Genomic DNA, 288358 nt, shown 5'->3' on the forward strand with positions numbered 1-288358 from the left:
ACATGGACACACACATTGTGGAGAAAGGTACAGATCTACAGGGAGGTGTGTGGGGGCTGGAGGCATTCCCACAGGATACCTGAAGGACATGCTGCAGAAGCCCAGAGTGATCCCTGGGGAAGGTGCCTTGCGGCCAGTGGGAGCACAAGTGCCAAGGGTAAGTGACAGGCTGGTGACAGTGAAGGCCACAGGGGTGGGAGAGGACTTGTATAAGGAGATGGAAGCCTCTGGAAGGGTGAGTTCAGAGGATGACACAATCAGACTGGTTTATCGGGGTCCCAGTGACTTGGGTGAGGGAATGCAGTGAGGGGACAGGTGACTGGGGAGCCTGGCGGGGGGGTTGCCACAGTGGTCGAGGTGCAGACTGTGGGAGCCCATGCCCCCCCCCCGCCCCTCTCACTGCACCAGGGACAGGGTGGGGGGTGGTTGGTGTGACCAACACAGTATAATGGAAGGGAGGATTTATCACTTTTTTTGAGATCAGGTTTTTTAAAACAACCCTGTAGCTTCCATCTTGTTGCTGTTATCTCTTCCGGATGCCAGTCTCTCTGGATCATTCCCTGTGGGGAAAGCCAGCCGCCATGGTGTGAGCTCTATGGAAAGGCCCACGTGGCCTGGAGCGGGGGCCTTCTGCCAACACGGGGCAGCAGGAGCAGACTCCCTAGCTCGCCCAGGCCGTGGACACTGCAGCCTCAGGAGGCTCCGAGTCAGAGCCTCCCGCTGAGCAGCTCCTGGATTCTTGGTCTTCAGAAACTGAGGTGAGGAGTGTCGCTTTAGCTTCTAAGTTCTGGGGCTATGTGTGTCACACGGAAATAACCGGACACTGTGATGATGGCCTCGGCCAGGTAAGAGCAAACAGAAGTGTTAACAGTGGGACCTGCCTATGTGTTCAAGGAATTGGACCGCTTAGGTGCGTGCTGGTAACGAAGGTGGAGAGCTAGGAGGCAGAAGGGTCAAGGCCCGAGAGAAGCGAGCACTGACTGGATTCACAGCCTGGAGTCTGGTCGCCATCAGAATGGGCAGAGCCAGAGCCAGCCAGTGAACTGAGCCCTGGGAATGCTTGGACAACTGGGGGGGGGGGGGGGGGGGGGGGGCAGGAGAAAAGGAGGAGGAGGGGCACAGAGTGAGGAAGGCAGAGCCCAGAGTCTTGGGGTCCAGGAGTCAGGTGAGGGGCCATGGTAGGGGTGGAGGGGGATGGTGGTGAGACCAGGAGCCATGCTGCCAGCCGTGGTGGATGGCAGAGAGCAGTAGGAACACAGCCGAGTAAAATGGGAGGACGAGGACACAAGGGCCACATGGGTTTATTGAGGGCCCTGAGCTTCAGGAGGGGATGCACTAGAGACAGAAGGTTGGGGAGGGTTTGTGTGTTTACAGATGTCCCCATCACAGCTGTGAGCTGCTAGGATGACCCAAAATGGGGGAGACGCCGTGGAGACCTCATGGGTGCCACCCACCAAGGTTCTGACCTACGCTCGAGACTCCAATATTGGGCATTTCCAAGGAGGGCGAGGCCGCAGGCCCGGGGGCTCTGAGGACGTGCAGCCATCTGCCTGGAGCCACAGGTGAGTGGTGCTAGCACCGCTGTCCTGGGGCAGACACACCAGAGGCCCAGGGCCCTGCAGATGCTGTAGGCAGGTCCAGGAAATGTTTGCTGTATGTAGAACCTGCCTCCACTGGAAGGCAAAGAAAACAATATTGCCTCTCAGACTTGGTTTCATAGTAGACTTTATTGGGGAAAGTTAGTGTAAAAAACATTCAAATTCATAAAATTTAAATAAGACAGTAAAATTATACCTTATAGCTATAGCCATCGCTGTCGTAATCAAAAATCAGGTAAAGTCTAAGTTACCGCCTAAGCAAACACTATTTTGTGAGGCTGGTGTTGCGAAGCCCGAGGCAGGAAACACTGTGATTATTAGAAGTGAGCCCAGTGATGAATTTACATTTGAAGCTGAGGAAAGGGAAGAAGCATGTTACGATCAGGGCATCACAACATTCTAGTCTGAAAAAAGCAACTTTATTAGTGTCATAAGGAGAGTAATCAGTTTTCCTGGTGATGCATCACGTCTTACTGAGCTCTATGTGGTCTGTCCCTCCAAGCCCTTCCTTCTCCAGGCACAGCCTCCTAAGGCACCCGGCTAGCTCCCCTTGGAACTCCTGCAGTCACCTGGCCCCAGTGGCCCCCCACCCATCGTGCACACTGAGACCTTGGTCAAGAGTGTCCCTTACCAGGTAATGTGGGTTTCTCTTTGGTTATGAATTTTTAATTTTTACTTAAGCTTAAAAAAAATATAGTTAGAAATGTGCTCCTGAATTCCAAAAGTATTTGTGACTAATTTAAACACAAGTATATATCCTGGCCAAATGCCCCACCGGGCCAGGTTTAAAATCTGTCCATGTCCCCTTGGAATCTAACACGGTGTTGTGTTGAGCAGATACATCAGTGAGGAGCAGGGCCTGATCTCAGGAGCCCTGGGGTGGAGGCGGCGGGCGGGCGCAGTGGCCCTAGATGCTGTCCATGGCTTTGAACTCGCTCAGGGCCTGCACCGGGTTCACATGCTTCTTCTGTGACGCCCGTTTGATCTTGGTCTGTGTCTCATCCTGCTTCTCCCTCTTCACCAAGGGCTTCTTCTCGGGGGCCTTCATCTTCCAGGACACAGCCGGGAGGTTGAGGGAAGCCATGCCCTGAGATTTCTGGTATTTGGTAGAGGCCACGTAGGATGCCTTCACGGTCTGCACCACTGCATTCATCAGGTTCTTGGCGGCCTGGATCAGGGACATGGCGCTGTCCACCTGCGAGGCACAGACAGGGCAGTGAGGTAGGCGTGGGGCCCGTGGCCGTGGTCCTGGTCAGCTCTCCCCACAGCCCCTGTTCTTATCCGGGAAAACGGGATACACCTGGTCCAGATATTTAGGAGGGTGCAGCACCCAAGCAACATAAGGCGCCATTACCTTGCCTCCCCTCCCTCCAGAGTCTACTTGCTCTTGAAACCTGGAGAAAGGTCTGTCTCTGAGTGACGGAGGTGCATTGGCGAGGGGGATCCTACACAGAAAGTAGTTGTTTGGAAGGAAACCCCTGCAGGGCCCAGTGGAACCCAGAGCCAGTGTGAGAGAACAGAACCACCTGAGTGCTCTGGGGGCCCAGCTATGTTATCTTTGTAATTTCTGAACAGGTTCAAGTCCCCTTTGAGGGAAGGACAACAGAGAGATGAGAATACTTCCTCCCAGCGAGAGGACCCTTGGGGTCTCTCCACAGCACACGTCCCTGACATCAGGGTAGGCAGGATGTCTACGCAGCAGAGATGCGAGTACATGCCCACCAAGCACCCATGCTCGTGGCTCAAACTTACCCCAGAGACGACGAGCTCCCCACCCAGATTCTGCACCTCGGCCTTGACCTTGCTGCAGATGTTGAGCTGGTGGCAGTAGAGTGCGATGCGCTGCAGATAGGCCAGCAGGTCCTGCTTGCAGGCGGAGTCCGGGCACTGCCAAGAGAGCAGCAGGGATCAGCACACACCCCAGGCCCAAGGTTCCCCCACCCTGGGCAGGGCTCTCCCTGCTGGAGCAAAGCACAAGTGCTCTGGACTTCAGGGTGACCTCCCTCAAGTGTATCTACTGCCCCCCTGTGAGGTGCTTCGTGCACCGAGTGTAGGAGGCTGGGAGAGCAGGCTGGAGTCCAGAGGCTAGGAAAGAGCTGCGGGCCTGGGGGGACCGCATGTTAGGTGATCATCTACCCAGACCATGCTGGCAGCTGGGGCAGCACAGAGCAGGGGACAGGAGGGACAGGAGTGGCTATTGAGGCACGGTCTGTGGGGGGCTGGGCCGAGCTGGTGATGGAAGTGGGGAGAAGACTGGGTGGTGTCAAGATAAACACGGCAGCAGACGTGCCTGCTCCTGGACACAGACAGCAGAGCCAAGAGTGGCTTCTACCCCTTGGGACTGATTAGTTCAGTATGTGAGGATGGCAGGATACACACACCTGCCCCACAGGCATGCTCTCAACGTACACTGGGCTGGGCTCCTAAGACTTGTCAAAGAGGAATTCAGAAATCCTCACACATCGATGTGGGTACCAACCCAGCAGGGTGATAAGCCAAGCACATGTCTGGAGACGAGAGAAGCGCCATGCCCCAAGGAAAACAGGATGACGGTCAGCACCCTGGGATGCACCTGGCAGCCCTGCAGCGACCCCCACTCACGTGGTCTGCGATGGTCCGGCCGAGCTTGTCCATCCTGGATCCTGCCTCTGCAATCTTCTTGGCGGCACTGATCACATCGGACGTGTTCTTGAGTGGTCCTTTCCCTCTGACAAAAGAGAGCAAAGATCACTGTGTGTGGCTGACGGTGAAGGGGAAGGAGGGGGCCGGCCGCGGAGCACAGGGTGGGCCGGCACCCAGGGGCGGAGCAGCTCACCGGGTGAAGTCCGTCATTTCCATCATGATCATGCACATCTGCTTGGCCAGCACGATGATGTCATTGCCGCTGTCGTCCCACTTGGACACCTCAGCATCCAGCTTGCTTTTTTCTTCCTGGAAGCTGGCCACCTGTTCGGCAATCTTTGCTTTTTGCTCCTGGGGAAGCTGAGCCATGATCGCCTGAAACCCGAAGCACAAAGAGCTCTTAGGTGAGGAGAGTATGAAGCCCTCACAGCGCATCAGCTGATGCAACCTGTGGCAGAGGTGGGATATCTTTAATGGGCTTCATTTTGCCTAAAGGTCCATTTCTCCTCACTTTGAGCACAAGTTCACAGCAGCCTGAATTTCCAACCCATTTTCAAAAACAAGTTTCCGTGTGGAGAAGAACACAGTGCGAGGGACAGAGAACAAATATGGAGGCTTCCAGATCAGGCCTGTACAGGGACGGAAGCCGCTTAACACCCTGTGAGTTCGCCTGCCTGCTGCTGTGGGGGATAGGACACGATCCCAGGGGTGGTGCATGGGCCCCTCTCTGGTGGGCCCCTCCTTAGCTCCCTGACATGGCACCTCTGAACCCTCTCACAACAGCGCCCACCCCAAGGCCCACAGACTCCAGGCCGTGAGCACCCCCCCGCCACAGCTTCCCCAAGTGCTCGTGATGGAGAGGAGCCCAAAGCAAGGGTGCATTTGCTGTTCAAAATGATTTCTGAGGACTGGAAAAGGCTCCATGGAAATATTTCTTGGCATGCTCCCAAAAACATAAATGCTATTGATTGAAGATTTAATGACTCAAATGAATGCAATGGCTCTGAATGATTTTCTTGAATGTACCACTGTTATTTTTTTTAACCCATGAATAATTAAATAGCTCATACCATGCTATCACTGAAATGGGCAAAGACAGCCATCTTTTTTGAATGTCACAATCCTTTTAACAAACATGGCATTGACCCGCCACTGGGCTCTCCTGACGCAGGGCCCTGTCATCAGCCAACGCCCCCAGGGCACAGCTGAGGCCGAGGGCCTGCTCCTGCTCCCGCCCTGCTCCTGGATGCCATGTGCCACCCCCTGGGGTGAGCTCTATCCCGGTGCCAGGGAGACAAAGTGGGATCCCAGAAAAGAAAAAGCCAAGCTCCTGGAGGTACAGGGACGTGTTCCTTACCCGGGCGCTCTGACCAGCTATCAGCTGGTCATCTTCTGTCTGGACACTCGTCCGACTTCTGACATCGAAGTCTTCTGTCTCAAAGTCGGAGTCATCCAGTTCCTCGGGAGTCTGCCAGCAACATGGAGAGCATGAATCAGAAACACCCTAGGCCCTTGGGTCCAAAGTACAAACACCCAGAACTCTGGGTCTTCACATGAGCCATGTTCCAAGCAGCTGGGGCCAATCAGGTTAACATCAGCCATGATTCACTCAAGACCCGCTGACACACACGTGGGGTGTCCCAGGCTAGGCCCCCATCAGGACTTCCCAGAGGCTCGAGGAGCCTCAGCTTCTACGAGGGTCAGGACTCACGTCCACCCTACACAGAAGTGAGGCTCATCCTGGTGGGAAACGTACTGTATCGAAAAGACATTTTATCCAACATTAAGCAGATTCTTAGAACCTTCCCATGTGATGGCAAGAAGAAAATGAATGAAGGAAGTAATACTGGGCTTTCCCTTAGGACAATGCTTTGAAGAGCAGAAATAGGCAATGGATTTTCATGGACTTTTTTCTGCTTTACTTTTATCAATGTGAAAAGAACATGGCAGGTAAGGTCTGAGTATGTCTCCAAGGTCCCGATTTCCAGTTCTAGCTCTCTAGCTTTAATTATGAAATAAAAATTCTTATTTCAAAAAAAAAAATTCTTATTTCATACAACTTCCAGCCTCTCATGATTAGTGGCTGACTTGAAACCTGACGTTGTCTCCTGGAAGTTACTAGTAACGGGCAGTGGGCGGAACAGCTGGGGTTGGCTACTAGCCTGGCGGACCGGCCTGTGACAGAAGGGCAATGAGGCACGTCCCCCATCTGTACCAGGATCTAATCCAAGGCGGGGCCCTAGGGCTTGCTGCAGGGCTCCCGTGAGAGGATGTGTGAGGAACATCCGGGCTGCCCAAGACTAAGCTTGTCTCTCAGTGACGTGAGGTAAGGACAGGGGGTCACGCCAGGCACCAGCAAGCCCTGGGGACACATGAGTGCAAGACCCAGAGTCTCTCTGACTTGGCGGCCACACACGACCCCACCGCTGGCCACTCTGGATCCCAGATCCCTGGTCACAGATACCTGCAGAGGGGCTTTCCCAGAGACATGCTGTCTTATGAGAACCTGCTCCTGTGCCAGCCCTGCTGGCCCCGTCAGAGACCCAAGAACTATTCTTGCCAAGAAGACCAGGTACCTCCTGTTCCTTCCTTTCTGCTGAGCATCTGTGTACCAGGGACCATACTGGGCCCTGGAGGTGCAGCACCACTACTCCACTGTCGGGCCCTGTGTTGCCCACGCCGCAGCTCACTAGAACCACCAGCACCTCTGTTCTTCAAAGATGAGGAGAGTCCAGGAGGGGCCGGTGCTCCAGAGTCTAAGCATGTCCCCTTGTTGTATATGCAGTGTCTGCCCGCCCAACCCCCCAAGATGTCAACCTCAGCACCAGTGACTCCTCTTTATCTTAAGGTCCCTTTTATTCCATTTCTAAGTGTCTAAGAAAAGGCTCTGGAGAAACAGGGCTGCGTCCATTACCAGCGATGGCATGCCCAGGGACCCCTTCATGGCACTGGGACACGGCGGCCCATGTGACCAATCATTCTACCAGGCCAGCTTGCTTCTCAGGTACAAATACAAAGGGATGGAGAAAGCAGAGCAATTTCCTGCCCCCGTGCAGCCAGGGAACCTGGGGCCTGCAGGACAGCTGGCACCAACCAGGGCATGCACACTTCTCCTTCTGCCTCACCCGGGGGGCCCCGGCCCTCTTGCCCACACGTTTCTACACTGCAGATGAAGCGGGTCCAGCCTCATGCAGCTGCCTTAGAAACGGCCCCTGTTTCCAGCTGATGACCTGGGAGGATAAAAAGTGGGACAGGATCCCTGCCCACCCTGAGAGGTCTGTCTAGTAAACCGGGAAAGTGTAAACAACGTCTCCTGACCCCACCAGCCAGGCCGCACAGCCAGCAGTGCTCCCTGCAGCAGGCGGGCTCTGGCCCAGGCCCTTGGGGACGGGGATGCACACTTCCTGCTCTCAGCTCCCAGAGCAACAGGCTCGTGCTCAGAAGATGATGTAAGACACCACACGCCAGGGGAGGGCAACTGGGAGACCCAGACCTGGCACCCTGGGCCATATTACGGGTGTGGTGTCCGTGGCTTCTCAAAACCCTTGTGTTTACGCCACCTGGGAGGGCTGCTGGGTGTTCCCTTCCATAGGTCAGAGAAAACGGGTCACGTGGGGCCTAGAACAGGAGGCACATCAGGGGAGCTTGAGCAAGGGCTGCCACAGGCACTCCTCCTCACCCCAAGGACACAGAGGCTCTGGGATCTCCCGCCACTCTGTCAAGGACAGGGGCATCCATGCAAAGGATGGCTTCAACCTGCATGAAGGAAACACTCCCTTCTCAGAAAATAACTGAAGAGGCTTCACTGTGGGTTCCCTGTCGCATACCACAGGCTGCCTATCTGTGGGGAATGTATGCCTGGAACTAAATTATCAAAGCCAACTCATCCTAGCTCCCCGTCTTGGCCCAAGTTTGGGCTCTAACTTGCAACTAAAAGTCATTTTAGACAACATAATTAAATATATCTCATTCTAACAGCTTTTAGATTCATGGTTTTAATATACTGCCACCGCATCTGCTGAGTTCCAGAATGATGCATTGCTCGAGTTTAGCAAACGATAAGAAAGAAGCTGTTAAAACGTCTGAAATGCAGTTACTCACCCTTATCATCAACACCGCTTTCCTGATGTCCCGGATGCCGTCGTACACTAGGCGGGAGGCATCGATAAACTCGTTCTCATCCATGGGCTGGGCTGGATCCGAGCTGAGGGCTTCCACAGCCGCCTCCACTTGCTCAGTAAAACGTGGCATGACTGTGGAGAAAGAGGCATGGCAGATCCCGCTGGCCCAGCAGACAGCATTACTCTACCTGCCCCCCAAATCCCTCAAGGAGACAGAGGAAGCCAGGTGCATGATGAAGAGCCTGTGCCTCCAACCCATGTGAAGAGTATTTACAGTTGAAATAAATTAAATGCCATATTTTACCAAGACTCAAATCATCTTTGTCTCTGACCAGATTTTACAGTATTGGATTTGGATGGGTGAGACACGAAGTGAGAAAAATTGGAGGCCCTGCTTAAAACTAGGACCATCCTTAATTTAGTATTTATTCACAAAAAAGAGACTTAACTCAGAAGTTCATCTTTAATAGTATGTTCAGAATTAATCCCATAATTAGCTGGGGACACATGTGAAAGGAAAGTTGTCAAAGCCTTATAATTTGGCTCATCAACTTCTCAGTCTGACATTCACCCTGACATACTGTATGAAAGTCTGAGCTACATCCTGATCTCGTCCTTCCTACCCCCAGGGCCTGCACTCACAGGGTGGACACGTGTGTGTGGGGAGTACCAAAAAGGGAGGGAGTCCCCAAACCTGTATTGGAGAGCAGCTTCGTGGCTTCCAGGACCTTCTCCGTGTAGACCCCTGGCTCATAGTTGTCCATCTCTGAAGTGACTACATGAATGACCCGAGCAGCCCGTCCTCGAATTGCACCGGCTGTGCGGTCCAGACCATCCACGTCTTTCTCTTGGAGAGCAATGACGCATTTGTTCACATCTTCCAAAATGTGATTCTCTAAATAACAAACAAAAAGCCGAATGAGGGAAAGGGCATTCCACTAGAAGGGGGACAATGGTACGCTGGCATCTACTGTTCACCGAGCGCTCATTTTGTGCCAGCTGCAGAGCCAAAGCTTCCCATGTATCATTTCACTGAAGACCAGACTAACCACTTAATTAACTGTCCCACAGAAACTCAACCCATAATCACCTCCAAGGATAATAATCCTCAATTCCAAGTTTATAGAGAGAGAGAGGAAGTGATCAAGAGATCTTTAAAGTACAGTTGTTCTGTAAGCCAGGCAGAAAATTCAGATCGCAGAGACCTTGGTAACTTCTCTCTTCTTTAAATAATTTCACTAGCCTTATGTCCAAAACAAAGTCTAAAATAGAAGAAAGGGTTCATTATAAGTCTCTATCCTTCCAGTCCTTTGCCCTTCCCTCTAGTAGATGCCAGTACTCAGACAATTTGCCAAGAAGCCAGGACAGCCCTGGGGTAGAAGGTGCTAGAAAGCAGAATGAAGCCACCCCTGGAGGGCACCAAGGGAGCCTCCCTGATGCAAAAACATTTAGTATCCCTTTCATGGGTGGCCATAGGCCTACTGTGGTATTTGCAAAGACCCTTGAATTGTGTTAAGCTGACAGGTGGCTCCTACCAACCAGAGAAATGGATGTGGAGGACCCACCAAAATTATTTTTCCTCAAAGCAAAATGCTTGACACTAGAGTTTGGGAACGTCAGAGTAAAGAGCTTCTGCTTCATCTGAAATTACAGCAAAGTAGAAGCAACTAAAATATCCAAGGGCAGAGTAGGTAATAAATTATGGGCACTATACAGCCACTAAAATGGATGATGTCCATCTGTAACAGCTGAGCCAGGATGGTCCAGGCAACTGTTCTCACTCACCCAGAAATGCAGGGACCACCAGCAGACTGCCCAGATAACAGGGCTGCTCAGACTATGGGGTGGGTGCAGAGTGACATAAAGGAAAGCCCCATAATCATCTGGCCCATTGCCTTCCTGCTCAGAAAAAAAAAAAATTCAAGAGATGTAGGCCGCCTGGATGGGCTCAGTCAGCTGGGCAGCTGCCTTCAGCACAGGTCATGATCTTGGGGCTCTGGGATCAACTCCTGCATCAGGGCTCCCTGCTCAGTGGGGAGCCCTGCTTCTCCCTCTCCCCCTGCCCCTCCCCTCTGCTCATTCTCATAAACAAATACATACATACATAAATACATAAATAAATAAAATCTTAAAAAAGAAAAAAAAGACATGTAATAACTCGTAGAAGACATGCTCCCTTGCCTAAGCCAACAGGTGATTTCTTTGCCGGCCCTAGCCACCATAGACCTCGGTGTGTCATTATTCTGGACTGCCTCCTGATTGAATCCACTTCTAAAAGCCAATTACCCCTGCAGCCTCTGCTAACATAGACAAGTGATAGGTGACAGTGTCTAGAAGGGAGATAGAAGAAAGCTTGACCTCTTAAGATACTCCCAACAAGACAGGGGTCCTGGTGCTATTTCCTTTCATGTCCAAGGGAGCCAGAGGCAAGTGGTACTCAGCATATCCACCAAAGAACACAGCACCACAATGCCCTGCCTCTGGGCTTCAGAATCCCCTGCAGGCCCCAAGAACCAAAGCCCTCCTCTCTGTAGTTCCCAAGAGACTATAGGCAGGGGCTCCCCAAGGGTCTCTCTGTTCTGAGACCACTGGTATAATAGAATAAGATGAAAAAAATCACTACGAGAAGTAACAACGTGAAAGAACTGAAGAGATTGGCAAAAACATGTTTCCTCTAAAATTAAACACACCCTCCCATACGATCCAGGAGTCACACTTCTTGGTATTTATCCAAAGGAGCTGAAAACTCCTGTCCACATAAAAACCTGCACATGGGTGTTTAGGACAGCTTTGTTCATAACTGCCAAAACTTGAAAGCACCCAAGATGTCCTTCAGTGGGTGAATGGGGAAAATAAGATACATCCAGACCACGGGATATTGTTCAGCATTGACAAGAAATGAGCGATGAAGCCAAGAAAAGACATGGAGACACCTTCACTGCATATTATTAAATGAAAGAAGCCAACCTGAAAGGCTACCCACACTATAATTCCAACTATATAACATTCTGAAAAATGTTAAAACTATGGAGACAGTAAAAAAAATATCAGGAACTGGAGGTGGGGAGGGAAAAACAGGCAGAGTACAGAGGATTTTTAGGGCAGCGAATACTGTATACAACACCATAATGATGGATACATTTATCCAAATCCACAGGAAGTACACCAACCGAGAATGAACAGTAATGTACATCATGGGCTTTGGGTGATAATAATGTATAGGTTCATCAATGGTCCTAAACGCGCTACTACAGTGGGGGATGCTAATGATGGGGAAGGCTGTGGATGTGTGGGGTCATGGACAGATGGAAAATCTCTATCCTCCGCTTAATTTTGCTGTGAGCTTAAAATTGCTCCAAAAGTTCTTTCTTTTCTTTAAATAAATTAAAATATTTCCAACGAAAGCCAAAATTTCCTATTACAGAAGGGAAAAATGAGTTACCACAGTATAGCTAAGACGACCCTAGTTTTGAGTCTACTAATTAAAAAATTAGAGGGGACTTGCTAGGGTTTCCATCATTGTACTATTAACAGAAAAAACAGATCAAACTTTTTACATAAACAAATTTCAGAGGAGGATATGTGAACCAACCACAGGAATAAATGAGTGGGGAGGCCACTGGAGGCATCATTTATATACATACTCTCTACATAATTAATGTAAACTGAACAGACTGGGATTGAGCCTGTGCACCATACTAGCCTGCGGGGTAAGAACTGCTGCGTTTGCTAATATCTAACACATTTTACATTTGTATTTCCTATCAAAGAAAGGAAAGTAGAAGGGTGGAAAGGAATGAAAAAGAAGGAAAAAGGATTCCTCACTAAACCATGGACCAATGTTTTCTCATAATACTGATTTTAAAACTCATCCTGTTTAAGGATTCTTAGTACAGGGCAGGAAGCACATCTTAGAATCAATGAAGCATGGCATTCTTTTTTGTTCATGAGACAAAGCAGCCCGAACTTCCACCAAGGATTTGTTAACCTGCGTCTAGACACCTATGTTTTTAAAATCGATCTTGACTTTCTTGAATTCAAACTGGCTTTCCTCCAGTGAGCCTAAACCAGGGAAGGATTTGCCATGCTTCAGTACCAAAGGAAGGCTTCTATTTTGGGAAGCTGACTAAATAGTCTCTACAGTCACCGCACAGCTGTCTCTAGGAAAGCCCCATCCAGCTGTGGCTACCACATACCCAGGACACAAGCACCGATTCTGCTCTCTGCGCTTAGGCCCCTTAGCAGAAATGAGTTTGCAGTGGACATGGACAAACATGGGAGGGTTGGAGGTACCTACGCTACCTTAAACCATAAATTCCTTTAGCTTTAATTGACTTTTCAAGGAAACTCAGCAGGGGTCCATTATGGGTAGAAAAAACAATCTGTACCCCATTAAAGACTGTTCAACACTGGAGGTGCCTTTAAGTGGAAAAAAAATCCACAGATACAGTCTATTTAGTAAGGGATCATATTATGGACACTATTCTTTTTTTTTTTTAAGATTTATTTATTTATTATTTATGAGAGAGAGAGAGAGAGAGGCAGAGACACAGGAGGAGGAAGAAGCAGGCTCCATGCTGGGACCCTGACGCAGGACTGGACCCCGGGACTCCAGGATTGCACCCCAGGCCAAAGGCAGGCGCCAAACCGCTGAGCCACCCAGGGATCCCTATTCTATGTTTTTCATTTCAAAATCTTTCTAGGCCAGCCTTCAACTATCTACCTCATTCTTTTTGATGGCTGCAAAGTACCCTACTGAATAGACAGAGGTACCACAATTTACTTATCTAGTCTTGTCTTAGACGTTTTGATTGACATGAACACCCTTGTACAGGTATTTTGGGAAACATCTGTGTACATATCCCTGGGGAAAATTTCTAGCAATAGGATTACCAAGTCAGAGGGCATACATGTTTAAAGTAGATATGCGGTGCCTAATTGCCCTCCAGGATCTGAGCCAACTGGCATTCTTCAGAAAGGCTGCATGAACTCATACTTCAATCCACAATGGATAACAGGGCCCATTCTGTGTACCTTTTGCTTCTGGCTATCTCTATCTCTACCGATGTATACTTATGCAGACATAAGAGATGATAATCTGTAACAGGAAACATACTGAGTCACTGACATTTACCCTGTTATAGACTAGCCATCTGGGAAAAAAACAAAAAAAACAAACCAGGGGTGCCCAGGAAGCTCAACTGGCTAAGCCTCAGATTCTTGGTTTTGGCTGAGGCCATGAGCTCAGAGTCCTGGATTGAGCCACGTGCTGGACTCCATGCACAGTGTGGAGTGTGCCTGAGATTTTCTCCCCCTGCCACTCCCCCATGCTCCTATACTTGCTCTCTAAAATAAATAAAATCTTTAAAAAAAATCACCATTAATTCATGAGGAAGCCAGGACACGTAGGTATTAACTATCTTGTACAAGGTCACATAGCTAGTGGGCATGGGAAATTAAACCCAACTTCACCACTGCCTTATCTTCAGTTTCATAGGTATTTTGCTCTTAAAAACAAACAAAAAAAATAGATATAGTAATCCTTTTATTTAACGGCCTTCCGTTAAAAATAATAATGACCTTGCAATCAGACCAAATTCTTTGAGCACACTGACACTTAATGAAGAAGTACAAATTACCAATCTTATAGTTAGGTGTTGCCCTAAAGTACCTAATACAGTATACTACTTGTTTCCAAGAGCATGTGGTAAAGAAATATAATAACCCCAATCAGAACCACTTTAACCAAATACTTGAATTTAAGGGGGTAAGAAAAAGAACTAAAACTTCCACATGTAAGCAGAATAAATGCACAAAAAAGTAAACTGCATTTCCATGGAAAATGTTTATCAAATACAATTCAAATGAAATTCAGCCTTTATCACTTTGATAAATTTCAAACTCCTGTCCTTAAGGATCAGTCAATATAAATATACTCAGGATTTGCTGAATGCACTCTACCATCTTACCCATTTCCAATATTTACAAGGGACATTTTGAATAGAACTAGGTGAAAAGGAGCCCCCGCTCCCTCTTCCCTGGGGGTGGCATGCATGACCCTCTCTTTCAAGTGCCACTGTCTCATATTTCATATACAGCAACCCAAGTTTCCCTTGCCCTACAGCCTCAAGAAATGCTTTGTGGCTTCACCAGATCATACACAAAATGACCATTACTTACTTTACTTACTTAATTAATTTATTTATTTATGAATGACAGTCACACACACAGAGAGAGAGAGAGAGGCAGAGACACAGGCAGAGGGAGAAGCAGGCTCCATGCATCGGGAGCCCGACGTGGGATTCAATCCCGGGTCTCCAGGATCGCGCCCCAGGCCAAAGGCAGGCGCCAAACCGCTGCACCACCCAGGGATCCCTGACCATTACTTTTTGAGAACAAATTTAGATAGGACTTGTGACAAGTATGGGAGAACTTTGGGAACCAAGGGGACCGAATACCCAGGAACAATAGCAAGAAAGCAGTCCTATCCCTAAAAAATGGGTTCCCACTGGAACTCAGTGAACAGGCTACAGTGAACGTCTAAGCACCATGGACTCCAAGGATCTGATGGCAGAAAATCACTAGTGCAAATGTTCCACAAAATCTATCACACTGCTGGAGGTACCAGAATACAGTACAACCACTCTAGGGAGTCTAGCTGCTTCTTTAATCTGCACTTAGCAAGGATTTATATGAAGCCCACCAAGCCGAAGCCAGACTCTGTGCTGGGCACATGACTGGCAGCCCCTTACTCAGAAAATGCCTATTTCTTTGATAGAACTACCAAAGCATCAGCGTGCCACATGTCAAGGAGAAAATGGCAAGGGGGGCAGATAGATTAGAATGAGGACGAGATGTGGCTTTTTGTCAAAGGCTGCCCAAGAACGCAGCAGATTGACATCTACTCTCCAATCCATGGTGCACAACTAGTGATGCTAAGGACTGCACGCCACTGGGGCTTGCCCAGTTCAAAGCAGGTTCCTCATGATGAGAGCCGGTCGCTTCCCTAGCAAGGCTGTATTGGGTGAGGTGGGAAGATGTCCCTAGTCACCCCACACAGAAAGTGCTAGAAGCTCCCATAGGTGAGGCAGGTATGTGAGGATATAAACGAGTGTGAATGCTAAAAACTAACTGGTCCATCAAGCAGAACTCTGCAAAGGCATCTAGTTGTCTCCTTCTTCATCCCATGCCCCTATAAAGCACACTGTAAGAGAGTCAGAAGAATTATGAATAATAGCCTGGCCCTGTTAATCATTTAACTGCTTGACTCTGCTAAGCAAGCCTGTGACAAACATACTAGGGTAGACCTCTAAAATTCAGATACTCTGAAACCACCACCATGTTCTGACAGAAATGTTCCATGTGTTTGCTAAATAGAAACTGTCTAAACTCATTCAATCAAGTCAACCCTTATACACTCCTACATTTGCATAAAAACTGAACATACTCACCAGATAAAAGCATATCTGTTAAAGAATTTGTCTTCTCTTTGCCATGCTATTATTTTATATCCTATACCCTAAAGATACTGCCTGGATCCCACTAAATGCTACTGTAGAATCCTTTTTGTTCTCCAATTTGAAGACTGTTGCAGGAGGACATTTGATTCTATTACATTTTATTTTGCTGTAAGAAGGACTGAAAATCCCTTGAGACCAAACTTGAGCTATACCCAACCCAATCATAAGAAGTGTAGGAATGTAGTCTCTCTCTCTCCAGAGGGGGCTTTACGTTTAGATTTCAGAATTTGTTGTTTGCTTAAAAGTGTGCTGTGAAGGTGGAATGTTGTTCTCTAAACCGATGAAAAAGAATAACTCAGTACTTCATTGGGAAAAACAACAGACGGCCAAGATTTCCCAAAAAAGCCATTGCTGCATTTTTGGCACCTGCAAAGATGTGCTTGCAAATGGGTTTTTTGTTTTAAAGTACCAGCACCTGCAATTTGGCACTCCTGCAGCAGCGTGGTTCATCCCCTCTCTCTGCAGTTTATGGATTGCCTGCTCCCCACTCTCAAGTACAGCCACAGCTACCAAGCTCAGGGAGAACAGGCAGAGACAGGAGGACACTGGCATGCAGAGCACACTGTCATCCTATATACAGGTAATTGCTGGAGGACTGTGCTATGCATCTATTTAAGCCCTGCTTCTCTTTCAAGCCCCATTGAAACTCACATCTCCCATGTTCCAGCCTGTGGTTCCCTGGGGTGACAGGCAAATTTGAGTCCTCCAAGTACCCAGCCACTGACTGCCCACAGCCACCAGCCTCAGGAAGCCTGGCACCTCCAGAAAACGAGCAGTGCAGCTAAGGGCAGCAGAGGCCCTGTTAAATGAAGAATGCATTTATACTTGCTCAACTTGAAGGGGATGGATTGAAATTTATCTCTGTGTGATAAACAGTGAATTGCAGTTGACAGACATTTTCTATATGAATGCAATTTACTATGTCATTACCAGTTTATGTTTATATAATGAAATCAACTGTTTTTGTGAGGTGAATTACCCAGATTTATTTTTTGCAAGTTCATAATTAAATGGCACTTAAATATTTCCTCTCTGTTTTCTGTCTGTCATGGTGCAGTTAAACTATGATCATTTCTGAGAAAGGAAGCAGCTTTCCAAGAAGTGTGGGGGGTGGGGTGGGAGTGGGGTAAAAAAGAACTAAAGGTGATGGTGTTATGAATCCCTTCTCCTAAGTTTCACAAGCTCCTAACAAATACAGCCTCTCCCAGGACCCAGGTCAATGTGTTTTCCAAATACAATATCAGCAAAAGGGCTGGGTGGTGACGGTGCCATACAGGTAACAGCTGAGCTGCAAAATCTTAACTCTACAAGAACAGGGCAAAAATGCCAGCCAGCTTTCTAATTCTTGCTTCTAAGATCAAGACTAGCCCCAATTCCCACTTCATAGGAGTGCTAGTTTGTTGTTGTTTTTTTAATTAAAATGAAAAGCACAGGATCCCTGGCTGACGCAGCGGTTTAGCGCCTGCCTTTGGCCCAGGGCGCGATCCTGGAGACCCGGGATTGAGTCCCACGTCAGGCTCCCGGTGCATGGAGCCTGCTTCTCCCTCTGCCTATGTCTCTGCCTCTCTCTCTCTCTCTCTCTCTCTCTCTCATAAATAAAAATTTTTTAAAAAATTAAAAAAAATAAAAATAAATAAAATGAAAAGCATCACAATATCATTGCTAGAATAATTTATCTGCTCAGACTAGGGGGCATTTTGATTGTCCACTATTGTGACAAAAGTAATTTTGCACATTCTCACATGCTTCTCTGGAAAACCAGCTCATTACCTGAGACAGCCAAGAAGTCATCAATGGAAGTAATGTCATCGACAGCATCTGTGAGAACACGAACTTGTTTTTCCCACTGTTCTTTAAAAAGATCCATGTTCTCTTGGGCCAGTTTACTCTGTGGTTTTGCTGCTAAAGCCAGTGCAGCATTGATAACCTGCAAAGAAATTGAAGTTTCATGTTTACACTTTCAGAGTCAGGAAAATAAAGTATGTGGGACACTTTGGGCAGTAGAGTGGCTGCGGCTTTGTCTCACACGTGTACCAATCACCAGCACCGGTGACACCGCATGTTCCACCACAACACTCACAAAGATGGAAGAGAGAAGTGTTAGACAATAGGCTGTAAGTGTGAGCGTAAAGGAAAGACACTGGAAATGCACATATGTAGTGAAACAAACTAATAAAACTATCTCTGTTCTCTCCACTCTGTGATGGCAACTCTTTAAAATTTTTGACACTGTATTCAGGATTTTTTCAAGTTTTTTTGTTTGTTGGGGGGGGGGGGCGGCGCAGAGACACAGGCAGAGGGAGAAGCAGGCTCTGTGTGGGAAGCCTGACATGGGACTCTATCCGGGGTCTCCAGGATCACACCCTGGGCTGAAGGTGGCGCTAAACCGCTGAGCCATCCGGGCTGCCCCAGGCTTTTTTCTATACACAAATGTATGTTAAGTATGTATGTCAAAAAATACATTACACTATCTTGTTTCTTCTTTTAAGTACTTCTCCATATCATTAAATACAGGTTAAAAACATTGTTTCTTATTACATCCTATGGATGTACATCGCAATTTTCCTATTACACAATTTCTAGGTTTGATTCAGTTATCCACCATTCCTAATTACCTTGTGATGAACATCTGGTATGTCAGATTCTGCACAGCAACTGTATAATTTGTTAAGTTTAAAAAGTAATTCTAGGGGTGACTGAGGGGCTCAGTTAAGCATCCAACTCTTGATTTCAGCACAGGTCATGATCTCAGGATTGTGAGATTGAGCTCCACGTCGATTCCACAGAGCATGGAGCCTCCTTAAGATTCTCTCTTTCCCTCTGCCTCCCACCCCCGTCATTCACACATGCTCTCTCTAAAAAATAAGTAATAAAATAAAAAGTACTCTGTAAAAACAAAAACAACAAAAATCAACCAAAACTTACTCAGCTTTTAATTTTTTTTTTTTTATTTATTTATGATAGTCACAGAGAGAGAGAGAGAGAGGCAGAGACACAGGCAGAGGGAGAAGCAGGCTCCATGCACCGGAAGCCTGATGTGGGATTCGATCCCGGGTCTCCAGGATCGCGCCCTGGGCCAAAGGCAGGCGCCAAACCGCTGCGCCACCCAGGGATCCCCTTACTCAGCTTTATGGAGATATAATTCATATGCCAAAAATTTCACCCATTTAAGCCACACAATTCAACAGTTCTTGGAATATTCAAAGTTGTGAACCATCACCACAGAAATCTTTGGAACATTTAGAACATTTTCATCACTCCAAAAACAAATCCTATATCCACCATCAGTCATTCCTATCTCCCTCAACATTCCTTAAACCAACCTACTGGCAACCACTAACTTTACTTTTCATTCATTCTATGCATTTGCCTATTCTAGGCAGTTCATATAAAGGGAATCATATTAATATGTGGGGTTTTGTAACTAGCTTCTTTTACTTAATGTTTTCGAGGTTTTTTCATGCTGGAGAATGTGCCAGCATTTCACTCCTTTTTATTGATGAATAACAGGCCATTAAACAGATACAGAAGATTTTATTCATCCATTCATCAGTTGATGGACATCTGAACCACTTCTACCTTCTGGCCATCATGAATAAAGCTGTAATGAACATTCATATATATATTTCGTTATTCTTGGATATATAAGTAGGACTGGAACTGCTGCGTCATGTGTTTAGCTTTAGAGAAACTGCCAGACTGTTTTCCAAAGCAGTTGCACAATTTTACATTCCCACCAGCATGTATCAAGGTTCCAATTTCCCCACATCTTCACTAACACTTGTTTCTTTTCTTTTCTCCCACTCTCTTTCTCTTTCCTTTTTAATGACAGCCATCCTAGTGGGTGTGAAGTGAGATCTCATTGTGGTTTTAATTTGCATTTCTCTGATGGCTCAGGATGTTGCACATCTTTTTCTGTGCTCATTGACCATTAGCATATATTCTTCAGAGAAGTACCTACTCAGATCCTTTGCGGTTTTCATTCAATGAGTAAACAACTAAATCAAACTGAGGGAATAATCAGTAACGCTTCTAGGTACAAGGTCCTTATGAGAGTTATTAGAAATAAATATATTTGTAATAATGCAACTTGGAAAGGAAGCAAAGACAAGATGAAACTAGGGTGATGGAGTGGAGATCCGGATAAAGCAGAAAGACAGCTACCACAGAGGCACTGAGCATGTAAACCCAAGGGGAGGATCTAGGATTCATTTTCTGAGGTGCCATAGGAACCACATGCCTTCAGGTCATGTGTTTAATTCCCAATGTAGTGGAGCAGTACTCAAGAATAATTATCAATTTAGCCCTTAAAGACTTGTTAACAAACTGAAGAATCAATCACACTTCCCAGACCAGTGCAGCTGCCCCTCTTTCCCCCGACAAACAAGTGGAAGTGCCGGACCACCAAAACTAGCAAATACAGATTTGGAGACGTGGGGGACCTGGCCATCCACTTACTAATTATTAATGGCCCACCACTTTCAAAGGTATATGGGTTTAAACTATTAGGTATTTATGAGAAGAGATATGCCATCAGCTTTTCACATGCTATGCTGTGGTCTTCCCCCATCTGTGTCATTTCAAGGCTTGTTCTCTCTTTTCCTTCTTGCCATTCATTCACTTTCCACCAGGTTTCACCAGGGAGGACTATGCTCTTCATTTTTTAATTGATTCACTAAATGCATCAATGAATCAGAGCAGAGCTAGACCTTGTAAGAATATCTGGCTGAAGAAAATGTTTCCTAAGAGAGCCAAATAAACAGGGGCAAGGAATTAATTATATGTTTTAAATACGATTAATCCTCTATTACAAAGAGAAAATTGGTCTCTTTGTTCTGTAATATCTTATCTCAAACAGTATAATGGAGAAAAAGTACCTTGTCTGAGGTTAACTTTCTCATTTTCATTACAAAACTGTTTACAAAGGACATGTGATAAATTAAATACTCATTTCTGATGACTCATAGTAAATCAGAAATAGAAAGATACTTAACATACTACTTTAAATAATCATAAAACATAATACTTAGTGGTGAAATCTAGAACCACTTACCTTAAAAATAAAGATGTTATTAATGTTAACATACTATCACCATTAGTTAAATAATAGCTAATAAAATAAAATGGGAAAGAGAAGTACAAGAAAAAGCTCTTAGAAAAAAGACAACAAAATTACTTCTCAATAGAGATGACCTTAGTTCATCTAGGAAACTGCAAAGTCACCTAAAAAGAATTTTACAATTATTAAGAGTAATCATTAAGGTAACTAGACCATAGGGACACCTGGGTGGCTCGGGGGTGGAGCATCTGCCTTTGGCTCAGGGCTGATCCCAGGATCCAGGATCGAGTCCCACATCAGACCTCCTGCATGGAGCCTGCTTCTCCCTCTGCCTGTGTCTCTGCCTCTCTGTGTGGGTCTCTCATGAATAAATAAATAAAATCTTTTTTTTTTAAAGGGTAGTTAGACAATATATACTTTAAAAATGAACAAATTGTTCTATATGCCAGAAAAAAGTTAGAAAATAAAATAAGAATATCATATCTTTTTTTTTTTTAATTTTTATTTATTTATGATAGTCACACAGAGAGAGAGGCAGAGACACAGGCAGAGGGAGAAGCAGGCTCCATGCACCGGGAGCCTGACGTGGGATTCGATCCCGGGTCTCCAGGATCGCGCCCTGGGCCAAAGGTAGGCGCCAAACCGCTACGCCACCCAGGGATCCCTATCATATCTTTTTGAAAGCAATTCATAGGAAATATAGGGGGTTAAATCTGTGAAGAAACCCACATGATTGAAATAACGCTAAGTGACTAAACTTTTCTAAGGTACATTACAAAAACTCAAATAGCAACATATTTCTTGTTTAGGGGTAAGAAGCATGACCTATCCACAAATTAATCTGGAGCAATAAATAGCTGGGAATAGCAAAAAAAAAAAAATCTTGGGGAGAGCAAGAGAAATGAAGTGAGATAATTAAAATGTAATACAAAGCTAAAGTAATTAGAACAGAATCATCTAAAAACAGACCCTTATCAGAGAACATAATTCAGTGTACGATAAAAGTGACATCACAGACCAGTGGGGAATAATAGTACATTATTTTTATGTTTGATGTGCTCTCTGGAGAAAAATAAAATTAAAGCCTCACTTCATGCTTACATTTAAATGCTAAGATTGTTTTCAGATAGATGAGATAACAAAGCTAAAGCATTTGTTTAGGCTTTCATTTAATATTTAAATAGAAATATTTTTTAAAAGCAAATAAATAAATAGAAATATTTTACTTCCTTTTTTTTTAAAGGTTTTATTTATGAGAGAGAGAGAGAGAGAGTGAGAGAGATAGAGACAGGCAGAGACACAGGCAGAGGGAGAAGCAGGCTCCATGCAGGGAGCCCGATGTGGGACTCGATCCCAGGTCTCCAGGACCAGGCCCTAGGCTGAAGGCGGTGCTAAACCACTGAGCCGCCGGGCTGCCCTATTTCTTACTTCTTAGAAAACTCTCCCCTATTTCCAAGTAACAGTGGGAGAAGACAATTCATAAATTTGACTACATTACTTCTGTATTTAAGTATATATAACAGATGAAGTATATAGTGTTAGGTAAATCTATTAACGAGAACACCAAGATACTAGTAGAAAAATGGGGAGAAGAGATGGACAGCCTACCTAAGATCAATGAAAAATGACTAGTAAACAACTAGGGGAAAATACATACTGTCACAAATCAAAGAAATAAAAATTAATGTGTTAATATTTTTCCTCAATAAATTTGCAAAAGGCCCAAAACTAGGCATTACACCATGTCGAATGGCAACCTTTATTTTTTTTTTCAGGATTTTATTTACTTATTCATAAGAGACACAGAGAGGGAGGCAGAGGCACAGGCAGAGGGAGAAGCAGGCTCCCTGCAGGGTCACGCCCTGAGCTGAAGGCAGACGCTCAACCTCTGAGGCACCCAGGTATCCAATCCCGAATGGCTGGCAACTTTAAAAATGCTGCTGTTGGCTAAAATCTCTAGAACAACGTCAAACAGGACATTCTCATCTCGTTTCGGACTGTAGGGAAAAAGGACTCAGTCTGTTCCCATTAAATATTATGTTGCACCATTACGTGGGAAGTTATCAGGCTGAGCAAATTCCCTTCTATTCTGGTTTACACGGTGTTTTTCATCAGGCTGTGATGGTAGACTCTGTTAAATGCTTTTTCTGTTTGATTTCCACTATTCTGGCTATTTTTTGCTTGTCTCCTGTGCTGCCTTGTCTTCCTCTGCTAACGATGAGGTTCCTCAAGTTTACAATCTCTGCTGCCTTCTCTCTTTTGGTACTCCTCCCCTCACGGCAGGCAATCTCATCTAGTTTCACGATTCTGCATAACACATGGGTGCTAACTACGCCCGTACCTCCTACCTGGACCAATCATTTTAGCTCCCAACTCATATTTGTGCTATGTACCAATCAGCTCCACTCTGATATCCCACAATTTCCTGCACTCAATCGTGCTGAGTGGTCTTTCTTCAAAATTCTTTTTTTTTTTTTTTAGATTTTATTTATTTATTCATGAGAGAGAGAGGCAGAGACACAGGCAGAGGGAGAAGCAGGCTCCATGCAGGGAGCCCGACCTGGGACTTGATCTCAGGTCTCCAGGATCACACCCGGGGCTTAAGGCGGCGCTAAACCGCTGAGCCACCTGGGCTGCCTTTTTTCTTCAAAATTCTTGATCACTCAAGATGAATAATGTTTGAGGACATTTCTTTGATCAGTCAATGTCCTCCTCTCAAGTCTGGACTCTAAATGAGTATTTGTGTCACATCTTCTCCTCAAACCTGTAACACTTCCCCCCAGCATCCTCACTTTTAAACTTATAACTCAGCTGCTTCCTATTTAAATGACGTGAATGCAATCAAAAGATAATGTCTATAGGTTCCTATGACCACATCTACCCACCTACCTGCATCTGAACCATGTACTATCTTACCTTTTTAAAAATGTGGTGTTCAATCTACACTCCCATCTCAGATCAATCTTTCTGCCTGTCCACTAGATTTCATTTCATCTGCTGTGCTCCAGAACATTGCTCTAGCAATTCTCCCTCTATTCTGTATTATCAATACAGATATTAGTGTCTGTATCAATATTCTCTTCTAAATTCTATTGATCATATAGATGCTACTCGCTCAACAGGGCATATGCTTGAGATCCTCTCCCTCTTCCCACTCCCCTCACACATGCATGTGGATTTTCTCTCTAAAAAAATAAATCCCAAAAAAACCACAAAAAACAAACCCAACCATTATAAGCTAATTTTATGATTATAAGCTAATTATAAGCTAATTTTAGCTCCCAACTAAAAATAAAAACAAAGGAACTCTCAATTCTATATCCATCTTATGTTATACTATCTCATGTTTCTATAAACCTAAAAAAGCTGCCAACATGCTAACTTCAATCCCTCTCTTCTCTCTTGAACCCACTCCATTCAAGCTTGTGTCTCCTCAACTCCACATAGACTTCTTTTGTCCAAGGTAATTTATGACATCTACATGTTGCTGAATCCAAGGATCAATTCTCAGTTCACATTCTACAACTACTGATGTGAATCAACATTCTTCCTGGAAACACTGTTTTTCACTTGGCTTCCAAGTAGAATCAGTTTCTGGTCTGGTCTTACTAACTCTTCCTCAATCTCCATTGCTAGATACTGCTCACCTCCCCAAATTCTAAATGCTAGAGAATCCCAGTTTTAGAGGTTCTTAGACCTTTTTACTCTAGGGATACTACTCATTCCATTAATAAGTACTTTCAGGCTCACAGCTTTAAGCATCACGTGTATCCTAATGAATCTCAATTAATATATTTGTCCAGATCTGTTCCCTGAATTTCACTTAGTGTCCTGCATACTAATTTACACGCTCAAAACTGAGCTCCTGGTGGTGCCTGGGTGGCTCAGTCGGTTAAGCATCTACCTTCAGCGCAGGTCATGATCGCAGGGTCCGGAGATCGAGCCCCACCATCAGGTTCCCTGGTCAGAGGGGAGCCTGCTTCTCCCCTTCTCTCTGCTGCTCCCTTCAGCTCCTGCTGTCTACCGCTCTATATGCTCTCTCTCCAATGAATAAATAACATCGTTAAAAACAAAACCAAGCTCAACTCTTCACCCAAACTACTTTTTCCTATCAAAATAAATGACAGTTCCATCTTTCCAGCTACTAATACTGAAAACCTTGGATTTCTCCCTGACTCTTCTCTTTCCCCTCCACCTCATATATAATCCTTCAGTAAATTCTATCATCAAAATATATCCAGACTCTAACCTGTACCCACCATGTCCACTGCACTCTTTTCCTGGATTAGCATAATAGCCTCTGTTTTGGTTTCCTATTGCTACTGTAACATATTATCAAAGTAGTTGAGTTTAAAACAACACAAATATGTATCTTAAAGTTCTAGATGCCAGAAGTCTAAAGTGGATCTTACAGAGCTAAAATCAAGTGGCAGACCTATTCTTTCTAGGCACTTTAGGGGAGAATCCAGTCCAACTCCTAAAGGATGCCCACATTCCTCTGCTTATGGCCACATCGCTCCAATTCCTGCTTCCATGATCTCAGTATCTTCTCGGATGCTGATACCCTTGGCTCCCTCCTATAAGGACACTTATGTTTATTTTGGGGAAGCCACCTAGATAATCTAATCACTTATAGATGCTTAGTGGTTTTTTTTTTTTAAACCTTTGCAAAGTTCCTTTTGCCATAAAAGGCAACATATTCATAGGTTTCAGGAATTAGGAAATGAACATCTTTGTTGGGGGGGAGGGGAGAGATTATTCTGCTTAGCACAGCCTCCTGAGAGGTATCTCTGTTTCTATTCCTCCTGACAAAAGTCACAGGGAGAGTGTTCAAACCTAAGTTAGATCATGTCAATCCTCTAATCAAAATCCTATAATGGCTTCCCATGTCATTCAGAGTAAAGAGCCAAAGCCTTACCATGGCTTTAAAAGACCCCAAACCACCCAGACTCTTGTTAGATATCTGATCCCTTTCCTCAAAGCCTCTGCCTTTGCAGTTTGATCTACCTGAGTGCTCTCCCCTCAGGTACCCTCCACAGCCTGCTCAGTCATCTCCTCCAGGTCTTTGCTTCTAAATCATGTTCTCAGTGACATCTTTTCTGACATTCTAACACATCAGACTTTGTGGGATGAGGCTAAAGCAGTGCTTTAAGAGAAATTTATAGCATTAAATGTTTAAGTATAACATTAAAAAAGAAGCTATCAAACCAATGGTCTCAATGCTTAGAATTTTAGAGACCAGAGAAATAAGAGCACATTAAACACAAAGCAAGTGGAAGGAACAACAGAGTAGTAATCAATGCAATATAAACCACTAAACCTCACTCAAGAATAGCCAGTGTGAATATCCTTGTATCTACTACAGAAATTGGATTGTTAAAAACCTTCCCACAGGGCACCTGAGTGGCTCAGTTGGTCAAACATCTGCCTTCAGCTCAGGTCCTGATCCTGTGGGTCCTGGGACTGAGCTCCACATCAGGATCCCTGCTCCAGGAGGGTCTGCTTCTCCCTCTGCCCCCTCCCCATGTTTGTGCTTTCAATCTCTCTCTCTCTCTCCAAAAAAAAAAAAAAAAAGAACAAAAAACCCCACCCACAAAGAAAAACTCAGGCCCAGAGACTTCATTGGTAAATGATCCCAAACATTTAAAGGAAGAATACTCATTATACAGCCTTTTCAAGAAAACAGAAGAGAAGGAAACTTTCCAAACGTTAGGATATGGAAGATGAGACTTTACAGAAAAAAAGAAAACAAAAGACCAGTAGTTTCAAAGTGCTAAGCCCTGCAAGGAGACTTGGTGTCTCTGCTGGCCTGTTCCTTGCACATGCCTGTCAGAGTGGGTGGAAGTGGGGTGGGGCAGGCAAGGTACAGACTTCTAGTCAGAAGCATCTCCTTCGAGCTCTTTTGTGAAACTGCTTTGAAAGAAAACATTAGACAATATCAAAAATGGAAAAGGGAGGCTGGTTCAGAGGTAGATGGTTTTCTGATTGTGAAAGAACAGATAGGTGAGAGCTGAGGTCACAAGGGTACCCTGGCCTATGGGCCTTGGATACCCCTTTAAGAGTTATATATTCTCACCACCAACAGGCCAGGCCTGTGTGGGTTTGTGCTTTATTTGATGCTTGTTAGGCCTGTCAGCTACTGAAAATGATCAGTGTTCCCAGAAGCACAAAGGGAAAAGCAGCAATATGGAAGATAAATCTAAGGAGGCACAAGAAAGAACAGGCAATTTCATAAGTTATTCCTCTAGTTAGCGAGAAGTACTAAAATGGAAAAAAGAAAAAGAAATGCAGATAAGCAGTGGCTTAAAATACTTAATTCGACCTTGTGTAGATTTCTAAGAAAGGCCACGCATTAAGCCAGGCTCTGCGAATTATTAAAGTGCCAGATCTGTATTAACCTAAATGTACAATGCTCATTCTCACAAATGAACTAAGGAAAATAAAATATTAAGTGAGATCATTTCCAAAATGTCCTCCTACAATTTTAAAGACTCAATTGTCAGAAATCACCTTCTTTTTCTTTTTCCTTTTATCCCCCCTGGCCAGCACCAAATGAACTAAAAAAGTTAAATATCTGAGGCAGCTACCATGGACTAAGACTTAGGAATATTCACAAATAAGACATGTCAGGAATACGTGGGGTACAGATTCAGATCTTTCCTCAAAACAGTTGGAATTTCTCCTTATAAAAGCATGTGAGACTAGGGGTTTCTGTTCAGATGGAAGCGGGACCCCTCCTGGTGCAGAGAGAGCTCAGCCAGAGAGTAGAAGGCAATGCAGGCAGAGACAGCTGACCTCCTTCCTTTTAATAATAGCCATGTCACCAAAAAATGTGGGTGCTTTTTTATCCCCCAAGAAAATAAAGCCAAGCCACTTTCAGGTTCTTTCCTCCTCAACTTTAATCTCAAATATTTGAAGCTAACATCACATCACTTAACCGCTAAAAAGTTAGTACTTTAGAATAGTTCCCATTTCCAAAAGTTAATGTGCTATGGGGTGAACCCCAAAATGGGGGAAAAGTTCCTTTAGAAGTTCCATCTATCATCTCTCCCTTTCAGAAAGGAACAATAAGGTCTAGGAGCCAACTCCGAACTATAGGAGGAGCCAGAGAAAAGCAGCCCCCAGGGTAGTTATGCACAGAGGGCACCCCCTGCACAGGGGACTGGCCTTCCTAAATGCAACAGCCTGTATGAGAGGCACAAAAATAGCCTGGAAACACGTCACAGGTGCTCCATCCTGGGGCCAGATACCGACAGCAATCTCACAATAAAGAAAGATACTCCCTAGGAACACTCTACACACTATACAGTCTACACACTATAGCATATTAATTAAACCTGACCTTAAACTCCTGGCACACTATTTAGCCTAGTGGATTAACCTGCTTCGACTCTGTTTATCAAACAAGCCACTGACTGTGGACGGGAAGACCTAAGGACAAGGGCCCTGGTGCTGGAGATTGCTGCCCACATCAGGATGAAGACTGAGGAGAAGGCTTCACTGAAAACCCTCTTTCTCAGAGGGATAGCCACCAGCTCCTTTGAAGAAGAGGTCCTCTGAGGGTGCAACACATGGGCCAGAGAAAGCCAGATGCAGTCCCAGAAGAGCGTAATTCTTTGCCATCCTCAAAGAATTTCATAACTTTTCATTAGTTACCAATCATTTAAAATGGAGACTGGACAGAAAAATCTCAATTGCTGACTTCTCTTTAAAAATAATGAAAAGGACCTAACAACAATGGGCTGGAGAAGAGTTGCAGCTGCCCCACGTAGAAATGGCACAGTTTGTCCCTGCCATGCCTGCAAACATCTGCTCTATTTGCAATCGTGAGCCTGCCCAGCCCTGCTTGTGCGCATGGGCAGGAATGAACCTAAGCCAGGGTCTGGGGGGTAAGCAACACACTTAGAGAAACGTCTTTGTATCCAGAACATACACTCAATACCAAGTGTGATCTGGGCATAGTTTAGGCCTACTCTCCTAGAGGGTGTGTCCTAGCGGGAGAAATGAAACCACCCAAGAGAGGCAGAAACACAGCTCTCTGAGGGCAAACTCAAACCACCGCAACATGGCCCCCAGCCACACATGATTTATGCACACCAACATTTCATTATGAACTACAAGCCTCTCCACACAATTTTTCTCCTAAGCTTTAAGATCATTTATATAAATAATCTTGGTAGGTGTGATCAGCGTATGTTACCATCTGTTTCAGCTGGTATGTGAAAGTATTGTCACTTTTCAAGGATTTCAAAACCAAATGGAGAACTAAGGACATTAAAAACAAAGTGCTGATAGGGTAAAATGGCAAACTTGAGAAAAGAAGGCCAAATCTTAGAAATCTACTCTAAATTTACTTCATATAACTCGGTCATCCATGAACTTTCTACAGGTGACTCAATCCATTGTGGTTTTTATCTTTACAGCAGCTACCAATTCCTACCAGATTTCATGACTGGATTAAAACAGGAAAGATGCCCATAATATAATATGGATTCACAATCAGCCCATCATACTAGTGTTTAGACAAACCAACTCTCACTGGCACGCTAGATCCACATGGGTGAGATAGGAACAAATGCCCTAAACCTGTGCACCAGTTAGGAGCCCAGATTAATAACCAGGTGCTACTCATTGTGGTGGCCTAGCTTGATTGTCAGGAATTATTTACATGAATGAGATCTCAAAATATATTTTTTAAAGATTTTATTTATTTATTCATAGAGACACAGAGAGAGAGAGACACACACACACAGGCAGAGGGAGAAGCAGGCCCAATGCAGGGAGCCCGACGTGGGACTCGATCCCGGGTCTCCGGGATCACGCCCTGGACTGAAGGTGGCGCCAAACCACTGAGCCACCGGGGCTGCCCTCAAAATATTTTAAAGCTGGTTGCAGACTAACATAGAAACTGCATTCCTGGGACCTCTCTTTTGTTATTCCAGCCCCTCTGCTTTGTTTCTCTTTATCTGTGGCCACTGCCATCTGGCAGGACATTTAGGGAGTAAATGTAAATCCTCAGTATGCTAATGAGCAGTCTCGAAGTGAGAAATCGGAGAGGGAACCTCTTTCCATGGAAAAACGGCACTTATACTGTTTAAGAACACCTGGGACTGTCAAGGAGCTTCAGGCCCCACAGACACAGCCCATTCCTCTCACAGGAGGCAGGCAACACACTGGGCATTTAACAAAAAGCAACTGTTCTTCTATAAGCTTGAATCTTTTTTTTTTTTAAAAGATTTTATTTATTTATTCATGAGAGACACAGAGAGAGGCAGAGACATAGGCAGAGGGAGAAGCAGGCCCCATGCAGGGAGCCCAACACACAGGACTCGATCCCAGGACTCCAGGATCATGCCCGGGGCTGAAGGCAGGCGCCAAACCACTGAGTCACCCAGGGATCCCCAGCTTCAGAGTCTTTTAAGAGTCCCAGGTGTTTAACCTAGCCTAATCACTAGTCTTCCAATATGCCATTATAAATGGAGAAAAGTTCTTGAGCTTTTATAATTCAGGAGCAGGCTGGATTACATTATTACTATCTGTATCAGAATGCTACTTTAGGACATTACAGAGTAATGGTTGTGGGTCTTGAATCCCGTTCTCTCCAACACAGAGATCCAAATCCAAGGCATTAAGAAGGAGTATAGGGGGGATCCCTGGGTGGCGCAGTGGTTTGGCGCCTGCCTTTGGCCCAGGGCGCGATCCTGGAGACCCGGGATCAAATCCCACGTCAGGCTCCCGGTTCATGGAGCCTGCTTCTCCCTCTGCCTGTGTCTCTGCCTCTCTCTCTCTCTCTGTGACTATCATAAATAAATAAAAATTAAAAAAAAAAAAAAAAAAGAAGAAGGAGTATAGGAGGGCAGCCCAGGTGGTTCAGTGGTTTAGCACCGCCTTCAGCTCAGGGTGTGATCCTGGACACCTGGGATCAAGTCCCATGTCAGGCTCCCTGCATGGAGCCTGCTTCTCCCTCTGCCTGTGTCTCTGCCTCGCTCTCTCTCTCTCTCTCTCTGCTATCTCATGAATAAATAAATAAAATCTTTAAAAAAATTTTTTTTAAAAGAAGGAGTATAGGAGGGTGGCTGTTACTCCTTCATGCTCATAGGATAACTACCCAAACTTCAGGACTGCCAGATGTTGTAGATGGCCCTCTCTCAAGGAGGGTACAGACAGAATACTGTGGTCACTATCCCCCTCCATTTACCAGCAGTGAAGCACACTATGCATTTTAAATGAAGGGCAAGGGGACAGTAACATGTGATGCCTCAGTGAAATGTCATTTGAAGTTAAACACAAATTTCTCCAAGCTACGTGAACTCTGGATTGGTGTTCTGTACCCCACAAGACTTCCATGTAAAATCCTAAAAACAAAACTAAAAAAAAATAAACCTCATCTCCACTGTAACCGGAATCCAATTTGGTGGTATCATAAACATTCATGGTCATACCTTACCTGAGGACAGAGGGCTTCTAGTTGGCTTGCTGACATTCGAACAAGCTTTACACCTTCTTCATTGTTTGAGATGGAACAGGCCAAGTTGGCAACCTAGAAGAAAGGAACACCATAAAAAGATCTTTGAAGATTTTCCTTTTTGATCCCTAAAGAAAACACAGGTATACCTACTCCCACCCCTGATCTTCTACAGAACACATGCCAAGAGCACCAATGGTGTTTAACTTCTCACAGATTGGTTACCTACTTTGGAAGATAAATGAATTTTTTAAAAGCTCTGTGCTAAAGAGATTATATAGACTTGTAACAAAGGTCACACTGTAACTGGTGGCAGAATCTTAGAGATTTCAGGGCATATAACTCAGGCTTTACATGTGCTCTAACCTGCTCCAACAGCAGCTTCAGTAAGAGGTTCTCATGGTACAGACAACAACATGAGAAAAGCTAAGGAACCAAGGGCATCAAGAAAGAATAGTTGGTATTCTCAAATAAAAATATACTACGCAGCTGTTCTTAAAGAAATAGAAATTCTGAGTTGCTATTCTCATGTGATGGGTGAATGGATGCTTACTAAGCCAAGAGGAGTTTTACTTGAACACAAAGCTATTTTTCACCTAAGAAAATAGTGTTAAGGGCAGCCCGGGTGGCTTGGTGGTTTGGCGCCACCTTTGGCCCCGGGCATGATCCTGAGTCCCAGGATCAAGTCTCACCCCGTGGGGAGCCTGCTTCTCCCTCTGCCTGTGTTTCTGTGTCTCTGCCTCTCTCTCTCTCTCTCATGAATAAATAAAATCTTAAAAAAAAAAAAAGGAAAATAGTGTTAAGACAACATCAAGATATACCCAAGACGATCTTCATCAGAAATGTAAAACAAAATAGGGATGATGTCCTATAGTTAAGAGCAAAACTGTCCTTCGACTGCATTTTTCAAAGCACTGACTGCTCAACTCTTTCCTGAATGGTACTGCCTCATCTGAACTAATCCTTTCCTTCCCACCCAAGCATCTTCCTGACTCTGCTCAGGTAGCCAGGAACAATCTTCCCAAGTTGTGTCATACTTGCTCTGTGGAGGCCCTGCTGCTGCTGAGAAAGCCACTCACTCTGTAGCAACTGTGAGGGTTGTGATCACTTACCCATGTTTCTAAATGAACAGGCTTGCCAATTCCATTAGCAATCCCAAGGACCAAATGAATACACACAGCGCTAAGACACATCTTTCCCCCAGTTGCAAATAGAGTTATGAATGACAGAGGTGCAGGCAGCTGAATGGCAGAGGCACTTTCTGGGAGCTTAAATGCCAGAGTAAACAAGGGCAAGGGCAATAACCTTTGATTTTCACTCCTTTACCCGACGTAAGCACATAAAGGCACAAGAAAAATTACATACTATTATGGCTGTTATTTGCAGTAGTATGTTTAGGGATTATCAGCTTTCTGTAAGCCTGTTCACTATCAGGATCCAGCAATGACTAACCATAAGAAGAAACAAAAGAAATAATGTGCAATTTAAACATAACATATAAGGAAATGAAAAATTAAATCAGATCTTTAATGTTTAGGGGCCTTCAAAATCCTATAAAGAACTAACATTTATACTCCCTCTAAAGATTACAGTTCCACTTTCTAATAGCAACTGGACCTGGGCAACAAGGCACTAGTCTTCACAATGGTAACAGATAAAGTTGGCTGTAGATTTCTATTTGTTTACAGGTTACTGCAGGAGTGCCTGGGTGGCTCAGTTAGGTAAGCTGCCCACTCTGGATTTCAGCTCAGGTCATGATCTCAAGGTCTTGGGATGGAGCCCAGTGTTGGGCTCTGTGCTCAGCAGGAAGTCTGCTAAGATTCTCTCTCCCTCTTCCATTGCCACCCCCCCCCCACTGTTTCCCTCTCTTAAAAAAAATTACTGCAAAACATGACCAAAACTGTATTTCATTGAATATGAAACTTTTAAAAAACATTATTCCTCAAATGTACATTTTATGATGCTACAGTGAAGGGTAAAGCTTAAATTAGACATGTTCATGAATCTGTAACTCCTATTGCTTCAATTCCTTAAAAAGATATTTTGAAAAACAAATATAAAATTGGAAGGTTCATCACTGAATTAGCAGTTTAGGACTAATGACAATTCCCGGCGAAGTGAGCATACAAACACCCAGCATCCCCACACCACTCCTGCCACTTGGGAGGCCAGCCAAGTGTTAAATTCAGGAAGGTCTGTCACTGTGTTTCTATCTTCCGTTCTCTAGTCATTACTACCACAACTTTACCTCAGTTTATACTCTCCCAATTTTATGAATCTGTAAAACCTAGAAAAATACTTAAATTAAGTAGCAAAGATTATGTAAACTACCATCCACTGCAGATGAGACACTTGAGCATGGTGTGTGGCTAGGGCTGAAATGGCTAACTTCTATGAACCATCTTTCCTGTTTTCTAATGCAAACCCTAAAATAATAGTTATGGAAGACTTGTTCTTTATTTTTAAAACATTACTTAAAATGGTTTCTGATGCACTGCTGAGGCAGTAATGTTCTCCAAGAGTACATTGCCTGTTTCAGGAGGCCACCCTGCCTGGCTGAGGAGGAGGAAGCGGGAGCCTGTCACTGACAGTCTTCTCCAGATGAATGAGCTTCTATTCACCCTTCAGGGACAGGGCTACTCACTTCTAACAATGACAAATTTGCAAGTGCAACATCTCAAACATAGCTCTGCAGCTCTCAGACTCAAGAGGTTAACCTCATCTACTACCACCAGGCTGGATGACAGTGAGAGCTGAGGGTGAGGAGACAGGTTTCCCTTAATGTATCTTTCTGGAGCTCTAGAAATTTGGGAGAGTAATTAATACTGAAACTGAATAAGATTCTGAAGTTTAAAATAAAAATACTTAGCATCTAACTTGTAGAGAACCTGGCACAGCACTGTAAGTACCTCTGTATTGGCTGTGAGAATAAATGTCTCTCTCCTATCACAGTATTTAAACGTCTTTGATTCCTGTTAATGCAAGAAGTGGGCTAAGATTTAAGATTGACCACTAGCTTTGAAATCATGAAGGCCTCTTGCACTACTTACGCCTACACTGTGTAAATTTGGGCCCTGTAGAAGAGCAGAACATTTCAGAAAACCAACAACTCCGTGATTTAAAACAAAACAAAACAAAACAAAAAGCCCTCAATTTTTGCTGGTTTCAGGAGTACTGCAGTAACAACTTATACTGTGGAGGGAAAAAAAAAAGTCACAGCCAGGCTGTGTCAGCCAATAAATATAACATCTAGATGTTACAGAAAAGACAACTTTTCAGACATTTAGGAAAACTCTACCTTTATACTAGATTTTCTTCTATGAAATAAAATTTATGAAGTTCTATAGTAGAAAAACACCCCATTTTGACAATTCTCTATTATACATGTATTAATGACTTTAAATGAAACTGAAGTTTGTTTAAATACTAGTTGTTTCCCACTGCCTTGAGTAACTACTTCTCATTCATATTTGGCTGAGGTGCTCCACTGCCCTTTATTCTGGAGCATCTGAAGAAAGTGAAGATTTCTTTTTGTTTGGGGTAATAAATTAAGGAACTGTTAATGACCTAATAATAGCCTATACCCATTCTGTGGGAGACAAACAAGTGAGAAGTACTTTGGAAAAGGGAGCTTTGAAGTCTAAGTAGTGATACCACAACCATAAGGCTGAAGAGATTGAAGCTCAAAACCTAAGTTACTCACCATTATGGCTTTGGGTCAAGCAACCACCTAAGTTATCCTCTTTAAAATGGCTGAGTATGATCTCTCAAAAAAAAGTGCAGAATAACAATAACCCAACTTTCCAAACCTCCCATGCATTAAGTGAGAAGTCCCAACTGCACATCATATAAATTTCAGAACCAGTTCTACTAATTACTCCCAAATCCACAAGCGACATGATGACAGAACAGAGGATGAGGCACTAAAAAATGAAGCAAGCATGGAAGACAGAAAAATTCAAAACTGAATTGTGGTACTGGCTGCATTCTTCTGTAAATTTAGTAAAAATCACTGAATTGTATAGTTAAAAAAAGGAGTGAAGGTGAAGTTCATAGCCTATAATTTATACCTCAAAAAATCTTGGTTTGGGGACAACTGGGTGGCTTAGCGGTTGAGTGCCTGCCTTCGCTCAGGGCCTGATCCTAGAGTGCCAGGATCAAGTCCTACATCTGGCTCCTTGCAGGGAGCCTGCTTCTCCCTCTGCCTGTGTCTCTGCCTCTCTTTGTGTCTCTCTCATTAATAAATAAATCTTAAAAACAAAACTTGTATTTTGTTTTGTTTTTTAAATGCAGGGCTAACCAGGTAATTAATTAATTAAGGAAAATTATCCAAAGCTGGCTATGAGAAGGCAGAAATTCAAAGAGGAAAAAGCAAACACTGGAAACTGTTTATTCGGGGGTGGTGAATAAGAGAAATAGAGTATGAGCCATTCTGTGATCAGAATTTGGGTTTTTAATGGGTCAACAACACCATGGCCCTCATGAGGTAAATGTCTCTGATCTGGTTACGTGTTAGCGGTATCCCTAAACAACTGGCAGGAGGAAACATAAATGGAAATTTTCTCTGATGGAAGATCGTCTAAACCCTAGTCTCAAAGAATTCTCCTATGCAAAATGCCAGGAATGTTAATTTACTATAAAAAATGCAAGATGTACACAAGAAATAAACTATCTTGGGCAGGAGTAAGCTAAACAATTGTGTAATCAGATCCATGACTGCAGATACTCAAATGATCAAAACTGGAGTATTAAAAAATATGTTCCTCGTGTTAAAAGAAAAAGTATGCAAAGGAAAACGTATTAAAAAATGCCTAGACATATTGGGAGAAGGATCAAAGTAGAACTTCTAGAGAAAATTAGTAACTTCTAGAAGTTGAAAATAATATCGACTAAATACTGTTAGAGAATTATTAATCTGTAAAGTCAAACTGAACAAATTATGGAAACGATACATGGAATTAAGAGATGTACAGTTAGACTGTGGTCTACTATTCAACTATGAGGGATTCATAAGGAAAGACAGAGAATGGGGGAGCAGCAACAGTGAAAGAGGTATCGGTTAAAAATTTGTCAGAGTGGATGAAATATAGTTTCAGATTTCAGTACACAAATTTTAAGCAAGGTGAATAAAATCCATACCTGGACATACTATAGTGAAGCTTTACAACAACAAAGACAAGATCTTTAAAACAGTCAAAGTTAATACAAATTATTCACAAAGCAAGTTCAGTAAGATTGAATGCTGACTTCTCAACAGCAACAATGGAAGCCAGAGATGGGGAAATAGTATCTTCAAATCATGGCAGGAGGGGGAAGGAGGGGGGAGAGTGCTCATCATGCAGAGATCATCTTAGGACTGTATATTCAATGAAATTATTTTTCCAACACGTAGGGCACAATAAAGATATTAAGACAACAAAACCCAAAACAAGTTGATAGCATTTACACCAGACAGATCTTTCCCCTAGCTAAGAGTCTCTAACAAAAATGCTTCAGGAAGAAGGGAAGTAATTCCAGATCGAAGGCTTAACAACATGCGAGAAGGAGAAGCAATGAAAATAATCTATCAAGTACAATTTCAGCAAAGTTAAAAAAAATGAATACAGAAACATCAATGGGGCTAAAGCTTAAAAGAACCGAAGTACTGGACAACAGTAATACTTGAATTGGAGAATGATGGAAGTTAAAGCATTCTAAGATTCTGACATTATTTCAGAAAGAGGAGAAGATACAGATCAACCTAAACCTCTGAGTTTAAACATGCATGCTTTAACACCCCCAGCCACTACGAATAAAACAGTTTACCACTTACAAAGAAAGGGAAAAAAATACGAGGTGAGAGGGCTCAATCAATCCAAAAGAGGAAAGATACTTAGAAACAGAGGAGGGATGGAAATAGAGGGTCTAAGGAGAAAGAACAAAATGCAATGGTACAAATCGATCCACATGTCATAAAGGTAATGAATGTGTATGTACAAAACTCTCTAACTGGAAAAAAAAATCCAGCTAAACTGAGTAATAAAAAAGTAAACATATGCTCTTTATAAAATACATTTAAAACATAACAAAGGGGATCTCTGGGTGGCTCAGCGGTTTGGCGCCTGCCTTTGGCCCAGGGGTAATCCTGGAGTCCTGGGATCAAGTCCCACGTTGGGCTCCTTGCATGGAGCCTGCTTCTCACTCTGTGTGTCTCTGCCTCTCTCTCTCTCTCTCTATCTCATATGAATAAATAAAATCTTTAAAAATAAAATAAAACATAAACAAAGGTTGTACACCATTTTTATTTTTATTTTTTAATATTTTATTTATTTATTCATGAGAGACACAGAGAGAGAGAGGGGCAGAGACACAGGCAGAGGGAGAAGCAGGCTCCATGCCGGGAGCCCGATGTGGGACTCGATCCCGGCACTCCAGGATCACTCCCTGGGCCAAAGGCAGGCACCAAACCGCTGAGCCACCCAGGGATCCCCTGTACACCATTTTTAAAAAGAAAGGAGAAAGCTATACTGGGATGATCAAAAGGAAGCACCAGACTCACAGCCCTCTGTCCTCCCCAATATTGTCACTGGGAGGCTGAAGACCACATGCTAGGCACCTCACCAGATCACAGCTCTTTGCATCTTAACTCAGTGGCAACTGAATGATATGACCTTGCCTTTTAAGAGAGAGATTACGAGAATAAAAAAAAGAGTAATGTGGAATCTGTCGGTGTTTTAGATAATAGAATGTTGAGGCCCTATTTAATCATTAAATCTTTATATATAAATATATAAAAGACCCATGTAAGCATTCTTTTCGCGTTTTTTAGGGTAGGGTAGACTTATTTCCCATGAAAAAATGGGCATCTTCCCTCCATTCTAAAGACAAGGAGTGGGGCAACTGAGTGGCTCAGCCGGTTAAGTGTCTGCCTTTGGCTCAGTTTATGATCCCAGGGTCCTGGGATGGAGCCTTGAGCCCTGTGTCACCAGGGTCCCTGCTTCTCCCTCTGTCTCTGCCACTCCCCATGCTTGTGCTCTCTCAATCTGTCAAATAAATAAATAGTCCTAAAAGGGGAAAAAAAAAAAAAAAAAAAAAGACAAGAACTAAATAATTCATTGTTTCATTCCCCCGCCCCCTTGCTACCAGGAAGCTCCTCGCCAAATCCAAATGCAGTCATGGTAATTATGGTTCAACACTATTATTCTTTTCATAGGTTCTGATTTTCTATATCTCCATTATTTTATGATGTATATCTTTATTTGAAATGAGCCTTATCAAATCTAATTTTAGGAAGAGGCAGGATATAAATACAAGCATCTCTAGTAACAAGATTAGAAATTGTGACTTTATTAAAATATCATGAACTATTTTAAACAGTTTGGCTATTTGGTACTTTTCTAAAGGCTTTTTTTTTTTTTTAAGATTTTATTTATTTATTCATGAGAGACAGAGAGCAGAGGGAGGCAGAGACACAGGCAAAGGGAGAAGGAGGCTCCATGGAGGGAGCCCGACGTGGGAATCGATCCTGGGACTCCAGGATCATGTCCTGGGCCGAAGGCAGGTGCCAAACCACTGAGCAACCCAGGGATCCCCTCTAAAGGCTTTAATTGTAAATCACCACCCAGATGATACAATAATCATTTCTATTTATTTTGTTATCGTACGTACACTTTAAAAGTTCCTATTTCTAACAGCCTGAGTAATTTCTCAGTACAGCTAGATAGGGTGTCCGCCTAAACATCAGTTCATCATCTCTAGTGATACGCCAACACTTCTAGAGCAGGGTGAAGAATGGGCAATGAATGCTTCCTTGGTCATTCCTACTGATGCTCCAAGAGAAAAGAATCTGGATGTTCCCTGAAAACAAGGTTCATCTACTACCTTCACTAAGCCATCCTAAAATTTGACTAGGTGGTTAAGCTCAGCCAACACTTGTTTTGGGTATGACGTGTTAAAATAGTACACGCAAGACACTTGTTTTGCATGGCCTCATGCATCTGAATTTATAGACCTTTGAAAATATGAGCAGACCAGCTCAACAGGCTTAGCAAATTATTTTGGAATCCAAGGTCAGCATTCCTCCCCGCCCCCCAAGAACACCAACTTCTTTAAACATACTACAGTCCTAAGAAAATGAAGCTTCGTTTCATTTGCTATTTACAAGAATTTCAGTCTACAGTATTATCAGAAGCACTGATAAAATACTGAAGATGTCACAGGTGGACCATATAAGGTCAGTGTTCAATTCAAATACTCCTTAAAGAGCCTTCTTCAGGGCTACTTTACTGTGCATTATCAGCAAACCACAGAATATAAGTAATAATGCAGATCATTTGATTTGCAGTAAAAAGACTCATTAAAGCCAGTAAGTCTTGCATAATGGGAAGTACTTTGGGGTGCAGATGGAGCATGGGGCAATGCAACAAGTAAAGATAATCCAACTCAAAAGCATACCAGTTACATTTACTTTTTGGTTCTTAATACACAAAACAACGAATGAGATACAATCTAATTGTAGCAAGTTTATTAAAATAAGAGGCCTATTTTATTTTTTTAAGATTTTATTTATTCACGAGAAACGCTGAGAGAAAGAGGCAAAGACAGAGGCAGAGGGAGAGGGAGAAGCAGGCTCCATGCAGCGAGTCTGACATGGGACTCCATCCTGGGTCTCCAGGATCACGCCCTGGGCTGAAGGCGGCGCTAAACCACTAAACCACTGAGCCACCCAGGCTGCCCAAGAGACGTATTTTAATGCAAGCTCTGGGGCTGTGGGGAAAGGGATACTAAATGATACATAGTTTTTATAGGCAAGATGTCGTGAATGGCATTTTCCTTATTTCACTCTCAATTCATGAAATTGAAAAAGGACTTAGAAAAAAGCAAAATTAAAAGGGAAAACTGATTGCTCTTTAGCTATTAAGCTGCTCACAGCCAAAGTAGGTAGGCAAAGAATGAAGCAATTAAAATGGACACGCGGGTGTTGCATTATTGACAAAAAGGTTAATATTTCCAACAAAATAAATTTTTTACCTCAATACACTTTAAATTGAAGAGTGACATAAAGAAATCATTAACTTGATATGGGAGGAAGAATCAAGTATAAAAGCTGTTATCGTTACCCTGAAGCACAGCCTTGCCCTTTCATAAGATGAAAGAAAAGCCCTCAGTGCTCAACTGTAGAGCAGGAAAAAAAAAATGGTGAAAAGAAGCATCACCCAGCTCACCAGTTATGACCCTCAGCTCTTACTCCCTTACTCACTGACCCTGGGGACACACAACCTCTGTACATCCCTCGCATAAGAAAAGGGACTTCCATACCATGTGGTAATAGAATCCACTGACAAATGTGGTATGAGACAGGCAGAAGTCCTAGCCAGAACCTGAGAAAGTTAAGAACTACTTCACAGCAAACACTCCGTTATTTGCTTTTTCATATAAAACACAGTGTAATTTAGTAAAGATCCAATCAGCAGCAAGCTCCCCACAGCCTTTTGGACACTAAATGGGTGCACACAGAGGAGCTGGAGAAATTTTCTCCTGCTTGTAAAACCTTAAGAGTCAGTATATGGTCTTTATTTGTGATATTAATCTTGTATTTCTACACTGTAATATACAAAGAAGGCACCATAAAAGGTTTCCATTTTTAAGTGGGTGTTATCCCTAATATACTCAGAAACTATTTATATATTTGAAGTAACTTTACGTGACACCCCAAATTAAAGCATAACCTTTTTATATTATTTTACTTGGTCTGGAAAAAAAGTATTTCTATTAAAGCAATAAATAAGACTTCCAAAAACCAAGTTAGCAAGTGCCAACACATCTGCTCCAATTTTATTTTGGTCATGTATTAAAATGCTACTTAAATAGCAGTTTTAGCTCAGCTTCCATTTAAAATGCTGATAAAATGGATAACTTTTTTCACGTATCATCTCAGTGCCATTTATAACACATTATACAAAATAAACACACTATATAAATTATTTTGTCTTTCTCTCTCTAGTAGAGTATAACCTTCATGGGGGTGGGGATTTTTGTTTTATTCATTACTATCTCCCCAGGGCCTAGAACAGTGACTGGGACATATCAGGAACACTAAAAATATCTGTCATAAGAATCTTTCACAATTTTTTTTTCCTCCCTTAACTATAAGACATTTGCTTTACTTTTTTTTTTTTTTTTTTAAGATTTTATTTATTTACTCATGAGAGATACAGAGAGAGGCAGAGAGAGAAGCAGACTCCATGCAGGGAGCCCGACATGGGACTCGATCCCTGGTCTCTAGGATCACACACTGGGCCGAAGGCAGGTGCCAAACCGCTGAGCAACCCAGGTGTCCCTGCTATACGTTTTTGAAAGCTTTGTGCTAGCAAACAAAAATATTGCTCAATATCAACTCATTTTTAAAAAGTTTCAAAATTTTCTCCTTCATCTTCACATCCCCCCAAATTTTACAATTCATCCCTTCATGCACACATTATATGGAATGATGTATTATGATGCTCTTTGTATAAACATTACAAACACCAGAGAAGAAAATCGGGCTCAATAACAGTGATGTTCGGTCATAACATACAGCTCTGCATTTCTCAAAGTACAGTCCTGAGACCAGTGACTGAGAATCCTGGGGGACGGTGGTCCGGGGATCTGAAGGTTAAGCACCTAAGTTCTAGTACATTCATTCAACTAGTAGTTAGTGAGAGCACCTACTATGTTCCAGGCACTGTTCTAGACCCATGTTCTCAAAGACTTTACATTCCTTTGGAGAATGAAGTGGGGAACAGAAAAATAAGAAAGCCAAACAGACCCAATAATTTCAAATAGTGAAAAATGCTAGGGAAGCTATAAAACAGGTGATAGGTTTAAAAAAAATGGTGGAAGGTGGAACGGAGAGGATGAGGGATCCAGAAGCCTCTCTGCAGAGGTGACATTTGAGCAGAAACCTGAGGGTGAGAAGATAAATGGATAGAACATTCTAGGCAGAGAGCCCAGGCAGTGCAGAGGACATAAGGTGGTGATATGATGTTTGGCTTCACTTCAGTGATGAAGAACACATTTTCTAACACCCAATAAATCAGATCATGCAGTTTAGGGATCAAATGTGAGAAGAGTGCATCTAACCCCAAGGGGTAGCTATCATACAATAGCAGCACCCAAGTTTTCATGTGGAAAAAAATCTTTTTAAAGGCAGGGGTGGGGGGGCTGGACAAAAAGAAGAGAAAGACTAGAGGCAGATGGAAAGGCAGGCAGGGTACCTTATGTACCACAGTTCACAATTTGGTTTTAGGGGGGGCTTGGGTGGCTTAGTCAATTAAGGGACTGACTCTTGGTTTTGGCTTAGGTCATGGTCTCGAGGTCATGAGACAGAGCCCCATATTAGGCTCTGAGCTGAGTATGCAGCTTGCTTAAGATTCTCTCTCCTTCTGCCCCTGTTCCTTCCCCCGCCCCCAACTGCTCTCCCACACATGCACTCTGTGTGTAAATAAATACATCTTTAAAAAGAAAGAAAGAATGTGGGTTTTTAGGATATTATCTCAAGTGTGTCTAAAAAGCCACAGCTGAATGGGTCCTGAAGCAAAGGAATGATGTGATCTGATTTAAAGGGGTCATGCTGGCTGCTCTGCAAAAAAGAGACTAGAGAGGAACAAGAATCAGCTGGGAAGCTACTGCAGAACAGATAGGATGGCGTGGACTAGGGAGGCGATCATGGAATAAAGAATAGAATATGAAGACTTGTAAATTAAATATGGAATGTGAGGGGAAAAAGACAAATCAAGGATGACCTGACTTGAGCAACTGGGTTGAACCATGGCAAAAAACATGGGATGCCTGGGTGGTGCAGTGGTTTAGCACCTGCCTTCGGCCCAGGGTGTGATCCTGGAGTCCCAGGATTGAGTCCCACATCGGGCTCCCTGCATGGAGCCTGCTTCTCCCTTTGCCTGTGTCTCTGCCTCTCTCTCTCTGTCTGTCTCTCATGAATAAATTTTAAAAATCTTTAAAAACAAAAAACCCAAAACCAAAACACAATTATGTTTATCAAAACATTAATGTAAAAAAAATTAATGTAATAATGAAAGACGAAAACTAAAAAATTTACATGCCTAATGGCAGGGGACTAGTTAAATAAATGAACCAGTAAGCAATCAACAGAAATGATATAAATGACTACTTCATAATTCAATAAAATGGCTATGATATGGCAAGCAGGAGGAAAACACATTATATCATAACGCATTATGGTATCATTTGCGTTGGGGCACCTGGGTGGCTCAGTAGGTTAAGTGACTGCTTTCAGCTCAGGTCATGATCCCAGGGTCCTGGTATTAAGTCCAATATTGGGCTCCCAGCTCAGTGGGGAGTCTGCTTCTCCCTCTACCCCTACCCCCTGGTGTGCTCTCTCTCTCTCTCAAATAAAATAGGTATCATTTGCTTCAAAAAAAAACAAGCGTATCAGTTTTGTATATTTTTTTCAAAAGTCAACCTACATAGAAAGTAAGTATATATCTACTCCAAAATGTTATCTCTTTTTCTTTGTGTTTTCACTTTACAAATTTTCTAAAATGCAACTCATTAGTTTTATAAATAACTGTATTTTTAAATGGCAGTATCCCAAAACCACACCAAATAATCTGGTGCTTTTATTCTCCTCAGGCACCTTGGTCCATAGGGATGCTTTCAAAAACTCCTGATATACCTCTAATATTGAGATAACAGCGAAGGGGCAAATGAGCAAATGAGCCTAAGCACTGCTGTTATACAGTAACCCTGAACAAGCTCTGGCTAGTGAGAGCTTTTATGTTGAGTCTAGATCCCTACCACAACAATGGCACAGCATCCCCAAATGGTTCTGGGAAAAGCCTGGCTGCAATTCATTGCTGAAGAGAACATTTTCTAACACCCAATATATCAAGACTACCCGGTATAGGGATCAGATGTGAGAGGAGTGCATCTAAGCCCAGAGTGGATATCTGATACACAGCAGCATCTAAGTATTCATGGGGAAAATTGGGAAATAGAAAAAGAAGAAAAGTATTGGACAGCACAGAAACAGAATCTCCTGTGGGAAGCTGACAGCTGGAATCCACAAAGCTGATGCTAGAATATAAACTATGCTTCCTATAGTTATCCCAATGTTAGTGGGGTGATCATGGAAGTTACCAAAAAGGATATACAGGAATAAGGTAGACATGTGTTATCTAGATAATTAAGAGAGCAAGATAAAAACAAAGACATTCTAAACAGGCTGGATGGCCAAATATATACTAAGAATTATTTTAATCAAGAGAATGATTTCTAGTGGCAAGCTGAAAGGTTCTAGGAATTTAAATTTTTTTGAGCAGCCACATTAAAAAAGATGCAATTAGAAAAAAAATTTGCTGTTTTAATCTCAAGATATTATATTTCAACATGTCATCAATACAAAAAGCTAATAAGATATTGTACATTCCTTTTCCATACTGTTTCGTCCAAATCAGGTATGTAAATTACACTTAAAGCTCCTCTCAACTCACATGTGTACAGCAGTAAAAAAAAGACAGAGTAGTTACAGAAAAGGAGATTGTGGCTTCCCTTTCCCAACCACCAGAAAACCCAGCAAAGTCCCCCCACAGAAGCAGTCCAAGAAAATGTAAGTAACAATACACGAATGTTACATTGAAGGAGATTTACATACCAGAATGAGAATCTATGATTCTATGAGAAAAAAACTCATTCTCTGTGGTGTGAAGAGAAGGACCCAATTCCTGAGAAAAGACAACCTATCTCCCAAAGGGAAGAACCTCCAGGGATAAGAACAACAAAAACAATGCAAGAACAACCAGGTGAGAAAAATGGTATGTCACTGGGTAAATGGCCACAAAAAGGATGCAATATGGCTGTAGGAAACAAACAGCCCTGTCTTACCTCTTCCATGTGGCTTTATGGCTGCATAGCCATCCACCGGAAAACCAGGCATTTCACATTCCTTCACAATGGGAAGGTGTTGTATGTTAAAGAATATTCACTCTCTGTCTTGGTTTCCAGGAAGGAAACTTCCAGGTTCTTGAGATTGCTTTAGTTAATGATAGGAATGTCTTTATTATTCCTCATTGGCCCTGATAATTTATGCTAATGAGGTAACTCCTAGTGGACCCCTAGGTATGTTATGGGAAGTATAGCACTCTCCTGAGTTCTAGAATTTGTTCCAGCATATTATCAGACCTCAAGTGGGCCATGGGAAGCCCTCAAATTCGTAGCCAGTTATCAGAAGTGGAGGCAGCCTGGGGACACTCCAAGCTTGCAGCTGGTATTTGTTTTGTTTTGTTTTTTTAAATTAATTTATTTATTTATGATAGAGAGAAAGAGGCAGAGACACAGGAGGAGGGAGAAGCAGACTCCATGCCGGGAGCCTGATGCGGGACTGGATCCTGGGACTCCAGGATCACGCCCTGGGCCAAAGGCAGGCGCCAAACCGCTGAGCCACCCAGGGATCCCCCCCCCCCGCTTTTTTTTAAAGATTTGTTTTGTTTTTTAAAGATTTATTTATTCATGAGACACACATACAAGGGGCTGGGGGGGGGGGCACACAGGCAGAGGAAGAAGCAGGTTCCATGCAGGGAGCCCGACGTGGGACTCAATCCCGGGGTCTCCAGGATCAGGCACTGGGCTGAAGGCGGCGCTAAACCACTGAGCCACTGAGGTTGCCCTGCAGCTGGCATTTGAAGTACAGCATTCATGTGAGGGGCGTTATGGGAACTCCTAAATTTAAAGCCACTTGGGTCAAAAGAACATGTGGTCGCTTGTATCTACAGTGAGAACAATCCTGTTGGGGATCGTGCCCTTTACCTGTGGGGTCTGTGCTAACTGCACATGGTCAGCACAGAATGTTACTTCAGTATTTCATTCTATTTTATCCTGTTTTTTACTGCAGTATTTTAGAAACACAAACCTATCTGGCAGAATTCTCAGTGGCTGCGGAATCTGAGCCTCTCATTTCCTGACGAGGCCACTAGCCCTACTCAACTTTCTCAAGTACTATTACTTCCCCTAAAACCCCAGGAAAAAACTACACATGGCTACCAAAGCCAATTTCAGCGGACATTTACTCCCATTTAAGGGGAACTAATGAAACAAAAAGTATAGAGATAACAAAACAAATGAAGTATTTCACCTTTGTTCATTAAAACAAGTCTCTACCTAGTTCAGAGCTCATCATAATATAATAGTATTATGGGGAAGAGAAGCCTTGACAATGAAGAATAACGTTCTGCCTTGAGTCAAGAATTTTAGGCTTCTACAACACTTTGAAAACTCATTTCCTTCTCAAGCACATATGCAATTATATATTCTAGTATCTCTATTACCATAAATGCAATTCAACTGCTTGTAGAGTGGTAGTACAAAGCCTTTAGTTATGCCTCAAGCAATAAAAAAGATGTGTCATTTAATACACATATAAGTATGGGGGGAAGGGGTGATAAAGAGGTCAGAACGGAGTTGTATTAGGGAACACAAACTCTAAACTCAAAGGGGCCTCTGTTTAAAGTAGAAGCATGGACAATGCTCCTGAAGCAGGATCTCCAGAGCCACCAGGTACACATAACACTTCTCACTGTCTACTACACTAGCAAGCTCAAAAGGCACAGCCCTGCTGCTGGAGAACCTTAGGTAAGTGACTTAACCTCTCTAATCCTCAATTTCCTTACCAAGAAATGCTACTGTGGAAAATGCACTATATTTGCATACACCTGGTTGTACAGCAGATGCCCAGCAAGTGTCAGTTGTGTTGATGAGGAGGACGCAGCAGACCCAAATAAAAAGCCCTCCAGCACTACAGACAAGGGCTTATTACCCTCTGAGGTTCAGGAACCAGGTTCAGGGACCACAATGAGCCCCCTGCCACTACCAATACCTGTTACTCTAGGCCTTGAGCTTAGCTTGTCCTTGCTTTCATCTTATAGGCATACTTTCTGATAGACTACTTATAGAAGGTTGGCTTCCTAAAGACAATCTTTGTATATCTGGAGGTTATACCTCGTGCTATCGTGTGACTACTGTGAACAAAATAATGCTTAATGGAGACACAAAATAATACTCTTCTGATTTTAATTCCAAATGAGACAATCATTAACTTATATAGAAGATGGACCTGGGATCCCTGGGTGGCACGCCTGCCTTTGGCCCAGGGCACGATCCTGGAGACCCGGGATCGAATCCCACGTCGGGCTCCCGGTGCATGGAGTCTGCTTCTCCCTCTGCCTGAGTCTCTGCCTCTCTCTCTGTGTGTGTGTGTGACTATCATAAATAAATTTTAAAATATTAACAAAAAAAAAGACGATGGACCTATGACCTACAACTATAGAGTCAACTAATTTTCGACAAAGAAGGAATATCCAATGGAAAAAAAGTCTCTTCGGGATCCCTGGGTGGCGCAGCGGTTTGGTGCTTGCCTTTGGCCCAGGGCGCGATCCTGGAGACCCGGGATCGAATCCCACATCAGGCTCCCGGTGCATGGAGCCTGCTTCTCCCTCTGCCTATGTCTCTGCCTCTCTCTCTCTCTCTCTCTCTCTCTGTGACTATCATAAATAAATAAAAATTAAAAAAAAAATTAAAAAAAAAATACTGAATAATAATAAAAAAAAAAAGGAAAAAAAGTCTCTTCAACAAATAATGTTGGGAAAATTGGACATCACACAGAAGAATGAAAAATGGACCAGTTTCTTTTTTTTTTTTAAGTTTTTTTTTTAAATTTTTTATTATTTATTCATGATAGTCACACACAGAGAGAGAGAGAGGCAGAGACACAGGCAGAGGGAGAAGCAGGCTCCATGCACCAGGAGCCCGATGTGGGATTCGATCCCAGGTCTCCAGGATCGCGCCCTGGACCAAAGGCACGCGCCGAACCGCTGCGCCACCCAGGGATCCCAATGGACCAGTTTCTTACACCAGACACAAAAATAAATAAAAATGGATGAAAGACCTAAATGTGACATAAGGAACCATCAAAATCCTATAGGAGAACACAGGCAGCAAATTCTTTGACCTTGGCCATAGCAACTTATTAGACACATTGCCAGAGGCAAGGGAAACAAAAGCAAAAATGAACTACTGGGACTTCATCAAGATAAAAAGCTTCTGGGCAGCCCCAGTGGATCAGCGGTTTAGTGCGGACTTCGGTCCGGGCGTGATCTTGGAGACCCAGGATCAAGGCCCATGTCGGGCTCCCTGCATGGAGCCTGCTTCTCCCTCTGCCTGTGTCTCTGCGCCTCTCTCTCTGTGTCTCTCATGAATGAATGAATGAATGAATGAATGAATGAATGAATGAATGAATAAAGCTTCTGCACAGAGAAAGGAACAATCAACAAAAACTAAAAGGCAGACTACAGAATGGGAGAAGATATTCAAAAATGACATATGTGATGAAGGACTAGAATCCAAAATCTCTGAAGAACTTACAAACTCAACACCCCAAAAAACAACCCAGTTAAGAAATGGGCAGAAGACACAAAGAGACTCCCCTCTCCCCCGCCAGAAAAAAAAAAAAAAACCATCAAGATGGCTGGGGTGCCTGGGTGTCTCAGTCAGTTAAGCATCTGACTTGGGCTCAAGTCATGATTTCAGGGTCCCAAGATCAGCCTGTATCAGGCTCCTCACTCAGCAGGGAGTCTAATTTTCCCTCTCCGATCGTCCCTCTCCTTGCTCTCTCTCTCTCAAATAAATAAATGAAAAAAATCTTTAAAAATAATTTAAAATGAGAAGATATCCAGATGGCTAATAGACACATGGAAAGATGCTCAACATCACTCAGCATCAGGGAAATACAAATCAAAACCATGATGAGAGCACCTCAAACCTTTCAGAACAGCTAAAAATTAACACAAGAAACTAGAGGTGTTGGTGAGGATGTGGGGAAAGGGGGACCCCCTTGAACTGTTAGTGGGAATGCAAACTGGTGCAGCCACTGTGAAGAACAGTATGGAGCTTCCTCAAAAAGTTAAAAATAGACTACCCTATGACCCAGCCATTGGATTACTGGGTATTTAACCAAAGGATACAAATATACAGAAGGGCTATACATGCACCACAATGTTTATAGCAACATTATCAACAATAGCCAAAGTATGGAAAGAACCCAAATGTCCATCAACTGAGAAATGGATAGGGATGTGGTACATATACACAATGGAGTATTACTCAGACATCAATAAGAATGAAATCTTACCATTTGCAACAGACAAGGATGGAGCTAGATTGTATTGTGCTAAATGAAACAAATCAGAGAGAGAGACAAATACCATGTGATTTCACTCATATATGGAATTTAAGAAACCAAACAGATTAACTATTACGGGGCTGGCGGGGGGGGGTGAGGAGTAAACCAAAAGAGACTCTAAAAGAGAACAAATTAAGGGTTGATGAAGGGAAATGGGTGGAGGATAGCAAAAGGGGTGATGAGTATTTAAAGAGGGTACTTGTCATGATGAGGAATGCATGTTGAATTTAAATGATGAATCACTGAATTCTACTCCTGAAATCAATACTCCACTATAGTTTATTTTAATTTTTTTTTTTTTTTTTAATTTTTATTTATGATAGTCACAGACAGAGAGAGAGAGGCAGAGACACAGGCAGAGGGAGAAGCAGGCTCCATGCACCGGGAGCCCGATGTGGGATTCGATCCCGGGTCTCCAGGATCGCGCCCTGGGCCAAAGGTAGGCGCCAAACCGTTGCGCCACCCAGGGATCCCTCCACTATAGTTTAACTAAAATTTAAATTAAAAAAAAAAAAAAAAGAAGAAGACTGATCTGTGTATTCTGTACATAATCAAATTAGGTCAAGGAACATTTAATTGGTCAAAGAAAACCAGATGTAAAATTAGTAATGCATTTAATGTAACCACTGATGTTTTCCTTGGAATATTTTTATGACATTAACCTGGCCGAATGTCATTATAAATACAAATGTACAAGACATACATTTTACATAATAGGCCCATTTTCTGTTCTAATATAATGACCATCTTACCAAATGGTCTATGGAATACCTTTTCCAAATATTAGATATTCTACATTAAAGTTACAAAATCAAGTAACTTGAGTATGTGCTTACTATGGGTCAAACTTTAAAACTAATGAGTAAGTTAAACAATAACATAATTTCACTTATCAAAAAGCAGTAGCAAGCCCAACTTATCTGGAAATTAAATAGCAATTGACTTCCCTTTTTTCTTGTCATCTCACAAAACAATCACTTGGATAGATTTCTACTGTTCAAACATAGCTAATTAACAGCAAGTTTCTTCAACTTTAAAACATGATAACTGGAACGAGTCTATATCTCAGACAAAGAGTTAAGCGCCTGACATACATCATCTCTTTCAGATCTCAAAATAATCCATAGATAGGTATCATTAGTATCCCTCATTTTACAGAAAAGAAATGGAAATTTAGAAAGGTTAAGTAATTTGCCAGGGTGCATGCAGCCTAGGATATAGACCATGCAATTTCTTCAAATTCTAGGCACTACTATCCCCTTCTACAGTGTTTTTGTAAGTTCAGGTATGTCATGACCTATCTTTATTTGCATTAACATTAAGTGGAAATGTTAAGTTTCTAGGACATAGGAACTATCCATATTTAATCACGCACATAATTAATGTAAATTGACCAAAATGGTAGTTTGGCATAGATGTAAAGTAATGATACTTTGACCTTATACATACTGTATATTAGGTAAGCCCCTAATATTTTTTTTTTAAAGATTTTATTTATTTATTCATGAGAGACACACAGAGAGAGAAAGAGGCAGAGACACAGGCAGAGGGAGAAGCAGGCTCCATGCAGGGAGCCTGACGTGGGACTCGATCCCAGGTCTCCAGGATCACACCCCGGGCTGCAGGCGGCGCTAAACCGCTGCGCCACCGGGGCTGCCCAGCCCCTAATATTTTTTGATTAAATGATATGATTTTTAAAAATCACCATACTCTATCAAGTTACCTACAGTTAATGAAACTGCTAATACACTTACCTCTATTAATTTGTTAGCATGTTCACGAAAAACTTGGGCATATTCCTTAACTTCTTTCTCATTTCCATTCTTTGCAGCTTCAATCAATACTAAAAGTGGAACGTTGGTTTCCAAAAATGAATCTGAAACATGGTCCATGACGGCTTTGCGGAGCTAATAAATAAATTGTAAAAATTTGATTTTATTTCTACCAAGGAACTAGACTATTTTTCTCTTGTACTTTTAAATCTTAATGGAAGCTCATGAAAGCCTGCCTATACTTATACAAGGATCACTCATGTAAGCCATGCAGTTATATAATCTGCAACATAGGAAACATGATCCTGAAAATAATGGTTATGCTATAGTTACAGCGTTTCAGCAACAAAATCTCAGGTTTCAAGATAATACCCTTTTTTATCCTTGGGAATTACAAACCTAAAGTTTTTATCTTAAAGGAATAAAAGCAAAGCTGAACAGAAAGCAGAACTGACCCATCACCTTGGAATATATGTCATTAGCCTAAATGGCTAACTAAAAGTGAAAAGAGAGATTAAGTATTTTATAGTTTATCTGAACAGGGTTAGCAGCACACTGTAAACCTTACACCTGAAAGGTTATCTTTATAAACATTTCTGACACGACTTTACCGTAAGGAAAACAAATACACATTCTATCATTAATTTTGCTTTTTATCAAACATGATGAATAAAATGCCACCCTACTAAAGACTGGAAACTATTATTACTATAAACTTTGCTTTAAATCGTAATACATTGTTTTTTAAATTCAACCCTATGTTTTTTAAACACTAAAACTCAATTGGATTCTAAAATGTTAATGGGAAAAAAAACTAAAATAAAAATAAAATGTTAATGGGACTATATAACAAATGAAGAGACTCTTTCCTATGTATTTACTAAGAAAACTGAGCAAATCAAATTATCTCTAGACCCACCTATTTATACTGGAAAAACATCTCCCCTAAGGATCTAAGGGAGCTTCAAATGTGTAATCAGAATGGGGCAAGTCAAGTAAATAACCGTGATTTCTGTTTCTCCTGGATGTAAGCTAATATCACACAATCCTTCAGGATTTTGTCATAGGTCCCCAAGTCATTGTAAATTCATTTTTGTAGCTGTACATCCTTTTCACACTAGAACTAATTTATTCAGTCCATCCCGGTGGGACTGTATTATGCCAGGCCCCAAAAGATTTTATTAGTCATTTAGAACCTTATTAGCCATCAAAGAGAGATAAGCAGTTTCCTGTGGAAAAATCTATCCTTTATGCCAATAAAACATATGAGCTCAGTATTTATCAAAATTTTAACCAAAACTACAAAAGTGAGAACTTGGGAAAGCAACTGACAATTTTTCCAGTTTACCTGTCTACGTAAGTCCCTTGTCTTCTTGGTCATTTTATCTATGGCAGAATTGAGTGCATCACTTCTTTCTTTACGTCCAGCCTGGAAAATAAGAGATACACATTTTAATGACTCATAGGGAAATGTAATTATACCCAATATCTATTTTTGTTCAAATCAACATTTTCTTAAAAGTCATTCTTTTTCTTTTTTAAGCCAAAGATTGGAAAATAAATGGGCTTATTTAGGGTAGGGGAGAACCATGTGGTTTTGGTTATAAAAACCTAAGCTTACAATGCTTAGGCTCCATATTATCTGATGGCAGGACCTGCCGGAGTTTTAGCACAAGAAGAGAAGTCAAGGCATGACTTTCACTTAAAAGGTTCCGCTTACACCAATTTCATTAATGAACCAGTTCTCCTTGAACTGCAACCACAAACAGGTTACATCTGATTTTGATGAACTCTGAGACATGAATGTCAAAGATGGTACCTGGCACTAAAACAATGTGAAACAATGAATTTTAAAGTTAAGATGTACCATGATAGATCACAGTTAATATCTTATGCAGCTTTGTAACATTACTTCAGCCATATATTTTTAGGTTCTCCCCAAGCTTAATCTAATTGTATTGCACAGAAAAGAACGTAATAGTCACTCTGAAAGAGTTATGTAAATGGACATTGCTTGAGAGGTCAGGAAGTTGAATTTCCACTGGGAAACATTTTTTTTAATATGACATTTTATTTTTTTTTTAAGATTTTATTTACTTATTTATTCATAGAGACAGAGAGAGAGAGGCAGAGACACAGGCAGAGGGAGAAGCAGGCTCCATGCAGGGAGCCCGACGTGGGATCCAGGGTCTCCAGGATCACACCCCGGGCTGCAGGCGGCGCCAAACCGCTGTGCCACTGGGGCTGCCCTGCACTGGGAAACATTTTAACCAGAACGGAAAATCGATGGCAGCTGAAAGCAAAAGGGACAAAAGTAAGACACCCAGATAGAACTAGCCATATACTTGGAAACACCTTGGTAAGACATCAGGTAGGTTAGTCTAACAAGTACATAAAATGCTTTTCCTGACAAAATGCCCACCCAACAAATGTAAAATAAAAAACACATACTAATCACAGGAGAGAGACACGTGGACAAAGGAATTTAACCCAGTGTTCTACTTTTCAATGCCCTCAAGACGTTCTGGTATAGATATGCCATCAGTACACAAACAAGTACAGCACATGAATAGTTTGGTGAGGAGTTGTGTTTTCATGTTTTCTCAGTGCCTTGTATGTAACATTTGTTACTCACTTTGTCTTATTCCCCATCTGTTAAATGGGAACAATGACACTTGCCCTTCTGCCCCCCAGCCCTCCCCCTACCCCGGTCTCTATGGATTGTTACAGGAGAAAAGAAATACTGAGGGATACAGATTATTTAGCAGACGAGAGAGAGGAGACAAGATGAGATTTTAGGAATATTGAGAGTTGAAATAAAAGTGCTAAATTAATATAGTCACTCTCATATCTGTTTAGGGTCATATCCATTACCTTTCCCCTTAATAATCCTGTAATGCCAATAAAATTAGGTAATATTAAGGAGTAAGAAGGAGTATGGGTGATGCAGTTGGTTGAGTGTCCAACTTTTGGTTTCGGCTCAAGTTGTGATCTCAAGGTCATGAGATGGAACCCTGCAGCAGACTCCAGTGCAGAGTCTGCTTGGGATTCTCTCTCTCTCTTCCCCTCTACCTCAATGTACCCCCTCTTCTCTCTTTCTCTCTCTTTCAACAAAGAAAAAAAAAATTTAATGGTTCTTAAAAGAAGAGTCTCAACAAAACCGACTGAGAATTTCAACCTGAAGGAATTAACTGTGATTTACTCATGGCCATCAGTCAGAAAAGAACTTGACAAGTATAATTAGTTACTGACAATCTCAAAGATCAAATAACAGGCTCTAAGGAAAAGGTGATTAAAACAAGATTAAAAAAAAAATCAAACTGACCTTATAACTAATGATTTCATCAGGAAGGTCTCGGTATATTCCATAAACACACAAGTGCACAAGTCAAGAATATTTCTCAAATTAACCCAGTATAATTTAATGCTGCTCCTAGCCACATTTTTAGGATGTTTCTAGTAGATCGTTTCTCTCACTTTTTTTTTAAAGATTTTATTTATTTTCTTGGAGAGAGGGAGAGAGGGAGAGAGAGAGAGAGAACAACCAGGGGGAGGGGGAGAGGGACAAGCAGACTCCCCACTCAGTGGGGAGCCCTACTCAGGGCCCTGAGATCATGACCTGAGCTGAAGACAGACACTCAAATCAACTGAGCCACACAGGTGCCCCTCTAGTAGGTCTTTTATCCCAGAAAATATCGGTTACCTGAAATGCAAAGGCTGGGCACAATGACCTCATGAGAACCCAAACCCTTATAACCTCGAATATCCAGAAATTTTCTCAATTTGTGTAGAAGGATGTACTTTACAAGCTACATAAAAGCAAAATTCTCAAATTTGATTTTGAGGTATATAGCCACAGAGCAAAATTTACTTTAAGATGCAATCCACACCAGGAATCTGTTAATTCTGTATTTGTCAAACTACCCTAAAAATCAATTTGTCTTTCTTGTTACTTTAGGAAATAAAAGTTTATGCCACATTGATCAGGAAAGGGCAGTTCAGAAGCAGTCATTTGCTGAAGATTTTAGGTTAAACTAAATAGACGTTTTAAATCAAAGCATCCTAAATCAATCAATCAATCAATCAAAGCATCCCTTTAAAATATGTGTGTATATACACACACAAGGTTAGGGTTCCAATCATTTAAAATATAATAGCGGTGGGCAGACCCGGTGGCCCAGCAGTTTAGCGCCGCCACCTGCAGCCTGTGGTGTGATCCTGGAGACCTGGGACTGAGTCCCAAGTCAGGCTCCCTGCATGGTTGGTGCCTGCTTCTCCCTCTGCCTGTGTCTCTGGTCATGAATAAATAAATAAAATTAAAAAAAAAAAAAGATAAGATACAATAGGGGTAAGGACACATGCATATACATACAACCTTAAGAATGGGCTTGATGAAAGTGGAAAGGTTGTTGATCTGTGAAACAAGATTTTACTTCTTGAAAGAGAAGTAATTAAATTAAGCTGTTAGTTAAATTAAAGCTGTTAGGATTTTTTATTTCTAGTTTTAGTTATGCCAAAAGAAAGTTGCTCATTTAAACATTTAAAATAAATGACTCTCAGCTCCTACCTACCTGAGAGACTCTAGGTTCAATCATATTTGATATGTATGTCCTGCTAAAGCAGTGACAAAGAACTAAGAAAAAGATATGGCATATTTGGGGTTTCAACATATAGCTTCCCCTTGGCAAGTAAGTAACAGCTGAACTGGGGAGAGGCAAAGGTTGCTAGATGGCCTCCAGCAACCCAGTCCTAGCGGAGACAGTGAAACGGCTTTCAAAACCCACCTTCAACAGAAGCAAGAAGCAGCCACTCCAACTTTCTCCTGTGTGGCCAAACTTCTGTTTATTTAGACACACTCTTTATTACGCACCTAACTCTGCATCCACTGAAGTAGGCAGGACTAGTCAAAATCCTTCTTTTAGAATTTATACTCTGAGATAAAATAATTCAGAGCAACACATAATTCAGCAGTACTCTCCACTGTGCTGGGCCTGATAGTTCTGAACGACCTAAGAGGGAGTCTGAGTTGGACAGGAAAGTTACACGCAGGGTTAATTTAAGTAACACACTGATTTTTAAGAAGTATTAAAAACTAGGGGTGTATAGGTAGCTTATTTGGTGCGGATTCTAGCACTTGGTTTTGGCTCAGGTCATGACATCAGGGTCGTGGGATCAGGTTCTGTGCTGTGCTGGGCACCTGGTGCAGTCTGCTTGAGATTCTCTCTCTTCCCCTCTACCTCTTCCACTGTGAGGGTGCGTGCCCACACACACACACACTCTCTCTCTCTTAAATACATGCATACATACATACAATCTTTTTTTAAAAACTAAACTTTCTTGGAGGATTTTACTCCCTTTGGTGGTGACCTGTGAAAGAACAATCATGTTACTCTCAAAGACCTGATCCTTGCATCAGAAGAATAATTTTTCTCCTATAATGAACTCACAACTCCCCCAAACCACTTCTACCTTTGCCACAGGTATCACTGGCCTCACTGCTTTGACTGGTGCATATGTCCACCAATTATTCATTTCTACCCTACAAGTTCTCAACTCCATAGCACTAGTCCAACTGTTCCCAGTTGGGAAGGGATGAAATATGTCCCTGGAACAGCTAGTGGCATCTCAAGGTGTATTTTAATCCCTAGAAATAATGTGACAAAGGTTCCCAGGTGACTCTACAAAAGACTAATCAACCTAAAAGGTAATGGTACAAAAGAAACAGAGTACTTCCAGGGAAAAAAACATAGAGTGAACTTCCACAGTGCTTTCGGTGAAATAACTTGTGGCATCTTTTCTGCCAAATCCTGGGAGATGAGAATGAACCTGTAAACCATTCCTTTATCTTTCTGGGGGGAATTATGATGAAATCCAGGATATGGAAAAGTTAGAGAGCCAATACTCAGAGGGTCCCGGCACAACCTGAAGCATTTAGCTGAGACATTCTAATCTCTTTTTGAGATATCAGGTTTCTTTTTCTTAAAACAGATAATAATCATCTACTTATTAAATAGGTGCTGTAAATTGGAAGCATGAACAGGCATTTAAAAGCAAACAGGTACACAAAGTAAGTACTTGAAGGCCATAAAATAAGGTCTTAATTTTGAAACTACTAATAACGCAGGGGGGAAAAAGGGAGTAAGATGACTCAATTATAAGGATATTTCAGAAGGACTGTTAAATGCTCAGTTGATTGTGAAAATAAGGCTAAGATTTGTTGATAAACCAGGGAACTCTTTGATTTCTATGTTAACTACAAAAAAACTTTCTAAAGGACTCTGATCTTCTTTGCTCTACTCAATTAAGATAATGGGTTAACAGGGAATCTTGAAGATTTTACATCTCATGTTCATCCAACTGGCGTTGGATACAGCACGTGTGTGTTTCTTTTAAGAACATTCTCATCATTTTAGACACTAAACATATAAAGCAAAAATCTTTCAAAGACGAATAACTGGAAGAAATATTTATAAAATACTAAACAAAAAAAAGAATTTTTAAAAGATTTTATTTATTTAATATTTATTTATTTATTTAAAACGAGTGTGCACGAGTACAGGGAAGGGCAGAAGGAGAGAAGAGAACAGATTCTGAGCGGAGTGCTGGGCCAAACATGCGGCCTAATTCCATGACCACAAGATCATATTACCTGAGCCAAAAATCAAGGGCCAAACGCTCAACTGACCAAGCCACCTAGGTGCCCCCCAAAATTAATTTAATAAAAAATAGCTTACAAATCTTTAAGAAAATGACCAATTCCACATGGGAATGACCAAATGAAATACAAAGGAAAAAATACTGAACCTGTGATGGCATCAATGCAAAGAAAATCAATAACAAATTTAGCAGAAAGGAACAAAAATAGAAATACATCTACATACAAAATGATGTTCACTGCTACTCATAGGTGAAGAGAAACAAAAGAAAGCACTTTCCATCTATTCCAAAATATTGTTAAATACGTTGTGGGGGTAGGGAGGGAGGTGATGGGTGGTTAGTAAACACTTACAGACTTCTGGGGGAAGTATGAAATGATTTAAAACTTTTTGGAAGCTAATGTGGCAATGACTATCAATTTTAAGCATATATACTCTGCAACCCAGTGATTTTATGGTTAGGAATTTATACATAGGGGATCCCTGGGTGGCTCAGCAGTTTAGCGCCTGCCTTCGGTCCAAGGCATGATCCTGGAGTCCCGGGATCGAGTCCCACATCAGGCTTCTGCATGGAGCCTGCTTCTCCCTCTGCCTGTGTCTCTGCCTCCTCGCGCTCTCTGTGTCTCTCATGAATAAATAAATAAAATCTTTAAAAAAAAAAAAAAAACGGAATTTATACATAAACTTGCCTGAGAATCCAAAGATATCAAATGGATATTCATTTTACACTGTCTGGAAAAGCCAAAAGCCTCAAAACAAACTACATGTCCATAAATTATGGTATAGTCCTATAAGTGAAAAACTATGAAGCCATTAGAGCCCCCCATTCTCTCTCTTACAAATACACACACACACACACAGCAGCAGCAGCAGCAATTCAGAACCAGCTCCCACAGGATGTCAAGCTTTAGCAGTACTGTTTGAGTGATATGGGTTCATCTCTACCCCAGCTATAATGTTGACATCCTGCTATAAAGTCCTTCTCTGTTTTTTTTTTTTAAGATTTTATTTTTATTTATTCATGAGAGACAGAGACAGAGAGAGAGTCAGAGAGGCAGAGACACAGGCAGAGGGAGAAGCAGGCTCCATGCAGGGAGCCCGACGTGGGACTCAATCCTGGGTCTCCAGGATCACACCCTGGGCTGAAGGTGGTGCTAAACCACTGGGCCACTGGGGCTGCCCTCTCTCTCTCTCTCTTTTTTTAAAGATTTTATTTATTTATTCATGAGAGACACACAGAGAGAGGCAGAGACACAGGCAGAGGGAGAAGCAGGCTCCATGCAGGAAGCCTGACGTGGGACCCAAACCCGGGACTCCAGGATGATGCCCTGGGCTGAAAGCAGTGCTAAACCGCTGAGCCACCTGGGCTGTCTGCTATAAGCCTTTCTTAATAAGAAATGATCTTTTTCTCTTTGGGCCAAATTTTTGTTACTAATTTTCTTTGCACTGATGCCATCACATGTTCGATTTTTTGGCTTGTCTTAGCACATGTCATTCACTGTTCTTCTACCCCAGATTTCTGAGTGAATGTCATTTCTAAGGTTCAGTAATTAAGACTGTAAGCATCTAGCCAATATACATGCAAATTCACCCCTTTAAGTTTAACCAAATGGGTCAAAGGCCTCTAACACTGAAAGAGATTATTCAAGAAAATATGAATGAGTATGTTTACTCTTAATTCCATTCTGTGCAAATGGTTTTGTATGTATACCTGTGGGCCACCTATGTTGGCAGGAGGAAACATACCTAAACAGAAAGCTACTTGGACATGGAGAAACAGGAAAGACAAATCCAAACTGAGCTGTATTTCAGAATAAATGAAAATGAAGCCTGCCACACAGAGGAAGGGGGGAAACATGACCACGATGAAGCCACTGTCAACACAACAGTAAGAAAAGGGCTTGGCAATACAAATTTCAATCAGTCTGTGAATTAATCAAAGACTTTAGGATAGTTCTATTTAGTCTGAACTCTATGCTAGGTGAAATAAAAGATCTTCATGGCTAAAACATACCCCAGACCAAACTTCTATGAAAGATTTTCCTTGACCTGAAGTCTGACTCAAGTGCATCACCCCAAGATTTACTGCTGAATTACTTAGCCCACAGAATATAACACTAGAACAACAGAATCAGGCTGTCACCATGACCCTAGCCACACCACCCCCACAAGGAACAACTACCCTAGAAGAAATTCCCAAGTTTTATAGCATCAAAGGGAACACAGTTTACCATCACTGTGGAACCTACTGCTTTCTCAGTCCCGTTTACTAAAAAGAGAACAAAAGGACTTTTAAAAATCAAAAGCAATGGAGAAAGAACAGGGATAGGGACAACGATCTAATAAAAAAATGGGGATTTTAAAAATGTCCTTATGTGGACAGCTGGCTATTAAAAAGGCATTTAAAAAGAAAGATTCCCAACCATACACCTATTTATTTACATTGACAGTGGTCTAGTGAGCGCTAACACTCCTGGAGCCCAGTGTTCTGAATGCCTCTGGCTCCATCTGGGACTATCCACTATCTTTATCCACCTCTATGATAAACTGGTAAGGCCATCAATCCTTATATATTCTACCTGCCTCTTATACACCTTGTTTCTTGGGAAGATGACAAGCTAATGTTCAGCACAAATCTTAGTGAGTTTTCCTTTTTTCTAAATAGCAAATCAAAAAATTTAAAAGAACAGTCATGTCTTTGCCACAAATACATACAGTCTAAAAGAAATGAACAACTCTAGGATTTAACATAATCTTTCTCTCATCTTCCTTCTTCTCTACAAAGGAAGGCTAGTAAAACCCACTTACTCTAACCCAGGCCCAAATTTGAGGTTGCCAGCTAGGAACACTAAAAGGTTCTTAGCAGGAAATATACTCAGACCCATAATATCTAGGACCTCCACCGGAAAAATGACTATCCCATTTTGATAAATGTGAAGGGATCCTCCAAGTAGCGATCAAGACAGGCAGCAGTAAGGTTTATTTTAATATACTTCTACAGAGCACCTTTGTGCAATATCACTGGTGCTAGAGTTATACAATTTTTGGATTTGGGAATGATTAAGGGAACATTTGACTTTTTAGCATAATTCAAAATCAAGCTCTGGCTCTACTGCAAAAGAACAGAAAATTCCATGTATCTATCTGTACATCTGCCTCTCCGAGCAGGGAAATAATTCTCCTTAATCAGCAATACATATTAAAAGCAAACTTTCATGTAGAGTAATGCATGTAACTACAGCACCTAAGCCCTGCCGCTTGACTCACTTTGCTTAAAACCATTCACAGAGAGATGAATTAGATCTTACTTCTCCTTTGCCTTGTCATAAAGAACAACTAAAGCAGTGAAAATTGAGATGATATGGATAGTACTTTCCAGTGGTTGTCCTGCCACTTTAATTAAGTCAAAGGCATATGAATGGAAAATAAAGCTGTCCTAATATGAAACCAAAAACAAGTTTAATTCAGAAAGAACACAGATCTCTGTTTAGTCCTTTGAGCTAAAGAAAGATCAAGATAAAAAAATGACAAAATTCCATCAATGCAAACCATGTAATCCACTAACTTTAAGACAAGCACCTTATCTTCTTTGGTTCCAGAGACTGAACCTTTTGAACCCAAAGAGAAGGCAAGTACAGTGAGCAAGATGCCTAGTGACTTAGAAGAAACTCTCTGGGTATGTGATGCTGTATTACCACCTACTTCTCCGGTGCATTACTGCCCACTTCTCCAGATGCGTCAAAAAATAATTACTCTTGATTGCACTGGTGCTTCTCTGAGCAATTTCCCTTGCCCACAAATCTGGTATAACAGTGCTACGATAATATAATTTAAGCATTTTCCATTTGTTAATATATAAGAAGTAGGCAAGCAGACTAAAGAGCTGAAAGGAACCAAGCGTCTACGGGGAAGGAGATGCTTTTTCTTCTAAATTTTCACATACAACTCATTCTTAATTGTGGTTGCTCTAATCCAATTGACTCTAATGCTTTTCTCTACATGGAACTAAAGTGGTTACTTCAAGGGAGAATTTAATCCAGTTCCTTCTGCCTGGCAAAGGTTGGGGGTTTGTTTTTTGTTTTGTTTTGAAATCAGAGAGTGGCTGACTTCATCCAATAAGGGCATTTACAGTATCCCAAGGACTGCTTTTCCTTTTAAAAAAAACAAAAAAACAAAAAAAACAAAAAACTGGCTCAGCAGTTTAGCGCCGCCTTCGGCCCATGGCATGATCCTAGAGACCTGGGATCGAGTCCCACGTCAGGCTCCCTGCATGGAGTCTGCTTCTCCCTCTGCCTGTGTCTCTGCGCATCTCTCTCTGTCTCTGTCTCTCGCTCATAAATAAATAAAAATCTTAAAAGGGGGGGGCGGGGCGGACTACTATCAGATTCCCTCTCCTTCGATGTTTTAGGAGAAAGATGTTCCTGAGGAGCAGGAACTCTGTAGCCCAGGTCTGCAGGCCCTATGAATATCTGATTAAAACTTATTCACAGAAAAATGCACAAGCAACAAAATTTTACAAACAAGTCCATGGACTTAGGTTAAGAACATGTGGACAGACAAGACTATGGAAAAGATGAAGGTCAGTGGGGGGAGTGGCATCCCTTAGGTCTAAAAGAAGATCTCTCCCTTCCTTAACCAGCAAGGAGGAAAATGTGGAAGTACTAGTACAGGCTCATTCTAAAGAATGTGGGGTTCCACTCACAGGCAGTTTTGGCTTGGGAGCTTATCTCTGGCTTGGGGGTGCACTACAGTCTAAGATGTCCAATCTTTCCTTCTCTCCTTTCAGAGGCGTCAGACCTGCCCTGTGGTCTGAAGACTCCACTGGCCCTCACGGTATTCCTGTTGTTTTCTCTCTCCTTTTATACTTCCCAAATAAAACTCTAATACTTTTAATCCATCGTGGGGTCTGCTTCTAAGAGGACTCAGACTACACACCTGCAGTTGCCACTCTTTTCACAGCACCTTTATACATGGCACTGAGGAAGGGACCTCAGGTTCTTCCGACCCTCACTTCAGTACCATGCTTCCACAGAAGCTAAGATGACTTCTTGCCCAGGGGGATAAAATCCCTGGAAGCCAATGACGTTCTGGTTTCACAGACACCATGAGTAGTTTTAAAAATTTTGCCTCCAGGTTAAACACCAATGGTATGTCGGAAATTGGCATGGACGGCCAAATTAACATAAAGTAAGATATGTAAAAAACCTTACATTTGTCAGGCTTGAATATATGACATGACTGATGTTAGAGAAATCCTTCACATACATTTACCAGAGGTAAACATGGAACCAGGGGCACCTGGATGGCTGAGTCAGTTAATCCCCTGCCTTGGCTCAGGTCATGATCCCAAGGTCCTGCGATCGAGCCCCACATTGAAGGAGCCTGCTTCTCCTTCTCCCTCTGCCCCCACTTGTGCCTGTTCTCCCTCTCTAGCGCGTGCTCGCTCTCTCAAATAAATGAATAAAATCTTTTTTAACATGAAACTGTAGGTTCATAACCAAGTTCTGAAAAGTGAGGACACTATTCGACAGGGAGAAGACACAGTTAGGTCAAGTAAAAACAACCAAGGCAAAGATCCTATTCCAAAGTATGAGTGACCTTCTGTATTCACCAGAGATTCCAATAACAGTTAGTATTAGACTCAAAGTCAGTTCTTAAGAGTGCCGGTAGGAACTCTTAAGTATGCACATGCTCTATTATATGGGTGCCACAATGCCCCAAAATCACACTCAGCATCAGCTGAGGCTTTCAGCTGAAGGAGTAGGTGAGATTCAGAGGTAAATATAAGGGACTATACCAGAATCCAACCACGCTCTACTGCTTGTCCTAAATCATTTCTGTTCCTCTGTTAATGTTTACTTAGGGCATACAGTATCACTCTAACCTTTTCTCATAGTTAGTAAGATATCTATAGATCAAATCAGCATTATTTTTCAATCAGCAATGTGATTAAAAGATTGTTATAAAAGGAGACAGAAAAGAACTCTTTTTGGGATCCCTGGGTGGCGCAGCGGTTTGGCGCCTGCCTTTGGCCCGGGGCGCGATCCTGGAGACCCAGGATCGAATCCCACGTCAGGCTCCCGGTGCATGGAGCCTGCTTCTCCCTCTGCCTATGTCTCTGCTTCTCTCTCTCTCACTGTGTGCCTATCATAAATAAATAAAATTAAAAAAAAAAAAAAAGAAAGAAAAGAACTCTTTTTAATTCAAGTTCCCCTTTAATTCTCAAGGAGCAGTGACCAAATACTTTGTATTGCAAGGTCCCATCCCCCCTCCCCCCCCCTTTATGCTGGGTTTATGGTATTAAGCTCTTAATGACAAAGAAGCCAAGCCCACCTGGCTAGTTTTCCAACACATCTAAAGCAAATCCTAGTCACATTTCTATTTTAACCAAGTATGACAACAAGGTGATTGAGTAGCTTTCCAAACTACAGAGCAGCAGGCACTACCTTGCACAGGCTGGCGTTAAATCTGCACTTCATAAATCGTGCAGGCTCCTGCCTATTTGGATGATCTCTCTCTGCAGAATCGGCAGTCTAATACTGGCTCTTCCAAGCATTAAAAATCATCACTCTGCTATCCCAACTCACTGTTCAATGGGTCTTCCTGAATGCAGCCTTTATTATAACCTCAATGCTGCTTCCTACACTGAAGGAATACCATGTTTTTAAGTCAGGAGTTCTTTCTCGCTTTATTATAATCAAGGGGTCTTACAGCGACCCCGATACTGTTACAAAGCACGGTGCTTTATAACAGTAAAGCTTCTGGAAAACCCAAACAAAAGACACGTCACCCGGTGACGTCAGCCTATATACAGTTCTGTGTGGTCGCAGCACATAAGCAATTCCATTCTTGTGCCGTTTCTCGGAAAAGCTTTTCAGTAAATGCACTCATGCTGCTCCAGGAGCTCTTCTCTGCAACAAGCCGCCCATCTGCCATCAACAAGTTAAGACCGAGAGAACTAACGGCTGCGGAAAGGAGAGATCGAAGCTTTGATTAACCAGCTGAGCAGTTAGAAGGAGGACGCAATTAATAACTTACATTCAAAACTGATTGAGGGAAGCAGAGAGAACACAGAAAATGAAACCAATGCTTTCGAGAGGAATATCCTAAGGAAAAAATAACTCACCCTGGTGGATTCAATTTTACTCAGAAAGCCTAGGACACAGAAACACGAAACTGGTCAAAGGCTCCTGCATGTTAGAGCCTTTTACAGACTCACTGCGTTGAGTCTAACAACCGCGACTGAATGCAGCCTCCAATGTGCTCAGAAGAATGGGTAAGTCCATGCATTTGTGTGTCTTGTACAGTCAGCAAGGAATCAGGCTTTTAAAATAAGCCACTGAATTCATGTTTGATGAAGGAAATCACTGTCAAATTTCTGGATTTTGAGGTTTAGGTAAAAGCATAGATTGCTAATGACAGTCCAGGCTTTATCTGTTTTCTTAATGGTTTAAGTTCTGTTCTAGTCATACTAACAAGGTTAGTTTTCCTGCAGCAAAGGAAATATAAGTTGTATGCAGTGAAAGCTTTCGCCATAATGTCGTTGTTTTTTTAATAGCTCATGCATTCTGCTGAAAAATATCCTATCTTCTTGTTTTCCTTAAATTATATTCTGCAGGCTTACATTTCAAGTGGCCATTAGGGGCCCCTATGCTGGCAGCAATATATGCAATGAGTATGGTTTTAAAAATGCTGCCTGCCCTGGGTATGGCGTGTCCACCCAAATGCCGCTGTGAGAAGCTGCTCTTCTACTGCGACTCTCAGGGCTTCCGCTCAGTGCCGAACGCCACAGACAAGGGCTCTCTGGGCCTGTCCCTGAGGCACAATCACATCACAGAGCTCGAAAGGGATCAATTTGCCAGCTTCAGTCAACTTACCTGGCTCCACTTAGACCACAATCAAATTTCGACAGTAAAAGAAGATGCTTTTCAAGGACTATATAAACTTAAGGAATTAATCTTAAGTTCCAACAAAATATTTTACTTGCCAAACACAACTTTTACTCAACTGATTAACCTGCAAAATTTGGACCTGTCTTTTAATCAGCTGTCATCTCTGCACCCAGAGCTCTTCTACGGCCTTCGGAAGCTGCAGACCTTGCATTTACGGTCCAACTCCCTGCGGACTATCCCAGTACGTCTGTTCTGGGACTGTCGTAGTCTGGAGTTTCTGGATTTGAGCACAAACCGTTTGCGAAGTTTGGCTCGGAATGGATTTGCAGGATTAATCAAACTGAGAGAGCTTCACCTAGAGCACAACCAGCTGACGAAGATTAATTTTGCTCATTTCCTACGGCTAAGCAGTCTGCACACGCTCTTCTTACAATGGAACAAAATTAGCAACTTGACATGTGGAATGGAGTGGACCTGGGGCACTTTAGAAAAGCTAGATCTGACTGGAAATGAAATCAAAGCCATCGACCTGACAGTGTTTGAAACAATGCCTAATCTTAAAATTCTCCTCATGGATAACAACAAGTTAAATAGTCTTGATTCCAAGATCTTAAACTCCCTGAGATCCCTCACAACCGTTGGCCTCTCTGGCAATCTGTGGGAATGCAGCCCTCGAATATGTGCACTGGCCTCCTGGCTGGGCAGTTTCCAAGGTCGGTGGGAACATTCCATCCTATGTCACAGCCCCGACCACACCCAAGGAGAGGATATACTAGATGCAGTCCACGGATTTCAGCTCTGCTGGAATTTATCAACCACTGTCACTGCCATGGCTACAACTTATAGAGATCCAACCACAGAATATACAAAAAGAATAAGCTCATCAAGTTACCATGTGGGAGACAAAGAAATCCCAACTACTGCAGGCATAGCAGTTACTACTGAGGAACACTTTCCCGAACCAGACAATGCCATTTTCACTCAGCGGGTAATTACAGGAACAATGGCTTTATTGTTTTCTTTCTTTTTTATTATTTTTATAGTGTTCATCTCCAGGAAGTGCTGCCCTCCCACTTTAAGAAGAATTAGGCAGTGCTCAATGATTCAGAACCACAGGCAGCTCCGATCCCAAACACGACTCCATATGTCAAACATGTCAGACCAAGGACCGTATAATGAATATGAACCCACCCATGAAGGACCCTTCATCATCATTAATGGTTATGGACAGTGCAAATGCCAGCAGCTGCCATACAAAGAATGTGAAGTATAATATCCAACCCATCATCAAAAATTATATCAGATAAGTAACCTATTTTACATAGTAGGGGCTAAATACATACCTAATTTTTACCAATGGTGACATTAAGCCTAATTTTCCAAACCAAGTGGAGACTTAAGTTTTTGAAGTGTTGAAGTATTTTTAATTTTTTTTAATGAAACCATATTTTAAGTGTTATATGAAGCAAAACTCATATTAATTCACACTCATTGCAAAGTCTAAAAATGCTTACTTCAAAATAGGACATTTCATGTATGTAATTATATACTATCATGTGTAAACATTTACACTAAGATCTCCATATGTTATTTTTTTCTACTGAAAACAGTTTGGAAAGAAGCTACCGAGCAGAAAAAGATATGGATCAATACTTGTTAGATCACTGCTCTCCATCCCAAGTACCACAACTGGCTTGCTGCTTAAAAGGAGACTTAGCAAAGTTCTCTTATATGATAATTTGGTATTTACTCAAATCTACAATTTACTGCCAGTGTGGGAAGTAGAATTTCATGTATGCTGAAGACTGTTAAATATTAAACACTCTTCTAGAGTTTTTGCCTGGGTTGGTAGATACTATCGAAATCCACATTATGAAATCAGAACCCTTTATGTAATTCTAATAAGCTGAGTGACTCTTTAATATATTTAAACAATGAATCCAAGTGATTGTGAAAAGGTCTCATTACAATGAAATCAATAGTAAATAATTACACTGACTTCATGTGCTACATCTCTAGTTTGACTTAGAATGGAAATGTTGATTTTTGTGGCATTTAGACAATTTTTTAAGCTAGTATTATATCACCATTTTACTAATTAGTTTACTAAATCCTATATTTACATTTACATGTGAAAAAAGATTTAGAAACTATTTTGGAGAGAAAAGAGATAAACTGAGTCAATTTAACAATCCTGTGACCTGCTCCCTCTAGTTTGAAAGCACACACAAAAATTCTCCCTCACTCCTCGATCAAAGATGCCTTGACAAAGGGGTGTAAACCTCTTTCTTCTGCCTTTTCCTGATCTTCAAACCTCAAAAGCCCAATTAAAAATAATTGGCTAGCAAAAGACATAACAGTGATTCTTAATAGAACCATGAAAAAATTACTTTCTAAATATTACATGCTAAAATTTACTGTTTAGTAAAGATACATATCAACACTGTTAAGAGCAGTTCCTTCTAAGTGAAGCAAACAACGTATTAGTGAAACAAGCCTTCCCGTGGGAGAACACTCTAAATGCCTATGCAGCCACACAGTGGTAACTCAAAGGTGGCATGGAAGTGAAGGGATGAAAGGGAAAGGCAGCAGTTTGAAATGTGACCCACAGAAGCAGTTCAGCTTAAGCTAAAAGGCAGCCAAGAGTGAAGCAAAGGTTAACTACACAATCTGCATCAAACAGGGCAAGGCCCAGGGACCTGCAGCTGGAAAGGGAAAGAGTGTTAAGAGAAACATTCCCTAATTAACAAATGATAATGATGCCACACTCTTCACACAGAAAAAAAAGCTGCAAGTATTTCATTTCTTTGATTGTGATTTCTACAAATAAACTGATATATTTGAGATTTAGGATCCAAGTCACCAATTCATACAGAATTTTTCCACAAATGAGGTTCCATGTATGTAGTAGCAAAACCCATTAAATCAGACTGACTTGATTTTAGAAAAATAAGCATTTCTACAACTATTGATTGTATGTGAAAAAAGGGCATATATCTTTAGAGAAAACCACTACCATTAAAAAAAAAAAAGGTTATCTTTTCCTTAAGATGACCGTTAACATGAAATCCTTCTATTCAAGGCATATTTTCTTCCCAGGATTGAACAGCAAACATGCTAAGACTACAGTTTAAACTATCAGATTTAATTTCAATTTTTTTCTTTAATACTAAGAGAGGGGTATCTACCTACAGTTCAAAGAAAAGGTCTCAGTAAAAAAGCAGATGAGATCATAAATTAAGGTAAAAATGTACTTTCTCTATTGTTTTAAGGTGGGTAAATTAGTTTGGCAAAGTCTCAGCCCAGCTGTGTTTAGCTGATCTTGAGCGGTGAGCATTTCTTGTTAAACCAGACCCTGGGCCTGCCTGGGCAGCGACAGAAGCTGATTTTACGGCATAGAGCACAGCTCATGGCTTCCCTATGGAGGGGCTGGATCAGAAAGCCCCATTACAAATGAGAGCTCCATGAGCTAAAATTTACCAACCCATTTATCAGGGTAATCATGGCCATTTGTCAGGGCACAGCTCCGTCACAATACAACTGTGTCCTGAACCCACAGAATCCACTAGCCCTGAAGGATAGCACTGAAGTATTTTCCATCATTTCATCCACAACCAACATTAACTGAACCTGTAAAGAGAAGGATGAGAAATAATTGGCTGAGAATTCTCACATTAAAGATTACCTTTGCTAAAATCAACTGACAAAATTCTGAATATATGTAGAAAAGTAAACTGGAAAAGCAGGCCATTCAGTAAATTCCGGGAAACTGCATAGCAAAGCAACCAAGGAACACTTTCCAGCCGAAAATCATAATATTTTTTGCCCTCCATTTTTTTGGTAATGCTCTCAGAGAAAAGTAACTAACAGTGCCAGATGACATTTTCCTTTTTCATTTAAAGTGAAAACTTCCCTTTTCAGTTGCTTGTAGAAGGCAGGATTCCATTTAATTTTGGCCTATTTGTGCTTCGGTATCGGCACAGGTTTGAAGATGAGACTGTTAGTCATATGTCCTCTTTTTACCAACTGGCTGGGGTGTAAGAGCATCACAGCTACACTGCAGATCCTGGCAACGCAATGTCAGGGCTCTTGTTTTATCAGTATAGTCTTATCCTCTTCGGCGCCTACCCCCTATCCCCAGTCTTTTTTCACTTTCATGGTTAGAGGGAAAAGACCATTTAATTAAGAACCAGAGAAAGAATTAAATCTCTCTGCAAAAAAGAAAAGCTAAGAAGGCCATGATACTGTACCCACCTAGTAACCAAAAGCTTGTGGAATCGTTTATATTCATTTCTGCAGCTTGCCAGGGATTTCAATCACTTTTTTGAAATAAGAGTGGGCTGATAAATTCTGCAAATCCACACACAACTCAGAGAATACCCACTGCCAACATCAAAAAGCAAAGATACTAATTTTTTAAGCCAAAAATCTGCACTAACACATGTAATTTCTTAATGTGCCTAAGTTAATTTCTATACCAATTCAATGAATGGAATTGATTGAACTTTCCAACTCCACTAATTATTAAAATCCATCTGCTTATTCTAATGCTAGTCACCAAGAGCTAGACTCTATCTTTCCAATAAAAATGAGCCCTCTGTATCGCTAAATCCAAATCTTAAAATTCAAAACAGGCATATCATTTTCTTAAGGCATACTTCCTACACATGCTATCAGGGCAAAACGCTATAAATGCCTGGTTCTCTCCCTAAAATGTGGATATATATCTATATGAAATTTTAAAAGAATGTTTTTAGAAGCTGACCTATGTGATCATTTTCCTAATAGAGCAATACAGTGACAGACCTATCTCAAAAGTCTGTTTTGAGACATGATCTTCATATTTTATTAGCTAAAGTGCTTCAACCAGAAAAAGATGAAGATAAGGATAATAAGGTCATCTATAGATAATTAAATATTCCTGTTCTTAACTTAGGGCAAACTCATAGTACTTGAATAAGGCCAAAAACAAATAGAAAATGACTGTTTAAGCTTTCATACAGCTATTACAAACATTTGGAAACATCGGCTACTCCTTCAACTAACCTATTCTTCTTCCTTGGTAATCTTAAAAAAAAAAAAAAAGTATGATACATGAATGTTTGGCAAAACTTCCTGTCAACACTGAGACTGGACACTAAAAGTGTCCAAACACATTGTGTTCAATCACCTTAAGAGCCATTTTGTTTTGTTTTGTTTTTGCTGGGAGGTGGGCAACTGGGTTGGGGGGTGGGAAGAAAATACTATTATAATGGGGGTCGGGGGTGGTAACAAAGTGCAGTGTACAGGAAAGATTTGTTATTAAAATTGTGTATACTGTAAAAAGTGAATGTCTTTTTTTTTTTTTTAAGCTTTTCCTTGGTAGGCTATCAATTTTGACATGTGAAACTTGAAAAACCATTTGTGACAGAGAAACCTTAAATGAACATTTGTTTTGTACAGTATTCTCTACAATGCAGAATGTGCCAGTTGAGTAAAGGGCAGCTCATCAACTGTCTTCATTGAGTGAAAGGTTAAAATGAGCTAAGAACAAAGTAAAGGTCATGGTGGGGGCGGGGGTGGAGGCGGGGTGGGGGGTGTGGAGGCCTAGTCAAAAACCTACCATGCCAATAACTAGCAGTTATGCAATAAGAAGTTGCTCTGTCACCAGCTTTAGCAAGTAGACAAACAGCTATCTGTGGGGATCACAAGGCTTAAGGCTGGCTTTCAATCTTCCCAGAAAGTGGACGGCTACCACAGGCTGGGGGATCTTCAAAAAGGTTGCCTGTACCCAGCAAACAGCAACTTGGCCATTACACTGGGGGTCCATTGGTGGGAGCAGATGTCAGGAGCACCTTACATATCACAACTCCAGGAGGGATGTCCACAAGTGCTGACCATACTAAGATCCCCACGTGACCTACTATACCCTACTCTGAGACACCAGCTCAGTAAATATGGATAGGGATAAGAAAGGTGAGATTTTTAACTAGTGTCCCTCCCTCAGAATAAACACCCCCAGGAAAGCATGCTATGCCTGGGCAGCATAGGGGGATAGCCACACTTGCCAGGATGCACTTACTACTCCTCTAGGCCCAGAGTAGTGCAGCAGGACCATTCAGGCAGGAAGAAACAAGGCCACGACTTTCACCCAGGGATGAGGGGATCAGAGAGGCTAAGAAAGCTATCACACCAGGAATCTAAGCAGTAACAAGGGCAGAGGCAGGAACCACAGCACAAAATTTTACTGTCAAATTCATCAGCTATGCACTAGAGGGCACAGGTGATGGTGGTTTCAAATTGCACAAAGAACAAAATTCCTATATTTTATGGAGTTAAAAGGGCTTATTAACCTAATTCTCGAACACATAAATCTTGAAAATCCCATGTAAAGCTACATCTCATTTCTTTATCAGTTATTTTAATTAGTTTTGCCTGTATGCCACAGCATTCTCAGATTCCCACTCAAATTTATAATAGATTTCTTCAAGGTCTGTTTCAAGTGATTTTTTTCCCTTCTTTAAATATATCTAACCAGCTGGGTACTCAAATCTCCCTTAGACAAAATGTACTACAAATTGTCTTTCACAAAGAGAGAAAGGAAAGAGAGGTGAAAAATCATAGCTATTTCAAACATTTCTCCTTAGCTTGAGTTCCTCCTCACTAGCCAAAGTTTTTGGAATACTCTTTAGGGACACAGGTTAAGCCTCCCTTCCTCTATCCAAAGGGGAGATTAAAGAGGAAGGAATTTCCAAAGCCAAGTACAAAGAGACATCCTATCCTGCAAAGTCTGCAAACTGAACATACACCATCCCCTTATACATGGAAGCCCAAGAGCAAAGCCTGGCAAAGCCTCTCTAACTCAGAACCTCCCACCAGAAACTCAACATGAAGGAGAATCTGTGAATAATTAGCCTGAAGATAGGGACCAGTGATTCTACCACCACCCTAAGACAGAAGAAGACTCTTCCCTCACTTGAGAACCGGATTTTAAAAAAACTGCAGCCCCAGAGACAAACTCAAGGTGGTTCTACAACTTTCATCAAGACACTTTACTAAAACCCATGGAAAAGAGATGTAAAAATGAAGTAACTTCATTAACTATCCATTCAAAATTGTGTTCAGAGCACAATTTATTTGAACAAAAAAAGCATGCATACATGCACATACTTATACACATTTATACACATGTGTATATATAAAACCTCTAGGTTGCTTCTTTTGAAAACTGAGACAAAAACTATACAGCCATTTATATTAGCCCATCTGTTTCATCATCATGAGAAGTAAAAAAGTTCCTCTTGAGATAGACTAAAACATTTCTCATGGCCTAGCTGCCAAATACAGAGGGCAACTGCTCAGCACCTTAAACCTTTGAAAACTATTTACTTATCATTTTTTAAAAGATATTATTTATTTATTTTGAGAAAGAGCAAGCATAAGAGCAAGGGGTTGGGGCAGGGGGGACCTCCCTAAGGAGCAAGGAGTCCAACTCGGGGCTTTATCCCAGGATCCTGGGATCATGACCTGAGCTGAAGGCAGAAGCTTAATCAACTGAGCCACCCAAGAGCCCCCCCTCCCCGGCTTTTTTTTTCATTTACATATAACTTACTTCTATGAAGTCAAGGAAACATAGCACAATATATTCATATGTGCTAAATGGTTGAAATAAGGATATGAAAAGATCAGAAGCAGGGATTTTTATTCTAAGGGTCCAATATATGTTTCACAGAAAGCAAGAACCTCTTGAAAATACAATGTATTTTATGTATATCTAAATATTTCACCAGATTCTAAAGGCTTGTGATAACTTATTTTAAAAAGCCCTGGTAGAGTAATGAAATAGTTATTTCTAATATATACTAATTTGGCCTCGATCTTCCTGGTGGCTAAAGAAAAGAACAAAACCAATGGCTTTCATCTGATAAAAGAAGCAGTTTATTGGGGCTGGAGACACTTAAATGCAAAATCCTGTGAATTACTTACAAAATGGAGCCGGCTGCAGGAACAATAAGAAAAAACGTCAGAGTATCTCCAAGGGTGTTATGAAGAACAGGCAGACTTGTTCTTCACGTAAACCCTTGAAAAAACCTAAAAGAAGCCTATAAAGTCAACGAGACTGAACATGAATGTACTTGGGAAAGCAGTTCGTGTTCCCTCATTATCACATCCCTGGAACCCAAACTACAGAATTTCATCCCCTGAGGGACCCCCATTGAATATGTGCTCCATTACAAGTCTTCTAGATGAGGTGTATGACTTAAAATTTAAAAATCTTCTACTATGTCACAACTGAAAAGAAGCACATTGCATGCATAGTCTCTAGTTGTAGTGATGATAATCATAAATGTTCTCCTTGAGAGGAATCTACAAGATGACGACAAATTTTTAAGAAAGAATATATTTTTAAAAATGAAGCATTCACTGGTCTGATAGCTGTCAGAAATTGTACTGTCCTTTAAAATTTAACTCATACTATACGCTATTAGAACTAACACTTAAGATTTCAACAGGAATAAAGAACACAGTCATTAAGAGACCTGCTCCACAGTTGTACCTGTGACCGTGGACAAGTCCTTCAACTGCACTGTGCCTTAAGTTTCTCATCTCTACACGCAATTAATAGTAGTAACAACCAAAGGGGAATTTAATATCCATAAAGTACTGGGAACAAGCCAAAATACAGTAAAGTTTCCATAAACACATGCTATTTTTTAACAGCAATATGTGAAGAACTAGATGCAACAGATCCATCAAATAGAGAATACAGTCATATTAAAAACATACTAGACCTCAGCATTAGTCCATGAAACTCTTTACTTTCAGATCTAACTTCCCTCACTTATGTATAATATCCAAAATGAAGACTGAGGGGATCCCTGGGTGGCGCAGCGGTTTGGCGCCTGCCTTTGGCCCAGGGCGCGATCCTGGAGACCCGGGATCGAATCCCACATCGGGCTTCCGGTGCATGGAGCCTGCTTCTCCCTCTGCCTATGTCTCTGCCTCTCTCTCTCTCTCTCTGTGTGACTATCCTAAATAAAGAAAAATTAAAAAAAAAAAAAACAAAAAAAACAAAAACAAAAACAAAATGAAGACTGATAATGAGCAACAGCTTTTAGTAAGCCAACAGACTGGATACATTTTTCTATCTAGTATTGAAAATACTACTAGTATTGAAAATAGCACTCTGTTATAAAATGTATTAAAATTTTATACATATTAATCTGGCTTTATGAATGAAGGCTAAGTTTCAAAAGATAGAATCTCAAATTTCAAAGTTCTTCAGAGTAAGGCAGTCACTTAAAATCCAGTGATGCCTCTTTTCTTTGTTCAATAAATTCTATATGGCAACATATATTATCCACTTTCATAAACAGATACTATTTTTCAAAAGAATTAAATAATATCATTGATATCTCAGTTTCTGAGAATTTTATTTTAGACAAAATACAAGGCTGAGGATTGAGGATCAATATTATGTTTGGGGGTTTTGTTGTTTTTTTGTTTTTTTAATTTTACTTAGAAGATAAATGCACTTCAAGTCTACCATATCTATTTAGGAAGCAGTCCACCCAATTGTGGCAGATTTGCAAGAATTACTGATATGAAGACAGGTATGAGAATTTAATAACATAAAGATAACCTGTCAGTTCAGTGCATATATGAGGGTTATGTTTCGTGATTGCTGGCGATTCTATTACCAAAATATTAAATATAAAGCTCGCTCAGAATTAACCTATTTAAATGACTACACTCATTGAGTCTTATTAAGAAACTGCAAATCTTATGGGCCAAATTTTTTTAAGACATGAACTTCTTTGATGGTCTTTCCAAGATCACGATCTAGTTTATCCCAAGAAAGATCACTTTATCTTCTCCTTCATCCACAGCTTTTCCCCATTTTCCCACATCTCTTGACACTGGGTTTGTTCTTGGATCCTCATTTACCAGCACATTTACAAGCTTTTCCCATTCCTGATTTGCCAAAGAAATTCCAAGGGAAACCACCTTACTGAGCAGAAACCATTCAGTTGCAGTATATCCAAAGCTGAGCGCCAACCTTCTAAAAAAAATACCTGTAATTTTTTTTTGAGCAAGAGAGAGAGAGAGTGCATGAGAGCACATGCAAGAGAACACATGCATAAGGAGGTGGAGGACAGAGGAAGGGGGAGATAGGGAGCGAGGGAGAGAGGAGAGAGGGAAAGAGAGGGAGATGGGGGTGGGGGAGGATCTTAAGCAGACTCCATTCTGGGCACGGGAGCACAACACAGGGCTCAATCTCACCACCATTAAATAACCTAAGCCAAACCAAGAGTTGGACACTTAACCAACTGTGCAAGCCAGGTACCCCAGAAATACAAGTTATTTTAAAGATACTCCTTGACTCCACAAAACCTTAAGGGCCTATTAGTGGCAAAATGATCCCCACAATTAGGGAGACACTATTAGAAACACACTCACTCACCTGAGTTGTCCTCTCAGTCTATCTTTCCTTTTGTATAGGTTCAAGTATCAAATAATGGTTATTCATTTTGTTTTTACTCTAAAAAGACCAGAAACACCAGTGATTTAAGAAAAGTAAACTTTTTGCCATAACAATTTAGCATCCACTCTAGCTCTCTGACCAAATAAAATCCCAAACACCCTCTACATCTTTAATATGAATAGTTATTTCAGCAGTTTTATTTGGGGGCAGGTAATGTGCCTTGGAGCAAAGAGGACATGGGTACACTGGTCATGGTTGTGAAAATTTCAGAAATGTAAAATTCCTGGGGTAATGACAGGCCATCATCCTTATTTCCCACATCTATGCTCTGAAATTTTATACTAGTTTTGTCAGGATTCCATAGAACTGGCCACAAAAACACTGATGTCTCATGTGAAAGTACTTTCTGAGAGTTTTTTAATCCAATAAGGAAAACGACATGAGCACTGGTAATGGTAGGACTACTCGTGCTAGGACTGCCACATGTGTCACACACTAAAAACCGTGTTCAGAAGTGACCCTGACAGTGCTACTTCTCTCAATCAACCTTAACTATCCCTGGAAATTCACAAGGAAAAAAACAAAACAGTGAGATAGAAAGGGAAAAGAATCTACCACTCTCAGCACACTCTTAGAGGCATCTAAAACAGTGCCAAAACACCACATCTCCCTATTCTCCCCTGACAATCCCTTCAGGCCAATGTGTGCAGAACTGCTCTCGGACACTTGCCGTCAACTTCCAACAACTAGAGCCCATTTTATTATTGTGTTAAAAGTGCCAGTCTAACATTTATCTATTACTCTCCATGAAAACCTAACAGCTGGTGGTCAGGCATTCTCTCCCTTTTGAAGTAGCATTCCTGAGGTGTCAAAAACCATCACAATGCATAAGTGATATCATCCATTTTGTGCTCACTTAAAATTAGATGTGAGATGAATTACAGATAAACAGTGAAGAACAAAACAAACTGTAGTTTATCTAAAGCCTAGCTAGTTGACATTCCCACCAAAGGCATCACTGTAAGTTATTACAAAAACTATTAAACAAACATATTTCCATAAAAAACATAAATCAACTAGCCTCCCAAAATATATAAACAGTATTTTGAAAATCTCACTTTTTAAAATATTTTATGACATTTTTAAGCACTCACACTCCGCACTTTAAATTGAAGGTAGGGGGCCGCCTGGGTGGCTTAGTGGTTGTGCGTCTACCTTTGGCTCAGGTTGTGATCCTGGGATGGAGTCCCACATCGGGCTCCCCATAGGGAGCCTACTTCTTCCTTTGCCTATGTCTCTGCCTCTCTCTGTGTGTCTCTGATGAATAAATAGATAAAACCTTTTACAGATAGATAGATAAATAGATAGATGATAAATTGAAGGTAGGCTGACCTGGGTATTAGATAAAATTAGCCATTAAAGCCTAGCTGCTTTATTCTGGTATCAACTAACATTTCAACAAATTGAATTCTAAGCCTTGGTATCAAATGGAATGGAGAACATTATTTGGGAAAGGTAGAGATGGGAAAGATTAAGATTCACTTTCTGAAATGCTAAAATGGAAATGTTTATTAGCCATTCAAGAAGAGATGACAAGTCCAGGGTATAGATCTAGACTGGAAATATAAATTTTGAAGTCATCATACTAAACATGGGTATTTAAGGTCACAAAACTGAACAAGATTATGAGTATAGATGGAGGAGAGAGTCACAAAAACACACCTTCCTTCTCTATCAGTCTGTGGCATAAAAAACATTTGTCAAATGGCAGTCAACAAAAAAAGGACAGATTTCAAGGGCAGCATTCTATCAACATCAAAGCCACTTGAGCAAAGCATGTTCTCTTGGAAAACCAATGGGAATAAGGTCAGCTTAATTCAGGAAAATGATCTTAAAACATTGCCTAAAGAAACTGCTGCCAATTAAAGGTCTGCACATACACTGCTGAAGTGAGAATGATTACTAACCTCTGAGTATGTGCTCCATGCCAATTAATTACTAGGTATGGCCCTGCCCTCAATGAGATCAGTGCAATAAAAGAACCAATCAAAGATCATAGGACAATCAGAAAAGCAGGTTTTAATTTGGAGGCAAAGGTATAGCTAGCTCATGTACTTGAAGTATAAGATAGTCAAATATTCACTAAAAAGATAACCACATAATTTTACACATCTCTGACAGTGGTTTGGGTTACAAAGTGTGTTGATCAAAACTTATCAGAAAGTACACTTAAAATCTGTACATTTTGTTGTATATAAAATTTTCCAATAAAAACTGAACTCCAGGGCAGCCCGGGTGGCTCAGCAGTTTAGTGCTGCCTTCAGCCCAGGGCCTGATCCTGGAGACCTGGGATCAAGTCCCATATCGGGCTCCTTGCATGGATCCTGCTTCTCCCTCTGCCTGTGTCTCTGCCTCTCTCTGTGTGTGTCTCTCATGAGTAAATAAATAAAATCTTAAAAAAAAAAAAAAAAAAAAGGAACTCCAGTTAGTGATATGCATGCTGCAGTGCTTAGAAGGGATGATAAAAGTGTCTGCAAACTGACTTGAAAATACATCCAAACAATAAGATGGACATGGGGATATATCGATAAATATGTGATAAAGCATCTAACAAAACATTAATCACAAAATCTAGGAAATGGGTGTATGTGTGTGTGTGTGTGTATATATATATGTATATATATGTATATATATGTATATGTATACATATGTATATGTATATATATGTGTATATATATATATATACACACACAAACACACACACACACACACAAAAACCTTTCATCGTCTCTATATGTTTGAAATTTTTCTTAATAAAATGTTGGGAGGAAAGGAAGATAAAATATTTACAATCGGAATTTGTGGTATTGACAATCTACACACTATCCCTTCTCAACCAGACCAACAGTGCTACATGATGGTTAAGAGCTTGGACTCTTGAGTCTGTCTAGGTTCAAAATATAGCACATCCACCTGCTATCTGTGAGACCATGAGCAAGTATTTATGCCCTACTGGTACATAATTCCTGCTCTGAAGATTAAATGGGAATATGTGTGTAACAACTGTAACACTGCCTGGCACACAGTAAGTGCTAAAGCATGAGCGGTATTATGATGAGGATAATGATGATGACTAAATATTTTTAAATATTTCAGCAAGTACTACTTCAACTTCCATGGTATGAGATAAAACAATATTCAATAAAGAGCTGATAAAAGAGAAGCAGCCTGAACATGTGAACTGGACAGTGCTACTTGAATTACTGATAGAGAACAAGAGGGGCAATGAAGAATGTAGTGGAAAAGGAGCCTTTAACATGGACACAAAAAGTGAAAACAGGATTTCAACATGGCTGGTGCAGGGGTAGCCAGAACCACCAATCCTACAGATACTACCAATTACCAGTAAGTGCAGCTAAAGTGAATCCCATGACAGGGTGACTCTGGGACCAGAAAGGGTGTATAGATTTAACACAGTCTGCAAGTGTAGCCATTCCAAATCTCTGGAGATGGCTGGGATATGATGATCAGAGCGGTGATTTAGAAAAATGTATTCTGGCAATTATTTTTGTTTTGCTGAGAAGAAAAAACCCAGAGCTTTGACTATCAAAAAGGGCTGCTAAGGAAGAAGGAAAAGGGAGAGAGATTTACTTAAGGACAGGCAAAGGGTAAGAACCAACAGTCAGCTGAGAAAGAACAAATAGCTCTCTCCAAGAGCCTTGCTCAAGAGAAATGGGCAGTTTAGGGTATGAGGGGAAAAGATGATTTCTATCATTTATTCACCAAGATACACTTAAAAAAAAAAAAATAAGGGCCTCCAAGTTCCCATACGAAGTCTCAAGGTTTCACTATTAATCTCCAATCTAAAACTTTTCTGAAAAGATAGTTTATCCACATTTTCATTTTGCAGCTTTTCCCCCCTAAGTGTCAGTAAGGACTTCCTCTAATGAAGAGAAAAGGCAGAACTAGTTTCTATTTTGTAAAGTATGAAGCAAAGCTCTTGCTGGGGTCCCATTCATTCTACTAAGACCTACCCCCTCTTCCCACTCTTAATCATATACTGTTAACATTTTTGCAAGATAAAGTTTTAAACTTTTAGAATAGTCATTTCTGACTCCCTAGTGTAGTGGAAATACTAAACAGGAATGCAAGAGCACAGTGTAGTGACAACCTGTTAATTTTACTCCCTCACATAGTACAAAAGAATCTTATTATAAGGTTTAATTTGTTACTTTCATATATAAGAGGTTCATTAATGACTTCACTGTTAGAAGCCTCAGTGGAACTGCTGTTTTTGTTAAAAACTATGTGACATGGCTGCCAATACAATCTTAATAAAATCCCAAACCGTTATCTACCTCCCATCTTAATAACAGAAATTGAAGATGAAACATGACATCTTAAGGGTTACACTTCACAATAAACAACAAGTTTCACTATTTCAGAATTCCTTCATTCCTTACCCGGATTAACTCTATCATGTTTTTAGGTCTTTCCCCATAATCAAATACTTTATCCTTCTTTAGAAATATTCTTTTAGAAAGCCTATTTATGAAAGCTCTTCAATATGTTTCAAATATGAACATACATTTCTTTTTTTCCCCACATGTATATTATAATCAAGATTAGGTAATAAATTTCTCCACCTGGACAAACCATGAAAATTATCAGACATGCAGACTTTTCCCAAGACTTAACAAGTCCACATTAATTTTGATTTAATAAAAGTAGGGGGAAAAAATCAAATGAAGAGGATCTACCAGAAATGAACTGTTGCCTTTTTTCCCCAGTGCTTCCTTTTTATAAGAAAAGGGATATACTGTCCTCGCTTACTGACAGAGTGGAGACCTAGTCTCACCAACCAAACACTGCATGGAAGTGTAGGTACTCCACACACCTCCAGGAAACTGTCCACAACTAAGAACCACTGGTAAAACAGCATTTTAAGCTTTAAAAAAATAAATAAAAACTCAGTAACATACAAATTGTTAGGATATAGAAAAAAATTATTTACCCAATATGCGTTGGATATTTTCCTGTCATTGCTATTAAAAAGGTATCTACTGGTAAATCTGCAATTTCCTACATCCACAATAATATTTATATACAGAAACTATATGTCAGTGCTGGCTCATTAGCCTCCTTGGTTAAAACATAAAGGTTAAAAAGCTAGTAAAAGGTTTGTTCTTTGTAGGGACCAGTTTTGGTCTCCACATTCTAAGTCCCAATATATTTTCTCTATGAAACTATCTGTCCAGGGTTACAAATGGTACTCAAAACTCTGGGGATTAGTGAAAATATATTGCCAGTGCTGTGGAGGAATCAAAGTGTATGTCCCATAGGGTAAGAAATCCCTTTCCATACAGGATGACATTAAAAAATAATTACCTTAAAAAAAAAAAAAACCCACACACACAATTACCTCTTTTAATGAATACCATCTATATACTGTAGGAAGGATAAGATGACATCACAATAAATTAGACAAAAAGCAAAAAAGAAAACTGGAAAACTGTCTACAGAAAGGCGTAGTGGGCATTTTTCTCCCTACTACAGGCATCTAGTGGATTCAAATCAGTTCTGCCCTTAAAATCCTTTACTCCATTTTCATTGTACCCCAAAACGTCTCTATTTACACTACTGCAAAGTTAAAGAAGTCTGTCAAACCATTCTTTCTCTTCTTCTCCCACTTAAGTTTCTCTTCAGTGATACTTGGCAGCCTACTCATTCATCCTTTCATTGTCCTTCCTTACGTGGGAGCTCGAGCATTTACACTTTTCACTTAAGTCTATGTAAAAGAGTGTGTGTACAGGCACAAGTACATGTGTTCAGTGAGGGAAAATGGAAGCAAAAAGACCGGAGATCAAGACAAAACAGCCTCTATTTATTTCACAGAGAAAGCCATTATTTAGCTCATTTCTTGTCAAAGATTTTCTTTTTTAACTTTGGCTCCTCCCTCTAAATTCGAGTCTTGTACCGGCCATTTTTACTTGATTAGAAAAAGAACCCCTCACTTGAATATGTGTAGAGTCATATTCAATGCTCGCATTCAGAAACTTTATATCTATAAATAAACTGCAGATATCCACACAAATTTTGCAGATGCGAGTAAAAATAAAAACAAAATAAATATTCTTAAAACTATTTACAAGTATAAAAATCCTGCAGATGTGATGTCAATGAAAATTGTGAAAGGCAGGTTTATCATATTTTGTGATAGAAGGAAAGGCTCTGAAAACCATCATTAGACCAGTTCCCTGACTGAGCATCTTCCATCCATCCAGGTCAAATGAATTTTGATCTTCAACAATTAAAATGGCCTACATGAAAGGAATTTTTATAAAATCTAAAAGCTTCAAGTTAGGCAATTAATTACTACCTTATGTTCAACCATGAAATTTTTACAAAGGAATTTGTATTTACAATATGTCAATTTACATGAAACTCTCATTTGAAATGTGAAAATTCCTTCCTAGAACCACTGAGTTCAACAGTCTTTTCTCTTTTATACTATTTCTGCATGTGTTTCATAAACATACACGCAGTCACACCATATCCCTTTGGAATATTTTTGCTCCATTCTTAAGCAAGAATTGGAAATATGTCTTTGGCTGTACAGGTGTGTTACACAGATATGGAATTAAGATTTCTTTCCTAAAGAGTAATCAATAATGGAGGCTTCTAAGTCTCAAGCAGTAGCTATTGCTGCAAGTAATTCCCAACCTAATGAAACTGATTGAGCACAGTGGGGCCTGGGTGGCTCAGTCAGTTAAGCGTCTGCCTTTGGCTCAGGTCATAACTTCAGGGTCCTGGGCTCAAGCCCTGTATCAAGCTCCCTGCTCAGCAAGGAGTAAGCCTGCTTCTCTCTCTTCCTCTGCCCCTCCCCATCCCCCAGCTTGAGCTCTCTGTCTCTCAAATAAATAACATCTTAAAAAAAAAAAACCAAAAACCTTAAGGAGTATATAGTAAATGTAGGAAATGTTCTATCATTTACCTATAAGCATTTCAAAAACCAAAAAGAAAAAATAAGATCTGTTATTGTTAAAACAAACTAAGCTTGGACCAGTTTCTCAATTTAAACTCAAGTAAATATTTGCTAGTATAACCTAATAGGTGACAAAGTTGTATTTCCATTCACTCGAGGAAAAAGATGGTCTATTTAATAAATAAACATAAGTCCCTATCCAACTGAAGAAATATTAAATTGGAGCACTTACCTCACACTAGGCAGATGAAAGATTGTGGTGTTATTTGTCCTGTGCCAAGTTAACTAATCTGGAACTACATTTCCCAGAAGTCCCTTTCCTACATAGTTCCACATCAGCCTGGACCACATTGAGACATCCTTCAATGAAACTTGGAAGGCAGAAATGAAGCAGCAATCATCTTTCTTATACTGGGAAGGCTGGTGCAGATACAAGGCAATAAGGCAGATCACAGATATTGGAGCTTTGCTGGCTCCTTTTATTAGCATAGGGCAACAGTCAAAAAACACAACTCCTATAGGATTTTCTCCTTTAGCTCTGCTGACTTCTAAGTCAAGTGCACTAAATCTGTAACAAAGGAAGCCATTTTCTTCAGGAAATCTCTATCATCAGAGTTGGAGGCATAGATGTAATAAGAGGCCTATATATGAGGCCCAGCTCATGTTCCAGAGTGACCTTGTTTCTCACATGTACTACCTTTGCTTACAGACCCCATGCCCTGCTCACCGCTGGCTCTAGCACTAGATACAAAAGCAAAAGCCTCATACAAACTATTTAATATGCTCCCATGATTGCATAATGTCAAATCTCTATTATAATAAAGTCTTTGTGTCTTTCATAGTTGCTCTACTTCTGCAGATGAACCCTAAGTGACACAAAGGTACGTGTGTGCATGTTTAAGTAATCTAAGACAGGAAAAGCATTTTTACCCTTTGAGATCCCCCAGCCACAAAATAAAAGATAAACACATATAAATAAAAATAAAAATAAAAATAAAACTTTGATATGGTGAAAGGGGAGAAAAGGAAGTCAAATGCAATATCAAAAGACAAATGACATATTTAGAAAAAATACATGCAATGCAGTTGGACTCCTACTAGGTTAATACCCATAATATACAAAGAACTCCAGCAAAGAAAAAGACACATAAGTCATTAGAAAAATGAGCACAAGATAATGAATCAACAACTCACAGAAGAGCAAATCTAATGACCTACAAGATTATAAAAAAATTATTTCAATCACAAAGCAGTAAGGGAAATGTAAATTAACGTAATAATGAGCTATGGCTTCATACTCCTCATATTAGAAAAATTAAAACAACATCTTCTATTAGAGGATGTAAAAGAAAAGGCTATTCTCTTACATTGGTGGTAGACCTACAAATAGTTGAGGCTTTTTTGGAAATAATCTGCCAACATTTCTTCATATGAAGATATATATATACCATGAAACCCAGCAATTTCACAGAAATAAAATCAAGAATCTATTTCATAGAAATAAAGCAGCAGGACAGCCCGGGTGGCTCAGCGGTTTAGCATCACCTTCGGCCCAGGGCGTGATCCTGGGAACCCGGGATCCAGTCCCACATCGGGCTCCTGCATGAAGCCTGCCTCTCCCTCTGCCTGTGTCTCTGCTTCTCTGTGTGTGTGTGTGTGTCTCGCATGAATAAATAAAATCAAGAGAGAGAGAGAGAGAGAGAGAGAAAGGAAGGAAGGAAGGAAGGAAGGAAGGAAGGAAGGAAGAAGAGAAAAAGAAGCACAGGGCTGTGAAACACTGTTCATGGTGCTTAAAAATTTTTAACCAAAATACAATAATAATAATAATAATAATAATAACCACCAAATGCTCAAAAGGAGAGAAGTTGTCAAATAATTTATGATATATCCATACCATGAACTATTATTCAGAATTAAAAGAATGAATCACAAGTAAACCAAAAGAAGTACCATGAGGTACTGCTGAACAGTAAGATACCAGTTTGTAAACAATTATTCACTTTGAACAAGTAAATACCTATTCAGGAAAAAAAAAAAAATCTGCATTAGGGGTAAGGATGTGGAGACTGGAGGTCTGTTACACAAAGAAAAGTACACAGGTATTCATACCAGACTGCTAATACTGAGTTCTTTGGGAGAAAGTTGAGTGGAAAGAAGATGAGGGGAAAGGGGAGTTAAGAGGATCCAGCACAGGTATAGAGATCCCACTTATGGAAAAGCTCTGTGTGTGTGTGTGTGTGTGTGTGTGTGTGTGTGTGAGAGAGAGAGAGAGAGAGAGAGAGAGAGAGAGAGAGAGAGAGACAGGGGTGGGGGGTAGCAACACAGACAGAGAAGACTGTGTATAAATATTTTAAAAGGGTTATCTTGGCATTTATTCATTTTTGTATCATGTAGATGCACTGCTGAAAGTGAAGCCTAATTTCTTATGATTATAATATTTTGAAAGGCAATATAGGCTTTAAGAAGGAACTATTAAGTGAACTATTGTAGTCATGACATTCACTGGATGTTGGAAAGGAAGCTACAACTATGTAAAAATGGGAAAAAAAGAGAAAATCAAAGAAAGAAGGTAGTAGAAAAAAAGACACACGGTGAAGAAGAGGGTAGACAGAATCATTGTCCTGGAACACCGCCCAAGAAAAAGGTGAAAGAAAGTACCTCCCTGAGCTGAGCATGGAAACAAGAAATGTTGATATGAGCTGAGGGACTTTTGCTACTGGCCCACAGCCTCACAGGCAAGGCACAGTGTATTCATGGGAATACACTGAGGCTCTATTAAAACTACTGAAATATTACAAGTCCTTATACACATGCTTATACACAAGCGCACACACCATTACTTAAGAGGCTAATGCTAGGCCCAGAAAAAGGCCTCCACAATCCTGCTCCAGCACTGGAGCTCTGCTGATTGGGCAGCACCCGTGTTCAACAGATATACAGATACTGAATACCTCCCCTGCTGAGAGGCAGAATTCATCCATCCTGACGACATGATCATAGCCACAAGAAACTTAGCATTACCTCCCATGATTACCAGCTGCTATGACCAATTAGACAACCTCTGGATGTTTTAAGACCATGGGCCCCAGAAGCCCTGGCTGAGGTCAGAGATCAGGCACAACAGTGACCAGCACGACTGGAAGAGAGGCTGAGCAAGACAGAAGTCCAACAAAGAAAACAAAGACGGGATCTTGGGCTCTCCTTTTCTGGTTATTCAGGACATGCCCTAGACAGAATATTCTATGGAATCATCCTGAGCCTAAACTTCCCAAGCATATATCAAGGGCAATATTACACTACATGCTTTCTACTGCCACAAGGCAAAGAGTACTCTGTGTTTATTGAACAGTCTTCTTTCATCCTAGGGCACAGCATATCAATTTTTTACAACCACACAGCTTTAGGTAGTATTCAAAATCACCTAAAATGAATGTAAAAACTCTGTGCATGGCTAAAGTTAAAGGTCCAGTAGTAGTAAAGAGAAACTACTATCAGTCAACCAAAGATATTTATTAGACAGCAGTGTTTTTATATTTTGTTTTGTTTATAAAATTTTGTAGCGGTAACAGGCAAATTTTAAATCTGTGGTGGTATCACCTTATGGACTCCAAAACCATTACTTAAAATGAGGAAATAACAAATGAAGATTCTCTGGACAAAAGCCAGCATTAGTCAAAAACCAAAGGAATTGTCAGATATGCAAAACTGAAAGAGACTGCAGTAGAATGACAAAACCTTCAAAGTTATCATAGTGAATGAAGACTACTTTCAACCATCTGTGATGAGAAAAGGTAATGAATTATAAGGTGTAAAGAGAACTGACATTCTGGAATAAACGTTTCGAAAGATAGTAAATACCTACTGACTATACAGATAATAGGCTAAAATGTGCTATTATTGACAGTAATTATTTGTTAAATAAAAGTAACCTCAATATTATGCAGACAATCAATAACAGAACATGTAGTCAAAAGACACTCAATCTGACTTGGTTGAAAAACAGTTCAGATGTGAAACAAAACACAATGAATACATCCCAGACACGTAAGATTTATAGAGTTCATTCCAATAAGGGAGTCTGAGCTAACACCACAGTATAAAACACAGGAACTCCAGGTTTAAATATCCAAGTAAGAAGAATGAAAGCAAAGACAGAAAGAACTAGCTTACTTAAGAGTAAAGAAAAGAAAACAGAAGGTTTTGGCAAAACCAGGGGGTTGAGGGTGTGTAGAGAATGGATGTGGAATGAAATGCACCAGCCATTAGAGCAAAATATATAATACTTGGGGGGGGGGGGGGGGAGTAGGTATCAGCAAATTATAGTAAAGCCTATTTTTATAATCAAGTGATATAACCCTCAATACAGACACACATACAAACCTTAACTCACATGTATATGTGCATGTATGTTGTGGTGTACTTACTGCACTTACTCTAAGAAGAGGAAGTGGATGGGGAGAGAAGAGTCATGAGAGGGGGCTTTATATATATACTCACTGAATACTCTTATACCCTCTCAATTTTCAACCATTTACATGCCATTACCTATTTTAAGAATTAAAACTTAAAAAAAAAAAACATTTTATTTATTTATTCATGAGAGACACACAGAGAGAGGCAGAGACACAGGCAGAGGGAGAAGCAGGCTCCATGCAGGGAGCCCAATGTGGGACTCAATCCAGGGACTCCAGGGTCACGCCCTGGGCTGAAGGCGGTGCTAAACCACTGAGCCACCAGGGCTGCCCCAAAAAACAACTTTTTATTGGGTATAAAGAAAAGAATGCAGCTGTAAAGATATCAGTTCAACAACAGATCCACCTTTTTCAAAACAAACCTATGACAGCGAGCAAATGAACCACTTTCCCATTAGTTTTATCATTTCTAAAGCAACTAATCATTAATCCAATAAGCAAGTTCACTAATAACATCTGAAGGTAACTGCTCATATCTCATAAGTGATGAGTGATGATGCCAACCAGCCCACATGCCTCACTTCTAAGTCAGCCCTGTTTAAATATAAAGATATTTCCTAATAAGATTTTTCTGTTCAGTCGTTTTATTTTTATTTTTAAAATTTTTTTTAGATTTTTATTTATTTATGATAGTCACAGAGAGAGAGAAAGAGGGAGGCAGAGACACAGGCAGAGCGAGAAGCAGGCTCCATGCACCAGGAGCCCAATGTGGGATTCGATCCCGGGTCTCCAGGATCGCGCCCTGGGCGCTGCGCCACCCAGGGATCCCTGTTCAGTCATTTTAGAATCCTAAAGAGAAAGATTGTAACAAAAAGGGCAAGGAACCTTCTCCACCTCACACTACCTGTTCCAACGTCCTTTCCCACTATAAAGGTAAGGCCTAAAGTTATTTTTTCTGGTTAATTATTCACTAGCTTACAGAATGGACATTCTCTTAAATAATCAGCTAGTAGGTTTACTAGTAAGACCAGAGGAAGTCTTACTTGTAACATCATTTTCCTCTAGTGTTAGAAAGATAGTTTAATAAACTACAGAGGAAATATAAACACAACTTACAGAAAATGAACAAGAAACTATATGAATAGTTAGAGTACTCAAAAAAAAAATGTTTCAAATGCAATCACCAAATGAGTGGGAAAGAATAATGAAGGGATTTTATACAGATGCCTATACAAAACTCGATTCAGAGAATGAACATTGATGATCAGAGCCTCGCTTCCCCATGCCAGATAACTCAAAATTAACTATAAAGAAGTATGCCAGACCCAAGCAAAATATACATTTTATTAGTACAGAGACATATTATGAATCTGGGAATAAGGCCACCAACTTCAGGCAAGACAGTTAAGACAAACAGAGAGCAATAAAATAACCTCTGCAACACAATCAGCAGGAATACATTTGGCTAAAAATTAATGGGGTCTTTAGATATTATTACCAGAATGCACATTTAAAAAAGGATAATTCTCCTAATATATTTGACCACTGCTGAAAGAGAAGAGAAGGTAGATGGAGGGAAGGAAAGCTTGGAGCCTTCACTCAGCAGAATGAGAAATGCAACTACTCTGAAAAAGAAAGACATTCAGCTACTCTAAAAAAATCACTGTAAACCAGTAAAGCACAACAGATAAAAGTAAAAAAAAACAGAGAACATGAAGGTTTAAACCACTCAAAATACCAAAAATTAGTAATTACACTGAAAAAATATTAACACCTGTTCTAACCATGCTGTGTGTATGTATAGGCATGATCATCATCCCCAACTCACTGCTGAGGCCACAAACATTTAAGGAATTTAGGTTACTTTCATACTCACTGCAGCTGTCAAGAACTACAACAGCACTCCACAGAAAAACCACTGATTAAAAAAAAAAAAAAAGCTGTCTTCATGCCATAACTAATACATATTAGTAAACATGTAGTTCAAACATCTCTGGAGGGAAAACAAAGCTTCATAAGAGGTAGATTTTATCAAACCAGAAGCAGGACCACTAAATCTCAGCTGAGAGAATTTTATTATTTTTTTTTAAGATTTTATTTATTTATTCATGAGACACACACACACACACATACACACACACAGAGAGGGGGGGGGGGGGGGCAGAGACATAGGCAGAGAGAGAAGCAGGCTCCATGCAGGGAGCCCAACGTGGGACTCGATCCGGCGTCTCCAGGATCACACCCCAGGCTGCAGGCAGCACTAAACCGCTGCGCCACCAGGGCTGCCCGAGAATTTTAAAAATCGAGAATAGCCACATGATTTTAACTCCAATGTAGTTAACATACAGTGCCATATTAGTTTCTGGTATACAATATAGTGATTTAAACACAAAGTTCCATATACTACTCAGTGCTCATCAAGACAGGTGTACAAGTAATCCCCTCACCTATTTCAACCATGTCCCCACCCACCTCCTCTCTGGTGGGAATTGACTGTTCTCTACAGTTAAGACTGCTTTTTTGGTTTGTCACTTTCTTTGCTCATTTGTTTATTAAATTGCACATGAGTGAAATCATAAGGAATTTGTTCTCCGACATATTGTCCTTACCAGTGTACTCTTTAGATCCATTCCTGTTGTTGCAAATGGCAAAGCTTCATTCTTTTTATGGCTGAGTGATATTCCATTGCATTATATCACTTCTTTATCCGTTCATTAATCCACTGACATTTGGTTACCAAAATTTGGCTACTGTAAATAATGCTGCTATATAAACACGGAGTCAATGTATCCCTTGGAGTTACTATTTTCGTATTCTTTGGGTAAACACCCAGTAATGTGATTGTTGGATTCTAAGACAGTTTTGTTTTTAACTTTTTGAGGAACCTCCATCCTGTTTTCCAGAGTGGCTGAACTAGTTTGCATTCCAAACTACGGTGCGTAAGAATTCCTTTTTATATATTCCCTCACCAACACATTATTTCTTGTCTTGTTGATTTTAGCCATTTTGACAGATGTGAGGTGCCATCTCTACTGTGGTTTTGATTTGCACTTCCATGACCATGATACTGAGCACTTTTCAGGTGTATACTGGTCACCTGTATGTCTTCCTTAGAGCAATGTCTGCTCCTGTCTTCTACCCATTTTTTGTCTGGATTGATCATTTGGGGGTGTTAAGTTGCATAAGATGTTTATATATTTTTGATAGTAACCCTTTATCAGATATGTCAGCTCTGGTGGCTCAGCGGTTTAGCGTCGCCTTCAGCCCAGGGTGTGATCCTGGAGACCCAGGATGGAGTCCCGCATCGGGATCCCTGCATGGATCCTGCTTCTCCCTCTGCCTGTGTCTCTGCCTCCCCCCTCTCTTCTCTATATCATTCATTAATAAATAAGTTTTAAAAATATATTTAAAAAGAAAAAAAAATCTGTCATTTGCAAATATCTTCTCCCATTGAGCAGGTTGTTCTTTAGTTTTGTTAATTGTTTTCTTTGGTGTGCAGAAGCTTTCTATTTCGAGATAGTCTTAATAATTTATTTTTGCTATTGTTTCCCTTGCCTCAAGAGATACATGTAGGAAGATGTGGCTACAGCCAGAGACATTATTATCTGTCCTCTCTTCTGGGATTTTGATGGTTTCAAGTCTCACATTTAGGTCTTTAATCCATTCTGAACTTATTTTCGTATATGATGCAATAAAGTGGCCTAGTTTCATTCTTCTGCATGTAGCTTTCCAGTTTCCCCAACACCATTTGTTGAAGAGACTGTCTTTTTCCCATTGCATATTCTTGACTCCTTTATCAAAGATAAATTGACCATATAATTATGGTTTACTTCTGGGCTTTCTATTCAGTTCCATTGATCTATGTTGTCTATTTTTGTGCCTGTACCATAATGTTTTGACTACTATAGCTTTGTAATGTAACTTAAAGTCCAAAACTGCGTGATGCTTCCAGCTTTTCTTTTTCAAGGCCGTTTTGGCCATATGGGGTCTTTTGTGGTTCCATACAAACTTATGACTATTTATTCTAGTTCTGTGAAAAATGCTATCTTGATAGGGATTACATTAAGTGTGTAGATTACTTTGGGAATATAGGCACTTTTACAATATTTGTTCCTCCAATCCCTTAACATGGAATGTCTTCCCATTTCTTTGGGTCATCTTCAATTTTTTTCATCAACGTTTTATAGTTTTCAGAATACAGGTCTTACACCTCTTTGGTTTATTCCCAGATATCTTATTATTTTTGGTACAATTGTAAACGGAGTTCTCTAATTTCTTTCTGCAGCTTCATTATTATTATACAGAAATGCAATGGACAGGGCACCTGGGTGGCTAAGTGGCTGAGCCTCTGCCTTCAGCTCTGGTCATGATCCCAGGGTCCTGGGAAGAGTCCAGCATGAGGCTCCCTGCAAGGAGTCTGCTTCTCCCTCTGCCTAGGTCTCTGCCCCTCTCTGTATGTCTCTCATGAATAAATAAATCTTTTTTAAAAATGCAGTGGCGGGATCCCTGGGTGGCGCAGCGTTTTAGCACCTGCCTTTGGCCCAGGGCGCGATCCTGGAGACCCGGGATCGAATCCCACATCAGGCTCCCTATATGGAGCCTGCTTCTCCCTCTGCCTATGTCTCTGCCTCTCTCTCTCTCTCTGTGTGACTATCATGAAAAAATAAATAAAATTTAAAAAAAAAATAAAATAAAATAAAATAAAAATGCAGTGGCTTTCTGTACATTGATTTTTGTATCCTGCAACTTTACCAAATTCATTTATCAGTTCTAGTAGTTTTTTGGTGCAGTCTTTAGGGTTTTCTACATATAGTATCATGTTATCCACGAACACTCAAAGTGTTCTTTCTTCCCAATTTGGCTGCCTTTTATTTCTTTTTGCTATCTGACTGCTGTTGCTAGGACTTCCAGTACTACGTTGAATAAAAGTGGTGAGAGGGGACATCCTTTTCTTTTTCCTGACCTTAGGGGGAAAGCCCTCGGTTTTTCACCATCAAGTATGATGTTAGCTGTGGGGTTTTCATACAAGGCTCCTTCTAGACCTACTTTGCAGAGTTTTTATCATGAATCCATGTTATACATTGTTGAATGCTTTTCCCGCATCTATTGAAATGATCATATGGTTTTCATCCTTTCTCTTATTGAATGTTGTTTTGCAAATACTGAACCACCCTCCCATTCTGGGAATAAATCCCACTTGATTGTGGTTTATGATTTTTTTAATGTATTGTGCTAATATTTTCTTGAGGAATTTTTCCATCTATATTCATGAAAAATATTGGCCTATAGTTCTCTTTTGTTATGGTGTCTCTACCTGGTTTTGTTATCAAGGCAATACTGGTCTCACCGAATGAATTTGGAGGTTCTCCTTCCTCTTTTGGGAGGGCGGGTGGGGGGGGGGGGATTTGAGAAGAAGGAGTATGAACTCTTTTTTTAAATATTTGGTAGAATTCGGGCAGCCCGGGTAGCTCAGCGGTTTAGCGCCGCCTTCAGGCCAGGGCGTGATCCTGGAGACCTGGGATAGAGTCCCAGGTCAGGCTCCCTGTATGGAGCCTGCTTCTCCCTCTGCCTGTGTCTCTGCCTCTCTGTGTGTGTGTGTGTGTCTCTCATGAATAAATAAAAATCATAAGCAAACAAACAAACAAATAAATGGTAGAATTCATCTGTGAAGCCATCTGGTCCTGTACTTTTGGTTTTGGGGGAGTTTTTTTGTATCATTAATTCAACTCCATTGCTGGTAATCACTATGCTCAAATTACTATTTCTTCCTTCTTTGGTTTTGGCAGGTTCTAGGAACTTACCCATTTCTTCTAGGTTGTCCAATTCACTGGCATGTAATTTTTCATAATAGTCTCTTATAAACCCTTTTTATTTCTGTTCTGTCAATTATTATTTCTCCTCCTTCATTTGTGATTTTGAGTTCTCTTTATTTTGTTGTTGGTTTTTTTTTTTGAGGATGGGATAAGTCTGGCTCTAGATTTACTAAGTTTGTTGAACTTTTCAAAAGAACAGCTCCTAGTTTCATTGATCTTTTCTATTGGGGGCTTTTGGTTCTTTATCATTTATTTCCGCTGCTAATAATGATCTTTATTATCTCCTTTCTTCTACTAGTTTTTGGGTTTCTTCTTTTTATAGCTCCTGTAGGTGCAACTGGGATTTTTCTTGCTTAAGGTAGGCCTGTATTGCTAAAAACTTCCCTCTCAGAACTGTCTTAGCTGCAGCCCAAAGGTTTTGTACCATTGTGGGTTTTGGTCATGAATCAATCAATCAATCAATCGTTCCAGATTTTTTTTCTGGTGGTTGATTTCCAGTTTCATATCGTCGTGGTCAGAAACATGCATGACATGACTTGGATCTTTCTGAATTTAATGAGACTTGTTTTGTGGCTTAAAATGTGATCTATTCTGGAGAATGTTCCACGTGCACTTGAAAATGTGTATTTTGCTGTTTTAGAATGGAATGTTCTGAATATATCTGTTGAATCCATCTGGTCTGGTGTGTCATTCAAAGTTACTATTTCCTTGTTGATTTTGTTTGCATGATCTGCCCAATGATGTAAGTGGGGTGTTAAAGATCCCTACTATCACTGTATTACTATCAATAGTTCTATTATATTTGTTATTAATTGTTTTATGTATCTGAGTGTTTCCATGTTAGGTGCATAAGTATTTACAGTTGCTGTATCTTCTTGCTGGATTTTCTCCTTTATTACCATTCAGTATCCTTCCTTGTCTCTTGCTACAGTCTTTGTTTTAAAATCTGTTTTAGGGGGATCCCTGGGTGGCGCAGCGGTTTGGCGCCTGCCTTTGGCCCAGGGCGCGATCCTGGAGACCCGGGATCGAATCCCACATCGGGCTCCCGGTGCATGGAGCCTGCTTCTCCCTCTGCCTGTGTCTCTGCCTCTCTCTCTCTCTCTCTGTGACTATCATAAATAAATAATAAAAAATAAAAAAATAAAAATAAAAAAATAAAATAAAATCTGTTTTAGGGATCCCTGGGTGGCGCAGCGGTTTAGCGCCTGCCTTTGGCCAGGGCGCGATCCTGGAGACCCGGGGATCGAATCCCACGTCGGGCTCCCGGTGCATGGAGCCTGCTTCTCCCTCTGCCTATGTCTCTCTCTCTCTGTGTGACTATCATAAATAAATAAAACTTTAAAAAATATAAAAAAATTAAAAAAAATCTGTTTTGACCAGTATAAGTACTGCTACTCAGGCTTTCTTTTGAACTTCATTTGCATGATATAGTTCTCCATCCCCTCATTTTCAGTTTGTGTCTTTAGGTCTGAAATGAGTTTCTTATAGGCAGCATATAAACGTGTCTTGTTTTTTGTTTTTTAATTCATTCCATCACTGTATTATCTTTTGTGTTCAGTACATTTACATTCTAAGGTAATTATTGATAAGTACGTATTTTATTGCCATTTTGTTACTTGTTTTGTGGTTGTCTTTGTAGTCTTCTCTGATCCTTCTTTCTTTTCTCATAGTTTGCTGGCTTTCTTTAGTGATATATTTGGTTTCTTTTCTCTAATTTCTGAATATCTACTACCAGTTTCTGATTTGTAGTGACCTTAGGTTTGTATAAACTTCTTCTACATGTAACAGTCTATATTAAGTTGATGGTCACGTAAGTTTGAACTCATTCTTTACTCGTCTCCCAAACATAAACATCGATTTGAATCCCCTGATTTTTACAGATATACTTTTGTGCTTCCTATTTTCCTTATACTCAACTTACGGTCTTTCTTTTCCACTCAGGACTCCCCCTTAAATTTCTTGTAGAGCTGGTCTAAAGGTCATGAAGAAGAACCACTGGATTGATTTCCAGATATTAGCCTATGTTATCTGTCATTTTCAGCTTCTCTAACTCCTTAGTCCCATATAAAGAAATACCAAATTCATTAATATTGGTACAGCTCCAAAAAGCAGCAACAGAACTGAAGATAACCAAATATTTCCATTCTGTAATCCCCAGAAATTTTACTTGGGGCAGCAGAGCTATGTTCCATTTCCCAGGAGATCAACCTAGATAGAGTTTCCTACCCCCAAAAATAGGATTCACAAACACCTGCCCCAGTGACCTGACCATGACCATCTCCATCAAAACACATCTTTCTCACTTCCTGCCTCAGTGCCTGAATTTCCACTGTAAGGGTTCTCTTTGAGAATTTACAAAGAAAGGAAAAGGAAAGGAAAAGACAGAGAATGCAAATATCCTCAAATAAAGCAAAAGTAAAAAGTGGGGAAAGGGGATCACATTTGACTTTTTCAATTAACATTTTAATAAATTATGACAGCTAAAAAGGAAATGCTTTCAGTTTCTTCCCTAGTTGCAGAAAATACTTAAGAAGAATTAAATTCTTTCCATCATACTAATTCGTTTCAATTGCCTTTTATAGTTTGGTCTGGTAGCAAGGACCAGTTGATAAAAGGAATGAACTACATAGCAAATTAACATTAATGGAAAAAGCCTGGGAAAAGTTCATTACAGTAAACATGAGCTCTTGCTAGTAGCTGTAATTTTGTACTACATACAGAATAAGGTGAGACTTTCTTTCTGCTTGTAAAACTGTTGTTGGCTTCTATGATAAAACTGAACAGGAGATCCCTGGGTAGCTCAGCGGTTTGGTGCCTGCCTTTAGCCCAGGGCATGATCCTGGAGACCCAGGATCAAGTCCCACGTCAGGCTCCCTGCATGGAGACAGCTTCTCCCTCTGTGTCTTTGCCTCTGTGTGTGTGTGTGTCTCATGAATAAATAAATAAAATCTTAATTAAAAAAAAAACTGAACAAACTTCTATGATAAAGCCTGAGAATCACTGAAAGCTATAAGGAGACTGCTAACTTTGGCCTTTGGCCTACACTTCATCAAAAGAAAAGTTCCTTCACCAAAAGGAACTTTGGGGTTCACCAAAGTTAGACTCACAGCTTAGTTCTGTCGGGCAACAGCAACCCTACAGGATAAGCCATGCTGGTTGGGGAGGGGCACCACAAAAATCAGGAAAAGTATGCATGATATGACCTGAAAATACATGCTATTTAGCTACAAGCACTACCCCAGAGCAGTAAGAGCAAAAATCTATTACAGGTAAACAAAGTAATTAACGTTGGTTAAAATAGGCCATTTCCATTATAACGTCTACTACAACTTTTTTTAATTCTTTCAAGTTCAAGCAGGCCTAGAATACAGCTGTAAGATATTAGCACCATTATTTCAATCAAAATCCCTCCCCCAGTCCATCATATTCCTCTGATCAAAGAAAGAAAGAAAGAAACAAAGAAACAAAGAAACAAAGAAAGAAAGAAAGAAAGAAAAAGAAAGACAGACTAAGAAGATTATGTCATTAATAAAAAAAACCTGATTCATTTTTGTAGTCCTTAAAATTGTATAATCAAATTCTAAGTGATTATATGCACAATCTTCAAGTGAAAAATCCAAAGTATTTAAAACATGATAACTGGGATGCCTGGGTGGCGCAGCGGTTGAGCATCTGCCTCCGGCTCAGGGCATGATCCCGAGGTTCGACATCCAGTCCAGCGTTGGGTTCCTTGTGGGCCTGCTTCTCTGCCTATGTCTCTGCCTCTCTCTCTCTCTCTGTCTCTCTCTCTCTCTGTCTCTCGTGAATGAATAAAATCTTTATAAATAAATAAATAATCATTTAAGGACTAATAATATGCATATTGCACAGATCTACCACTTTTCAAAGAGACAAAATAAAAATGAAGAATAGTGAATTGAAGTGATACATGTTCTGAGTTTTTTTTCTTTTTTTTTTTAATTTTTATTTATTTATGATAGTCACACAGAGAGAGAGAGAGGCAGAGACACAGGCAGAGGGAGAAGCAGGCTCCATGCACCAGGAGCCTGACGTGGGATTCGATCCCAGGTCTCCAGGATCGCGCCCTGGGCCAAAGGCAGGCGCCAAACCTCTGCGCCACCCAGGGATCCCATGTTCTGAGTTTTTTAACTACTTTTGATTCAAAAACCCTTAAATGAAATAGCCACACAAAATTGCAGGCCATTACTGTATTCAATACAAAGCCAGGAGATTAAAAAGGCCAACTTTGTGCACAATGTAGGCTAATATAACCAGTGTCATTTTGATAGCAATAACCGACATGGACCCCATTTCGGGGCGGGGGGGGTGGGGGAGACATTCTTTACTTCATACAGGATACACAAATTTCCTTGGCTCCTAATCCATGCTAATGATCATGTAATGATGTGATGAGGTGATCATTAGAATGGATACAAGTATATAAACACATATATACATGTATGGAAAAATGTGAATGTTTTTAAATAGCTTTAAGATATATATTAGGATGCATAGTAAAATACAATTCATATATACATCACACAATTAAAGTGTACAATTCCATGGTTTTTTTTAGTATATCCAGATATGTACAACTATTACCATTAGAACATTTTTATCACCTGTATCCTCTAGCTATCACTATCCCCACATCCCTGCATGTGAATATTTAAGGGTTAAATTTTAAATATACAGAACACAATTGACCACGCTTGGTTATAAAAGTTATAAACGTGTTACCTTTCCTTAAAAGTTATTTTTAGTATTCAGCCTAAATTTGCTTCTTAAACCTCAAGAATCAGGAATTTATTCTTTGTCTTTCAAGAGACTCTTCAAGGGCAGCCCAGGTGGCTCAGCAGCCACCTTTAGCCCAGGTTGCCATCCTGGAGACCCAGACTGGATTGATCCAGTCTGACATCAAGCTCCCTGCGGCTCTGCCCCTCTCTCTCTCTCTCTCATATGAATAAATAAATAAAATCTTAAAAAAAAAAAAAGACTCTTCAAATAATTCCTGTTTGTGTTAAAGGGTACAAAAGCAATCAAAACCCCCAAAGTAGGGATCCCTGGGTGGCGCGGCGGTTTAGCGCCTGTCTTTGGCCCGGGGCACGATCCTGCCTGCTTCTCCCTCTGCCTGTGTCTCTGCCCCTCTCTCTCTCTCTCTCTCTCTCTCTCTCTCTCTCTCTCTCTCTCTCTCTATCATAAGTATAAATAAATAAATAAAATGTTTAAAAAAAAAACCCAAAGTATTTTCCCTCACACAAATCCAACACATTTCAGCCAGCTATCAAAAATTAAATAAAAATACATTAAAAACAAAGCCCAAGGGGATCCCTGGGTGGCGCAGAGGTTTGGCGCCTGCCTTTGGCCCAGGGCGCGATCCTGGAGACCCGGGATCGAATCCCACGTCAGGCTCCTGGTGCATGGAGCCTGCTTCTCCCTCTGCCTGTGTCTCTGGCTCTGTCTCTGCCTGTGTCTCTGGCTCTGTCTCTCCTTCTATCTCTCAAGAATGAATGAATGAATGAATGAATGAATGAATGAATGAATATCTTTAAAAAATAAAAAATAAATAAATAAAAAAAGCCCAAGGGCACCTGAGTGGCTTTATCAGTTAAGCGTCTGCTTTGCCTGCTTTCCTCTCAGGTCATGATGCCAGGGGTCCTGGGATCAAGCCCCACTTGGGGCTCCCTGCTCCGTGGGGAGACTGCTTCTTCCTCCCCCTCTGCTTGTGCTCTGTCGCTCTCTCTCTCAAATAAATAAAATCTTAGGGGGGAAAAAAGTCCACAAACACATTTCAAAATGTTCTATTACCTATATGAAAAGTAGCTACCCTTATTCTATGGCATGTGCCTTTGAGTTTAGAAAAGTAGAAACTGGTACCAAGTCCAAGAGTGCTGAACAGGGCCTTAAAGAATGTTAGACACTCTCTTCCTCCACCCACATTAAATATACACCCCCTAAAACTGTTGATTCACCGGATTCTCAGCTGCCAAAGAAAGTAGACTAGCTTAGCGTTTGACATTTCCTTTTGGCAGTCATTAGTCCTTAATGTGTCACTGTCTAGAGGCTAAATGGAATAGTTTCCTTTTTACTTTAGCAGCTCATTCTTAGGCCTGAGGAAACCTATCAAAGGCTAAATCCACCCTACAAAAAAGCTGCCAACTGAAGATGTTATAATATGAAAATAACAATATGACCAAAACACCTCTCTCCACAAGCCCCTAATCTAGAGTCTGAACAGTAACTTTCTACACAGGAATAAATTAAAGGGGAAAAAGCAAACATTTCCCAAGACCTCTGACAATGTGAGTGAGCCACCCACTAATAGAGAAAAACAGGATGGTTTCTAGTCAGTCTTGCTCATAAAATGATTCTTTAATACCTCTTCATTCCACCAAGCCCAGAGATTTGCCATCCCCTGCAAACTAATTTACTCCTCATTCTACATCTATTGTTGTTTCTCCCTTCACCCACTCAATGCCAATCAATGTCAACCTTGTCTTTCTGTCTTTGTATATCCTATTTAATATAGTTTTATACTTGCTCCAGTGCTTTATAATAATAAAACAATTTCATTTTCGTTTTTTTAAACTCCATTGTACCAGTTATCTCTTCTAAGCCAGATCTCTTCATTCTTATTTTTGCCCAAGAAAGAGTACTAAAAAAGGAAAAACAGAGAAAGATAATAGTAGACAGGATGTTTATATTCAGGCAAGGCTTTCTTTCTCTAGCTGTAAACCATGTCTTCATAATCAACAGCAAAAGCAAGGACTCTGAAATCATGCTGGCCAACAAAACAGTGTTTAAGCCACCCAATGGCTGTATTGTGGCAACTTCTCCGTAAGAAATTTCTTTTTTTTTTTTTAAGATTTTATTTATTTGTTCATGAGAGACACACAGAGCGAGACAGAGGCATAGGCTGAGGGAGAAGCAGGCTCCTGGAAGGGAGCCCAATGTGGGACTAGATCACGAAACTCTTATCCTCTGTGTAGCCTTTCTAATTCATAGCTGCTGCTCAACCACAAAGTCACCTTGCCATGACCTTTCATAACTCTACCTAAGTCATAATTTCCTATTTCAGTTCCCATTTACTAATTGTATCGTTTTCTCATTATTTTCCCATACAAATTCTTAAGAGAACCTAACTGGCCTAAGAGACAACATACACCAAACTATGAACTGGGGGACAAAGAAGGGGAGTAAGATGGGATAAACAAGGCCTTCTAGAGTTTACAAGACAAACAGATGCCCTCAGAAGGGTTAAACACATGGTAGGGAATATGTCCTTAGACAAGTTATTATTTTATCCTGGCCTACTCAATAACCATAATGATGATGCTAGGTCTTTCTTTTTTAACTTACTATAGGATTTTCCAAACATATTCAAAAGGACTGAGAATAGTCAATGAACTTCCTTATGCAATATCACCAGCCTTTAACAATCATCAACTCTTTGCTTCCTTGTTTCATCTGTGATCCTATTTTTTTTTAAAGAATTATTTATTTATTCATGAGAGACACAGAGAGAGATAGAGGCAGAGAGGCAGAGACGCAGGCAGAGGGAGAAGCAGGCTTGCCACACAGGGAGCCCCATGTAGGACTCATCCTGGATCCCAGGATCACGCCCTGAGCCGAAGGCAGATGCTCAAACATTGAACCATCCAAGCATCCCATCTGTGATACTATTATTTTATTGCTGGAATATTTTAAATCCACAACGCTGGGTCACTTAATAAGGGATTATTCTACACATACCATTCCCCATACATCTATGTTCATATCTAGATATTAAAATCTTGTCAACTCTTGGGAGTCAAAGGAACTATCAACTATCACTTGACCAATGCCTCAAATAAAAAAATATATAGTTACTGATGTTTATCATCATACCCTATAACTACTGTAATTCTTGATTCTGAGTGGTTTTAAGAAAATGGTAATTCTGCACTGGCTTGGGAAACCCTAGTCAAAAAAATTAGTTTCATTCTAGCTTCTAGAGTTTGCCAAAGTGAAAGAGCTGGAGATATCAAAGAAATAGCCAATGGAGTCAGTTTTTTAAAACACTGATGAGAAATTTCCAGTTTTAGGGATGCCTGGGTGGCTCAGTTGGGTGCCTGTCTTGGGCCCAGAGCGTGATCCTGGAGTCCCAGGATGGAGTCCCACATCAGGTCCCTGCATGGAGCCTTCTTCTCCCTCTGCCTGTGTCTCTGCCTCTCTCTGTGTCTCTCATAAATAAATAAATAAAGTCTTTAAGGGAAAAAAAAAAAGCTTAAAAAAAGAAATTTCCAGTTTTAAAATTGCATTTTGTTCTAAATGCTATAAAATTTCATACTGTTTTAAAAAAAGAAAACTCAACAAATGTCCTCCTAACACTGAGTCCATTCTATCAATTAAGAAATTTTAATAGTCTAAGAAAGACCTGCTTTGAAAAGGCAGGGGGGAGGGGGAGACAAAAGGGGATAATTTAATCACAACAGAAGTCACCAACTATATACATGAACCAATTTTTTTTACAGCCAGATAATTTTCCCATATATAATGGCCTTATCTATTTTTCACAGTAGAGAGTCTTCAAAAAAAAAAAAAAAAGACAAGATAAACAAATACATTCTGCTTCCTGGCAACAAGTATATTTATTATTATGAGCTTTAAAGATTATAATTGGGTATCACTGGTCAAATATTTATCATTTTTCTTGTAACAGTATTTCAGGTTATTTAATACCAGGGAATAATAAGCAATGTTCATACAGACACAAAACAAGGGCAAGCCAAAACATAAATCTTTTCATTCCTAGAACAGCAGTTTCATATCTGAATCTACAAAACCAATAATTCTCCCTCAAAGTAGAAAGAAGTAATTCAGGACAAGTATGCTCTGGTATTAAATTTTAAGGACAATTAGCAAGGAAGCTTTGAAATAAGATACTACACTGCATTCTATTTGGTAGACAATTACAAAATGCAAATTTTTTACAAAACCAAAAGTCAGACAATCTGCAACTGGAGTAAAACCAAAACAGGAGGCCAATCATTTCAACACATCTGAAAATATCACTTGTAAGACAATTTACTGCCCAGATGTTGTTTTAGAATAAATCAATGAAAGAACGTATCTTTCGTACAGTATGTCTCCAAATCATGCCGTTATGAAAAGGTCCCAGGGCCATTTTCAGAGAATGACCAAACAAAATCAATTCTAGCAGTCTTCAGTTCTAGATATCTAATATTGCACTTTAAAATAAATAAGCTTTTAGTGACTGTCCAGCACTTACTTAGCAGTCATCAGATATGAAGACAGATTCAACCCAAAATAAACAAAGAATAAGGACATTCACTCAGAGAAGAAATATCACATTCCACAGACTTCCACCCTTTTATTTTATGACTAAGAAATACGAAAACAAAAGTAACTTTCAAAAAAGCCTGAAATGAGAGAAAAGGAAATTTCCTGGTACAAAAGGCTATACATACCTGTCTCTGGCAAGGGCAGTTTGCAAACCCAAGAGTTTTTACTAACTATCTAAGTCCTCTAAAACATGTAATTTAAGAAAAAAAAAATTGAGATCAATGGACAGAAAACATTAAGGTAGAAAGTTACAATTGATAAGCTTTAATTTTACATTTGTCACATATGGGTATTCTAGATAAAATAAATAGGTAGCCTCCCAAAACACCTAGTTTGCTATGCTTAAACAGTTACAATATTTTAAATGAATTTCTTATTATCAACACATGACAATTTTGCCCAAAGTAAAGCCTACTTTTTGGGCCAAAAGGGATAAGGGAGGGAAAAGAAGTATTACAAATGTAACTAAAACCATGCTAACTTGCCAGCCCCTAGATGGCTCAGTCAGTTACACATCTGCCTTTGACTCAGGTTAAGATCCCAGGGTCCTGGTATCTAGCCCACAGGCAGGCACCCTGCTCAGTGGGGAGTCTGCTTCTCCCTCGGCCCCACCCCCTTACTTGTGCACGCCCACGCTCCTGTGTTCTCTCTCCCCGAAATAAATAAAATCTGTAAAACAATGCCAATTTTCCGGGCACCTGGAGGCTCAGTGGTTGAGTCTGCCTTTGACTCAGGTCCTGATCCCAGGATTGAGTCCCACATCAGGCTCCCTGCAAGGAGCCTGCTTCTCCCTCTGCCTGTGTCTCTGCCTCTCTCTCTCTCTCTCTGTGTCTCTCATGAGTAAATAAAAAATATATATATATTATATATATTATATATATTATATATTTTTATTTATTCATGAGAATATATAAAATAAAATAAAATAAAAATAAATAAAATTAAATAAAATAAAAGCCTGAACTAAAGAGGATGGAGTGGTGCCACTACAACTCTTTGCTATAGGAAAAATAAACAGCAAGCAATGGAGTTGTCACACAAAGTCAAGAAGGACCTGCCACTCTTTATAAGAAAGAACAGCCTCAGACTCCGCAGATGCAGATCCTGGTTTACCTTGTTTGTGGCTATGCTTCATTTACCATTCTATTGTTTCAAGGAATTTTGATATTTTTGCAATATCACCACCCATTATCCCATCATCATCATTTTACTTGGTCTTGTTTGGCTCTCTGTGCCTTTTAACAGGTCAGGTGGAAAGGCAGCCATTAACGAATCTGTTTTACCATTAGGAAAGAGCTCTAGGGAAGTAATTGATCAAGCTTAATAAATTCTATTTTCTGGAAACCTCATCTTATTGCCCACGGTCTATGGCATCACTCAAAAGTACCAACAGGAGTAGCCCTGGACTAAAACCCAGAAGCCTTGGCTCTAGTCTTGTCTTTACTGGGGTATTATTGTGCCCAAGTTATCCCTACTTCCAGGCTGTTTTGAAAATAGGTGGCTGGGTTTTAGTTCTCTGGTTAAGAATGAATAAACGCAATCCACTCTATCACATTGACTACACTTAAATCCATGGACAGAATGCACAGAGTAGCAATCTGAGAACTGAAATGAGAAAGGGCCAAATCCACAATTAGAGCTGTACACTGCAACACTCCTCTTTCAGTAATCCTTAAGAGCAAGCTGATAGATAGATAGCGAGGCAGAGTGGGGTAGAGAGAGAGAGAGAGAGAGAGAGAGAGAGAGAGATAAGCAATGTATGGAAGAACTGAACCAACTGGATCAACCAACACCATCAACCAAGTGGATCTAATAGACATTTATAAATCACTCCATCCGGAAATCCCTGGGTGGCTCAGCAGTTTAGCACCTGCCGTTGGCCCAGGGTGTGATCCTGGGACTCCAGGATCGACTCCCGCATTGGGCTCCCTGCATGGAGCCTGCTTATCTCTCTGCCTGTGTCTCTGCACCTCTCTCTCTCTCTCTCTCTCTCTCTCTCTCTCTCTCTCTCTCATAAATAAATAAATAAAATATTTAAAAACAAAAAAATCACTGCATCCGACAAGAGCAAAATTCACCTATTCTTCCCAAATGCAGATAGAACATTCACAAAAGTAGCACTGGCTCATAAAACAAATTTTAATAAACAACTTAAAGAAATGAAATTATGCACAATATGTTCTTTGGTCATATTAAGTTTTAATTAAACTAGAAATAGCTGGGATCCCTGGGTGGCTCAGCAGTTTGGCGCCTGCCTTCGGCCCAGGGCATGACCCTGGAGTCCCAGGATCGAATCCCACGTCAGGCTCCCTGCATGGAGCCTGCTACTCCCTCTGCCTGTGTGTCTGCCTCTTTCTCTGACTCTCATGAATAAATAAATAAAATCTTAAAAAAAAAAGGGGGGGGAGGAGGGGAGGGAGGGAGAAAGGGAAGAGAAGAGAAGGGGGAAGGGGGAAGGGGGAGGGGAAGGGAAAGGGAAAGGAAAGGAAAAGGGAAGGGAAAGGAAAGGAAAGGAAAGGAAAAGGAAAGGAAAGGAAAAGGAAAGGAAAAGGAAAAGGAAAAAAGGAAAAAAGGAAAAAAGGAAAAGGAAAAGAAAAGAAATAGCTACCTGGTGGCTCAGTTGGTTACATGTCTGCCTTTGACTCAGGTCATGATCCCAAGGTCCTAGAATCAAGCACCACAACAGGCTCCCTGCTCAGCAGAGAAACCACTCCTTCCCTTTCTTTACTCATGCTCACTCGCTCGCTCTCGGTCTCTGTTTCAAAATATATGTAAAATATATATATATATATATATACACGCTGGAGCTTACGACTCTTGGTCTCGGGGACATGGGGTTTGAGCCCCACATTGGGTGTAGAGACTACATAAAATCTTTAGGGGCGCCTGGATGGCACAGCTGGTTGAGCACCAGGGACCAATACTGCTCAGGCCAAAACCGAACAGAATTTGTTTCTGTTCAGATCACGGTCTCAGGGTCCTAGGATTGAGTCCCACATCAGGCTCTGTGTTCGGCACAGAGTCTCCTTGGGATTCTCTTTCCCTCTCCCTGCTCCTCCCACTTCACTTGTGCACACACACATGCTCTCTCTAAAATAAATAAGTATTTTAAAAAAATAAATAAAATCATTTTTTTAAAACCAAAAATCCAAGAGAGGTATGGGACTAAAGGATCTAAGTTTTTCTGTAACACTGTCCAGAAACTGTGGGGAAAATAGAGAAGAAAATTTATACCGGCTATCACCCCACCACCTAGTGACAATTACTAACAGTGATATATTTAGAGATTTAACTTTTTAATACAAAAACATCTTTTGATATAAAATCTTTTCAAGCCTACCCATCTGAAGAACATAAGGTAAATACCAAAAATAGTCTAACAGAGGCTAAAACTTGATCTGCAGCCTGACACTGGGCAGGCTTCCATATCTACTCCATCATCCCAATCTCAAGAGACCATTCCACTACTGTTCCATTAGACCAGCACCATTTCATTCAATACATAAACATGTGTCTTTCTGTATATAAAAGGGTAAAAAACTTGCCTGTTAAATACTGCAATTCATAACACTAGAGTAGCACACACAGGAAGAACCCTGAACCTCTTAAAAAGCAACACAAAATATATCTTGGGGAGAGGTCCTCCTCAGAGTTAAGAAGGTCTTTTAAACCTCTTGCCTTCCATGGGGGGGGAAAAAAAAAAAATCACACAATGTTTGACAACTAGATTTCCAAATTAAATAAATGCTGCTCCATCAATAGAAACAAGTCCTACAACGTGCTCAAATTTTGCATTCAATGCAACATCTATTTATGTTTAAATTCTCTCAAATATGCTGGGCAGGTCACAGAAAAGCTTACACTAACAAATCAATAAAATCATATCCAAGCACAGCTACAGAATTATGGACTAGCAATACAGGTGAGATCATACTATACGAAACCCAAAGGTTCAAACCAAGATGGAAATCACAGCATGTTGTATAACAAAACTTACCTGCGTAGCTGCACATTACAGAGCCAAATGAAACATCTATGACACTCAAGTCACATCAGAAAGCCTGACTTGGGAGAACACTGTAAAAAGCTTTCCTGTTTGGCTCACTTCAAGCAGCTATACCAGACCTGGGTTTATCTTATTTAGGGTGGAGTATTTAATTTCAGAACAGTCGTTTATAAAGCAATACAGTGGAAAGCTCCGTAGCCATTAAAGAGGATGATGTAAAATCACATTTGCTGTAGTAAAGATGCACACACAATGATTAAAGTATTAAGAGCCCAGACTTTCAAGTCAGAGATCTCAGCTGTTTGTGTATGTATTTTTGAGCAAATAACAACTTATAGGGATCCCTGGATGGCGCAGCGGTTTGGCGCCTGCCTTTGGCCCAGGGCGCGATCCTGGAGACCCGGGATCGAATCCCACGTCGGGCTCCTGGTGCATGGAGCCTGCTTCTCCCTCTGCCTGTGTCTCTGCCTCTCTCTCTCTCTCTCTCTCTCTCTCTCTCTGTGTGTGTGACTATCATAAATAAATAAAAATTTAAAAAAAAAACAAAAAACAACTTATACACTTATTAAAAGGCAGTAAAATAGGCAGTAATATGTGTCTTTTAGGACAATGGCTGGCCTGTGGTATACAGTATAATAGTATAGATATTCCTTATTTTTATTGTTAATAAAAGAAGTGGTAAAAATAAAACAGATATGAAAAAAATAAAAGATATGTGTATACATACACACATATGCACAATGAAGCTGTAAAGCTGGACACCAAAAATAGGTGGTAGGATTACATGTGACATACAATGAATTTAGAATTATAATCAGAAAAAAAGCTATTCTAATTTTGAAAATAAGAAATGCAGCTACAAAATAATGTAGTAACAAGCTCTTCAAAGACACCAAAGGCTGGGAAGCTCAAGCTAGGCTAAAGTGATTCCAGGAAGGCATTTGCAAAACTGAGAAGAGATTAGCATCTAAATTAAGTGCTTCCCTTCACTAAAGTAACAATGTATCTTTGAAAGTGACTATTAACTGCATCCTATTCATACATTCCATATCAAACTATTATCCAAATCAAATAAAAATTTTATGCCTGCTATATTAACATAATCAAACCCCTCAAATATATATGCAGTACAGTACCCAAAAAATGCCCAAGTTATTGCATTCCTCTTTTAGGATCCTAATACCAGTGTTTTGGGTTTGGCCTGAGAACAAAGATAAAATTTATCTTCAAGCAAAAGCATCCTTGCCAGGTTCTAAGTTGTACCAATCTTCTTCTGTCTGAAACTATCCTTTTAGGTATAAAAAAAAATACAAGCTATGATAGTTACCATGTATGGATATGGTACCACTTTTGGACATTCAATGAGGTTGATGTTAAACTCTTACGTACTCAGCTGGTTAAGTTATCCAGTAGTCAGAACTACTGAAGAGATACATAATGTGACCAACCAAAAACTACATATATAATTTTAAGTTTTCTAGTAGCAGTAAATAAAAAGAAACAGGTAAAAAAAATAATTTTCAGAAGAGATTATATTCAACCCAATATATCCAAAATATTATGATATTGAGATATTTTACATACTTTTTTATGTACTCGGTCTTTGAAATATGGGGAGTAGTTTATACTTATAGCACATCTCAGTTTAAATTAGTCCTACTTAGGTACTTGATAGCCACATCTGGCTACTGGCTACCTACCACACCAGATGGCACAGAGCCAGAGCTACTCAAGCTCAAGCCCAAAGTTTTTTCTCACCAATTCTAAGTCTTCACTTCAGTCAGTCAACACATGTACCATGAACTGGCCAAGACTGCTCAGGCCCAAACCAAACAGAACGGTGTTCTGTTACTTCAGATACCGTGTTAAGTGTTTTCAGATCTGGGGTATAAGGGATAGGGAGGAGGAGTTTTGTTTATTTTTTGAGAGGTCAGAGGGTTTAAAGATGAGTGTGATAACAAAAACAAGCATGGTCACAGTGAATTCTACCATTGGGAAAATCCAAAGCATGTGCTCCTGCGCCTGGGTGGCTCAGTGGGTTAAGCGGCTTGCCTTCAGCTCAGGTCATGATCCCAGGGTCCTAGAAATGAGCCCCACTTCCGGTTTCCTGCTCTGTGGGGAACCTGCTTCTCACTGCCTCTCCCCTGGTTCGTGCTCTCTTACTTGCACTCTCCGCCACATAAATAAATATTTACCAAAAAAAAAAAGGTGCATGTTCTAATAAAATAAGAAAGGAACACATGATGATCACCATATTCTTCAGCAGGAGGAAGCGTGTGAAATGTAGAATTCAACTACATAAAGTACAATGCTCTTCAGAACGTTTTTCACTGGCATTGAAATAACTTCAGAGAACATTCTAACACACACACAACTGCACTCTAAAAGTCAGCCATATATTTAAGAAAGAAAAATTTTAACCCATTAATCTGTCTGTTTTAACCCATTAACATAATGGTTTGAACCCTAATTATATAATATTTTGTTTATAGACCAGAGAACATTAAAAGGACTAAGATTATTTTAAAACTAAAAAAAAAAAAATGATACATATAAGAAAGGGAATGTATATTCTTAAATGTTAACAATAGTGATGGTTCAGTAATTTAATGCATACGTATGACTTTCAATTATGAAAAAATAAACAAAGTGGTAATTTTTTTTTCCAAATTCAATTACATTTCCTTTTAATTTCAACCTATTCACTTTTAAGCTTTTAAGATTAGACACTCATCCAAGCTGTTTTTTTTTTTTTTCCTCTCTCTACAACTCTCCCAGGAGTAACCTCAAGCTGACAGAGCAGGAACAAATTAAACTTAACCACAATCACCACATTTCATTCCAAGGAAATGTGGAAGTCATTTGCAGAACTTACAAAGATCCACTGAATGTCAAAAGACCTCTATTGTCATGCATCTGAGGTATTTCCATAATGTTCAGTAAGTAGGGGTCAAATGCATTACTTTTAACATCAATATCTCTTAGCTCTCAGTACAGTAAGTTAGCAATATAGCCCAGAGTAACCTCCAACTCTAAACCACAATGCAAGCAGGAGCATTAAGGCTGTTGGCCTCCTGGACCTTGAAGCCTCTTAAAAGGCAGTTTGGCTCTCACCTGATGAAAGAAATTTAACTCTACTATAACCTAGGACACCATTTCCCACACTGCTTATTTCAGAATAAGTGGTTTAAATTTTTCTACAAATGTCATCCTACACTGAGAGATGGGCAGAAGTAGTGGTAAACTGCCCATGGCATCGTTGCCTATAACCTTCTAGAATGTGAGGCAGCAAGCATCTTTTTCTTTCCACTAATATCCCAGCACCATGAATATGCATGGTTCGTTTTATTCATCCAAAGTCAGCATGAGTTAGTCTATAAAGCAATCACTTACAGAATATCTTTTCTAGTATTATACCAGCCCCTGAAAATATTTTTTAAATAACTCATCATTTATTCATTTTAGAGGGGAGAGGGGAGGGGCAAAGAGCAAGGGAGAAAGAAAATTTTTTAATGTATTTTTAAATTTTTTTATTAGTTCAATTTGCCAACATATAGTATAACACCCATCAAGTGCCCCCCTCAGTGCCCGTCACCCAGTCACCCCAACCCCCCCCACCTCCCTTTCCACTACCCCTTGTTCATTTCCCACAGTTAGGTCTCTCAAGAAAGAATATTTTAAGTAGACTCCACACCCATCCAATCCAGGCACCCCAGTTCCTGTCTTTTACAAGCTTAAACATAGTTGTAAAATTATAAGAATAAAGAAAATATAATTGAGTAACAATTCAAGGAAGTCAAAACTTAGATACAAAACTTCAAACAGGGGATCCCTGGGTGGCGCAGCGGTTTGGCGCCTGCCTTTGGCCCAGGGCGCGATCCTGGAGACCCGGGATCGAATCCCACATCGGGCTCCCGGTGCATGGAGCCTGCTTCTCCCTCTGCCTGTGTCTCTGCCTCTCTCTCTCTCTCTCTCTGTGTGACCATCATAAAAAAAAAGAGAGAGAGAAGCAGAGCCTACCTATATAAAAAAAAAAAAACAAAAAACTTCAAACAGCAAAGGAATAAAGCAGGATGGTGCAGTTTCAAATAGCCTTCAGCAAACAGATGGAGGGGAAAAAATGTGGGCCTTGAACAAGAGCAGGTTAGGTTTTAAAGACGTTGGAAGAGGGTGGCTCAGTGGTTGAGCATCTGCCTTCAGCTTAGGGTGTGATCCCAGGATCCAGGATCGAGTCCCACGTCAGGCTCTCTACATGGACTTGGCTTCTCCCTCTGCCTATGTCTCTGTGCCTCTCTCTCTCTTTCTCTATCTCACATGAATAAATAAATAAAATCTTAAAAAAAAAAAAAAAAAGGCAACATCATGGATGAATCTCAAGATAATGATGTAACAGTAAAGAACCAGACTGAAGGAGTACATACTGAATTATTAAATTTATATGAAACTCCAGAAACTGCAAACTGATCTATACAGCAAAAGCAGACAGGGATGCCTGGGTGGCTCAGCGGTTGAGCAGCATTAGGCTCAGGGTGTGATCCTGGGGTTCTGGGATGGAGTCCCATATCCGGCTCCCTGCAGGGAGCCTGCTTCTCCCTCAGCCTGTGTCTCTGTCTCTCATGAATAAATAAATCTTTTAAAAAAAAAAAAAAGTTCCATGTACTGAACCAATTTTAATTACACCAGATTGTCTTAATTTTCCACATAATTTTTTGTATAACTTTAAGAGAAATAATCAAAACTTAAAGTGAGCCATTTCTTAAAAATCAAGGTAGAGCTGACCCTAAAGAATGTAAAACAGGGCAGCTCGTGTGACTCAGCGGTTTAGCACCGGCCTTCGGCCAGGTTGTAATCCTGGAGTCCCGGGATCGAGTCCCATGTCAGGCTCCCTGCATAGAGCCTGCTTCTCCCTCTGCCTGTGTCTATACCTCTCTCTCTCTCTCTCTCTCTCTCTCAATCTCTCTCACTCGGTGTCTCTCATGAATAAATAAATCTTAAAAAAAAAAAAAAGGTAAAATAAATCCTCTCTAAAGATGCCTCAGGTTTCCCAGCTAGAAATAACCTCATCGTCCATGCAATCCCCATGGCATTTTAGTAGTATGATGGCACGCCCCATAAATACTCTGTAGAGATCCTGTATTAGAAAAAAGATCACTGCCTCATTCCTACTCTTACTCAGTGCCCAGCACTCTACTTTGCATCTGATACATACTCAGTTATGAAATCAGCAATAGGCAAACACTGCTGGTTAAGTTCTGGTTGTCATTAAAGGTTCTAAATGCTTTTGAAAGCTTCCTAAATGAGCAAAAATCTAACCTTAGTTGCTTCTGCTTCTTGCAGACCCTATAATATTCTAAGCTTTCAAGCATGCTTCATTGCCCTCCTCCCTGGCTTTATCTTCATTCTATCATTTTTGACAGCATCTAACTTGTTCAGCATTACGTGAGTCAATACAAGGGAACTAAATATTTTTATCTTTAAGAAAGATCCAGAGACCATCTTCTAAAATATCATCTAGGGATGCCTGCGTGGCTCAGTGGTTGAATGCCTGCCTTCAGCTCAGGGCGTGATCCTGGGGTCCTGGGATGGAGTCCCACATCGGGCTCCCCACAGGGAGCCTGCTTCTCCCTCTGTCTGTAACTCTGCCTCTCTGTGTCTCTCATGAATAAATAAAATCTTTAAAAAATAAGATAAAATATATAATATATTCTGAATCTCAAGATAATTTCTTTCAAAACCTCCACCATAATCTTTAAATTTCAGACAAAGATCTTTGTTCTAGCTTTTTTACATAATAAATGATACATAAGAGTGGTGTTATGGTCTCCATCTCTTCAAGTATAAATGAATGCTTCCTACCTTAACTTTACATCTGTGCCACAAACTCAAAACAGTATTTGTATGACACTCTGAAAGAAGCCAGAAGGTTACTAATGACCAGTGATGACTAGGCCAAGACCCAACCAACCCTAAGACTCAAGAGATCATTAAGAAGCTCTCAAATGCAAAATGGTTAGGAAGCTCTCCTATAGAACAATATGAAGAAATTTATCACATATCCTTCCCAACCAAAGAGATTTTCTACTCATAACTACATTTTTTATATTTATACTACTCCAGTACTATATGTGATAGCAGATAACTGACCCACACACATACCCTGAGTCCTTTTGCTTCCCTGTTTAAAACTCTGAGATCATGAACCATTCTTCAAATTATCCATTTTTTATATTTTCTGATTTTCAAGCTTAGGTACGGATTTTTAAATGTGCCCCATATTTTCACTCTGACTTATCAACTGCTTTTTCCATTTGATTTAACTAAGCCTCTAATCGCAATTTTCTGAGGTAGACTGCATATGATCAAAATATGGCTATGGCTTAAAGAAATTCAATATGCTTCACTAATTTCACAATATGGTAGAAAAAAGATAAACACACTAAGGCGTTCATCTTCACCCTAGGAATTCCATCATGACTCACCATTATACTCACTTACACAGGCTTATATGTGAATACGATGTATGACAAATGAATAAATGAGAAAGTACTAACACCTTTCCCTGAAGAGCATTAAAGAGACAAAAATCACTAATGAGAACTAGTTTGTATTGTTCTCTTCCCTTTAAAATAATTTAATATAAATTTTATTTAACGTACTCCTTTACTGTGACAGTAAATATTAGGTACAAGGTCTAAATTACAGTAACTCTAAGTATTAAATAACTGGAATGGCAGAAGTATTAGGGAAAGAAAAAGGAAGGTAATGACGAAAGATAAAAATCAACAAGTGCAGTAACATTTACAGAAAAAAAAGTTTTTAAAGGACTGGTGTTTAAACACAAACCTTAAAAATTCAAAATCACTACTCAGTCTGCCTAATATAGCTCTAGTTGGTAATTACCTCTTTTGACATTCTATATGGTTCATGAAAAAAACTACCAACTATAAATATTTTCAGCATTCCCTTCTGCCCAAAATTAGATGGATGCCTACATGTGATAATGAAATTTTAGGGATACTGAACGTCATTATCCTTAGGACATGGGTGCTGAAGTATTTAGAATTGAAGCAACACAATGTCTGCAACTAACAACCAAATGTTTAATGGAAAAAGAGGTTATGTATATATGTATACAAATACACCATTCATGTGTACACACAAATGTGCACATGTATCTAAGTGTTAACTGGTGAATCTAGATAAAGAATAGATGGGGGCAGTCTGGGTGGCTCAGCGGATTAGCGCCACCTTCAGCCCAGGGCATGATCCTCAAAATCTGAGATGGAGTCCCCCACATCGAGCTCCCCGCATGCAGCCTACTTCTCCCTCTGCCTGTGTCTCTGCCTCTCTCTGTCTCTCATGAATAAATAAATAAAATCTTTAAAAAAAAAAAAAAAGTAGATGGGTACACATTGTAAGGTTTTTACAAGTTTAAAATTTTTCAGTATAAAAAGCTGGGAAGAAAGGGGAACATAGAAAGCCCCTTTTTCATACAATCCTTGAAAATTTTGCCCCATCCTAAAAATCAAGGAACAAAGAGCATATTTGCCACTTTTAGTTAAAACATTGCAGATTCAGCATTTGTTACAGAAAACTCTCACTTCAAAGAAAAGTTCTGATACTCACATTGCCCATGTATTCTGAGAGCAGGTCCTGCAGGGCCTGACGGACAGCATTACACTCTGCCACAATTCTCTCACGCCGGTCATCACGTGTGCAAGATGAGTCAGCCATCAGGGCGGCCCCACTAATGATACTTTCTAGACGTTCCTCCAGGGAAGGTCTAAAGCGCTCCTCGCTGAAGCTCAAGGGGTCCACAATGATTTGTTTCTGCAGAGAAAATGTTATTGAATCTTAAGGTTAATCTCTGTTCCCTCCATTACAAAAGAAGGTGACCATAGTGTTGATGATGAATATTAAGATTTAATACGAAAATTCCAATGCCTAAAAAGAAAGTTATACATCTTGGTAGACGACAGCTGCACAATTTTGCCTATGGTAGATCACTTCTCAAAGAAGGCACTGGAAGTAGTATTATCCACCTGAATGGGGCCTCGGTAAGATATATCACATATGCAAACACAAATACGTCAGCATAAAAATAATGTTCACACTACTGAATCTGAACATCTCATGTCAGCCTATACAGTAGGAGTAAAGTTATCACATGAGAATTGCAAGGAAAAGAAGTTAGTTCTCTTTTCTATATAGAGTATAAAAACGACATTAGCAGAACTGTTTCACACACAGCAAAAAAAACCACAACACTGATTTCTATCCTTTAAGTTTCAGAACGGAATGCATTTAATCAATTCTAGTCTATTTTCCTCATCTTACACATATCATATTTTTAAAACAATGCAGTCTCATATTTATCCTGTTATATCTAAATTAGGGGCTCTCTTCACTTAAAGACTTCCAGGTGAACTTTAAGAGATGATGGCAATCCGTCCCAAAAAAGCCATTCTGTGAGATATAACTGCCCCAGTAAGAATAAATCCTTGCTGTCTCCTCTTCACTCCCCTGATTTCACTTAAATCCAGCTTTACCAGTGATGAGTGAGGTCAGGTCACAAGCAGGCTTCAGGTACAAGGTCAAACATCAATACCCCCGGGACAGCCTTGCTCCAGTTTTTCCATTTAATACAATTTATCCTCACACTGGCAAATGTCTGTGCAAATACTTTGCCTTCAATTTTTCTTTATAGGGACTATTCTTACTGATTTCAAATACCAAGTTTTTTCTTTAAAAAAAGCTTGCCCTTTTCCATTAAGTATACATTTCTTCTTTCCATTCCCAACAACCCTCAGTTTCAAAACTGAACATTCAATGCTTTGAGTTCATGATTAACCTACATTTTAGCTGACCATTTTTCTTACCAGATTAAGTTATTACAAGAATTCTCTGCTCAAAATTCAATCTAAATGCCTTCTGACCAACAGGACTGAGGAATGAATGGTCATAGAATCCTAAAACAGTCATTGAGCTCCAATGGGCCTGTAATCGTTTTGTCCAACCCCCTCATTTTATGAAGTCTCACTCTAGCCCCAAGAGGTTAAGTAGTCTCTGACAGTTACTACTTAAGTTTAGGGCAAAATGTAATACTAAATGCCTTCAAAGAGGCATACCTAAGACTGACAAATTTGAGGTGAGGTGGGTAAAAGTGTCAATACATCTTAAAATGCAGCATAAGAGTTTATTATAAAGTCATTTAAGGTTTAAGGCTTCAGGGTAAAAAGTCAGTTCTAACATCAGGGTCTGTAGAATTAACATTATCTTTATGATTTATGAAGTCTTAAATCAGTCATGTATATCTGCAATGATCACCCTTTACCCAAGCCAAAGTAAAGGGTGAGACAAAAGAAGAAAAGATAAAGCCAAGGAAAACTGTTAAAAACAAAATGCACTCCATTATATAGATTCTCTGCTTCAAAGCATCCCTACTTATGAAAAGACGCTGGCCACGTGGAAGGCAATTTTCTCTTATGTCAACCCCTCCCCCCCAAAAAGAGAGTAACCCAACAGTTGGTATAAAAGAAAACAAAATTAAAAAAAGAAATCTTAAATTGCTGCCATCTACTGGAAGCCATGAGGCACTGTGGGTAGAAGTTTTTAAAAAAATAGAAAATAAAAAAATAAAAAATAAAAACCCACCAAGAAAATTAAGATTAGAGTTGATATATAGCAGAGTATACAGAGAACATATATACAGAACAGATCCAGGGCATCAGCTATAAAAGATAACTATATGAAATTATGCTGAGAGTACTTTATGCCCAAATTTGCTTCTACCTGATTAAATTTTATATATTACTACAATTTAATCATTTAGAATTACATCTAGGCAGACAAGTAAGATTAACATGACAATACTTCTGTCATCATCACTTAAAACGTCTGGGAAAAACCCACTAGACTGTGAACTCCTGGAGGACAGTCTCTCCATGCACTCTGCCTCTATCTCCCAAAGCTTTACATTTGCCAAAAGGTTAAAATCTTGGGTGAAATGAACTAAACTCATATTCTCAACAGATAATGACCCCAAGGGAAACATAATTTTCATAAAGGAATTCAGAAGTTCAACAGAAAAGAAAAACAAAAAGAGGGAAAAAAATATGTTGTAAGCCAAATCAACATCAAGTAGACTGATGATTTCTAAAATTTCTTTTTGACATACAGATTGCCTCAAATCTAAGTAGGAAATGAATTTTCTTAAGAAACCATGATCACATTTCCCTAGAAATCTCTTAACTTTGGGCGATGGTCAAGAACCTGAAGTTTCCTCCCAAGTATAACTTACATCAAAATTATTGAGCGCATATGCCAGTTCTCCTCCTCCTCCACCCTGGTGCTGGGAAGCATCATCTGATGCAGTGGCTTGGGCTGCATTGGAAATGCCTGTGACCGCTTGCTGCAGCTGCTTATATATCAGGTCTCTGTTAGCCTTATAGGCTGCAACATCAGGGTGCTGTAGGCACGCCTGGGATGCAGTATAGAGGATTGGAACGTTTTTCTGCAAGATTCCTCTGGCTGCAGCCATCTGATCACGATGGCCCACATCTTTCAGTTCCTATAAAATAAGTAATCATAAAAACATTTGTCAGTAAATGCTGAAAAGTGAGAAATGCTACTAATTAGACACAATAGTTTCATCAAGAGTCTAGCTTCATAACAAAGGAGGTAGCACGGGTTATTAGGTAAGAGTTCAAACATTACCAAACCACACAGATCTGAATTTGAATCTCCAGCTCTACTTTTCCCTGGCTATTGTGATCTTATTTAAAAATCCTCCTACTCAAGGAAGCATCTGATTGGCTCAGTGTAGAGCATGTGACTTTTGATCTCTGGGTTTTTAAGTTTGAGCCCCATGTTGGATGTAGAAATTACTTAAAAATTTTAAAAATCTCTAAAAAATAAAATCCCCATACTTGGTTTCACCTTCTATAAAATAGGAGCAAAAATATAGTTCCCTAATTGTCCTGAGGATCAAATGGGATAATGCATCTAGCATTAAAGCACCTAGCACAGCACTAACTAAAAAGTAAAACTTAAAACTGAGTAACACCTTCAGCACAACTAATCCAACCAATTCCAACCAAATTAGAAAAATCATTCAGAGACTATTTAAAAGAAGGAATATTTAGTTTGAGTATTTCTCTTTTACTAAATTGTAAAAGTTCACTGAAAGAGTTTTGTGAAACTTGGTCTGGGATACCACAGATGTACATGAACTATACAAATCAGCCAAGTGAGGATATAGCAGGCTATTCTCTCAAGTACACAACTCTGTCCCCCCTTCCCTCCCATTTCCTCATCCCAAAGATGGCCTTAGGACATGCATCATTAAGGCATAAAGCTGAGGCTCAGGTGCTCCATGACTTTTATCCAAAAGTTTTTTATTTCATCTGTAATACTCTATATACATGTGGTCTTTTTTTTTTTTCTTTAATACATGTGGTCTTAAGTGAAACTGTCCTCTACCCTATAATTATAATCCACAGTTTAAAAAATTTGAAGTTCCTGGCATGATTTCCAATACTTTGTAGGCTGAATGGATACACTAAATGACAAATAAGTGATACCAAATAAGTGACAAGCAAGATAGGAAGAGGATATTTCTGGTGTACCATTGTTACTGAAAGTGTTCAGAATGGGGGGAGAAACATTTGTCTTTAGTAAATGTGGATTACCACCACAAAAGAAAAATAGAAGTGACAATCCTAACTGACCACCAGATCAGCTCTATTTTATGTGTGAACACAGAATTTCAATGTTAATTGCACCAACTAAATCCTACATTACAAACTTAAATGTCTTTAAAAAGAGTGTTATATGTGTAAACATTAAGAAAAAATTAAGAAAGGCCAAAGTCAATAACTCAATTTGAAGTCTGACTTAGCCATTTAATGGCTCATCTTTTTTAGATGAGTTCCTAATTAAGCATTAGAGACACCTAAGTGGCTTCTTTTTCTTCTGATCCTTCATCTCACGATATATTTTAGGTTTGCATCTTCATTCAAACCTTGTATAATATGACAGCTTACTTTTCCTCCTAGAATTCTTTTCTCATTTGGAATCTGAATTTGCAAGTAATAGCTCAGAGTACTCCAAATGCCCTGTAGCACAGTACATTAGGCTAAATATTCAGAAACAGGACCCTGTGGATTTAAAAAATCAGCGATTATTTACAGACTCAAGCTATGACAGGGGGCCAAGGCTATCCATTACGTTTAAACAGATGCTGCATCTGTTCTGTGTGGCATATTCTAAATGTTTTGCCCTCACCACCACCTCAGGGCCTTAAAGTCTTCTAGGAAGGCATTTGCCTCTAAGTACTTGTATTGTCCTCTATTTAATAAAATGCTTTGCAATTAGCTCTGGAATTCTTCCCTAGGTATCTATAACCTAGATCAGTATAGTCTCTTGTAAAGGTTACCAAAGAAACCTCTGGTCACCTGAAGTTAGTAAGTGCCACAATTACTACTCAACACTTGACTTTCCCAAAGCCACTGCCTGCCCTGGTGTATGAGAACTTCTGCCTTTCTAAAAACTACACTAGGTAAAATATGCAGAAACAGGAACCCATGGATTTAGAGAATTGATGATCATCTCAAGACTCAAGGTGTGACCTAACCATTATGTTTAAGCAGCTGGTACACATGCATGTGGCATTTTCTACATTTTACCCACACCAAAATTCATGACAGATAGACTATTTACCAAATTGGGGAGGGAGGAGTGTATCTTAATCTATGGTGAAAATGACAACTAAATATCATCATTTGGGCAGCCCCGGTAGCTCAGCGGCTTCACACCACCTCCAGCCCAGGGCGTGATCCTGGAGACCTAGGATCGAGTCCCACATCGGGCTCCCTGCATGGAGCCTGCTTCTCACTCTACCTATGCTTCTGCCTTTCTCTCTCTCTCTGTGTCTCTCATGATTAAATAAATAAAATCTTTTTTAAAAATTAATTAAAAAAAATAAATATCATTTGTCCTAACTGCTAACATGTTCTGCTTTCTCTAAGAACCATGTTTGCCATGATACAAAGAAACTAGATTTTGTTAAGATAGGAAAATGGACACTATCACAAGACGGCACTATTTACTATCTACATAGTGGTGATAAGTAATCTGTATTGGTGAAAAAAATGAGCTACTGAGGAATTTAATAGATTACTTATGAAACTAGAGCCCCTTAATCTACCTTAACCTTCATGATTCCCAAACTTTATCAATCCAATTATGTTTTAGGGCAGCCGGGGTGGCTCAGAAGTTTAGCGCCGCCTTCGGCCCCAGTCGTGGTCATGGAGACCTGGGATGGAGTCCCAGGTCAGGCTCCCTGCATGGAGCCTGCTTCTCCCTCTGCCCATGTCTCTACCCCGCCCCCTCTCTGTCTCTCATGAATAAATAAATGAAATTTTTTTAAGAGTAAATAAATAAATACATACATACATACATACATACATACATACATAAATCCAATTATGTTTTAAGCAGGCTCAGGAACAAACTGAAAACAAAGAAATTACTGCTTTCTACATGCTTTTTGAACTAACCATAACAGGCAGTGAACAAGAAACAAAAGCTAAGTTCTAAATAATCTATAGCACTCTCTCTACCCAAGAGCTAGAAAGTCAAGTAAAAGTTTCCTCTCCTTTCCTTCTTAACAATATAAAATCGTAGCCATACACACATGTGATCAGATACCTTATCTTGGATTTAAACAATCATACTTAAAAAGAAAGGGCCTGCTTGGGTGATGCAGTTGGTTAACTACTGACTCTTGGTTTCAGTTCAGGTGGTGATCTCAGGATTGTAAAATCAAGCCCTGAGTCAGGCTCCACACTCAGCACAGAGTCTGCTTGAGATTCTCTTTCCTTCTCCCTTGGCTACTCCTACTCATGCTTTCTCAAACAAATAAATATATCTTTGAGGGGGAGAGGGGCCCATAGGCAAAACCAGGTACCATTTCTCAAGCAAGCCTGATTATTTACACTTCAAACACATGACTAGGGCCCTGGGTGGCTCAGTCGGTTCAGAGTCTGCCTTTGGCTTAGGTCATGATCTTGGGGTCCTGGGATGGAGCCCCGCATAAGGCTCCCCACTCTGTGTGTACCTGCTTCTGCCTTTCCCTCTGTCTGCAGCTCCCCCTTGCTTTTTGTGCACATGCTCACACTCTGTCAAATAAATAAAATCTTTTTTTTTTTTTTTAATTTTCATTTATTTATGATAGTCACACAGAGAGAGAGAGAGAGAGGCAGAGACAGAGGCAGAGGGAGAAGCAGGCTCCATGCACCAGGAGCCCGACGTGGGATTCGATCCCGGGTCTCCAGGATCGCGCTCTGGGCCAAAGGCAGGCGCCAAACCGCTGCGCCACCCAGGGATCCCAATAAAATATTTTAAAAACACACACATTACTATCCATTACGACTGTGTCTGTTCACATTTTAAGAAAAAGAAATCATGAAAGCCAGAGTTCATAGACTAGGTAAGAAACATTATACTTTTAGCAAATATCTCAACAAGCTCTATGTACCTGAGTGGGTGGAATGTAAACATCAAAGTATTCCATCTCTAGCAGGCTGAAGAGACAGAGTTGACTGCAAAGGCAGTCCTCACAGCAACTAGGGTCAATGCCTCTGCCATTTATTTTACCCTTACAGGAAGAGACCCCAGAGCCTAACGGAAACTCAACACTTCTAGAGAGCAAATTATACTCCAGCCCAAAAAAATAACAGATTAGGACCAAACTTAGAATCCCATTCCAGGATGGATCTGCAGTAGAAAAAAGTGGCTTATTCGCTTTTCATTAAATATTTAGTGAACACTACCACATCTGGGCAATGATCTAGGCACTAGGAATTATAACAGCAATTTAAACAGACAAAAATCCCTACCCCTGGGGCCAGACAGCCTGGGTTTGTTTGTTTGTTTATTTATTTAAGATTTTATTTATGAGAGAGAGAGAGAGAGAAGCAGAGAAGAGAAGCAGGCTCCATGCAGGGAGCCCAATGTGGGACTCGATCCCAGGACTCCAGGATCACGCCCTGGGCCAAAGGCAAGGCGCTCAACCGCTGAGCCACCCAGGTGTCTCCAGCCTGAGTTTAAAACCTGGCTCCACCTGACTACATTAATGACCTTGCCAAATTTTAACCTCCCTGTGCTACAGTTCTTTCATCTATAAAAATGATCAATTTTAGTATCTACTTTATATTACTTTGTGAAGATTAAATGAGTCTGTATTCACAAAGAGTTTATAACAGTTTTTAGCACACAGAAAACACCTTTTTAGAGTTATTCATTATTATTTTCAGCAACATCCTTATTACCACCACCAGACCATGCCCCAGAAAAACCTTAAGGAGAAACAGATAAATTTCAAAGAGCCTAAAGATCTTATGAGGGTTAGCATTTCCTCAATGGGTGCTTACTGCTTAAATGATACAAGGGCAGCTAAAGGGGCACCTGGGTGGCTCAGTTGGTTAAGTGGTTGCCTGTGGCTCAGGTCATAATTCCAGGGTCCTGGGATGGAACCCCACCTCAGGCTCCACACTCAGTAGGTTGTCTGCTTCTCTCTCTCCCTCTTCCCCCCTACTCATGCTCTGTCACTCTCTTAAATAAATAAAATCTTTTAAAAATAATAAAAATAAAGAAGCCAGTATATACATCACACCCAAATATCGCTCTTTAGTAAATACTCATTTTTTGGACTATGGGCTATCTGCAAAGGTAAGAGTCTCCATGAGAAGGTAAATTATTACATACAATGCCTGAGGAAAGAAGAAAAAGTAAAAGGCAAAAACAGTCTAAAGGACTAAGCACACAGCAGTACAGGAATCCTGCCAGAAAACACACTGTGAAAAAATGTGAAAAAATGTTACAATTACTGAAGGAGACCAGTGGGCAATATCCAAAAGGGAGAATGAAGTTTCCACCAGGCTGGGATCTTAGGGTAAAATGAGTAGGCAGACATTTAATTCCCAAAGAAAGCATTACTTTACAGGAATACACACCAAGACCCACAACCTACAAAAGAGTATTTTATGATCAGGAGGCACAAAGGAGCCCACAGCCAGCCAACTCAGACTCTACTGCAGAGGGTTAAGGCCAAAGGTTTAAGAATTAGGCCCAAGGAAAACTATAAATGACCAGGATATACTATAAAAACAAGACAACTATGCTATAAAGGTATGGGGAAAGTACAGGGAAACCACGAGGCTGTTAAGACACTTAGGCCAGATGAGACAGGGAGGGAGCAGTCACCAGAATCCAGGGAGCAAGGTGTGTGGAGAATATCACCTGACAGGAGCTTTGACTTTTAGCCACCCAGATCAACAAGCAAGGTGGGAACCAGGGGAATGAATCCCAGGCCTTGCTCTTCTATCTCCTCTGATCCCTACTGATGCTCCCACTGGCCAAACCCAACCAGGACCTTGAGGGCAAAGGAGCCCTGGATATAGTCCAGACAAATTAGGTTTCTGGGGCAGAGAACTGGATGAACAAGGGTGACAAAGAGATATGGAGGGATAAATAAGAATAAATAAGAATACCCAGCATGTTAAGTAATAACTTCAAGATTTTAAATACATCTTATTTCAGAAATACATGAAATTCAGTGTTGGTTATTTTTTTTTTTTAAGTACATCAGGGATTATGTTCAAGGAACTCTTCATGTATTTTGGCATACAGAATAAAAAAGACAGGCAAGTATTACTTTTCAGTAAGCTTTTCCAAAAGTCTCAACTATCATTGTGTTCTATTTCAAGAACATCATCAATTTACTTATTCTACCATTTTTGCAAAGACAGCCAATATCTTATCAGTGCAAATGTTCTCATTTTCCTCAAATAATAAGCTTCAAAAACCAAAATCATACTAGGTTTTAAGACAGTAGGACTATTCATCAAACTTTATTTTTTAAATACATATTTACTTTACGTATTCAAATGAGAATTTAGGTCAAAAACATTAAGTAAAATAAACTGTGAACATAATTGGGCCAGTGTGCTATATTTACAGAATTATCTTACTATTAAACAAGTTCTTAGAACCGATCAGGCCCAGTAAAAAGAAAAAAACTTGCAATTTATGTGATGAAAACAGAAGCCAATGCAGGGATAAGTGATAAAAACACACTAAGCCTGCAAGAACTAAATTACTCAGGCAACACATCAAATCTAGCTGTATTATCATGTGTAATATTAAGTAATAGAAATGTAAAACCAGGATCTCATATGTGCAGATCCTGTCTGCTCACAACCTAACCTTAAAATATAGTCAATAATCTTATTAAATACTTTACATATATTATTTAATCTTCTCAATCCTGTAGGGTAAAGTTTTTCCACTACTTCAATATAACTAAATGAAAGTTACTAAGAAGACTCCAAAGCTGAGGACTGCAGACACTGGACATGTACAGTACTGACTTCATTTTCCTTATGCCTATCAGAGCTCTTGTCGGGGGTCCCTCTGTCCTCTCACTAATGATTAGTACAGAATGAGTATGTTACACAATTTAGATTTAGAGCAAATCTGTTATGGGCTTCTAGATCATTTGCTTCTAAAAAAAGATACATAGAAGAAATGGTTCTTTTTTTCTTGCTGGACACAGCCTAGAGTTTCTATTAACATCCAGTACTAGGCACACTGAACACAGCAAATGGAAAATGTCAAATACCTGGATCCTTGATAATACCGCACAAAACATTTCATCTTAACCCCTCAAAGTCACATCTAAATCGAACTTCTAATTAGTGAGAAAATAAATCTCCCACTGTTCAAGCAGTTTTGGAGCTGGGTTTTCTGTGAACTGTAGCATGAAATATCCTTACTGATAGAGGTATCAGCGAACAAGAATAGATCTTTTCAAGGCTTTATGAAGAAGTATGAGCTTGATCAGAACTACGGAAGTTCTGGGTGCCTGGGTGGCTCAGTCAGTTAAGCATCTGCCTTGGCTCAGGTCATGCATGATCCCAGGGTTCTGGGATTGGGGTTCCGCATGGAGCCCCGCTCCCCCCCCACCCCAATCAGGCTCCCAGGTCAGTGGAGAGCCTGTTTGTCCCTCTGCCCTTCCCCATTGCCTGTGCATGCGAGTGCACACTCTCCCTCTCAAATAAATAAACAGAATCTTTTTAAAAATTAAAAATAAAAGACCTATGGAAGTTTTAATAAACTGGATGGTGACAAGTGCATCTCCCCTACAGCGCATACCACATCCAACAGAATGGGCACAAAGAAGACTTCAAAGCACCCTAGGTGCCAAAATGCCAAAGGGTTAGCAAAGCTTGGAAAAATAAGAACAATGATCCACATGCCACACAACACAAATTCGTAATACTATGGAAACTACTAAGGATGCTTAAAAGGGGCACCTGGGTGGCTCAGAGGTTAAGTGTCTGCCTTTGGCTCAGGTCGTGATCCTGGGGTCCTGGGATAGAGTCCTGCATCAGGCTCCCTCTGCCTCTCTCTCTCTCGGTCTCTCATGAATAAATGAACAAATCAAATCTGGGGATCCCTGGGTGGTTCAGTGGTTTGGCACCTGCCTTCGGCCCAGGGCATGATCCTGGAGTCCCAGGATCGAGTCCCACATCAGGCTTCCTGCATGGAGCCTGCTTCTTCACTCTGCCTGTATCTCTGCCTCTCTCTCTCTCTCTCTCTCTCCCCCCCCCCCGAATAAATAAATCTAAAATAAAATAAAATCTAAAATAAATAAAATAAAATAAATAAAAAATAAAGTAAAATAAAATCTTTTTTAAAAAGATGCTTAATAAGAAATACTTAAAAAGTGGCCAAATATGGGGAGAAGGGATGGGGTTAGTTTCTGATAAGCAAGTAATTCTAATAATTTTCAACTGGCTTAAGGTTTTTAAAAATCTGAATTTAACTCTACCACCAACTCAAATTAATCCTTGAAAGCACATAACAAAGACCTTATCTATCACCTCTCTAGACACAATTGCAAATTGCCAAGCTATTTAAAGTAAAATTTCCATGAGAATTAAAACAGGGGTATAACATGAATGAAACTTAATTACAGTTTTATTAACAATACTAAAAGGATACTTCATAAATTATATGTTTCAATGGAACTATACTGGCAGAGGGAGGTACTGTTACCTTCAGAAAACTTAAGTAAAATCGATTTTTCCTACCAGATAATAATATAAACAACCTTAATATATGCCCCAAATCATGATTGTACCTGTTGTCTTTTGGCTGCCATAATGTTCAGCTTATCCACTTCAGGTTTTAGGGCTTTATACTGTATTCCTAAGTCTTGTTCAGTGCCAGCATTCCTCAGTTTCAAGATACCTTCTTCCACCTATAAAACATACCCCTAAATAAGAAAAATTCTAAACAATACAAATCTGTGTCTAAAAAAAGATCTATACTATTTTATTCCTTTTAACAGCTACTCAGATAGCAATCTAAACTTTTTCTTCAGTTTCCAAGGCCCTCAAATATTTGATCACCTCCTACATGGAAACATTATATTGACTTCTATCTAAAATGTTACAATTTAACATATCTTGGCTTCTTAACTCTAGAACAAGAAAATGCTTAATCACTAGTGCAGAAGGAAAGAGTCAAAACAGTACCTTTGCTACAAGTTCTTCATTAAAATCAAGGCTGCATAAGCTGATAGCACAGCCAGTCTGAGGTGTACTTAGAGGGGAACAGAAAATGGAAACTAAAGGAAAACATTCCTGGTCCACTTAGGTAAACCAAGTTCAAAACAAAACAAACTCTAAGGAATGCTGAATTAACTATGGCCAGCAGCAGCCTCACTGTGATGCAAAGGACAAAATTACAGAGACAGGCCTATACTTACAACTTTCAGCTGAACAAGTAATTTGTAGACATCTGCCATGTCAGCCAAAATAAGCAGCCGGGTAACAGCAGAGAGCAAAGCTCGAGCTGCCCGAACCATGTTGCCACGCTTCACAGAAGAACAGGGATCATCTGCAAACTCTCCGGCTGCAGTCTTCATCAAATCACCTGTTTTACAGCATAAAAAAACAAACTCATCAGTAATGAACTAAATAAGTGGTCTTCGTCAAAAATAATAATTCAAACTTTGTATAGTTCATGCACAGAATTTAATTTAAGGGCTCTCATTTTTATTGTGTTTTCTTTTGTTTGTTTTACAGGTCACTAAGAAAAGCACTCTCATATACTGCTGGTGAAAACAGTATCTGGAAAGTGATTTGGTGATATATATATAAAGAGACTTAAAAACACTCCTTTCAAAAAAGAGCTTTAAGTCTCCTAAGTGGGGGGGGCCTCCTACGGGGGGAAAAAGATTTCGGGGGGGGGGGGAATGGATCTAATGTGATCTACCCTCACATCCACAAAATGATACAGAAATACAGCAACCAATAGGTAGGACCTCCACACTTCATTAACTACCTTGAGAAAGGCAAAGGCTTACTGGCATATGAAAAGACAAAGCTGAATCAATGACTAATTCATTTTCCTCATAGTAAGACAATGACAACAGCTCAAATGCTCAACAATAACAATCTAGTTAAGTAAATTATGTAATATCCTACAATTGACTATTATGCAAATATCAGACTATATATGAAAAAATGTTAAAATTTATGATGAAACTGGGCAGCCCCGGTGGTGCAGCGGTTTAGCACCGCCTACAGCCCAAGGTGTGATCCTGGAGAACCAGCATCAAGGGATGGAGTCCCACGTCAGGCTCCCTGCATGGAGCCTGCTTCTCCCTCTGCCTGTGTTGTCTCTGCCTCTCTCTGTGTCTCTCTCATGAATAAATAAATAAGATCTTTAAAAATAATTATGATGAAACTGTAAGCATAAAAAAAAAAAAGAAACTGTAAGCATAAAGAAAACAAAAAAAATCTATGCAATGTGTTTTTAAAAAAAAAAAGAAGACAGGAATCCAAAGGCAAATAACAGTTCTACTAGGTTACAATCTCTTTACATTATTCTGTACTTATAAAACTATTTTCCATAATGAATATGTATTATATCCATAATTTAAAAAGTTACACCAAAAACATATACATTTTACTATAGTTATTAGGAATATGAGATTATACAATCCTAAATTCAACAATACTAAGAATTTATTTATAACGCTTCTTAGACACTTGTAAAATAACTTGTTTTTTTTTAAGATTTATTTATTTATTTATGATAGACACAGAGAGAGAGAGAGAGAGGCAGAGACACAGGCAGAGGGAGAAGCAGGCTCCATGCCAGGAGCCCGACGTGGGACTTGATCCCGGGACTCCAGGATCGCACCCTGGGCCAAAGGCAGGAGCTAAACCACCGAGCCACCCAGGGATCTCACCTTACACTTTTTGTCATTCATTTCTATTAATAATCATTTTGAGTGCCTACTGGCCCTCTTTTCTTGTAGCAAAAAATGGAGGGCCAGAACTGTGTTCCAGCAGTTATACAGTATACAGTTATACAGTACCTATATGATGACTACGTTTGGATTCCTGGAAAAATAATTACTCCCTCCCTTGGCTGAATGTGTCCACTCAAGATTAAAGCCTAAAGGCCATTCACTCAGTTCTTCCACTAAAATTAAACTCTCCCAAGAAGCCTAGTGACTTCTGAACAGTCCTACCAGATTTCTCCTAGCTATCAAATTTAGCTGCAGAATTTGAGCTTAGGGTGGGAAAGGTTGAATTCAGTCTCAAATTCATGTACTAATTGGGCTCAGAAGCCCCATATAGTATTAAGAGTAAAGATTAAAAAAAAAAAAGAGTAAAGATAATTTCTACCTATGTCAAGTCAGATATAACTCACAATGAAGAATTTCAGAGTTAAAAAATTTTCCTAGACCTAAGATACAGACATAGAAAGATAAAGACATATGGCAATGATTATATGGATACATAACACTGAAAATATTATTGTATGATACTTTAAAAGACTGAATTCATTTATTCATATATTTATTGCATCCATTGGTATCAAAGTCTGAATTAGGTGTCAGTGATACAACACACAGGACACAGCCCATGTCCTCATGGAACTGTAAAGGTGGGGGCAGAAGACAGATAAGCAATTAAAGCCTGATTAAGGCAAACATCTCGGGGCACCTGGGTGGCTCAGTGGTTGAGCATCTGCCTTCCACTCCGGTTTTGATCCCAGGGTTCTGGAGTCCCGCATCGGGCTCCCTGCAGGGAGCCTGCTTCTCCCTCTGCCTGTGCCTCTGCCTCTTCTTGTGAATAAATAAAATCTTTAAAAATAAAAGTTAAAATTAGGGATCCCTGGGTGGTGCAGCAGTTTGGCGCCTGCCTTTGGCCCAGGGCGCGATCCTGGAGACCCGGGATCGAATCCCATGTCGGGCTCCCGGTGCATGGAGCCTGCTTCTCCCTCTGCCTATGTCTCTGCCTCTCTGCCTCTCTCTCTCTCTCTCTCTTTGTGTGTGTGACTATCATAAAAAAAAAAAAAAAGGTTAAAATTAAAAAATAAATAAATCTGCTAGGGATACATAGCTGAACAGGACTATCTCTGCTTTCAAGTAGTTTATAATCCAGAAAAAGAACATGATCATACAGAAATTATGTGGCATTTTTATGCAAAAGCTATAAGAAAGACATGAAAGTACACAGAATTTCAAAGGAGAAAGCACTAACAACCAGCCTGAGGAAGAAGTGAAATGCCAGCAACAGTTTTTATGGGAAACATGGTACTCTGAAACAGGCTATGCTCTCAAAGGATGGGAAGGATTTCTGGCATTAGTATTAAGGAAGTTAGCATCTCAAGCAAAAGGAACAGCAACATAATATCCAACATTTATTATATATCCACTCTACATATTTTATTTAATCCTATAAATCACCCCAAAAGTAGATGGTATTAGCCCATCTATACCAATGAGACAACTAAACCTTAGAAAGGCTAACTAACTTAATCACACTATCAGGTAAGACAGTAAGTGGAAGAGCCAGGATTTGTAATGCCAATGTTTATGCTGTTAGAACCACTTATCAAGTCGAGATACATAATAATAAGGCATATTTGGAGGTGGAACCCTCCAGTCTAACTGGGATGTGAAGGACATGTATAGAAAGAGAAGATGGGGATGGAAAAGCCATGGACAAAAAGTACAAAGAATTCCTGAGCCAAAGAGGGAAGTCAAAGTCACAGATACACAGGATTAACCCAACAAAAGCACATAAAATAAATCTGACCACACAGATGGGTCAGAAGCCAAAGTGAGAGCCCAGGAAAGAATAGTAATAGATTATAAAGATAGGCGTCAAATGATTTAACAACCTTTCATAATAAAGAGTGAAGAAAAAGAAAGCATCAAAGGTGACTTAAAGGTTTCAAGCTAGGGTTGTAGTTAGAGAAAAGGGCAAGAGCACTGTATGAAGATTTAAAAGGGGAGGGGGTAAAAGGTAGCCCCTCAGACTGTGAAATTAGGAGCAGAGGACAAAGACTTCCTTTTCTGAAAAAAGAAACAAAGAGAACCAAGGTGACAAAAAAAATCAAATGCATACATACAGATCAAAAGAAAAGAACTGAGATTCCAGAAATACAGTCAATGAATTTTCAACAAGGCTGCCAAGACCATTCAATAGGAAAAAAACAGTCTTTCAAACAAACAGTACTGGGACAATGGATTTCCACACGCAAAAGAATGAACTTGGACCTCTACCTCACACCATATAGTTTCAAAGCAGATCTAAACTTAAATTTAAGAGCTACAATTATTAACACTTAGAAGAAAACATTAACATATTTCTTCATGGCCTCTGAACAGGCAACAGTTTCTAAGCTAGGACACCAAAAGGATAAATAATAGAAGAAAAACTAGATAAAACAGCATCATCAAAATCTGAAATTTTTGTGCTTTAAAAGACACCACCAGAAAGTGAAAAGATCAACAGAAGAAAATTTCTGAAAACGGTCTATAAAATAAAAATCTAGCAGATACAATATAAAAAGAACCCATATGACTAAATAAAAAGACAGTCCAATTTAAAATAAGCAAAGGTATTACAGGTATCTCTCCAAAGATGATATATGAACAGCTAATAAGCACATGAAAAAATGCTCAGTCTCATCAGTCATAAAGGCAATGTATAACAAAAATCACAGTATCACTTCAGGTCTACTGAGAAGGCTAAAATCAAAGATAATAATAAATGCTGGTGAGAAATGTGTGGAAACTGGAAATGTCATACTCCATTGGTGGGAATGTGAAATGGTGCAGTGACTTTGAAAACACTCTAGTAGGTCCTCAAAAGGTTAAATGTAAAGTTACAGTATGATCCAGCAATTCCACTCCTAGGTATATTCCTAAAACACTGAAAATGTAGGTCTACACAAAAACTTATACATAAATGTTCATAGCAGCACTATTCACAATAGCTGAAATGTGAGAACAACCAAAACATTCATCTACTAATGAATGGATAAAGAAAATGTGGTATTATCCATATGACAGTTAACCATAAAAAGGAATTAAGTACTGATACATGCTACAACATGAATGAATATTCTGAGCATATACTATGTGAAAGAAGGCAGTTACAAAAGGCCACATATTGTATTATTCCATTGATGTGTAATGTCTAAAATAAGTAAATCCAGAGAGAGACAAAACCCAGATTAGTGGTTGCCAGCAGGTGGGGCAAAAAGAAAGAGTGAGGACTAAATGCTATTAGGTATGGGGTTTCTTTCTGGAGTAATGAAAATGTTCTGGAGTTACATAGTAGTGAATGGCTGCACAACCTTGTAAATATATTAAAAACCACTGAACTGTACATTTTAAAAGAGTGAATATTATGGAATGTGAATTATGGCTCAATAAAGACCTAAAGAGTATCAAATGCAGTGACTTCAAAGAGCACAGGCCTTGGAGTTTGAGATAAGCCTAAATTTTGGCTTTTCCACTTACTAGCTATGTGACTAGACTTCATGGTCTGTTTTTTCTTCTCCAAAGTACAGGCAGTACTTTGCCATGAGGGACAACCAAGGTAAAACATCTAAAATGCCTTTCGTCAGCTTGCCCTAGGAAACAATACAAGGTTGGCAGAAATTATTAGGTAAAATTAGAAGAGAAGACAGAGAAAAAGGTCTTCATTGTGTTTCGTGAGCATCTATCTGTTCAACGACCACCTTTAAGAGCATTAATTAATGCCTTTTAATAACAAATGTTTACTGAATATCTTCTAGGAGCCAGGCACCATTCTAACCATTTGGGATAGAAATGAACTAACCAGGGGTGCTCAGATGGCTCAGGTGGTAAAGAGTTTAACTCCTGATTTCAGCTCAGGTCTTGATCTCAGGATCAGGGGATTAAACGTAAAGTCAGCTTGTCCCTCTCCCTCTGCTGCTCCCCCTGCAGAGATGCTATCTTTCTCCCTCTCTCTAAAATAAATAAATAAAATCTTTTTTAAAAAACTAACTAACCAGACAAAAATCCCTGCCTCCAGAGAGCTTACATTCTAATGAGAGGGGAAGATGATAAACACAATCAAGCTGTGAAACAAAAGTACTTGTGAGAGAGAACAGCAGTGATGGAAAGGACAAGGAGAATGGGGATACAATATATAATTTAAAATACGGGGATCGGAGTTCAATTTGCCCACATAGAGCATAAGACCCAGTGCTCATCCTCGGTGTCCATCGAAAGATGAATAGATACAGAAGATGTGTTCTATGTATACAATGGAATATTACTCAGCCATTAGAAATGACAAATACCCACTATTTGCTCTGACGTGGAGGGACCTGGAGGGTATTATGCTGAGTGAAATTAGTCAACAGGAAAAGGACAAACATTATATGGTCTCATTCATTTGGGGAATATAAAAATTAGTGAAAGGGAATAAAGGGAAGGGAAAGAAAATGAAACTCTCAGTGAGGGTGACAAAACATGAGAGACACCTAACTCGGGGAAATGAACAAGGGGTAGTGGAAGGGGAAGTGAGTGGGGGGGGGGTTGGGGTGACTGGGTTATGGGCACTGAGGGGGGCACTTGGCGGGGCGGGGGGTTGGGGTGACTGGGTTATGGGCACTGAGGGGGGCACTTGGTGGGATGAGCACTGGGTTTTAGGCTATATGTTGGCAAATTGAACCCCAATAAAAAAAGAAATTAAAAAAATAAATAAAATCATTAACATCATGAATGAATGAATGAATGGATAGATAGATAGATAAATAAATAAATACGGGAATCAAGTCAGACTTCAATGAAAAGGCACCACTTGAGGAGTCTTAAAAAAGGAAGCACAGGAGCAATCTGGCTCTTTAAAAAAAGTTCCAAAGAGAGGGAGCACCAACTCAAAGGACCCAGGGCAGATGCACACAAAAACAATCCTGTAGGGACGCCTGGGTGGCTCTGCGGTGGGGTGTCTGCCTTTGGCTCAGAGCGTGATCCCAGGATCCGGGATCCAGTCCCACATCACACTCCTTGCAGAAGGCCTGCTTCTCCTTCAGTCTGTGTCTCTGCCTCTCTGTGTGTCTCTCATGAATAAATAAATAAATCTTTAAAAAAGAAACAAAACAAAACAATCCTATAAAGTCAAGGAAGCCAGTGTAGCTGATAAGGAGGGAATGAGAAGGAGCAACTTTGTGGGAGATGCAAAAGACAGATTTCAAGGATAACAGAACAAGAATAATCTTTGAAGAATCTGGTCTGTGACCAGGAGGAGAAATCATGGGCCTATTAAAGAAACTGTCTTCATGTGCGTAGATGGGTAGCAGTAAAATAGCAAAGAATAGGATCATAAAATTAGAAGTCACACAGACAGAAACTGCAGTTTTGCCACTAAACAGGCCTCAGTTTCCACAACTGTAAAACAGATGATACAGATAATCCTCTCTTTGCACAGTAGTACAGGTCCATAAAAACAACCATACAAGCTCTAACACTGCAAAGTAAACTTAATTGGAAAATTATGATTACCCTGTGACCTTTCACATTTTTTGACAAAATGTTAAAATCTCCTTTACTACTAAGTATAAATATATAGAGAAATGAAAAAATAGTACAATTAATATTTAATACACCGTTACTTACAACATTATAAACAATGAGAATTAGTGTTTTTTCTTTGTAAGAGAACTACACAAAGTTTCTGAATACCACATGCCTTCTTCAGCATTTAACTTAGGATACAGATAATGCATCTCTTCTGCCCCTGGCAAATTGTCCTACCGCTTCTAAATTTGGATCAGTTTCCAACATCTTATCCTTTGCACTTTCAATGTCACGAAATATCTCCAAGAGTTCCTTTAGTGTAAAGGTTTTGAACACACCACCCTGTCTTGGACACCATCACTCTTCGTCTCAGCCACTTTCCTCCAGTAACTTTGTCAGTAACTCTGCCTTCACTAAGTCCCTCTGACTGCCCATCTAGAATCTCTTTATTTAAACAAAAACAAAACAAAACAAAACAAAACAAAAAAGACTTCTTAAGGGGGGTTGGGGAAAGGGAAAGGGCAGAAGGAGAGGGAGGGTTTTTTAAATTATTATTTTAGATTTTTCTACGTATTTATTTGAGAGAGAAAGTATGTGCAAGAGTGTGGGGGAGGGCAGAGGGAGAGAATCTCCAGCAGACTGCACTGAGCCCCACATGGGGCTCAATCTCACGACCCCAAGATCAGGGCCTGAGCTGAAACCAAGAGTTGCCTGTTTAAACAGCTGCATCCCTCAGCAGTAGTGTCAACATTTCCAGTCAGCTATTTCTCCTATAACTTAGTTTACATTATATTCAAATTTAAATTCCAGGCTTATCCCTTTTTGTTGTTTTGCTGCACTTCCATCTTTGTTAGCAAATTTGTTTTTGTTTTTTTTTTAAGATTTTATTTATCCATTCATAGACACAGAGAGAGAGGCAGAGACACAGGCAGAGGGAGAAGCAGGCTCCATGCAGGGAACCCAACCTGGGACTCGATCCAGGGTCTCCAGGACCACACCCCAGGCTGCAGGCGTGCCAAACTGCTGCGCCACCGGGGCTGCCCAGCAAATTTGTTCTTTCTCCATCTCACAACCTTCTCACAGATCATAACCTGAGCTGCTATCAAGAGTTGGATGCTCAACTGAATGAGCCACCAAGAAGTCCTGGAGGACTGGTATTATTTAACTAAACTGTGTAAGGGAAATCTGTACATAGTGGAACCATGCAAAAGTGAGTATTGCCTGTATCTACTTCCTAGGGTTGCTGTAGAGATGAAGAAAATGTTCAATAAACTGCTTATGACAGTGCCTGAATGCCCATACGATCTATTACCACTACTGGAATTATAGATAAAGGGGGATAAGAAGGCAAAAGATACAGAAGACACATAATTGACAAATGAAGATTCTAGATCACAAACAGAACATACATAATCAAGACAACAGGAGGAAGTAAGAGCCAAGAAAGGGGAAAAGGAGGTTCTTGGACCCTCATATGAGAAGTGAAAGCAGAGGTAGCAAAAGGCTGGCTTCCAGACAGTATGAAGCTCAGCTTAAACATTGAGCAGGGTGGATAAGGAAGTGAGGGCTGGTGAGTGGAATAAACTCAGAATCAGCTGCTACTGAAAATGAAAGACAGTTAGCCTGGGATACGTATAAAAAACCGGAGGTGGAAGAAAAGGCCCAGATCAGGTTAAACAGGATCAACTTAAAGTAGATTCTTAAAATTATACTCCAACTAAAATGAATCAAAATTCATTCATGATTAGCTTACGTTCAAATGGACAAATATGGTAGATAATTTTAAATTTAATTTTAATCACTTATAATCACTGTATTAATCCCACAATTTTTTTTTAACAACTCTAATCTCTTTCACCAAAACTTCCTCCTTCTAAATTCTTACTCCCACACAAGTTCCTCTTCAATAGCCTCATGCCTTCTACAGCTAGCATATCAGTCCAAACTAAAATCAGGCCAAATGACAACAAATAAGTAGGAAAAAAGTGGGATCCCTGGGTGGCGCAGCGGTTTGGCGCCTGCCTTTGGCCCAGGGCAGATCCTGGAGACCCGGGATCAAATCCCACGTCGGGCTCCCGGTGCATGGAGCCTGCTTCTCCCTCTGCCTGTGTCTCTGCCTCTCTCTCTCTCTCTCTCTGTGTGTGTGACTATCATAAATAAATAAAAATTAAAAAAAAAAAAGTAGGAAAAAAGAAAAGTAAATTAAGTACATATACGTCCACCCTAATCTCTTCTAGCTCAAAGCCATAATGACACATCTTTAACTTCACAGCTAACAGCATTAGTAATGAAAACAATACATCAGAAATAAACCATATGGTAGATTAAAATCTTCACATTTTCTCTACTCACAAACCTATAAACAAATATGTAAATAAGCCATTACCTAAAAACAAGGTCCACAAGCTTCTGCTGAATGGTCATCTCTCTAAAATGATCATCACACTAAGACTGATTTGAGATGTTTACTACGTGTTAAAAAGTAAATAGAAGAATCAAGAATTCTTTAGAACAGGGATTCTGGGTGGCTCAGCAGTTTGGTGCCTGCCTTTGGCCCAGGGCATGATCCTGGAAACCTGGAATCAAGTCCCATGTTGGGCTCCCTGCATGGAGCCTGCTTCTCTCTCTCTGCCTATGTCTCTGCCTCTATCTCTCATGAATAAATAAATTTTTTAAATCTTTTTTTTTTTAAATTCTTCAATAAATTGGGGCACATGGATGGCTCAATTGGTTGAGCGTCTGCCTTGAGTTCGAGTCCTAATCCGAGGGTCCTGGGACTGTGCTCCACATTCGGGCTCCCTGCTCAACAAAGAGTCTGCTTCTTCCTCTGCCTGTCCCTCTCCTAACATGCTTTCTCTCAAATAAATTTTAAAAATCCTTAAAGAAAAAAAAAAGAATAAAATTTAACTGTCAGTTTACAGAGCAAAGTTTTTTTTTTTTTTTTTCAGAGCAAAGTTTTAAGAGTTATCAAAAACATTCTTTCAGCACACAACAAGGCAAACTAAGAAAACTGCAGCAGACAGGCAATCTGTCCAAAGTCATGTGGTGAGCATTAGAGGGTGAAAACTAACTAGGTCTTCTCACTTTGTCCCAATTGTATCCAGTCAACTAACTACACACTGCATGGGGTATTCACTATAAAATAAAACAGATGAAATTTAAAAAGAATCCCTAACAGTGTTCTATGTGCCATAAAATCAAGACTGTCAACACAAAGGCTCCTGGATGGCTCAGTGGCTGAGCGTCTGCCTTTGACTCAAGGGTCAAGATTCCAGGGTCCCGGTGGAGTCCCACATTGGGCTATCTGCAAGAAGCCTGCTTCTCCCTCTACCTATGTCTCCGCCTCTCGCTTTCTGTGTCTTTCATGAATAATTTTTTTTTAAAAAGGTTTTAATTCTATCCAAGGAGTAGAATTAGAGGAAGAGAAAGAAAAAAAAAGAGCAAGCAACCAACATCACAAGTAAATCAGTTATAAATCACCCTGCACTTGATAGCTTGGCATTTTTTATAGAGAAAAGTAGAAAATACCCAGCCTTGAATCTGAATGGCTAAAAGTTCCCTACCATGGGATTCCTAATTCTTGAAAGTTACTTTTTCAATACTTTAGGTCCACTGGTAGGCCTACTAAATATATCTGATTAATAGATCTCACCAAAAAGTGATATAACAGTTATTTGTTATTCTACCAATTTCATTTTTACAAAATAATAAACTGAGAGGGGGCACCTCGGTGCTTCAGTCAGTTAAGCACCTGCTTTCAGCTCAGGTCATGACCCCAGGGTCCTAGGATTAAATCCCACATCAGGCTCCCTGCTCAGCAGGGAATATGCTTCTCCCTCTCACTCTGCCTCTGCCTGCTGCTGCTGCTCCCCCTGCTTATGTTCTCTCCCTCTCTATATTAAATAAATAAATAAAATCTTTAATAATTATAATAATAAACTGACAGGAGCAAGGCTTCATAAAATTATTTGCTAGTGGGGGACCTTGGATGGCTCGGCAGTTTAGCGCCTGCCTTCAGCCCAGGATGTGATCCTGGAGACCCAGGATTAAGTCCCACGTCAGGCTCCTTGCAGGGAGCCTGCTTCTCCCTCTGCCTCTGCCTCTCTCTCTCTCTGTCTCCCATGAATAAATAAATAAAATCTTAAAAAAAAAAAAATTAACATCCATTTCTCAATTTGCCCCACCCACCCTGCCTCCAAATTTTAAAATTCATTTTCCAGGATCTAGTAATAAGTATTTTTCTCAATTGTGAATCAAGATAAAATGGCAATACTGTTGCAAAGAGTAACAGCTTTCATTACATAGTCCTTACAGGAAGGAAACAAATTATAGTATGTGTCAGATATAACCCATATGCCCCTTGACAGGAAGATGAGCACTTAATCTTCTTTCCCCTTTCCATTCATCAGTGGGGAATACATGGCAAAAATCACAGACCTCTAGATAATACTTCCATAATTAGAGAAAAAAATGACAATGATTCAAAGAATTCCTAACAGATGCTTTAATAGAACTCCTGGGGGCCATTTTTAATTCACAAAACTGTTCATCTTTTGAAGATCAACCCAGGAAATAAACATTTATGTCATCTTATGTAACTACTATAAACCCCTCTGAATCAGCTCAGGGAGTGCCTAGAAAAACTCTCAAACTACTCACCCCTTCTCTTCCCCTAGGGATAACGAAAAGAGCTTTGAAATTTCTTTTTCCAGGCGACAAAATGGATTTTTTTTTAAAAGTTAAAATAGAGTACCACACATATTCATGTTCTCATTTTCCTTACTAATTCAAGTGTGCCCTGCTGCTATTCAGAAACACTTCAAAGAGAGGCACTTACTTCCTGATTACACATTCAAATAAATGCATAACATGCATTTCAACTTGGAATCACTTTCTTAAGAAATTAACTAGTAGAAACCACGTTACTGCAACATCATGGTTGAAGTCATGCCAAAGTCAAAATTTTAATACCTAAGATAACTTCCTCAACTACACTGTACAAAAATATTAAGTCGATACTATTACCCACTATAACTTAAAAGTATTATTGTGTTGGTTAGTGTTATTTATTAAATGTGTAACGAGACAGAATTTAAAAAGAAGAATTTCAAACCAAAAAGAAACATTAGAATTTAATGACTCTCCTTTCCTCACTTTCAAGCTGGCTATACCAGAAACCAAGTCTCTGCAGAGCAGCATATGCTCACATAAGGGTAGTGATCCAGAAGCAGACAGCATGCTTGATACTTCCCAAGTCAAAGAAAATATACCCTCCACCCTAGAGACTTACAGTTTAAGTCAGAAAGACAACTTTAAGACATAAAACATACAGATGACAAGCAGTTAATGATTTTTTGGAATTTATATTTTGCTTTTCCTGCTCAAGTTAAATGAAGACCAAGAGAAAATGAATTAAATGATGGGAGTGAAGGAATGAGAATCAATAATGAGCACGTTTTAAATTAATCACAGTTCTGAGAAACATGGCAAGGGAAGGAACTGGAATGGGACCCAACATCAGACCCAGCCATCACGGGAGCACATAAAAGAAGACATCCACAACAATAAGAGGAGAAAACAGGATGAAAATTATACCAAGATGGCAAGGGGAGAAGTCAGGACAACACTCAAAGATGCCAGAACTCAAAACAAGAGTATGAGAAAAAAAAAAAATCAGCAGATTTCTTGGTAGCTTTAATGAAGAAAATGATCATACTAATCTGAAAACCTAATTAACTTTTATCATTCTCCAAATGGTAAATATTTCTCTACTATTGCTCTTCTAGACTATCATTAAGAACACTTTTTAAAACCCATACTCAACATTCCAGGGTAGGAATACTTATCAATTTTCTCCTGTGAAATATTAAAGAGCCCATATATAAGATAGAGTTCATGATTCCAACCTGATTAAAATCACACTAACAAGACCAAATTAAAATGCCATCTCTCACATACAAAGCTATGCTTCAAGTCTTCACATCATCAACTTCCCAAACCCAGATTCCACTGTCTCCTGTCTACCTCTCAAACCCTACTCAAAGAAGTCATTGACAGTTACTTTGTCCTGATCACATCTGCCTTTTAACATCTATCTTCCAGGCTGCCTGTATTAGATGTGAGTACATCAGTCTGAGGCTGTCAACATCTGCCTTGGACAGGAGACCAATTTTTACCTCCTTCAATCTAACTCTAGGCAGTTGCCAGGGAGAAAATTATGCCTTGAGAACCTGACAGCTTGTGCTCAATATCATTTTGTCAAGGATAAAATACATCATTATTTTCCTTAAAGCTGCCTTGCCAAGATTCATAACGTTAAAATATATATACATACACACACACATATATATATGTAAAATACATACACATACATATATGTGCAAATACCTCTCCATATATGTGTATATTTTTCTCCCTATATACAAATGATTCAAGCTATGCCAAAGAAGATGGCACCTATGTCCTCAATTTTAACCACACAATTACCAAGATAAACAAAAGAATGTCCCTTTAAACATTTTATTTTTTTTTTTAATTTTTATTTATTTATGATAGTCACAGAGAGAGAGAGAGGCAGAGACATAGGCGGAGGGAGAAGCAGGCTCCATGCACCGGGAGCCTGATATGGGATTCGATCCCGGGTCTCCAGGATCGCGCCCTGGGCCAAAGGCAGGCGCCAAACCGCTGCGCCACCCAGGGATCCCTCTTTAAACATTTTAAATAAAATAAAAAAATAAAGTAAAAAATGTCTCATAATATCAATTAAAAATCCTCATTGCTGGGGCACCTGGGTGGCTCAGCGGTTGAGCATCTGCCTTTGGCTCAGGTCGTGATCCCAGGGTTCCAGGATTGAGCCCCACATCGGGCTCTCTGCAGGGAGCCTGCTTCTCCCTCTGCCTCTGCCTCTCTCTCTCTCTCTCCTCTCTGTGTATTCTCATGAATAAATAAATCCTAAAAAAACAAAGAAAAGAAAGAAAAGAAAAGAAAAGAAAAGAAAAGAAAAGAAAGAAAAGAAAAGAAAAGAAAAGAAAAAGAAAAAAACAAAACAAAAACAAAAAAACAAAAAAAAAAGAAAAGAAAAGAAAAGAAAAGAAAAGAAAAGAAAAGAAAAGAAAAAAAGAAAGAAAGAAAGGTTCTTCTAATCTAATCTTCTTCATCCTCCTTTGTTGATTGGTTGAATCCCTGTTATTTTTCTTATCGATTGGAATTTTACCACATTCTCAGGGATTGAGAGGTCTTATGGGGTTGGAAGTGTGCAGGGGGAACAGCAGAGAGTGAGGGAGAGAGTGTCTTAAAGCAGACTTCACCCTGAGCACAAAGCCTGGACAACTCTGATGGCCCTGAGATCGTGCGATCACAAGATCATGACCTGAACAGAAACCAAGAGTTGGATGCTTAACAGACTACACAACCCAGGCACCCTTTGAGGAAACTTTTTTTTTTTTTAAGATGTTACTGATTTGACGGAGCACAAGCAGAAGAGGGAGAAGCAGGCTTCCCACTGAGCAGGAAGCCAGATGTGGGGCTCGAACCCAAGACCCTGGGATCACAACCTGAGCCAAAGGCAGACATTTAACCCACTGAGCCACCCAGGCACCACTTGAGAAAACATTTAATAGTGAAACCAGATAGCTCTTCTTCTCAAATGGCTAGAAGGTGAAAATAGAGTAAATTTCTTTTACTGAACTTGTACAATAAATAAAAATCAAATACTTTAATGTTTGGTTAATAGTTTTCCCTTTTTCATGTTTACTTATATCAGACAGTATTTGTATTAAGATTTCTTTGGAGGCTTTTTTTCCCCAAGTTCTGGCTTTTGAATTGGTATTCCATTTCAGGTAAGCTTTGATTATAGTCCAAGCGTTTTGTCCTTGCATGGACAAGGACTTCAACTTATTGAGAGCAATCGATGTCGTTCAATACTAAGTCTCAGTCATTAAAAGAACCATCTTTTCTGTAGAAAATATCTTGTCAGTGTAGAGCAAAATAACAGTATATATTGGTCTACTAAAAAAATGGAGTTAAAACTGTTCAGTTTGCTAGCCTCTGCGTGATCTTAGTAGCTATAGTTGATTGGTGAGCTTATCTTTAACAGTCTTATTGCACAGATATCAAAAAGATAAAAACTTTTAAGTCCAACTGGGAAATTATTTAATAAAAAATAGTTCTGGGAGGCAGCCCCGGTGGCGCAGCGGTTTGGACCTGCCTGCAGCCTGGGGTGTGATCCTGGAAGACCTGGAATCGAGTCCCACATCGGGCTCCCTGCATGGAGCCTGCTTCTCCCTCTGCCTGTGTCTCTGCGTCTCTCTCTGTGTCTATGAATAAATAAATAAAATATTTTAAAAAAATCCTTTAAAAAAAGTTTTGGGTTTTTTTTTTTTTTTAAATTCATGAGAGAGAGAGAAAGAGAGGCGCAAAGACACAGGCAGAGGGAGAAGACACAGGCTCTATGCAGGGAGCTCGATATGGGACTCAATCCTGGGTCTCCAGGATCATGCCCTGGGCTGAGGGCCCAGGCTCTAACCCACTGAGCCACCTAGGCATCCCTTTTTTTTTTTTTTTTTTTTAAGATTTTATTTATTCATGAAAGACGCAGAGAGGCAGAGACACAGGCAAAGAAGCAGGCTCCATCCAGGGAGCCTGACGTGGGACTCGATCCTGGGTCTCCAGGATCACACCCTGGGCTGAATGCGGTGCTAAACCGCTGAGCCACCTGGGCTGCCCTAAAAAATAGTTTTAAACATTATAAATTCCAAAGTTACACTAAACTAAAAAAAATGCCTCTAATTAGTGTAAAATTTTTTACAAGAAAATAAAATGCTATCAAGCCTAGAATTAAAACAAGGGTAAAATGGGGACACCTGGGTGGCTCAGTGGTTGAGCGTCTGCCTTTGGCTCAGGGCATGATCCTGGAGTTCTGGGATGGAGTCCCACATCAGGCTCCCTGCATGGAGCCTGCTTCTTTGCCTGTGTCTCTGCCTCTCTGTGTCTTTCATGAATAAATAAAATCTTAAAAAAAAAAAAAAAAAATGGGATGCCTAGGTGGCTCAGTGGGTTAGAGCCTGGGCCCTCAGCCCAGGACATGATCCTGGAGACCCAGGATTGAGTCCCATATCGAGCTCCCTGCATAGAGCCTGTTTCTCCCTCTGCCTGTATCTCTCTCTCATGAATACATAAATAAAATCGTAAAAAAGGAAAAAAAAAAAAAACGAGTAAAATGCATATGCGTTTAGCCAAAGACTTGAAAGGAAACACAAAGCTATATAAATATAAAATATTACTTATAATCATTCAAAAAATGTAATAGTGTAAATCTAAAATAACATATAGAGGACTTCTACGTAAACATTGATGAAAGAATCAAAAAAGATCTAAATAGAAGGAATATTTTTGTTGTAGACTGGATGATTAAATACACTAAAAATATCAATTCTCCCAAATTAATTACAAGTTTAACATAATTCTATCAAAACACCAGATTTTTTGCAGATACAGATAAATTTATCTAAAATTTATATGGAAAAACAAGAGATAGAATAACAATTCAGGAAAATATTAGATGGGAGGAATCATTCTACCCAATTCTCAGACTCCACAGCTATAGAAATAAAGCCCTATGTGGGTATTGGTAAAGGAAAGACACAGAAATCTATGGAACAAAATAAAGAACTCAGACATAATCCCACTCGATCACAGCTGACGAATTTTTAACAAGGGTGCAAAAGCAATTCAATGGAGAAAATAGAGCCTTTTCAACAAATGGTAATGGGGGAACTAGATGTCCATGGGGCAGGGACGGAAGGGGATTAACGCATCCTAAACTTCACATGTAATACAAAATTTAACCAAAGAGGAGTCATAGGTTTTTTTTTTTTTTTAAAGATTTTATTTACTTATTCATGAGAAACAAATACACAGGCAGAGGGAGAAGCAGGCTCCTTGCAGGGAGCCAGACATGGGACTCGATCCCAGGTCTCCAGGATCACACCCCAGGCTCAAGCAGCACTAAACCACTGCGCCACTGGGGCTGCTCTTTTTTTTTTTTTTTTTTTTTAAGATTTTATTTAGGAGTCATAGATTTATTTTTTTATTTTTTTTTTTTTAGGAGTCATAGATTTAAATGTAAAACATAAAACTAAAAAACTTTATATATATATATATATATGAGAAAATCCTCCTGACTAAACCCTGATGAAGACTTCTTTGATACCAAAAGCACCATTCATGAAAGTAGGAGGTCAATAAACTGGACTTCCTCAAACTAAAGACTTTTACTATGCAAAAAACACTTGTTAACAGGATGAAACAACAAGCTATATCCACACCATGAAGCAGTCACAGAATACTACCTAACAACAAAAAGTTACAAACTATTGATATACCAACTTAAAAGGCTCTCAAGGGCCTCCTGTTGACTAAAAAAAGCCAATCTCAAAGGTCATATACAGTCTGATTCCATTTATACATTTGCTTGAAATGACAGAATTAGACATGGAGACAGATGGGCTGACAAGGGTTAGGGGTGCTGGGGAGTGGAAGCGGAATGGGTGTGACTATATATATATATATATATATATATATATATATATATGTGCATGGGGGACGACTTTACTATGGTGAAGGTGATAGTTCTGTATCTCAATTGCACTGGTGGCTGCACAAATCTACACAAGTGATAAAACCAGAGAGTTATACAGGTATATCGTGCGAGTATGGATTTCCTGGTGTTCATACTGTACCACAGTTCCTTAACATAAAACGACTGGGAGAAACTCAATAAAGGATACACTGAACCACTCTGTGCTATCTTTGGAAATTCCTGAGATACAAAATTAAAAGTTAAGAAAAATAAAATTCATCTGTGACTAAAAAGGGACTTTTTATTAGCGTAAATAAACACTAAAGCAAACAGTTTAACAGAATTTTTTTTTACTTGACTGAGAACTGGCACAGCAGAATCTTACTGGCTCTAAGCTAAGGAGAATATGCTAATAGTAGGTAAATCCCCTGAAGTTTTTTAGGAGCACACACAGTCTTAACATATACCCTAAATGATTCAACTTACAGGAAAATAAATTATTACAATTTTTCACACACTTGGCCCCTCATTTTTATCTATAAAGAAGATCAGCTATTTGCTTAGGCCACGCTGGCAGTTAACCTGCAGAAAAACTGGCCCAGTTCTCCTTTCTGACGATTACCCCCATCTCACCCCTGACCACTGTGATGGTCGCCTGACTACTGGTTCTGCCTCTAGGCCTCTCCCAACCCATTTAACTCTTCCTACACACAGCTGAGAGACTCATCTCCCAGAACATCACTCTTCCTCATATTCCATGTCACCCAGATGGCAGAACTTCTCAAAACAGGAAGAATGTTAACGAGACATATTTCAGTTAATTTAAGAAGAAAAAGAGCTTTAAAAATAAACATAAAGCAATGCTGGGAAAAGCTGCTTCCAGAGGTTAGCAAGTCCTGTGTCATTAGATATATTCAAGTATAGGGGAACCTGAACCTTGAGACCACACTATTCCAACCCTGGAATTCTGATTCCCTATCATTTCCTGGAGAATTCTCCCTCCTTCACCTGGCATTCCAAACTATCCACTAAAATTTAGATCCAACCTTTCTCCTTCTAACCTTTCCTCCCAGCACCTTGACCAATCTAGGCCCAATTATTCCCCATGCACATCTTACATAGTCTGTTTTTCTGAACTAGATGACTTTTTCTCCTCTCCTTTCACCTTTCAAGAGCCAGTGCACCTCTGAAAGCTTTTCCAACCCCATGCTTACTCTCCTACTCATGCTACTTACTTTTCATGTCCAGGTGTCCTAATATAAGCTCTGGGACAAACTCGAAAAACAGCGTCCTATCTGCTAGCAGACAGTCTCTCCTCAGAGACCACATGGTCACCCAGTTCTTTCCGCACTGTGATTTCTCTGACGTTGAGACTTTTCCCAGGAAACATACTAATGTCCAGTACACCAATCATCCACCCACTTTGCTCAACACATTACCCTCAGAAGCAGTGCAGGAGTACACCAACGTGTACCTCAGCTTCTTTGGGTCTTCTCCGTCAACCACCCAGAAATGTCCATTATGCAAAAGTCTCTGATCTTGGTGTCTGAGACCCAAACATGAAATATAACTAGAAGATTTTTATAACTCTGTTCTAGTAAAAACTATTCCTCATCACTCTACTTCCAACCTACCATCACTGGTCCTCTATTTTTAACGTCTGTCCTTTTTCAAGCATTTACGCCCTTTCTATCTCTATCCTTTGGATATCTCCTACCCAGCTAAAAGCCCTCTTTCTTTCATCAGAGTACTATTCAAGCATTCATAAAATACACTGATACTCTTTTTTAGGTATTGTTAAAAATACACACAGACACACACACACACATATATATGTATATATGAGGAGTCACTGCTAATATAAGATTTCCTTTTGGGGAGATGAAAAATTCTGGAATTAGATAATAATGACAGCTGCACCACTCTGAATCTACTAAAACCACCAATGTATATACTTTAAGGAGGTGAGTTTTATAGCATTCATATGTTATATGAATCGTATCTCAATTTTTTTTTTTAAAGAAAGATTCTCTAAACTTACCCCTGTATTTACATTTGGCACTAGGAAGGAAAAACTCACTGTAATTTTTGAGACAAGAACCTTTTTTGTCACACACTTCTTGGAGAACATGGTCAAGTATACTCCCCAAACAATTAAGTGCCTATCACGGACCAGGTACCATGACAGGAGCTTCAGAGATTGGTCATCAGACCAGCATAGAACCTGTCCTACTGGAGCCTAGAAAGGGAAAGACACCAATTATCTAATTACCACTGTGATAAGAGCTAGGAAAAGAGGGATATCTGGGTGGCCCGGCAGGTGAGCGTCTGCCCTTCGTCCCAGGGCACGATCCTGGAGTCCCAGGATCAAGTCCCACATTGAGCTCCCTGCATGGAGCCTGCTTCTCCCTCTGCCTGTATCTCTGCCTCTCTCAGTGTCTCTCATGAATAAATTAAAAAAAAAAAAAAAAAAAAAGAGCTAGGAAAAGAAAGTTTAAGTAAGAATGACCTAATTGGAGTAGAGGGCATAGGGATAGAAAGGGTCTCCAAGAAAAAGAGCACATTTAAGAGGCATGCATATGCCTCAGCCCACATAAGGTAGGTAGTTAACTCAATAACTACTTAGAGGTGATTGGCAGTAAAATAAAACTCCTAGATCACAAGAATTTGGATGGCATGCAAATGGTAATTGGCTACCAACTACCACAGGAGGCTCACGTGCCCACTGCCTTGAGGTAAAGTAGCCATGTGTAAGCATGTGAATGTTTTACCTACTGACGATGTTAGTATGGTGAGGTTTTAAAGTACTCACATATGTTTGTGTTTATTATTGATGTTATCAAGGGCAAATACAAAAAGAAAATTAAGTTATGCTGAAAAACATATATTTAAATCTCCATTTATAATGATGATTGCACAGAAAACACAGCACTTTTGTACAAACTCAAAAATGTAAAAAGTTTAACTTTTGGCTCAAAAGTGTTATAAATAAATACATAAATTGTTTATTGAAAACAGTAAGCTCCTATCTATAACTCTGTGAAAACCCTAATATGAAGTCAGCTAACCAGAGCCAATGGGTCAAATGTGGCCCACCATCTGTTTTTTAAGTTCTAAAGGAACACGGCCACACCCAATTATTTATATATTACTTATACATGCTTTCCTAACACAACAGTAGAACTGAATAGTGTTAAAGAGACCTTAAAACCAATAAGGTATAAAATTTTTACTATTTGGCCCTTTACAAAAAAAAATTTTTTTTTAAACGTGTACTAAATAGAAGTACTTGGGCAGCCCCGGTGGCGCAGCGCTATAGCGCCGCCTGCAGCCCAGGGCGTGATCCTGGAGACCCAGGATAGAGTCCCACATCAGGCTCCCTGCATGGGGCCTGCTTCTCCCTCTGCCTGTGTCTCTGCCTCTCTCTATCTCTCTATCTCTCGCTCTGTCTCTCTCATGAATAAATAAAAAATAAAATCTTTTTAAAAAAATAAATAAATAAATAGAAGTACTTCACATTGCTTCAGAACAAAGAAATCTTACCTATCTTTTAACAATGAAGTATCCCAGTGGATAAGCAACGAACTCAAAATACAAAGAATTGTACTTGTCAATCTTCTGTGGAGCTCTGTAAATCGTTACTAGCCTGTGTTTTATATACCAGTAAAATTCAGAGCAGTTAGGTCAGATTTTTGTATAAGGGCTCAGGACCACTAAAGCCAGGGCTGGGAAAAGGTGTTTTGTATTAATTATCTTTTTTTTTTTTTTTAATTTTTTATTTATTTATGATAGTCACAGAGAGAGAGAGAGAGAGGCAGAGACACAGGCGGAGGGAGAAGCAGGCTCCATGCACCGGGAGCCTGATGTGGGATTCGATCCCGGGTCTCCAGGATCGCGCCCTGGGCCAAAGGCAGGCGCCAAACCGCTGCGCCACCCAGGGATCCCTGTATTAATTATCTTTTGCTGCCTAACAAATTCTCCCAAAAATTTCTTAGCTTAAATTAAACATTTATTTATCTTCTAAGTTTCCTGTGGGTCAGAATTTCGAGATGGTTAGGGTTGCCATCTTTTAACACCTGACTGGAGCTGGAGATCTGCTTCTAAAGTAGATTACTCAGAAGTTTGGCAAACTGGTACTGACAGCTTCCCCCAAAGTGAATAACCCATGAGAAAGAGTCAGGCATATACTATATTCTCTTTATGATTTTCCTTTGAAAGTAGATAGTATCATTTCTACTATATCCTATTCTTTATAGAAGTGAGTCTTTAAGTCCAACATACATTCAAGAGGATCAAAGCTGGGCTCTACTTTTTTCAGGGGAGGGTGTCAAAGAATCTGCAAACATACTAACACCACTTACAGGGTTTCAAATGATGAGCAAACAGTTTTAACAACATAACCAACAAGGCTTAGTTGATTAAAGAATATGCACTTAACCATTTTCATAACATGTACTTTGTTCTATTTATGAGCAGAGATGTTTCATCACCACTTGCTATGATTCTCAAAAAACAAAAAAAGTAAGCCAACAGAAAAAAGCAAGGCACTTCAGTTTTTCATATCTGATGCAGTAATGATGATGGGAGGCAGTTATATTTTTGTTTTAGCTTTTTTTCCCCCCAAGGCGAAAAAACAAGGAGAGAAGGCAAATTACGGTGAATAGATAGATCATGATCATAAATAATTGCAAAGTTGGACTAGGACAGACAAGTACTTACGATTCTGAACCACATAAAAGATTTTCTCAAATATAAATAAAAACAAGAAAACAGAAATTTAGATATGCATTCAAAATTTGTGGGATTTTGGGGGGGGGGTGCATGTATTATACCAGGATTGCTAAAAATTTACATCAGATAAACTTCCGAAACAAGGAATATATAGAGTTAAATTAAAAGTTACCTATAACCATTAAATGTATTTTGAGAATAAACATCTTAGTTACTAGACTCAAGGAACATTTGGTGAAATTCATTACTTGCTATTATTTTGAGGCAAAAAGGCCTGGGAGCAAAACTTTCTCAGAGAACAATGAAGTAATGGTTATGTTGATTTCCTTACTAAGAAGCTCAAATATTGTCCTGAACTAGATAGACAATAAAACAGCTTTAAAATAGGGATCCTGGGTGGCGCAGCGGTTTGGCGCCTGCCTTTGGCCCAGGGCGTGATCCTGGAGACCCGGGATCGAATCCCACGTCGGGCTCCCGGTGCATGGAGCCTGCTTCTCCCTCTGCCTGTGTCTCTGCCTCTCTCTCTCTCTCTCTCTCTCTGTGACTATCGTAAATTAAAAAAAAAAAAAAAAAAAAAAAATTTTAAAAAACAGCTTTAAAATAAATTCACTGGGCAGCCCGGTTGGCTCAGTGGTTTAGAGCCACCTTCAGCCCAGGGTGGGATCCTGGAGACCTGGGATCGAGTTCCATGTAAGGCTCCCTGCATGCAGCCTGCATCTTCCTCTGCCTGTGCCTCTGCCAATCTCTCTCTCTCTCTCTCTCTCTCTCTCATGAATAAATAAAATCTTTTTTAAAATATAGATAGATAGATAGATAGATAGATAGATAGATAGATAGATAGATAGATAGATAAAATTAATCCAGTGGTGCCTGGATGGCTCAGTCAGTTGGGAATCTGACTTAGGTTCGGGTCATGATCCCAGGGTCCTGGGATCGAGCCCCCATCAGGCTCCTTTTACACAGGGAGCCTGCTTCTCCCTCTCCTTCCGCCTGCCTCTACCCCTGCTTGTGCTCACTTGCTGTCACTCATTCACTCTGCCAAATAAACAGAATCTTTAAAAGTAAATAAATTTCATTCAAAGTCCACTCTAATGGGCTGAATAGTGTCCCCCAAAACTCATACCCACCTAGAACCTATGAATGTGGCCTTCTTTGCAAACAGGGTTTTTGCAGATATAATCAAGTAAAGATGAGGTCATACTGGATTTAGAGAGGACTCTAATTCAATGCTTAATATCCTTATAAGAGGAAACTTTGTACAAAGAGATACACGGGGGGGAATGCCATGTGACAAAACAACAAATGAAGAGATTAGAGTGACAAATCTATACCAGTCAAGGAATGCCAAGGATTGCTAGCAAACACAAGAAGCTAGCAGAGAACATACAACAAATTCTTCCACTGAGCCTCCAAGAATCAATCCTGCTGACACCTTGATTTCAGGTAGCTGGCCTCCAGAACTGTGAGGAAGTAAACTTCTGTTATCTAAGCCACCAAGTTTATAGTAATTTACATCATGACAGCCCTAGATAACTAATATATCCACCCATATTATGGCTAGTAATATTAAATTTAAATAATGTCATCATTTACAATATTAGCAACATTTATCTTGAGCCTGAAAATTAAGAAAAATATTTACCAAAAAAGAAAAGAAAAATATTTACCACTCAAGGTTCTTAGTTCATAAATTCACAATAACTGGAGACAGCATGACCATTTAATATACTGCTCCTTTTTTTGAGTATTGTCAGAGGGATGAATTTGACATAAGACTCCAATGGACTATGCACACTGTCAGCCATTAGAGATCCAGTGACGTTCTCCCAAAGGCCAGTAAAGCAACTGGACAGAGCAGGAGCTCAGTTCACCTTAGCTGCTACCCAACAGTTCTACAAAAAACTATCTCTCTTTAAGTCCTTCTGCTGAACCAGAAGTTTAACAAAAAACTACGAGTTTCAAGAATTTAACGCTCCAGATGTAAAGTCTCTTACCATACTTGTAAGCATCATAATAACAAGTTTCTCTAATAGGCACTGCTGGCAAGCTGCGGGTTATAATTTCACTTTTTATTAATTCTGAGTTTTCCGGGGGATCCCTGGGTGGCTCAGCGGTTTAGCGCTGCCTTCAGCCCAGGGCCGAAAGATCCTGGAGACCCGGGGATCAAGTCCCACGTCGGGCTCCCTGCGTGGAGCCTGCTTCTCTCTCTGCCTGTGTCTCTGCCTCTCTCTGTGTGTGTTTCTCATGAATAAATAAATTAAATCTTTAAAAAAAAGAAAAAAAAAATCTGAGTTTTCCAAAATAGGATTCCTTTAAGCCCAGATTTGTTTTTATTTCAAACTCTAAACACTCAAGTTTGTATGGCTAATTTAACATACCAACCTGACAGAATGAGGCAACTTCTAGAGTATTTTCAGAAGGGCTGGACAATTTTCCATTTTATCACCCCTATCTCTTCAAGCATGAACTAAAAAGAGGTATTACAGAGGATGAAAGGTAAACTTCTGTCCCGTTTATTTCCTATTAAACTGTTAGAACATTTCTAAGACTCAAGTATTATTTGGCACACCCAAAAAAAGTAGATTCAGAATCTCCAAATACAATGTTTCTTTATTAGCATATCTCCTGATTAAAAGTCAGTACAACTTAATCCATCTCCAACAACTCAATATTATTGTAAGTTACTGAGCATACAGCAAGTGTAAGAATGAGAATACTGACCACAAAAAAGTCACCTTCAAGGATTGATTTTCTAATTAAAATTAATTTTCCTGGGTAGCTGAGTGGCAGAGCATCTGCCTTTGGTTCAGGGAGTGATCCCAGAATTCCAGGATTGAGCCCTGCATCAGACTCCCGGCAGGGAACCTGTTTCTCCCTCTACCTATGTCTCTGCTTCTCTCTCAGTGTCTCTCATGAATAAATAAATAAAATCTTACAAAAAAAAAATTAGAAAAGCCTGCCTCTCTCTAAATAAAAAGCAATATTGACCTACCTTGTTTTCGAACATCTTCTACAGCAGCCACAAGCTCTTCCTTGAGAAACTGACTCTCCTTTGCAATTTTATCCCCCTTCTCCAAAAAATTCTCAGTTGCTTGTTCAACGGATGCAGCCAAAACATGGGCCTTCTTAGAACGGCCTCTCTTCTTATTTGAGGGCCCCTTACTATTGGTGTTTACCAGAGTTGTGACCTAAAAGTTTCATTTTTACAAATTAAACTGTAGTCAATTAAAATGAAAACAATAGAAAGATGACTATTGTTAAAGATAGGAAGATTAATTACACCTATCAAAATGAAACATCACATTTATGAATTCCACTAAGCATTAACAAGTAAACTCTCCATATTTAAGATATATAGCAACAATACTCAATTTAGGTCCCAAAATAATTTAGCCATCTCAATGTACAAGACAATATTTTAATTCTTCAAACATGATAACTAGGTTTTAGCTTCATTTTACAAACCAGAAACTGATTAGAAACATGTTAAACACCACTACATGTCATCAAGAAATTCCAGAAAGAGGCTGACAATGAACTTGTTATTTTACATGGAGGTCACATTTTCCACTGTTTTCAACCTGTGCAAAATGTTTTAAGGTAACTTGTTTCTGAATTTGTTTTACAGTTTATTCAAGTAAATCTCAACAATTAATTAGTAAAGGTCCTTAACAAAGGAAGGATGCCCAAAGTAGTGATGGTGCTTTAAGTCCCAGAACATTAACCATCATTAATATATACAGTACCAGATGATCTGTAGATTAAAGATGACTAAAGATTTGTTACTAGCATAGCTTGCCATGCAAGAGACCTGCTGAGAGCTATACTGGATTGACTCCAAGAAAGTAAATATTCCTGAGTCTTTCCACACACTTCTACGTATAATTATTAAAATATGTAAATATATATGTATATATACATGTGTGTATTTATAATACTAGTTGCTAACAATTAATGAAATGGCATCACAATGTGATATTTTAACAGAACATACCAAACCCACACCTCAAATTACCAGCTAAGTGATCCTGGACAATGAAAAGTTTCTTAGGCATGGTAAAGAGACAACAGTCAAGGCTTCATAGCCCATCTTTCTTGAATACAACCTATCCTTTCCAAGAAAAAGTGATGCCAAGAAATCGTCTACAAAATACAAACATTTGGTAAGTTGCATTATATACCATTTATCCCCTATTACTACCAATAAGACTCAAGAACATGCAGTAATAATGTTCCTATAGGGTTAAATGAATGCATTAATATTTAAGTAATTAGTGGTGCCACAACATCTAAATACTATCAATCTAAACTCAACCACTCAAATTAAAGCTTTGAGCTAAATTTGCTCTGTATTTGTTTCCTAGGCCTACTACTACAGATCATATTATAACTATGTATTTGTCTGTAGAGTCCTACCTGTGTAACAAGAGGCTCCAACAGTCTTTCAACTGCCAGAGTTCGGATCTCTAGACTTTTGGGGTCCCATTTGAAGTTTATGTTGCCTGTGTGGACAGAAGTCATTTCTGAAAAAGAAACACAAAGGACAAAGTTAGGCAAACATCAAACACAAACATGAAATATATAACAAATCTCCTACTTTTATAAAGGACTTTTATATCAGCACAGCTACATTCTAGATGGGGAAAAAATACTTACAGAGCCTGCACTAGAGGACCCAGTAACTTAATCTCTTACACTTTCAGATGTCAAGCTTATAAACAGTAGAAGTACTATAAGAGGCACTCCCTTTGGGCTTCTCTGGCACCAAGACACTTCTACTTTCAGTTTTTCAACACCAACTTAGAAGTAGGATGAAAAGCTAAAGTGAATGAAGGCCTGATTCTGGTTTGTCTTACTCCACAACATTTGTATCACAGTATTACCTAAAAGGCATAACTCCTTCATTTTTGGATGGATTCTTGGAGAATAGCCTGTCTTACTCTATTAAAACATAATGCAGAAGTCTGCTGCCCTCTGTACCTACAGCTATTATCACTCATAGTGAGAAGAAATTTCAAGTCACACTTAGTCAAGTATCAATGTAGACTTCCATTAGACAGAGGCTTTAAGACTAGGAGAAAAGACTCAACAAAAATATCAGTTAGTGTTTGCTTCTAAAAGTTAGTGACTGAAAGAAAGGAAAAAAAAAAAAGACGAGAGGTACATAACGGAAGTAAACACTAACTATAAACTTTCTAGACAACCAATTTGATAGATATTTAAAACTTTAAAAGAATGTGTTCTTGGGTAGCCCTGGTGGCGCAGCGTTTTAGCGCTGCCTGCAGCCCGGGGTGTGATCCTGGAGTCCTGGAGACCTGGGCTCGAGTCCCGCATCGGGCTTCCTACGTGGAGCCTGCTTCTCCCTCTGCCTGTGTCTCTGCCTCTCTCTCGCTCTCTCTGAATGAATAAATAAATAAATAAATCTTAAAAAAAAAAAAAATGTGTTCTTGGGGCACCTGGGTGGCTCAGTGGTTGAGCATCTGCCTTTAGCTCAGGTCGTGATATAGGGATCCTGGAATGAGTCCTTCATAGGGCTCCCCAAGGGAGCCTGCTTCTCCCTTTGCCTATGTCTCGGCCTCTCTGTGTCTCTCATGAATAAATAAATAAAATCTTAAAAAAAAAAAAGTGTTATGACCCAAAAATTCTACTTTTAGATTTTATTCTAAAGGAAAAACCAGGGCACCTGGGTGGCTCAGTAGTTAAGCATATGCCTTTGGCTCAGGTCGTGATCCTGGGGGCCTGGAATCGAGTCCTACATCGGATGGTCCCCACATGGAGCCTGCTTCTGCCTCTGCCTATGTCTCTGCCTCTCTCTGTGTCTCTCACGAATAAATAAAATCTTTAAAAAATAAATAAAGGAAAAACCAAGGTGCATGTAAAAACTTGGATATAATGATGTTCACAACAGCAGCACATATAATCATTAAAAATTATAAACTACCTCAATTTCAGAGAACACTGAATAAATAAATCATATAACTTACCACACAACACTTGTGCCACTCTTAAAAAACAATGTTTACAAAATTTAGGAAAAACAAAAACAAAAAAGAAAACAGTGTTCTCACTGCCCAGGTCTTTATTTCTATTAAATACCATTTCCTGTTAAAGGGAACCAGGGCTCCTACAAAAAAGAGGGAGGGAGTTACTTTCAGGTCTAAGTTGTTCTATTCTGCAGAAAGTAAAGAAGGGGTACAAAGACTAATCTATCAAAACAGAGAGGAACCAAAGGCTCCACTGGCCAATAAGACAAATTGAGTATACAAAGCATGATGACTACAACTGCCCGACTGACAGGTAGGCGGGCAGGTAGGTACATAGGAAATTATCCTGTAACCACAGAGATTCTCAAAAGAAATAGGCAATTTTCTTTACCATAAATGTAAAACAGAATTAGAAAATGATAGGGAAAAAAGAAAATGATAGGGCAGCCCCGGTGGTGCAGTGGTTTAGCGCCCCCTGCAGCCTAGGGTGAGATCCTGGAGACCCTGGATTGAGTCCCATGTCGGGCTCTCTGCATGGTGCCTGCTTCTCCCTCTGCCTGTGTCTCTGCCTCTCTGTGTGTGTCTCTATGAATAAATAAATAAATCTTTAAAAAATAAAAAAGGTTTCCTGAAAAGGAGAAGAGAAGAGAAGAGAAGAGAAGAGAAGAGAAGAGAAGAGAAGAGAAGAGAAGAGAAGAGAAGAGAAGAGAAGAGAAGAGAAGAGAAGAGAAGAGGAGAAGAGAATCATTTGGGCAGCCCGGGTGGCTCCTTCAACCCAGGGCGTGATCCTGGAGACCCGGATGGAGTCCCACATTGGGCTCCCTGCATGGAGCCTGCTTCTCCCTCTGCCTGTGTCTCTGCCTCTCTCTCTCTCCTCTCTGTGTATTCTCATGAATAAATAAATAAAATCTTGAAAAAAGAAAGAAAAAAGAAAAAAGAAAAAAGGAAAAAGGAAAAAGGAAAAAGGAAAAAGGAAAAAGGAAAAAGGAAAAAGGAAAAAGGAAAAAGGGAAGGGAAGGGAAGGGAAGGGAGAAAATGATCATTTTGTAAACCCCAGGGTAGTAACTGATTCAGGCAATGATTATCAGTGGATGTTATTAACACTCTTAGTGAAAGGCTACTGGGAAACAGAATACTTACTTGTAAGGTATCAAAGTATCACTTGACAAGTTACTTATTAATTAACTGGACCAAGACTTACTTTTATAAATTTGTGATCTAATGGCCACCCTCTTAAACAGGTAACTAAACTCAGTATTACTAATAATGAAACACCTGGTATTATTATATGCCTCCTGATATGAAGAATGTATTATCTATTAAGTACTCTTGATGAAAAAAAAAAAGCTTTAAATGTTTTCTAAGTCTCAGTGTTACTATAAAATGAGTAGCTGTGCAACAGCAAAAATAAATGTTTAACCAGAGTCTACTGAAGCTTCTATATAGGGATTCAAAACCTTTTTCAATACCATGGATCCTTTTGGCAGTCTAGTGAAGCCTAAAGACCAAAGGTTTTGTCCAATAAAAATACAGTGTAAAGAACCTATGTAATTTTCTTTTTTTTTTTTTTAAGATTTTATTTATTTATTCATGACAGACACGGGGGGCGGGGGGGGGTGGGGCAAAGACACAGGCTGAGGGAGAAGCAGGCTCCACACAAGGAGCCCGACGTGGGACTGGATCCCGGGTCTCCAGGATCACACTCTGGGCAGAAAGCAGGCACTAAACCGGTGAGCCACCAGGGCTGCCCCACCTATGTAATTTTCAATTTTTTAGTAGTGATATTAAAAAGAAATGGGGGACGCTTGGGTGGCTCAGCAGTTAAGCGTCTGCCTTCAGCTCAGGGCATGATCCAAGGATCAAGTCCCATATCCAGCTCCCTGCATGGAACCTGCTTCTCCCTCTCCCTGTGTCTCTGCCTCTCTCTGTGTCTCTCATGAATAAATAAATAAAATCATTTTAAAAAATAAAAAGAAATGACTGTACATAATACATTCAAAAAATCGTTACAGCATATATACAGTATTTTTTACATTAAAGATATACATAAATACTAAGTGTCCAAATCTGGAATTTGCTTTACACTCACAGCACATTTAAAGTCAAAGAAGCCACATTTCACCTGTTTAAGAGCCACCTATAGCTAGCTAGTGGCTTCTGTACTTCGATAGGGCAGCTATAAGACCCTTTCTCACAACATTTTTCAAATGCATAAAACACAAACCAAAAGATTACAAAGGAAAGACATTTAATGAAATAGTTATCGGGATACTTTACAAATGGATAATACAGTAATTATATGTGCTTCTATATTAATATTAAATAAGACTTAGCAAGAAGTCTAACAACTACTTCAAAGTAATAATGAACCCACACATTTTTTTCGACGTAATATTGTAATTATTGCAGATATGAAAAACTGAGATTCCTACTGGTGACAAAGTTACAGGTTCAACTGTAGTTTGTAGAAATGCTAAATTCCTTAATAGTGAAAACAAAGACAAAATTTTTCAAATTCAAATTCACTGCAAAAAACTTAACCTAGACTCAATTTCAAGCTTATAGGGGATACAGAAACATATTATGTTATGTGGGGGATCCGATCCGTGGGTGGCTCAGCAGTTTAGTGCCTGCCTTTGGCCCAGGGCGTGATCCTGGAGTCGTGGGATCGAGTCCCACAGCAGGCTCCTGTCTCCCTCTTCCTGTGTCTCTGCCTCTCTATGTCTATCATAAATAAACAAATCTTAAAAAAAAAAAAAGAAAAGAAAGAAACATATTATGTAACATCATGGGAAAACACATCCAGAATGTAGAATACTTTAGAAGACAAGAGGGCCTCAATTCTTCAGAAAGTCAGTATTTTGGGGGAGAGAGAGTAGGTAAGAAGGCTATTATTCTAGACAGATTCAAGAGACCTAAGAAATCTCATACACTACTAGTATCTTGTTTAGACAATAGTTTGAAACAAGCAACTATGATATTTATAAGGAAACTGGTGTTTAATACTTATTAAATAGTAGATGTTATCACAGAATTACTGTTCAATTTCATAGGTGATGGTGACATTGTGGCTATATAGAAAAATGACTACTTCTAGGAAATGCATGCTGAAACATTTAGGGGTTAAATGTTAAGATGTCTGAGCTTTCAAACAATTCAGCAAAAGTTTAAAAATATGTACATACAGAGATGAAGGAACCATGAAAAAAAAATACTCATAACTATTAAATCTAGTAGAGGATGGGGCCCCTGGGTTGGCTCAGTTGGTTAAAAGTCTTCCTTAGGCTCAGGTCATGATCCTGGGGTCTTGGGATCTGGCTCCCTGCTTGGCTATCAGTCTGTTTCTCCCTCTCCTCTACCCCTCCTCCCCACTCGTGCTTGCTCTCTCTCTCAAATACATACAATCTCAAAAAAAAAAAAAAGACCAATCTAGGTAGTGAACATGTGGATGGCTGTTCTTAGATTTATTCTTTTAGCTTCTTTGTATACCTGAAATTTCTCATCTAAAAATATGACTAAGATGTTATAGAAGTTTATGAGAAAAAGCTCAAAATAGGGGTGCCTGAGTGGCTCAGCTGGTTAAGCATTTGCCTTCGGCTCAGGTCATGATCCCAGAGTCCTGGGATGGAGCCCTGCATTGGGGTCCCTGCTCAGTGGAAGTCTGCTTCTCCCTCCACTCCTCTCTGCTTGTGCTCTTTCATGCTCTGTCTCTTAAATAAATAAAACCTTAAAAAAAAAAATGCTCAAAGTATATACTATTAAAGATGGTAAAGAGTTTCAAAACAATATGAAGTATCACCGCAGAGAGAACTAAAGATATCTAGATGTATAAACCAAAATATTAACAATAGTTTTATCTTTTTTAAAGATTTCATTCATTTATTCATGGGGGGGGGGGGGAGGCAGAGACACAGACAGAGGGAGAAGCAGGCTCCCTGTGGGGAACATGATGTGGGACTCCATCCAGGACCCCGGGATCAGGCCCTGATCCCAAGGCAGGGGCTCAAGGGCTGAGCCACACAGGCATCCCTGAGATAGTTTTATCTCAAGAGTGAGATTTATGGGTAGTTTTAATATTCTTTTTATTTAACTGTATTTTTTATAAAATCATACAGGCATTTAGAATTAATTACTTTTGTAATTTAAAAAGCTGAATCAGGGGATCCCTGGGTGGCGCAGCGGTTTGGTGCCTGCCTTTGGCCCAGGGCACGATCCCGGAGGCTCCCGGTGCATGGAGCCTGCTTCTCCCTCTGCCTGTGTCTCTGCCTCTCTCTCTCGCGCGCGCGCTCTCTCTCTCTCTCTCTGTGTGTGTGACTATCATAAATAAATAAAAATTAAAAAAAAAAAAAAAAAAGCTGAATCAGGGATCCCTGGGTGGCTCAGCGGTTTAGTGCCTGCCTTCAGCCCAGGGCATGATCCTGGAGTCCTGGGATTGAGTCCCACGTCGGGCTCCTGGTGCATGGAGCCTGCTTCTCCCCCTGCCTGTGTCTCTGCCTCTCTCTCTCTCTCTCTGTGTGTGACTAACATAAATAAATAAAAATTAAAAAATTAAAAATTAAAAAATAAAAAATAAAAACCATCATAATATAACTGATACAGGCAAAAATCATCAGAGAATGTTAAACCAAGTGGTTGCCAAGTTTATAAAGAAACTGATTGTTTACATATTCGCATGGTAATTCCCAACAGATTATTTTCTGATCACAGAAAGGGGGTGGGTTATAACTTTAAAGTGAAAAAACCTGGCAGACACTACCTTAACCAAGTGATCAAAATGAACATCCCAAATAATAGGACAAATTAACATCATATAGTTCCTGATATGATGAACTAAGAAGGATATAACATCACTTTGATATGTCCTACCAAAACTACATAGCCTCAATCTTGTCATGAGGAAATACCAAACTCAAAGTGAGGCATAGTCTACAAAATAAATGGCTATAGTCTTCAAAGATGTCAAGATCAGAAAAAAACAAAGATAGACTGAGAATTTCTTCCAGACTAAAGGAGCCTAAAGAGATATGACAACTGAATGCAGAATGCTGTAATCCTGGACTGAAATTGTACTTGCAGAGGGGGGAAAAAAACTGAGACAAACCATAAAAATCTAAGTAGATTCTAAATTAGACAATAGTGTTGTATCAAATTTACATGTCTTCATTATACTGTAGTTATGTCCTTGTTGCATGTAATGGACATGATGTCTGCAACTTGCTCTCATGGTTTTAAAAAATATAATACACTAAATATGTTCCATATACAGAAAGGAATGGAAAGTGGAAAAGAGAATGGAAAGAAAAAAGGGAGGGAGGGCGAAGAAGAGGCACAAGGAAAGGGGGAAAAGGAGAGGAGTTGTAAACAGAGTGAGGGGTAGAAGGAGAAGGGAGCAAGAGTAAAGACAGAAGGGTAGAATAAGGCGCACCTGGGTGGCTCAGTGGTTGACCATCTGCTCAGGTCAAGATCCTGGGGTCCTGAGATTAAGTCCGCATCGGGCTCCCAGGAGGGAGAGCCTGCTTCTCCCTCTGCCTGTCTCTGCCTCTCTGTGTCCCTCATGAATAAATAAAATATTTACCAAAGAGGGGAAGGGAGGGAGGAAGGGGGGGAAGAGGGGGCAGGGAAGGGAAGGGGGAGAAGCAGAAAGGAAGGGAAGGGGGAAGGGGAAGGGAAGGGGAGGGAAGGGGATGAAGGTGAGAGGAGAAAAAAGAGCCAAGAGAGAGAAAAGTAGGAAGGGAGAGGAGGAGGAGGAAGGAGAGAGGAAGAAAGGTGTCTAGAGCTGTGGCTAGTGTAGCTGAAGGATTGATTTAATTTTATTTCATTTTAATTAATGTTAAATAGCCACTAGTGACTACCTTATCAGACAGCACAGTTCTAGACCCTACAGAAAGCAACATCAACACCTAAATGACAACCAGTGTAGAACGGTACATGTCTGTGACTAGCCCACTTGATAACTTTAATAGAAAAATGTCTTCTCCCACAAATGCATGCTTGAGGCACAAATAGACCCTTTAGATACTTTTTAAAACATTAGTGCAGGCATCATCTAACATTTCATAGATTTATCTAAGCATTAAAACATCCTACAATCACTAGGGATGGGATGCCAAAAGAAATTTAGATTTGCTTAATCTGGTAACACAGAATGCCAGTTTCCAGGAAATTTGTTTCATTCCAAGTGGGTAAATTTCCTCTCTACACTTACATTATGTCAGGCCTACACTTTGGTTTTTAAAGGTTGTTTGTCCATGCAACTAATCAGCCCAAGTCAGTAAACCTTAGGAGATGGAGTGCTCTAGATTGCTAAAGGGCTGACAACAGCTAAAGCAAATGTCATCAAATGTCACAGATAAGACATTTCAGAAAGAATGATTTGCCCCAGGGACCCTGCATTGCACAACCATTGCAGCAACACAAAACAGAAAACCTTTCAAGGGTAGTAGAGGGAAGGTGCAAAGAGGTAAGTGAAGCCACTTGCAGAAAGACGTGGTCATACCTGTGTTTTAATTATTAAACAAATACAACAATGAAACAATTCAGTTTCCCAAAGAAATAATTTTTTTTTGGGGGGGGGGGATTTTTTTCTTGAAAAGAAGAGTTAGCTCAACCTCTGCCTGGGGAAAAAAATCACTAGGTCTGAGGACTTGGTAACTTTGGAAAAGCAGCAAATCAAGGTCCAAACGGCACAAATGCATTCCTAATGCCCTTTTGTTTTTTTTTTTTTAAGATTTATTTATCTGAGAAAGAAACAGAACACAAGCAGAAGGGAGAGGTAAGCGTGGAGCCTGACACAGGGATCCATCTCATGACTCTGAGATCATGACATGAGCTGAAATCCAGAGTCGGACATAACCAACTGAGCCACCCAGGCATCGCTTTTCCTAGTGCTTTAGAATCCACAACTCAGGCCAACTTTTACTTCATGAGCAAAAGTGGGGACACAAAGGTGAAAATCCTGAGCTGAGAAACAGGGTCTCGGGCCGCCAGGGAAGACACAGAAAAGAAGGAAAGCTGTTTGGGAAATACCACAAAGAGGGAGGAAGCTGCCCAAAGTAGGCCTGTGAAGACTGGGTAGGCCAAGTCAGAAAAAGAAAAGGATTCTCTGAAACTTGGAGGAAAAACTAGCTTTTTGACCTAAAGAAGAGTACCCTGAAGATTTGTACACTTGCTGATAATAACACTGTCCCCCCACTCCTCAAAAAAAGGGTCTTTTGTTTTTCTTGTTTTGATATTTAGGGATAAAAATTACTCCATTCTCTTAACTTGAAAAAAAGGCAAAGCATTAAGAACAGTAAGAAATTGCAAATAATACCTAATCACTCAGGGAGGCCACCAGGAGAGGCCAGGACAGGTGAGTGAAGAAAGCATGTGTCCAGCTGCCCATTAGCTCCAGGCGGCCACTCAATTATGCAGATGAAGGGTTGGCAGAACATTTTTTAAGAGACCCAGAGACACAGAATTTTATGTTAATCTCCTTGTTCCAAAATATCTCACTGTGTAAAGCAAACAAAAACATCTGAGTGCTAGGTTTGCCCAGCTAGTCAAGACTTTGTAACTTAAAAAAAAAAAAAAAAAAAGACTTTGTAACTAAGAACGAGTTCTCCCCTGAGGTCCCTTCCAGTTCTATATTATATTCCAGAACTCTACAATCCTGTTAAGTAATATCTCTGAGGAGGTCTTCAGCGTCCCCATAAAAATTCACCAGACTCAGGCTGCTGCTGCTAAGTGTTAAGGCAAGAGACTCAATCACTCACTCACATTGAAACACTTGAAATATACTGACACTTGAAAATTGAGAACCCATTCAGTATGTTTTCAAGTCTTTCAATAACCATGATGGAAGCAGAGTGACTGCCTTGTGCAGCACCTTTAATCAAAGGCCCTGCCAAGAGTGACGCCAAACATTATTAAACTATACAGCAGAGCCAATTTATGCTTTTGGTGACCCCAACCCAAAAAGGATTTCAGAAAGTAGAAGTAGAGCATTTAAAATCTAATAAGAGGGATCTCTGGGTGGCTCAGCGGTTTAGCGCCTGCCTTTGGCCCAGGGAGCGATCCTGGAGACCTGGGATCAAATCCCACGTCGGGCTCCCGGTGCATGGAGCCTGCTTCTCCCTCTGCCTGTGTCTCTGCCTCCTCTCTCTGTCTATCATAAATAAATAAATCTTAAAAAACAAAACAAAAAAATATTGACAAGTCTACCAGGAGAAAGCTCCTGCCTTAATCTTAGTCATATATTTGCTTCTTTACAATTAATAGTATTGTTTAGAGTACCTAAACAAATAACTTTTAAACTCTTGGCAGTTTCTAGTTTTCCAATTAACTTACAGAGTACTCCTTCACAAGATCTATTGCAAAACCTACTAGAGCTAGCCAACCTTAATGAAGTACAGCAACCTTAAGGTTTATCTAGGAGGGATCATGCTTAGCGGAACCAAGTAAGAAGTTAAACTGTAGTTATTCAGTCTTCATTACCGTATTTATAAATAGCAATCCTGGCTATTACGCAAAAGTTCGCTATACATTCAGAAAGGGGCAGAGATGTAGGCGTTTGACTAGCAATCTCTAGGATAGAAAGAGAAATGGAAAAGCAACAGGCAGAAAATAAAAGCATAGTTCTATCAGAACCAGGAGGCTGATTGTTGGCAAACTGCCTCATTTCTGCAAAGAGCTTACATACCTTCTCTAAAGACATTAAATGTTCATTTACAACAGAATAGCCACATCATTCTTAAATCCCGTCTGCTCCAAAGCTTTAGAATATCCTCACTTTGCTACTTGAAGCCATTTTTTCTAACATCAAGGTTAAGTTAATGCAATGTAAAGATGGTTCATTTAAATGCAAATCAGGAAATTTTAAAATTAAAAGTACCTACAGTAACGTTAACTGTCACACTGCACAAGATAAAGGATTATGGATTACTCCACTGCAGCAACAAAGATGCCAGGCTGCATCTGCATTAAACAGAGTTAATACAGCTGTTGGAATCTCAACTCCCAAATCTCCCAGTAACTATCAAAACAAAAACAAAAACAACCAAGGTAACCCTTATAATTAAGATTCACTCTGACACATGCCTATTTTACTAAATTCCCTACAACCAAGCCTGTCACTTTCTTCTAAAATGTAAACAGGTTGGTGATACAGGCAGAGGGAGGAAAGAAGGGTAAGGTAAGAGTTATAAAACACAGATGGCTCATGTAAACAAAAAGAAAACTTGTTTTTTTTTTTTCCCTCCACAATGTGGTCACTTTCTAAACCCAAGTACAATATCATCATCAAAAAAGACAAAAATGGAACGCCTGAGTGGCTCGGTGGTTGAGCGTCTGCCTTCAGCTCAGGGCGTCTGCCTTCAGCTCAGGGCACGATACCAGAGTCCTTGGGATCAAGTCCCATATCGGGCTCCCTGCATAGAGCCTGCCTCTCTCGGTGTCTCTCATGAAAAAGTAAATAAAATATTTTAAAAAAAAGCTTAACCTTGATCTAAATGGAGAGCCAAAATCAGAGTAAAAAGTTTCTTATCTAAGGCAGAGTAACTAACTGGATTCCATAAACCATGATTTCTATGTGATCAACTCACCATACCCAATACATTTTATATCAGGCACTAATATAGCACACAGTAGTTGTCACTCTTTCAGAAATACAAATCCATGAGAAAAAGGACACCTGGTTAGATCTTTACTGTTTTTAAAGATCATTGTGATGATTATCACTATTTTTTCATAAATACTATTTTTAATCATACTAAAAGTTAATCACTTTAATTTTGTTCCTTTTCTTGTTTTCTTGAGAGCACCAAAGACAATGAGACAAGACAAAAGAAAGAAAAAAAAAAAGACAAAAGACCTAAATGAAAAACTGTCATGCCACATGCATCAGAAGATATAATGATTACCAAAAGCACTAAGCAAAGGACCAAAAGGTAAACCTAAAAAAACAAAATTCAATCAACCATTTAGCCACTCCATCAGCATCTGTTTTGAGCCCCTTCTCCATATAGGCATTATTCCAGCCGGGAGGGAACTAAAAAAATCTGCCTTCAAGAAACACTAAGACTATACTAGGCTAGGAAGAAGACCATATACTAGGATAGGAAGAAAATTAAAGGGGATAATGGTAATAGGGTTAGGTAGGGTCTTTCAAGGGCCTTTCTGACATTTGAACTGTAACCTGAAAGTCCAGGAAGACTGAGCAAGTGAGTATCTGAGAGAACACTGCAGGCTGAGGTACCATAGACAAGGCAGCAGCTCCCAGGACTTACAGAAAGAGAAGGCCCATGTGGCCAGCGCATGGAGCAAGAAGACATAAGAGATGAAGGGAAAGAAAAAACAAAAGCTCCAGAGCTGCCTGAAGTGACTATTTACAATATGAACCAGATATCTATATTCCTTTACTTAGCTTCCACCCCATATGATTGAGGCCATTAACAATGGAAGAGTGTTCCAGAGAAAGCTGCACTAAGTCATGGTAACAACTGATTATGGATGCGCAGTAAGTCCCTATGTCCCTAAGAAGCTGGATGACTAGTCAAAAAAGCAAGGAAGATTGAAACCGGCATCAGAACTGAAGGCACAAGAGAAAAGAGACAAAGGGAAAGGCGGTTTTTGCTTTAGAGGAATGGGACTAAAAGGCAAAGAAACTTTTCACAACTGAGAAGCAGCCCACAGGGAAAAAAATTGTATTTTTCTTAGAAACCCAGGGGAAAAGATCCCTGAACTTGGATTGAGATTAGGAAATTACCCAGACTGGGATGCCTGGATGGCTCAGCGGTTGAGCGTTTGGATCCCAGGGTCCTAGAAAGGAGCCCCACTTTTAGAGACAGTGCCCTGTCTCTCATAAATAAATAATTTTAAAAAAGGGGGGGAGTTAACTAGACTGAGGAAGAAAATAAAGAATTGCCTCTAAAACTTGTAACATATACTTTTTCTTTTTTTTAAAGATTTGAGTGAGAGAGAGAACCCACAGAGAAGCTGGTAGGGGTAAAAACTCCCCGCTGAGCAGGGAGTCCACCTCGGGGCTCTGGTAGGGGCTCCGGTATCGATGGGGGAACACAGGGTTAGCTGAGGACAAGGCATGAGCTTGGGGCAGCACACTGATTAGATCCTGGAGACCCGGGATCGAATCCCACGACGGGCTCCCGGTGCATGGAGCTTGTTTCTCCCTCTGCCTATGTCTCTGCCTCTCTCTCTCTGTGACTATCATAAATAAATTAAAAAAAAAAAAAAAAACTCCTTTAGAAATTTTCTTTAAGGACGCATGGGTGGCTCAGTGGTTGAGTATCAGCCTTTGGCTCAGGGCGTGATCCCTGTGTCCCAGGATCAAGTCCCACATCGGGCTCCTTGTGGAGAGCCTGCTTCTCCCTCTGCCTGTGTCCCTGCCTCTCTTTCTGTGTCTCTTATAAAGAAATGAAGAAAAGAAAAGAAAAGAAAAGAAAAGAGAAGAGAAGAGAAGAGAAGAGAAGAGAAGAGAAGAGAAGAGAAGAGAAGAGAAGAGAGAAAAGAGAAAAGAGAAAAGAGAAAAAAAAGAGAAAAGAGAAAAGAGAAAAGAAAAAAGAAAAAAGAAAAGAAAAGAAAAGAGAAATTTCCTTTTATCTCTAAACCCCCAAGATATGTGTTGGCGATCACCCCCCAAGCACATGGCCCACAGATACACATCTGAAGGGTCTCATGACTCAGGTTTTATTACACAGTAATAAGTGAGCTCTTCCTTCCCAACAGCAGCTAGCCCCCTCAAGGTCCTGGAAATCTTGCTTCCAAAATTCTTTAGAGAGTACAGCTATCCCCAACCCGTCCCAATTCCCAGGTACATAATTAGCCACCCCTCACAGGCCCAGGGCAGCCGTTCCTCCTGCCTACGGTCCTGTCCCCTGGCTTTAATAAAACCACCATTTCGCACCAAAGATGTCTCAAGAATTCTTTCTTGGTTGTCACCTCTGGACTTCACCCCTCCAAACCTCACCTATATTCCAAAACTTCATCAGTATCATGATCTGAGCCAAAGGTAGATGCTTAACCAACTGAGCCACCCAAGTGCCCTGTAATACAGATTTTTGATGACCTATTTTGTCATTCATTGACTTACCAATTATCACATCCTGGGATCCTGCTAGGTGCAAGGGACACAAAAGACTAATCAGAAATGCTTATCAGATCATCATAGCAATTAATTAAGAACTGTGGGGGCTAGAGGTAAATCTCTGCAAGATGGGGCACTTTGGTTTAAACATTATTGAGTTAAAAGCAATCAAGGGGTGCTTGGGTGGCTCAGTTGGTTAAGTGCCTGCCTTCTGCTCAGATGTGGGATCCAGCCACCAGCACTGCTCAGCAAGGGGCCTGCTTCTCCCTCTCCCTCAGCCTACCACTCTCCCTGCTTATGCACAAGCTCACAAGTTCTCTCTGTCAAATAAATTTTTTAAATTTTTTTTTAATTTTTTTAAATAAAAAACAATCAGGACGCCTGGGTGGCTCAGCAGTTGAGCATCTGCCTTTGGCTCGGGTCGTGAACCCATGGTCACCAGATCGAGTCCTGCATCGGGCTCCCTGCATGGAGCCTGCTTCTCCCTCTGCCTCAGTCGCTGCTTCTCTCTCTGCGTCCCTCATGAATAAATAAAATCTTTAAAAAAAAAAATCAAAATCCAGTGGATTCAGGAAAAACCCTATCTCCCCCATCAACTGCCTGCTTATATTAGGAAGAGAGCTATTAACAGATTTCTCTTTACCTAAGACACTTACCTACATAACAGGGCGACCTTTGTTTTACAAGGATTTCCTTTCACCTTCCTACTAGTGGTCTTTCTCCCCTTTATATCCTCATATCCCTCCCTTTGTCCTTAATTCACGTATATACGTTGCCTATCTTTAGAATCTCAGTGTTTGTGTAGATTCCCCTTATGTATACTATTAAATTTGATTTTCTCCCTTTAATGTGTCTTACATCAATTTGATTCTTAGTCTAGCAACACAAGGACTTTGAAGGGTAAAAGAAATTCTTCCACCCCAACAGTACAAAAGGAAACAGGTGCCTTACAAGGGAGAAATCTGGCAGATGCTAATTAATCATGCATTTAAACTTGGCATCACCACCAGAACAATATGACAACTGTTGCAATGCCCTCATTAAGAAGCAACATCACATGCATAGTACTGCCAAAAATGGAAACAATCAGACCAATCCAAACTATAGAGTATCTACAAAATCAGCCCAAACTCTTACAAAGCGTCAGTATTGGGGATCCCTGGGTGGCTCAGTGGTTTAGCACCTACCTTCGGCCGAGGGCATGATCCTGGAGTCCCGGGATTGAGTCCCACATCCGGCTCCCTGCATGGAGCCTGCTTCTCCCTTTGCCTGTGTCTCTGCCTCTGTGTGTGTGTGTGCATCTCATGAATAAATAAAATCTCTTTTAAAAATTAAAATAAAAAGTAAATTTTAAAAAAGTGTCAGTGTCATGAAGGGGGAGGGGAACAGAAATAGAAACTCTAAAGAGATATGACAACTAAATGTAGTATGTGATCTTGTATTGATTCCTGTTTTGTTTTTTGTTTTTTTAGGTTTTTTTGAGAGAGAGGGAAGGGGGTGGAGAGAGAGAGAGAGAGAGAGAGCGCTTGAGCAAAAGCAGAGGGAGGGGTAGAGGGACAGGGAGAAGCTGACCCCCTCAGTGAGCAGGGTGCCCAACAAGGCGCTTGATTCCAGGATCCCAGGACCATGACCTGAGCCTAAGGCAGATGCTTAATCAACTAAGCAACCCAGGTACCCCTCATTCCTGGATTAAAAAAAAAAAAAAATCACTGGGACAACTGACCAAATTTAATACGGACTCTACCATAAAACCAGTATTTCTGGGAATTCTGTTAAAAGGCAAATTCTGATTCAGCAGGTTGATGTAGGAAAGCGTTGAAGTTCAGAGCCAATGGCCAAGAGAGAATTTAGACATCTTTTGTGCAAAAGGTGATTTTATTAAGGATACCTGGGGGTAGCTAGGTAGTTGAACATCTGCCTTTGGCTCAGGATATGATCCCAGAGTTCTGTGATCAAGTCCCACACTGGGCTCCCAGCATGGAGCCTGCTTCTCCCTCTGCCTATGTCTCTGCCTCTCTCTGTCTCTCATGAATAAATAAATAAAATCTGTTTTTGTTTTTTTTTTTTTTAAAGGTGATTTTATTAAACCACAGAGATGGGACCCATAGACAGAGTTGCACTGGGGTTGTGAGGAGTGGCTGATTATATACTTTCAAGTTGGGAGGGGATAAGGGATACCCTAAGTCTCTAAGGAATTTTAGAAACAATGTTTCCAGGACCTTAAGGGGGCTAGCTATTGTTAGGAAAAGGTTGTTTATTACTTTCTAATAAAACCTTAGTCTTGAGACCCTTCAGATATACATTAGTGGGTCACATGCTTGTAAAATGATTGCCAACATACATCTTGACGGGTAGAGGTAAAGGAAGTTCCCAAAGGAATTTTTATATATCAAAGTAGACTCACAAGATCCTGGGAGTAGGGGTAAGACTGCCTTTTGCCCTTAGCAAAGTATTAAGATAAAGGCAGTTGGGCTTCTAGAGAAGGTCACTCTGCCCATTTCAAGGACTTTTTAATGGACTGTAAGTAGTAAGCAAATTTAATTTTTCTTTTGCCTTTGTTTCCCACATTATGTCTAGGGTAGAACATCAGAGACAGCATTTCTCCCAAGTTCCCAGAGAGAATCGACAAGGTTCTTGGACCACTCTTTAAAAGGAATTACGCTACTTTATCAATGTAAAATGTCTTGTGTGATATTGCAGTTAGGTAAAACCTATGTCCTTACTCTTAGGAATTACATGCTGAAGAACTTAAGGGTGAAGTACCCTGGAATCTGAAGTTTACTTTCAAATGCCTCGAAAACTTTATATAGAGTAACTGAACAAATATGAAAGATGCTAATAACTGGTAAATCTAAGTGAATTGATGAATCAATTGCTTACTCTATTACTCTTTCAACTTTTCCATTCATTTGAAGATCTTAAAAAAAAAGTTGGAGGAAAAGGCTCAGTCTATATAAGAAAATAGTCAAATAAAATAGAAAATAGTTACAATACATCAGTGCACAAGAGCAGAGTCCACAAGAGTCCAGGGAGTCCTCACTGAGAATCTGCTGTCCAAGACAAAGGAAGGTAACTGTTTCAGTTTATAGGAGGGGACAATAGCACCAAAGAACTTCGAAGCCTTCCAAAAAGAAGCATGAGTGGAAAACAGAAGATAAATATTTAAATGGCAAAAAATAAAATGAAATAAATGGCAAAAAATAAGGTTTAAAGATGACCAAAGAAATTAAGAGGCATTACAGGTTTGTTTGGTCTTTATTTTTCCTAACTTAAAAATACCTTGGGCCCATTCTATTCTTACTGTTTATAATACTACTTGAGAAATCCTACAACCCCATCCACCCATTCACCCACCTGAAAAAAAGCAGCAAATCTCACCTCTTCATAGCTGCCACAGTGAAGGCCAAAAGTGGCCAGAGTGGCATTTCCCAAATTCAAAGGACTTCTCCCCACAAGCAACTGAAGAGCTGAGTTCCTCCAACTCCATAGGGTGCAAGGAAAGCATTTTCCTCCCTATCTATTCCCTCGTGGGCTTTCCCCATTTCTGCTAACCAAAGTTCCACCAAACCAGCTGCCCTACTAGACTCTAGGCCCCTCTTTCATCCTCTCCCTCCCCCCTCCTCTGCACTCAGTAAATACCTCACTCTACTAACCCTTCAGTCTCAGGGCTCTGGCCTAGGTCCCAGTTGAAAATACCTAGGCGTCTTCTCATTTTCAATCATTATCCAGACAGCCTCATTTATCCTAAGAGCCTACTCCCCCCTGAAAAAAATGAGGATGCTTCCCCACCATAAACAGGATGAAGCCCAAACTCCTGTAAACAAACCTGACTCAGCCTGAGACTCATCACCTGAATCCACTCTGTGAATCTCCAATGCACACACATATGTCCAGACCCCTTTATATAAATCCTTTCCTCTGTCCAGAGCACCTTTCCAGTCTTTTCCGTCTTCCTTCAAGACACAAACAAGCATCCTCTAATCCCACAGAGAGAGCCGTTCCCTCTCTTCTGGTTCCCCCAACACTTCACAAGCTTCTCTGTTACAGCACTTAATACACAGCACTAGATCCGTGCATCCATCTCCCAGGAAACTGGGAGCTCCCCTTTGAGCACAGGGACCAAGGCTTTTTTGAGCATAACTTTGACCTAACAACATTCTATAAATAATCAACAACTGGCTTGACAGTTTCAGGTTTCATCTAGCAAGTGACACTTGTTGAAGAAGTAAGAAATGTCTCTCTCAAGGTACTCAGGTGGCTCAGTGGGTTGAGCATCTGATTCTTGATTTCAACTCAGGTCACAGTCTTGGGGTCCTGGGATCAAGCCCCATGTTGGGCTCCAGGCTCAGGGAAGAGTTGGCTTGAGATGTTTCTCTCTCCCTCTCCCTCTGCCACCTCCCACCCCAACTTGCTCGAACACAGGCAGTCTCTAAAATAAATAAATAAATCTTTAAAACAATGTGTATTATAAATTAGCAAAAACAGCTACAGATTGCTAATTCTTACCTGTCAGTGATATTACTAAGGCTAATACTCTCATTAGTTTGTAAATTTCTTGAGGTTAGCAATGGTGACTTAAGAAATTCTTAACATCTTCCCCAATAAGTGCTTTGAAAAGCAGACTTTTAATAAATGTTTATTGCATTTAACTGAACCCTTCCCACTGTAACTGAGATACAGCAAACTAAAGGTTGCCTTTGATCATGACTCCATAAAGACACCTAGAAAACATTACATCTTTCATTGGTCTTAACGACCCCAAAGATGCTTAAATTTCTCTCAAGTATTGCAGTCTTCCATTCCCTTGTTTTTTCCCCCTTCTCCCAAGGGATCTAGCTCACATTTCACTTAGCCACTTCCCTGCAAAATGACAGGTTTCTAAAGATACACTTCAAAGTTAGACCACAGCTTTTCTGAGAACATGATGACCCCAGGTCCAAGGAAGAAAATGATAACAGATGATTGTAAGAAACCTTTGCCAATTCAGAGATCCCCAGGAAGAGAAAACCCCATGAACACTGATGAGTAACTTATCCTTTCAGTTCTGCCTTATTCACTGCACTATCATTTTTCACAAACCATGATTAAGAGTCTAGATTAATAATGAAATATTTAACGTAATGAAATATTCAATATACCATGGGAGAATAGTAACAGTGCATCTTTGCTTAGAAAGAAAAGCATGTATCGGAGCTGCACAGGGTAAATGGACTATTAGCAAAGATTCCTATCCTTCATGTCACTTGAAATGGGCTACACGGAATGCATTTCCTGAGTTATGACAGCACTTTCAATTTCAAGAACAGGGATTCAGTCCTACCTGGTTAATAAACCAGTACAGGATTATGTAACCTGATAATTAGGCTTCCAACTCACACCTTCAATTCGTAAAGTCAAATATTAATCAGCCATAACAATAAAACATTTTCAAAAGCAACTTATTTATGACAATATTTACTAATGAAATCTCAGAATAAGAAAATGAGGGGAATCTAAGGCTCAATAAAATGAAATGCAATAGCCAAAACTAAGTAATCCAGGAAAGAACTAGCTTTAAAATTAGCAATTAAGAAGAAAAACCAGTTATTTAACACTAAGATTAAATTGGATTATTCATGGGATGCCTGAGTGGCTCAGTGGTTGAGCATCTGCCTTTGTGTTTTGTTTTGTTTTCTTTTTTTAAAGATTTTATTTATTTACTCATGAGAGAGACACACACACAGAGAGAGAGGCAGAGACAGAGGGAGAAGCAGGCTCCATGCAGGGAGCCCAACGTGGGACTTGATCCTAGGTCTCCAGGATCAGGCCCTGGGCTGAAGGTGGCGCTAAACCGCTGAGCCACCTGGGCTGCCCTCATTACAAAATTTTAAAGCAAATGATAGTTTGTTTCTTCTATAAAGCCCTGGAAGTCTCTTTAAAAAAAATTTCCACAGCTTAAAATTATAACAACTTTCCACAGTGTAATTCATGCTCTTCCTCTACTACAATTACAACACAGGACACACCACAAGGAACTTTAAAAACCAAATCATACTATTCATATAACACTTGTTCCAAACAATCAATCTTTATAAACATTTAAAATAACACTCAAGGCAGCCCGGGTGGCTCAGCGGTTTAGCACCGCCTTCAGCCCAGGGTGTGATTCTAGAGACCCAGGATCCAGTCCCACATCGGGCTACCTACATGGAGCCTGCTTCTCTCCCTCTGCTTGTGTCTTTGCCTCTCTGTCTCTCATGAATAAATAAAATCTTTAAAAAATATAAAAAATAAAATAAAATAACACTCAGCAGTTGAGCATCTGCCTTTGGATCAGGGCATTATTCTGGGGTCCCGAAATCCAGTCCCCACATCGGGCTCCCTGCAGGGGCCTGCTTCTCCCTCTGCCTATGTCTCTCTGCCTCTGTGTGTCTATTATGAATAAATAAAATCTTTTTAAAAAAATAACACTCAAAGTAGCCTTTCAAATCATATTTACATTATACGCATTACTCCAAACTTGAGCCACTGAAAAAGCACAAATCACAAATTAAACCAAAATCAAAAAGTAGAGGTGATAGATGGCAGTCTATCAACAAGCAAATAGAAATGCATGTTAATTTCAAGCTCCATTGGAAATGGGGTTGGTGGCATGCTTGCACATGGAGAAGTTTGATAGTTACAAGAAAAAAAAAACTAAAGAAAAAAATAATGAACATTTAGAGACTCCAAGAGTTTAGAAAGGGCAATGTGGAAGTTTTATTTTGAGGCACAGTTATTTCTGCACACTTTGAACTTTCAATAATGCATAAATTTAGTATAGTGCTCTTGCAAGTGAACAAACAGCATTAGACAGGGCAAATCAAGCCAGACTGTTCACTTCCCCAGACTGTTTGGCCCAGGTATACCTTGTGAGAGGCTGAGCTGATCAACACACTACACAAGCAATGACCCTCGAGGTCTGGAAGCTAGCACACTAGCATCTGGGTATATTTTAGGAATTGTTGCTCCAGGAAGGCTCTCCCAAGAAGTCTGATATATTTTACATTTAACTTTATTTCTTTTCTGTTTTTTTTTTTTTTTAAGGTTTTATTCATTTGAGAGAGAGCGAGCACATGTGGGTGACCAGGTTGGAGGGACAGAGTTAGAGGGAGAAGCAGGTTCCCGCTGAGCAGGGAGCCCTTTGTGAGGCTTAAATCCAGGACTCCAGGACCACCATCCTAGCCAAAGGCATAGGCTCAACCAACTGAGCCACCCAGGGTCCTCTTTTTTTTTTTCTTCAAAGAAAACAGAAGGAACTAGTAAGATTCAAATCCTCCAATGTGTACATTATAACGTATTCAAGTATTCCTTGAATACTTCTAACGGTGTGTCTTCACAGTCAATCATAAGGAAAAAATTATTTGAGCTGAGAAAGCAGAAATGATAATTAACCTTCGTTTTCATTATTTATGTATATGCCAAAGATCAAATTTGCAACAAAAAAAAAGTATTTTCGATGACTATTTTTTTACCTATTTTATCACTTTCACACACAGTAAGATTTACTCTGGTGTACTATTCCACGAGTTTTATCAAACTCTCACAGTTCTGTAATCACTTCCACAATCAAAATATATAAAACATAAATGAATTTATTTTCACAACACATGTACACATTTGAATCACAGAATAAAAATGTACAAAATGTTACTAGTGTCAGGAGCTAATTTGGCATCAGCTTAATACAAAACTACAGCAATCAAAACAGCATGGTAGGGATGCCTGGGTGGCTCAGCGGTTGAGCATGTGCGTTTTGTTCAGTGTGTGATCCCGGATTTCCGGGTCCCGCACTGGGCACTTTGCATGGAGGATGCTTCTCCCTCTGCCTAGTCTCTGCCTCCCTCTCTCTGTGTTTCTCATGAATAAATAAATAAAACCTTAAAAAAAAAAAAAAAGACCAATAGAATAAACAATCCATAAACAAAAGCTCACATTTACAATCAAATTATTTTCAACAAAGGTGTCAAAACCATTCAAAGAGGAAATGACAGTCTTTTCAACAAATGGTGCGGAGTAACCTGCATATCCACATGTAAAAGAATGAAATTGGATCATTAACAAATAATATACAGAAAAATGAACTCAAAATGGACCAAAGACCTAATTGTTAAGCTAAAACTATTAAACTCTTAGAAAAAAGACACAGGGCAAAAGTTTCATGACATTGGATACGGAGATGATTTCCTTCATACATCACCAAAGGCACAAGTAAATTGGACTTCATCAAAATAAAAACTTCTGTGTACAAAGGACATAATCCACAAGGTAAAAAGGCAACTCAGATAATGGAAGAAAATATTTTCAAGTCATGAATGAGATAAGGGATTAATTCTCAGAAAATACAGAGAACTCCTAAAATCAAACACCAAAAAAACAACTCAATGATGTGCAAAGGATCTGAATAAACATTTCTCCAGAGATACACAGGGATGTCCAATAAACACATCAAAAGATACTCAACACCACTAATCACTAGGGAAATGCAAATCAACACTACAATGAAACAACCCCTCATATTCATTAGGATGGCAACCATCAAAAAAAAAGAAAAAAGAAAAAAATAAAACAGAAAGTGTTGTCAAAGATGTGGAGAGATTAGAGCCCTTGTGTACTGCCCGTAGGAATGTAATATGGTAAGTATGACAGTTCCTAAAAAAATTTAAAATTAGGGGGCAGCCCGGGTGGCTCAGTGGCTCAGCAGTTTAGCATCGCCTTCAGCCCAGGGTGTGATCCTGGAGGTGGGGGATTGAGCTCCCTGCATGGAGCCTGCTTCTCTCTCTGCCTCTCTCTCATGAATAAATAAAATCTTCAAAAAAAAATTTTTTTAATTAACGTACCAAATAATCCATGTTGGTAAAACATAACTAGACATTTTTATTTTCTTTAAAGATTTTTTTTGAGATTTAAAAAACTTTAAGGATTTTATTTATTTGAGAGATCATGCACAAGCTGAGAGGAGGGGAGAGGAGGGAGAGAGGAAGAAGCCGACTCAGGGAGTCTTACATGGGGCTCAATCCCACAATCCCCAGGACCATGGGTTCATTACCTGAGCCAAAGGCAGATGCTCAATGCTCAACCAATTGAGCCACCCAGGTACCCCTGAAAAAATTTTTTAAACAGTAGCAAACCTTTTCCCCAGGAATTCCACTTCAAAGTTATCCATAATAAATAATCAAGGATGGGCAGAAGATTTAGCTACACTAAAGAAGCTCTGGAAGCAAACTAAATGTTTAACAGCTGATTAAAAAGAAGCTACATAACAAAATAGTAGGGGCATTAGCATTAATAGCATTAACATGCTATATTAGGATTATACAATTAATCATGTCATCAGTTCTAAAGCATATGTATTTTACATTTTTAAGTCTCTAAAATTCGGATGTATCTTACATATGATGTCATTGCCTAGTTTATTTGGCAGTCTTTTTTTCTAAGTGATACTTAAAATAAAAGTCAATCTTATCCCACTAATAGGGAAATGTTCAAATTATAATAAATGGCCAGTAGATTACAAAGATTACAAAAGAGCACATACAGTAAAAACTAATTTCTATAAAAGTTACAGACAGGGACACCTGGGTGGCTCAACGGTTGAGGTCTGCCTTTGGCTCAGGGCCTGAACCTGATTCCCGGGATCAAGTCCCACATTGGACTCCTTGCATGGAGCCTGCCTCTCTTTCTGTGTGAATGAATGAATAAACAAATAAAAAATGAATAAATACATAAAATATTTATAAGTTACAGACAGTATACATACCTAGAAAAAAAGATTAGAAGATGTACACTAAAATGTTATTAACAGAGTTTATCTCTAAGTGCTATAAATTTTATTACCAGGATCCCTGGGTGGCGCAGCGGTTTGGCGCCTGCCTTTGGCCCAGGGCCCGGTCCTGGAGACCCGGGATCGAATCCCACATCAGGCTCCCGGTGCATGGAGCCTGCTTCTCCCTCCGCCTGTGTCTCTGCCTCTCTCTCTCTCTCTCTCTGTGACTATCATAAATAAAAAAAAAAAAAAAAAAAAAAAAATTAAAAAAAAAAAATTTTATTACCAAAAAAACTTTAATAAGCTGAATGTAAAGCCATGCCTCCACCCCCTGGTACAATCCTACAAATAGCATATGTATATCTATTATAACTTATCCAGTATTTATCAAAGAGTATCTGCTATGGGTTTACAAATGAGTCAGGTATCACAGGAGTCAAAGATTCAGAAGAATGAATTGCCCTGAAGGAGCTCGGCATCTAGCCAAAGAATTTGTTGTCTAAGGGAGTCTAAAGGAAGGTAAACCAGCAATTTAATACTATTTAAATACTGAACTAGTTCACTAGTTTTACTTGTAGGACAACCCACTTAATATGGATAAAAACATTTCCTGTTCAGGACTCCATAAATGAAAGAATAAATTACCATTTTATCACATTAGAAGTTAAATATCCTTTATAGGGGCACCTGGGTGGCTCCTCAGGTTAAGTATCTGACATCGGCTCAGGTCTATGATCCCAGGGTCCTGGGATGGAGCCTGGCATTGGGCTCCCTGATCCCCAGGAACCTGCTTCTCCCTCTCCCTCCGCCATTTCCCCTGCTTACGCTCTGTCAAGTAAATAAATAAAATCTTAAAGAATAAACAAATATCCTTTACAAATTCTCTTCTTGGGGCAGCCCGGGGGGGCGGGGGGAACGAGGGGCTCAGTGGTTTAGCACTGCCTTCAGCCCAGGGCCTGATCCTGAAGACCTGGGATTGAGTCCCATGTTGGGCTCCCTGCATGGAGCCTGCTTCTTCCTCTGCCTGTGTCTCTGCCTCTCTCTCTCTCTTTCATGTATAAATAAATAAAAATCTTTAAAAAAAACTAACTAAATAAATAAATGATCTTATTCATTATGCAGGTGACAAAGTTCAAACTCCATACACTCTCCACTTGGGACTTTTAGATTAAAAACTCCTAAAAATATGTTATCATCATAATTCATGAGACAGACACAATCAATGACAAATTAGCAATAGCAGGAAACACCCCACTCTAAACATAACTGGTTATTGTTCATTATGACCTTTTAAAAATTATATTTAGTAGCCGGGTGGCTCAGCAGTGTAGCGCCACCTTTGGCCCAGGGCATGATCCTGGAGACCGGGGATCCAATCCCACGTCAGGCTCCCTGCATGGAGTCTGCTTCTCCCTCTGCCTGTGTCTCTGCCTCTGTGTCTCTCATCAATAAATAAATAAAATCTTTTAAAAAATTAATTAAATAAAATAAAATAAATAAAAATTATATTAAAAAAAATTGTCCTTACTTTTTTTTCCTTGCTCACTCTGGCTCACTTTGCTGGAGGATAACAGGGGCTACAATAGTAACTTAGTTCCTGCCTTCAAGGTATCCACAGTATAGCTAAAGTGGTGAAAGAAAAAAAAATATAGAGGGCGGGGGGTGGGGGTGAATGGGTGACTGGCACTGAGGGGGGCACTTGACAGGATGAGCACTGGGTGTTATTCTGTATGTTGGCAAATTGAACACCAATAAAATATAAATTTATTATTTAAAAAAAAAGAAAAAAAATAGAGACGCTCCACCCATTGGATTCACCGACTTTTTATACGTAACAACAAAAACAGACAACAAAAGAAAAAACAGATAAACTGACCTTGATCAAAATTTAAAATTCTGTGCATCAAAGGACATTATCAACAGGGTGAAAAGGCAACACAAAAACTTAAGAGAAAATATTTACAAAACATATACTAAAAGGGGATTAATATCTAGAATGTATATTCACTACTAGATATTTACCCAAAGAATATGAAAACACTCATTCAAAAAGATACATGCAGGGCGCCTGGGTGGCTCAGTCGATTACGCGTCTGCCTTCAGCTCAGGCTGTGATCTCAGGGTCCTAGGATGGAGTCCCACATCAGGCACCCAGTGCCTGCTTCTCCCTCTCCCTCTGCCTGCCACCCCTCTGATTGTGCTCTCTGTCAAATAAATAAATAAAATCTTAACAAAAACAAAAAGATAGATGCATCTTTATGTTCACTGCAGTATTATTTACAATAGCCAACTTATGGAAGCAGTCAGGTGTCCACTGATTAACGAACAGATGAAGATGTGGCATACGCAATGGAATATTAGTCATCAAAAAGAACGAAATCTTGCCATTTTCAACTGGATGTAGCTAGAAAGTACAATGCTAAGGGAAATAAATCAGAGAGACAAATACAATATGATTTCACTCATATGTGCAATTTAAGAAACAAAACAAAGGAAAAAAAAAACGATAACCAAAAAATAGACTCTTAATTATAGAAAACAAACTGATTGGTACCAGGGGGGAGGTGAGTAGGGGATGAGTGAAATCAGTAAAGGGGATTAAGGGTACACTTAACATGAATAGGTACTGAGTAATGAACAGAATTGCTGAAACACTACACTGTACAACTGAAACTATAACATTTTCTGTTAACTACACGAATTTTTTTTTAATTCAGAACATCTACAACTGAACAAAAAAGGAAACAACCCGGGCAGCCCCAGTTGCGCAGTGGTTTAGCGCCGCCTGCAGCCCGGGGTTGGATCCTGGAGACCCGGGATCGAGTCCCAGTCAGACTCCCTGCGTGGAGCCTGCTTCTCCCTCTGCCTGTGTCTCTGCCTCTCTCTCTCTCTCTCTCTCTCTCTCTCTGAATAAATAAATAAATAAAATATATTAAAAAAAAAAAAAAAGGAAACAACCCAATTAAAATTACCAGAGGACATGAACAGAGATTTCCTCAAAGAAAATATACAAATAGCCAATAATCACATGAAAAGATGTTCAAGGTCACTAATCGGAGAAATGCAAATCAAAACCACAAAGAAATATCACCTCACTTCTGTTAAGATGGCTATTTAAAGAAGAAAGAGGGATCCCTGGGTGGCGCAGCGGTTTGGCGCCTGCCTTTGGCCCAGGGCGCGATCCTGGAGACCCGGGATCGAGTCCCGCGTCGGGCTCCCGGTGCATGGAGCCTGCTTCTCCCTCTGCCTGTGTCTCTGCCTCTCTCTCTGTGTGTGACTATCATAAATAAATAAAAATTTTAAAAAAAATTTAAAAAAAAATAAAATAAAATAAAGAAGAAAGAAAAAAAATAACAATTGTTGGTAAGGATGTGAGGAGAAACTAGAACTCTCATACACTGCTAGTAAAAATATAAAATGGCACAGCTACTGTAGAAAATAGTACAGCAGTTGCACTGCTGTGCAACTGTGCAAATTGTAAGCACTGAATTTATCTTATGACCCAAAATTTCCATTTCTGGGTTCCTATCCAAAGGAATTGAAAACAGGGATACAAACACATATGTATACACCCATGTCCGAGTCAGCATTACTAACAGCTGAAAGGTGGAAGCAACCAAAGTGTCCATCAACAGATGAACGGACAAGAGATTATAATTCCTTTAAAAAAGGAAGGAAATGGGGATCCCTGGGTGGCTCAGCGGTTTGGCGCCTGCCTTTGGCCCAGAGCATGATCCTGGAGTCCCGGGATCCAGGCGCACGTCAGGCTCCCAGCGTGGAGCCTGCTTTTCCCTCCTCCTGTGTCTCTGCCTATCATAAATAAATAAATGAATGAATGAATGAATGAATGAATCTTTAAAAAAAGGAAGGAAGGAAGGAAGGAAGGAAGGAAGGAAGGAAGGAAGGAAGGAAGGAAGGAAGGAAGGAAATTCTGACATATGCTACAACACAAGTGAACCTTGAAGGTATTATGCTAAGTAAAATAAACCATCCTGGGTGGCTCAGCAGTTGAGCATCTGCCTTCAGCTCAGGGCATGGTCCTGGGGTCCGGGGATGGAGTCTCCCATCCTGCTCCCTGGGAGGAGCCTGTTTCTCCCTCTGCCTATCTCTCTCTGCATGTCTCTCGTGAATAAATAAATAAAATTTGAAAGAAACAAAGAAAGAGAGAGAGAAAGAAAGGAAGGAAGGGAGAGCAGGGAGGGAAAGCTGAACAAATTAATTTAGGGCCAGAATTTAGAAGGGGCATTTTTTAAGATTTTATTTATTTATGAGAGAGAGAAAGAAAGAGAGCGCGCACCCGCACATGAGCCAGAGAGTGGGGAGAGAAGTAGACTTGCGCTGAGCAGACAGCTGGACACAGGGCTGAATCCCAAGACCCCAGGATCATGACCTGAACAGACACTTAACTGAGCCACCAAGGTGTCCCTAGAATTTAGAAGGTCTTGAATGCCAACCTGAGTCTGATCAGCAAGGAGATAGCAGTAAGTTTCTCACATGAACATAAGTATTGCTTAGGTGTTAAAAACTGAAAGGTGGGCAGCCCCGGTGGCGCAGCGGTTTACCACTGTCTGCAGCCCAGGGCGTGATCCTGGAGACCCGGGATCAAGTCCCATGTCGGGCTCTCTGCATGGAGCCTGCTTCTGCCTCTGCCTGTGTCTCTTGCCTGCCTCTCTCTCTCTCTCTCTCTCTCTCTCTGCATCTCTATGAATAAATAAAATCTTTAAAAAAAATAAAATTATTAAAAAAAAAAAAAAAACGAAAGGTGACGGGGCTCTCTAGGTCGCTCAGTGGTTTAACACCACCTTCAGCCCAGGGCATGATCCTGGGGACCCAGGATCCAGTCCCACATCCAGCTCCCAGCATGGAGCCTGCTTCTCCCTCTGCCTGTGTCTCTGCCCGTCTCTCTCTCTCTCATGAATAAATAAATAATCTTTAAAAAAATACTTCATTAAGTAGTTAAGTACGCATGATTTGAGCACTCTTCTACTTGTATATCATACTCTAATTTCTAAAAGTTTTGGGCAGCCCCGGGGTAGCTCAGCGGATTAGCGCCGCCTTCAGCCCACAGGGCATGATCCTGGAGATCTGGGATCAAGTCCCAGGTCAGGCTCCCTGCATGGCGCCTGCTTCTCCCTCTGCCTGTGTCTCTGCCTCCCTCTCTCTCTCTCTCTCTGTCTCTCATGAATAAATAAATAAAATCTTTTTAAAAGTTTTGTCAAAAATAAAAGCCCAGGCCCCATTTCTAAGAAACCCCCAGCTGGGATAAATATATATAAAAATACTTGCCAAACAGTATGAAAAATGCAACCACAGAATATGTACAAGCTACCCAAGAAGCACTGAGTTCTAAGAGAAAACCCAGAGGCACTGACATCTAAGGTAGATTTTAAAGAGTAAATGAGTTTGTCAGATGGATGAAAAAAAGAGAACAGGTTCAGGCAAAGGAAGAATATGAAAAAGGCACCAAAGCAAACAAAAATAGAAAAATTTATCCAGAGAACTTCAAGTAGTTTCAATATTTCAAAGATAAGAAGATGGGCATCCCGGGTGGCTCAGCTGTTTAGCGCCACCTTCAGCCCAGGGCATGATCCTGGAGACCGGGAATGGAGTCCCACATAGGGCTCCCTGCATGGAGCCTGCTTCTCCCTCTGCCTGTGTCTCAGCCTCTCTCTCCCTCTCTCTCTCTCTCTTTCTGTCTCTGTCTCTCATGAATAAATAAATAAAATCTTAAAAAAAAAAAAAGATAATCTAAACTGCAGTGGAACAAAGAAAACAGAAAAAAGGAATTAACGTAAGAGGAACACTGGATGAACAGGATTTCATCTCTGATTAGACATGATGAGAAAAGGAGGAACAATGGAATGGAGATGGTTTTCACTGTGAAGCTCTCCATAATCTGACCATTGCCTCATTGTCATAGTTCCACCCACAAGCTAGACTCTAGATGTTTTTTTTTTTTTTTAATTATTTATTTATTTATTTATGATAGTCACAGGGAGAGAGAGTGAGAGAGGCAGAGACACAGGCAGAGGGAGAAGCAGGCTCCATGCACCGGGAGCCCGATGTGGGATTCGATCCCGGGTCTCCAGGATCGCGCCCTGGGCCAAAGGCAGGCGCCAAACCGCTGCGCCACCCAGGGATCCCCTAGACTCTAGATGTTAAACTCTTTTTCTTCCTCCTTCATTCAACAGTATCTCATTTGCCCTCCAGGTCATGCAAGTCTAAGGCTAAGGCTACCAAGGGGCTCACAGGACCACTTTTTTGTAGCAGAAAAGGCAAATGGGGACTCAATAATATAAGGTACAGAATAATGGAGTACATCTCCTGGTAAGAAGAGGTAGGTTCGCTACCAGAAAGGAAAGCCGTGAGTCATGAGGCATGACTAAGAGCTCATCATGAAATGGACAGAATACAGTTGGGGAAAGAGGTATGCATCATTGAACATCTATAACTTGTTTCCACAAGTTATAGATAAGCCTAGGCCCCTACACCCAATCCTTATTTAAACCCTGTCTCACTTCCCCAAAATACAGCTTCTTTCATCAGCACCACCTCACTCCCACCATCTTCCTTTAAAATATCACATCATGGGGATCCCTGGGTGGCGCAGCGGTTTGGCGCCTGCCTTTGGCCCAGGGCGCAATCCTGGAGACCCGGGATCGAATCCCACATCGGGTTCCCGGTGCATGGTGCATGGAGCATGGAGCCTGCTTCTCCCTCTGCCTCTCTCTCTCTCTATCATAAATAATTTTTTTTAATTTTTAATAAATAAATAAATAAAATATCACATCATGAAACTCCTTACTATGGCTTCTAACAGATCTTAGGGTAAAATCTAAACCTGTTCCCTGGCAATCTTGTGGAAGACCTTCTCCCCACTCCAAAAGTACTCAAGCTATACAGGTCTTAGGTCTCAAAACACATGAAGTTCCTTCCTGTCTCAGGATCTTTACACAAGCCGAGGACTCTGTTCCCTTGGTCCAGATCTTCACCACCACTACACGTAACCACCTTCAACAACCAGGTGGGTCTGTCATGTCTCAGGCTACTACTTTCTCAAAAAATTCCTGATCAACAGTTACTGTTGATCTCCACAAATGGTTTAGGTTTCCAGAAAAGAAAGGTGTCTCATTTGGGGCATGCTGAATTTGAGAAGCCCCTGGGACACATAGCTCTCTGGTGTACAGGTGACCACACAGGTGAGGTGAGACATCCACTACCGAAATAGAAAACTTGGGACTTGAGCACTGAAGTCTGAAGACATGGAAACTGGGCAGAGAAGGGATTCTCAGCTTAGAGGGAGATCTCAATTACTGTACAGAATGAGATGCTGCTGATGGCAATGACTGTGATACCACCTCAATGATGTCAGCGACTGGGATATGTTTGAAAGAAATCTTGGGTAGGAGTGGATTAAAAGAAAAAACAGTGAGAAGCAAGAGCCAAGGGCAGCCCGGATGGCTCAGTGGTTTAGGATGGCTCAGTGGTTGAGCGCGCCTTCCACCCAGGATCAAGTCCCACATGGGGCTCCCTGCATGGAGCCTGCTTCTCCCTCTGCCTGTGTCTCTGGTGAATAAATAAATACAATCTTAGAGAGAGAGAAGAGCCAAAAACAAGGAAAATCAGAAGAGTCATATTGTAATTACACCAATTCCTATTGCCTTTTATGCTTCCTCCACTGACAAAACCCGAATCGCGTTTCATACAGTTCAAATAAATGCCACTCCCTTCCAGACACTTTCTGGACTTCTCCAAACAAAATTTACTAGGCCCCTCTCCAGATCGACACCACGAGGGGTTCAGTGCTCAGGAGGGAGCCCGATTCTCCTCCTCCCTCAGCTCCTCCCCCTACTCGTGCTCTCTCTCGCTCACTCACTCTCTCAAATAAATAAAGAAAGAAATAAAGAAATAAAAATCTTTTTTAAAACTTACTTAATAATGTCCAGAAGGGTAAACAACTGAGCAGAAGCTATGGATAATTTCTCTTTCGCCTTGTAAAACAAAGTTAACATATCCTCATTAATCTAATTTACATATATTTTTTAAAGTAACATATACTTGCAGTCGTTGAAAAAGTCACTGCTGAACAAAATAGTCTCATAGAAACGCACATCCTGTTGCAACAATACAATGATGTAACCGTTTCCTTCAACATAAGTACGAAACGGCCCTCAGTTTTAGTTGGGAGACTTAACCTATCTCACTCTTCTAAATTGTAAATTCCGTCCCAAACGAACACCGGAGAAATGTCACAGGGGCGCCAGAGGCCCTCAGAGGACGTCGGCCAATCCCGGCTCGAGCCGAGGCCGCCCGCACCTAGGGAAGCCACTCCCGCCAAGCCAGGGTCAGGCGTTCGGGCCACATTTTTTCCCAACAAGTGCTTCCAATCACGCACGGTCCTCTCAGAGTCGAGAGGGAGCCTGCGGCGCCGCCCGTGAGGAGAAGGACCGCCCCGGGCGCAGCGCAGCGCAGCGCACCCAAGGCCGAGCAACCTCACAACAAAGGTTCCCCGCGCTCACGCCGAAGTCCGCTCGGGGGCGGCGCCCCCTCCCCGCCGGCCCCACCTCGCCCTCCGCCGCGGCCCGGGCCCAGCGCCACTCCCGGCCGCGCACCGCCCAGTTTCGGGGGGAGGGGAGAGGGGGAGGGGGAGGGGGGAGGGGGAGGGGGGGAGGGGAGGAGGGTGCGACCACGGAAACCACAAGCCGCAATCACTTCCCAGGAAAGCTCAACTCCCCGCCACTCCCGCACCGGAAACCCGGCGCGGGCTCCCCTCCAGGCGGAAGGCGGCCGAGGGGCCCGGCGCGCGCCCCGAGCGGCCTGGGACAAAGTTTGGAAGCCCGGAGAAACTTTCCCGAGAGGCAGCGCCGCGTCCCCGCCGGGCCCGCCGCCCGCTCCGCTCCAGCCGCCGCGCGGCCCCCCAACTTGCCGAGCGCCGGGAAGCGCCGCCCCGCCCGCCGGGCCGGAGCGCAGGCCGGGGCCCCGCACGGGAAGCCGCACGGGAAGCCGCACGGGAAGCCGGCGATCGCCGCCCCGCAGCCCGCCGGGAGCCCGCTCAGGGCGGGGTCGCCCCCGGAGCCCGCGGCCCGCCCGCAGGAGGAGCCCCTCGGGCCGGCTGCGGAGCCCGCGCCCCCGTCAAGAGAGTTACCTGCGGCGAGGGGGGGCGAGCGCAGGAAGGTTCCCGAGGCCCGGAGCCGACGGCCGCCGCTTTGTCTCCCTCCAGTCCGACTCCGAGGAGGAAATGGGCCGCCAGGCGCCCCCGCCCCCGGCCCGCCCCCCGCCCGCGGCCCCGGCCCCGCCCGCCCTTCCCAGCACCTCCCTCCGGCGCTCTTCCCGGCGCCTCCCGCCGCCGTCCCGCTTTCCCGGCCCTCGCCTTGGGGACGAGGCCCCGACCGGGGGACCCCGGTGACGCCGAGCCGGGACCTCTTGCTCTCCGCCCTGTACCCCTGAGTTACTTCACCTCAGGCCCCTAGTGGGGGTTCAGGCCAGGAGTGATTCCCGCCCCCACCACCCCAGGAAGGAGGAGCGGTGACTCCTGGAACAGCCTGAGAGCGGGGGAGGGCAGGTGAGTCACCGCTCCGCGCACAGGTGAGTCTCGGGTGCTGCCCGCGCCGGCCCCACCCCCCCAGCTGCTGCCGCGGGGAGCGGGCGCGACGACGCCGTCCAGGGGACCTCCTCCGAACAGTGCCACAGGTGCTCCCGAGTAACAGGCTTCCAGGAAAGTACTTCAGGCCCACCCACTGGCCGTACGACCTCAAGGCTCCAGGCGGAGTGGTGCTAGAAGCCGACCCTAGGGGCTTCATACTGTGAGGTGGGCGGCCTCCTGGAAGTCACCCACTCCAAGCCCTCACTTGACGGATCGGGAAGCCAAGAACCCTCCTGTTGATGGACAAGAAGCACGTTACAGCAGCGTCCGCTCCTGAGATTGCCCCCTACACACACACACACACACACACACACACATTTGATGGACCTGGCTTCTGTCCCGATCCCTCCAGCCATTTAGGGAACGCCATCCTCACTCTTCCTTATCTTCCTGGCGAATGTTCTAAAAAAAACTTCAAAACAAACAGAACAAAAAAAAAAAACAAACAAACATAACAATTACATATTCACTATCAGCCTGGTATAGAAAACCCTAATAAGGTTTCGACTCTTTCATCATGGGATGATGAACAAGGCTGATTTCAGTATTGGCCTAGAAATCCAAAATAATGCAAGACCAATACCCACTGCCACCTTGATGCGAGCCAACATTGAGCAGGGTGCTGGGGATACAGCCTCGGCATGTCTACCTTTACTACTCACATCTCCCTCTCCCCCAGGAAATGCAAACTCCTGGAAGACAGAACCTGTACTCCCTATAGCACCCGGCTCAGTGCTCATCCCTAGGCAGTGCCAGGTTAACATCCACAGGTGAATGTGCTCACAGTAATCCAAAGCACAATGGGAGTGGTAAGTGAGAGCTGTGGACAAGGACAACTGCATGGCTCAGCGGTTAAGCCATGAGACTCTTGGTTTCCATTCAGGTCATGATCTCAGGGTCATGGGATTGAGCCCACCTTGGCCTCCACACTCAGCACAGAAACTGCTTGTCCCTCTCCCTCTGTTCCTGCCACCACTACCCCCAGTCATGCATGCTATCTTGTGCTCTCTCTCAAATAAACTTAAAAAAAAAAACAAAAACAAAAACTTTAAAAGGTGTGAACAATAGGCAATAGGACCATGAAGGGAGAAAATGAACGTAAAGAGAAAGACTTTAACAAGGCCATTATTTTAAAGATTTTATTTATTTATTTGACACAGAGAGAGCACAAGTAAGGGGAGTGGCAGGGAAGGGAGACTCATTGAGCAGGGAGCTGGATGTGGAGCTTGATCCCAGGACCCCAGGAACATGACAGCAGCAGAAGGCCGACGCTCAACCAACTGAGCCACCCAGGTGCCCCAAAAGGGCCATTCTTGTCCATCAGTACCCCATTCTGTTTCTGGCTTCAGAGTCTTTGCCCCTTTAGCATCCACTCCTCCTGGAATGGTCATGGCTTCTTCCCCCCACCACCCTTGGCTACCTCAGAACATAGTAATCAATCAATAAATATCTATCTAAACCAACTAGAAATAATCAAAAGGATCATGCTCCATAGCTTTGTACATCCATCACTTCACTCAGGAGCAACTACTTAATTGGTGAAGCCCCTTAAACAAAAATTATCAATTTCAAGACAGCAACAGTGGAGTGTTAATGAAGCCTTTCTATGCATAAGGCTCTACTATAGTTTTAATATTTGCATCCCTTTGTTGCCTGGGATTTTATTTATTTATTCATGAGAGACACAGAGAGAGAGAGGCAGAGAGACACAGGCAGAGGGAGAAGCAGGCTCCGCACAGGGAGCCCAATGTGGGACTTGATACTGGGACTCCAGGATCATACCCTGAGCTGAAGGCAGACGCTCAACCACTGAGCCACCCAGGCATCCCATCTTCCATTACATTTCAATTTGTGGAAGAGGGCAGCCCTGGTGGCTCAGCAGTTGAGTGCTGCCTTCAGCCCAGGGCCTGGAGACCCGGGATCGAGTTCTGCGTTGGGCTGACTGTGTGGAGCCTGCTTCTCCTTCTGCCTGTGTCTCTGCCTCTCTCTCTTTCTGTGTCTCTCATGAATAAATAAAATATTAAAAATAATAATAATAATTTGTGGGAGAACAGGATCAGGTTAGTTTTATTCACAGTCATGTCCTCCCCCTCTTGCCCTGTGCACAAAGCAAGTACCTGCGACACAGGGAATGCTCAAGTCTTTCTTGATAAGCTTTCAAGGTTTCTCAGAGATAGAAAGCTGACTCCCCTTAGCTTACAGGAAACACTACAAGTCCATCATCATATCCTTTTTGTCATCTGACCCTTCTCTTCCCCCAAACAACCCCTGCACTTTCATCTTTAGGGCCTTTGCATTGCTCTAATGAAATACCACAGAATGGGTAGCATAAACAGCAGACATGTACTTCTCACAGTTCTGGAGGCTGCAAAGTCCAAGATCAAGGCATCAGCATGGTCATGTTCTGGTAAGAGCTGTCTTCCTGGGTTACAGTGTGATCCTTCTTGCTATGTCCTCACAAGGCAGAAGGGGCAAGAGACATCTCTGGGGCCTCTTTTCTGAGGACACTAATCTCCTGCACAAGGGCACTCCTCATGACCTAATCACCTCTCAAAAACTTCATTTCTTAATGCCATAACTTTTGGCATTAGGTTTTCAACATAGGAATTTTAAGGGATGCAAATATATTTTTTGATATATTTTTTTAGGGATCCCTGGGTGGCGCAGCGGTTTAGCACCTGCCTTTGGCCCAGGGCACGATCCTGGAGACCCAGGATCGAATCCCGCGTCAGGCTCCCTGCATGGAGCCTGCTTCTCCCTCTGCCTATGTCTCTGCCTCTCTCTCTCTCTCTCTCTCTCTCTGTGATATCATAAATAAATAAAATTTTAAAAAATAATAATAATAATATATTTTTTTAAGATTTTTTTTTGAGAGAGAGAGTGCACAGAGGGAGGGGGAGAAGCAGATTCCCCACTAAGAAGGGAGCCCTACTTGGGGTCTGATCCCAGGACCTGGGGATCATGACCTGAGCCAGACGCAGACACTTAACCAACCTAGTACCCTAAAGGCCAAATGGAGATTGTGTTTCAAGGAAACTAATCAGGAGCACCTGGGCAGCTCAGTCCGTTAAGCTTCTGCCTTCAGCTCAGTCATCATCTTGGGGTCCTCTGACCAAGCCCCGCATCAGGCCCCCTGCTCAGTGGGGAGCCTACTTTTCCCTCTCCCTCTGCCACTCCCCCTGCTTGTGCTCTCTCAAATAAATAATTTTTTAAAAATGAATGAATGAATAAAATTAATCTTAAAGATAAAGGTGATCAAACATGAATGATGGTACCAGTTAACTGCACAAAGACTGACCACTGGGGACACCTGGGTGGCTCAGTGGTTGAGCACCTGCCTTCAGGCCAGGGCATGATCCTAGAGTCCTGAGATCGAGTCCCACATCGGGCTCCCTGCATGGAGCCTGCCTCTCTCTCTCTCTCTCTGTCTCTCATGAATAAATAAATAAAATCTTAAAAAAAAAAAAAATTAAGCCAGACAGTAAAGAGACTTGCAAAATAATGACATGTCTCCTTGAATTTCCTTTTGTTTTAAAAAAATTATCATTTTTCTTTAAAAGATGATATTTATGATAATGTAATAATACAATAACATTAATAGATAAAACTCACATAAACAAAAGCCCTCTGGAGGTCCTCAAAAAGTTTTGAGTGTAGAAGATTCTTGAGATCCAAAAGTTTAACTGCTGTTACAATATCCAGGACTCCATTCTTGGACCTCTTTTTCTGTTTGCAATAATCCCATTGGTGATCTCATCTAGTCTTTTGCCATGATGTATGATAACAATTCCAGGTTTATTATCACAACCTCAGCCTTTCTCCTGAATTGTAAACTCCCATAATATTTCCCTACTTGATACCTCCATTTGGATACCTAGTAGGCACCTAAGCATCTCTCACTTTGTATGTCTGTATGCCTAAAGCTGATTTCCTGGTAACTGTCCAAACCTGCTAATCCCACAGTTTCTTCATTTCATTAAATGGCAACTTCAGGGGCACCTGGGTGGCTCAGTCAGCTAAGCAACTGCTTTATATTCAGGTTGTGATCCTAGTTTCCTGGGATTGAGCCTGCATCTGGCTCCTACTCAGCTGAGGAGTCTGTGTCTCCCTCTCCCTGTGCCCCTCCCCTTGCTTGTGTAGGCGTGCATTCATATCTCTCTCTCTCAAATAAATAAATAAAATATTTTTCAAATTGGCAGCTCTATTCTTCTAGTTGTTGAGGCCAAAAACTTTGGAGTCATCCTATGTTCTTTCCTGCACACATTTTATATCTCATTCCTCAAAAGATCTGTGCCTATACTTTCAAAATATATTCAGTGTGTGTGTGTGTGTGTGTGTGTGTAGTATATATATATATATATTTTTTTTCCTTAACCATTTCCACTGTTACCATTCCGAATCAAGCCATCATTATCACTTACTTGAATTTCACAGGAGCCTCCTAACTGGTCTCCTTACTTTTACCCTTGCCTTTCTTCAGGAGCAGGAGTGATCCTGTTAAAATATAAGTCCAAACATGTCACTTCCTACTCTGCCCAAAAGTCTTCATTGGCTCCTATCCCACCCAGAGTAAAAGGCAAGGTCCTTATAAGGGCCTACAGACCTCACCTGCTCCTACACACTTCTCTGACACACTGGCCTCTTTACTATTCCTGGAACCCATCAGGCAGGCTCTCGCCTTAGGGCCTTTGCTTTCTGCCTGGAATGTTTTCTTCCATAGCTGCCTGACTCACTCTCTCACCTCCCCCAGGTCTAGACTCAGCTGTCACTTTTGGAAGGAAGCTTCCTGTTGGCCACTCTATTTAAAATTGCAACCCCTTCCCCCAACTTTCCCATCCCTATTTCCTTGCTTTATATTTGTCCTTAGGGTATATCACCATCTGACATAGAAAGTCATACATATATTTATATTTACGTATTTTTTAACTTACCATTTTCTCCTGTCTTCCTCCTAGAATTTAAGCCTCGTGAGGGCTAGAATCTTTGTCTGTTTTGTTCACTGCTATGTCCTTGCTGCCTAGAATAGTGCTTGGTACATAGTAGATCTCTCAACAAATATGTGTTAAATGAATGAAAATATCAGTGGGACCTTAAAAAAGACATTGACAAGATGGAGAAGGAAGGAAAGAGTTTGATTCTAGACCAAGGGGACTAGTACTGAAGGCTCCAAGTTGCATTCCAGAAAAGAAGTTCTGTGATTCAGAAGCTGGCGAGGTAGGTGGAGGCCAGACTGGAGAGGACTTTCTAAGGCTTTACACTTTATTGTGAGGAGAATGAGACATCACAAAGGATTTTAAACAAAGAGATATCGTAATCTTATTTTGTTTTTCAAAATTTTACTTTGGAAAAAAGCAGATTGTAAAGCAGTGCACATAATACCCTATTTATGTTTGAACAATATATACATATCCATTTTAATGCTCATTTCTCCTAGCCACTGAGCCATTTAAAACTTATCATCTGTTCAGAACCCTCCCATTCTTCCTATCTCATTCTGAATAAATCTACATGATCTCGCCTAGCAACCTCAGACCCATCTTTGGCTTTTTCCTTGCATCTTTCCCTCCTGCCTACTGGGGTCCTAGACTTTTCTTTCCATAACACATCAAACACCTTCCTAACTCATGGCCTTTGCATTTCCAGTTTCCTCTCCTTGGAATGGTCTTCCCCCATCACATTTTATCTCACCCCATGGCCTCATTCAGATCTCAAAGGTCTCTTTGTCCAAGAGGCGTTCCCTAACCACTCCCTGTAAAATAACACTAGCACCCACTTTCCTCCCTTCCCCTCTCCATTTTCTTTCTTTCCTTTTTGTTTCATTTTCTTTCTTTTTTAATTTATTTTTCTTTTTTTGCATTTTATTTTATTTTAAAGATTTTTAAATTTTATTTATTTATTTTTAAAGATTTTATTTATTTATTCATGAGAGACACAGAGAGAGAGAGAGAGAGAGAGAGAGAGAGGCAGACACACAGGCAGAGGGAGAAGCAGGCTCCATGCAGGGAGCCCGATGTGGGACTCGATCCCGGGACTCCAGGATTATGCCCTGGGCCGAAGGCAGGCACCAAACCGCTGGGCCACCTAGGGATCCCCAGATTTTTTTTTTTTTTAATTCATAAGAGACACAGAGAGAGAGGCAGAGACACAGGCAGAGGGAGAAACCGGCTCCCTACCGGGAACCTGATGCAGGACTTGATCCCAGGACCCTGGGATCACGCCCTGAGCGAAAGACAGAGGCTCAATCACTGAGCCACCCAGGTGCCCCTCTTTTTCTTTCTTTAAAGATTTACTTAAAAAAAAAAAAGATTTACCTATTTATTTTTGAGAGAGAGAGAGCACACACGGGAGTATAGGAGAGGGGACAGGGGCAGGAGAGTCTTAAGCAGATTGTGCGCTGAGCACAGAGCCTGACTTGGAGCTGGATCTCAAGACTCAGATCACCAGCACCAAAACCAAGAATAGGAGACTCAGCCATCTGCACTACCCAGGTGTCCATCCATTTTATTTCTTTATCCTACTATACCTCAAAGCACTTGTCACCACCTAATACATTCTATGGGCTATTTACTTACTGTCTTTTCCATTAGAATATAAATGTTGGGGGATCCCTGGGTGGCTCAGCGGTTTAGCACCTGCCTTTGACCCAGGGCGTGATCCTGGAGTCCCAGGATCGAGTCCCAGGATCGAGTCCCAGGATCGAGTCCCAGGATCGAGTCCCACGTCGGGCCCCTTGCATGGACCCTGCTTCTCTCTCTGCCTCTCTCTCTCTCTCTCTCTGTGTGTCTCTCATGAATAAATAAATAAAATCTTAAAAAAAAAAAAAAAAGAATATAAGTGTCAATAAAGCAGGTAACTTTTTCTTCTGTTTACTATTGTGGTTCCAGCACCTAGAACTGTGCCTACTCAATTGAATGAATGAATGAATGAATGAATGAATGAATGGTTACAAGTGTGTAAGAATACACAGCAAAGTGTTACAGTGGTTACATGCAGGGAGGAGAATTAAGAGAACTTTTAGGTTTACTGTGTATAGAATAGTATAAAAATATAAGTGTAGGGCAGCCCGGGTGGCTCAGAGGAATAGCGCCGCCTTCAGTCCAGGGCGTGATCCTGGAGACCCGGGATTGAGTCCGACGTCAGGCTCCCTGCATGGAGCCTGCTTCTCCCTCTGCCTGTGTCTCTGTTCCTCTCTCTCTCTCTCTCTCTCTCTCTCTCTCTCTCGGTGTGTTTCTCATGGTGGGTCGATTTGGGAGCTATGAAAAAGGACAGAGAAAAAAAAAAAAAAAGAAAAAGAAAAAGGACAGAGGATCCTAGGTCTTGCCAATAGACTGGGTAAAGAGCTATCGGACTTGATCAGCTGAGGAAACAGTGCTATTTACCCAGATAGAGAGCCCTGGAGGTAAAGCGGGTATGGCTGGCTGGGGAGAAAACAGTGCACACAAGGAGCTATTTGGTTTTAGTGCCTACCAAACATCAAAGAAGAGATATCCTGTAGACAGAAGTAAATCTAAATCTGAACTCACAAAAGGCCCTGAGAGGAGCTAGAGGTGTCAAACTCATCTGTACCTGGAAAATGTGTAGCTAGAAGAGATGGAGCCCAAGACCAACTTTTTTTTTTTTAAGGTTTTATTTATTTATGAGAGACACATAGAGAGAGGCAGAGACATAGGCAGAGGGAGAAGCAGGCTCCATGCAGGGAGCCCGATGTGGGACTCGATCCCAGACCCCGGGATCACGCCCTGAGCAGAAAGCAGACGCTCAACCACTGAGCCACCCAAGCGTCCCCCAAAACCAACATTTGAGAGGAAGAGGAACCAGAACAGGACACCAAGCTCCCCTGGGCAGCCCAGAGCCCTCCTTTCCTTTTCTTAAATTTCTTAATTTCTAAATTAATTCTAAATATCTAAATTTCACCAGGATCTTGCCATTTCCTGCGCACTGTACTTAGAAATCTCTTTGCCCTAACTCTTCATCTTGCCTCATTCTTTTTTTTTTTTTAATTTTTTTATTTAGTGTCTACTTATATACTGGATTTCTGAGATCACTTACACTGTTTTTCCCCCAACCTTTTCAGCCACTTTTTAAAATACTGTATTCTCTTTAGAATAGTTTTAGGTTCACAGAGAGAGAGAGAGAGAGAGAGAGAGAGGTTTCCCATGTAGTCCCTGTCCCCGCACATTCATAGCCATGCCCATTATCAATATTCCCCACCAGAGTAGTGCATTTGTTAAAACTGATGAGCCTACACTGACACATCATAATCACCGAAAGTCATAGTGGCTCGATCCTGGAGACCCAGGATCGAGTCCCACATCGGGCTCCCTGTATGGAGCCTACTTCTCCTTCTGCCTATGTCTCTGCCTCTCTTTCTCTCTCTGTGTCTCTCATGAATAAATAAATAAAATCTTAAAAAAAAAAAAAAAAGGTTTACTCTTGGTGTGTATTCTATAGGTTTGGACACATGCATAATAATATGTGTGTCATTATAATATCATACAACATATTTTCATTGCCTGAAAAATCCTCTGTGCTCTGCTTATGCATCCCAGCCTCTGCTTCTCATTCTTTTTTTCTTTTAAGATTTTATTTATTTATTTATTTGACACAGAGAGAGAGACCACAAGCAGGGGAAGGAAGAAGGTGAAGCAGACTCCCCTGTTGCAGGGAGCCTGACAAGGAGCTTGGTATCAGGACCCCAGGATCATGACCTGAGCTAAAGGCAGATGCTCAACCCCTGAGCCACCCAGGTGCCCCTCTGCTTCTCATTCTTAGGGCCAATTTTGACATTACCCAGTCAGAGAGGCCTTCCCTGACCATACCCCCTATGCCCCAGCCACTCTCTACCACATTTTCTAGTCTCTATAGCACTCATCCCTCTCTAGAATTGCCTTCTTTGTTTACTTGTTTATTTTCTTTCTCCTCCATTAGATTCTAAGTTCCATGTGGACAAGAATCTTGTCTGGCTTTTTCACTTCTCTGCTTCTATAATTTAGCACAGTTCCTAGAACATAAAATGCACTTTAAAAATATTTGCAAAGGGCAGCCCGGGTGGCTCAGCAGTTTAGCACTGCCTAGGGCGTGACCCTGGAGACCTGGAATAGAGTCCTGCATCGGGCTCCTCGCAGGATCCTGCTTCTCCCTCTGCCTGTGTCTCTCTGCCTCCCTTTCTCTCTGTGTCTCTCATGAATAAATAAATAAAATCTTTAAAAAATAAAAATAAAAATATTTGCAGGGTGCCTGGCTGGCTCAGTCAGAAGAGTATGCAACTCTTGATCTCAGGATGAGTTCAAGCCCCATGTTACATGCAGAGACGATCTAAATAAATGCAACCTTTAAAAAATGTATTTGCATAAAGAATGAGTGGCCATAGATATGAAAGGAAAAGCAAGTGGTACTGAAGCCAAGGAATCGTTCACTAAAGTCAATTGATGACATTTGGGTTGAGGCTTACATTAGGCAAGGTTTCAACTCACATCAGGGTTGTTGAAACGGTACACATAATCATGAGGGTTAAACTACATCAAAAATGTTATAGAAAAGCAATCAGTGGTGGAAGGGGAGGAGGGCGGGTGTTGGAGGGGAATGGGTGACGGGCACTGAGGTGGACACTTGACGGGATGAGCACTGGGTGTTTTTCTGTATGTTGGTAAATTAAACACCAATAAAAGTTAATTAAAAAAAAAAAAAAAGAAAAAAAGAAAAGCAATCAGAAAAGTCAATCAGCAAGACTTTATAAGTAATGCAGGGCAGCCCTGGTGGCGCAGCGGTTTAGCACCGCCTGCAGCCTGGGTGTGATTCTGGAGACCTGGGATCTAGTCCTAAGTCGGGCTTCCTGCATGGAGCCTGCTTCTTTCTCTGCCTCTCTCTCTGAATAAATAAATAAATCTTTTTTAAAAAATAAAAAATAAAAGTAATACAAAATAATGTCAAAATGTCAATAAAGATGAACCATCAGAGATCATTCTGGAGACTCTCCATATTATGAGGACCTCATTATTATTTATCTACATTGGGCTGGTTAAATAGCTTCAGTTTGAAAAGCACTCCAGTTTGAAAAGTCACATTTTCTTAGATGTTACCTCATTTGAAGCACTTCATAACCCTTAAGGAAGGAAAAACCAAAATAAGTAGAGATTCAAAAATGATGAAGATGAGAATTGGCCTGGCAGCTTTGGAATGAAAGACTGGAGGGATGCCTGAGTGGCTCAGAGGTTGAGCGTCTGCCTTTCTCTCAGGGCGTGATCCTGGAATCCAGGATCGAGTTTCACATGGGCTCCCTGCATGGAGCCTGCTTCTCCTTCTGCCTATGTCTCTTCCTCTCTGTGTCTCTTGTGAATAAATAAATAAAATCTTAAAAAAAAAAAAAAAAAAGACTGGAGAATCTTTATCTCTTGGGTCCATGAAATGATGATCACCACCCCTCCCTCCCATGACCACCATCACCATTAAGTCCCATAGAAGAGATCAAAGGGACCTTTGGCTTAGCCTGGGGAAAGGCAACAAAAGGAGTGAGATTTGGACAAGAGTCCGTAAAAATCAAAGGTAACCAAAGTGTGGGACCATCAGGGTCAAAAACAAATGGATGCCATGCCTGGTAGCCCTAGCTGCCTTTCTGTTCCTCTTCAGATGGGTGGGGAGAAAGCATTAAAGCCCTGCCATCCTGGAAGTTTTATCTATTACCTGAGCTACCATCAGGGTATCTTCCTCATTTCTGTGTAGTTCAGTAACTCACAGCTCTGGTGGCACATTAGAATCACCTGGAGAGCTTTTTAAAAATATGATACCCAGGTGCCACCCCCAGAAGCTGGGATTCAACTCTTCTTAGACAGGAACTAAGCAATTTTTAAATCCCCCAGGGTGATTCTATTTTTTTTTTTTTTTAAAGATTTGATTCATTTATTCATGAGAAACACAGAGAAGAGGCAGAGACACAAGCAGAGGGAGAAGCAGGCTCCATGCAGGGAACCTGATGCGGGAATCGATCCCAGAACTCCAGGATCATGCCCTGAGTCAAAGGCAGACGCTCAACCACTGAGCGACCCAGGGATCCCAGCCACCCAGGGATCCCCCCCAGGGTGATTCTAATATGCACCCAGAGTTGAGAATCACTGATAACCAGTCTAAGCCTGGGCAGAAAACAAAGTCATGTATACTTACAATTCATTCATTAATTCATTTGCTCATGCAATAATAATTTTAACACTCAGTAACCACAAATAATAATAGTTCGTGTCTTAGTTTATGCCAAGCTCTGTGCTAAGAGCTTTATTTGTCACCCAATCTCTAAACAATCCTGAAGTAGTTACTATTGTATTCCTCATTCTAAGAATGAGGTCAAACTGGAAGTATGTGCCAGCGCTGGGACCCAGGTCTGCCAGAATCCAGAACCAGCCTCTAAGCACCCCCCAACATAGCCTCTAAGATATCAGTAGCTTATAAAAACTCTGTTGAAAAGCCAAATTCAAAATAGTTTTCATGTCAAGACTACACCATGACAGAGGTAATTTAAATCCCTGGTTCTGGGATCTCTGGGTGGCGCGGCGGTTTGGTGCCTGCCTTTGGCCCAAGGCGCAATCCTGGAGACCTGGGATGGAATACGTCGGGCTCCCGGGCTCCCGGGCTCCCGGGCTCCCGGTGCCTGGAGCCTGCTTCTCCCTCTGCCTGTGTCTCTGCCTCTCTCTCTGTGTCTCTCATGAATAAATAAATTAAAAATATTTTAAAATATAAATAAAAATATATATACATTTTGTCTTTTTGCATAACTTCAACAAATGGGGCTGTTTGGGGGCTTAGGGGTGGGGAAAGGACAGGGCTCACTTGCATCTCTTCCCAGCCTCTTCTAACAGACTGTGCTATTGGTTTTAACCAATGGGTTTTTAAATTTATAACAAAAAACAAAAAAGCTTAGGCCCTTGACACTTAGGAAACATGTGTAAGGTTCTCTTTATTCATGCTATTCATCTTCCCTGCAGAAAATGAAATCAAGATTTAGTTTTTAAAATCAGTCAGCAGCGGGTGTTCATGATTTTCTCCTCTCTGATATGATCAAAGATATGTACACAACAACAAACACTTCCCACCCCTTTTATGCTCATATTTTTGTTGATGACAATGGAGAAAGAGAAATTGAAAGGAAAAAAGTTAAAGACTGTGACAACCAAGCAAAATTATATCTAAAAATAAGTCTTTTAAAAAGGGGAGGGGAATGAAGGAGTAGGGGATGGGCTTTATTCTTCTCTTTAAAAGTATCAGTGGCCTTTATTATGAAAACCTGGTTCTTTGTATTCAGCATTCTAAAAATTCTTTTTTTGTCTGGCATTTTTAGATTTTTATAAGAGTATGAAAAGTGCTATCAAAATAAGAATTGTTGCATTGTAGCATAAACGGAATTAAACTAATACACTTTAGATCTCAGATGTATTGGTGAATGAGTCATGTGTCTCCATTCATTGCTTCTGTTGCCTGACAACAATTTTTCTAGCTTCCAAGAAACTCTGAGAAAATAAAAATCCATTAGAACAGAGCAGAGAGCTACATCTGCCAGGAATCTTTACATGCCCCCGTAGGTCCCATATAAGCATTCTGAATACCTGAGAACTGAAAATGGAAGCCAGGGCAGCCTTTATTTTTTGTTTACCCAGAGTGAATCTGGTTCCGGGTTGAGTTGGCCCTGGGATTCCCGGATCCATGAGCTCCCAGTGGAACATGGCAAACCTACATTCCATCCTGACCCCCTCCGTTGGTTCCTGCCAGTCCAGCTTCTTTATGTCTTTAATCACAATAAATCACTCTCCTGTCTGCCTGGGAGTCTGGCAGACGCTGCCCCTCCCTCACAGAAAGCTGTTATCATAGCCATGCGTCCATTCACTTGCTCAATTAGCAAACATTTTGGAGTACCTATTGTATAGCACACATTGTACTAGACCCTGTAGACACAGTAGTGGGCAGCCCTTGTGAGAGTCACATTCTAGGGGGTGCCGGGGGGCTCAGGCGGTTGAGTGCCTTGAGCTTGGGTCATGACCTCAGGGTCCTGGGATCGAGCCCCACGTCTGGCTCCCCATTCCTTTTTTTTAAAAAAACGTTTTATTTTATTTTTTAAAGATTTTATTTATTTATTCATGAGAGGCACACACACACATACACAGAGAGAGAGAGAGAGGCAGAGACACAGGCAGAGGAAGAAGCAGGCTCCATGCAGGGAGCCCAATGTGGGACTGGATCCCGGGACCCCAGGATCACACCATGGGCTGAAGGCGGCACTAAACCGCTGAGCCACCCGGGCTGCCCTGGCTCCCCATTCAGCAGGGAGCCTGCTTCTCCCTCTTTTCCCCATTCCCGCTCCCTCTCACTATCTCTCTCTCTCTCTCTCTCAAATAAATAAATAAAATCTTTAAAATAAATAAATTTATACTCTAGAGAGGAAGACAGACAGTAAGTAGGTAACAAAAGGACAGAATGATTTCAGATAAGGGTAGATGTTTAGAGTGATGGGGAAGAGGCGTGCTCACTTAGATAGGGAGGTCAGGAACAGCCTCACTAAAATGATGTCTGCCCTGAGACTAGAATGACCAGAAGAGCTTGGTGATGAGCCAAATGTCCCAAGTGCAAAAGCCCCAGGATGGGGATCAGCCCAACACATTCAAGGAACAGAAGGAGGGCCAGTGCCCTGAGGGGTAGTGAAAAAAAGAATAGTACTAGATGAAGTCAGAAAGGTAAGCAGGAGCCAAACCATGTAATACCCTATAGGTGATGGTAAGGAGCTTGGGTTGTCCTCTCAGACAATGGGAGGCCCCAGAAGGGTGAAGAAGTGGAATGAACATGATCTGATTTGCATTTTTATTTTTTTTATTTTTTTTAATTTTTAAAAAATATTTTATTTATTTATTCATGACAGAGAGAAAGAGAGAGAGAGAGGCAGAGACACAGGCAGAGGGAGAAGCAGGCTCCATGCAGGGAGCCCGACCTGGGACCGGATCCTGGGTCTCCAGGATCTGGGCTGCAGGCGGCGCTAAACCGCTGGGCCACCTGGGCTGCCCTGATTTGCATTTTTAAAAGGTAGCTTTGTTGCATTAAGAATGGGATGTAAGGGCAGCCCAGGTGGCTCAGTGGTTTAGCCCTGCCTTTGGCCCAGGGCCTGATCCTGGAGACCTGGGATCAAGTCCCATGTCAGGTTCCCTGCATGGAGCCTGCTTCTCCCTCTGCCTGTGTTTTGCCTCTCTTTCTGTGTGTCTCATGAATAAATAAATAAAATCCTTAAAAAAAAATTTTTTAAAAGAATGGAATGTAAGGGAACATAAGTGCCTATCATCATCTATTCATCTATTCAAAATATTATTGTAGTGCCTGATTGCCAGGCAATGTACCAAGCCCTGGGAAATTATGGTGAGCAAAACAGTATTCCTTCCCTCAAGGAGCTTACAAGAATTGGAGAGACAGATGAGTAGGTTCTTATAATGAGCTAAGTGCTGTACTAGGAGTAACCTTCATGGGATATGGGAACCCAGAAGAATTCATTCATTCATTCATTCATTCATTCAGTAATTATTTATGTGCCACACTCTTAAGATACAATGGCAAAGTAAACAGACAAGGCACATATCCCCACAGTGTCTACAGATTAGTGGAGGAGACACATCAATTAAACACTCACAGACTTATCATTACCCATTGTGATATGAGCTATGGAAGACAAATAATGTGACTGGCTAGGAGGGGAGCCTGATACAGTCTGGGAGGATTCAGGAGCCCTGAAGGATGAGCTGCAGTATTCAGTTAAGTAGGTAAAAAAAAAGGAGACTAAGATTGTTAATTTTAAGTCAATAAAGCAGGGATGGAAGGAAGGGGTAGAGTACTGTGCGCCAGCGCTAGCTTCATGGGCCAGGGAAGACTTTCTGACATCTAAGCTGAGTCCTGAAGCATAAGAGGAAGTTAGCCAGGTGAGGGGAGCTGGAGGGGAAAGGAAGACATTCCAGAACAAGGGAATGGCATGCAGACAAGAAAACATCATGGATTCGGCGGGGGGGGGGGGGGGGGGGGGGGGGGGGGGGGGGGAGGCAAAGTGTTCAGTATGGCTAAGTTGTAGAGTAGAAAGGTCCAGCACGGTCAAAGAGAATGGAGAAGTAAGCAGGATTAGAATCATGCTCTGCTAATAATTCTTTTGAATTTCATTCTGAGGGCAGCAAGAAACTACTAAAGGACTTTAAGCAAGAGAAAGACCAGGCCAGATGAAGTATTAGAGACTTCTCTGGACAGAAAGAGGAGAAAGGCTGAGCCCTCACAGCCTGCCATACTTTATCAAGCAGAGCAGATCCTACTGAAAGTAGACATCATGCCCTCCATGAAATCCCTCTTAGGACTCTCTGGGTTGAGGGAGGAACGATTTAGGAAATGAGTTGGGCCACCTTATTTGGCTCTATTACTGCCTCTTCATTCTGTCCATGCCCAGCACAGGACCATCAGGAGGCATGAATTCGGAAGACCTCTGCTTGTTGTGCTGAGCAAGTTACCTGTGCCTCTATAACTGGGCCCACAAGGAACCATTTCCTTTGCCTCATGGGCCATAATGTGGCCCACAGAACAAGGGCCCTTTCAATCTCAGTGGCTTATTCCTCTTATTAATTTGCTTAGGGTGAAGCTATGAACCCCCAGATACTACCATTTGCACTCAGCATTTTGCTCTCACCTTGAACTTTCAGCCAAACAGGTAGCTCTCTACACCAAAGCCATTTTAGCCTGGTGGTGGGCTATGTCTTCTGATTGCCCTGCCCTCCAGGGGGTCTTCAGGTTTAGGGGTGGAGAGAAGATATCCAGTGTCTCCATTGAGGCTAAGGACCACAACACCAGGGTGAGATTTCCAAAATGTGGCCTAGGTAGGTCCTTCCTGCCTCAAATGGCTTCCCACTGTTACAGGAAGAAAATATAAACACTTTAACTTGGCTGAGAGGGCCTTTGGGGATCAATCCCTTCTACCAGCTGACCCCCTGTCTGGAGGGCTCTTCCCCCAGATATTCCTGTGGTGGTGCCTTCTTATTGTTCAGGTCTCAAACTAAATGTCACCTACTCCATTTGGCCTTACTGACAACCCACTCTAAGTAGCTGGAGAGTCACACTATATCCCATCACCCCAGTGTATTCTCTTCATAGCATATGTCACCATCCAAAATTAGTTGTTTATCTACTTGCTAATTGTTGGTCGTCTCCCTCTAGAACGTGGGCTGACAGCTTGGTTCTTGTCTGTCTTGTTTACTGTTTTCTCCTCAGTACCCAGGACAATATAGGTACCGACTAAATGACTCAGTACCCAGTACATAGTAGGTACCAACTAAATGAATAGTCCTGGGGCGCCTGGGTGGTTCAGTCAATTAAGCATCTGCCTTTGGCTCAGGTCATGATCCCAGAATCTGCATCAGGCTTCCAGCTCAGTGGGGAGCCTGTTTCTCCCTCTCCCTCTGCTACTCCCCTACCACCCCCACCCCTGCTCTTACTCTCCATCTCAAATAACATCTTTTTTTAAAAAGATTTTATTTATTTATTTATTCATGAGAGACAGAGAGAGACAGAGAGAGAGAGAGGCAGAGACACAGGCAGAGGGAGAAGCAGGCTCCATGCAGGGAGCCCGACGTGGGACTCGATCCTGGGTCTCCAGGATCATGCCCTGGGCTGAAGGCGGCACTAAACTGCTGAGCTACCCGGGCTGCCCTCAAATAAATAACATCTTTAAAAAAAAGAAGAAGAAGAAGAATGAATAGTCCTGGCCCATCTTTTGAACCTCATCCCACTCCATTCCTGCATTATTCCCTAAGCTTTGGAGGGATGGAGGTCCTTGGAGGCCTTCAGACCTGCCTTGCTAACGGAAGCTCCTAATTTGTCATTTGTCAACCTGGAATGACACTCCTCCTTTTCTAGCCACCAACCTCCTGGCTCCCACAATTAATCTCCCTTTTCTTCCAGATTCTGGAATCTCCCCAGATATTCTCCTGGTACATACCTCTGTCAAGGCTCATCTCACTGTACTGAAATAGAGAAATTTATTTACCTGTCATCCACCCCACCTGCCCATGTCTGTGAGCTCCTAAAGGCAGACATTCATTTACCTCCTTCACTCTAGTACACAAGACAGTCATCAGCACATAGTAGGCACTTCATGTTGACTGACTACATAGAAAAATGTGATTCATAGAAACATGGATTAGGAAGCCACAGTTATTCTTCTGGCAGTGGTAGGAGGGGTTGTCATAAATCTAGATCTACAGTAGAGATGCAGCCTCTTCCTATAGGCCAAACCAGGAAAATAACACCATACTAAATTCTGATAATGCAAAGCAAAAGGGGATGGGTATGGCCAAAAAGACCCTGCTTCTCACCATCCACGTACTCCCAAGTGGGCAGCAGCAGTTAGTTCAGGGGTGGGAAGTACAGGAGAATGCTATCAACTCTTGGCAGGATCAATCCAGGAGGCCTGGAGAAGTGCCAGCTAAAGTTTGCATAGTGTTTCCATGCCTCCAAACATGTCCTTAAGCCTTATATCACTAGAGTCTGGGGCAAAGGAAAGCAATTTTCATCCTATCAGTGAGACTCAGGGGGGTCCAGCAGGCTGCCTGAGTAAACACCATCAGGAGTGAGGTGCTCTCTTAGCAGTGCCTTTATTCTGCTATTCAGGAGCCTTTAACATGCTCATCCAAGATTTAGTCACTAAACTCCTGGAAGTGTGTGTAATTATTGTTGTCTAAAATACAGAACAGCAGAATGTGTAATTAGATGCTTTTAATAAAGTCTTTTGGATGATGCTGATGATGCTGAAGATGATGGCAATTAATGATGGCGGTGAAGATGCTATCCTTTAACACAAGGGCCAGGAGGGAACCCTTCTATCTGAATGGAGCCACAGGAGGCACCACGGGCAATGGGCTGATGAGGAGGCAGCTTCTTCTTCTTCTTTTTTTTTTTTTTTTATAAATTTTTTTTTTTTTTTTTTTTATGATAGTCACACAGAGAGAGAGAGAGGCAGAGACACAGGAAGAGGGAGAAGCAGGCTCCATGCACCGGGAGCCCGACGTGGGATTCGATCCCGGGTCTTCAGGATCGCGCCCTGGGCCAAAGGCAGGCGCTAAACCGCTGTGCCACCCAGGGATCCCTTTTTTTTTTTTTTTTAAGATTTTATTTATTTATTCTTGAGAGACACAGAGAGAGAGAGATGCATAGACACAGGCAGAGGGAGAAGCAGGCTCCACGCAGGGAGCCCGACATGGGACTCGATCCCGAGTCTCCAGGATCACACTCTGGGCTGCAGGCGGCACTAAACCGCTGCGCCACCGGGGCTGCCCTATCACGGAACTTCTATCACAGCAAATGCTTCATGGTCATACAAACAAATTCTTAACAACCAGCACATTTTATGACAGGTAATATTTTAAGGATTTTTCATATATTAGCTCATTTATGTAACATCCTATAAGCTAGGAATTAATATCATCACCCCTGTTTTATAAAGAAACAAAGGCATACACTGGGAAGTAGAATAATTTCACAATGGCCACAGAGCCAGAAGGTGCCAGACCGGGGTGTTGGACCCAGGCAGTCTGAGTCCAGAGGCATCACCTAGATATGGTGACCCTGAAGATGTGCTGCTCAGATGTCCTTTTGAGAGAACTGTTGTAGTGAACAGAGCTGACCCACCTGGAGACCCATCACAGCATCCACACCTAGGCCATGCTTCCGCTGGGCCACTCTCAGCCTAAGACGGCACAGCAGGGGTGCCAGAGCTGAGCCAATCCTCAGCATCACAGGACTCCTCTGATGGGCAACTTTTGGTGTGCATGTGATAAAATATACATAGCATGAAATTTACTGAATTTACCATTTTAGCTGTTTTCAAATATACAAATCAGTGGCATTAAGTGCATTCACATTGTTGTGCAACCATCACCATCATTCACCTTCAGAACTTTCTCATCTTCCCAAGCTGAAATTCTAGACCCATTAAATGTTTGCACCTCATTCTAAATAGTATATTCCTTCTGAAACTTCTATTTGTTATATATGTTTCATTGTAGAAACACACAGCAGGCAAAAGAAAATTAAATTCACCTGTTATTTTACTGCCCTGGATCATTTCCAACTATAACTATCGTTACTGTTTTGTTATGGGGTAGATCCCTCCAGATGTTTAGCTCTGCATATACATTTCTCTTTAAGGAAACTGGTTTTCCCCATAGGATGAACTGGGTGGGGATAAAGTTAGGGAGTGTGGATTCCATAAACTGAGTTCAGGAATGCATCCATTCATCCATCTGTTTAATACACATTTATTGAACAAATACCAAGTATCAGGCACTGCTCTTGATACATTGTCTTGTATCAAGGGATACAAGACAGACATAGCTGTTGCCTGCAGAAAGCCTACAGTCAAGTGGAACCACACACATCAGCAGGCAATTACAACACACTGCTGTGTGGTCTCAGAGCCAGGGCACCAAGCCCAACCCGGCTTCCTGGAGAAAGAAGCATCTACATCAAGACCTCAGGAATGATGAGTTAAGCAGGCAAAAGAGAAGATATTTTAAGAGGCATTATAGTGCTAGAACCTAGGCACAGGGTCCATATGGAATAGGTTTGATTGCCTAAGGAGCATCTGACTCTGCCCACAACTGAAAAAACAATGATTAATGAGTGTGTGTGTGTGTGTGTGTGTGGCCTCAGCAACTCAGACTGAGGAAGGTAAGACCTTAACCAGTCAAGGAATCTTGGGAGGAGACTTTCAAAAGCAGATACTCAGGAACCCACCAGAGGAGAGGAGCTAACTGATCCCCAACCCTGGACTAGAAATACTAGCCAAACGTTCAGTTCTCCGAGGGCAGGGAGATGGCAGCTGCTCCACCCCCATGGAGCTCCTAGGCCCAAGACACAGCCAAACACAAAGAGGAACCTTGGTTGTAACTGGCACCATGCATTATTGTTTTCCAGCCTAAAGAGGCCGTAGGCAACAGGATGACACTCTAGGTGATTCTGGCATCATCTCAAGCCACCTCTTAGGAGTGCAGTTGGTTCAACATGAAGTAAGGAGTCTAGGGTCCTAGAAGTGGTCCAGAAAAAAATATGAAAGCCTGGCCTTTCCCTGAGTAGATCTGAATTATTAATCAAGAGCAACAGCTGCACTGCCCATCACAGAATTTCCACAATAGGTTGGCGATCAGGAGAGGGTAAGTATTGCTTCAAGTACTGCTTTAATATTATTTTTTCTTATTGAGAACAACTGGCATCTTATTTTCTGCATCCTTTAATTCTTATTGGCCATGTTCTATTTTAGCGTATGAGTCTAAATAAAATTACTCAATGAGATAGTATCAGAAGGGCTCAACGTGTGCTGAAAGGCACCACCATCTCATTAAATGTGAATATCTTTACCACGTAACTTGGGTATTTGGGGGGAAAAGCAGTAGCCGACCATGACGTGGTATTTTTAGGTATGTAGGGGAGGTAACACCCACAAATGTACCGTATCCCCCTGAAAAGTAAGGACAGCTCCTCTCCCCTCCCAGCCTGGGAGGGATGGGCCAAGAAGACCTGGCAGTACTTCCTCAGTATTATCTTCCTTGAGAGTCAGCAAGTCCTCCACTCCCACATCCAAATCCAGTGCGTGGGGAGGCAGCTGCCAGCAAGTGGCCCAGGGAGTCAAGGCCCATGTCTGTGACCAATGAAGCCTTCGCACCGAAATAGACAGGAACCCCCCAGGCCAGGTCGCTGGAGCCCTCAGACAAGGAACCACAAAAAGCTGTACTGGTCAGGGGTCTGGGTGTCCTGCCTGGGAGAAATGTCGTTACCCCCTCAGGGACAGGCCCGGGTGGGGGCTGTCACTGTGTGGGTGAACACCCACTGGTCTTCTCAGCCAATTTGGGAATCAGGGTAAAAATAACACTAGCTGCATCATTTTCCAAAATTAAGGGCGATGCTATAGCAAATGTATGCAGATGTATACAGACACAGATGGGAACAAGTGTATTTAATTGTAAATGAGTCAGAACAGAGCAAATGAGATTTCCCTTATATTTGGGTTCCAAAAATTACAGAGAAAATGTGCCTGAGGCAGAAACAAACCCAAAAAAACACCCAACCCCAAAAAACACACACACAAAAAAGGGGATAGGTTATTAAGGCAAGAGCCACATGGGAAGGAACCTTTGGCTTCCAGAAAGCTGGATACCGTGGCCTCCTCTGGGTTTATGAGAAAGTATCCTGGCTCCTCAGAACTTGATCCCAGAGGCCCTAAAGTGTCCACGATGCTCATGGACAGACACAGGCAAAGACGGCAGGCTCCAGGGCACCCTGGTCTCATCTGGGCCCTAGGCACCACAGAATGGGGAAAGGAAGGGGGGGGTGTAATGGACTGTCACCAAGAAGGGGGCCAAAGGCTAGCTTTGGAACCTCAAAGAAATGAACTCAGGCAGAGAAAAAGAGTGGGAGAGAAACCGCCTCTGTGTGGTTCCCTGTGGCCAGAGAGAAAGGAATGACAAAAGAACACTTCCTGTCTGGAAAGCATCGTTTCTCTTCAACAGCTTTAAGGAAGGCACCTGGTAGCGTGCCAGGCTCTTGGGAGACGTTCAGTAAATACTAGAAGGAAAAGAAAGAAAGGTTAGATGGAAGGAAAAAAATCTGTCATCTTGCACATCCCTTCCATCCTGGGGACTGAAGTGGTGCGGAATGAAGTGCAGAAACCAAAGGGCAGACTGCCCAAGGAAAAGGGACCTGCTTCAGGAGACACGAGTGTGCCCACTCAGGGCCCACAGAACAGCGAGACACACTGGTGGTGCCAGGCCTCCTAGCCCTGGAAGCTCATCCCCTCCAGGGGCAGCGGTCTGGAATTCCTCCCTACCCCTAATCTGCTCCTCAGAGAGCAGACCACCGTGGGTGAGCCATCCCTGGGTAACTCCCTGACAGCAAACCAGGAAGCTCTGGCCTCTGGCCGCTCAGAGCTCAGCACCTTGCGGGGACCTAATAAATGCCTGACAGTAGGTGAACCTGTGAATGCGCCCACGCATGAAAGAATGAACGCACACAGCAGCCTTCCTAGCCACTACTGGCCTCAGGTTAGAGCTCTCCCCTCCCTCCCAGGCCTTGGCCTGTGTTCACCAACAATCCCCCCCACACTCCCAGCCCCAGGAGTAGCAGATCCGGCCTTCCTCCTTGCTCCAGCTTCTGGTCAGAGGGCTCCAGGCAGCAAGGACAACGCCCTGGGAAAAGGCCCCGAGGGCTTCCCTACCAGCCACCCCTGACTCCTACCCACCCCGTGCAGGCCTCTTCTCCCCAGAGGCAGGCCTCCTCTCCCCAGCTCCCTGGAAAGCCCAGAGGGCTGGGCTGGGCTGGGCTGGGCTGGGCTGCCTGGCGGACATCCAACCCAGCCCATCCCGCCCTCCTCCCACCCCAGGGGTCAGCTGCAGGCCAGCTCTGGGAGGCCCCTGGTGCTGGGGGTGCCAGGCACCTGGGAGGCCTGGCCTCAGAACTACAGGTCCCCAGCCCCCAACAGGGTCACAACAGCTCCACGCAGCCCACGCCTGCCTGGGGGACTGAAAACGGGGTCAAGGGGAGTTGGGGACCAGCCACAAGCAGAGGCCCCTCGCTGCCTTCCAGGCCTCAGCTCGGCCCCTGCTTCCCACCCAAGCTCAGGCCAAGTTCTGTCCCTGCCTGCCCCTTGCCCTGCCCTGGCCCTCTGTGTCTCATACTGCACTAGATGTTCTATCTTCCTAGCCCTCCTCCTCTCCTCCTCCTCCCCCTCCTCCTCCCCCTTTCCTCCTCCTCCTCCTCCCCCGCCTCCCCGCTTCCTCACTTGTTCCATTTACTCAACACTATACAGTTCATCAAGTTCTTTCAGATCCATCAGACATAAAATGAATTCCACGGCATGTGTGACACAGCTGGAGGGTGACCTACACAATGAGGCCATTGGAAGGCAGGTTTTGAAAGAATGGAGAAAAGAGATGGGGACAGGGGACCATGTTAGCATAGCAAGTCCCAGTCATACGGGAAGTGGGCGAAGCCTCTGCAGATACTTCCTCCTCACACGAAGCCTTGAAGAGGCAGGCCCCATCCTGCAGGCCCCTGAGGAGGACCTCAGGACGGACCTCTCTGCTGGTGCCTTGTGAAGTGGCTGCTCTGGTTTGAGCTCTGCCACAACAGACTCTGAAATGGGTTTATATGCAATACTTTGCCTAGGAGGTGACTCAGGAGACACTGGCAGGAGAGTAAGAAAGCGAGGGGAAGGTGCCGGGTTCCTACAGGGACAACTGGGGCTCATATCTGCTGAGAAGCTCAGGAGACCACGTGGAGGGTTGGCCCTGCCTCAGGGTGAGGAAGCTGGCTTACAGACACACTTCTGTCATCTGTTCTTTTTTTCTTTGCTCTGGGCTTGGAATAGTTTCCTTTTACTTGTGCTTTTGTACACACACACGTACGCACACACGCACACTGTTTCTTTCAACCCTTTATTCTGTTATCAGTTACCTTTCTTGAACACGACAAAAATTGTGACGAGAGTGTTCTAGGCTGTAGAAGCAGCAAGAGCCCACACATAAACAGGGCCTGAGGGTGCCCCGCCCGTGGCTTCCAGCACCCAGGATACAAAGTCCACATTCCTAAGTCTGGAACTCAATACTTTAATCCAATTTATGAGACTTTTTTTATAGCCTCATCTACTCCAGCCTCATCCTATGTGTCTCATTATCAACATTTATCGAGGTCTTTACTACACACCAGATGCACCAGGAACCAGGGAGAAGCAGTGCATCAGACAGAGCTCACCTCTCAGTGCGGGTGGAAAGGACAGAAATGAGGGTGGAGATCACAAGAAGGTTGGGCTTCTCTGAACCAAAAAGCCTGAGGGCAAGAGCCTGGACCATCTTTCCTCCTGGGCTCTATGTGCCTCCACATCTGTATCCAGCCTCCAATGATTCCTGCCTTTGAAGACTCACACCTGGCCTAATTCTTTCCCACACTGTGCCAGAGCCAGGCAGTATGGCTCCACCAGTAGAGCATGTGACTCTTGATCTCAGCGTTGTGAGTTCGAGCCTCACGCTGGGTGTAGAGATCACTTAAAAATAAAATCTTAAAAAAAAAACAGCAGAAATAATGGTCTGTCATTTCTGAGATTAGGGTATAAAAGACTGCAGTTTCTGTGTTGGGTTCTCTCTCTCTCTCCCAGATCATTTGCTCTGAAATTCAATTGCTGTATCACAAACATCTCTGCAGAGAAACCGAAACTTGGAACAAACAGCTACATCAGTGACTCATCTTAGAAGCAGATTCTCCAGCGGCACTTGGGTGGCTCAGTGGTTGAGCATCTGCCTTTGGCTCAGGTCATGATCCCAGAGTCCTGGGATCAAGTCCCACATCGGGCTCCCTGCATGGAGCCTGTTTTCTCTGTCTGTGTCTCTGCCTCTCTATGTGTGTCTCTCATGAATTAAATTAATTAATTAATTTTAAAAATCTTTTAAAAAAAGCAGCAGTAGCAGATCCTTCAGCTCCAGTCAAGGCCCAGGTGATACAACCTCCTAAGAGACAGAACCACCCCACTAAACCGCTCCCTGATTTCTGATCCTCAGAAACTATCAGATAATAAATCTTTTTTTTTTTTTTAAGATTTTATTTATTTATTCATTGAGAGACACAGAGAGAGAGGCAGAGACACAGGCAGAGGGAGAAGAAGGCTCCATGCAAGGAGCCCAATGTGGGACTTGATCATGGGACTCTGGGGTCACGCCCTGAGCCAAAGGCAGATGCTCAACTGCTGAGCCACACAGTTGTCCCATAATAAGACTTTTTAAGCCGCTATATTTTGGGGTAATTTGTTACACAGTAATAAATAACTAATATACCACCTTTTATGATTTCACCTTCCCCCAAATATCCAGAGCCTTTCTGCTTGTCCCATGTGGTTCCTGTCTTCCACCTGTTCACCGGCATCTCTTGGTGGCCCAACAGAAAGCATTACAGTGTGATCCTGAAGGTGCTTCCAAAGTCTCAAAACTGACTAGAACCCTTCATATTTTTCTTTCCCTTACTAGTTTTTCCCTTAATTTATGCTCCCTTATATAACTTAAGGGGGAAAAAAATAAGCCTTGTTGGGGGGAGGGGTCCACTTACTCTGTTTGGCTTAAACTGGAACCACAAGGCCAACTGGAAGGCTTGTTAAGACAGATTGCTGGGTCCTGCCCCCCAGAGTGCCTGACCCATTAAGGTGTGGGTGAGGCCAGAGACTGAGTTTTTAAAAATCTGCAAAAAGAAAAGGCTCACGTTAGAAGCTGCTTGATCTTGAACTTGATTCAGCCCATTGATATGGTCACTACTAGTAAAAGGTCTCAGGGCAATCAACGTGAACTCTGAAGCAATAGAGATGAGCAAACATTTTCAAATGAGCATACCTTCTGTGAACCATAGCAGACTTCCAGGGTATTTGGCACAAAGGAAGAAGCCATAGGAGCTAAAAATAAAGCCTGTGGTTCACAGTTTAAAAAAAAAAACAAAACAACAGGAATATAAGTTCCTGATTCCTTTACCCTCATTTCTTTCCCGTGGCCCTTGAAGAGTGGTTTGGTGTGAGAGGTCTCTCTCTCTCTGAGCCCCTCGAAGCTTCTATTCTCTCTGTGAACCAAAGAAGTGAGCCTGCAAGAATAAATGGAACTCGGACCTCAAGAAAGGTTGGATGGAGTTAGATTTTAAATGTGGAATTTGTGTTCTCTGACTGGGTTCCAACCCTGAAAGTTTCCTCACTGTCCTCTGATTCAGTCTGTCTGCCTCATTGGACTGCTCTTCCCAGCACATATATATAAACACTTCCCTGGGTGGCTTCCGTGGAGGGCATGAAGAAGTACACACTTAAATACAGAATTATCTTAAAGCTGGAGTGCAGGGTGTGGACATGTCTAGAACTGAATTATAGGGCTGGCTTCTTTATCAGCAGGGGATTCAAGCTCTAGGGCTTGGTTTTCCCCTGTTTTAATTTTCTGTGAGAAGTAGCTCTGAAAATTCCCAACAGTCATTAAACCACCTGCCTGGCCCAGGCCACCACCCTAGGATTTGGCATTGAGGGACCATTTCCCCAGGCTTTATAATAGTTCAGGAAAGGTCAGAGGACAGAAAAGATGGAAGCAGTTCTAGTTATTTTGGCAATATGACCGTCTCAGTTCTCCATTCGCTTTGGAGTAGGGGCCAATTGTTTTGAAAGGCAGAAAGGAGATAAGGAGATACAGCGTACTTGAGTCTCTACTATATACAGGACTATTATTTGATTCTTTTTTTTTTTTTAAAGATTTTATTTATTTATTCATAGAGACAGAGAGAGAGAGAGAGAGAGGCAGAGACACAGGCAGAGGGAGAAGCAGGCTCCATGCAGGGAGCCCGATGTGGGACTCAATCCCGGGTCTCCAGGATTATGCCCTGGGCTGCAGGCGGTGCTAAACCGCTGCGCCACTGGGGCTGCCCCTGTTATTCCATTCCTAACAGGACCCAAGTGAGTGAGGTTTCGGTGGCAATTGTAAGAACATGGCTTCAAATTCTTTGCTCCTTCTGTCTCCAAGAGATGGGGTCTACTTTATGGCTTCTTCCCTTGAATGGAGGCCAACTGGTGACATCTTGGACTGCAGAGTTGGTGGAAAAAATGCTATGTGACTCCCAATACCATATCATAAAAGGCCATAAAGTTCCTACCCTATTGGCTGGGACACAAACTGTCAGCATCATGAGTCATCATGGAAGAAGTCCCAGAGCTGAGAAGCCACCATCCTATGAGGAAGCCCTAGCAATGTGGAGAGCCCATGGATAGATGCCCTGGTCAAGAGTCCCAACTGGGCTGTTTCAGGTCATCCCTGCTGAACCCTGGATATCACAAAACAGAAACACCCCGTTCCCATTGTGCCTTGTCCAAATTACTGACCCACAGAATCTATGAGCATGATATATTTTTTTATGCCACTAAAATGTGGGATTGTTTGTTACACAGCAATAGAAAAACCATTAACAGTATTAGTATTCGTGTTGCACAGAGGTAGAAACTGAGACTCGGAGAAATTAAGCTTTAAGGCTAGTAAGTGGAGAGGGACCGTGTGAACTCAGGTTTCTGACTATAAGGACCATTGTTTTTCCAAGAGGGACCCAGTCAGGGATGGGATGTATAGACTCGCTAGATTGTGGGGTTGGGGAGAATCATATGGTTCCATGTTTCCTTAATTGAATCACACTGCAAATCCTGTACCCACCTCCCCATCTCAGGACAGATATGCCCACCTACTTGGACATTTGGACACACCTGGCAAAGATTGATCTAGCTTCTCTAATGGTTATTATCTGATGCTGAGAATGGGAAGCTGGAGCAGGGTTCTTGGGTCTGGAGGTCTTATCTCCAGTAGGTTAGGCCTGTATGCTGGTGCCAGATTGGCCCATTTTTCAGGCAGATCCTGACCTCCAGGAGATGCTCTGAGCTAGCACCTCTCTGAGGACCCACCAAAAGCCCTTTGAAGATTGGCCTTTAAAAAAAGGGGGTGGAGGTGAGGCGGGTTTGGTCCTTTGTCTCCTGTGGAGAAGGGATATGAGATCTGGTCTCTCTTCTCTGTTCCCTGTTTACAGTGGCGCTGAGAGTTCATTTAAAGTCTCTGGAGGGTGTCAGGTGCCAGGTGCTATAATAAGTGTGAAATTTAACTACTTTTTCATCAAGGCAAAAAAAAAAAAAAAACAAAACTCGAGGCTCAGAGATTCAAGCACTGGGAATCTGCTTACAAAAGGCAGACACCCTATTGTCAACTCTATTATTTATTTTTATTTTTTATTTTTTCCTATTGTCAACTTTAAATAAATTGCAAGTGAAGCATGACCAGACACTGAATTATCACCGCAAGTCCTCCCAAGAGCCCTTGCTCTTCTGCAAGAGACAGGCAATAAGAAGTCAGTCCAGGAAAGAGGCCAAATGGAAGCCACGGTCCTGCTACCTGTCATGGCTGGGGGCCTCCAGAGGCCCTTCGTTTCTACCAGGATGTACCAGTCTCCTTAGAGACTCACCAAGCCACTGTGCAGACCTCCAACACCCGGCCCCCCCCCCCACACTGCCTCCCCTCAGCCCCACCTCCAGGTGCAATAATTTCCGGTGAGTGCTATAGGCAGTCTTCCAGAGGTACAGCCCCAGCCATTAACCTTTAAAGAGCAGGATGCCCGTGGTGGTGCTGCGTCACAGGGAGCACATTCTGTTTGCAGCTGCTGTTTCAGAGCACAAGGCACCAGGCAAACAGAGAATTTTGCTTTAATAACAAGCAGACGCTCAGAATTAATGCAGGGGAGAAAAACCCATGAAGGGATTGGAGCACGCCACGGAGAATCCAGGTCGAACAGCGGAGACTTAGGACAGCATGCTGCAGGAAGGTTCTGGAGCCAAAGCTGTTAGGAGCCACTTTGGCCAATTCTACAGAAAAGGGGGATAAGCATTTACTGAGCTCTTTTAAGATATTTTGCATATGTTATGTGTTCCTTGTTTCAAACTTGTAAGGTCCCATTTGATGAAGTAAACAGGCTAGGAAAAAAGTGATTCATTCACTGAGCTTACTTGTCCCAAATCACGCAGCCTGTCTGAGAGGAACCTGGGACTCAAACCCAGAGTTGTTTGCTCTGCATCCTTTATCTTCTTACTGCGGGAGAGAGATACTCATTGTCCTTGTCCTGGCCTGGGTATGCCCGTGTGGAACTCCCACCCTCCTCAAAATGGACAAAAGATTAAAAGTTCTTCTTAGCCAATGTTTATAGAATGACTCGAACGAGAGGATCCTTTATACCCCTTGCAAAAGTCCCAGAAGACACTTGGAACGTTGACTCAGACTCAGGATGTAGAACCCGCATGGCAGGAATACCTCTCCTCCCAGCCCCACCTGCTGCCCTTCCTAGTCTCCCTCACACCCAGGCTTGGGCACCGGCCCATTTACAATGCTTCCCAAGTAACTACATTCCCTTCTCTTCAACTTCACGTGAGGATGACTCACAGGCTGATTTCTCAAGTGGGCAGGACACAGAGGCCCAGACGTTTCACCCACTAACATGAAGCTCAGTGTCTCAGGCAGGATCTGGCTGCCATTTTACATATCAACCACAGAGGCCACCACCCATCCCTTTGGCCCAGGAAGCTCTGCTGTTTGGGGGCCAGACTCGAGGCAGGGTCTCTTGGGGGTCTGGGCACTCTAGGGCACCCCCGGAAGCACAGCCAACAGCCAGATTCAGATCCACATACGGGTCAATCTGTCCCTGAGTTTATATTTCTTCCCCATCTGGCTGCCATCCAGGGCACCGTCCCCTCTCCCACCTGCTCTGGGACTGTCCCGTCAGTGAGCTTGGGTTTAAGGGGAGAAAACAAAATAATGCAAAATGGAAACTTGCTGTTCTTTGAATAAAAATGCAAATTTCTTGTCTGCTTCAATACCACTTCATCCGTAGGAACCAGGTGAGCACACACAAAATGCCTGCACCTGAACTGACCCACACGGAGACACACAACACACACACAGACACTACACACAGTGTGCGGAGCCATCCACAGTGGTGTGATGACACGCTATGAGATTTCATGTAACCCTCCCACCACTGCTTCACAACAATTCCCGAGCTGCATTTTTCCAACATCCACTTTCACAAGTCAACTTCAGGTCTTTTCCCAATCCAAGTGCCATATGTACTACAGTATTTATGTTTCTCTTAGCCATTTAACATCTGTAAAAATGTGTTACCATTTTCAATAGGTTCCTATCTTTATTTTATTTTTTAGAGAGGGAAGGCGGAAGAGGGGGAGAGGGGCAGAGGGAGAAGGACAGAGAGACTCTCAGGCAGGCTCCCCACTGAGTAGGGCATGGGGGTAGCTTGATCCACAACCCTGAGATCACAACCTGAGCCACTCAGGCACCTCAATTTCCTTTTTTTTTCCTTAAGATTTAATCTATTTATTCATGAGAGACACACAGAGAGAGGCAGAGACACAGGCAGAGGGAGAAGCAGGCTCCTCGTGGAGAGCCTGATATGGGACTCGATTCCAGGACCCAGGGATCACACCCTGAATCAAAGGCAGACACTCAACCCCTGAGCCACCCAGGTGTCCCTCCTATCTTTTTTTAATGTGTCACTGGTGAAGTTTTCACTGGTGTGTGCCCAATCTCATTCTTCCCATAAGCCCTGAGGGATTTTGCAAAATTCCATGATTTTTAGGAGCACGTATGTTACCTTATAACTGAACTGACCATACTTAGGCACATCTTTCCTCTCCTTCATCCCCCAACTAGAAAGAAAGAAAACACCAGAAGGGAAGGGAGTGTTTTTTAATTCCTTATTTATTTTTTTATTTATTCCTATTGTAAACCCCAAAGCCAACCCTCTCAGAACAGGACATGTAACAGACGCTCATGAAAGGCATGTTGCTCAATTTATTCCTCCCTAGCCTCTTTCAGGAGATCCTCCATTAGCACTCTATCAGCTTGAGCTTAGAACAGGGGTAGCCAAAGGAACCACCAGGGAAGGTCTTGTTGTTAGCAGCATTACCCTCCCAGAGCTCCCAGGAGACCTAGGAGACCATTAATTTGCATCTGAGCCGAAAGGAGCCAAGCCAACCTCCCTCAACCAAAGCCCCCAACAGTGAAGAGTCCCCTAGCATTGGAGGAAGGGCTAGTACAGGCCCCTGGAGGCAATGTGCAGAGGTGGCCCCTGCATGGGCCCAGCAGACCCCAATAGATGCGGATGCCTGCAGCTAGCCTGTCAAGGAGGCCCCATGTAAGATATATTAACATCACAAAATGTAATGGACCAGAAAGGGAAAAAATTAACATAAATTACCTTGGGCTGAAATCCTGCCTTCCTTGGCAGCTCAAGAAAAAGTTCAGCACTGTGCCAGAGGAAAATTAGGCCTTGGGAAGCAGAACCTTTAATAGGCTGAAATATCACCTCCAACCCTCCCTTGAAAACAATAACTTCCCAATTATCTGGGCCTAGTAACACATTATGCAGGGCAAGTGGTGCAAAGAGGTTGATTTTCCTTCTGCAGCTTTCTGGCTGATGCTCTGTGCAGCATGGGCCTGATGGAGTTTTCCTAGGTGAGCAATGCGTTCTTTGGGGAGATGGCAGCTTCTCCCTACCTAGGTGAAGTTTGAGGCAGGGCCTCTTTAGGTCTTGGTAATGAGAGAGCCCTGTTTAGTAGGAAGGACCCTTTGGAAGTAAAAGAAACATCTCCCAGCCAGTCCCCACATGCCCCTGCCCATCTGAAGCACTGTGGCTTAACAAGACACCTGAACTTCTGCATGTGACATACTGAGCTTCCGAGGCAAGGGCTGGGGGAATGAGAGGACATGTGAGCAGATGTTGATGGAAAATGAGTGTACACAGCAAGGCAGCAAGATGGTCTCAGAGAAGAGAAGGCTGGACAGCAGTTGAGAGATGCCTAGTGGCAAGAACAACCAAGAAACAACGATGCCCAAGACATACTTTTAAGTTGATGGCTCTGTGATATTTGGCCTCCTCTGTTTCACTCAAGCTTTCAGTAGGTCTACCATGTGGAGCTTTGAATAAGGGATGCTTCGAAGAGCAAAGAGAGATTAGTAGCCTGAGAAGAGAAAAGGATGAGGCACAGAGCAGGTCACAAATTTAGCAGAAACAGGTAATAAGAACAAATACTGGGGATCCCTGGGTGGCGCAGCGGTTCGGCCCGTGCCTTTGGCCCAGGGTGCGATCCTGGAGACCTGGGATCGAATCCCACATCAGGCTCCCGGTGCATGGAGCCTGCTTCTCCCTCCGCCTGTGTCTCTGGCGCGCTCTCTCTCTCTCTCTCTCTCTGTGACTATCATAAATAAATAAAAAAATAAAAATAAAAAAAAATAAATAAGAACAAATACTTTTATAGCACTTGTGGAGTGGCTGATACAGTTCTCAGGGCTTTATATCCATATCTTACTAGTAATTAATTTAATGCTCATATGAATGCTGTGAAGGAGGAGCTCTGATTACCCCCTTTTCATATATAAGAAAACTGAGGCACAGAGAAGTTACATGACTTGCCCAAGGTCATACCGACCAGTAAGTGGCAGAGCTGGGATGTAAACCCAGATTCCAAGCCATCTTCTTAAACACTACCCAACACCAGCCCTTAAGTATTCCCAAAGGTCTACAGTTGAGGACATGAGGCTTCCTATGGTACTTAGGGGTGGAGGGCAGCATGAGGTGAATTTTTGTACTTAAACATGGAGAGAAGGATAATCCCAGGAGGCTAGGAGATGTGGATAAACTCAAGAGTTTGACAGTAGGGCTACATTTAAATTAGGAACAGAGGGCCAGAGGGATCCCTGGGTGGCGCAGCGGTTTGGCGCCTGCCTTTGGCCCAGGGCGCGATCCTGGAGACCCGGGATCGAATCCCACGTCAGGCTCCCGGTGCATGGAGCCTGCTTCTCCCTCTGCCTGTGTCTCTGCCTCTCTCTCTCTCTCTCTCTCTATCATGAATAAATAAATAAAATCTTTAAAAAAAAAAAAAAAAAAAAGGAACAGAGGGCCAGGGATTGCCCAAATTTCTTTCCTGCATTAAAAGTCTGCAGGGGATGCCTGGGTGGCTCAGAGGTGGAGCGTCTGCCTTCAGCTCAGGGTGTGATCCCAGGGTCCTGAGATCAAATTCCACATCAGTCTCCCTGCACGGAGCCTGCTTCTCCCTCTGCCTGTGTCTCTGCCTCTCTCTGTCTCTCATGAATAAAGAAAATCTTTAAAAAAAAAAAAAAAAAGAATCTGTGGGAAGGGGTGCGGCTGGGCATAGAGACTAAGTAGACTCGGGGTGGGCAGGGGGGTGGTGGCTGGCTGTGAAACTAAGACAGGGGTCCTACCCTGGAGGAGACTGTGGTGTCCCTGTGGACAGGACACGTATCTGGGACAAGTAAACTAGGTCTCTATGGAATAGTCAGAGATCCTACAATCCAGTAAAAGATTTCAAGTCTTTGGGTCAAAATGATGTTCACCGGATAAAAAGCTTCAGGGAAAGAAAAAAAAAAAAAAACCGGGAGACTTCATGAAGGGGGTGGCCTCCTGCAGGCTGGGATCTTGACAAGGCTCTGGAGTCTTTTTATTTTTTATTTTTTAAAGATTTATTTATTTATTCATAAGAGACACACACAGAGAGAGAGGCAGAGACACAGGCAGAGGGAGAAGCAGGCTCCATGCAGGGACCCCGATGTGGGACTCGATCCCAGGACTCCGGGATCTTGACCTGAGCCAAAGGCAGATGCTCAACCACTGAGCCACCCAGGCATTCCCTGGAGTCTTGTTTTAAGCATTTTACAGTCCTAGCCCTCTTTCTTTCTCCTCTTTCTTTCCTTTCTTTCAAAGATTTTATTTTTTAAATAATCTCTATACCAAACATGGGTCTTGAACTCACAACCTCAAAATCAAGAGTTGCATGCTTTACCAACTGAGCCACCCAGGCACCCCAAACCCCTTTCTTCAGCCTCCTTCCTCACTCTTTCTTCTCATTCTCCAGACTTCTTCCTATCAAATCAGGAAAACACAGGGAGGGCCTTGTGAAGAGGTGGGAGAAGGATAGTCAAAGGCTGGGATTTACCAAGATTCTGGTTCCCAAAAATGGTCTACAGGCTTAATCTTTTTTTTTTTTTTTTTTTTTTTAAGATTTTATTTATTTATTCATGAGAGACACAGAAAGAGAGGCAGAGACACAGGCAGAGGGAGGAGAAGCAGGCTCCATGCAAGGAGCCCTATGGGGGACTCAATCCCAGTAATCCGGGATCAGGCCCTGAGCCATAGGGCCTGCTCAACCGCTGACACCCAGGTGTCCCTACAGGCTGAATCTGATGGGAAATTTGGACTTCCTATCTCAAATCATCTTTGCTTAATTTTCATTTTTTAATTGAGAAATAAGTCACATGGAATACTACTATTTTAAAATGTACAATTCAATAATTCTTAAAATAGTCACAAAATCGAGCAACTATTATCTGATTATATCTGTGACATAATTTCACACTAGAACATTTTCATGACCCCAGAAAGAAATCTGTTTCAATTAGCAGTTTGTCATTTCCCACTAGCCCTGGATACCAATAATCTACTTTCAGTCCCTATGGATTTACATTTTCCAGATTTTTCACATCAAGGAATTATATAATGTGTGCTCTTATCACTGACTTCTTTCACTTAGCATAATATTTCCAAGGTGCATCTGTAGTGTAGCATGTGTTAGTGCTTTATTCCTCTTGGTTCCTGGCTTCAAGAGCTTCTGCTTCAGGTAAATTGATCTATATTTTGTATTCATCTGTTTCTCTGGCTTTCAGGGTCACAGTTTATCCTGTGACCTCAGTTTCTGATGGATCTAAGAAAAGTTGTTGATTTTCAGTTTGTCCAGCATTTTCTTATTGGGAGGCAGCTGGGACTTTGTTGGGAATTGAGTTGAATCTGTAGATTATTTTGGAGAGTATTGCCATCTTTCCAATATCGAGCCTTCCATGAACATGGGATGTCTTTCCACTTCTTTAGGTTTTCTTTGATTTCGTTCAACAACATTTGGTATTTTTCACTCTACCTTTGCTTGACTTTTGTCCTTCCTTGGCTCAGTTGCTGCAGAGCTGAAGGATTTAAGATGTGAGAAGGGGTGGTGGTGGTTGTCACTATTTCTCAATCAGAGGCAACACCAGGACTCCTCTAGAATGACCCATGCTGGATGCTGGGCAGTTACCCAAGTGCCTTCATGCTGAAGTGCTAGGCACAGCTGTTGGTCAGCATGCACCTGGTACTGTCCCACTCTGGGCCACTCACTGGCTCTCAACTCTCAAATACTGAGATGGGAAATCTCTCAAGCTTATTATATTCCAGGAAAGCATACCATTCTTTGGCTGTCTTGGAGCAGCAGCCCTATTGACCCTCAAGTCTGGTTCCCAGATTCTACCTACCCTTGGAATTTCTCCTGCCAGGAAGGACAAGGTGCTTTCTCCAGTAATGTCATAGGCAGAGAGGACAAGAACCATGCAAATTATATTTCCAAGCCTTTCTCTAATCAAATCAAAGTCTTCGCAAGGAGTCTTCTGGCCTAACTGGAGTTTGATAATTACAAATTATTTCTAGCAGAAATGCTGACTGTAGGAAAGCAGGTTAGAGAAAATTTGATTCATATTAAGCCCATGGTCAGATCATCATGAACCTTCAGGGTATTTATTTTTCCATCAGTTCCTCCCTGGTTCCCCCACCTCCCTTCTTGGCCTAGCTGAGCTGGAGACTCGCCTAATACAAATAACCACATTAAAATAAAATCACGTGAAAGCTCAGGGTAACACGCCTGAGTAATGGGGAAGATAATAAGCTTGGACAACCACCTCAGCCCTCTCCTTTTACTCCCTCCAGGCAGGTGAAAGTTCACAGCTGATTTGGGATCCCTCCTAACAGGAGGGAACCTGGAGCTTAAGTGGTTTAAGGAAGAAAAAAAAAAAAAGTAATAATGGACCAGATTTCTATCACTCCACTGATACTCAGTCCCTGCATCTCTGAAGTAATTTCCACTTTCTAAGTTATAATGAGAGGAGCTGTGGGTGTTGAACAGAACAAAGAGATAAAGCCACGAGAAATAAACAAATCCATAGGTGGTCTTGTTCATTCATTCATCCATTGGTCAAAGATCAGGAAAGCTGACTGTCCCAGACACTGAGCTGGCTGCAGTACATGCAGAGACAAGGGAGGTGGGGAAAACCCTGCCTAGCCCCACTTGCTCTAAGTATAAATGGGGAGACAAATGTGTAGCCAGATAAGCCATACTACAAGCACATTTGCTGCTTCTAAGAATCTGCAGCTTAGGGAATCTCTGGGTGGCTCAGCGGTTTAGCACCTGCCTTCGGCCCAGGGCATAATCCTGGAGTCCCACGTGGGGCTCCCTGCATGGAGCCTGCTTCTTCCTCTGCCTGTGTCTCTGACACTCTCTTCCTCTCTCTGTGTATCTAATAAATAAATCTTTAAAAAAAAATCTGCAGCTTAAGACTCTTTCCCTTAGTTTGGGTTGGGACAGGGAAGGTGGAGAGTCATCTCACCTCTGCTTCTAGGGGCTGTAAATTAGAGGTGCTAATTTATCATTTAAGAAAGAACCAAACAGGGGATCCCTGGGTGGCTCAGCGGTTTAGTGCCTGCATCGGGCTTTTGGCATGGAGCCTGCTTCTCCCTCTGCCTGTGTCTCTGCCTCTCTCTCTATCATGAATAAATAAATAAAATCTTAAAAAAAAAAAAAAAAAGAAAGAAAGAAAGAACCAAACAACAGGAAAAGGAAAGAAGGGTGGGAATGAAAGGAGGGAGGAGGGATGTCAAGCTTCCCAGAATCTCTGGATTCTCCATGGATTCAATAGCTTTGGAATGGACAACTCTGTTGGTCTCAGAGATCAGGTTCTCTGGACATTGATTCTGATTTGAGGGGTGAGGGAGAAGATCAAAAGATCATGAAGAGAAATCAAGCAGAGTGTCTAAATCTAAAAGGAAACATTTGGTAGAAGCTACTGCCCATAGTCTGGAACCCCTCCTGCCTGCCTTCCCAAGAGAAGGATAAGGAGGAGAAGAGTCTTGAGGCATGTGTAAGAAGTGTCAGGGTCACCACAGCAACAGCAGCATCCACTGTGGGGCAAATCACTTGGGGGCAGCTGTAGGCTGCTTTACTTTATTAACACAAAGATTCTATGGCTTTTTATTGTTGGCCACAATGGCCATGTTCTTGGTCCCTAGGGCCTGGGTGTTTTGTGAGAGTCACCCCTCAAATCTCCTCTCAGTGTGAAATGGATTGCTACATTCCCAGGGCTTAATTGTCCGCACCAGCTAAAAGCACTCTGCCAGTAATGAAAATACATCCACTCTTTTTATCAAGGAAAAAAGATAATAACTCAGCCAGCTTTATCCTACATTTTATTGAACATCAGACATCAGCCCAGCTTGTTTCTAACGACATCTCTGATGTGAAGCACAGAAAGCTGCTGGGAGGGGGGCATGGGGAGTGGTGCTAGGGATGTGGAAGAAAGGTCTAGGGGAACAAAGGCAAAAGGGTGCTCAAGGAGGCTCTCCATACCCGCTCAGTGTACATAGTTTTTCAAAATGACAGCTGTCCTTTCCATAGGAAGCTGGAGGATGTGACTATTCAAAATCTAAAACCCCTTTGTTTCTCCTGAAAGATGAATGACGCTAATAGCAATAATAATAACTATGGTAGTTTATGCTTTCCAAAGGACATACAGATAGTCTCCCATTCCATCTTTACAACCTCCCTGACATGCTAGCAGGACAAATGTTGTGTCATGTCAACAGATAATGAAGCCAAGGCTTAAACGAAAGAAGTGACTTACCCAGTATCATCAGCTAACATTAGAGTCGGTGTCTGATGCACGCGGGGTGGGGCTAGGGCCTGGGGGCGGGGACTGTGGGGGGGGGGGATAGTAACTGGTGCAAAATGGGTTAAGGTCTATAGGGACTCACAGGATTCTGACAGATTACAACTGAAGAACCTAAAACAGACTCTGCATTCCCTCAATTCCATCTCTATCACCTGCAGCCACACTAGCCTCCTGAGACTGATTTTCTCAAGTACAAGCTTAGAGTTGGCCATTCCCCACTTCTTCCTTGCTCACAGAAACCTAGTTTCACTCTCAGAAGCCTGGTTTTTGTCAGAAATTGGGAGCACAGGTCCTTCAGTGAAGTTCATTAGAAGTTAGGTTGCTCCCTTGTGCAACTCTCAACCAACCTGAGTCATTCATTCTCTAAAATGACCATCTTGCTATGTTATGAGAGTGAAGGGAAATTTCCCCAGAGTCAAGGGAAGTGTTTCCCTGTTCTGAGAAGTGAAGAGCTTGCCATCTTCCCTCTCCCTCTCCCTCTGAACACTGAGGAGAAGACGTCATGGGGAATTGGAGCTTTGGCAGCCATTTTGGCATCTGGAAGGAAGTCAACACAAGAGGGTGGCTGAGCAGAAAGATGGGAATAGTCTGGTCCTAAGTGATGCCGATTTGCTAAATTGGAAACCTATAAATTAGAAACCCTTGAAACCCTACCCACTCTGTACCTAGCCTCTTTATGTGAGGTAATACAATTCCTTCCTATTGTGCCATTTTGAATTGCAACAACTTCTCTTTCTTTCCTTTTTTTTTTTTTTAAATTTTTTTATTTATTTATGATAGTCACACAGAGAGAGAGAGAGGCAGAGACACAGGCAGAGGGAGAAGCAGGCTCCATGCACCGGGAGCCCGACATGGGATTCGATCCGGGGTCTCCAGGATCACGCCCTGGGCCAAAGGCAGGCGCCAAACCGCTGCGCCACCCAGGGATCCCTTCTCTTTCTTTCCATTGAAAGAATGATAAATGGTACAGTTCCTTTCTGTTCCTCAAGCCCTCTAACCTCATTCTCATTTCAGGGCTGTCCTCATTGTCTGGGATAGTCTTCCACCAGATGTTCACCTGGCTGTCTCCTTCAGGCCTCAGCTCAAATGTCACTTTTCCAGAGAGACTTTTTACGAACTACCCAACCTAAACCAGTTTTCCAGCCACTATGTTTTCATTTTAGCATTTATTACTATCAGAAATCATGTTTTTATGAATGTGTTCACTTGCCTATTATCCCAGTAGAGTATAAGCTCCATGTGAGTAAGAACTGGGCCTGGCTTGCTCACTGCTGTATTCCTAGCACCTAGCATAGAGCCCAGCACATAGTAGGCACTCAGTGAACATTTGGTGAATTAAATAAATGAATCACAGAGCCAACCTCACCTTGCTACTCCCCAGTCTTCTCCCCCATGGCCGTTTGGGTTGTGTGTTTATCTGTAACTTTGACCTTCTATTGATTCCTCTTACAAAAATCTAAATCTCAAGACCAGTAAGAAATAAAGACGGCAGCAGAGAAGAAAAACATCATAAAAGAAAAATTATTTTAGGCTTAACGTAAAAGGAGAGTAGGCTGATTGCATAACATATGTAGATCTATGCAAATTACCAGGCAAGTTAAATACGGGAAAAGTCTGAAGTAGTAGGAAGTCCAATAGCATGTTGTGTGTGTTTTCCTTCTCACCAGGAAGTGGTATCAACTCCTGAGCCTCAGAAAGTGGGAATGCTGACACACAGTGAGAGAAAAATCAATTGAGAGTTATACAAGTAAAAAAGAATTTAATTTACTTGTTGGATTTTTCTGAGAGATAGAAATCAAAAACATTCCACTTATCCACTTTAAATAGTAGAAATAGGAAGCATAAAACTCTACTTTTACAGATGGCCAACTAAGATTACAGAGGAAGTGAGAGGACAGAAACAGAGAAGAAGGGAGAGATCAAGAAACAACCCCCCAGTTACCCTAATCCTTCAAAAGCAAAAGCTAATTTATTTAAAGACAATTCTTTTTTTCTTTTGTAAGATTTTATTTTTAGGTAATCACTACACCAATGTGGGACCTGAACTCACAACTCTGAGGTCCAGAGTTGCACACTCTACTGACTAAACCAGCCAGGGGCCCCAACAGTTCTGTATATTTAGAGAAAACACACAAAATACTCCACATACAAATGGCCCCCTGGGTTTAAGGAAAAAAAAAAAGATATATATTTTCAGAGTTTATTAAAAATGTTTAAATTCCTACCTCAAATGCAAGAGAAAGGGTACTTGTTCACTTGTGCAACATATATTTTGGGGGTGCCCATGTCCTGGGCCTTGAGATAGGTGCTGGGGAAGATGTGTGAATAGGATGCGGGCACAGCACCAGCACCTGCATACGTGGGGCTTGCATATCCACGTATCCGGCTCTGATTTTCAGCGAAGGAACACCCTTTACCTGCCTTCTCTGGAAAGAAAAGATCATCCACCTCATTTCGCAGAGGAAAAGGTTCACTTTTTAGAGAGCACACTGTGGGTAGTGTACATGCTGCTACTGGGCCCAGTCATAGCCTCCCAAGGTTGAACACCTCCAGTGAAGGTCTCAGGGGATGCAGACGTTACATGCTGGGGTTTCTAGGATATCACTGATGCTGACCACTGTGAGCCCAGGGGTCCCTGAGGTCCTCAGCCGTCACCCTGGCCATCGCCATACCCCACGTCCGTCACCTATCTGATCTTCCTGGTCCCAGCCTTCCTCTGTCAGCTCTAGGACAGGGTCGGCCTCCTCTCAGCTCCTGCCCTGCGCTACCTTCCTATCCCCTCAGGGAGCGCTGTGGAGTCTGTCTCACGGTCTCCAGGCCTCCACTGTTCCTGCAGCCTTCTCTGCCCACACACAGCCCCACAAGCATCTTGCACACCCTGCCCAGAGCGCTGCCTCCATACCCCCAAATTCATATCACTCCCTCCCTCCCCTCCTCAGGGCTTGACTCAATTGTCACCTTCTCACAGAGGCCTTCCCCAATGGCCTATTTACAATTACAAATCCCTGGCCCTCCACACTCCCTGTCTTCTCTCCTGGCTTTATGTTTCTCCATGGCTCTTATCGCTCTCTAATTCACTGCATGTTTCATTTGTATTGTATAGTGTCTGTCTTTCCCCCACAGAATAAAGGCTCAGAGAGCCAGGAGTTGGTCTGTTTTGCTGTATCCTCTGTCACTTGAAGACTGACCAACAGATGAGGCACTCAGAAAGTATTTGTTGAAAGTCCTTTAGTTTGAAGTGACTTAGTTTTATGGCAAATGTGATGACATTCTTCTCATTTTTATCATTTTACGGAGGCCCAGTGAAAACTGTACTGGCGTCTTAGCCTAGTTCTCACACTTGTGACTGGGAAGACCCTGTGCAGAGGCTGTAAGTCCCTGGAGATGACCCCTGGCCCTGAACCCCTGAACCAATCCCAGAGAAAGTGGGCCCTCTTCCACAAGCAGCTCACGTTGGCCAGGTGTCTGAACAGCAAATGTCAGAGCCTCCTTCTAAACGCAGGCAGATTTACTCTGCAGACGGTGAGAATGCATTTTAATTTGTTGATGTGAAATCTTAATTGAACTAAACTGCTAGAGGTAGTCTCTGTTCTCTGTCATAGTCTTAATTTAGTTGGCAAAACAAGATATCATCAGAGGAAAATCACAGGCGAAGATGCTGTGCCCAGAGGGTTTGGGGAACACCCTTCTGTGTCTGGAGGTGGGCTGTTGTGTGACTGGCACAGGCGTAAACCCCACCCACACAACCCAGAGCACCAACTTGGCTTTCCAGGGATACTCAGAGGACAGCACGTGAGCCCACATTGAGGCCCTCCAGAAGCAGCCATGCTACGTACTGTTCCCCTTCTGTATTTCCTGCTCTATTTTTAATGGTAGAGCAAGGAAGAGATGGGGACTTTGTCACGGGGGGGAGGGGGTGTACCGAGGGGTGGGAGGCACCAGCTCCATGATTCCTTTGCTATGGGACCATAAGCAGGTCACTTCCCCTACCTGGGCTATGGTTTCTTCATCTGTGCAGTAAAGAGGTTGGAATTCATAATTCATGTCCCTAACAGGCTCCCATCACCCACATGCCACAGAGAACTCTCTCTGGGCCCTCAGACCTATGTTAGCACCCTGCCTGAGGCTCCTGGTGCTTGCTTGCCAAACCCCTGCTGAGCTCTTGGCCACAGCACATGCTTGCAGCAATGGCCTCCATGTCTCCTTTAAGGGCTCAGGCCAAGGACCTCTCACTAATGTAGCCTCACCCCTGACCCACTGAATCTCAGGTTGCGATTCTGGTTAGGCTCCTGGGAGGAAGCCTTAGGAATCCTTTTCTTGGGGGCAGATGCCCACTGCATCCCTTTCTCAGACCTCCACCCCCAGGGGTCCTCTAGACATGCTGTTGTCCCACCCCAGCAGCTTTTGTCTACCTGACTGTCCACTCTGGAGAAGCTCCTGCTGGGGCCTTGCTGCAAGCTCACCTTCACAGTAGCAACCTGAACAGGCTGAGGCGAATCACCTCTGGCAGTTGGCAGGAATCAGCTCCTTGCCTGGTCCAGCTCAGAATCCTGCCATACCTTGTTCTGAGGATGGTCCCCTCAGGGAAGTCCCCAGGGAAGTGACTCAGGCCTTAGTATCCTCTTCTGAAGCACCACCCAAGAAGGGCTGCAGACAGCTTCCTGGGGGGTCAGAGTCCAGGGTGGCAGATCTTGATTTTGGTGACTTACTGGCTGGAATGGAGACTTGCAGATCCCAGTACCTGCATGGAGTCATAGGTTGTTCTTATGCTGGGAACTGGGTGCCAGAAGGTTTAGCAAAGAGGAAATGTCATGTGGCAGGAAGACCACAGCTTCGCAGTAGAAACCACCTGGCAAGTCCCTTCTGCACAGTGCGTCTGTTTCTTCATCTGTGAGGTGGGGATAACACCTACCTCAGAGAGGTGTTGTGAGAACGAGACGCTGGAAGGCTTCTAGAGCACTGAGGACTGTGCCCTGTCCAGTTATTTCACTCACCAAAGGGCAGCAGTTGATGAACTATCATCATTAAATTCCTAGCACAGTGCTTGGTGTCCAGAATGCACTCAGTAAATGAAACTGCGATCATCATCCCCCAGAGGCCCTGCAGAACCGCAGAGCTCCTTTCAGCTCTGGAGATGAGAGCCAACTGCAGATCACACAGACACAATCCCTCTCTTCCTACATTTTTCCATCTTGCTCTGCTTCCCCCTCAGTCTGCAAGGAGACAAGGGTCAGGGGAACTCTGCTAGCTGGTTGAGGGAGTGAAGACATTTGGTAGATAAACTATGAGCTCTGGCTCCCTCTGCCCTTGGTAGAGACTAGAAATGGCCTTTTTGCATCACAGAACAGAAAGTGTAGGAATGCAAAAAAAATTAAAAATTAGACAAACGAACAAAGTTTGAAGATGCTAATCTGAAGCCAGCAGGCTTCTTTGCACAAGAAGGGCTTGGACATACAAGCAGCCTTCCTTGGGGTGTGATCCTTTACAGACCAGGCTCAACCTTTGATTATGTAAGACTCTTTCCACTGAAAGTATCAGAAATGCCTCTCAAATTCTTAAGTAAAAATTGAATGCACTAACTCACAGATTCTAATCAAAGATTAGATTCTAATCAAAAGGTCAAAGGAAGCCCAGAACCAAGGCCACAGGGACCAGAACCAGGGACTCAGCATATAGGGACATGCTTTCCTGTGAAGGAAATGAAACTTGGTGGTATGGTAGAAACGAGGCCCACATTATGTTCAGACATCAGGAAAGGTCAGTTATAAACAGATCTGGGGATGGGGCAGCTCCAGGCAGAGATAATATAATACTCAGTGAAAAAGGTCCCAAGTCAGGAATGAGATTGTTCAAGGATGAGAAGGAAGCCTGTGTGGGTGGAGAGCAGTGAGTCAGGAAAAGAACAGTAAGAGATGACAACCAAGAGGGGTGGGGGTGGGACCAGAGCACAAAGGATCTTGTAGGCCAAGATATGGAATTTTTATTGCATTCTAAGGATTTTGGAAAGCCTTTGGAGGGTTTTAAGCAACAGAGGGAGGTTGTCTAACTTATGTTTTAAAAAGATCACTCTGGGAACGTCTGGGTGGCTCAGCCATTGAGCACCTGCCTTTGGCCCAGGGCGAGATCCTGGAGACCTGGAATGGAGTCCCAAGTCAGGCCCCCTGCATGGAGCCTGCTTCTCCCTCTGCCTGTGTCTCTGCCTCTCTCTGTCTCTCATGAATAAATAAATAAAATTTTTAAAAAATAAAAATAAATAAATAAATAAATAAATAAATAAATAAATAAATAATCGAGCGATCACTCTGGGGCAGCCCAGGTGGCTCAGGGGCTTAGCTCCGCCTTCAGCCCAGGGCCTGATCCTGGAGACGGGGGATCAAGTCCCATGTCGGGCTCCCACGTCAGGCAGAAACTCCCTGAGTTTCTGCCTCTTTCTCTCTGTGTCTCTCATAAATAAATAAAATCTAAAAAAACAGATTTCCGGTTCACATGTGGGACTCTTTCTGGACCTCTTTCTTCAGAGTCTGCAACGCCTGTCAGGAAGGAGTTCTGATCGGCCTATTCCGGGCATGTGCCTGTGTCTGGCCCAGGCACTGTACTCGGAGGATGAGGTCCTGTGGTTGGGCAGATCTGGGTCCCATGCCTGCCCCTGAGGCTGGAGTGGCTGCTGTTGTCACCCACAGCCCCAGCAGAGCCATGTGGAGGAGGGGATGTTAGGCAAAAACTGGGGTGTTGGACAGAGAAAAAAGCAACAGCTGTCCACTGTCCCCATACTGCTGTCACAAGGTTGCCCTGGGCCCTGGTGAGGCAGTGTCTGTAAAGCTGCGCTGTGAACTGCGCAGCTCTACACAAGATGAGTGGTTGTTACTGCAGTGCTTAATAAATGATGGATTTGTTTATTCACTCAGTGAACAATTACTTAAGCCTCCAAGTGACCCCGGCTTTGTGCTAGGTTTGTGAAGGAGCCACATCATGACTATGATGTGACCTGCCCCATGGAGCCTACAGTTAGGCTGTATCAGTCATCTCTTGACAGGTTGTGCTGGGATAACCAGCCCCAGAATCTTTGAGGTGTTTTTTTTTTAATTTTAAGATTTTATTTATTTATTTGTTTGTTTATTTATTTATTCATAGAGATGCAGAGACACAGGCAGAGGGAGAAGCAGGCTCCATGCAGAGCCTGACGTGGGACTCAATCCAGGGTCTCCAGGATCACGCCCTAGGCTGCAGGCGGCGCTAAACCGCTGCGCCACCGGGGCTGCCCAGATTTTATTTATTTGACGGAGAGAGCACAAGCGAGGGGAGCAGGAGAGGGAGAGGTGGGCTCCCTGCTCCCTGCTCGGCGGATCCCGCTCATCAGGGACACAGGGACTTCATCCCAGGATCCTGGGATCATGACCTAAGGCTTAACTGACTGAGCCACTAGGCGCCTCCCAGTCTTTCAGGTTTATAACAGCAATGGTTTATTTCTTGAGGTGAGTTTTGTCTCAGTGAAAGTCTTCTCTCTCGGATAGGACATGCCATCCAGTGGCAGAAGGTCAAGAGGACACTGTGATGGCTCATAAAGCTTCTGTGCCCATTGCTTCTATCTTCTCTATCTCTCTGTGACTATCATAAATAAATAAAAATTAAAAAAAAAAAAAAAGAATGCGATGATCAGTAAAATTAATTTTATGACAATCTTACTTGTTTTTATTTATTTATTTATTTACAATAGTCACACACACACACACAGAGCGAGAGAGAGAGAGAGAGAGAGGCAGAGACATAGGCAGAGGGAGAAGCAGGCTCCATGCACCGGGTGCCTGACGTGGGATTCGATCCCAGGTCTCCAGGATCGCGCCCTGGGCCAAAGGTAGGCGCCAAACCGCTGCGCCACCCAGGGATCCCTCTTACTTGTTTTCTTTATAGTTACTAAGTGTAGTACACAGATGGAATATGTTTCTGAGAAGGGGTCCTGGCTTATTGGAATTAATGAGCTACCTACATTGTGGGCATGTGGTCTAATTGATACTGGTCCTGGGCAGGTTTACACTTTTAATCATTAATGTCCTGCAGCCTCCTAGAAGCATGGAAAGAAACAGGCTGACTAGAACATGCCAGAAGACAAGGACAAAGCCACAGGGAGGCTTCCCACTGCCCAGAAGGGACCTACCTGAGGGCACAAATGGAGCTCAGGGCCCTGTTGCTGGGCATGAATCTTGGTGGTCCTACCTCCAGGGAGGCAGAGAGATCTCTCGCTTGGGTAGCCTCTAATGTCAAATATCTTAGCAGGTGCGAGGGCACATCTCAGGCCTGAGTAGAGGCTTGCATGTCATTCATTCCATCATTCATTCACTCAAAAATATGTATTAAATATCAACTCTGTGCCAGGCTGGATATTGTAGTAAACAAGTCAGACAAGCTCTCTGCTCTTTCAGAGTCTTGTTTCAGTCTAGGAACAGACAATAAACAAGTTAAGGAATAAATCAGGAAGATAAGGTCAGCTAGTAATAAGTGCTGAGACAATAAAAGGGTTATGTGATATAAGTACTTAAGTGAAGGGTAAACTCACTGTAGGTTCTAGTTGAAGAAAGCTGTTTGGCAAAGCTGACATTTATGCTGAGGCTGGAGGCATGTGAAGAAGCAAGCTCTATAAAGTGCTGGAGGAAAAGCATTCTAAGCACTGGAAACAATAGGTGCAAATGACCCCAAAGCAGGAAAAGATTGCAAGTATTTGAGGAACAGAAAGGAGACAAGAGTGGCTGAAGCACAGAGAGAGGAGGGAGAACGACTGGAAGTCAGATTGGAGAGTTGAATAAAGCTCAGGTTATAGGATGTTTTGTAAAGTCAAGTAATTAGTCACTAGATACTCAGGAAAAATCAGAAATCACTTTAAATATTTCCACTGCGAGGGATTTAACTTGAGGAATTGGTAACAAATATGCTCAAAGGGCTGGAGGAGCAAAATGAGGGAGATGAGGCTATCCAGAGATTAGTGACTGTGGGACATCACACCATCAGCCCCAGGGCTAGAAGAGCAAAATGAGAGATGATGACAACCATTGTTAAAAACTGCTGCGCCAGTGAGGCTGCTGCCTAGGATCTGAAGCACCTGAGCTGGAACCTAAGAGCAAGCTGTGTTATTAGGTTCAAGAGATAATGTACGTAAAAGACTCAGCGTGGTGCTCAGAAACTTAGTAAGATCTCCGTAAATGTGAGCGATGTTATGAAGCCACACTGAAAGTACAACCACCATTCTATCGGAGACACCCAGCCTTTTGGATGAGACATAGGAGGTCCTAGTACCAGAAAGGATGGGAACCAAGAGAACTGAGCATAGCTCAGTTTAGACAAATTGCTAGAATCAGAAAATCTCCATTTCCAGGATGCACCCACAAGTCTCATGCAGAAGACCTTGGCTGTGTTCTGCTTCTGTGGGCTCTGCTTGCACCTGAGTGGGAAATCAGAGCATACAGAGCATGATGAGCATGCCGGAGGTGGAGAGTGGAGGCGTTAGGTGCCGGAGTAGGTAATGAACAGTGTTCCAGGTATCTATTGCTGTGTAGCAAAAAGTTTAAAGCTTTTTTTGTTTTGTTTTGTTAAAGATTTTATTTATTTATTCATGAGAGAAACAGAGAGAGAGGCAGAGACAGAGATGCAGGCTTCCTACAGGGAGCCCAATGCAGACTCGATCCCAGGACCCCTTGGTCATGCCCTGAGCCAAAGGCAGATGCTCAACCACTGAGCCACCCAGGTGCCCCAGCTTAGAGCTTAAAACAATCTTTTTTTTTTTTTCATGTTTATGATTCTCTGGATCAAGAATTTGGATAGGGCAAAGTGGGGAATGGTCTGTTTCTGTTCCTCAGTGTCTAAAGCCTTGGCTGGTAAGATTAAAAGGATGTGGGTCTCTCAGCCTTTGGAGGCTGGAATCCCTAAAGGCTCAGTCACTTACATGTCTGGTGCCTAGGCTGGGTTGACATGAAGATTAGGACTGGGACACCTGGGTGGCTCAGTGGTTGAGAGTCTCACTTTGGCCCAAGGCATGACCAAGGGGTCCTGGATCGAGTCCCACATCGGGCTCCCTATAGGGAGCCTGCTTCTCCCTCTGCCTAGGTCTCTGCTTCTCTCTCTGTGTGTGTCTCATGAATAAATAAATAAAATTAAAAAAAAAGAAGATTAGGACGGGACACCAGAGTGCCTATATGTGGCCTCCCTAGTGCCCTGGCTTCCTTACAGCAAGGTGGCTGCAGGGTCGTCAGATTTCCTCTGTGGTGACTCAGGCCTCTAAACATGAGTTTTCCAGCTAACAAGGTGGCGGCTACATCTCCTTTTATGACAAAGCCTCAGAAGTTCCTTGGCACCACTTCCACTGCAACTGACTGGTCTGTAATCTCTAATGTGTAAGGGAGTCACAAGCCTACTGGACTCAAAGGTAGGGAAAGTATACTCTACCTCTAGTTGAGGGAAATTAATTTTTTTTTTTTTTAGATTTTATTTATTTATTCATGAGAGACACAATCAGAGAGAGGCAGAGACACAGGCAGAGGGAGAAACAGGCTCCATGCAGGGAGCCCGACATGGGACTCAATCCTGGGTCTCCAGGATCACACCCTAGGCTGTAGGCGGCGCTAAACCACTGAGCCACCGGGGCTGCCCGAGTTGAGGGGAATGAAAAAGCTCTAGAAAACATGTGGGGTGGGAGGTAGTATTGTACCCATTTTGGAAAGTACATTCTGGCCCAGGCCTGCAGGCTAGAATTCATACTTCCCCATGGCTGGGACCTTGCCAACCATCCTAGGAAGAGAAAGTCTGAGCTCCCTCAGAAAGATGGGGCTAAAGACACATGCCTATCTAAGCCCTGCCTTTACCTACAGAGGAAGCCTCCCCAGAAACCTGAAAGAGGAGGAGATCTATGGCCCAGAATAAGTCCTCACAGAGTCTGCTGATGAAAACTCAGGGAACATGTCACATTAGAGAGCAAGGGATCTGGGACTATGCTAGGGAGTCTCATTACCAGTGACACTGGATAATGATGATGATGGTGATGATGAGACATTTACTAAGTGCCTATTTGGGATCAGCTACTTAGATATATCTTTTTCATTAAAGCTTCCAAAACGAAACGGAGACCCTTAAATGCACATCTCAGAAAAGCAAAGTGATTGAAAATTAATGAGCTAAGGATCTATCTTAATAAGTAAGAATATAGCAAAATAAACTCAAAGGATGTAGAAGGAAAACAGCAAGATAAGGAAATCACATTGAAGAAACAAAAACCAAATATGCAACAGAGAAGATCAGCCAAGCCAAAAGCCAATTAATTCTGTGAAAGTAGATAAATCTCTGATGATACTGACCAAGAAAAACTTGAAAGAAAACAAAAATAAACAGTGTCATAAATAAAAAGAAGGAGGGCAGCCCGGGTGGCTCAGCGGTTTGATGCCTGCCTTAGGCCCTTGGCATGATCCTGGAGACCCGGGACTGAGTCCCACATCGGGCTCCCTGCATGGAGCCTGCTTCTCCCTCTGCCTGTGTCTCTGCCTCTCTCTCTCTCTGTATGTGTCTTTCATGAATAAATAAACACAATCTGTTTAAAAAATAAATAAATAAATAAATAAATAAATAAATAAATAAATAAAAAGAAGGATATTGTTATGGATGCTTCAGGCATTAGAAAGAAATGAAGAGAATATTATGAATAACTTTGTACCAATAAAACTGAAGATTTATGTGAAATAAACAAATTGCTTGATACACACACCTTACTAATATGGATAATCCTATAACCATTAGAGAAATTTAATCAGGGGACACCTGGGTGGCTCAGCAGTTGAGCACCTGCCTTTGGCCCAGGGTGTGATCCTGGAGACCTGGGATTGGGTCCCACACCCGGCTCCCTGCATGGAGCCTGTTTCTCTCTGCCTCTCTCTCTGTGTGTCTCTCATGAATAAATAAAATCTTAAAAAAAAAAAAAAAAAAGAAAAGAAATTTAATCGGAGTCAAAAATACTCCCATAAAGAACACCTAGTCTTCACTGGTGAGTAGAAATTCTTAAAACACTCCATTAGAGAAAGAGGACTCCTTTCCTTGGTGGAGGAAACTCCTTCCTGGAGTTCTAATGACTTGCCTTTGGGCCCAGACTAGTAATTGTCAAACCCACATTTGAACTTCGGCTGACCTGGCTTCAAAGTCAGAGAGCTTAGCCATTACTCTCTCCAGCCTCCTCTTCAAAACCTGTAATTAGCAGCATATTTGTGAAGGTGAAGGACGAAGTCTTGAGGCAAAAGCACGTAAAAACAGATTCCAGATTTGCAGAGATGGAAGGTAGAGCTCTTTCTGTCCAGAGCAGGCCCAGAAACAAGGAATCTGGTGATGTCCACACAGAGAGGGAACCTGGAGATTATCTCTAGGACACCACCCTGCCATCCTTCAAGACCTAGTTAAATGCCACCACTGCTCCCCTGTAAGGCACCTCAAGTCCTGTCCTGAGCGCCATAGCTGCCCTATTACACTATATCTGGGCCTCTTTCATCCATTGTCCATTGTGTCTCATCCTCAGTAATGTTTTCCAACCTGGAAAATGCATGGCTTCCTAAGGATACAGTCCCCAGTTTGAAAAACCCTACGTTGAAAAGTTATACACTGGCACTCCTGGTGGTCACTGGGGCTTTGGAAACTGGAAGGTGACAAGGCTACCCAAAGAATGTTTATGTGAAGAAGTATTTTTAAGATTTTCACTCAAATAAAAACTAAATATTCACACAGTAAATTCTGTAGTCCCTGAATACAGAATTTATCTTTGCAACAGGCATGAACTGCTCCATGATACAGTGTGAGATTTCATTCTCTCTCTAAATCAAAAGTAGATCCAGCTTAAGTTCTGTCAGAACACTAGACTATTGTTCCATCCCTTCCCTCCCTCCTAGGCAACAGGATCATACAGCTACATTCTTTGCTGGGTAACTCTGCATGCCACTCCTTTGGGCAGAGTGTGTTTCTCCATCCCTTGACTCTACACTTGGCCACATGACTTATTTTGAACAGGGGTCTTTTAGCAGACGTGACATATGCAAAGACCTAAAATAGGCTTGTGCCCTGGGGGCTGGTAGTCTTGTGCTTCTTTGTCTGTTCCCTGGCTAGCCTACTGTGCTGAAGGGAGGATAAAAGACACATGGGGCAGAGCAAAACCACCCCACTAAGGCCAGTCTGTAAGCACCCCACCCTGTCCCTAAGCACATGAACTAAGTGCTCACTGCCGGTGATTGTCTATTCTTTAAGATTTTATTCATTTACCTTTGCCAGGTCTCCCCAAACTGGGGCCCGGTGCTCAGTCACATATAGCGCTCAGCAATTGCCTGGGTTCAATCCTCAGACCAGCAACCTGGGCAATTCATTTAGTTTTTCTTGGCTCATCTGTAAAATGGAAATCATGACTGTACTCACTTCAAAGAGTTCTTATGAGAACTGAGTGAATAAAGGGATTAACACAGAGCCTGGGATACAGTAAGTGTGCAAAAAATGCTGGCTGTTATTATTATCATGAATGTATTCATCTAAAGATTCTTCCTCCTAGGTCCTCCCACCTCAGGGAACCTACCTTTGTGTGAGATCAGCCCTGCTCTGATGGAAGTCATACCTTCCTTCCCTTTTTAGACTTGAGAACTCCAACTCACCCACCTGTGTTGGGCCCATCAGTCTTCAATCTGGGAGCCATTAAGCCTCCAATCCTAAACTCTGCTAAGGAAGGCTATGTGCAGTTGTCTTCAGGGCAGCCTACTGTTTGCAGCTTTTCCTTTCTATGCAGAAACATACAAATCATCATGGGAGCTAAGAAAGTCCAAACCTTAGGAGACAATGCCTGGCTCTTCCCCCAGGAGCTGTGGAATGCCTTTCGTTCCTCAGAGGGGAGCCCACAGCTGGGAAAAGCTAGACACAGTTATTGTCTATATAGGTCATTCTGCTCTACCTAATTCTCAACACATCTCCACCACTAGACTGTGAGTTTCTTGCCTGTGTTCTATTCACTAGGGACCTCCAGAGCTCAGCAAAGAGCCCACACTTACGAGGTACTTGACAAATGTTGGATACGTGAGTGAGTGAGGATTATGGGTTCTAGGACCAAGGCAATTTCTGAACGAGGAGTGGCAGAGAAATAAACACAAGCTCCCACAGCACACTCAGCCTCACGCTCAATGCCAAGGCTCATATAAGAAAAGTACCAAACAACTGGAGCCTGTACTTAGTCCTCAAGGACTTAAGCCTACCAAAGACATAAAGCTCAACCATGGCAATCACTTGCTCTGTCTCACATCAAGGAGAGCCCACTGAAGTGCTCGTTTCAGAAGCTACTATGGGCCTGACGGTGCACAGGAGACTTGTAAAAGGGAGAGCCAAGATGTGGTCAAAGGCTTGAGAGGGGCTCTGACACTCAGCAGAGGGCCACTGGCTTATCAGGTGACCAAGAACATCACGAGCAGAGGCACAGCACAGGAATGAGTTTGCTATTTGTGGAAAATAACAAGGAGACTAGCTTGACCTGCTGTAGGACTTCTGACAGGGAGTCAAGATAGATAAGCGTGGCTATTTCAGGCTATGACCTGAGCATAGAGACCTAAAAGTCAGGCTGGGAGGGGTTCAAGAGGAGGCATGACAAGCATCCACTAGTAGCAGTCACATGTGACTGAGGATGAGGCCCACATTGCCCCAGGGGCGACCAGCCAGCTGCAGCCTCATGCCGCACCCTGGCTCGGACGGCACACCAGCTACTGCACCAGGCTGGCTCCTCTGCAGCCACTGTGGGTGCGAGAGGAGTGAACAGGTGGACAGGGACTGGAGGGGAAGTGACTGGAAGGGACGAGGACGTTTCATTGATCTGCCCCAAATCTGGTGGGGCTTTCTCGAGGTCACTGAGACCATCTCCCTGACTCCCTGGGGATCTCAAACAACACCTCCCACCTGCTGCACCCCTGGTGAGGTTGATGGACATGGGGAGAGGGGCTCTGTCCCACACAGTTATTTCATCCCCGGGCCTGTGCTGAAATTCTCTGACATCACAGGTCTGCTGACCGCATGTTCTTTAAGATAATCACCCTCAGGGGCCCCTGGCTGGCTCAGGGAAACATGGGCCTCTTGACCTTGGATTTGTGAATTTGAGTACCACATTGAGGGTAGAGATTACTTAAAAAAAAAAAAAATCTTTAAGAAAATATCACCCTGGGCATCTGGGTAGCTCAGTCAGTTAAGCATCTGCCTTTGGGTGGAGTCGTGATCCCGGGGTTCTGGGATGAGCCCAGTGTTGGGCTCCCTGCTCAGTGGGCAGCCTGCTTCTCCCTCTGCCCCACTCCCTGCCCCTGCTCATGCTTGCTCTTTTTCTCTAATAAACAAATCTTTCTAAAAAAAAAAATCACCTTTCATGTAGGTTCTGATACGGTCTTGAGGGAAGGGCGACGGCTGTCAGGTGGGTGCAGGGAACCATGGTCCCATGTAGCACTCCCTGAGGTGGGACACAAGGGCTCCAGCCTGGGGACCCGCAGATCATCCTGCAACAGACCCACAGCACTGCTACAGCATTTCACTCCTCATCCAACCCTAACTCCTGGAAAACTCTACTCACTCTTCAAGATCCTGATCAAAGATCACCTCTCTCTACAAGCTTCCCTCATTTCTTTTTAGGCAGAGCTGATACACTCTTTCAACTCCGTGCTTGACTCTGCAAATAGCCTGACCATGAGCAAGCTACTAAGTAGTAGAGAACCTCTGCAAGGGATCCCTGGGTGGCGCAGCGGTTTGGCGCCTGCCTTTGGCCCAGGGCGCGATCCTGGAGATCCAGGATCGAATCCCACGTCGGGTTCCCGGTGCATGGAGCCTGCTTCTCCCTCTGCCTATGTCTCTGCCCCTCTCTCTCTCTCTCTCTGTGACTATCATTAAAAAAAAAAAAAAAAAAGAGAACCTCTGCAAAATGGAGATGCTATTGCCCTTTCAGGATTAGGGAGGAACTAGGGATAAACGTATCTTTAAGCCTAGTACTTTGGGGGTGCCTGGTGGCTCAGTTGGTTAAGCATCTGCCTTCAGCTCAGATGATGATCCCAGGGACCTGGGGTTGAGCCCCATGTGGGGCTCCCTGCTCGGTGGGGAGCCTGCTTCTCCCTCTCCCTCCACCTGCTGTTCCCCCTGCTTGTGTTCTCTCTACATATAATAAATAAAATATTTTAAATATAAGACTATAAATAAATAAATAAATAAATAAATAAATCCCAGTGTTGTGCCTAATACATGGTCACAGCTCAGAAAGTGACAGCTCCAGTGTGATGATGGTAGGGATCACACTTTTTCAGGGGTCGTTAGGACATCCGTCACCCCAATAGGCTGGGGAACCCTCAGGGAGCAGGGTCACGGTTAAGTCCACTGCTGTATCCCCAGCGCCATGGCTAGCTCAAGGTTAGCCTCCAGTAAGAGGTGTTAAACGTCAGCGTTATCAGAGGAATACTTAAAATAAGACTCGTTGGCCTTTGGTAAGGGTTTGCAGTGTGCCAGGTGCTGTTCCAAGCAATGTACCAGGATTATCCCAGTCTTACACCAACCCTGGATGGTAAGGGTCATCCCATTTCACAGGTGAGGAAACTGAAGCTCACTGGGGGAGGACGATCCCCCTGCAGTCACAATGCAAGGACTGAGATGGAGGCAGTGTTTGGGCCCAGTCAGTGTGCCCCAGAGTTCTGGAGCAACTCTGCCCCTGACTGCTGAGCACGCTCTATGCTGGATCACAATTCCCTGCTCCCAGCAACTGGAACTGGACTCGTTTACTTACTTAGCCTCTGAACCCCGCACAGATCCTGGCACATAGTTGGCTCCTCAACCAACGTCTCTCAGATAAGTGAGAGGAGAGGCGAGGAGAGGGGGAAGGAGCAAGTCCAGAACCGAGGGGATGGCAGAGAGCCAAGGGCTGCATGCCAGCACCAGGTGCGCACACCCCTTCGGGGCCCTCGCCACCCCTACCAGCCCAGTTTCTAGCCACATTTGAAAGGATGTTCCCTTGAGGACAGATCAGAGGAACTGAGCCGGGTCTCAGCCACTCCCCCTTGGAGGCAGCCTGTGCCAACCTAGGACGCCTGGCCTGAGTCCTCGGGGATACAGGGCTTCGTGGTGAGTGACCAGCATTTGGGAGAAGGGGGAGCAGCGGTAGACTGTGCCTCAGGGAGGAAGTGGAGGGCTTCTATCCCTTGCTGTCGGCTCAGCACCCCAGGGTGGAGGTGGGCCTGCCGTCTGACCTCAGAGCAGGGTCGTGGGCACCGTGACCAATTGGGTCCTGGCCCAGACCTGTTTCTTCAAGCCCACTTGGTGCTGGAGAGGGAGAGGGAAGTTTTGATTTACATAAACCCCATTCAGAGTCTGGACAGCTATTTTGACTGCTTCACTGGAATATTCTTGAATTCTGAGTTTCTTTTTCTCATTATGGCTCGAAAATTAAAATCTCTCTGCCTTGGGCAAGTGAAGGCCAAGTGAGGGATGGCTGCCACCACTGTACATTTCTTATTTAAGTCAATTTGGAGATGCCACTGCTTTCCCTCGGGGCAGGCAACCGAGACGAGGTCAGGACTGCTCTCCTGTCACCACCTCAACCCCAAGGTCCAGAGAGGAACTCCAGACCTAACCTGAGCCAGCAGGAGGGACGGCCTAGCCAATGGGGTCTCTCACAGCTGGTGCAGGACAGAGGGCTAATGGACAAAGGCTTTGGATTTGCAACTAAAAACCAAGAAGGAGGCTGTACTGTTGAGGGAGGAGAAATCTGACAGGCCTGGGATCAAATTCCAGCTCTACCCCAGGCTGTAAACCTCGGGCAACCTCTGGAATCCCAAGTGCCCTCCTTTGCTTTCCAGGAGCTGATTATCCCACAGCGATGTTGCAGAATTTGATGAAATAAGGTACTTAAGACGCTAACAAGGCCTTTGGCATGTAACTCAGGAAACCGCTGCTGCTGCTGCTGTTGTTGTTGTTATTATTATTATTAGGATCTGTGTGATTGTTGTTGATAGACTTAGAAATGAGGCCTGGAGACAGGCTTCCTTCCTGTAGAGACACTCACCCACAGCAGGCTGAGGGGAGAAGCACCCTGTGGTCTTGTAAACCCCAGCCCTACCCTCTGGTGCCACGCTGGGGACTCAGAGACCCAAAGGTTTCTGTGGCCTTGCAGCAGCTCACCTTACAGCAGGAACAAACTGCATCTTGGGAGCTTAGAGTCACAGGAACTGGGCAACCCGGTCCTTGTCACTGTTGGATAAAGGGGCCCCTGTTCTGATCTCGTCAGTGGCAAGTGATGACGTTCGGGCTGCCACTGAGCACGAGGGTGAGGCTAGAAGGAACAGTTGTGGGACAGATGCCAAGGCTTTAGGGAAAAGCCACAGTCCCAAAAGAGACACCAGAGCTGCCCCAGTGGGGACTGCCTTCCGCTCTGTGCCACTGACTCCCTGTGACCAGCCTCTCTTGTTCCCAGTACCTCCAGCCTCTACTCCGATGAGGAGGGTGGGACCAGGCTGAGGCCTCAGCGGGGAGGTGGGTGATAGCAGATACTGGGATCCCCTCCTGGGGAAGGTGGTTTGAGGCTGGCGCCACCCCTACACCACTAGGTCTGGGTACCTGAATACTGCCAGAGGGGAGGGCCAGGGGACCATCCGAATGGCCCTAAGGTCCTGAGCAGGTAGCTGTACGTCGGCCCATCCCCCATCCCCAATCCCAGTTCCCTGTTTCCCCTTTCTTTTCTGGCCTTCCCCTTTCCATGCCCCTCCTCTGGCCCTTCCTCTTTCTCCCCTCCTTCACCACAGGTTGGCTCTGCAAGTCTTCCCGTTCTGCTCCCTCTCCCTCAGACTGCCTCTCCCACAAACAAGGGTTCCTGCCTTCTATGACGGGGCTTCAAGGACAGATAAGCCCAGGGTGGGGGTGCTCAGGGTCTCCTGGGCACCGGGGAGTAGAGGCTGGCCTGCATGGAAGAAGAAAGCATGAACCGCTCACTGCTCACCGGAGCATAAAGAGCGCAGACAGATGCACCTCAGCATTGATTGGGCCCTGGTGACTCACCGCTGGGGAGGAGGGAGCAGGGGTGACGTCATGGCTGGAGCTGCTGGTGACGCAGGCAGCTGATCCCCACCCCTGCCCTAAGACCTTTTCTTGACTCGCTAGCTTCTTCTTGCCTCCCATCACAGGCCCGCTGGGGAAGCAGGTTGCACCCTCACCACATTTAGAACCACGCGTTTAATGCATTTAGCATGCGGTTTTCTTAGACGGAGGTCTTCTTCCCACACCCTCACCTCTACTTCCTCTGCTTGCCTTAGTAGAGGTACTAGTGTGCCATAAGTATTCACTGTCTCACACATGTGTACACAGCTTACGTGCATGTGTGTGCACATACGCACATGCGCGCACACTCCCACCTGCCATCTGCTTCTGCCAGTGGGGGGACTGAGCTGAGGCATTCTAGGAGCTGATTCTCTCTGCCGGTGACCTGAAGAACTCCGATGTGGTTTTATCTCCGGCATCTAAACACCATGTGCTTCTTGACTTCAAAATCGAACCAAAGTAAGCCTAGCATGTGTGGCTCCCGGAATACGTGCATCTTCAACATCATAATTGCAGGGAAGTTGGGGGTGGATGAAGTTGGCAGGGGACAGGAATATGTGGAGGAAGATGGTCTGAGTAGGGCCAAAGACTGTAGACCCTGACTCCAAGGCAAGTGTTGTCATCACCCCCCCTCTCCAACCCGCTCCTACACTGAATATATCTTTCCTCCTCCATCCTGGGAAAAAACAAAATTGAATCTCACTTGTTACCTAAGTCCCAAGAATCCAGCTAATCTGAGGCAGAGGAAGCTGTCCATGGAAGAATGTGAATATTAATATGATACAAATCACATGCAAATGTATTGAAAGCAAAAAAAATAGCTTGCAGGTCTTGCAAAAGAACAATTAGCCCTAGGGATCCCTGGGTGGCTCAGTGGTTTGGCACCTGCCTTTGACCCAGGGTGTAAGGGTGTGACTCTGGAGACCTGGGACGGAGTCCCACGTTGGGCTCCCTGAGTGGAGCCTGCTTCTCCCTCTGTCTGTGTCTCTGCCTCTCTCCCTCTCTGTCTCTCATGAATAAATAAACACAATCTTTAAAAAACAAAAACAAAAACAATTAGCCCAAAGTAGAAGCAGAGGAGGATCTACAGCTCATGTAATGTAAGGACTTTCGGGGTCTGGGTGGAGATGGAGCCCACTACAGTCCTCCGGATTTGTAACATGTGGAAATGGTTTGTTTGAGCCACGAGCAACCAAATGACAAGTATTTGTCAAACTGCCCCCCTGACACGGTGGCAGAGGTGGATTTTCCATGAAGCTAATGAAGTTTAAGCTCCTATTTGCACAGGCTTCTCCCAAAGCCTGCATTTAATTTCATGTTCATAATTTTGTATTATTTTTCTGAAAGAGGGCATTCCCAAATTGTATAAGCCTTGGGACTCACAAAATCTGGTCCACCTCTGCCATTAAGAGCCTAGACTCTGTTCTTAGTTGAATTTACAGCCTCCTTTGAAGCCTCCTCTACTAGAGATGCCAGTCTGTCCGCATGACCTTGTGTGCCCCTTCCTCTGGGTATGAGAGGACCAGATGACCTCCCAGGACCACTCAGGGTTCCAGGACTCCACAGGCTGGTGGAGAAGGAGGATAAAGGTGGCTGCTTGTTATTAAAGGGAATGTGGCCCTCCTGCCTGAGAAACCTCAGGGAGCAAGTACCTGATAATAAATAATAATACCTTACGTTTATAAAGCCTTTGAGAGTTTCTAAAGAGAATCTGTCTTTGGATCTTCACAACAACCTTGAGGCAAGGAGGAGACGTGTTATGGAGATTTGTTGCAGACAAGGAAACTGAGGTTCAGGGAGGTGAAGCTACAAACAAGAGCTTAGATTCATAACACTATTGTACCAGCAAGCTGCTATTATCCTGTTCATTTAATCCGTACCACAACCCTCAGAGCCAGGCAGTAGTATCATCCTTGTTTTAGAAATGGGGGGGAAATGCACAGGAAGGTTAAAAATGTTTCCTTAGCGCGACTAACGAGTAAGTAGCAGAGGCAAGATTCAAATGCAGGCAGTCTGGCTGCAGAGTTCATGATCTCAATCACTTGGCTGCTTAGGATAATGTGTGCACGGTCCTGTACCAGAATTCAAATCTCTATGTTCGACCTCAGAGCCTGTTCTCAGCACCCCATCAGGCACTATCACCTCCCTAACGAACCAGGAAACACCAGCCATCTGTGGCCAGGGGCCTGGGCCTGGAAAGAGACAAGGGGACTGGTGGGAAGTCCAGGTGATTGGGCCAGGGACCAGGATCTAGTCAGGGAAGGAAGGACGAGTACCAGAGTTCCTCCAGGCTCATAGCTCAGGGTGAGAGATATGCCAAAAAATCTCCAACCTCAGAAGAGCCTGGAGAAGCTTCTTCCCTCTTGGGCCCTCAAGAACCCAAAACTTTTGGCCATCTCTCCCTACCTATCATTCCCTGACAAGTGAGATCAAGATTATGGCCAGAGTGTGTTCGGGGAGATCACCATGGCAACAAAGCAAAGGATGATGGATTAGGGGTGATGGTGAGTTAGGAGTCAGCTGCAGAAATCCAAAAGAGAAGTGAGGAGGTCCCAAACGAACTAAGGTAGTTACTGTGGTGTGCAGAAGAGAGATGCTGCAGGAGCAAACCAATGAAGGGTGGGCAGGGATATCTTCTCCAAATGACACAGCCCACATTCGGGCCCCAGTGGAAGAGGAGGGATAAAGAATGTAGGAGCTGTATGGGGGGGGGGGGCAATAAACCATGAGGCATGTAGCAGGAGTAGCCCCTGGAAGCTGCCAGAGGTGATAGCATCCCATCTTCCTGCTCTGAGTCCCCCCAGGCTGTGTGTGTGCGCGTGTGTTGAGAAGTGTCAGCCCAGGGCTCTGGGGCCACATCACAGGGAGGTGAGCTATGGGAGCATCAGGGAAGCGTGATTTAGAGGCTCATTCCCACTGCCCTTCACTGTGCTGCAAGGACAGTTCAATGTAATATATAATTACCGCTGCCCAATGCGGCTGCACTGTGCACAGAGCTCCCCACCTGCTCCCACTCCCTCCTGCCTGCCTGAGGACTATAAATCAGTTTTCAATCCTGAGTGCTAGCTACCTGTAAGTGTTCAAGCACAGGATCCTGGCCTCATATTCCTACATCCCTGGGAGGGTGACTCAGGCTCTCAGCTGTCCCCTCCTCTAGTTCTCATTCCAACATCCATCGTATCCCCTAACTGACAGTTGGAGGGTAACTGAGAGAACTAGAACTGGCTCTAGGGTCTCTGAGGCCCTGGCTTGGGGAATGGAGGTGGGCAGCTGTGTCTTGATTCAGCCAGGCTCCAGCTGGACAAGGCCCTACCCTGTGCAGTTCTGTGAACATGCCCTGGAGCAACTGGGCCCAAAGGCATTGAAGCTGACCCCTCCTCCCTGGATGATGATTTTCTTCCTGTCCTGCAGGATGTGCCCAGAGGAGGCAGGTGGGCCCCTTCCCTGGACAGTCTCAAAAACACAGTGCCCAGGGCTGCATGCGTGGTTCAGTTGGTTAAGTGTCCAACTCTTGGTTTCAGCTCAGGTTGTGATCTTAGGGTCATGAGATAGAGCCCCACACTGGGTTCCACTCTCAGTACAGAGGCCACTTAAGATCCTCTCCCTCTGCCCCTCCCCCTGCTCTCTTCTGTTTTAAATAAATAAAATCTTAAAAAAACGAGATTCTCTCCCTCTCTCTGCCCCCTCCCCCTGCTTGCACAGTCTTGCTCTCTCTCTAAAAATAAATAAATAGGGCAGCCTGGGTGGCTCAGCGGTTTAGCACCACCTTCAGCCTAGGGCCTCATCCTGGAGACGGGGGATCGAGTCCCACGTCGGGCTCCCTGCATGGAGCCTGCTTCTCCCTCTGCCTATGTCTCTACCTCTCTCTGTGTGTCTCTCTCATGAATGAATGAATGAACGAATAAATAAATAAATCTTTAAAAAAATAAAAAATAAAAATAAATACATTATTTTTTAAAAGAAAACACAGTGCCCATATCATGGGCTGACACAGGGTTGAGGAGGCACCAGCCATGGCCTTGCCCTAAACTGGGATGGGAAATCTCATGGTGTACCTTGGGTGTTACATCAAAGGACCTCAGGGGTGATAAGAGGATCAAGAAAGGACAGAGAGATGGGGCATCTGGGGGGCTCAGATGCTCCCCAGCTGCCTTTGGTTCAGGGTGTGATCCCAGGGTCCTGGAACTGATCCTCACATTGGGCTCCCAGCTCAGTGGGGAGGCTGCTTCTCTTTCTCCCTCTCCCCTCCCTCCTCTCATGCTTGCTCTCAAATAAATAAATAAAATCTTAAAAAAAAAATAGAGGACTTTTTGATTCATATCTAGCAGGTACCTTGAGGACTCTGATTCTCCCTTTATTTATTTTTTTAAGGATCTTATTTATTCATGAGAGACACAGAGAGAGGCAGAGACACAGGCAGAGGGAGAAGCAGGATCCTTGCAGGGAAGCCCGATACAGGACTCCAGGATCACTACCTGGCCCGAAGACAGACGCTCAACCACTGAGCCCCCAGGCATCCCTGATTCTCCCTTTGGAATTTGGAATTTGGGGATCCCTGGGTGGCGCAGCGGTTTGGCGCCTGCCTTTGGCCCAGGGCGCGATCCTGGAGACCCGGGATCGAGTCCCACGTCGGGCTCCCGGTGCATGGAGCCTGCTTCTCCCTCTGCCTGTGTCTCTGCCTCTCTCTCTCTCTCTCTCTGTGTGTGACTATCATAAATAAAAAATAAATTATAAAAAAAAAAAAAGATTTGGAATTTGGAATTTGGAAGGGTCCCTTCTCCCCTTCTCACCCCTCTGCTAGGATGAGGGCCACAGCTTCCTCAGTGGCCTGCCTACAGCCATCACCACCTGTCTCACAGGCTCCTGCTGACTGGAGGTCAAATCATGCCCTTTGTGTCCCTGATGAGGCCTGGATCAGTTTCCCTCCTCCCCAGGAGAATGCTAAGTCCCTTGCTGTGGCTCACAGGACTGGCCCCTGCTCAACCTAGCCGATCTAACCGTTCCTCCTCTCATTGCTGTGTTTCTCCATCAGTCCTGCCACAGGCCCTTTGCTGGCAGCACAGTTCCTACAATCTGAAATGCTTTTCCTGTGGCTTCTGTTCCAGCTGTTCCTATGTCACACACTCCCTAATGGCTTCACCCAAAGTAGGCCCCCTTCCTTTCTCAGCGCCCTAGCTGGTCACTTTATAGTACTAATGACATTTTATATAACTTGTAATTCTATATTCATTGGCTTGTTCCCTCGTTTCCTGTGGGAAATGAGACAGGAATTTCTGTGGGGCAGGGGCCACAGGGTCTTGCTCACATAGAGGCGTTTGGGATGCGCAGCACAGGGTGTGGCACACAGTAGGCGCTAATTATATATTCTCTGAATAAACTGCAAGTATGGGAGGTGCTGCCAGAGGAAGTCTCAGAGGCCGAAGTGACTCCATCCAACCCTGTGGCCTCCCGCCTCCAAACAGTCACATCACTTCTTCCCCAGTACAGGTCTGCACCTGTCCTGGAGTGGGACCCGCCCCCCCATTCTCCTCCTCGCAGGGCCTTAGGCTGCTTTCCTCTCTTTGAGGAAAGCTCTCAGCCAGGTCCCTCAGGCCGTCCCTAGAGCTGCCCCCAGGGACCAGGGTCCACTGCCCGTGTCCCCCCACCCCAACTCCCCTCTGGGCCCCTGGGGGTTCCAGGCACAGCTCAGCCCCCCCCCAGGGCCCTCAGGGCCTCCAGGGGTTCCAGGCACAGCTCACCGCCCCCCCCACTCCCCTCAGGGCCTCCAGGGGTTCCAGGCACAGCTTAGCCCCACAGTGCCCTCAGTGGGGACAGAGGACAGAGGCCTGGCTGGAGGAGAGGTGGAGGCTTGGGATAGGGACGTGGACAGGCTGAGGCTGCTCTTCCACACATTATAACATCCATAAAGTAAATGCAAATGAACTGAAAGTACCTTCTGAATAAGCAGCTTTCTGGAGGAAGCGGCTCTAATCCCTAAATGGCTCTACCACCCAGAGGAGCTTCCCAGCAGGGAGGGATGGGGATGTGATGCATCAGGACCGGTGCCTTTGGCCTGGGGCTTGGATATTCCGGCCATGCTTCCCACAGCTAATGGGACCTGCAGGTCTCTAACCTTGGCTCCTGCACTCCCTCCCCGCCCCCAGCCGAGTCCTGGGAGCCCGGCTTCTGGGTTTGCAGTGGTGGAGGCTCCGGAAGCCGCGCCTCGGGTCTGGAGGAAGAGGGCAGCTCAGGGGTGGGAAGCGAGCAAGTGTGGCCAGTGTGGCTGCAGTAATACAGTCCCCTGGGCCCCTGGTGTAATGGGAACCGCCCCCGAGCCTGTGTGGAAAGGTGTACGCTGTGTGCACCAGTCGGTCTGTGCCCATCAACACACAGCCCCAGGAACCAGCATCACTGCGTCTGTGTCTGTGCAACTGCATCCCTCCCTACTCCGTTCCCAACAGTGTCTCCCAATATTCGTGATCCTCCCCAGGTTGCGGGGGAGGGGCAGCCAGCCTCAGCTGGGGAGTCATACTTTTTCAAGGACTAATGACTTTAATCAGAATGATAAAGAACTGATGACACATGGAGGCCCCTGGACTCTGGAGGGAAGCCAGAGAAGAGCAAGTAGGGACACAGTTGAGATCCGTGGGGGTTGGGGGCCCAAGGACCCGGGAAGCTCATTCCAGCTCTGTTCAGATTGTAAGAGGGTGAGGGGATGGAGACAAAGGAGGCCCAGGAGACGTGAGAAACAACAGCATTCCCAGCTTGGCCTGCCTGCTCTTCCTGAACCCTCCATTTTTTTTCTCTCTCTCTCTCTTTCTCCCCCTCCCCCTCCTGAAGCACTCACCCTGGTAATGGAGCCATGAAAGGTGAGGCTGGTTATTTCCCTGTCCTGCTTCTGCCTTCCTGCCCCCTACCACCAATCCTGCCCAGAACTGAAGGGAGGCAGCTACTCCTCAGCATCATATGTATAGAGTCCTGAGTTGGGTAGGTTCCCATAAACAGTCCTGGGAGCACTGAACATTGGAAGGCTGTCCCTTGTCAAGGCTAATTGGCCTCAGGGATCTTTAATAAGGATGTAGGCCCAGGTGAGTTGCCATCTGGGGCAAGGAGCGGAGAGTCCAGAAGCTCGCAGAGCATCTACATTACAGGGACCTGGATTACAGAAGCAGGAACTCTTCTTGATGGTCAGAAAACATAAATGATCCCCCCCCCCCCCCACCTTAAAGGTTTCCTAAAGACCTCTGGCAGACCTGAGTTTGCGGCACAAAGACAGTCCTCCCCCTGGAAAGTTCCTGTACCCCACTACCCCTGAGAGCAGCCACGTATCCCCAGGCTGAAGAGAGAGAGCCCCCTTAGCACAGCCTGGCACACAATAAGTGTTCAGTAGATATTAGCTACTGTGGATATTCACGTCATCTCCTGGTAGGTCAGCCCCGGGGCTGGTCCCTACAGAGGGCTGAGCCTGGAGGACCTGGGCAGTCACGGAGGGTGGAGGGCAGGGGAGGCAGGCACGGTGCCTTGCTAGAACACCAAGGAGCAGGGACCCTGGCCTCCATGGTGGCCTCTAGTTCCCCTGCCCTGGCTTCCCCGGGTCCTCTGTCCTCTGTCTGAGCCCCACAGGGAGGCTTCCCTATGTCCTGGGCAGGCCCAGTGACCTTTCGCTCAAGTCTGCAAATATATTCTTGGCGAGTCTTGGAAATGAAATTGTGCTCAACATTTGTACAGGGCTTTTCTGCGGCCCAGCCCTTTACAGACATTAGCTAATTAAATGGAAGAGGAGCAGAAGGAGGAGGGCTTGGCCTCTGCAGTTGGGACTCTGCCCTTCTGACCTGGGCAGCTCTAGTTTCATTGCTCCCTCCATCTTTCCCTTTAGGGTTGGACTTACTTTAAAGAGGAAGCAAAGGGGGGGGGGGCGGGGAAGGAAGCAACTCCTTGGGGAGCTAGCCACTGAGGCAGCAAGCAAGGGAGGAGTCTGACAAGACATGGAGCAGGTTAGCGTCTTCCCAAGGTCACTGTGTTCCACTGGCAGCCACATCCAGTGACCAGCTGGGTCTGAGAGTGTGGTTATGCATCTGCCATGGATGGGTCGGCACCTTCTCCCTGTTTGGAGGAGGGCATAAGGCACCTTAACGAGAGCCGGAGTAGCTGTCAAATATCCTTCCCAGGGGCTAAGGGACATAGGGCATGGACATTTGGCCTGGTTCAGGGGCAGAGTCCGCCATGGAGATTCCCTGGAAGTCACAACACTGGACCCCAGCTCCTAGCCGAGGGGGAAGCACATCCACCTGTGTCCCCCCACTCCCCTCCAGGCTCCTCTTGGCCACGAAGCTGGAGGGGGCCATCCAGGGTCAGGGGAATGCCTTGCAGGGCCTGCCCCTACCTCAGCCCCTGCCTTTGGTAGCAGTGAGTCCGGCCCAGTGAGGGAGCTGCCGGCCAGTGGGCAGGGGGTCAGCTGCCACCTGGGGAGGACAGAAAGGTAGCCAGAGGGGGACAGAGACAGATGGAGACACTGATGCTAGACTGGGACTGAGGGCAGTAGAAGCCAGTTATAGAGGACTAGCCTGAGGGAGGAAGAGGTCACGTTTCAGCCTGGGAGTGCAGGAGAGAAGACAGAAGGCTGAAGGAGCCAGGGAGGAAGGAAGGGTCCATGGGTAAAAGCGTGTCAAGAGGAAGGGTTTCTTGGCACAGCCGGGGCAGCCCCATGTAGGAACCGCCTGGGAGCCCAAGAGAGCCGCCTGAGGTCTCCAGAAGAGGAGCCCACCCCTCCTAAGACGGCGGCTGCAGGTGCCCACCTCAGATATGAGGGCTCCTTCGGATTCCTGATCCCATCCCGGGGACCACAAGGTTGAAGACCTGGCCCCTCCTCCAGCCCCAGCCCCAGCTCAGAGCCCTCCCACCCACCCTGATCCCATCTGGAAGCAGCCATTCTGGAGGCCCCGCCAAGTCTAGCAAAGGAGGGCCTGACTTCCCCTTACCATAATTATCTGTCTCTCATATCCGAAGCAGTGAGCTTCATAAAACCAATTATGATTTTGGGGCCAGGGTACAGGTGTAAGCAGCAGTCCAAGATGGCTGTGGCAACCACAGGAGCGCACCCAGAGGGCAGAGCAGCCAGGCGGCTCCCTCCCTTCAAGCCCCACCCCAAAGGCTACAAAGCTCCTGCAGAGGCTGCAGAAGAGGTTTAGGTTAAACCTAGGGAAGGACCGGCTATCTGATTGTGGGAAGGGCAGTAAACACTGGGATGGTTTCTTCTCCTCCTCCGTGATGGGCAGCCCAGCAGAACCTGGTTCCCCCTCCACAGCCCTCTCTGGTTCCAGAAAACCTCAGGAGCTTCCCACCAAGTTACCAAGGCAACCGCAGCCCAGCAGGATTCACAGCAACAGTGAAGAGAAACCAGAGAGCAGGGAGGCAGAGGCTTCAGACTAGAGCAAACATCCCCTGCGTCCCTGTTCAAGAAAGTGCTTTCCTGCGGCTCATGAGCTGACACAGCCCAGTCCCAGGTGGGAGACAAGAGAACATTCAGGCCCCCCACTGTCAGGTGGGAAGGGACTAGTCTCTCCCACAGCTCCCCACAACAGCAGGTTTGCCAGGAGCCCACCTCTGAGCCAGGCACACCCCTGCTTTTAAAGGCCAGACCCCTGCACTTTCCATAATGACCCACTTGGAAGACATATGGCTAAGGCATCATGACCTCAAGCTGCTTCAGAATCAGAAGTGAGTGTGGCTCTTGGCTTGGTCACTCTCGTAAACCCTGTGACCTTGGACGAGTCACTTCTCTCTCAATCTCAGTTTCCTTAGCCGAGATTGGGGATAATATAACAGAATTGTCAGGATTTAGAAATATATGTAGAATCTGCTTGCACAGAGCCTGGCACTGGATCAGTATTAAAAAAATGAAAGCTGTTAAAATCTTCTCATTAATATCACTATTTTAATTTTTATTACCATTAAGTGCATGCCTAGCTTACTCATCTGTAAAATAAGGATCACAATTCAATGAGTTGTTTGGAGATCACATAAGGCAAAGCATATGAAATGCTTAGACCAATATTTTACCCGTAGAAAGTGCTCAGTGAATAGGAGCTGTTATTTTGATTCCTACATCCCTCTTCCCCCAGGGCCTCAGATTATGTATGGAGGAGCCATTACTGAGCTGGCCCAAACTCTTAGTTCCCCCAGCAGTAGAGACCATGGAAATAAGGCTTCTGGAATCCTGGGGTGGGGGGTGGGGGTGTCATTCCCAATGGCTCTACTGTGGACTCTCAACTTGCTGCTAGACCAGGAATGACTTTGACTTCTGCCCTCCCTCATTTCTGTCTTAGGAGCCTGAGCTTCTGCAAGCAGGCTGATGTCCAGCAAATGGCTGGCATCCTGGAGAAAAGGGGGAAAGGGTCATTTAGGATGGAAGAAGGGGAAAAAAAAAAAAAAAGGATAGAAGAAGGTTTTGTCCCTATACAGAAGGCCAGATTGCCAGGCTGAGGGAGGGGACACCAGAGAATGGGTGAGAGAGCCACATCCATGGATCCATGGATGGGTGGAGCTACAATGCCTCTTAGAGGCTTCTGTTTCTCTGGTCCAGCTGAGGTTTTGTTTCTTTTTTCTTTTTATAGTTTTATTTATTTATTTGAGAGAGAGAAAGAGAGCAGCACACAAGCAGGGGGAGCAGCAGAGAGAGAGGAAGGAGCAGGCTACCCTCTGAGCAGAAAGCCCCATGTAGGACCCGATCCCAGGACCCCGAGATCATAACCTGAGCTGAAGGCAGACACTTAACGGACTGAGCCACCCAGGGCCCCTCAAGTCTCATGTCTGTGAAGAGTCCTCAGAGATGGCTGAACAACTGCACACTGCTCCCAAACCCTCAGCACCTTCCTCCATAAAAACACCAACAGGCTTCCAGAGGCCAGTAACACTCTGACTTTTGGGACCTGTGAACAGGCCAATTTGTGATGCAGCCTTCATCATAGGGGCCCACTGGTCCAACAGTGTGGCATGCACAGCCAGGTGTCCCAGGGGCCTGCAGGGTGCGTCCCAAGCTGAGGGTTGGCTAACACAACAGCAGGAAGAACTTAAGGGGAAACCTCAGGAGGCACCCTGGATGGCAGAGCTGGGGGGACACAGGGAAAGGGCTACCTACAAACTGCAGAATTTGCACCCCTCGGCTCTACTGCGCTGGGGAGCTTGAGCGTGAAAGCCCCCATGGGGGGTGGCTGGGCCTGGGGCCATCAGGACCCCTAGGACACTAAGGAAGGTATAGCAGTTCTCCTGCAACATCCAGCAGGGGCCCCCAATGCTGTGTTTGTCTTTCTCTTCCCCTTCCTCAGAATTCTGAAAGACCTCTTACTTCAATGTTCACAGAAACTCCGAGGCCTTGTGGGATGAGATGGGGCTCCTGCAGAGCCAGACTCTGGGGAGGACCAGTGATGCTGGGTTCTGATGTTAGAAACCAGGTCTGAGTATGACTCAGTCACGTCCTCCCCTGCAATACATTCACAGACTCCAGCTTGTGTCCTCAACTCTGCTGGCAGCAATCTTTGTCTGCAGCCCCAAGATCCTGTCTTCCACACCAGCCATCACGCTCTGGACTCTCCTCTCATTGTTTAGACAGAAAAACACGGAGGTGCTAGAAGCCAAAGATCAGGCTTTTCTCTTGGGGTGGCATAACCTAGTACAGGGCTCACCCTCCTTGTACCCATCAATCTGACTGCCCAGGCCCTGGTACTGGAAACCAGGAACTTCTGACCATTGGTGGCTTTGGGATGAGGAGATTTGAAGGATGCATCTGGAAAAAAAGCAGGAGCTGGGCCTTTGGAAGCCGCCCCCTTTGCAGGTTTCCCTGAGGGCAGGTCGAGTTAGGAGTGTGCACACCCCTGCTGGGCACTCTCTGACTCACCCCCATCTCAGCCTGCCTCCTAGGTAGGTCTGGGAACAGTCATGGAGGACGGTTAGATCTGAAGTTGTTTTTGGTTTTTGCCCCATGATGGAGAACCTAGTGGCCAGGACATAGACAATAGCCACACAGATTAACTGGGAAGTCATTCTGAAGAACATTCAGCTCTCCAAGGACAGCCAAACCAGGGTCAGCTGCTGGGGACGGGTAAGAGATGGGAGCTATACTGCCCCCAAACTAGGACTCACTGGCCGTGGCTGTAGTTCCTGGGTGGAGACTTGCCCTACTAGCTCGTTCTTTCAGCCCAAGGAGTCTCAGACCAGCCGGAAGAGCCTCTTTCTCATCCCTGTCTTTGCCTGCCAGAGAAAGACGGCTTTCAGTTCCCAGAGGGACTGCCCAGCTCACCTTCAGACTTGACAGGGGCACAGACAAAATCTACCCAGTCCTCAAAGTCCAGGCTAGACGGCAGCCAAGTCCTGTCCCCAGGACGGCCCAGGGGCGCCCCCTGCTGCCTGGTTGGGCTGCGGCCTGCCGAGGGCTGAGGGAGGGAGGGGTAACGCAGGCCCCAGCTCGGGGCCGCACTGCATGTCGCCCTGTCTACACCCTGCCAACATCTGAGTCACAGCCCGGCAGCGTCCCTAGGGGCCTCTGAGCAGGGGGATTAACAGACAACTGCTGATTGAGGACACGGCTGCATGGGGATCCTGCAGCCTGGCCTCTGGGCGCCTGCCCGGAGCTCTGAGGATGCCGTCCAGTTTGCAGGTATCCTGGCTTCAGGAGAAAGTCACATTCTGTAGCAAAATCATTTGGCTCCTCTGGGCCTCAAGACAGATGAGGCTGCACCACACTCAGCGAATCATCTCAGTGAATGTGGTATGGGGGTCCCTGCCAGCCTTGAGGAGCACAGACACAGCCCACTTCTCCCCAGCAACTCCTCCAGGTGCCAGGGGGACCCCTTAAATTCACCATTGAATTTACAGATGACAATAGCTGTTTCCAAAGGGAGTCTGGCTCCTTGTGTGCAGGCTCAGGACAGACTTGAAGATTCCTCAGGCCTCTTAAGCTCCAACATTCCATGAGCCTATAGGATTCTATAGCCCATCTCTAGAGGCTGTCTTCTCCCAACCACACACCACTCCCTACTCCCAGGTCTTCCTCTAATTTGATTTCAACTTCTCTTCGTGCATCCTAAATAGTGGCAGCTAAGTGTGTGTGGGGGAAGGGACTCTTTCAAGGCTTCCCATGTTTAAGATCAGAGATAGAAAGGTAGGGGAGGGCTGCCTGAGTGGCTCAGCGGTTTAGTGCCACCTTTGGCCCAACATGGCCCTGATCCTGGAGACCTGGGGTGGAGTCCCATGTTGGGCTCCCTGCATGGAGCCTGCTTCTCCCTCTGCCTGTGTCTCTGCCTCTCTCTCTCTCTGTGTGCCTCTCATGAATAAATAAAATAAAATCTTTAAAAAAAAAAAAAAGGTAGGGGAAAGAGGAAGGACTTGGAGAAATTGGTGGAAGAGAGAGAAGCAAGATTAAGGAGTGGACATGACCAAGTAAGGCTCAGCAAATATTTGAAAGAAACCATCTAAAAAAAAAAAAAAAAGAAAAGAAAAGAAAGAAAAAAAAAAAAGAAACCATCTGATGGGCTGGAGAGGTGGGGAACAAGCCCCAGCATTCCTACAGTCATCCTCCCTCCCAACATCTCACGGGTGCATCTCTGTGCACATGGAGAATGGAGGTGTGAGCGCATGCACCCCTCATACACACACCCCTAGATTGTGGGGAAGGCCTGGCTGTGTGAGGCTGGAAGGGGCAGCAGTGCTCTCTTGGCCCAGGGAGTTCTGTCCCCACCTGCATAATTATCTTCCCTTCATTGATTGCCTCTACCTTCCTAGCCTCCAAGCCTTGCAGTACTAGGTCTTTGTGCTTTCAAAACACCTCCTGGAAGTGCTGAGCTGCTTAAATGGGGGAGGGGGGCATGGGGGGGAGGGTAATAAGGGAAGAGAACTAGTTGTGTTCCCCCCAGAGCTTTACCCCATCAATCAGTCTTCCTTTACTTCTCCTTCACCCCACCTCTTTCATCACTGCCAACAATAGCTGCAGACACAGCCCTCCTGGCCTTGAGCAGTGGGGCTGTAAGGGTTCACCTACTTCCCAGGGCAGGACACAGCGGGAGCTGAGGGGTCTGGGCAGCAGCATTTTCAGCAATGCCCATACCCTCTGCCTCCCTTTCCCCCAGAATTACAGAACAAAAGGGAAAGAAAGCTCTCCCAGTAAAGCCCTACAGGCACTTGGCACTTTGCAGTCACCCTAGCTTCCCCAAGTCCCTACCCAGGCTGCCACCAACCCTGTCCTCCCAAGGTAGCCTTTATTCCCCAGACCTTGGAAAGTCACTCCAGGCTACTTCACCCTGAAAGACAGATCTGCTCCTGGAATGCAGGAAGACAGTGATGAATTCGCCCACACACTAGCAACCTACTTTCATTAACTCTTATGTCCAAATAATTTCTTTAAATCACCAAGGATGAGGCTGGGGGAGGGGAAGGCAAGTCTGTGACATCAATCTCCAGTGGGGATTCCTCCTTCAAACCCAACCAGAGCCAAGCAGGAGAGCAATTTTGTGCGTGTTCACGCACACACCCCACACTCTCTGGCCTTCCAGGGCAAAGCAATGGAAATGAGACCTTACCTCCCCTCCCTACCCCCAGCCCCCCACAGTGGCTCCTCTGACCTCAGTGCTTCACACTCACCCTCAACCTTGGGCCCTTGGAAAAACAACAGGCTCACAGTAACCCTTCCTAGAAATGTCAGGCCTCTGGCTGCTCCTGGGCAGGATGGGGCTGCCTCCTGGGAACATCCTGACCCTTCAGGGAAACCAGACAGCATCTGCTGTGTGACTGGCATCCTAGAGGGCCCAAAGGGTCAGGGCATGAAAAGGATAACTAAGATCTGTACTGCAGTTCCCAGTTTACTCATTCCTTCTCTAATTACCTACCTAATGCCCTTATCTTACAGATGAGGAAGCGGAGACCCAGAGGGGTCAATCTACCAATGCTAGCAGGTAGGAAAGGGACAGATCTGAGTCAAGCATAAGTCTTCCACCTCTTTGGCCTGCTTCAGGCAGATTATGTCCTGGTAGAGAAGGGGGCCCGGAAGGAGGTAACATTTCAGTTGCTAAGTATGCCTGTCTACCCTTGGCCCTAGAACACAGGATCATCAGCCCAGACCTAGTTCTAGCCTCTGCCCTGCTTATACCCCCTGCCTGTAAGCCAGCCTCCACCTGGGAGGTTCATATCTTGGGCATGGGTCGAGTAGGGCCTCAAAGGCAGAGAGAATGCTGTCATTTCTCCAGGGCCCGGGAGCAGGAAAGAGGATGAGAGTTGGGCAGATGGGCCTGGAGAGGCCATGTGGAGGGGCTGGGCTATGGGGAAAGAATGTGTACATGTGGCCTGGTGGAAACATGGCTCTGCCCAGTTGGTGACTGGAGCACTTTCCCTTCATCCATTGTCCCCATTGCTCCCCAAATTGCCTGCTTCAGATGTGATTCTTTCCAAATGGGCTCCCCTCCCTCCAAATGAAGGGACTGACATGTGGAGGGATGCTGTGGACTGATTACTAACATCATAGTCTCCTTCCAGCAGCAGCAGGCTGGGGACCTGGCAGCCCAGATCATAACAGGAGCAGCTTGTGGTGTTCTGTTCCAGCAGATTGGAGAGAGTTTCCCATGCCTCGGACCTGAGGCTGAGGAGCCAGGATGACAAACGCAAGAAAGAGAAGGCCCCCAAGCTCTTGGCCAATCAGCTGCACAGAATATAGGTGCCTATATGCTCTCCCTGCCTGGAAGGAATAAAGTCAGCATTATCTAGCCCTGGGATTCTGATGGCTCTTGGGGCTCACTCAATGTTGGGATTCCCATTAAAGATGTTCAATCGGTCCCAGCCCCTGAAGTTCCAAGAAATGAGGAGAGGGTAAGCATGAACCAGTCATTGGCACATGCTGACTTCCTTCATGCCTCTCTCTCTCTCTCTTTTTTTTTTTTTTTTAATTTATGATAGTCACAGAGGGAGAGAGAGAGGCAGAGACACAGGCAGAGGGAGAAGCAGGCTCCATGCACCGGGAGCCTGATGTGGGATTCGATCCTGGGTCTCCAGGATCGCGCCCCGGGCCAAAGGCAGGCGCCAAACCGCTGCACCACCCAGGGATCCCCTCCTTCATGCCTCTTAATAACAGAGACTCACCTCCTCTCTCAAGTGTTTCACTGAAGGGGGTGTAGGTGGGGGGGAGGGTATCTTCATCTCCTAGCAACTTGTGGAGCTGCCAAGAGTTTGAGTTATCTAGTAGGACCAAAAGCATCATGTGATGTCAAGAGGAGCAAGAGAAAAATACTTTGACATTGGATTTAAGGCATGCCTCCTGTCTGGCAATATCACCTAGTCACCCTTAAATGAAAGTACTCCAGGGATGCCTGGGTGGCTCAGTGGTTTAGTACCTGCTTTTGGCCCATGGCGTGTCCTGGAGTCCCGGGATGGAGCCCCACATTGGGCTCCCTGCATGGAGTCTCTTTCTCCCTCTGCCTATGTGTCTGCCTCTCTCTCTGTGTCTCTCATGAATAAATAAATAAAATCTTTTAAAGAAAGAAAGAAAGTACTCCAAATATTTCTTCTGTAGATCAAAGCCACAGAACCCAAACTTTTTAAGAGTGGCTGCAGAAGGAGCAGCAACACAGAACCACAGTCTTAGCTAAACAATCCTCAGGGATAACCTAGATTCCTGGCCAAAGGCCCTTACCACCTATTTGATGGTAGAACAAAGTACAGGCTTTTTGGATTTTAAAGGGGGAAGCAGGGAAGCAGGTGATATGGAAGAGAGACTTTCATGCATAGGGGTACTCAGTGAATGTTGGATGAGGGCCACTGGTATAGGAATATGTTTCTGAAGGAGCCCACTGTCCTCTAATGTGAAGAGAAAGAAGGCTAGAGTAGGATTGGAGGGTCTTACCATCTCAGCCAAGGTGATCAGAGGGCCTACTATGGCATGTCTACCAAAATGGATGTGGGAGGACAGGTTACTATCAGATGGGCTTCCTGCACAGGCATGAATCATTCTCAGGACACCTCTGAGCCTATCTGGGCCCTGATCTTTGTCTAGACACTTCCTCTCCAGCTGAGGCTGGGAGGCTGGTGCAGACACTCACTACCTCACTCTTCAGAGCACTGCCATTAAGGAGCCTGATTAGCAGAACCTCATGCCGGGCAGCTAATGGGTTGGAGACATTAAGCATAAATGGTTTCCCAGACATTGGCATAAGCAGAGCTCAGGAAGAAACAAATATTTTAATCTCTAAGAAACAGAAATATAGGAGGGAAGGGAGTTCCCTCTGCTTACTCGGCCTCTATTGCTCTCCTAGCCTCCACCTGCAACCCTTTCTGCAATGCTCAGGTCTAGGGATTCCCTGTCTGAGGAGGGAAGACCTGTGGCAGGGGGAGAACAGATCTTCACTCACCCAGACACATGGCAGTGGAAGAGATTCTCAAAGATTTACAGGGAGGGAGATCCTGGGTCTGACTCGACCATAACCCTAATGGTCAGGAAATCCTTAAGTTAATCTTGTGATAAGTGAAGGCCAATTTCTCTGTGGTTGGAGAATGAGGGAAAATGACTGGAGTGGGAAACTAGCAACCAAATTAGCTGCTCTAGGCCAGTGGTTCTCCCAAAGTGGTTGGGACCAGCAGCATCGACATCATCTGAGAACTAGCTATAAATGTAAATACTCTGGATACCTCGGTAGCTCAGTGGATGAGCGTCTGCCTGCCTTCAGCTCAGGGAGTGATCCTGGAGTCCCAGGATCAAGTCCCTCGTTGGGCTCCCTGCAGGGAGCCTGCTTCTCTCTCAGCCTGCGTCTCTGCCTCTGTGTCTCTCATGAATGAATGAATGAACAAATGAATAAATAAATAAATAAATACTTCAAAAAAATAAATAAATGTATATTCTCAGGCTCTACCCTCAATCTACTGAATTAGTAAACTCTGGATGTGAGAACTTACAATCTTGTTTTAACAAGCCCTCCAAGTGGCCCCGTGTTTAAATTTGAGAACCACTGCTCTTGGCTCTACCTCAGATAAGAGGGGAATGTCAAGACAAAGTAGAATTAGGAAAGGATGCAAAAAGCAGCCTCATTCAAAGAAAAAAAAAATAACTAAACTTTCCCCATGTGGAAATCCAAAGCCAGGCCTCCTCTGACCTCAGCCTGTAAATGTCACAACAGTGCCTAAGCGGCCCTGCACAGAGGAGTCTGGGGAAAATAACCTTGACCCTTTATATTTTGCTGAGGACAGGAAAGGATAATGGAACAATCACTTCAGGTAAAATATCTCCTACTCAACTTCTGTGAGCTACCTTTCTGTCCAGCTGGCCCCCTTGAGGCTCTGTCCCTCCCTACCATCTCCCTAACCCTCTGGCCACCCCATTCATCTTGTATCTTTTCCCGTCATCCAGTGAATGAGAACTGGTTCAGTTTCTTAAGCATACTAGGAGTTAGACCCTACCACCAGGGAGTAAGATGAAGAAGCCCACTGTAACTTCACCCATAATGGGGCAGCCTTTCGGGCAGCCCGGGTGGCTCAGTGGTTTAGCACCACCTTTGGCTCAGGGTGTTTTCCAGGAGACCCTGGATCGTGTCCCACGTTGGGCTCCCTGCGTGGAGCCTGTTTCTCCCTCTGCCTGTGTCTCTGCCTCTCTCTTTCTTGTTGTGTGTCTCTCTCATGAATAAATAAATAAAATCTTTAAAAAAAAAATGGGGCAGCCTTTCTTCATACCCTCCCCTCTGTCTCCATCCAGGCCACACCATAAGGAGAAAGAGGAGCTCTTTCCATGACCTTTTACACCATACCTGAATGGTCATACTTGCAAAGAAAAGAAAGAAGACAAAATTCAGGCTCCTAACTAACCTGTAAGTTTCCTGAGGGCCAGTACTGGTATATAGGTTATTCTCCTTTTATATCTTCCATACTAGATATCCAACACACTAGATGCCTAGTGAATATTTGATAAGTGAACTGGAGAAGTGCCTGGAAGCAAGACACTAATGAATCTCTGCTTCTAAACTGGAAACACAACAGATATCAAGAAATGGGTACTCTCAAAAAAAAAAAAAAGAAAGAAAAAGAAAAAGAATGAAAGAAAGAAAGAAAGAAAGAAAGAAAGAAAGAAAGAAAGAAAGAAAGAAAGAAAGAAAGGAAGGAAGAAAAAGAAAGAAAGAAATGGGTCCTCTTGGGGATCCCTGAGTGGCTCAGTGGTTTAGCGTCTGCCTTCAGCCCAGGGGGTGATCCTGGAGTCCCGGGATCGAGTCCCACATCAGGCTCCCTACATGGAGTCTGCTTCTCCTTCTGCCTAGGTCTCTGCCTCTCTATCTTTGTATGTGTGTGTCTCGTGAATAAATAAATAAAATCTTTAAAAAAAAAAAAGGGTCCTCTCTGAAATGATTAGGAAAGAAGCTCTGGCCTGGCACCTTTGCACCCAGGCACTGCCATCTTTATCCATTCATCCTTAGACAAGGGCTTATAGCACACCTGCTATATGTGAACCTTGCATCTTATTGTCTAATGGGGAGAAACAAATATAAAGTAAGTAAACCTATAGTATTTCAGGTGGTATTAACTACCTTGGGAAAAACAAAGTAGTGTTAGGGGGCTATGGACAGTGAGAATAGGGGTCAAGAGAAGCCACTGTGAGGAGGTGGTATTTGAGCAGAGATACCTGAAGGGAGTGAAGGAACTGGACTGGCAGCTATCTGAGGGAAGAGTGCTCCAGGCAGAGGGAACAGCAACTGCAAAAGCCCTGAGGTGGGGGCATTTTGCAAGCAGTCAGCATGGCTGGAATGGAGTGAGCAAGGCAGGGAGAGGCAGAAGATGAGATCAGAAAGAAATTGGTGCTCAAGGGGCACCTGGGTGGCTCAGCGGTTGAGCTTCTGCCTTTGGCTCAGGGCATGACCCTGGAGCCCTGGGATTGAGTCCCATTTCAGGCTCCCTGCATAAAGCCTGCTTCTCCTCCCTCTGCCTGTGTCTCTGCCTCTCTCTCTGTATCTCTCATGAATAAATAAATTAAAAAAAAAGAAAAAACTTGGGATGCCTGGGTGGCTCAGTGGCTGAGCATCTGCCTTTGGCACAAGGTGTGATCCCAGGGTCTGGGATCGAGTTCTACATTGGGATCCCTGCATTGAGCCTGCTCCTCCCTCTGCCTATGTCTCTGCCTCTCTCTGTGTGTCTCTCATGACTAAATAAATATTTTAAAAATTAAAAAAATACTTAAAAGAAAAAAATTCATGCTTAAGATACATAGGGCCTTGTAGACCATAAGATTTTAGATTTTTAAAAATTAATTATTTATTTATTCATGAGAGACACAGAGAGGCAGAGACACAGGCAGAGGGAGGAGAAGCAGGCTCTATGCAGAGAGCCTGATGTGGGACTCGATCCCAAGACCTTGGGGTCACGCCCTGAGCCAAAGGCAGAAGCTCAACCACTGAGCCACCCAGGCGTCTCTCAGAGAGAATCCTAAGCAGGCTCCAGGCCCAGTGCAGAGCCCAACACAGGGATTGATCTCACAATCTGGAGGTCATGACCTGACCCAAAATCAAGAGTTGGATACTTTACCAACTGAGCCACCTGGGGCCCCGTGGCTGCCATTTTGAGAACAACCTCCCAGGGGGTAGAGCAGAAACAGGGAAACCACTTAGGAAGCTATGGCAGAGTCGACTCATTTTCCCCCAAGATTCATTCACTCTTTCCCCATCTTAGCTGAGCACAAGGCTGCTCAGAAAGAGCACTCCAAAAAGAAAAGAAAAGAAAAGAAAAGAAAAGAAAAGAAAAGAAAAGAAAAGAAAAGAAAAGAAAAGAAAAGAAAAGAAAAGAAAAGAAAAGGAAAGGAAAGGAAAGGAAAGGAAAGGAAAGGAAAGGAAAGGAAAGGAAAGGAAGGAAGGAAGGAAGAAAGAAAGAAAGAAAGAAAGAAAGAAAGAAAGAAAGAAAGAAAGAAGGAAAGAAAGAAAGAAAGAAAGAAAGAAAGAAAGAAGAAAGAAAAAAGAAAAGAAAAGAAAAGAAAAGAAAAAAAAGGAAAGAAAAGAAAAAAGAAAGAAAAGAAAAGAAAGAAAAGAAAAGAAAAGAAAAGAAAAGAAAAGAAAAGAAAAGAACAGAGAGGACTTCATTTCCCAACCCCTCATGAAGCTAAGTGTGGCTACCTTAGGCCATAAGGCAGAAGTCACATGAAGATGACAGAGCCCCAAGCCCTGAGAAGCTAGGGTCCCTGACAATGTGGAATGACTGTTATCAGCCCGACTACTCATGCACAGGTTCACATTCAAGAAGACGCAATCTTCTGTCTTGTATAAAACCCTGTGTTTTGGAGAATCTGATAGAGCAGCCTAATCCAGATTGTAACCAATTCAGAGGTAATCGAAATGGCCTAGGCAAGTAATCCTGGCGGCTCTGATGAGGGCAGGAGTGGTGTAACTAGATATTAGTGACCAGATTTTGGAGATAATTTAAATGTAGAACTTACAGCATCCCCTGAGGAATTGGATAAGGGGGTGCTAAGGAAAGAGAAGAGCCAGGAATGCCTGAAGTCTGGGGACTGCTGGAATAGATTTGCATTTATCACAAGGGAGAAGACTGGGGGGTCCAGTGAGTTTGAGAAGCACATCGGTGACATTTACATGGAGAGGTCAAGTAGTAGCCGGATATATGTGTGAAGTTCAGGAAAGTTGTAGGGGCTGAGGATGTCCATGTGGGATTCATAAACATGGTGCTAGCTTTAACGGCTGGAGATAGATGTGATTACTTAGGGAAGTGACTAAAGAAGCAGGAGTATGATGACGCCCCAGGCCATCCCAGAGATGAAGACAATGAGGCGGAGCCAGGATCAGAGACTATGGAGGTGGGAGAACACAGAAAGGGGTGTCTTGGAAGCCAAATGAAAAGGATGTTTTAGCAAAGAACGAGCAACCATCCGTGTGGATGTGGCTCCAGAATGACTAAGACATGATCATGGCTGCTGAAATCAGCAACGAGGAAGTCATGGGTGGCACAGACAAGAGAATTTTTGGGGAAGCACCAAAGATGAGACAGAAGAAGAGCTGAAGTGAAGACACCTCTGAATACCTGGCAGGCAGAAATCATCCTAGTGACCTAACTTCCACTCTTCTTATGGCAGTTGCAAGGATGCTGAAGGACATGGGGCCCCAGCAACTTAACCTTATCCAGCTCCCCCTCCTCACACGTCTCATCTCCCAGAGTCCCCAAGCCCTGGAACCTATACCTCCCTGCAGCTGTGCCTATGCCCTGCTGCCTCCCAAGGCCACTCTCAAGGACTGCCGGGGCAGGCTAGGCAGCCAGGCCTGACTCTCCTGGATCCTAATTAGTGTTGCTGCTAAAGATGTTTGGCCCCTGTGAAATAGCAACCTGGGAAATCCTGATACTTCCAATTTTCCCCCTCAGTGCTTTCCTGGATGCAATTTCCCAGCCAGCACCTGTGCTCCAGCCCTGGGCCCTGGATGCCTGCTCACCAGGGAGAATTAAGACAGTGCCCTGGGTACCATTTCAGAGGGCCTACTCAGTTAGCTGAAGTCATCTCCTGTAAGGAAGGGGGGGGTGGCAGCCCAGCTCCAGAGAGCACACAACGAACATTGTAGTGATGTGATCAGAAAACTGGTGGCTAGGAGAAAGAAGACCTCCCAGGAGAGCTCTGGAATTTCCCGCAGAGATACAACTCAACTATCCACTCTTTCCCGACAAGGAGTCTTCCTGGTGCTCTTCTCTCTCGGGGAGAGAGCCTCCACCCACAGGACTCTGGATACTGCCCCATGTACTGGCATCCCCAGACCCTGGGGACCTGGTCAAATCTCAGACCCAGCAACCTCAAGTCCTGGCCTCTTGCCTTGCAAAGTGCCCAGCACATAACGGTCCTATCTTCCAGGCCTGGAGACTTTACTTCATTGCCCTGTGGTCCTCTGGCTCTCTAGAGCAGGGAGCTGTGGTGCCTCAGGGTCTGGGAGGAGAGCCAGGTAGTTGCCTTGAGGTAAGGGCGCTGGGATGAAGACAGAAACCAGCATTTATAGGGCCCTGATACATGGGAAATCAATGTAAAGTCTTTTTTTTTTTTTCAATGTAAAATATACATAGAATTTACCATTCTTAAGTGTGCAGTTCTGTGGCACTAAGTGCATCCATACAATCATCACTACCATCCCTCTCCAGAACTTTTCCATCTTACCCAACTAAAATTCCAAACCCCCTAGGGGCGCCTGCGTGGATCAGTTGGTTAAGCATCTGCCTTAGGCTCAGCTCATAATCCCAGCATGGGATCAAGCTCCACATTGGGCTCTCTGTTCAGCTGGGAGCCTGCTTCTTCCTCTCCCTCTGCTGCTCCCCCTGCTTGTGCTCTCTCTCTCTCTCAAATAAATAGATAACTAAGGGATGCCTGGGTGACTCAGTGGTTGACCGTCTGCCTTCAACTCAGGGTGTGATCCCAAGATCCCAGATAGAGTCCCACATCAAGTTCCCTGTGTCCTATGTCGCTGCTTCTCTCTGTCTCTCTCATGATTAAATAGAGTCTTAAAAATAAATAAAATATTAAAAAACAAACAAAAAAAAACTGGGGGGCAGAGAGGTCCTGTGTACATAATAATGGCATGCAGCCAAGTTGTGGCCAGTCTCTTAAAGGGGCTGTCTACAGCATAGGTAAACAGGTCTAATATGGTATGTTAAGTATGTAAGTTACTTAAACTCTCTGGGTCTCAGTTATTTTCTCATCTATACAAATGGAACAATAATTCCTACTTCATATTGTTGTTATAAAGGCTAAGTAGGAGGACAAAAGTCAAAGTGCCTGGCATGTGCTGTGCAGGAAGGGTCACTTCCAGTGCTATATTGACCTCCGCCGGAAAAAAAAAAATTCCAAAAGCGGGTTCTGTCTCCTGTGGCTGACTGAATTCTCCCTGAGGACAAACATCATGACTCATTCTCTTTTTGTTTTCCTCTTGGCACCTCCACTTGATATATTTTATTCTCTCTTGCTGAAATGGGCCTCCCAGCCAATCACCTAGTGGGAGAGAGAGATGAGGCACCCTCCTTTGTATCCCTGAAGGGCCAGCATTGCTAGCTAACCCTCTCTAAGAACCACTGGGCAGCATGAGTGATGGAGAGCAAAAAGGGCTCCTATGTCAGAAGGAAGATAAATGTGCCCCTGTGATTAGAAGGACATTTTGATGGAAAGCCTGGGACAAGGCAACATTTTTCTTTGAAATGCTATGAGACAATAAAAATAAAAACAGGTCTTCCCCCAATGCCAGGGAAAATACTTGATTTTTCAGTGGTTAATCTATGTTCAGAGAAATTGTCCTAGGCCTCATGTGCTCATTGACTCAGAAAATATTCACAAAATGTCTGCTCTCATGGAATTTACAATCTCATCAGGGAGAGACACTAATCAAACAATCCCACATGAATATGTAAGTACCAACCAGAGGCAGCCGGGTGGCTCAGTTGGTTAAGCATCTGCCTTCGGCTCAGTTCATAATACTAGGGTCCTGGGATTGAGCCCCACATCAGGCTCCATGCTCAGTAGGGAGTCTGCTTCTCCCTCTGCCTCTGCCCCTCCCCCACCTTATACTCATGCACACTCTCTAAAATAAATAAATAAAATAAATCTTGAAAAAAAAATTACAAACCAAACCATAGTGAGCCTTTTGAAAGAAAGGAACATTTTCTAGGAGGGCATATACCAAAGAACCGGATGTAAATTGAGGAGTCAGACATGTTCGAGATGTTAATCTTCAACTGGAGAGCAGTGGGAGGTCACTGAAGGATTTAAGTAAGCAGTTTTGCATGGTTAGATTTGTGTTTTAAAAAGATCACTCCAAAAAAAAAAAAATCACTCCACTACAATAAAGGAGACTGCTGTGGTAATTCCAGCAAGAGATAATGATGTCTTTGACTTTGGTAATGGTGGCAATGGTGGAGACAGAGAGAAGTTATGACTAAAAAGATATTTAGGAGGTAAAATTAATAGAACCTGATGATTGACTAGATGTGGCAGGGAAAGGGAATGTGATTAGGACAAGGATTCCAGCTTGTATAACTGTGTGGAAGACAACATGGGAGAAGACCACAAGTGCAGTCTTAGAGAGGCTGCCCTGGGGAACTTTTGAGACATCCAATATCAATGTTGAATTGGCAGCTGGATATGAGGGTCTGGAGCTCCAAGGAGAGGTCAGGGCTAGAAAAACAAATATATGGGTCATTTGCTCAGAGGTAGTTCAAAGGCACTAGAGCAGTTCACATAAGAAGAGAGTAAAGAGTGAGAAGAAAAGAGGACTAGGGTCAAACACTAAGGAACTCAGACATGTCTTTTAGGGCAGTATTTCTCAAGAGTGTGATCCAAGGACCCTTGGGAGTTTTGCAAGACCGTAGGGGTCCATGAGGTCAAAACTATTTTCATAATACCATTAAGACATTTATTCACCTTTTTCATTGTGTTAACATTTGTACTGATAGTACAAAAGCAATGGGTGGTAAAATAGTTTTGCACCCAAGCAGAAATCAAAGCGTAGAACAAAAATGTGCTAGCAGTCCTTGTATTGTTCACTGCCACACACATGCAGTCAAAAAACAAAATCACTTTCACTTAGGAATGTCCTTGATAAAACAGTAAATATTATTAATTTTTACTAAATCTCAACTTTTTTTTTCTTTTTTTAAAGTAGGCTCCATGGCCAACACAGGGCTTGAACTCATGACCTTGAGATCAAGAGTCACATCTCTACAGACTGAGCCAGCCATGTGCCTCTAAATCTCAACTCTTGGGATCCCTGGGTGGCTGAACAGTTCAGTGCCTGCTTTCAGCTCATCCCGGAGTTCCGGGATCAAGTCCTGCACCGGGCTCCCTGCATGGGAGCATTGTATCTCTGCTTTTCTCTCTGTGTGTCTCATGAATAAATAAAATCTTTAAATCAATCAATCAATCTATCTATCTGAACTCTTGAGTACATCTCTTTAATATTATGTCTGAGGAAATACAAAATACATATAAAGCACTTCTGCTATATCCCAAATATAATGGTTGTCCCCAGGGGAAGCACTTCTTTTTTTTTTTTTTTAATTAATTTTTATTGGTGTTCAATTAACCAACATACAGAAAAACACCCAGTGCTCATCCCGTCAAGTGTCCACCTCAGTGCCCGTCACCCATTCCCCTCCAACACCCGCCCTCCTCCCCTTCCACCACCCCTAGTTCGTTTCCCAGGGTTAGGAGTCTTTATGTTCTGTCTCCCTTCCTGATATTTCCCAACATTTCTTTTCCCTTCCTTTATATTCCCTTTCACTATTATTTATATTCCCCAAATGAATGAGAACATACACTGTTTGTCCTTCTCCGATTGACTTCTTTCACTCAGCATAATACCCTCTAGTTCCATCCACGTTGAAGCAAATGGTGGGTATTTGTCGTTTCTAATTGCTGAGTAATATTCCATTGTATACATAAACCACATCTTCTTTATCCATTCATCTTTCGATGGACACCGAGGCTCCAGGGGAAGCACTTCTGCAACTGTTTGAGTTTCAAGCTGAGTTAGCCTCTTTTTCTATGGGACATTTTTTTTTTTAAAAGATTTTATTTATTTATTCATGACAGACACACACACAGAGAGAGGTAGAGATACAGGCAGAGGGAGAAGCAGGCTCCATGCAGGGAGCCTGACGTAGGCCCGGATCTCCAGGATCATACCCCAGGCTGAAGGTGGCGCCAAGCTGCTGGGCCATCAGGGCTGCCCCATGGGACATATTTTCACTTGAAAGAATGATTGAAAGACAAATTAAGGTTATTCAGATTTGGTGTTTGGCAGACCACTTCCCCAAAATGAACAAAGTAAGCCTGTCACTCCACGGAAAACAACTGACAGCATTTGTTGCCAATGATAAAATGTAAGCTTTCAAGCAAAAATTAGAATTTTGGAACACTTATATCTGCCACAATGAGCGTGACAGCTTCCCAATGCTTAAAGATTTCTCTGATGAGATTTGATGGTAGTAGAATGAATATGATTTTTTAAAATATTATATAATGAAATGTATCAACATTTGGAAGATCTACGTAACTCAAAGGATCTATATTTTCCAAATGACCAATATGTGATGTTAAAAAATCTGCTTAAAGTGCAAGAGAAGCCAATGGATGTAATATAATACAGTAGGAATTATTTGATATGGTCTCAGATTCCACATTGTAATTAACCTTTAAGAAATTACCGTATGTTGAGTTTTAGTGTAGTATCAAAGGAAAAGATCTACAGTTATTTAAAAGCTAAAATATTCTTTTTCAACTATATGAGTTTTCAACTCTTCATATACTTCAACCAAAACAACAGATTGAAACTGAATGCGTGCAGCAGCAGAAATAAGAATCTAGGTGTCTTCTACTAAGCCAGATATTAAAGAGATTTGCAAAAACGCAAAACATGCCAATTTATCACCAATGTTCTGTGTGGTTTTTTTTTTAAGATTTTATTTATTTATTAATGAGAGACACACAGAGAGAGGCAGAGACATAGGCAGAGGAAGAAGCAGGCTCCCGGCAGGGATCCCAATGTGGGACTCAATCCCAGGACCCCAGGATCACACCCTGAGCTGAAGGCAGATGCTCAACCACTGAGCCACCCAGGCATCCCACACATATTTTGTTTTAAAAAATATGGTTCTCAGGGCACCTGGGTTGCTCAGTCAGTTGAGTGCCTGCCTCTTGATTTCAGCTGAGGTCATGATCTCAGGGTGAGATTGAGCCCTGCATGGGGCTCCCCACTCACTGCAGGATTGGCTTGAGATCCTTTCCCTCTCTCTGCTTGTGCACTCTCTCAAATAAATAAATAAACAAAATCTTTTCTTAAAAAAATATTTTATGTATTTATTCATGAGAGACACACACACAGAGAGAAGCAGAGACACAGGCAGAGGGAGAAGCAGGCTCCATGCAGGGAGCCTGACATGGAACTCGATCCTGGGTCTCCAGGATCACACCCTGGGCTAAAGGCCGTGCTAAACCGCTAAGCCACCAGGGCTGCCCACAAACAAACAAAATCTTTAAAAAAATTAAAAATATAGTTCTGTCTGTTTGTTTATTTATTTATTTATTTATTTTATTTATGATAGTCACAGAGAGAGATAGAGAGAGAGGCAGAGACATAAGCAGAGGGAGAAGCAGGCTCCATGCACCGAGAGCCCGACGTGGGATTCGATCCCAGGTCTCCAGGATCACCCCCTGGGCCAAAGGCAGGTGCTAAACCGCTGCACCACCAAGGGATCCCTATAGTTCTGTTTTCAGAAAGTATATAGCTCCCTTTTCAGCAAAATTTGTTATTTATGTTAATATATAATGGATATTGTTTTTAAATGGATTAATAAATATTATTTTAATTTCTGGGTTTTAATTTTTAATATAGTAAAGTCAATAAATCTAATCTACCTAAAAGCTCTAGGAGACCCTCAATAATTTTTAAGAGTATAAAGGAACATTAAGACCAAAAAAATTGAGACCTGCTAACTTACAAACTGCAATCCCCTCATTTTAAGAGGTCATTCTACACAACTCCATAAACAAACAACTGGGAATAAGGTATCTCTCCTAATTCATAAAGATCTCTAGAGAAGAGGAAACACTACAACTCACATATAGGCACGATGTTCTGGAACTGAAGACATGGGCCCCAGCAGTTCTCAAAAGGGACCAGGAAAAGCCCCCATCAGGAAGCCCCCATCCTGTCTCTGTCCCCTCCCCCAGAAAATAATGGCTGAGGCAGTCAAATCTAACACCTTACTCTGTAAGTTCACCACCTCTCCGGGTCAGCACATCTTACCCTTGATTTTTCAGTCTGAGGTGTGTGGAGGCGATGTCAGAGGAAGGGAATGTGAAGGGGCAGATCAGGTCAGATGTGTCTCTGAAGTGCCAGCACATTCAATTTGTGGGGTATTTTGCGTGAATTTCCTCTTGAGTTCACAGGCTCCTAACTCAGCAGAATTAAAATGGAATGAAGTAATTAGAGCGGCAGACTGAGAGGATGTTCTGGGCCCGGCACACACAGGAAATGTGGGGCAGAAGAAGATGAAGGAGGGAAGAGGGCCTTATGGCAGGGGGCTAGGCAACAGAACCACCCTGGGAGCTAGCTCCTCAGGAAAGCCTCCCCCATCCTCCTCCTCTCTGGCTCAGCAGCTCTCTCCACAGCTCTGCTCCACAGGATCTACTCCTGGTCTGGCCGGGCTCAATCAGCCTCCAGCCTCCCTTTCTAGCCCACCTTTCAGACATGCCAACCAGATGCACCTTACTTCTATATCTACTATACTCACCGTTCTCCCTCGACACCATGCTTCTCTGTGCCTTTGAATTTGTATTTACTACCTGTATGGAAATCATTGCTTACATGTCTGACTTTACCATGAGAGCAGCAGCTCCCAACCTCTGGATTTCAAGCATGTATTGCATCCTATTTACTAGACCAACTGCCACTTCATAACAAAACTTTCTCCACTGATTCCTAAATTAGTCTAAACCTACAAGCCTTAAGTCATAAACAGGATGATTGCAGCTTTGCTGCAGGACATGTGGGCTGAGCTCAGGGGCTAATGCTTCATTGCTAGCAGGAGTGTGACTGGCTCGGCGATTTGACTGCAGGGACTGATGTGTGGGTTATTTATGCCTTGGCCATGGAAACCCCGAACGCCCAGCTAATTGTGATAAAAGCTGGTAACCACATTCCACTACACTGTAAGGCAAGGCCAGAGGCTCCTCACTTCGCAGCATCCCATTTCGATTTCAACAGCTTTTCCGGTTGGACCTGTCTGCATAAGTGCTATCCTTTCCCCAGCCAGATTTGATGACTTCAAAGCTCCCGGGCCTGTAAGCTCCTAGAACATCAGCCATCCTCTCTATGCTCTCAGGAAGAGCGACTGCTCTCTAGAGAGGAAATTCCTAAATCCTGACTCTCCAAACCAGGGACTCTCCCCTTCCCCCATATCTGACTCTAAAGAGGGTGGGAAATGCCGTGAGAGCCTGCTTTTTTTACCTCAGTCATGTCTGGTAAATCAATGTTCCCTGCACAGGTCCATTCTTTTGCATGAAAAAGGCCTCCTCTCCCACCATTGTAATGAGGAAATTAAGCTTTAACCAGCAAATTTCTCTCACACGTACAGTTTTTGAGATCTGACAAAATATTGCTGACTTTTCATTTTGTCAAGTAAACATAAAACAAAACACAACAAAGCCTTCCATTTACTATCTCTTTTCAAGGAAATACGCACATACAAATATAACCTCCCATTATAGAAGAAAGATTTTGTACAGAATATATTTAGATTTCTTTGAAGACTCACTACATTGTCCTCATTTTTCTCCCCAATTCACCATGGTAGGAAATGCGCTAGTGAATACTCTAGTATGGGATTTGGGAAAAACTAAACCAGACTGTGAGCTCGTCTGAGCAAGGAGTGGTTCTTCTTCGTTTGTGTTTCCCCAGGACCTGACTCAGAGCCTGGCTTCTGTTAAGTGCTCACCACACAGATGAGAGGAACAGTGGGAGGAAAAAATTCCCCTGCTGGCACATCCTGACAGGAGATGGATGTCAGGAGCTATTGCCCATGGGGCCCTGGGGCAAACTGTCGGTACCCGCCTCTACTCTGGGACCTCTTTATAGAGGGAACAGCTGATTATCCTGCTCCCTTAACTGTCTTTGGTGGTTCCCCACTGCTGTGTGATCAAGTCCAAGCCAAGCAGAGTCACTTCCTAATTGGTCGCTGACTTCTCTTTCTAGTCTTCTTTTCAGACACTCCCATAGGACATCCCAATACTAAACTCCCCATTCTCCCCTGTGTTCCTTTGTGCCTCTGTAATCCCTGTTCCCTCAGCCTGGAATCTGCTTTCTCCCTCCTTTCAGTTTAGCCAACTCCTACTTCATTCTTTGAAAAGATGTGGTTTAAGCGCCTCTTTCCCTTCCTCTTTCAAGTTCTCTGTTCCCTCCTCCCAGGTCCTGTGGAATAGCAATTAGCAACCTGGAATATGATTATTTCTATGCTCATCTCCCCCACAAGACTGCCTCTTGGAGGACAAGGACCATGATTTTTCCATTCTTACATCTCCTGTGTTTCACACTCTTTGTGAATAAATGAGTGAATGGGGGGGGGGGGCGAAACAGTGAATTAACCAGCTAACCTTTTTTTGCTGGGCAGTTCAGAGTTCAGGTAACTGTGGATTAGGGGAGTAAATTCAGGTCCCTTTTTCCATAGAGAATGAAAAGCCACTTAAGCCATTCTGAAGCCATTCCCTGACCAAAACCCCAAAGCATCTTTCCCTGAGAAAATGCAGTGCAAGAAAAATTTAGGTGTAATTTCCCCATAAAGTCACTTAAACATACACATTCAACTCTCCCCTGAAGTTACCAGTACCAAGAGCAACCATCATGGGATTTGGTGCTCTGTGATGGAACAGAGTCTGAGTTGAGGGCTTCAAATTTAGGTTTTGTTGAAATTGGAGTTATAGACAGAGAGTGAATAAAGTCTCAGTATGTGGATTACTCTCAAATACGCTTGTCAAAAGATAAAATGTGAGAAACATCTCACCCACAACACTATCCTTTCCTATGGTCTTTCTTGCTTGTTCCTAATATAAATGTAATGATTCACACAATAATTCACAATAATTTGCTCCGGGTCTTTTAGCCATTATACTCAAAACATGGGGTCAGGATGTGCTTCTTGACTCATTCTTTTTTTTAAGATTTTATTTATTTATTTGAGAGAAAGAGAGAGAATGAGCAGTGGGGAGGCGCACAGGGAAGGGGAGGAGGAGACTCCCTACTGAGCAGGGAGCCCTATGGGGCTCAATCCCAGGACCCTGGGATCATGATGTGAGCTGAAAGGAGATCTTAACTGACTGAGCCACCTAGGAGCCCCTTGACTCATATATTTAATATAACCTGGGCACAGCTCAGACTCCTCTGGCCCAGGTTCCATCTGCCTCTAACAGATTAGTTCATTCATACAATTTCTAAATTCAGGGAAATCAGGGATACCTGTGCAGGTACAGGTGCAGATACACTTGCAAGATGACAGAATTTTAACCTCCCCTGGAGCCATAGAGTGATCTGAAGCCAACAGAGCAATCTGATTTGCAGCACTCCAGGGCAGGAGGGGAGTGCAGAAGACCAGGAGATGAGCTTAGGGGGTTAGGAATGACCAAGTGGTAGAAGGAGATATTCAGAGAGGAAAATGACCAAAGAGGTCAGGAAAGGGCCAGAAAACAAAGAGAAGGGAGGTTATAGAGGTAGAAGGATCACAAGGGTGAAAATAATGAAGAGGGGAAGGGCTGAAGGAGAAATGGCCATCTGCTCATTTCCTCAAGAGGAGGGGCAGCCTCATCCCCTATATCACCCCCAAAATGTTCAATAAGTATTAACTCCAGCACTGTGTATAGACAAACCTTTCAATATTAAAATCTAAGGGTCTAGCTGGGCATGATCCTGGGACTGGGGTTCTGGCATTCATGGCACCCTTTAATTTTTCTTTCTATCCTAGGCTCTCAGTCTCATCTATTGATGAGACTGCTCATCTATTAGAGCAGGATTTCAGGCTCTGGTAGATTTTGAGTTAGCAGGATCTACACAGGGGCAAAGCCATTCCCTGTGCTGGGCCCAGTCATCCCAAAGGAGGTCACAGACCATGGTTAACACTCATCAAGTTGTGATATATGCCCACTTCTCCTAACTGAAAATAAATCAAGTGGCTGGATTCAGAGGAGATTCAAATGAAGAATTTTTGATGAGGATGCCTGGTCTTTAGTGCACACTCTGCCCGTCTCCCCTTGCAGGGAATGAGTCTTCCCTAGAACTCATTAATTTCAGCACAAGAGCTATATCCCTTACAGTCCTTGTACCAGCTATTGGCTTAATGGTCTCTCCCTTCTACTCTGGCATACCTCTTTCTTTTCTTTTTTTTTTTTTTTAAGATTTGATTTTTTTTACTTGAGAGAGAGGGTACATGAGTAGGGGAGAGGGATAAGCAGACTCCCCACTGAGCAGGGAGCCCGATGTGGGGCTCAATCCCAGGACTCCAGGATTATGACCTGACTGAGTGACCCTTGGCCTAGCATCTTCTAAGGGAAGGCCTGCAGGCAAGGACTGCTCCAAATATTCTCTGCTCTGCTAGGCTTCTCAATGGCTTGGTGAAGTTTCCAATTCTTTCCTTTCTAGATCCCCCTCCCTCCCCAATCTACCCCTAGAGTCATCTTGGTAGAGAACTTGGCATGTTATAACCTCCTTTTTCATAAATTCTTACTTGATCTCTCTTAAGTTTTATAGTTAAATCCAGTGCTAATAGTGAAATAACACATTGAAATAACAACAAAAAATCCTTTGGAGTCTAAATGACTAGTCCTCTTTTCTCATACTAAAATATTCCAGAGCCTCTGAGTTTTCACTGTAGGCCCCACTGTAACCTCCTGGAGCTATACCATTTATCTCTGGAAAAGCACTGAATTCAGCATTGAGACCCTGGACATGCTGATATCTGCCCATCAGCAAGCCAGAAACAATGGCTTCAATTTCTTCTCTCATTCCATTTATTCCCAGGCTGCTCCCACCCCACCTTCACAGGCCAGTTCTTATTCCATATAGTTAGAGTAATACAGCTCTTCTCCATTATTGAAAGGGTTGCAGGCTTCCTCTCTGTCACTCATGCCCTCACATCCTGCCCTCTCTTCTGCTTCTGCCATCACTCTCCCTCTGCATCCTCTCCCTCACCCCTTCCAGAGGGAATTCAGGGCTGTTGGCCTTCCTCAATGTTCTACACTCTTCCCAGGGCCTTCTGACAGCCTTCTCAGCTAGGTTGGTGATCACAATGCTATATATGTTCTTTATCATATGCTTTGCATTTACCGATTTCCTCATGCCAATGTCTCAGGCCAAATATCTATGGACACTACAAAACTTGGTCTCCCAGGGAGAATTGAAAAATTCTCCAAAGAGATTCATGGGCTACAACCTAGCTGAGTTTATCCTCCCCCATTCCAACAAAAGGAATTGTTATTTCTGAGCTGGGCTAACCCCAAATGCCAAGGCACTGACCCTACAGACTGGGTCTGGATCAGAAACCAAGAATTCTGTGAGGACAGATCTTGTGTAGGCACCTGTAATCATTTCTCTTGCCAGCAATGCTTGACACCCTTGGACAGTAAATATAAAGAAATGCAATTCAGCATGTGGGGTAAGGCATGGTACTTTGGGGTCAAAACCCAAATTTAAGCTCTGCTCTGACATTTATTACATGTATGAACTTGGTTAAGCTACTCAAGTTCTCTATGCCTTGTTATAAAGTGTAATACCACCCTATTTGGTTGTGTACCAAATAGTGCCTGGTACATGATGACCACTCAATAAATGTTAGAAATTATTGTGATCATACATGAATGGACCTAGGTCAGATAAACTGTTTAAACCCATCACAGGCTTTTTTTTTTTTTTAAGACTTTTATTTATGCATAAAAGGGAGTGGGGCAGAGACACAGGCAGAGGGAGAAGCAGGCTCCATGCAGGAAGCCTGACGTGGGACTAGATCCTGGGTCTCTAGGATCAGGCCCTGAGCTGAAGGAGGCACTAAACTGCTGAGCCACGGGGGCTACCCTGCATCACAGGCTTTTAAATAAAGAAACAGGGCAGCTGTTTTTTCCAACTATTGTTGGAATGCAAATAGAAACTTCAAAGAGGTGAAAAGTAACTTGTTTTCTTGAGTGGGACAAACATTCCCCTTGGGATCTTGTTTACAAACTCAAATATATATATTTTAAAGATTTTATTTATTTATTCATGAGAGACACAGAGAGACACAGAGAGGGACAGAGAGAGGCAGAGCCACTGGCAGAGGGAGAAGCAGGCTCCATGTGGGGAGCCTGACATGGGACTCTATCCCAGGACTCCAGGATCATGCCCCGGGCTGAAGGTGACACTAAACTGCTGAGCCACCCAGGTTGCCCTCAAACTCAAATATTTTATAAGCAAATAGCACTAAGATGAACTCCAGCTCTTATTTAGGTGAAATGATCACAAAATTATATTCCAAAACTTTTTACTAAATGAGGGTTTTACCCTATAAACAAGGAGCCATTATTGCTCACATGAAATGCCCTGATTTCAAAAGCACAAGGAAAAATATCTAACTTGAGGTTTTTCCTTTTATATATCTTTATTGTAATCTTGCAAAATATTGGATAATGGCCCAACTATTGCACAAATGCAGTAAATTTTCATTTATTCATGTGTAGGTTATCCAAGGTCAACATCTCACCAACCTATATTTGCTTTTGTTTTATCTGCTCTTTATCTTTACTGCCCCGCCCCAACACACACACACTTGCATACTGATATACTACTCTCACACACACTCACATACACACATACATTCACACATACTCACGTACTAATATACTCACACAAATTCTCTCTCCCTCCTTCCCTCCCTCTCTCTCTCTCTCTCTCTCTCTCTCTCTCTCTCTCACACACACACACACACACACACACACACACACGCGTGCGCACAAACCCACTTGGCCTAGAGCAAGCGAAGCACAGAACTGCCTATTCTGATGGTTAGAGAAGATGTTGATCCCAGGGGAAAAGCATCTATGTTCCTTTTTTTCCCTTCTCCGCAGGTCTCCATTTCCTGAATATGACATGGGAAGGAAGAGAAAGCAAGAGGAAGGAAGGAAAGGAAATCATGGTATATGTACCCCAGCCCAGCAGTGCAGGCTGTGAGAAACAGAAGGCTCCTTCTCCCTGTGTGCTGGCATCTCTCTTGCCATTTTACTGAAACTTTGGGGTGTTTTTCTCTCTGCAGCACCCACGCTGCCTCTCTTTCTGCCAAACCTCCTTGTTGTGACAGAATGAGAGGCTGGTGGGTTGGGGGAAGGGGAACGCAGTAGGTAGCCTGAGGACTGAGTTACAGCTCCCCCTCCAGGAATGGGGGGTGGGATAAGCTACAGACAAATCCTAAAAGCCCCACATAGAACCTCATACATACCCAGAGCATCTGCACATACACAATGCTGTGAGCCAGCCCCCCAAGCCCACTCCCACCCCCCACAGGACTAGAACTCAGCCAGCACGGCCACGCATTCAGTAACACTTGCTCAACTCTCTCCTCCGGAGTCTCCACTCAGGGCACCCATGGGCTCCTTCCCAGGGCTCTAGAAGGACACCCTGGAAACACAGACACACATCCCAGGTGCGGAGGGATGAAGTGTGAGCTACAGCCCACATGCTGGGTGGGCCTCCTCACCTTCCCTCAGGTTCAGCTCCAGTCCAGAGCCTGTCTGAGAGAGAGGCCCCTCTATATGAACAAAGGACAGAGGATTTAAGTAACTCTCAAAGCTGCAGAAGAACCAGACAATGAAAGCCAGCGGATACATCTGAACTTGAGGCTGAAACAAAGAGGATCCGACACAACCAGGCTAGATCCTGATCAGGAAAGTCCAAAGGACGTTCTCAACTGTTTGAAATGAGGCTTTATGAGCTCTGCTGCTAGTAGTCAGTCTAAAACGGTCAGTCCTCCTTCCTAGACACTGCTGGGCAAGCACACTGCCTTTCTGCCTCCCTAAAACCTCTTTAATAGGCATCTATGCAATTCCTTGTACTTTATGCTTATTATTCTTTTAAGTAATTTCTATGCCCAATGTGGGGCCTGAACTCATAACCTGAGATCAAGAGCCGGCATGCTCTACTGACTCAGCCAGCCTGGCACCCTATTATTTTATTTTAATTTAAATAACTCTACAAAGTACTATTGTAGAGAAAGGTGAGAAAGCTTATGGCTAAAAAAAAAAAAAAAAAAAAAAAAAAAGAAAGCTTATGGCTCAGGGATTTTACATGACTCACTGGAGATTCAATGACTAGCAAGTGAAGGAGCCAGTATTTACCCCCACACCTGGGCAACTCCAAAACCTTCACCCTTTTTATTGCTTCTCCAGAGTACTCTACTGGGAGCCTTCTCATCTGCCTCTGAGTAAGCATGAAGCCATGTCTGGTGGTGAAGATAGTGTTGGGAGAGGTAAAAGATGAACCTGCCTGTGGACCTTTTTCCAAGGAAGAAAAAAAGTAGTACAGCCTGGATCTACTGCCCCTCTACTTGACCTCTAAGCATTGTAGGATGGGCCCAGCTCCTCTGGATCAGGGTGCTCCCCTGGTAGGCAGTAGTATCCAGTGGCATGGGTGATTCATCTAGAGCTATTTCTTCTTCCGGACCCCACACTTTCTTGGCCAGAGTGCTGCATGGCTGCAAAAAGCCCAGCCCCGCACATGCAAGGAATGTGTTGATTCAGAAACATTTAAAAAATTAATCAGCACATGGTGATGCAGGCTGTTTGTTCAGGGCAATGCACCGCCTAAGTTACAATGTGCCAAACTCCCTCCGCCCCTTCCCCTTTCCCCAGCTCCTCTTCCTCCCCAGGTCCTGGCTGTGACCCAGGTTCTGGCAGTGAGAGTCCTGTTCCCTCACTCCCTTAGGGGCAGAGGTGGAGGGGTGTGTGCGTGAGAGAGAGAGAGAGAGAGAGAGAGAGAGAGAGAGAGAGAGACTGAGAGATTGAGAAAGAGTTTCTTCTTCCTGAACCGTCAAGTGGTGAATCCATTTGTTTCACAAGCTATGGAACAGGTCCTCAGAGGTACTCAGCTTCCATCTGCTTTCAGGAAGCGCACATGAGCAGCAATCCTTGAGGCAAGAACGACAGATTTGGCTTTGTTGAGGATGACCAAACTAGAGATTATTCCTCCTGGAGGTGCAGCCTTATCTTCCTTCCTTCCTTCCTTCCTTCCTTCCTTCCTTCCTTCCTTCCTTCATTTATTAAGTGCCTGGGTGGCTCAGTTGGTTAAGTGTCTGCCTTCAGCACAGGTCATGACCCTGGGGTCCTGGGATCGAGCCCTGCAGCAGCAACTGCAGCAGCAACAGGCGACCTGCCCCATGAGGAGTCTGCTTCTCCCTCTCCCTCTGCCTGCTGCTCCCCATGCTTGTGCTTGCACTCTTGCTCTGTCAAATAAATAAAACCCTAAAAAAAAAAAAAAAGGTAATTTCTACATTCAACATGGGGCTTGAACTCACAATCTCAAGATTGAGAGTTATGCACCCCACGGACTAAGCCAGCCAGATACCCAAAAAGTTTCTCTCTCTCTCTTTTTTTAAGGACAGAGAGGGGCAGAAGGAAAGAAAGAGAGAATCTTAAGCAGGCTTCGTGCACAGCACAGAGCCCCATGCAGGACTGGATCTGAGATCTCATGACTGAGATCATGACCTGAGCAGAAATCAAGAATGGAACGCCTAACCAACTGAGCCATCCAGTCATCCCAGGAGGGGTGCTTTTCCCTTCAGCCTGACAAACATAATTCATTAACTACTCAGTTATTTGGCAAGTATTTATTGAGTACCTACTATGAGCCAGAAACCATTCCCAGTGCAGGAATATGCTGGTAAAAGACAGAAAAGCATTGTGCTTTCATTCTAGTGGGAGAAGGCAGATAAGACACAAGCAACCAATAATCAGTGCTAGGATGAATATCAAATAAGAAGATATTATAGAGCAGGGATTGGATCAGCAAACTATCGCCCACTTCCAGTTTGGTAAATAAAATTTATAAAGTAAATAAAGAACACTCAGCAGGGGCCTACTTTATTTTCTCTTTTTCTTTGTATTTTTAAATTAATTTTTGAATAGATAATATATTCAATGAGTCTAAATTTAAACGAAAAAATAGAAAAGGATATGCAGAGAAGCCTCCCTACCAGCTCTGGTTCCTAGTTCTCCAGTTTCTTTCCCTATAAACAACAAATGTTAATTTCTTGTGCACCCTTCCAGAGAAATTTATCGTATAAAAAGCAAATACATGTGTATAGTCTATATTTTCACCCCAAGGAAGCTATTTTAAATTGGGAGATCAGGAAAGACTTATAATTTAGGCTAAGACTCAAATGATATAAAGGTGGCAGCCAGGCGAAGATCTCAGAGCAGCAGCTTCCAGGATTTTGGAATACAAAGGCCCCGATGCTGGAATAAACCTGGTGGGTCCAATGCTGAGAAAGGAGGCTAATGTGTTTGGGGCCCACTGGGCCAGAGGGCGGTGACTAGAGAGAAGTTGGAGAGAATTAAGAAGCAGGAAGAATCTCCTTTTAAGGACTCTTTAGTGTCCTTATATCCCTGCTCCTGAGTTTCCACCATGGGGGGTGAGAGGGAAGTCCATCCTGATATCTCACTCTAGTCTTCTTTGCATCCTCCTGAGTCTTACAAGGGGGCTACTCTGTCTTTTATTAATAGAATTCATCTACATCTGCTGCATACATTTGTATAAGCATGGAGAAAGGTGTGGAGCAGGACCAAAGTATGGAAGGAGGTGTGGGGGCTAACATGATTAGTGTCTCTAGAAGCAGGTCATGTATCAGAGTTCTCAGTCTAGGAGTTTGGAAGGCTTTGTAAAGATGATTATCAATCTGAATTGAGCAGATGGGTCCTTTCCTGGTGACAAAGACAGAGATGAATAACTTTCCATCCAAAGCTTTGCTTTGCAAAATGTATGGAATTCTCGACTTATGCAATAGTTACATGGCCATAAAGTTTCAATCTCAGGTTTTCTAGAGCACCTGCCATTCGTTTGATATCTTAGGAAAAGCAAATGAGGTAGAGTCTGTAGTACCTATGCTGAAGGAGTTTATAATCCAGCTGGGAAAAAAGAACTTAAACATAAGAAATAATGGGAGGTTAACATAGATGGTGCTTACTAGTTTAAAGAAGCCAGAAACCAACGTGAGCAAGAGCTGACAAGGAAGTTCTCATGGGAGAGTGAAGGACAGAGAGAATATGGGGTGCCTGGCTGGCTCAGTTGGAAGAGCGTGACTCTTGATCTTGGGGTCATGAGTTTTGAGCCCCACATTGGGTATGGAGACCAAGGGGTCCTGGATTGAGTCCCACATCGGGCTCCCTGCATGGAGCCTGCTTCTCCCTCTGCCTGTGTCTCTGCCTCTCTCTCTCTCTCTCTCTCTCATGAATAAATAAATAAAATCTTAAATAAAATCTTAAGAGAGAGAGAAGATATGAATAAAAATAATGGTATCTTGATTAAAAGGAGATAAAGGGGCACCTGCGTAGCTCAGTCAGTTAAGCATCTGCCTTCAGCTCAGGTCATGATCCCGGGATCCTAGGATGGAGCCCCACATGGGGCTCTCTGCTCAAAGCCTGCTTCTCCCTCTCTCTCTGCCTGCTGATGTGCCTACTTGTGCTCTCTTTTTCCCTCTCCCTGTCTCTGAGAAAGAAAGAAAGAAAAAGAAGAAAAAGAAAAAGAAAAAAAAGGAAAAGTCTTTTAAAAAATAAAAGGAGATAATTTGAATAAAGAGCCAGCAATTAGTACAGTAATGCTCAATAACTAGCAGGTGCTGCCTTCTCTTCCTCTTCTTATTCTTACCATTGCTATTTACAGTTTACAAAACACTTTCTAATAAGTCACGTCATTTAATATTTATAAGAACCCTGTGGCTGGGTAGGGCAGGTGTTACCATTTCCGTTTTACAGGTGAAGAAACTGAGGCTCAGGATGATTACCCAAGTCACAGAACAGAATCTGAAACCCAGGTGCTTTGAGTTTAGTAGTCCCAGCTTGCTTTACTGTGGAGAAATTCAAGCAGGAAGGACACCAGGACGCAGGGAAAGCAGCCAGGCCGAGCTACACTGAATCACTGTTGGTGGCACCAGGCCTCTCGCTCTCTGTCTTCATTTTTTTTTTTTTTTTTTTATTTATGATAGACACATAGAGAGAGAGAGAGAGAGAGAGAGAGGCAGAGACACAGGCAGAGGGAGAAGCAGGCTCCATGCACCAGGAGCCTGATGTGGGATTCGATCCCGTGTCTCCAGGATCGCGCCCTGGGCCAAAGGCAGGCGCTAAACCGCTGCGCCACCCAGGGATCCCTCGCTGTCTTCAGAGGAGCCTCTGTGCTCTGCCTTCTCCCCTAGATTGGCCATGTATTTCCGGGTCACCAGTCCTAGCTCAGGAACAGGAGAGACTTGTGGGAGCAGAGGAGGAACACCAAGCAAGAGAAATCCACCCCTCCCACAACCTCAGCGCTGCACGCACGCGCATCAGAACTGCGGGTTGGCAAGGTCAAATTACTAAGCCCGAGGCCCCAAATAAATTAGGCCATGTCTCAGAAAAACAGGTTATGTTACTCATATTAAGTATCTGTGGGGATTAAATGCCATGTATGGTTTTGTGAGTCTTCTCTCAGGATCCTAAAGAGGGGCTGCGAGGGCTACCTTCCGCGCCCTTCCCTCCTCCCCACCTGAGTGTATTAGCCTATTCCTGCCACTCCCAGAGGGCAATGGCTGAGAGGAGCTACCCACCTGCTGTCTATCAGAGTCAGCCTATGAGGCCTGGGGCAGGGGCTTCAGTGACTGCCAGTGGGATGAGGCTGCCTTCGGGGCTGTCCCTGGAAACCCAACTGCTCCAGTGGCATTCGTGTCTTAGAGGAGACTCGGGAGCTGGAGGAGGTCACTAACCCACAGGGCGCAGAGAACCTTCTTTGTCCTCTTTTCCTCCTCCCAGGCCCAGATCCCACTCTCACATGAGTACAAGTGCTTCCCATCACCTGTCTTCCCCAGCTCGACAGGATCAGCCTGAGATTCTCCCTGAGGGTTCAGGAGAACATGTCTAGTTTGCCCTGCAACAGAGAGCCCAGTACCCAACACATTCTTGGCCAGTTCTTGCCACCCACATGTCCTCACATGACCAATGCCTTTTCATTGCTTCACCTTTTCTCCAGAAAGCCTACTTTGACTTGCCTCAGGTGCCCCAGGCAGGAATAGGTGGGCCTGCCCATGAAAGCCGGAGCATCACCCTACCACAGCACATATCACCCTGCATGTATTTACCTGTTTGTATTAGCTGAGGTCAAAGACTGTGTCTTACACTAGCATAGGGGCTGGCATAAAGGAGGCACAAAATAAATGCTTTTTGAATGGAAAAATGAATGAATGAGAACACAAGATTCTGACAGAAGGGAACAGAGGAGGTGGGCAAATGCTTTTTTAAGGTTTAAAAAATTATTTATTATTATTTTTAAAGATTTTATTTATCTGAGAGACCACAAGCCAGGGGGGTGGGCAGAGGGAGAAGAAGGAGCAGGATCCCGACTGAGCACAGAGCCCGATGGGGGACTTGATCCCAGGATCCTAGGATCATGACCTGTGCTGAAGGCAGACGCTTAATCAACTGAGCCACCCAGGTGCCCTAAGATTTTATTTATTTATTTGAGAGAGAGAGATAGATAGAGATAGAGATAGAGATAGAGATAGAGATAGAGATAGAGATAGAGATAGAGATAGAGATAGAATAAGTGAAGGGAGGAACAGAAGGAGAAGCAGACTCTATGGAGCAGGGAGCCTGAGTCAGGACTCAACCCTAGGACCCTGGGATCATGACCCAAGCCCAAGGCAGACACTTAACCGACTGAGCTACCGAGGCGCCAGGTGGATGCTTCTTAAGCACTGGCTGGAGGAAGCAGCACATACAGAGCACAGAGGGGCTCCAGACTGATTCAGCTTCATTTAGAATGTAGGGCATAAGGAAAGAATAAGGAAGGTAGGCTGGGGCCATGCAGGACAGTCTTGAAAACTGAATTAAACATTTGGGAAAGGGACACCTGGGTGGCTCAGCAGTTGAGCGCCTGCCTTCCGCTCAGGGCGTGATCCCAGAATCTGGGATCGAGTCCCACATCGGGCTCCCTGAGAGGAGCCCACTCTCTCTCTGCCTCTCTCTCTGTATGTCTCTCATAAATAAATAAATAAAATATTTTTTTAAAAAAATAAATAAATAAAAAATAAACATTTGGTAAAGGAGAGTGGCAAGCTCAAAGCAGCGTTTTAGGAAGACACATGTGGCCAGGTGTACAGGATGGACCTTAGGGGAGAGCCAGCTGGCCAGGAGGCCAGCCAGGAGGCTGTTTTGACAGTCCAGACTTCACATGTAAAGGGTCTAGACCAGGGCCATGACAGGGGACATGAAACCAAGAAATAAACCACCTAGCCCTGTTGGATGGCTTCCTCGTGTGGCCTAGGAACATCAGCAGCTGCCTGGCCTTGGTTCGATAACATCGTGTGGTTACCGTCTGAACAGACTGGCCATGGAGCACTTCATTATCTGCAGAAATCCTAGCCCCCATCCTAAGTGCTACTGTTACTTCCAGGAGGCTCAGTGGTTGGGGGGAGAGAGAAAGTCTAGGAGAGCATTTTGTAAACCAGCAGCCCTAGAACAGTGGTCCACTGTTTGTTACAGGCATCTTGCAAAGAAAACAACTGAGTTCTCTGCTCAGATAATGTCAGGAGACTCCAGATTCAACAAGGACAGAGCTGTTCCTTTACTGTAGTATCTCAAGGGGGCCACATGCCTCTCCTCCCACCCGTGTTTGTCAACTTAATTAGCAGTAGAGCCCTTTTCATGTCATAGCCATTTGCAGCTCCTAATGGAGCACTCACAAAATAGCTAGAAGACGCTGCAGTCAAATTTGTTTGCCTTGCCTCCAGCATGATGTTTCTGGAATGCATGTGTGGAGCACACTGCCTGCCTGCCCACCACCCTTGCTTAGAGGAGTAACTTCACCTGCCCCACCCCAGAAGCAGCATAGAAGCTGCTTACAAACTGTGGCTCTGAAGCCAGTAGGCCTGGATTCAAATACTAGTGCTTAATAGTTATCCAGTCTCTCTGTGCTTCAGTTTCCTTATCTACACAATGGGGAAAATAGAACCGACTTCAATGGGGTTGTTTGGAAGACTATATTAGTGAGATAAGCCCTGAAGAGCACATAGCACTGTGGCTGGTGCATGGTAATCCCTCAGTGTGCAGTGCCTTTTTTCCTTTTTTTTTTTTTTTTTTTTTTAAATCTAATGCAACCAAGTATTCTATGATGAGAGCCCAAGCCCTTCAACCATAGCTCTGAAGTGAGGCAACCTCACAAGGCCTGGTACACAGAAGTAAGGAGGGCCAATTCTCTCTCTGGGAAAGCGGAATGGAACGTGGGGCTATATGATTAACAGGGGAATGAAGGCTGACAGGACAGTAGACAGAAGAACCAGGATGGATAGCTGGGCCTGAAGGGTCACAGCAAGGACCCAGTCTACAATCGGCCCCTCCCTCTGCGGGCCAAGATTCTCATCTTCCTGGGTCGCTATCTGTGACCTCCCTTTATCAGAGAAGCATCAGGCCCTCAGGTATTTCAAGCCAGTGGCTTCCTGGCTGGAGTACTATTACTAAGATCTGTTTCTACCTATGGAACATTCCAAACATCAAATGGGCAGGGTTTTTCCTTACACCAACAACCAATTCTCCAACTCTCTGGACCCCAGAGGGGTGTCCTACAACATCATTCAATTTTGACACTACCTGGAGTTAGCCTCAGGTCTCACAGGCTAAGGGCCCAGTCTCATAAGACTGCCCCCACTTCAAATGCCAATCACAAATCCCTGGCCACCTCTACTTCTGACCAACCAGTTATAAATTGGAGGCTATTACAACTCCCCACTCCAGATGCAGGAATTTGCTGGAATAGCTCACAGAACTGAAGGAAACACTTTATTAAAAAAAAAAAAAAAAAAAGGAAACACTTTATTTACATTCACTAGTTTATTTATAAAGAACATTATAAAGGGTCCAAAAGGGTCCCAAGCACAGGAGCTTCTGGCCCCCTGGATTTGGGGTACCTCACCCTCCTGGCATGAGGATGTATTTACCAAACTGGAAGCTCTCCGAACACTGTCATTTAGGAGATTTTATGGAGGTTTCAGCACAGAGGCACAATCAATCGTTTACTCAATCTCCAGTGGAGTGGGGATGAAAGTTCTAGGCCCCTAGTGAAAGTTTAGTTCTTCTGGTGACCAGCCCCATTCTGAAGCTATCTAAAGTCCCACCAAGAGTTGTCTCATTAGAACAAAAGAGGCCCCTGTCCCCCTGAAAATTCAAAGGATTCAGGAGCTGTGTGTCAGAAACAAAAGATGCTGCTATATCCCCTACCAGTCAGGAAATTACAGGGGTTTTTAGGAGCTTTTGTCAGAAACCAGGGACAATGATCAAATATGTATTTCTTATTATACCACAGGTACTAACTCAATAGGTGTTTCTAGACTCTTACTGTATGGGTAAGAAGCTCATGTCACATCCTCCACAACTCAGGGGACACCATTTCACTGCACCCTTTCCTCTCCCCATTCCTCTCCTTGCCCCCA

General features: G+C 42.8%; 2 protein-coding genes and 1 long non-coding RNA gene across 5 annotated transcripts; 2 read left to right on the plus strand and 1 right to left on the minus strand.

The window, feature by feature from the left end:
• Window positions 1-1708: 1708 nt before the first annotated feature.
• Window positions 1709-186340, minus strand: CTNNA1 (catenin alpha 1). Its single transcript, XM_041760810.1, has 18 exons — window positions 186195-186340; window positions 153619-153725; window positions 152195-152390; window positions 126798-126964; window positions 126168-126287; window positions 117261-117530; window positions 114587-114790; window positions 52735-52815; window positions 51369-51521; window positions 31368-31460; window positions 17632-17788; window positions 9036-9236; window positions 8322-8473; window positions 5578-5688; window positions 4414-4595; window positions 4200-4305; window positions 3351-3485; window positions 1709-2793 (listed from the first exon to the last, which is right to left on the minus strand). Exons 2-18 carry the CDS (start codon window positions 153721-153723, stop codon window positions 2506-2508), a joined length of 2721 nt encoding a protein of 906 aa, XP_041616744.1. The 5' UTR covers window positions 153724-153725; window positions 186195-186340; the 3' UTR covers window positions 1709-2505.
• Window positions 64346-71259, plus strand: LRRTM2 (leucine rich repeat transmembrane neuronal 2). Its single transcript, XM_041760811.1, has 2 exons — window positions 64346-65318; window positions 65661-71259. Exons 1-2 carry the CDS (start codon window positions 65315-65317, stop codon window positions 67205-67207), a joined length of 1551 nt encoding a protein of 516 aa, XP_041616745.1. The 5' UTR covers window positions 64346-65314; the 3' UTR covers window positions 67208-71259.
• A 54558-nt stretch (window positions 186341-240898) lies between the features above and the next one.
• LOC121494279 lies at window positions 240899-259037 on the plus strand. 3 transcript variants are annotated; one of them, XR_005988780.1, is made up of 5 exons: window positions 240899-241210; window positions 241945-241989; window positions 243446-243637; window positions 258054-258099; window positions 258677-259037. It is a non-coding gene; the product is annotated as an uncharacterized LOC121494279 (long non-coding RNA). The 3 variants fall into 3 exon arrangements; XR_005988778.1 differs by having other exon boundaries at window positions 243513-243637; XR_005988779.1 differs by having other exon boundaries at window positions 243540-243637.
• The last annotated feature ends 29321 nt before the right edge of the window (window positions 259038-288358 follow it).

Source organism: Vulpes lagopus, chromosome 7 (assembly GCF_018345385.1).
Source record: "Vulpes lagopus strain Blue_001 chromosome 7, ASM1834538v1, whole genome shotgun sequence".
Taxonomy (NCBI): Eukaryota; Metazoa; Chordata; class Mammalia; order Carnivora; family Canidae; genus Vulpes; species Vulpes lagopus.

Coding starts and splice junctions, on each gene's coding strand:
- CTNNA1 (XM_041760810.1), bottom strand. CDS start 153,723: ATGACTTCTGTCCACACAGGCAACATAAACTTCAAATGGGACCCCAAA. Junction 51,522..52,734: donor CAAGGGACTTACGTAGACAG/GTAAACTGGAAA, acceptor TTTATTTATTAG/CTCCGCAAAGCCGTCATGGA. Junction 8,474..9,035: donor GAAGCTGCTCTCCAATACAG/GTTTGGGGACTC, acceptor CTTTCTCCACAG/TCATGCCACGTTTTACTGAG.